Source organism: Xiphophorus maculatus, chromosome 4 (assembly GCF_002775205.1).
Source record: "Xiphophorus maculatus strain JP 163 A chromosome 4, X_maculatus-5.0-male, whole genome shotgun sequence".
Taxonomy (NCBI): Eukaryota; Metazoa; Chordata; class Actinopteri; order Cyprinodontiformes; family Poeciliidae; genus Xiphophorus; species Xiphophorus maculatus.
Window position 1 is genome coordinate 4399360 of NC_036446.1, and position 284561 is coordinate 4683920.

A 284561-nucleotide genomic window follows, 5' to 3' on the forward strand; every position below is an offset into this window, starting at 1 on the left:
TTGCTCCGCTCTGTATTCCTCCAGTGGCAGATAAGGCGTTAGGTCACATACTATTGCAAATACACAATTACCCTTTTCCAAATGCTTCTAAAGTATTTGGAACTTTTGCAGTGGTAATTTGTTCTTAGTCGTTGAAGTACTTTTCCTTGGCTACTGCTCATTTTTCCCACATTAAGGTAGAGGTTAGTTTGTAAACTTTGTCACTTAAATGGTCAGTTGAGCATTTGTGGGGTTTATTGTGTGGAAAGCTTGTCTTGAACTTCATTGTGTGCATACTATAGGATATTTTTTATGACATTATTTTAAAAGAATCTGCAGTACTTCATTTGTGCTAAGATGTTCTTTTGTAAACCAGGCTTAACCTCAGAATGTAGCATTTTACTTAACATTATACGCTTTCAGTCATTAATTATTATGCGGCTTAAGAAAAGAAAAGCAGTTCCTTTGTACGGCTTGCTTTTAATGCCAAATTGGATGTTTTAAGGATTTCAGAAATAAAAAATGTATGATTCTTTGGTTCCAATTAATTTTGATTTGGTATGTTGAGCATCACTTCTACATTAACACCAACATCTGTCTTTCTGCCAATATTTTCCCCATTTTTCATATATTCAGAAACAGAGAAGAAAATTAGAACTTTTTTACAAGTTGCTTTAGACATTTTGTGCAGCAGGTTGATACACGGTGGTCTCTAGACTTTGTTGTATTTTGATTCTGTTGCTTTTCATTGTCATCGGATGCTTTGTTGCATATTTTGTCTGTTTCTAAAATACTCTTCATTTTTACCCTTCTTATAAATACTCTGTGTTGTGTAATATGCTTTCTCCCATATTCATCTTGTATTCCCAAAACTTAATAGCACTTTCTGTTTAGATGTACTTTGTATTAATCTCATCTGAATTCCCTGCCTTTGCTTTAAGATTTATTTACCACCAACATGCCTGTAAAGTTTTGTTTGTCTGCATCTCAGCTTAATGCTTTTTGAGATTACTTATATGATCCCACACAATAGCTTTAAAACATCTTACATTACTTGAGCTTGTTATTCATTATTAGATGTCCAAAAGAAAACAAAATTAAATCTCCTTAACTTGCTCTCTTTAATGGTGCTCATTAACTTTCTGCTATTTGTAGCTAATTTCGAGTAATGAAAACTAATGGAGTATATACGTTGCCACTGATATTTTGTATTCCTATTTTAAAGTTTTATATCTAACTTTTCCACAAGGTAGTAAAAGAGAAAGTTTGCTTTAATGTACTCAACCTCTTTGTGGTTTCAGAAAGAAGTAGTCCCTGTCCGTCTGCCGTACTGTGACCCACATGAAACCACATCCTTGGTGCGACCAGAAGACTACAAATTTGGCCGTTACATGGGGAGCTTTAACACTGTGATTAATGGGTAATGATGGGCTTTCAGCACACACAGCAGGACAGCACTGTGTGCCTCTACTCTCTGTGCTGCAATATTCAGGCAACCATCCCACAAATCGTGCTCATTGGAAGCTCAATCCCTAATTACACTCAATATACAATTCGTTCAAGTCTGTCTTTGTTACTTGCTGCAAGAAGAGTTATTTTGTCGAGAAAGAGGAAATTATAATTTAAATTGAATCACCTTGAGTTATAGTAGTGCAAATGTAGCTTCTAAAGTTATGCTTCTATTGTCAAGAGCAGAAACTATTTTTTTAGATATATGTGGAAGAGGATTAGGGCCACAGAAAAGAAAGGAAAACTCTGAATTTTGGCTGTTTTCTCAGAATTTTGACCTTTTTCCTCATAATTTTGAGTTTAGTCTTAGAATTCTTACTTTTTTTTTCTCAGAATTTTGACTTTAATCTCAGAATTCAGATTTTTTTTCTCAGAAGATTGAAGTCATAATCCTTTTTTCAGTGGCCCTAATCCTCTAGTGCTCATATGATTATGTGACACAAATTGTCTTTCTATATCAATTTCTATTGCAGAAAAGCATTAAAGCATTTCAATCTGGGTGTTCAACTCCAGCCCTAAACGGCTGGTATCCTGCAAGATTTAAATTTGTTCCTGCTTCAACACGGTTGATTCAGATGCTTGAATTACCTCCTCAGCATGTCATCAAGTTCTGCAGAGGCATGGTAATGAGCCATCATTTGGCCCTGGTGTGTTGAACCAGTTAAATCTAAAACATGAATCCTTTCCCGTTATTCCTTTAAAGTAGTCGACGATTGTGAAACTGAAGGAAAAGGTTACATGGTCTTATGTTGTTTTCACGAAGGAGGAACTGAAAATGTGCTGTGAATTTATATTTAGCATTTGTGATTCAATACGCTGCAAAGCCACTTTTCAATGCAATTAAAGTTGTGAGATATGAACGGATGCCTTTATCTAACTGGCACATCTTGAAACCTAGTTTTGCTCATTCCTCTCAGCCAAATCATTCAAGCTCATTGTGATTAAATGGAGAGAGTGTGAGAACATGTATGTTTTTCTGCTGGAAGGTGAACCCGGAGTCTTTTGCAGCCTCTTACAGGATCTTTTTCATTTTCTGCAATTTAGCTTAAACTGTCTTCTGGTCAGCTTTGTCCAACTTTGCTGTTAAGAAGGATTCAACACAGGGAACCTTATAGAATTGTTTTAATTAAAAAAAAAAAAAACTGACACTCTTATAATTTAATCAGAATCTCAGAAAAAAAATATTTCTGAATCAATAACCATTTCTGAATTTAATTGTAACCCTAAAAAATTGAATTGAATCAATTCACTAAATGCAGGAAAATTGGCATCTGTAATCTGAAACATGAAATATTTTCACATATTGTTTATTTGTGGTTCATATTCACCAAATCGTGCATTTCTCAGTGGAATGTACCTCCAAGTTATTCATGAAAAGTTGCTTAATGTGATCTGTTTAAAACTATTCAACAGAATATCCGCTGTTGATATTAATGCATGTTAATATATATTTTGTGTTTTAGTTATTAAAATAGGCAGATATAAACATTTTTAAAGGGAGTCTCAGGTATTCATGGATCTTATTTGTTCACAAACGGCTGTGGTCCCATACCTCTGCGAATACAAGGATGTGGATGGGAATGTTGAGAATAAATAAATTATGTGTTTTCCTTCTATCTCTGTTAGCTAGTTGCTAAGTTAAACCTAAATGAAATGACATGTTAGAAAATGCAAATGAGAGCTAGGGGTAGAGGAAATGACACTAGGGAGCGCCCTCTTTGGGGCATAGCTTAGATAGAGGCTAACAAAGGAGATCACAAACTGTTCTTGGTTGCCATTTTGTCTGTTACCTCCTAAAGGTGGCACGTCAGAATGGAGCAGCTGTATTTTGGTAATAATAAATGAAGTTCATGAATTCAACACACTGACTCTTCTTTAACCTCATACATCATGGAAAACGGACAATTCTCTACAGGAGTCACTGCCCCATGATGCACTGCAACAGTTATTTGAAGCTAAAGTATCAAACAATAACCAAGTATGCAAATCTTATTAGATATTAATCCTGTTTGGTTGCTAAATACTCCATATTTAAGGCTTGTGCTTCTTTTTGACCCCTGACCCGTAATGCAAAATCACAATAAGACACATTGAAGTTTTTGTTTGTCCCAACATAAAATATAGAATTTGATGAATTTGAATAGTTTTATAGCAATTTCATCTCTGTGAATGTATGATAGCTACATTTTAATTTCCAAACTGACCATTTAATTTAGTAAATAATAAAATAATAGACTTTTTAATATGGGATCCATGCAAAAGCATGCTATTGTAAACATGCAGAGTTTTTATTGGATATTAAAAGATTGTCAGGACTTGTTCCTCTAGGGACACTGTACATCCTGAGTAAAATTCAGTTTGTAAGACTTAAATTACTGTGGCAGATTTATCAGTGTGTTCATAGCTAGAGCTCATCTAGAATATTCATATCTATATACTGGATGAAATCTACAATATGAAAGTGCAGCTGAATGAAATTGAACCTCATCAGCGACAAAACTGTTTCAGCTTCTTTAAGTTTAAAACTACCAAAAAGTCAGAACTTTGGTCTTTGAATTCACTCGTCTAACAAGACAAAGTATGCTGAGGTCACTTCTGTGTGGGCCAATTTATATCTAACTTCTCTTTTTCCTGATGAGACAACGGGCAGCAGATTTTATCACAAAGTGACTGGTAGTGTCACCACTTTCCAACCTTTAAATAAATGTAACTAGATCACATTTGATTGTTGTTGATTCTTGCATTTTTGCTTCCTTAATTGGTTTTCTTGTTTCTTCACTTCATATTCATTCTAATCTTGCTTTAATTAGACTGTGCACAGTAAAATTTCTTTTCAGTGTTTGTTTCTCAACATTTCATTTAAGGTGAAACATTGACATTAAATTTGATATATAACCTCCCATGGGTTCCTACCTACATCATACAGCCATTTAGATTCTTTAAAACCTGCTTACTGAATGACAAAAGTGACTTTTAAATTGTTTCATTTTATGCAAATGAACATTGAAATAATAAATCTCGCATCTGTCACTCTGAAACGTTTAACAGGTGATTTAGACTTCAACAGTACATCTAGGAATTAGATGCATAAAACTCTAAATATATTGGTCAAAACTTGCATTTATACATATTCTGGACACATAAGCACCACACATCTTCACATAAAGTCTAAAGAAAAATACCAGAAAAACATGAAACTGGTTCCATATGAATGCAAGATTTATGCATGTGGCAAAAGAGGTTTGATCAAACATGGCTGTCTGTATTTATGTCAAGTCTCAGAGTCTATTTCCAGCTATTTGACTGACAATACTGAAGATTATTCTTAGAAAAAGACATCTCACAGGTGGAGTCTCTGTCCAGAAGGATTTATTTTTCCACAACAAAAGAAAAACCTACTAAATGATTTTAGTCTAATCTCTGTTGCTCAAAAATCTCTTGAAGAAGTCTGACACGCCTAACTAACAAAAACAGTGTCAACCACCAGTTCCATGTTCTTCTGGTGAATTTTATTGTTTAGCTTCCTTTTTTTTCCTTCTTCTTCTTTTGTGTTTTATTGGCGAATGGCAACCAACTTAAGGTGCATTAACCGCCACCTACTGGACTGGAGTGTGGTCATCAATGATTTCAGATGGAATTTAATAATGCACACCTCAATGGTGTGCATGAATGTGCAAATTCACATCCATACACACTCACGTGTGTGAGTGTGTATGCCTACACACACACTACACACACATACATATATACTTTAAATACAGGTTCCTTTTTTCCACCAGCATCTGACATCTTATACCAAATTGGCAACACACCTGCACTTCATTAGACCATACCATAACAGAACAACAAAATCTAAACAGAGAAACAGGAATAATATTCTTAATCTAATTTACAAACTCATCTACAGTACATAATTAAATTGTCTGCAAAATAAAACATTTAATACAAGGGCAACTTAAAAGGTTACTTTAAAGGAAAATAGAAAACAAAGAATACAAAAAGAAAACTGTCCATTTGGTAGAACCCAGTGATGTAATCAATGACATCATACAGCCATTTAAGCAGGAAATATTGGGCTGGCCCCTCCCACACACCTGGCTGTGGCATGTAAACGGACAAACAATGGTGAGTAAAAAAGAAAAACAATTTAACAGAAATGCACCTTGAAACAAAAGAAACATTCATACTCATCCAAAGATCCAGAAGTGTTAGCTTCTAAAACATAAACATAGATGTAAACTGCAACATAATGCTACCACAAACAAACCTGGGGTAGTGAGAGAAGCAAAGTTGCAACAGCAATATTCAAATTGAAGCATTATGACCAACTATAGAAAGATTAAATACATCAGAAATAAGAATAAGGGACAGATGGTTAACACAACCACCTGTCCCTTAGTCACAAGCAGTTTGTCACACGCACTTAGTAGTGTAGTGTAGTAGTTTATTGGAGTCATCTTATGGCTTTAATGCTGGGCAGTTATTCACTACTCATACAGTGCTTGCAAAAATATTCTAAAATACAAACCTCAGTGCATTTTACTGACAATGTCACAATTCCTTCTGTGTTTTGGTTTTCTTTTGTCTGTAAGTTGATCATTAGTTTGTGTTCAATATGTTTTGCCATTTTCAGTCTTCTGTACTCATCATTGTTCAAACAGTGTTGCTATATCAGATTGTTCTTGTGTTGGGGTGTTTCTATATCTCTTGTTTTTCCTTTTTGACTTCTTTTCTCTTCCACTCTTAGTTCAGCTCCATCCATGTTAAATACCATCCTTCTCTCCACTTTCCTGCTTCCTCCAGCCACAGGTGAACCACATTTTCTCTGATTAGTTCATGAGGTTCCTCTGTCATGATCCACACTGCATCATCATAAAACCTCACTGGTATTTGCTGTTTGTTGTTGCATTCTTCAGTTACCTGCTCCATTCCTTGTTCTGCTCCTCCTGCTTAATTTTTTGGTAAGTTTTCATTATTTTTCAATAATGTAAACTCTATCTCAGCCAGAGTAGTTTTTCAACACTACATTTTGCTGCACTCAGCCATTTGATTGCGCCTCTGGCTGCATGTACGCATGCAGGAACTTGAATCTTTTCGGCTGTCCCAAATCTTCTGCAGAATGACAGACTTTCTGTATTTTGATCCTCTTTCCCATCAACTCTGACCAGTTCCACCTGTCTTTGCATGATGACACTACCACCAAAACATCTTTTAGCTTCCTTCATATTAAGTTTTCCATTGGTGCCAGAGTTTTGTCTGATTAAAGCTCTTAATGACTTACCATGTCTTGGTAGATTAACAGTTGGCTGAATACAAACAACACACTGTTTTTCAACATTTTACTTGTGTAGAACTTTGTGTTTTATAATACAGCAGAAATGTTTGCATATTTGCACTTGTGTGATGAGTTTTTCTTAATCCACACATTGATCATGGACTAAACTCAAGCTTTTGTAAGTAAAGTTTTAGAAATACTGCCACTTAAGTCAACTTGTTTTGACCATTTTGTTGGAAATTTGCATTGAACTCGCTTGTGTGAAAGGATGCAGGATCTGTTGATATTGTGTTAATTGATGTAATTTGACAGTACACAAATAAAAACTGCTTTGATTTTATTTATGTGTCCCTGTGGAGTGTAGAGGGCCAAATAAAAATTTATGGCGGTCCAGATTTGGCCCCCGAGCCTTGAGTTTGACACATGTAAAACACAAAAGGTTTGTAATGTGACTCGAGGGTTGTGCACATTTTCGTAAGGCACTAACTTGTTCCCTGAATGAAGCAGGGAGCAACTTAGAGCTTCATTTGTATAGAAATGTCAATCAGGCATTGTTTGGAAAGACACTACTGAGAAAAGAATCAGTAATGAACTCGGAACAATACAAATAAATTCTGATTTTTATATGATTCAACTGTTATCTTTAAAGAGATAATAGAAGGCTTAAAGAGTCAGGCAGCTTTGAGCTGAACAATTGGTTTGTGTTGTTTTGTACTTATTAAAAGTCTGAAAAGCAGAAATTCTGCTGCCTGCAAATCTTACAGATTGCCTTGAAACAATTAAATCTCAACTTTGAGCTCCTCAGAAGCCTCAATTTCCAAATAATGCTACCTTCTTTTTTTTTTGTTTAGCTCTTGATCAGTGATTTGGCCTCCATGTGAATCCTGCTGTTTACAATCTAATTTGAGAGTCTGGAGTAGTGACCTGCATCCCAAAGCAGAAATTATGTCGTTCATTGTGTACAACTCCATTCTAGAGAGAAGGGGAGGGGGAAGAAGTAAATGTCCACCAAAAAACTCAGTTTTAGAATAATCTGAGAAGTGAGAATTTCTGAGCTTGAACAGTCAAAAATTTTCTAGAAAAACACATTGTTGAGTTTCAAAAGTCCAAAAATGTTTGCCTTTTGAGCTCCAATCTAATTGTTTCTAGAAAACCTGTAGGATCTGAAACTTTTTTTTTTTTACAGAAATGTAATCAATGTACAATGACAATAAAATGTTCAATAAAAAAAGAATAGGGTTCTAACTTAAATTGTGTTAATTTGTTACAGTACATGTAATGCAAACTAAGTTTATCAATGTTAATGTATCTACATGTACAGTTCCTGTTGTGTGGATGAAGGTAACCCAGACAACATGACGATGTACACAAATTAGAGGCAGGGATGAGTAGGAGTATGATTAATGGTTCACAATAAGGACAGGCCACAAGAGGAGGAAGGATGGAGCAGCGGTGAAAATCCCATGGCTGTTAGACGACGGAGAGGCGGAGAGACAATTAGGCAGATTCAGGAGCTGAGGGAACTGATCAGGAAATAAATTCCACCTTCAGATATTGCCCAAGAAAAGTGAGTTGGAGTTGTGAAATCTGAAACTTTGATAATTTTTTAAAGACGTATAAGAAAAAGGAGAAATCCACATATCGGTGAGATAATTTCCCACACTCTCCGCTCTCCGAGGTTTTATTTCAAACCTCCTTTCTCACCTTCAAAACCGGAACTTTCTGCCGTCTGAACGGGGGGACAGCCCGGGTTGATAGTAGCATTTACAGCCGGAATCTCTATCTGCAGTCTGGCTGTTTTCCATCTGGAGTAAAGAGCGCACGTTTCTGCCTTCTTATGCCGCGTGGAGATTGATCAGACGCGTGCAAACATTAAAGCGTCGCGTGCTTTTTCTCGGTAGGGAACCCCTGCGCTCGCGCCGTGGACCATTCCTCCGTTCATCTACATCCAGACGAGGTGTGAACAGCGCACAGCGCCAGACGGACCAGAGTTGTTGGCTGGTGTGGATTCACAGCGGAGCGCACAACTCGCGGACTCTGTACAACGCAACTCCGGCACAGATGGATATTTACGTAGCTCTGTTGTTGTTTTTCCTTTTCACCAAACCAGGTGAGCGCACGAAAAATGCTTGACCGCAGTGAGGGATTTTGTTTTAACTTGAGCTTGTTTAAATTTTTGGTCTCTTTCTCCGCTGTGCATGTTTGACCAAGTTAAGATTTCCCTCAGCGTCTTTGGATTTAGTGATTATTGTGTGTTGCATAAGTTACCTGCGGAAAATAGCGACAGAACTGACAGAGTAACAGATGAAACCTTCTACCTGCACCTTTAATGTGCGGTGCACCTACAGCCCGTGGAGAGCACAGGTGATGACTGCAGGCAAGAGATGCAGCGATACGAACAAAGTATCTACATAACCACTGCGCAACTTGCTCCAAAAGAGACTTGATAACAAATTTTGTTTTTATAATGAATGTTTTTATTTTTTTTTTAACTCTGTATTCGTTCATAATTAGATTCGTTTCCCTAACCTTCATCTCTCTTTCTGTTCAGCTTTTGGTTTCGGATCAGATCAAGACTACCAGATTGATATAATCAGCGAACTTGACCTGGCAAATGCCACTTATGGAATTACCCAAGTGGCTGGACTTCACAACGGCAGCAAAGCCTTCCTGTTCCGAGGTAATGACCCACATTTCTCTGCAAGACGCGTAACTCAAGTTGAAGGAACATTATTTTTATTCCGTGGCTCCGTGCGCGCTCCTGCACGCCCTCGGTTTTGTTAATTAGTGAGAGCAAACCCACGCAGCGCCACACCTTTTGGTGTCGGAGTGTGTTGAGTCAGACAACTCCGGGGAGCCTCCACTCATAATTACTCCACATTTAATTTGTCCGAGGCGGCAGATGCTCAGAGTCATTCTGGACACACTTGAGCGCGCAGTCTGCCTTGGATTTCCACCACACTGTGATTGTTTCTAATGCTTTCTTCTGTGTAATCCCAGCAACTGGCCGCATATAGCTGCCATCAGCTGCGTTTTATTGTGAGCATAATGAAGGGTGCACAGCATGTGGTCAGACTGTTTAAAGCCCTGGAGGGGAGGAAAGGATGAAATGACATTTTTCCTCTGGTTTTGTGTTTTAAGTAGTTTTTCTTTTGAATGGTGGGTTTTCCACTCTATGAACGGTTGCAGAGCAGGTTTGAAACTAGAGGCAGAGTTGATGGAGAGTGGAAGGACACAATGAGGGTATTTCATTCAGAGAGGAGAGAGATGGAGTCTTTGGATATAAAGAGAGGAGTTCTCCAAAGACAAATTGTTCCATTAATTAAAAGATGTCACAACGTTTTAAAAAATAATGTAAGTTTTAATGCAACAAACTCTCAAAAAAAGATTTATTTTGTTTGATTTTTGATCGTCTGCTGAATGTGCAAAACTTGACAGCCTGATGCAAAAATCAAAGTTTGCTCGACTCTTGGCAAAGTTAGACTGAGGCGCCGACTGACTGAAAATGTCAGCAGCCTCTACCAATTCTTTGTTTTTGTAAAACTCACAAAACAGCCATAAGCATAACGGGGATCTTTTGTGAACATGTGTTTGTTTACTATCTGTTCAAATCTGAGAGCTGCAACATCAGCAGTTTCAGTTGTTTTAAATCCGACTTATTCTTAGTCCTCTACTGCTTGTGTGGAGATTTTATATTTCTACAAACTCAATGTGATATGACATCTGTCTGCTACAGGTAAGAGCAATGCTAATGATAAGGACTTCACAGATCTGTGTGTGTGTGTGTGCAGTAGTTTTATTTTCTGGAGGGCTTGGCTCAGTACGCCACTGGCTCTACATAAATGAAGACCGGGCTGCTTGGCCAGCTCTACTGATGTAAAGCTGTCCAAGATTCTGGACTCAATACCACCAGGGACACACAACTGCTCTCACTTAGTTCATACACACAGCCCCTCCCTCCTCCAACCTTTTCTCCTGACAGTTTCCAGGATCCAAGAGTTTGTGCAGCAGCCAGATAGCAGGGGAAACAGCAGGGTAGTCCAACTGGGAATACTGGACTTGCTTATGTTGTGACCTAGTTAATACATCAGTTATACAGTCTCTGCTTCTGTCATGGCTTGGTAACCCAGATTGCTCCGCTAAGCGACACCAGCTGAAGTTCCATAAATATTTCATTACTTAAAAAAAGGTGATTGATATTTCAAAGCACCGTAACCACATAGTTAAACATCCTGTTGTAGAGCTGGTGTTTGCAATCACTGCAAAAACACAAAACCTTACCAAGTATTTTTGGTGTAGTTGCTAGAGCAAATATCTTAGGATGCTTGAATTAAGACAAAACTAACTTGCAAGTAACTTTTCAGCAAGATATAGAAACTTGTTTTAAGTCAATAATTCCTTTATAGGGATGAAAAAAACTTACTCCATTTGCATATTAATTCACTTATAACTTCCCCTTGATATTAGTTAATTTATCTGGGAATGGAATTAGTACTTTTTAATATAAATAAGGAATTATTTACTTAAAACAAGCCTCTAAATCTTGCTGAAAAGTTACTTTTAAGTTACCATACCATACCAACTTTATTTATAAAGCACTTTAAAACAACCACAGCTGATACAAAGTGCTGTACATCAAAACACAACATAACAATAAAAAAAACATAAAATAAAAACTTCAAGTTGGTGTCTTATTAGGATTATTATAATATATTTACACTGGAGCAGGACACAACAAGATGCACTCTTATTGTTTTTGTGGCCTGACTAAATTACTAATATTCACATTTTGACTTATGAGCATAAACCATGATTTTTATTGGAATTTTAGATGGAATTTTTTTTTGGTCAACATTTTTCCATCAATGTTTTAGAGATCTGCAGATCCATCCAGCAATATATTTGATTAATTTTATTCTTGTTTGGTCTTCTTAGTTAGATTGTCTTGGTGGGTTTGCATCAGTGTAAAACCCCTTTTCTTTTCAAATAATGACTTGAACAGTTTTCTGCAAGAGGCTTAGAATCTTGTTTTATAACAGCAGTGCTTTAAACTTTACGTTCCTCGTTTATTCTATGTTCTCCAATGGAATAAATGTCTTTACAGAACAGTTTTAAATGCACTAAGATTATGGACTCAATTTGTTATGTTGGATTGTATTTAGGGGCATCAGCTTTCATGAGACTAAATGCATATGCCTGCTGGACCTTTCAGACTTGCATTTGTAAAACAAATCATCATTCCCTTCCTCTATACTATTGAATTGTGTTCTCAAATACAAAAATGCTAAGTAAAAATGCATTAATATTCTGTGCATGTAGCATTAAAAAAGGTTAACAGAAATTGGAGCTAAATGATATGAGGGAAATCTATGATGTGGGATACTGACTCTGAATGTGAGTGTTACAGTGTAACTTGCAGTAAATGCTGTGGGCTCATTGTACACAGATCCCAGATGGTGACTATTATACATATAGAGATTTTTCAATAAAACCAGTAGCATGGTTTCATTAAAAGTGTTACATCTGGCCAAAGCTGCTATTTTGGCAAAGGAAAAAACTAAAATTGTAGCTTAATGACTTTTTGACTCTAATATCACTCAAAATATTTTCTGTTCTATCAAACTTCCTTTTTTTTTAGAGAGCACGACGATGATTTTCTAACATTTATTTCTGTTCTTTCTGAACTCATAATGTGAACAGTGACCCCCTGTTTAATAGGACCTACTCTGAACTTGTGATCCAATATAAGCACTAAAAGAAATGGAAATATTTCAACTCTCCCACTGTGCCGAAAGCATTGAACAAAGCTCAGCTAATTGCTAAGGTATTTGCATATTTGTTATTTTGCTTTTTGCAATTAAATGTAACAGACCTGCTTACATTGCTGAAAGATCCTATATACTGAATAAAGATTTTCTTTTTTCCATATGAAGCCTGACCTATATTCTTATTCCAGGTTGCAGCCCAGAGTGTCTGCCTCATTGCTCAGACCAGCCTTGGTCCTGGCTTTGCTTTAGATTTAAAGAAGTGGTGATTATAGTTTGTTCTTATGTTCCTGTGGGGGCATTTTGGTACTGCCGGATTCATTTTAGTAAAGAGTGTATAACTTAAATTTAAACAGGCCTCATACTATGATATATTTTTCTGTAAGGACTCTAGTATTGATTCATTAGCATTTATGGAGGAAAAACCTTGTTACTTTAACTGTTTCACTGAAACTGCAGACATATCATGCTTGACATAACTTCACCGCAGACAAACAAACCTCCAATTTTACTTTATGAACCAAGACATCAAAATACTAAAACTCCCCTCTTGGGGCAGGATGTCATTTCCAACCTGAAGAGGGCACTCTACCCTTTTCTGGTGTCATTTCCCACCTGAAGAAGGCACTCTACCCTTTTCTGGTGGTGGTCCGTTGTGGCTGCGAACTGATCTGACAAAAGCTGGAGATCATGACCTGATGAAGCCAACAGAGCCACGTCGTCTGTGAAAATCTGGGATCTAATCCTGAGACCACCAAATTGGAAACACTCAGCACCTTGACAGCACCTAGAAATTCTGTCCATAAAGATTATGAACACAATGCATGACTAAAGGCAAACTTGGCAGAGTCCAAAGCTCACTGGAAACAGATCTGACTTGTGCTGCGTTCAGACAGAGCGCGATTTGAGTGTCTGCTTTACATTCAATGTATGTCAATTTGGGACATGTTTGAAGTGTTTTGAGCATTTGATGTGTGTCCAGTATGGCCAACTTTGGGGTTAGAAAATCCATCGTTGGTGTCCTGCCAGGAGATGCAGGCACCGATGCAGATTAACAGGTCATCAAACTGGACTCAGATGAGATGAAAATAGCGATGAAAGCGATCCTTGTTGCCTTGCAAAACTCACAACACCTCTAGTGAATCCAAACATGGTGCAGAGACATATTTGCTTTCATCAAATAAAGGCACTCAATATTTCATCTGCCATTGTACAAAGAGACGGATCACTGCAGAAACAAAAATCTTACCAAGTATTTTGTATTTTTTGTCTAGTTTCTAGAGCAAATATCTTAGTACACTTGAAATAAAACAAAACTAACTTACAAGTAACTTTTAGCAAAACATATACAGGCTTTTTTAAGTAAATAATCCCTTAATACTGATGAAGAAGTACTTGCTCCATTGGCAGATTATTTCACTTATAACAAGACATTTGTCTCATGTTATCAGTTAATTTATTTGCAATGGAACTAGAAATCTTCCATCAATATTGATAAGTTATTTACAAGCCTCTATATCTTACTGAAAAGCTACTCTTAAGTTTGTCTTATTTCAAGTGTAAAATATTTACACTAGAAAGTAGACCAAAAATACTTTGTATGATTTTGTGTTTTTTGCAGTGAGAGGGAAAAAAAGGGATGAGGCTCCTCCCACTGCATCTAGAGGTTTTTTTCTTTTGCCTTTTTGTTTTGAAGCTCTATATCAGAAGTCTAACTTCAAAGTTCACGTGTCTAACTTAAGGTGTTGGATGCGTTTTTGACGTGCAAAACACAGCGTTACTGCTGACACAACAGCCTGTATCAAGGGGCCTTGTACCACTTTAGTATAAAAAGCATGTAATAGTGCAGGTTTTTTTTTCCCAACCGTTCAGGCATTTCCAGTCTTTCCATCTCTCCAGAACTGTATTATCTTCCAAAATGACTCTGTGTTTTCCTTCTTATGTGCATCTTCATATCTGACACACAGGTTAAGTAAAGCTTACTACAAAGTGACCTCTGATCATGAAATAGGCTACATGGTGAGGGCGACAGGATGGGTTTAGGAGTCACAACGCAGTTCCATGCTGTGCATTCTGTAAAATCAGCTGTTTGACATTAAAGAGCTTTCAAAACTATAGTTTGTAGCATCGAATTGAGCTCAATATTTCTGGACAGTGTATATCCCTCTGCTCTTCACCGGCTGTTGCACAGAATCATTAATGTTAAATGGTAACAAGTGCAGCTTTGATCTTGATTCTGTGAAATCTTTTCGTACGCCTCCTCAGCCTTTTAGGTCAATTATGCTTAACACATAACTGACTACAAAAAGGGGTTGTAATTAACGTCTAATATACCCTCCTGTTGATTCAAGTAAATTTTTTTCATACATAATTAAAAGCAAAAACCCGCACTATACCCCTGCATTGTTATATTTGCTTGTTGTCCCTGTTAATAAGCCTACTGTTGCGTGTAAACTCTACATCAAACAAAAAAATTACCTGCAACAGAGATCAAAGATGGATGTGTTTTTCTATTCTGAAGCACGAGTTACAGGCATCAATATACACTTAATGTATGTTCAACAAAAAATACACAAACGCTTGGCTTTACAGGGCAACTTCCAACTTTATAAAGGAATACTTTCTCATTGCTTATTATAAAAGTTGCAACTTTTAAGATTCCTACAAATGACTTTAAAAAGTTGCTTTGTATCTGGATGTATGCATTAACACTGACGTTTTAACACCTTTATTTCTCAATCATACTTAATGGGAAGCACAGTTAGAGGTTTTTGGCAGATCAAGAAAAGGTTAACTTAACAGCCTAAATAATAATTTATAGCACTGATCTACTCCTAAATGGCCACCATATTTGTAAGCTTTCCCTAATTAAACTCATAGTAAAGGAACAACTCTGTTTAATGAGAAACATGGATGTTATGACAACAGAAATACGTTATTTTTAGAAGTTTGAAAAAAATGAATCTACTAATGAGACAGTGTGACAGTCTGTTTGAACTTACATTAGATAAGATAAACACAGTAAAGATGCACAATAATTATTCACAATTAGTAATTTAACATATGAAAGCACATTTCATAATCTGTTTTGAATTAATCCCTTGAAAGAAATTAATTAATCCCAGCAACAAAACTGACATTTTCTTTGGACGTAAAATATTAAATATATGCTTCACTAATCAGTTAATTTTTGTTGTTTTCAACCAACCATTCTTGTTTTGCTCAATGTCGTATTAAAACCTAAATAACGTAATTTTGATACCCACATCAGACTAACTTTATTTTTCTTGAATAAAATTAGTTGAAAGCAGGAAAAGGTGTTCACAACCTCGTTTGTTTTCCTGTATTTTATTTGTTTGGTTTTAATGTGAAGATACAATCAGATCAAGATGTGGCTCATTAGCGATGTGCTACTTCTTGATGTTTAATTTACATTAAGTGTGAAATGCAGATTTGTCTGAGTAAAAAAGTCTTTTTGTGAAGATTAAATACATAATGGAAAAACCTTAAGATTTTTTATTTTATTTTTTAAAATTCTATCCACAGTGGCCTTCATACACTGTCATAAAAATCTCTTTCAAGTTCTGTCTTTGCAATAAATATCAAGCTACTTTATCAGATTTATTTTTTATTTTTTCTACCCATGATTACTTTTGAGGCTTCATTTTTGGTCCCAGTAGAAAAAAGTTCCGACACCTCTGGACTAAATGATGATTTTGACAAACCAGCAGGTATGAGATACAGGACTGAACCTCTACTGGGTCAGGCTCATCATCGTCTCTTGATGATGGGATCATGCTGAGCCTCCACATTGTGATTTTTGTGAATTTATAATTTATTAAAATATTTTCCACCTTAGTGGAATATTTTTCAATCTCTTTTCTGGTCTGTGGCTTGTACAGCAGTGTTACAGATCGGACTCATTAGTTTTCATCTCAACATCTTAATGGTATCTAATTAGCAAGTTAGCATTAGGAAGGAACGGACACCATTAAATCAGTCGTGTGACACATTTCGTCTTGTGTTTTAGTTCTTTTATTGACTGCTGCAGGTGGGAAAAGCCGGTTAATTTCACTTTCAGTGGCTAATTTTGTGTTTTCTCTTTTCAGTCACTGGTTCAACAGAATCTAAATGGACTAATGATTCGATTTTCAAACCAAACTGTGGCACAAAAACTAAAGGTGTTGCATTACTTTATGGTTTGAAGAAGTTCTACAAATTGTCAGACATAATTAAGGCACAAGAGAAAATTTAGAAAAAAGTCATAATGTTTGCACCTTGTTTTTTTATTTAATTTGTTCCCCTTGCACCAATTAATAAAACAAACCATCTAATCGACCTGTTTTTGCTTGTTTGGGCTATTTCGAGTCCACCTCCAGTAAAGTGCAGAGGAAGACCACGTTGCTTGTGGCAACAGTTATTTTCAAAGCTTCAGTAGAAAACATTGGCTTTTGCTATCAGCCTTTCCAGGAAATAAGTTAATCACAGAAGAACAAAGAGAGACGCCAAATTATTTACACATGAGATGAGTAAATGGAGCTGAGACCAACATGGGCGTAGAGGGAATTCACGGTTCGCCTTTTCTCCAACAGCAAGATCCCTATCACTTTCCACCTGGGCTTGATGTAGAAGTTAAAACTACTTTTTTTCCTCTTTTCTATTACAGTTGTTTAAAAAGCAATCAGGATGGGAAAACACATACATGTATAAACAGCAGAGTTGAGAAATGCACTAATCATGAGAATTGAAAGTTAATTTATTTATTGAAGATAAAGAAGGTACATGAATCATGCAAGGATGTTTAAGAAAAGCATTTTAGACAGTGTTGTGTTTTAAGTTGTATTACTGATCCTAAAAAATTTCAAAGTCTTAACAAAAATGGGGCACAAAGTTAACATTAATTACTGTCTGCAAACACTGCATGCTGCAGCAGCTTCCCTAATTATGTGCAGTATGTTTTCCTCACTGTCCTTTTGGAGCCATCAGGGATTACACAGCTGCAGCTTGGATGTTTTTTTTTTTATCTGACCAGATCCTGCATGTGTTAAAAAAAACAAACAAGACAAAACTTATTAATTTCTGGCTGCTGTTTGTGGCAGGTCTATCTGACTGAACAGTCCACTGTTGAGCTGAGTAAAAACTGGCAGAAATCTTTTGAAAATGATACAAGATTTTCAGACTTTTTCACTCATAAAATTCTTGAAAATATACTGTGTATTTGTAGATGGCCTCAACCTTTTGCTACCTTTTAAAGGCAGTGCGAACAACTCAAATTAAGAAAGAGAAACTTAAGTGTTAGTGACTGTAAATTTATAAGTTGCACTACAAATTCTCATTCTGATAAAGTTGTAGAGTTTTATTGATACCAAAACGTAAAAATGCTTTACTCTTAACTTTTTTTGCAGCCTATATAGTTTTGCTTTTACAATAACTCTGTTTAGCTCCATCTGTTTTCCTCGTACACGATGATGCTGCCACCACCATGTTTCACCACTGGCTGTCTTGCAATGTTAATTTTCTGTAGAATATTCTCCATATATGTAAAAAGTTAAATTCTGGTTTAATCTCTGCAGAGTACCTTCTTGCACATGTTTACTTTCTTCTAAGTAGCTTGTGGACAACTGTAAGTAATACTACTTATTTAGCCTTTTCTCTACATTGACCTTCCATTACATTTTCAGATGATTGCTCAAACAAGGCTTTTTGTATGAGTTAAAAACAGGGTTAGGATAAAACAGAAACCCACAACGTCTCACAATTTTATCCCTGACCTGTCTGTGTGTGTTTTGGTCTTAATGAACATGTTTTTCACCACAACTCTTATTTAACAACCCCTTGAGGCATTCAGAGCTTCTGCAGTCATTTTTCTTCTAATTCACAAAAATACATTACTTTGTTTACTTGCCCACTCTGAAACACATTGAACTTTGTGATTGTAACTTTACAAAATGTGAGAGTTGAAAAGGAATAAATGTTTTTGGGGTTAGCAGTAGAGATTAGTTGAACCCTTTCTGAGAGAAACTCTCCCTGAGTGGAGCCACTGTCGGGGGGGGGGGGGTTGCTGGTTGATCAAATGTTTGACTTGAAAAACCCTTAAAGTCTTGGAGCTTAATATGGTGGTTCTACAAAAATGAGTGTGAAGGATGGAGTGTCAGACTTTCAATAATATTTGAGTATCCTGGGGCCAATGTCAGGCTCAAAGATCTGTTTATGTAAAAACGAACAGGAATTAAAGGTAAATCTGCCATAATTTAGCAAAATATGACTGCTTTTATTGATTAATAGTAAAGAGCTGATTTAGATTTAATTCAGGTATAACCACTTAGATATTTGCATGTAGCACAAAAATTATTTTTTCATCCACTTGTTTATTCCCTTTAATACTCCCAAAAATGTACCTTAAGTTTGACATTATGCATTTTGGAGGCACATGGTGCTATCTTACAGCACAATAAAGTAACTGTTAGTCATAAAAATGTTGCATGTGTCAAATATAACTTGAAAGAAATTTGACTTTGCAATTTGATGCCTTGAAATTGAACTGCCTTTAAGAAGCTCCTACTTTTTATGACACTTCACCTGCAGCGCGCCATCAAAATGTTTCTCCATGATTCCGACATAAAGCTCACATAAATTTGACATATCGGCCCTTTTGAAAGAATAAAACATGACAAAATTAGTTATGGTTTCACGATAGGAATAGGATAATGTATTTTATAACCATTCTTATTTGAATTAACCCTTTTTTTATAATGACTGGTTTTTTTCTATCCTTCATGTTTTGATGCCTCTTTAAAAAGTCTACATTGTCAGCAATTTCTCTCCTAATGGATTAAGTGGGTGTTTTACCCACTTCTAGGCTTCTGATGGTCTGTCCTTGTCAAGACAGAGTTAGTGTTTCGATCAATACGAACACTTTCAGGCTTATTTTTATATTAACTGTGATTTAATCCATCATCTCTGCTGAGGAGTTTGAATTTATGATAGTATTGATGGCCAGATATGTTTTCTCTAGTGGTTTGCTGGCACATAATCGATGCACAAACGCCTAAACCACACATTTTTGCCCTTATATTATCATAAGACATGCAGGTGTTTCCTGTGTAACCAGGAATGTTGGAGGGTTAACAAGACAAGCCAAGAATCTCGGCGGGTTCCCTTTTTTTTCTGAGGATATCAGCGCTGTGCACGCTGTTCCTCTTTTAGAAAGTCGAAACATGCCAATCTTTGATGCGCTCAAGTTAAATGTTATCATGCTCATGTCAGGCGATCGGGTCGTCACAAGGTTTGGCTCCACTTGAATGGATCTGTCCGTCCTCTCCAGGATGGAGCTAAGCTGCAGGTAACGAAATAGAAAAGAAAAAAAGGCACATTAATGAGATCGAATTAGCACTTAATTGCCTAGGATACACTAAAATTACACAGTAGGCGGCTTACAGAGGAGAAATGGGTGACGACATATTTTGGAAATCTTGATAAACATGGATACACCAGGAGTATGGCTGAATAAAACAGTTTTAGTGAAAAAAGTATCTTCAGTGAAGCTTCTGCGTGAGTCGTCAGAGCTGTCTGGAAACTGAGAAATTTCTGTGAGGTCTCAGTCTCTCCTGCATCCATGTTGTTGCTATTTATAACTCTCCGCCCCCCCACACCCTCCATCTGACTGCGGAGAAGAGCTGGGTTGCAAGTGGCACAGATATTGCTGAGGGAGCCCCATGCAGCTGGGCCCAAGAGGCTGAGGGTAGTTCACAGCTAAGCCAGGCCACGACTCTGAAATCTGCGGCGCGCAATCCCGGTCGCCGAATCCAACAGAGGCTATCAAACCTTTTCATCTTTTATGCATGAGATTTCTGCCTGTCCTACTGCTAGAGGAGGCGAGACAATGGTCCCACCTCACAGCAACCTCAGAGGAATTATTCAGTCTGAATTATTCATCGTACATGAGTGTGATATCTTTTAAAGAGACAGACGTGTCTTTATTGGCCCCTTGATGTTAAATTAAGAGCAGAGCACAGAGACATTGACTAGACACACCACACACCAAGTCCCTTTTTATTTGGAAGTAGGAATCATCATCTTGTCACAGACTGACTTAAAACCTACATAATTTGTACACAATATCATCTTTTTGGGTCAAGATCATGAATGAGACTTTACATTTACTGTAAGATTCTGTTTCTTAGTTAATGGCTTTGCTGTGAAGCTGCGTTGTACTCCAAAGATTAATTGTTAGATTTTTTTTCAGAGCTCTGATCTTGTGCTGTTAAAAATCTACATAATTACCAGCATTATTTGTTTTTCAGACTAGACTTTAAAAAAAAGCTTAAGTGCATATTTAATGCTTTATGGTGCTACAATTACAGTTTAAACCAGATGTTTATTTACACTGTACAGCAGAGATAACCATTTTTATCATGTTCTTCCATTAAATATTTATTTTTTCCTATTTATGAGAGAGCATTTTTCTTCAAAAACTTGAATTGTCAGATCACAGGAAATGTTTCTAATACTGTTGGCAAACTATTTTTATGCTGCTTTTGGAGTAATGACTATTTCTCAGAGTGGCCTTTCAGTCCAAGTAGAGATGAAGCTTGTTTTTCTGTAGATAACTCCACTCACTTTTGCTTCTGTTCTGCAACACAAATCTTAAGAAAACGTGTATTTTCTTATATGGTGTGTATAATATCTGGTTTCAGCTGTATTTTTAAATTACATCCTCCAGTTGCTATTTCAGTTTCTCTCCCTTTCATTGCAAATATCAGAATATCTACATTCAGTCAATATTTATAAGGAGCTGTGTTTTCTTTTCGTCGGCTTCCACCTCAGAAGTTTCTGGTTGCTGAAGTCAAACATAAAACTATCCTTGAAGCTTAATATCTTGCCTCAGAATGAGTTTCTAATCCCTTTCTACAAAACCGTCCTTCCAGTCACAAGATTTCTTGAAGAACACAAAACTGCAAAATGTGACACTGGTACCAGAGGAAAGATGGTAAGCAGTGATGTGTAAACACCGTATAATTAGTAGTTGAGGGAACCTCAGTGTGCTATGTTACATGTTTATCAAAAAACACCCGCTAATGCCTGTGTGCACACTTGGAGGAAGCTAATCCCTTCTCCAAGAAACCATTACAAGTGTCATACTTTGCACATACTGTATTGGAAGACGGGCTGCATCCTCTTCTCCACACTGTCAGGCTCTTGCCAAAGGAAGAAAATTCTCTGTATGGTGATTTAAAGAATCAGCCTGGTTAGGATTATAGCAGTTTGGCAAAGTCTGGGTGTTTTTCTTCTCCTGGATGTTTACGTTAATGTTAGTGGGTGGCTACATTTTAGTGTATCACAGTACATGTTGGTGTAACATAGCACTACACTCTCATTTGTAAAAGGTTTTGGGTTCAAATCTCACCTAAACCACAAATTAAGGTACTTTACGACGGCATATTGGGGTCATTGCAGATGGAACAACAAAAAAAGATAAGTAAATTTCCACCAAAAAATTAAGAAAATTTCTTTGAATTTTTTTTCCTGAAAAGTCAAAAATTTGCTAGGAAAAACCCCAGAAAAATTCAGAATCTCAGAAATTTTCTAGAAAAACAAAACTGAAAATGCTCAAGTTTCAAGTGGTGAAAATATTTTAACATTTTCTGAGAAAATCTCAACATTTTCAGTCAATAATTCTTTGAAATTGATTAGAAAGTACTAGCTCCATTGGCAGATTATTTTGTATACAACATTGGAAATAACTGAAAGTGAATTAATGTGCCAGTGAAAGTAATACCTGTCAATATTTGCTAAATAATTAGAGTTATTTATTTAAAACAAACTCATATCTTCTAAATGTGTCATATTTCAAGTGCACTGACATATTTGGACAAGAAACTAGGCCATAAATACTTGGGAAGATTTCATGTTTTTGCAGTGTATCTATCCTAAACAATGTGGTGGTATCTGCTCTGATGATGCATCTTGCATGTTAAAAACCAACCGGATTTCCAGTTTCGCTGGCTGTGAAACAGAAAAGGGGAAACGATAATAGACAGATAATTGTCCAGACTCTGATCTAGGCAGGAATATGAGGTCAGTGAAAAGTTTTGCATTACAGCGATAAACGACTTTCTGCTCTGACTGGAGCAGATTTAAACATGATTTGTTTCTGTTGGGGATGAAACTACCACATACTATTTATTTATTTTGTTGAACTTGCTTGAAGCCTGTTTCAGAGTACATGCAACATATTTTATTAGCTTTCAGAAAACAGCACAATAGAGTTGGACGTTTTTTCTTTCTTTTTTTTTTTGATTACTGCAAACATGCTAAAATGTGAGAATAAACCAGAATTTATTATGACTTGATTGGAAGGCCTTTAAACTACCTGTGCAGTTTCCAAATGCATCATAAGAAAAAAACTATTTAAACTAAGATCAATAACTTAAGATTTCTGGTATATTTTTAGATTTGGAGGAAACCAGAGTACCTTGATAAATGTATTGTGTGCACTGGGAGCTCATGTAAATTTCACATAGCATGGCCCTCATGCTGTGAGGCGACAGCAAAAATGAATACAAATAACAGAAAGGCACAATTCTGGTTGTGTTTTGAGAAAATAAGTATTTTTGACCTACTTCAGGATATAGTAATCTGGAAATTCAACATCTGTTAGTAAGGATTTGTTTTTAAAGTATGTATTTAACTTCTGACTGATTTAGTTGTATTATCTTTGCATACTGTACGCACACTAACCGGTACATGATGAACTATTTACTGTCTAAATAATGCCACACATTGTTTCTCCTGACCAACCTCACTGCACAGGAGGCCTGATCCTTTTTTCCTTTAATGATTCATCTTTTGTATTTTTAGGATCTGTACAACCACCAGCTGTGCTGTTTGTGCTCCTTGAAATTTAACTTTTATAAATGTCTGACTGAAAAAATAAGTAAATGCAATGTCTTTTTTTCATCAAGCAATGCAAGCTCCCTGTTAAGCATTGCTCATTATCACACCCAGAGAAATGTCATCTACAGTCTTAAAAGTTCCTCTTTTAAAATCCATGACTGCCAACTGGTGCAGGAACCTCAGCATGGTGCAATTAAATGCTGTTCATTCCTGTCCCAAACTCCTGCTAGGGCGCACAGACTCTGTCTTACAACAGCTTCCAATCTCCATCACAGGCTTAATATAATTAGCTGCGCTTTGTCCTGCCTGCAGCCATTGTCTTTGTTTTGATGGTATCACAGGGATGCTATAATTGGATTCACATACACTTTGATGGCTTTGCAGGCTGTTGCAGATTTGAACTGGAATTTTACTGTTCCGATTAATTAGAGCTTATGACACTTTTATAGCATTATGACATATGTGATGAACAAGAGCAGATTCATTTTGTTACTTTCAAAAGGGATCACAGTTTAGGTAATGGCAGCCAGCGAGACCTTTTGGTTTACATTTGCTTGGTTGTTACTACTTTAGCACCGAAGGTTGCAAAGCTGAGAAATGTTTATCAGCTTGTAGAATCATTATCATGTTGTTGTAAAATGTATAAGACCTTACATTAAATGCAATTTCTAAAAGAAAGTTGCTTTCACTGAATATACTTCACTAGTTTACCTTGCAAACATAGAAGATACTTTCTACTGAGTAGCTGCTGACAGTCAGGGATTAAAGTCTTGGTGCTTTATGTTATAAATATGCATCCCAGGTCCTGAAGATTGTTTAAATAACTGAACAGAGGAGTCTTGGAGTGGTGTTTAAAGTCATAAATATGTACTGTTTCTAAGTAACACAATGCTTCATGATAAGGTTGTTGAACTTTGCAGCACCAGTTACCTCCATGTGGACGTGGTTGTAGCATTTCATGAATTTTCCACCAAAGTCCAAAAACCTGGTTGCCAAGACAACCCTGACACCACATTGCTGCAAATGACAGGGCCCGCCAGATAGAGCCATGGCAACGTAAAAGCAAAAGATGTCATAGACAGTCTTTAAACTTGAGCTGAAGCATACAACAAATGCAGAGGGTATCGCTGTCGCCATGTCAACACCCCACCAGACTACTGTAGTCCTGATTTTTATGTTCTTAAAGTACAGATGAAGGTCTAAGCGGCTTTGGGAGAAAACAAACTTCCTCTTCAGTAGTCAAAAGTAGAGGTCAGGTTTGAACAGTAAAATGTTCTGCATGGTTTAAACTTAATGAAAACATTTTGAAATAAGGAAAGTAAACTAGTTTGTAGTGCAACAGCTTTGTTGTGTGGATATCTTATTGAGGCATCCTGTTTAAATTGTTTAAGCATTGCATTAAAAATAAATCCACATTTGATCACCCTTTTGAAAGAAACTCATTACAAATGTTTTATGGATTAAATCTTCAAGAAAGCAACAACGATGTATGAAAATAAGTTTAGTAGTATTTACCTTTTGTTTAAATTATACAGATGTGAACATTTTAATATAAAGAACAAATCAAGTTGCAACTTGATTTTATAATTTTTCAATTTTTATAAGCAATAAAAAAATGTTGTCTTGGTAATGAAATACATTTTATCTGTAGTTTTTGAGTTTTTATGGTAACCAGTTCTGGCCAATGAATGGCCGTTTTCTCCACTATTGTAATCTTAGCTATGGGGTTAAATTTTCAAACGTGTGCATATTTTTCAGCAGATCCGCTGCTTTGTCATGTCTAATAGTTAGCTCTAACAGATCCGGCTGGATTTAGATATTCTTGCAGCTAAAAACATAAATAAATCCTGTTATCCAAAGGATAAACATTAGAGTTGATATAATTATTCATTACAAGTGAGCACTAAGATGTTTCCAGCTAACAGCTTGGTGTCAACCCTTCTTGCAAACGAGAGACCCCCAAACAGAAATAAGAGTTCAGTTTGACTTTCTAAGGGGATTTTATTTCTGAATTGTATCTAATGGACTTGTGAGTGCATAATACATGGAGTGCTGGTTTGAAGTATTTTGGATTTTGTTATTTTGGACTTGAAGTGTGTATTTTACCTGCCATGCCGTTTCAAACCTCAGTGCCCAGAAGGATCACACAACAACCGCTGGCAGTGTAAGATCAAAGACGCAAAGATTAAAAATTAAGAAACAGAAATAAATGTGTGCAGCGGCTGCTTTTTGCTTCAAGCTGTCATTTTCTTTAGTCTGGGTCAAAGGAGGAAGAGACGTACCTAAAAACAGTAAGAAAATCTACTCCTCGTCTCGTCTTTGGGCTTTTCATGGGTTACATTCATGTCTTGAAGGCACAAGAGCTGAAACTGAGAAATGGTTTAAAAGGAAACAGAGGCGGTGTATTCAGCTGCCACATACACTTAGCGTGTTATTCAGTTCCTCAGCATGAAGCTCAGCAAGGATAAATCTGCCACGCAACTATATCCATATATTATTTTTTTAATGACTCAGAAAATAATTTGATTCAGTTTAGTAAAAAGTAAGATGAAACATTCAATATGTATTTTATTCTTGGGCATGAAGGCTGTTATAAAAAAAAATCCTTATTTTACAAAAATCTAAAAATCAACACTTTTTTTTTTTGTGGAAATCTCAATCAGTAGCTTGAACACCAAAGAAGAACGTCCACTGTTTATTGTGTTTCTAACTTTTTTGACAAAATTCAAAGCCTATCAATAATATTTATAGATTCTTTAAAGAAAAGCAATGGATTGTTGAATGTTTTTTCTAAGGAATAAATATTTGCTTTTATAATTTTAACAGCTTATACAATCATGCATTTATTGGAGGAAGGAAATTAACCCTCACATGGAAACGGACTAAATTATTTAAATGTGTGGAAAGATATGAAACCTCAATTGTTAGTTTTTCAAGGCTCTTTTAGATTAAATTAAAATATTCTATAAGAGATATTCTATTATTCCTGTAACTATTGCCAGTAGTCGAATAAAAATGTACATTGAATATATGGAGGGGGTATAAAAGCTTTTAAATCCTAAAGCAAGCAGTTGGAGATAATCTATTCCAATATAAAGTAACACCTTCAACCTACTCTGACAAAGAGGAAGCACTGATCTCAAGTTTTAAATGTGATTTAGTGTTTTGCACTGAATCGCCCACTTTAACTAGTACTTTACTTGGTTTTCAGTTCTTCTATTTAACTCCTAAGCACATAGACGCGAGATTGAAGAGCCTCACGTTACTCGTCTACGCTCGACAAGGCACAGTGTTTGTCATAAAGACAGAGGCAACATCTGGAGCACCATTTGTTGCAATAATTTATTGTTTCTCACTTCATAATCAACTGCAGCGCAGCTAGAGTCACTGAACTCCGTGGCTTCGCCTCCAAATGGCGTCCCGCGTGAATAATCTGCTGCTGACAGGTTTTCGGAGCGCACATAGAGATGTTGCTCCACACACAGCAGCTAGTTTACACTAGCAGTCCATATTTGATGAGTTGCCTCCTTTCTGCTTTGCCTCTGTGTGAATTGATGTCCCATTTGCTCAGATAAGAAAGAACAGGGATGTGTGTGTTGTTTGTTCTGCCATGCCTCTTTGTTTTTTGGTGAAGTATTATTCTGTCTGTTCTCTAACAGGACTGTTATGTTTTTAGATAGTGGCCTAACTGCTTGAATGGCTTTAAGATATGGAGAGAATGCGTGGATATTTCTTTTTTCTTTATATATAGCAGAAAGTAAAATCAAAAATAGACCTGAGTATTTAAATTAGTCTATTTTAAAGAAAAATCTTTAAATATGTTTTTAAAAATATTCTTTTTTTCCCCTATTGTTAACTTAAAGAATATGGAAAGATCTCAGGTGTTTTTTAAATTATTTTTTGTACTCCGATTAAATATTTCCTTATTTAATATCAATTACTCGTGTTTACATTGTCAATCAAACTGGATTACAGTGTCAAATTTGATTCTACCAATTGAAATGCATTGTTGGTTTGATTCCCTATAGGACCAAACACTGAACGTTTCCAGTTTTGTGAAATAATGGCAAACAACATTTAAAGTTCTGCTCCACAAACCAAAGAGTTACATTTTATGTCTCTCCCACAAATAAATAGCTTTGACTTTATGCAGATCTAACAGACAAGTCAATGATGCCTACATTTGGAAGGAATTAAAAAAATTACAATTAACATGGATTGCATCATAAATGACCGATGACTGCAGCTTTAAATGCTTTTTTTTGTCTGTCTGAAATTAACGACTTTTATAATGAACATGCTAACTTTGGAAGGAAGTATTTTGCTGCAAAGCAGATATGCATGCATTCAATATTACAAGCATTTTTACTTGAGCATTAAAAAATGACTTTCAGCCACTTGCTTGCACCAGTTTGCAGTTCCAAAGTCTGGGAAGTGACATCCATCTACCTCTGACCTCATCTCGGAGGCTGTGATTGGCACTGGTGATAAAATCTTCAATCTTTCTGGTAACTGTTTTTTCCCTCCATCCAAGTCATAAAGAGAATTTCAGAAACCATGAGGGGTTATTTATATCAGGTTACCAATCTCAGTTTTAATATAAGCTTAAGAGTTACATTTTCATGCTGTTTACATCCAGCGCCTGTGGGTCTCATCTCTCTTTTTCAAAACATTTATATGTCTCTGTGTGCGTGTTTTACTAAAAACTCTCAAGACTGAGATTCAATCTGCTCCACCCCCTCTGTAGTACTACACAATCCATCTCTGCTGTGGGAAAGCTTTAATATCACAGCTGGCTATTGGTGCACAAATTGTACAGATGCATATAGAATTCAAACACACTCTCATATTTCTGCTAAACACCAACCCACATAGGCAAGACAGGTGGAAATGAGATGTGAGGTAGTGCGTTTGAGTGCTAAGAGCTTTGAGCAGCTGTATCAGTATCTGCCAGACCTGCGGTAGACCCTCTGCTGGGACTGAGGCTATCTCTGGAGGAGTTTACATCTGTATAGCTGGAACGTCTGTATAAATACAAGGGAGTTTGTACATAAAACCTCATGCAACTCAGCCAAGCTTAATTACCTCCTCACTGCTCCTCCTGACAAACAGCCAAACACTGTGAGTGTTGAACAAAATCAACAGTCTCACCAACCAGCTCTTCATCTAGCCATCTGCTTACTTAGCTATTTATCTCAATTAGCCATGCTATGGAGAAAGCTAGAAGAATGAGTCTTTGGGTGACTTCCTTTGGATTTTTACAAATTCTGTTGATTTCAAAAATCTATTTAAATTGTCAATTAATCACTGTTAATCACTATGCCTTACTTTGTAAACTTGAAATATAAATATGTATGGAGTTGTGGTTCAAGCCACTCCAGCTAATTAAAAACAAGTAGTACTTTGTTTTTTGGGGGTTCTTTGTGGCAGAAAGTATGCACTCAACTGTAACTAAGAGAAACTTGCTACATTGCACATTCATACAAGTAGTAGCAAATTTGTTCAGGGAACAACTGACTGACGAGATGTATTTTATTTTCTAGTTCTTGGCCCACAACTTTCTGCTGCTGCCCTGGGCATCTGCCCATATCACCCATATCAAACCGCCACTGTATGCACATTCTCAAAACATATTTGAGAAAACGTTTTACTGCCTCAAACCTGTTTGAGTGAGGTAATTTTATTTATATAGTACATTTTCAGCAACAAAGCAGTTACATGAATTATAAAAAATACAAGAAAAAAGCTAAAGACAAAACGGTAAAAGTATAAAACTACATATTGGTTCCCCATGTTTGATAAGAGCAAGTAGTGCAACTAGTAGTGGTTTCTGTGAATTCTTGTAAGCAGCTAAATGTTGACCTAAGGTAATGAGTACTCCACAATTTCTAAAAGTAATTAGCTAGCTTTCTGAAGATTGAAAATTCTCAATTTTTTAGGTTTTTTCTTTCAGGAAGTCATATTGTTTTATAAGAACATTCATTTCTTTTGCATTGAAGCGACACTCGCTCGTCCTAATCCTGCAGAGCGATGAGCGTAATTTGTGCATGTGAACCTTTTAAGGTCAAAATGGCTCGTTTGATCTCCATTGTGTAATATTAAATTGTTAAAATTGTTAATCATACACGTTAGCGTTTATAGCCATAATTTTTTACATGAATTTACAAACTGCAACAAGACAAATGTTTTACCTCTACTGTGTTTTCTTGCTTTTAGATATGGAAGAGAGAGTAAAAAAAAAGACAGTAAGAGTAGAGCAAACAAGTGGTGCATGTGGGCAGCATGCTGAGCAGATTTGAGAGATACGATCGCGATGGGACACACAGCGAAAACACACACATACGCATACAAAGAGATAATACAACCAGTGGTCACCCAAGGGCATCTCGCCTCTCACCCAGAAAATATCTGTCACGGCCCAGAGGCACATAGCTAATACCTGCAATAATGCCTGACATATTGCATATGGGCGTGACATTAAACAGCTTGCTCACAGGCTGCAAAATATGAAGAGCAAAGCTACGTGGATTTGCGATTACTTCTCCTTTTGCAGTGCTTTAATCCAAGAGCTGTTTCATTACAAAACCATAAATGAGTAAAAAGCTGACATGAAGCAAAAAAAAAAAAAGCTATTCTAGGAAGATGAAAGACAGAGGCAGGATTCAGAAACTCCAAAGAAGACAGAGCTGCTCAACTAAAACAATTAGGTGAGCTGTGTTTCTGTTCAGTATGAAATACACAGCATTGGGATCTGGAAATTTTAAAATACTTCTTATTTCATCATTGCATAACCAGATCAGTAGTATGGCTGAAATTTCTCATCCACACACTACAAGTAAAATCATGTACAATGAATAAAATGACAATTTGGCACAATTACAGAAGAGGATCCAGAACCTTTCCTGGCTTTATACATAATATAGATATATAGTTCTAAATTCAGTTCAACAAGTTAAAATGAATTAAATTATGTTCATACTTCAACAGCTAGCAAAGGGAAAGTTCAAAGTCCACCATGAATGAGTTTTCATTCATTAATCATATTTTGGCTAAGATAAAGTTGAAAAATTCATATTCAGATCATGACATCACTCACAAATTTGCATATTGATTGTCATCACCTCACATTTCTAACCTCAAACTTATTTAATGCTCTCATTTGTCTTATATATGTTTGATATTATTTTATTTCAAGAAACTTTTATTGAATGCTGAAACAAAGCAGCTATTTATTGACATTTTAGTAGTTTGAGTTTTATTAATAGATTCTGGCACAACCGGCCCTTTTAAGAACATTCATATTTTTGATATGGCCCAAAATAAATCTGAGTTTGATGCCCTGAAATAGATAAAGAATCCTCTTTTCTTCTAACTTATAACCCATGCAGCAACAGACCGATCTGCAAACAGGTTACCATTGGGATCGGGTCCTTGCTGTGCTGATGTGTTGGAGGCCCCTGAAGGAAATCTTCAACACTCTGACCAACATCAAATATTTGCCATGTAGAAATCTGTCAGTGCTCTACATTATGGTCCTTTAAGTGACAGCCGGCGACTCGCCCTCATATGGATGGTCTTTATTTCTCGGAGTTTCATCGTTATTTACAGTAATCAAAGTGCACTCAGTCTGATGGTGTGTGATAAAGGGTTATTACCTCTGTCAGAAGCTACACACTCAGGCTGCCATCTGTGGCCAGCCTCATTAGATGCGTGACACATGACATCGCACCGGTAACCAACAGGATGGAAAATATAGGGTTTTAAATGTTTGCTGTCGGTTATCTTCTTACAAAGGGGAAGGAGAGGCTGAAAAAGTATCAATGTTTCATTGATTTGGTTTTATGAATTTTTCAGCAGCTGAGGAGCTCTTCAAATGCAAGTTAAGTTAGGAGATGCTTGCTGAGAGCACAACTGTTTGGAGGTTGCTTGACATGCACTTCCAGCATCCTTCATGTGCATCAAAGTGTATTCTCCCTCTTTGTTTGTACAAACGCTGTTCCCTCTCAGCTGCACTGCCAGTTTGAATTAGTATTTAGCATTTCTTTACATTTTGAAGCTTTTTTCCCTCTCACACCAATAACCTTGTTCATTTACTTATTTGACAGTAGCTATACATGTCTCTGCTCCTACATTTCTAAGTTTAAAGCTCTGTGTAATTTGAATCGCAGAAAATTCTTCTCCTTCTCTGATTTAGCTCTAATGAAGTCAAAGTGTTTGTTGTGGAGTTTGTTCTAAACATTGTGAGTCGTGTGTTACTCTTCTTCTTTCCTTATCATGTGTCAGTTCTTTGTCCTCAACTCCAGTCCAAGCCTACTTCAGCAGTCCAGTCTCTTTCCGTTACTCACCAGTGCAGACCTGCCTAAAGCAGCCAAAAACAGGCTAGCTCCTCAGGGACAGTGTGCCGGATGGATGACTGGATGGCCTGCTGTGGATGTGCAGATGACTGGAGGGCTGAAAATGTGGGAGAAATGACTGGCTTCAATCACGGTTAGAAAAATAGGGGCTCAACCAGTGAAATTTAGTTGGTGTAGGATTCTTTGAATCACACTGCTTCAAGGCCTTGTGTGTTTTTGGAAGCATTTTTTTTGTTACTGACTGGATGATGGTTCTTTCACAACAGATTATTTGTTCTCGCTTGTGAATTAAGACAGACAGGCATCAATCATTAGAATTTCACAATAAAATACAGCTAAACTATGCTGACAAATGATTTATGTCGTAGGATTGTTTTATCCTGAAGATATCATTTCATGATTTTTTTTTAAGTTATCAGATTTAATAAATTCTGAAATTTTAGAAAACTGAAGTAGAACATTGTTTCTAAGCTATGACTAATAAATCAGTTCTTTTTACATTGTAAGCTATTAGGATATTTGGTAGTATGATTACCTTAGTATCACACAAGAAAACATTAGGTAATACTGAAATAAAATTACTTGTGTAGTCTGGAAATTATGGTAAAAATCATACCGCAAAAATAAGCAGAATGTGTTTGATTCAGTTAACTGCACTTTATATAACGACGATTCACAACATGTTATCTCAATCCATGTTACAAAAAAACAATCTGTTACAAATTGATCCCAGTAATCAGATAATGCAGTCAAGTTCAGTTTATTACTCAAAGTGATGAAAATTTTAAGTCATCCAGGTTTTTGACTTAAAGACATGTCTGTAGACTACATAACTGCTTAGCTTCATAAGGATCTATGGATAGATATAGCTAAGTATCAGCAGTTGCATTTTCCCAAACTGTCTCAATTAAAATGGATGTAGCAAAGAGAATTAACTCAAACACTGAACCTTGTGGTACTCAAAAAGTAACTTTGAATTGTAATGATTACGTTTAAATAATGTTTTAAACTAGCCTAGTGCTGATTGCTTTATCCCTAAATTCTGCTCAAGACTTTCTAAGACAATTGTATCAAATGCAGCTTTGAGATTTAATAGAACAAGAACACAAACACAATCCATGATATTATTTAGTGACTTTCTCTACTGCTGTACAGTGTTATGAAGAGTTCTTAAATCTGACTCTTCAAACAAGTCATTACTATTTAGATGCTCACAACCTCAATTGGCTGTTAATTTCATAATTATTTTAGAATAGGGGAGATTATATATAGCTCTGTAGTTTATGAAGTCATTTTGATTGAGAGAAGGTTTCTTAAGTAAATGTTTAATTACAGCTCACTTAAAGGTCTGCGGTACATTTCCATTTACTAAGGAAAATCCACCACCATCTACATAGAAAATATATTTCCTATTCAACATGTTTTACTGTAGCACAGAGACTAAACCTGGCTGTGTCCCAGTATAATTCCAGGTTTATAACAGAATCCTGCAGACATGTTCATCGTTTAAGTCGTATGTAAAATCCTTTGCATTCGGTTCAATCTGCCAGAAATTGTGCAGTAGGTGAAAAACACTGTGGAGAACAATTAGAGATCTCCATGTTCCCTTATTCACTCAATGTATGAGTGAATAAGGATGAATTTACAGTTTTTTTTTAGTCTAAATCAGAGACATGCGCATGAGGTTGGTGTCCTTTTTCAGCTACAAGGCTAGTTTGATGAAGAGGATATTTTCAGTCCAGCTCCTTTGATTATAGTTTCTAAAATATTTCTGGAAGCATTTCATTGCAGAAGACTAAAAAAAATATAAACATATAACTCCAGGGATCTGCATCACTTGTGCAGGTGTCACTTGGCTCATGTACAGTAAAACTGTAATCTAGCTTTTGAAATCTTTAAAAGTTTAGAAACAAATAAGAACTTTACATTAGGGGAGTTGTGGTGGCGCAGGGGTTAAGCACAACCCACATATGGAGGCCTTAGTTTTTGACGTGGCGGTCACAGGTTCGATTCCCAGCCTGGTGACCTTTGCTGCACGTCTTCCCCTCCTTTCTTGTTACCTCCTTCCTGTTAATTCACTTGATTAAAAAAAATTCTATATTCACTGGCAGATTATTTCACTCATAACGAGACATTTTTCCCATGTTATAAGTGGAATAATATGCAGTGGAACTAGTACTTTTTTTTATCAATATTAAGGTATTATTGACTTAAAACAAACTCCTACATCTTCCTGAAGTTACTTGTAAGTTGGTTTTGTCTTCAATTGTACTAAGATATTTGCACTAGAAATTAGACGAATACTTGGTAAGATTTTGTTTTTGCAGTGTATGTATGACAATCTTTGACTTCAGTATCTTTAAATTTTGTGACATTAACTGTAAATATCCGTACAGTGCATGTTTTTTTTCCTGAGTGAGTGGCAGAATGAGACATTTTCTTGCAAGTTTCTTGGATGCTGGACTTTGGATTCCTGAAGAAAATTCAGCCTTGATCTGCTTTGTGCCTGTGGCAAAGACTGAAGGATTATGCGGTAATGTGCTAATCTGGTAGAAACAAGGTCACGCTAGTTTTCCATATCAAATCAGACTCAAGTCCTCAGAGACTTGCCTAACTGCAGCTTTGGTGAGTGAAGGCTCTCTGGACTTCCGTCTAGCTCCTCTTCCTCGCTGCCACTTAAAGGGGACATGTGTGAGACTTTGCCAGACTGGGGGAGGAAGCGCCAGGCTTCTGATTAAAGTGATGAGCTGTAACATGGGGAAGGAGAGGGGGCGACAGCTGGCTGCTGCCTGCTACGCTAAACTTCAACCTGACTACTAGGTGACAAACCATCCCACTCTACCTGTTCCCCCTGTCACTGTAAATGGTTTTGTTGATGTCGACAAGAACCTGAGAGTAATGTATGCAGCACAGGCTTCAAGAATCCCACCATTTTATCGCTCCTCATCATCACTGTAGTGTTGGGGATTCAGACAGAAATGATAAATGAATTGGTTTAATGCTTCATTTTTTTAACAATCTGAAGTGCAGTAGAACTGTCTCAGTATACAGTATCATAGGAAATTACATTTTTAGTAAAAAAGTTTAGAATTTGAAAATCAACTTGTGTTGCATTAAAGTTGCTGACATAAAACTATCCTTTAATTAAAACTGTTTTTCTTTCCTGGAAAAAAATTTGTTGGCTTCTAAAATTATTACTTCATCTTTTTTTTTTAAATGTCAATACTGTAATCTATAATTACTTGACATCAATGGATGTTAGTCTTGGTGACAAGTACTGTATATAACTATCTATATATCCAGAATATATACTGGCTGCTGCAGCACCCAAGTGTGACCTTTTGTTTCAGTCCTAATAAGGAACTGAAGAAACCAAAGAAGGTGAAGAAGAGCTAATTGCCACTGCAGGTAGTTGAAATTAGCTGTTATTTTCTGCTTTTCTGTGTTACATTAAATTTTTTACATATTCACTTCCAATCCTGAGAGATGAGGTGTTATTCTGGACACTGGATGAACTTTGGGAGCTTCCATCAGCTGTACCTACATGCAAACAAGTTCCCTGTTGGCATGGTTACTCATGAGAGGTGCTTATTATAACCAATGTCTAAAATGTGCTAGAAATACTTGCAGAAATTAGCATTAAGCAGCACAGACTTTTACTGATTCTGGGGAAAGCTTTCACATAGGAGAAATGCTTTGAACAAATCAAAATGAAATCGAAGACTAGACCTTCTGCAACCGGCTGCTGAGGCATCTTCACCTGGGAACACGTTAACCTGCATTGCATGAAGTCATTCCATATTTCTACCTCACAATGCTAATGCTAGATTGGAGCTCTTTTAATTTTTAATTAGTCAAAAGTACAAATTATATTTTCTAATATCAGTATATTGCTGTATTTTTGAGTGCTTTTGCAGAACCTTGCAACTTGGTGAAATGACCTGATGATGTATTGACATGTATAATCACTTTATTATAAAGTTTACATCATATGCAATAAGAATGATGCTATTTTCATTACTTTCATTATGTTATGTAAGGCATTCTCTTGCCCAACAAAGAAGAACCCCCCCCCCCCCCCCCCCACCACCTTTTTCTTCTCCCCACTAAAAGCAACACTGTTAACTGTAAGTAAAGTAATCTATGCCAAGCCAAAAGGAGAAGATAACTACAAGTGTCTTAGAAATGTAGTGGAGTTGAAAGGCACAAGTTCCCCAAAAAATAAATACTCAAGTAAAGATGCTCAAAAAATGTACTTAAGTTTTCAAGTAAATGTACTCTATTTCTGTCCACTGCTGGTGTTTAAACAATAGTAAAGAGAGAGAACAAGTCTTCCACATCATTAAACTCCTAGCTGTAGCCTCTAGCATCTGAATGTTGCAGCTGAAATCACAGCAGTAGGTTATTGCCCAGTTTTGTTGATCCTGAGTGGATTTCTGCCTCAGTTTCCTGTTAGTTGATAGAAGCGACACCTGGTGTGGTCTTCTGCTGCTGGATGAGCTAATCTATTAGATTAAACAGTTGATCTCAGGAACTGATGTACACAGAATGAACTTTGCCTACATTAATGTCCAACATTTATTGGATAGAAGTCTTTACCTCAATTTGCTGGAGCTAATTAAGGCTGTGACGAGGAAGAACTTCACATGTACATATGTACTATAATTAAATCAATGCATATCTGTTGACCTTGACACGTGACAGCTGTGTTTTAGTTGTCAGTTGGGTGAAGGTTAAGAAATCTGAGGTCTGACCGCCTTCTCACCGTAGAAACGGGGCTGGTGTCCTTGTCGATTAAAGTGGATGATCTAATGTCTGACTCTGGTCAGAGAGACTGCATGTGGAAAAAAGTCGAAGGCTGGGAGAAGTGACTCTCCATCAACTGGGCTGTGACAGTGGGGAGGCTGAGTGTGAGGGCAGGCAGGCTGCTGTCACCCTGGGGAGATTTAAAAGCCCTTTGCTTGAGACAACTACAGGCTTCTCTCCACTGGACTGTCTGTCATGTAAAGCTTGCATTGTGGAAGCGCAGGAGTTGCAACTCTGGGGTTTCAGGCACGTGTTCCCTCCACTCTGCATGTGCACAAGTCCTCCCTTTGCCTGTTGCAGTAAATCAATTAATCACATGATGAATTAAAATGAGCTCAATCTTTTCTATTCCGATAATATTTTATGCTTTCTGTTGGCCGTGGTTTTTATTTCGATATGTAAAATATCTTCCAGTTACAGTGATAAGTGTTCTTTTAACAAAATTAAAGTTGATTGGTCTATGAGAGGGCAAACATTGAAGTTACTTGAAAATGGTCTCAAAACAATATTATCGTTTATCATAATAATTACTGGGATAATTTATTGCCCAGGAAAATGTGTTATTGTGACGGACTTTCCATGTTGGATGTTTTGCATGTTCTGAAAACAGGTTAATTAAATCTTCTGGCACTAATGAGTTTGCAGCAGATCCCGAATGTAATCATTATCATCATTAGGGACATGTTTAATCAGAACTGTTTCACACAAACGACTCGGCCTCCTAGCCTTATTGATCTAGAACTTGTATAAAATCAGATATCAGAGCTTGGCTTTTTAGCAGTAGATTTTTGTAGAATTTAGATCATAAAGAGCCTTATTGTTTATTATACAAGACTTTTTTCCATCTGAGCTCAAACTATAAATTCCCAGATACTCTATCTAGAGGTGGTTTTATTTTGGTTTTGTTTTTGTGTATTTTCTTGTCTCCAGGGAGTTTTAGGAATTTGGTTCTACATTGTTTCACACTAATTACACATGGATTGAATGAGATTATTGATAGAAAACATAAAGTATTGTGTAAGGTTATTCAGTTTCCCCAGATTGTGTTTGATTATATTGTGGAGCTATATGTCTATATATTACATATTACTCTGCTGAAATTGACTGTTTAGTTAGCTTATGGATAACCAAATGGAACATATTTTTTACTAAATATTTTTTACTTATTTTTTATTTTTTACAGCCCAAATAGGAAAAAATATACATATTTGGTACAAAAGGAAAAAATGCACAAATTCACTTAAAAATGTTAAGGCTGCTAAATTGGCACATGGAGATTCATCACACCAACAGTTTTATTTTTATTTATTTTTTTACAATATGCTAGACAAACTTGTATTGCAGAAAAGAAGTGCAAGAGCAAAAATACCACTGTGTATTTTTCCATGTGAGCCCAGTAATAGTTTTCTCATACTGGTGACAGTAGCACAGAGGGGGCAAGACGGTGCACTGGCTGTGAAAAGAGTTTAACCTTTATTTTATTTTATTTTATTTTATTCCTGTAGATGTTGGGAGGGCAGTTCATGGACCACCACACATCACAGAAAGAGTGGTGCAACTGTTCAGGAGTAAAAGTGAATTCACCTTCTTGGCCACCATCCAGCAGAAGTCCTCCACATCGGGAGTCATATTCTCAATCCATGAGTCAGAGCACAGGTAATCCATCTATTATCCTCTACTAATTGTCCCGCTGCTCTCATTCCCAAAATATTATCTTGCATGTAATACAGAGTACGTTCATTTTCAATGGAACTCAAAGTGCATCGCTTGTCTTGCTTGAAGCTTCTTGAAATGTTAAGGGTGATGTATAATGCAAAATTCACAAATCTTCCATTTGGGAAACTACTGCTTCTAAAAACAGCCCAACTGCTTAAAAAAAAAAAAAGACATCTTTTGGCAACAAGTTAATGTTTTTTTTGTGTGTCTTTTGGAAAATGAGTTGTTTCAAAAACCTCCAGAGTGTAAAGTTACAAATTAGCAGCCACTGCCCCTGACCTAGCAACCCCAGCAAAACCCAGCCCGTTACTTAGCAACCACAGCCAGCAGCGTCACCTGTCACTTAGCAACCTGTTTTCCAGAATGTTTGGTGAGCTTGTTTTACCCCTAGTACATAGATTGCTGATGATTTACCATTCAGAAACTACTTGCTGCATTTTTGTTGGTTGTGCACGAGGCTCCTCTACTGCTTTTCAAATATGTACAATTGTGTAATTGTGTGTCTTTTTGCAGCTATTTTCACCTGCAAGTGAACATTGAGTTGTGGGGCGTGGAAAGCAGCAGCTTATTTGGATTTAAAGCAACAGTTCATTCTGAAAGGTGCTCAGAATGGGCAGAACTGATCAGACTAAAATCTTATCTAAGAATGTTTTGTACAAAAAATAGTTTTGTATATCCCGTAGACCCATCCTAATCTGTTCAAGGAAGCATAATAAGTCACCTTTAAGTGAAGTGGAATGCAGTTTACATAAATGTTAGTCTAAGTCAAACTGTATTACTGATTGACTGGAATCATGTTGTTTTTCTACATGTACACTCAGAGCTGAATGTTGCCTAGTTCACATTTTCAGTCAAAAGAACATAGGGGTGAACTACCAAACAATGTGCTGCATTTCGTGTATTTAGACGTGAATCAGTAAAAGTGTGGAAGCCTAACTAGAATATGCTATTTCATAATGAGCTACCATAAACATCCAGTTCAGAAAATACCATTTTTTGAGTAAGAAAAACCATCTATAAGACTTCTTTGGTTAATTAGGGTCTTAAAGAAATTGAGGGAGTGGACGGATTGTTACTGCAGAACTCCATGCTGTAAGACATATAAAAGAGGGAGTAGTGAGCTCATTCCAGCCCCCTGAGAAACTCCACAGCTGTGAATTGTTTTAAAGGGCAGGCAACATTGATTTTCATCTCAGCCTCTGAAGGTAAAAGCCTACAGTTCTGTAAGACATGCAGCTCAGCGAGCCTGTGAATGAGTTCGTATGCTATGTTTGTAGAGCATAAAGACAAAATCAAAGTCATACACAATGGCTGACCAGATGGACCGTATGCTGATGGACAGACCTTTAAGGACGGAGTTGTTCTTCTAGAGTGTAGCACAAAAACCCTTAAAAAGCAGCACTTTCAGCTAATGTGCTTCAGAATTGTGGGACTCTGACAAAAGTTAACTGATGGTATCTAAGAAGGTATAAAGTACTTCATATTACTACAATTTCAGCTTTTTTGTGTTCAAAGCTATGACTGCAAACCTATAGGGCACAAGCAGCATGCATTTAGAGAAGTGTAGAAATCAGATTCTCTTTAAATGTAATTGCTTGTATAAAATTGCTAAGGGACGTTTTCAAATTGAAAACTTTTTGTATGATAATAGAGCTATCTATCAATTACAGGCTTTGTACTGGACAGGGTCTCATGAGTTCTAGAGTAAATCTAATCTGTAAACATCATCATAACACTGTTGGAAATGTGATTACAGAGTTAAAAAGTGGCTTACATAATAGAACCTTGCAAAAAAAATGGCATACCCCTGTAATATTACCTAATTGTACTGTGGAAGAAAAATGGCGTTCAAAATTCTTTAGAAATTTGTTTTTCTTCCTCTTTATCTTAAAAGATTGTCTTCCAATCACTTTACAAGTTCATTAGGAGTCCATCTGTGCAATTTAATCTGAGTGCACATCCAGCTGTTGTGGGAAGGCATCAGAGGTTTGCTAGAGAACAGCAGTGAGCAAATGGTATGATGACAAGTCAGGGGTAAAGTTGTAGAGAACTTTAAACCAGTGATACTAAAACAATATCCTAAACTTTTGGTGTGTTGCAGCCCGGTCTCCCCTTTGAAACTGGAACTTTCAAATACAGGAAATCTGTATTTGAAAGGTAAGTAAGTAACCTTTATAAGTAAAGGTCCTGTGTTTCAGGACCTTTACTTATCTGGCCTTTTTGGAAAAATTGTGCTAGAGAATAAATCAATAACAATATATATTGCAATAAACATGTGATCAATACCTGTAGATAATGCATCTGACAGAATATTAAATAACTGAACCAGAACCGCACAGCATTCTGGGGTATGTAGGCAGAGGAAAGCCTTTAGCTGCTCAACCTCTCATTTCAAGTTAAGCAAACTAACTCACTCACTCTTTGGTTATCTAGCAACAACCTGTTGAGTAACTTCTGGTTACCTAGCAACAACTTATTCAGTAACTTGCGCAGCAGTAGTTTAAAGTTTGCTACTGTACCTCATAGCTGCTTTAAAATAATAACAACGATGGCGTGGATTAAAAACTGTGGATAAAACAGGAAAGGTCGTGCCACCAGCTTGGCAATGTTTCAGATTCATAAAAAAATAATTAATAACAGCTGACATTAAACGCTTACCACCCAGCCCTATGGAAAGTGGAACGAAAAAAGTCATAGTTAAAAGAATCTTTGCTACAAGGAAGGTCAGGGACCTTTGTTTTTATCAAAAGATGAAAAAAGTTCAGATTTTGGTCTTTGTATGTTGTGTTTCAGAAAGCTAAAACTGCTCACATGTCTGAACTTGCACCTTCAAACATGGTGTTGGCAGCAACAGGAGGGAAAGGAAAGCTGGTCGCAGATAATGGGCCGCCAATAGGAGCTGAATACAGGGCAGTACTAAAGGAAAGATTCTTCTAAATGAATGGCTTTCACTCCTGATCCGCTGGACCCACTGTCCATATTTTAAAGGTCCGTTTATGTTGCTGTATTTAAATGGACGGTCTAAAATGAACACTGATCATAAGCACCGATTCACAGCTTCACTGTCTTAGAATGGCCCAGTCAAAGTACAGCCTCAAATCAAATTAAGAAGTTACACTTGAAAACTGATGTTCACAGATGCTCTCCACTAAAAATTGGCTGCAAGTCTGTACATGTACAAAACTGAAAGAAATAGCCCAAAGATTAATTTAAGAAAAATAATATTAGTTTGTTTGCAGTATTTGTGTATTTGTGTTTTTGTGTACACTAAGTCCCTTTACTTCTATGAAAAGCACAGATTACTCTGCAAAGCGTACTCTGGAGAGGAGCACATCTCGTCTTCGTCTGTGCTTTTAAGGTGACCCTGAGAGTTTATTTTCAGTCCGCTCTCTTTCTTTCCGACTTCACTTTCTCTGTGACATAACCTGCAGGCATCATTGTTGCACAGTGGGTTGACCAAACAACAGTGAGGCAAGGCTAAATGGGGCCACTTGACAGAACAGCTCTCCTCCTTCAGGCACAATGACACGCATCATGCAACATATGTATCTCAGAGGAGCGCTCGGACTAAGCAAATGTTATATTAGAGACACTCAGCCACACTCTAGCAAACCCAGTTGTCAGGCATACCAACTTCAAAGCTATTTACCACCTTTCAATTGGTTTGAGAGGGATGTTTTGCAGCGCAAATGATGTTTACACAGATGTTCCAACTTTTTATGGAACTTATAAATCCAAACATTTCTTGTAGTTGAGTAAGACTTTCCTATTAGGAAAAAAACAAACACAACAAATCTAACTAATTTAAAAACATGATGTTTATCATGAGCTTACCCTTTGGCAGCCCTCTGGCTAATATCGCAATCAAAAATTCTGTTTTTCAAACTGCAGTTTTGCAGTTTATTTTTTTATCTCTATTAATCGTAGTTTTGCTTCACAATATTTTTTTAACTCAATAAGTTCTTCATTGTTAATTGTTCAACAAGCAAAATTTGCTGGCAGGCCTGTCACGGTAACACATTTTGCTGGATGATAAATTGTCCCCAAAAATGTTTTTGCGATAAATGATGATTTTGTTGAAAACATTTTCAAGTAACGTAATTATAATTTTATAATCCTCCCTCTCTAAAAGACCAATAAAGTCAAATTTTTTGTAAAACATACTTCGCACATAAAATGGAAGACATTTTAAATATAAAAAATAAAACATGACAAAAAGCATTAATAAAATGCAAATTAAAACCACATACAACCACAATTATAAATAAAAAAGATTGTGGAATTTGCCCCTCAAAAAATATTAATCATGAGAATGGAAATTATTGAGCTAATTTTAATTTATCATTTGATTAATTAATTGGTTATTACAACAGGCTTACTGACAGTGTTAAAGATGAAATTTGCAGTTAGGTAATGAAATGATTGATGACCTAGCTATTGTTTTTGGTTACTGTTTTTAAGAGTCTTTTAAAAGTAAAAGTTAGTGGATGTGGTCACTCAACAAGTAATGACCTTATTTATTCTTGTTGCTTTATATTATTTGCGTTCTTGAACAAAAATAAAGAAGTCCATGCTTTTGTACAGTCTGTTCACAGAGGTATTAGCTGGATTTCTGTTTGAATTTTGTTGTTCTGCCAAGAGAGCCAGAATACCTGCATAGCACAGATGTGCTCACAGACAGAGAACAAAGAGGAGGAGGAGAGAGACAGTAATTTGAATTGATTGCTGCATTTTTATGGCGTGTGTGTTCTGCTTTTTGTTGCTGGCTGCACACAGCCCAGAAGTTGCATTCCAAAAAACATCCTGTACACAACAACAAACATGGCAAACAAAATATGGATCCATAGTACATAAAAAAATACAAGTAAATGTTGAGTTTTCAGCTTTGCATGCCAGCAAATTAGATTAAATATCTGATATTGGGCAGCTTGATACAAGAGGCTTCAAGGTATAAGGAAACCTCGTGCTTCGAGGATCAAGATATTAATTGTGCAAACGTTTATGAAGCATAATTAAAAAGTTTGTCTCTGTTATTTCAGCAGTTGTGTTACTTGCAGAAGTCCTGGTGGTTGAGACTGCTGGCTTTACCAATCCACAATCAGCTGCAGTCTCTGTTTTCAGGAATGTAGGAAGTTTTAGGATTCATCAGAAATTGAATCTTCCTGTGCTCTTTTTGGTACCCCGATGTTCTTTAAGTGATCTTAGAAGGCTCTATTGTTTGGCATTAACTTTTGTGCAAAGAAGTGATCAGCCCCCTAAAAAGACAGGAGCTATATAACTTTAAAAAAAAAAAATTACTTAAAACAAATTCAATGAACCTCAACATCAAGTAATGTGAATCCTATGTTAAATGCATGTTTTTGTGTTGCTATGCTGTTATCTTATTTCTGAGGGCAATGGTGAAATAATGATAATATTTTGCAGTGAAATTGCGCTAAAGATTGATTCATTGATTGATCCAATAGTTCAGCTATAACTGAAATTATTGTAACCACAGTTAAAAGAAGAAGGTAAGAGTAGGGCAGCATTTTTCCTTCTGTTTTATTGATCTGAGAGACTTCTGTAGCATGATTAAACCTAGAGCAGTTTGACATTTAAAATGTTGAGAAATCATTATAAACTCATTGCAATGTTACAGTTTTATGATCTGTCTCTCTACTTCAAACTTTGTGTTGTCAGGTGTTAGAAAAATTGTAAATTCAGATTCAAATCTGTCCAAGTTGCAACAGACTGCAGTTATTTTGAGGCAAGCTGTCATGTGACACAGACCCCTGTACTGCGGAGTAATTAAATTGCATGAGATGAGAAGAGTCTCAACTGGCTTTGAGCAGACCTGTGTTGCTTTGTGACCGCAGATTTGCTCTGAAGTCTTGAATCATCTCTGAAGGCCCTATTAGAGTCCTCTGCCTGTGCCCATTCGTTTCCATTAAAACTGGAGCCTACCATTCAGCCAGCTGCCCGACAGCCAGAGCACCTCTACAACTCAGCCAAATCCAATCACACGTCCCCTCTCTGTCTTATAGCTACTTACTTACATCTTTCTCTCAGCACATTCAAATCCACCCTTCTTTCCACCCACCTCCTCTGTTAACTGAGTTTTCACAATATGATAATAGCCTCCTCTCTGCGCTTCTTCTCTCCTCACCCTCAAAGCAAAAATGTCTTTTGAATGGAGACGTTTCTCTGAAGTTATTGCAAAAGCAGAAGTGTTTTTTTTCCTCTTTTTGTGCCAAGCGCTAGGCAACATGGTGAAAGGTTTATTGCTGCTCCAGTTGGTGGAATACAACAAAGAAGAGGATTTCTGCCTAGACAGCAGTTTTCCTGGTTCCAGGAACGCTTTCATTGTCGACAAGTGGCAGAAGCTGTGTGATGAACTAACTCAAAGCTCAGTCTCTCTCCGCTGGTCTTCCCACCTTAATACTCCAACTCTAAAGATGCACAGCCTGCTCATCCAGCTGCTCTGTTCATTTGCCTGCTACTTTTGTAGCTCTAGAATCCCGTTTCTTTCCTTGCCACTCGATTCAACAGAGAATACAGGTTATTCTCTTTAATAAAATATGCTGAGAAAGGACTCTGTTGTCCGTACTTTGTTGCAAAGTTTTGAGTGCAGGAAGAGCTAAATATTACACCGTTGGCAAAATTATTTTTCAATTGGCAGACATTAAATCCTAACAAATTTCACACATCAGTCAGCATTTGCAGCATCTCAAAGTTAGCAGGATTCAATACTTGAGGATGGAAATATTGGATATACAACTTTATGATTTTTAAAGCAGTTCTTTTTAACATGGTAATATTAACATAAACTTAATAAAGTAGGAATAACTCAGTTATAATGAGCCTTGACATTAATACACGAAGAAAAGATTTTTATTAAATGTGTTGATAAATAGCTACTGATGAATAAATATTACTTTTTCTTGAGGGAAATTATTCTGACAAAGACACTTTTAACTTAAATTTGTAGAATTAGTTAATTAACTGTTCGGTAGAGCCCAGTCTATGCTCAGTTCAATATTTGCAGATTCACTAATGGACTGCAAATTATTTATGGAAAACTGTTTGACTATTGGGACAGTTTAAGGAAAAGTAATGCAAAACTTAACAAATGTACACAAAAATGTCAAAAGTAGCATATAAACATAAAGACAGAACCTTAAATAATCTAGACAAATGGCTTATCAGCAAAAAACAATAGATTTTATGGGTTTGTTACACTTAATTAAAGCCGAACCAACAAACCGGGATTTGCTTTTTATCCCAGTCACTCCTACATTAAAGCAAAAATCTTGATGATAGCAGCCCCTCTTTTTTTAAATTTATTTTATTCACCGAAATACTTGCAATGCTTATGGTCAGCATCTTGGTACAAGCTTAAAAAACGTATTGGAAATGTATACATTATTCAGCACAATCATGTTTAATGTATCTTGAACAATACATCACTTACCAAACAGAAATGCTAAGTATGCATTGATTTCTCATGCTTTCATTTGTAATACTTTTTACTTTTTTTGTCATTTATTTTGTTTTGTAAATAAAGAACATTTTTTTTACTCTTATCTTTCGATTTTTTTTTTCATGTAAAGAACATGTGTGAAAAACTCAATGAGATGGAACAAAATAATATTTATTGGGACTCCTGTCTGCCAAAACTGCAACTTCCTCTGTAGTTTATCAGTTTTGGCCAGAGATATTTATTGTAGTTGGTGTGCTGCCAGCACAACGTTTATTGTTGTTGTCTACCTTTCCTTTTTTGCTTTCAGAAGTGTGAAGTGGATTTTCAACATTTCTCTACCATCAGATAGAATTTGTTTGAATGTTGTAGAGAGACGGCCTGCCAGCATCAACACTGACTGACTGATCTGGTCTGTGGGGATGCGGGATGCGGCGCACCCTCTCAACCTTAGCTTAGTACCAGTTTCCACTCTCTGCTCCCTGGATTACTCCTGTGATTTAACTTACTGGCTGTGATTTCTTTAAGGGGAATGTTGTAGTTGTAGAACAACAAAAAATACAGAACATACTTTTACATCTAGAGTAACGTTAGTTTGTACAATTCAGAAAACATGGACAGGATTTTGTGTATATTATCCCAATACACTTGAAATTGGAGTTTTATGTAGAAGTTTGTCAAATTGTTTTTGATCTCCTAGTTGCCTATTAAGTCCAAAGAAAACTTCAGAAAACTTCTATGAATTACAACTGTCGTACTTTTGCCAGATTAAACATAAATTGAAACAGGGCTGACACGATTAATTGGATTAATTGTGATTAAACGATTTTTCACAACCGTCAACTAACTTATTAGTCGATTAGTTAACTGGAGTAACTCCAAAAAGGCTATTTATTGTACAAAAGGAATATACATTTTGCATATAAGCTAAAAACACCTTTGGACTGTAAATAAGTTTTAGCAAAAACTCTTCAAGTATTTCTGACATGGTATTAAACAGCTTGTGGTTAAATGAAAAATCTGTAGAATGTGGCATGTTTTTATGTGGTTATTGTCAAAATAATCAATAGATTATTTGATTACTAAATAGCAGTTGCAACCCTACAATTAAAACTGGCTTGGTCTGAAATGAACTCATAATCTGTTTGAGTCTGTACAAACCGTCCTCTTCCCAGGCTGTTTGGTTCCTGATGATCAGTTCTCTGATGTACAAGCAGCCAGATTAATTTGAGCTCTGACATTAAACTGTAGCTGCTTGCCCAGGCAATAATTATTTTACAGAGAAGAGTTTCATGTTCCTTGGTAGTTGCTGGTGATTGAGGTGAAACTCCACCACAATTCATGTCCTAACACCATCACTGTTCTTTGTTTGTACAGTTGTAACATACAGAAACGTATAAAACAAAACAATCACTTAATAATTGACCCTTTTTGCACTGAAAATAATGAGCATTCATAATAATCCATCATATCTGGACCATAATTACCTTGGCTGAAATGGTTTATCGGTTACTAGGGATCCTTTCAGCCCTTAAAGGAATACATTTTTTTTAAGTATCAGTAAATTTCCAAGTTTTTTCTAGAAAATTTCTGAGATTAATATCAAAATTTGTGAGTTTTTATCTGCAAATATTTAGAAGTTTTGATCTAAAAAATGTCTTTACTTTTTCTAGAAACTTTGAGATTAACCTCTCAAGAGTTTTTTAATTTATTTATTTTTACGAACAATAACCCTAATACCTCATCATAGTTATCAGTGTAAGCAGATCTTCAGATTAGCAGTAACACCTCAGGAATCCATTTAAGAGTCAGACTCTTATTTGAGTTTCTCCATTCTACAGTAATTTGTGTAAGCCTCTCTAGATATGTAGTTGTCATGCAGAAATCTTAAATTTGGACATTTTCCATCCAAACCGAGCTTGTCAGAAGCATATGTAATTATTTAGAGAAATTGTAGTCAAAAATGCATTTAATCAATTTCTGAACCAGTATTTAGAGTTGTGTGAGAAAAACAAGTGTGTAAATGTTTATTCTCTCTCTCTCTCTCTCTCTCTCTCTCTCTCTCTCTCTCTCTCTCTCTCTCTCTCTCTCTCTCTCTCTCTCTCTCTCTCTCTCTCTCTCTCTCTCTCTCTCTCTCTCTCTCTCTCTCTCTCTCTCTCTCTCTCTCTCTCTCTCTCTCTCTCTCTCTCTCTCTCTATATATATATATATATATATATATATATATATATATATTAAACGATCCCCCTGTATCTGACCATTTAAACCCAGTCATGAAGCCCACACCAAAAACTAGAGGGGTCTCTGTCATACAATACTTTTATTCTGATAATGAACCACTTAACGCAGTCCAAACTGTGAAAATGAGAATTGATTTTCTCCTGCAAATTGATCCGTATACCTCAAGCTGTGGTCACTTGTGGAAGTTGCACCTACCTGCTAATACCTTTCCAGCATTGCGAGAACCTGAATCAAGGACAGCCAAACCTGTGACAACTAAATTGTAATCCTTGTGTGCAAACCTAGTCAGGTTTTCCAGGCCATTATCTAAAGGCGTCGGTCTGTTTTGCCGTTGTAGTATCTGCCTTATTTCCTTCTCCTGTACCAGAGATGAGCCTGAGAGGGCTGACCCTCCCTATTGAGCAGATAATTGGCTGTCAGCTACCCACCATAAAATAGCGATGTGACACTGGAGGTGAGGGAAAAGGACAGGATGATATACAGCTAGTCCAGCACTCTGAGGCAGGCATTCATTTCCAAAACTTTTCTCTTACTGATGATGCCCCTGCATTTTGATGAAGACCACTTGTCACCAAAACAGCTTCTTCTCTGAGCTGTCACACACAATGTGTGAACCTTGCCTTCTGCCCAAAATCTTCATTTCAGTAAACAGTGTGCCATCATGTGACTCTCTTTGTTTGCTTAATGCTCAGTGCTTTGGAGCTTCACAAGATCCCCTATTTTATTAATCATTAAATCTACAGTCACGTTGCAAAGTGACGTCAAAATCCCAAAAAACTGCTCACCAATGACTACCTTTGGTTTAGCTGTACAGTTGTCAACATAACGCCATAAATCTTAAATACATGTCTAATGTATATGTAAAGGAGACACAGTACTTTGCTATGACAACTGAATAATTAGATCCAAAGGTATCACATTTTACTGGTCAGTGAGAAGTTTTAATTAAGGACAAAAAGCGAGGAAGTGGGTAGCAGGTCTGCTATGCTAACTTGACTCTGACAACCATAACATTTAGATGTTCTGCGAAATTTGGTGTGCTTCAGATGAGTTAAAAAATAAAAATAAGGAGACTCACACTCCAACTCTGACAGATTATCAATAGAGGAGGTAAATAAGTTAAATAATTAACCACTTGTGTGTTGATACGATCACTTGTCAATAATCGCAAAATAAACATCAAGCCTCAAAACATAAAACTGTAACTGACTGTTCTTTGTGTGGGAAATGTTTGTGTGTTTTTTGGTGTTGGATCCTGATACACTAGTGGACCTGTTGTCAGTCAGTTGCTATGGCAACGAGTATTTATGTAGCATACGGAGAAACAGGAAGAATCCGAGTGATTTTGAGTAGTTCAACAGTTTTTCTGCGATATTTTCCTCTCGACTGTAGAGCATTGCACTAACTTAGTAGTACCTACATCTCCAGGCTTAATTTTGTTAGAAGTGTTCTACTGCGGCAGCGTGGTTATGGATAGCATGTGAAAGAATGTATTTTTTTTTTGCTGTCCATTGTTGTAAGATTTCAGGAAGTAAACTATAACATGCAACTCGTCTAAATGCAGTGGCATCATTTATGCTATTCTTCAGAAAGGCAACAGCAAAAGTTTGGATAAAGCACCAGTCAGTTGGTTGTTCAAAAATAATTGAATACATTTTTGAAAATGGTGTCATCTGTTGAGTATTCAACACGTAATCACCAAATACATAATCACAACATACGTAATACTTCAACCTTTCTTAATTCTGCACCTAAAAACGTACCATAGTATGAAAAAACTAACAAAATCTATATTAAAACTAAACAATAATTAACTGATAACTAATAAAAACTAGCAAACCCATTGTATAGACTTATTAAAACTAACTGAATCAGTCAAAAAAAATCACAATGAAATAAAACATCAAGAATATTACAACCCTGATTGGTTGCAGCTTGAAAGACTTGTTTTAATTTTTTTTTTTCCCCTTCCAGGGGTCTTTTGTGGGCTCTAGTGTCCCTTATATCAAAGTAGGCTGGCAGGAAAGGGGGGAGGAGAGGGAGGAAGACATGCGGCAAATATCGTTGGGTCCGGGAGTCGAACCCACGACAGCCGCGTCGGACTCAAGGCCTCCAAACATGGGTCGCGCTAACCCCTACGCCACCACGGCACGCCTGCTTGAAAGGCTTGTTGATGAAACGCAGGTGAAGATTTGTGGCGGTGCTATAAATTCAAACTGTGAAGTGACAAGTAGAGATGGGATTTATGGAGATTAGATGAAAGGTATTTAACGCTGCAGTCATTAGTCACTTTATTATCCTGGTGTTGGGACTTTACATCCTCGACGTAAAATGTAATTGCTCCTAAATGTATTTCACAAAAAGAATCACTATCCAGTAAGAGTGCTGCATTACAATAAAACTTTGTGTATTAATAAATATCTGTCTATTTGTCCTAACTTCTGGTACGGCATATGGGCAGAGCAAAGTCATACCAGTTTGAAAATATGTTTCTTAAACTGTCCTACATGTAAATGTATGCTGGTTTTGAGTAGTGTGTGACATTTTATGACCTTGCTATTACAAGTTTTATACTGTAGTTATTTTGCTATCATCATCATCATCTTCTTCTTCTTTTAAAACACTCTGATTGGTTGGCAACAGTTAAATTTGGCCATAGTGCTGCAAATATTTGCTCAAGCATTTGGAAATTGAATTACAGTTTTTCACTCAGTGATTTGTAAATGCATGTTTTGGTCCAAACACTAACCCACCCATTCACTTGTTATCTTATCATAAAACTTCACGTATCACAAGTTGAAAATGTTTTAGATTGTGCAATAAATGACTATTATATTCTGTAGCATTTTTTTTTGTTTGTTTCCCTGCAGAGACTTCCACAATAGTTTAATTTTCGCATCACAACAATCCCTTCATCAACACTGGCAGCCATGTCTTTTATTTGTATGAAATGCAAACATTATTTTTCTTATTCTGAAAGCTGTAGATGCTCACAGTTGGAGTATTTCAGATCCATGCAGATGCCATTAGTATAACAACAGCTTTGCATGATGCTGCTTATGAAAGGATCATCAATAAAAGAAAGCCTGTGGAAACAGATAAGGCTCATTTTTTGTATTTTGCATAGAAAAAGCTCCAAAGGAGGCAAGCCAAATTTTTGTGTCCATCAGACTGAGCTATTCATAATAAACTTATTGCCTGCCAATAGTCTGCAGCTCTCCACCCCCTCTCATTAATGTTCTGTAACACAGGCATACAATAGCTACCATTAAATAGTTCATAAAATAAACACTAGCTGTGGAGTGGAGTTAATGTCTTTGATGATTATTTCATGAGTCAAATCAGGATAACAGTGTTTCTGCTCGTTCGGTGATTCCGGGTCTCTTGAAGCCCCGAGGAGGCTTCCATCAGTGGGAGAGGCGAAGCTGGAGAGCTCTCGTTCTCATTTTGCTCCTCGTTCGATGCAAATGATTCTTCTCCAGCTGACAAGTATCAGCGGCTCTGGCTCCAGGAGCATGATGAAGACAGGGTGTCAGGTCGGTGCCCAGCACAGGCACAGAGTGATGTATTCATTTAATTTCAGAGTGATGACATGCTGTATAAAGACTGCCGAACTGGCTGGTCATAGATGCGCTGATTCCACTTCTCTCTCTTCCTCTCTTCCTCTCTCACACAGATATGTGAAGAAGCCGCCACTCGTTTATGCATGCAAATGGGATTGGATGTTATGGAAAAACATTTCCTTGTTAATTTAGTGTGTAATAATTGTTTTAGCGTTAACAGAGCCTGCTTTGTGGGGGGTTGATGTGCCGTCATTAGCTGAGCAGAACGGTTTGAGTTGACAAGAATGTACAACATACAATGTTCTTGTTGCCACTCCTGTTTGTTTTTGGACTTATATATGGTGGAAGACTTTGCCCATCTTTATTGTCATTGTATATATAAAAAAAAAAAAATTAAACCACAAGTAAATCCAGCAAAAGCGGGTAACAAAGGTGTAAATAAAATCTCTTAAAAACTGAATGAAAGGAAAGTTTCTCTTTTATATATGGATCAAATATGCATTTATTAGAGCAGTATTATGTATTTTTTTAGTCTTACATCTTGTTATGTTATTCCCTTATGAAAAACACACATGGAGTGTTGCCTTGATTCTTGATTCGCAGCAATTAGCCAACACTAATTGCTGCTGGCTGGGAAGTCTGGGTATTGTAGAACCCAGACTTAAAATTGCTGACACCTATTTTTTATTTTGCTTCTTTGTTTATTAGTTGAAGTATTATGATTTGTGCTCCTGTGCTCCTGCAATGATATATGTAAATAGAAAAAAGGAGAGGTGGATGAATGGATTTTCTGGAATCTTACAGTTCAGGTTACATAACATGGAAGTATGTCTTTACCAGAACATTTTTTTCTTTGTTCAAACTGGATAAAGGTTTCTGTTTTCAGGTCATTTATAGCCACCGGGAAGCTAAAATGTCAGGGCTGTTTGCCTGAGGCTTCTCATCTGCAGCTCACAGCGATTATCCAGCTTCTAATTTATCATGGATGAAAACGGTGAAGTGGAAGGACCACATGGTGCGACCAGAGCCAAAAGTCGTACAGCTGCAGTATAAATGTGAAGCATAAATGTCGAACACCAAAAAGTAGAACAGTTTTAAGAAACAAAATATTTTGACATCTCAGAAATTTTCTAGAAAGTCAATTTTCAACTTTTGAAACTTAAAAGAGTCCATTTTTTTTCTTGCAAATTTTTGACTTTTTAAGCTCAGAAATTTCCACATTGTTTTCTAAAAAAATTCCGAGATTGTTTAAAACATTTTTAGTTTTTTGTTACAATTTACTCACTTTTTCTATCTACAATGACCCTGATACTCTATTGTACTGGAATGATTTGTCTGCTTTTGTGAAACATAAAACGCCTTTATTGTGTATTACTATTGGAACACTACTTGCAACGATATTTTACTCTGGCAAAATTAAATTTTTATAGTTACTGAGTGCATATTTTCACCTTATTCAACTCTTTTTCTTTACCATTTCAACAAATTATTATTTGATTTAGTTTTGATGTAGTTTTATATAAAAAACAGATTAGGTTTTATTTCGTTGCCACTAAGGCATCACTTTTTTCAGAACAGACGCTGTGAATGTTTTATGATTTGAATGAAAACATTTAGTCAAATACGACGTGAGAGAATTTTTTCTTTCTCTCATTAAGCAGATAGTAATATTATTTTCCAAGGAGAAAGAACCATCTAAATCTATCTACTTGTGTGCATCCATACAGAACTTAGATAATTCAGAAATGATGTTAATGAAATAATGAATGGATCTGTTTAGCGTACCTTGTACACTGAAAAACTAAGGATTTGTCATCTCTTCTCTGGCCCTGTAGTTACTTTGAGCTGGAAAGCAGCGGAGTGAGAGAGGAGATCCGCTACCACTACCGCTTTAAGGGCAAACCGCGATCCGAGTCATTCCCCTACCGACTTGCTGACGGACAGTGGCACAAGGTCGCCCTCACCATCAGCACTTCCCACCTCCTGCTGCACGTCGACTGCAACAGGTAACGGCATTCAGAACAGATAATAGCTTCCACCAAAGGAAGCTTACTTTTTAAAGGTTATTTTTCCAAACCTCGCTCCTCTGAATTGACACATCTAATAAGCTGTCTGTGATTATCAAAGTAAATATTTGTTTGTTGCAGTGTCAGTGAGAATGACAGGTTGTTAACGGTGCTGAAGAGGAAGCGTCCTAGGACAAATTAGCACACAGTGAATGTGAGAGGGAGGTGGTATATTTGTATAACGTTCTGTATCTCTGCAGAGGATTGCATGTTCAACATGTTCAGCTGACAAAGATCCTTTAAGATGTGAAAGCTAACAATGATATAATTGCCTCACCAGGTCTCTGGTAGGGACATTAAACTCTGTCACAGCTAATCTATAAATATGCAGTTTAGCTGTGACAGTTTTACTCATCCTCACATCTCTATTTGAGAGTTAGGAAGGTCTAGTTTCCCATTTTTCAGCTGCTGGACATGTGTTCAATCAAGAAGGAATGTAAGTCATTGTAGAAATACTCTGTCACCTTTAGCTGCGTGATGCACTGGATGATTTGTCAATATTATTGATTTTTTCCCAGATGTCTTTTACGTTCATAAGGCTATTGTCTTCTAAATTAATTATCAAGCCAGAGAATATCTATAATACATTGAGGATATCTATGTGTGCTGAACAGAGGAAGATTGGATCAGGGTATTATTAGGTAAAACAGATCATCAAATAATCAAACAAAAATTGGAATAAAAATAAAGCCTTTTTTTCCTACACTGCTCTTTAGAGGAGAGTGGAGGCAGTTCACTGTGTGATTGAATGGGTTCCTTTGGTGCTTAGTCTCACATGGTTTTGGCTGTCAGTGGTTTGAATGTAGGGGTTGAAACAGAGCTTAACTGTTCAAAGTGAAATCTCTGAGTCTGTTTATAAATTTTTCATTTAAACACATTTTTACTGAGTCTCGCTCTGTTATGCCAGAGCGTTAGGTTTTATCTGCATATTAGAACTCTGCCAGGGTACATGCAGACCAGACCTCCTTGCTGCTATTTTGCCATACATATGCACTTTATTTTTTTTATTTCATCATATTTTGCTGAAACTTCATTGTCTGCATGCTTTCGCCCTGCTGTCGGTTCACACTACAGATATGGGTTCAGTAAGTCCGTGAAATGCTCCTCACCCTAAGCACCCAAAGAAACTGGCAGAACTTTCAGATTTCTGCCCTCTTACAAAACACAACTAAAATACTCACAGCTGCATGAATATCTTACCGGAGGAGTCAGTAAGTAGAAAAATATCCAAACTGCCTCGGATCTTGAAGATATCCATAAATGATGGAAAAATCTGTGGCTATAAAACTTTCTGTAAAAGTGTTTTACAGTGAAATATCACCTAAAATGAAATAAATATATTATGTAATATTGTTCATTCCACTTGTAATAATGTTGTGCCCTGTTCCAAGCTACTATGGTTGCATAGTATTCTATATTCACCTTTTGTGTGTCTTGCAGTGTTTAATGATAATCAGAATACTTGAAGAATACTTTGTACCTATAAAATGGTAACCAAATTTATTTAATTTAGTATTTAGTTGGTTTATCCAAATATAAAGTATTAGTTTGTTTTTATTATTTGCTTGAGACTGGTTATAAGAAACTTCTACACAGCTCTTATATAAGTTGAATCGAAGGTAAGCACAGTGACGACATTTTTCTGCGATCGTCAGAGATTTCTTTCACCCTAATTCCAGCTGAGCAGCTCTAAGAAAGCACAGTGCTTTAGACAAAAAGAGTGGGAGTTTAGTCCTTGCTTTTGTCAACACATATAAAAATGATGGATAAAAAACACCTCAGTGGAGAACATTTTTAAAGATCCACTGGACTCTCAGCACCAAACGATGTCAAATTCTATTCACCGTCTCATTCATATTACCGATACATGCACAGGAAATTAAAACCTTTATGTGGGCTGATCTGTGAGGCTTTCCCTGTAAGATCAAAGTAAAGCAGATGACAGAAGACTTACCCAACTCCTGCCAGTTTTACAGGTCTGACATTACAACTCACCACCTTGTTGGCAGCCAGTCTTGTCTCAGATCTTACATTTGTCCGGCCATATTCTTCATGAGTTTTAATAGAAGTGCAAAAAATGCATTTTGGCTGTTTCCAGAATAAGTCAAGTCACAATATCTTTCATCTTTCAGGAAACAGAACTTTAATTATGGTGTGACAGTAGTTGCGTTTCAATTTCCAATTTGCACAAAATTTATTGTTAATGTCGAAACAACACAATTTTGCAATTGCACTAATTTCATTAAATAATAAGCGCAATTAAAATCACACATGAATAAGTTTGTTCATGAGATAAGTCATTAAATGCTGCCCAATCTTCATCCAACCACTTCCAGTCGTCTTCTTTGTCTTTCCCGCCAGTAGTAACAATTAGTTGTTATCACATGACTTGTATGATGTGAAAACATTTTCCCATTGTATTTCATTTATGAAATACACAGATTTTGATGGAGCTGATAAACCACAATATTTTATCAGAAAACCTGATCTTTTCTTTCTCTGTTTCCATTAATCAAATTTATTTTTCTCCTTCCAATTTACACAATTATATGGTCAATGGAAACACAACAGTGTTTTCTCCTCCTGCCAGTAAACATTTTCATATTTCACTCTGTCATACTGGAATGCCTGTACAAATCTTATAGCCACTCTGTCAAAGTGCTCCATATGTTAGGTCATGGAAATATGTACACATAAAACATTGTAGACTTATGAAGGTAAAATTTAGCACCTCAATATATTTTGCTGATATATATTTACTGTCAGCTGATCAAAGGAGGATATGGTTATGCAGAAAAGATTTAAAATGAATTCTGATTTTCTGATCTCAACCTTTTATCCTTTGCTGCTAATTATTATTTTTTTTAAATTTGTTGGAGTAAGTAAAATAGACCAATAGAGTTACTGTATAAAAGCATAGCATCAATCCCTTTACACTATGAGGATGGTTTTATAGGTACAGACTAAAGACTGTTGACGTCCCAGAGTTGGAAGTTTCCAGGTTTTGATTTTTGTTGAGATTTTGAGGTTGATTAATCATCCCATTGAAAGCTTGACAGCTGTTTTCAGTCTTACTTTCCCCCAGGTTCCTGAGTTCAGCAGCCAAGTTAATTTGGCTTAACAAAAGTTTTGCAAAAAGAACAGGGAGAGAAAAACAGCCAGTTGTATCATGGCAAAACTCACTTTAATCTTAGGAATGTACCCTTCTTTAAAGCAAGTTGTCAGATACATCAGCCTTGAAATTTTAATTGGCCTGTTTTCTTCCCCTAACTACACTGTATTGATTTAGGCCACAAGGACTTTGTTTAAAGTTTGCCGACCAATGATTTTTCTTTTAATCGTCACAGTGACTATCTATTTTGTGTTGAGTTACGGTGCAGTGTTCAAACCCCAAGAGCATTTCAAAGTTTTATCTTACAGCAACATTGGTAGATTTGGTAGATAGTTTGACAGAAGAACACAAACTAGACATAACTGTGAAGCGGAAGGAAATGGGAAGTATTTTCTTTGTCCAATCAAACTGATCTTCAGCTTGTATTAAAAGGAAAGGAAATTAATCTGTTATGTCTTTAGAGGTAGAACGCTGCTATACACATACATGATAAAACTAACAGCTGTAAATTCAGTATAAGGTGATTCTGTAAAGTTTTCATTTAGAGACTGAATGCATATGAATGGCATCCTTTTTATTTTTCTATTTGTAAAAAAACAAACACACTGCACTACTTTGTCTTGGCTTGTCTTGATATTTGTTGATGAAATGTGAAATAAGTTTGAACTATATAAAAATTTTGGAAGGAACTACATGCATAAATCATGCTGTCCTGACTTACGTTTACTAGATAATTTAAAGTTTGTGGGATATTTACTGATATAATCAGGTTCAATTAGGAGTCATTCTGCTGTTAAATTAGTATAGAAACTTTAAATAAAAGTAAATGTCAGTCATTACTCGGAATACTTGCTGCTCACAAATATTACCTTTTCAGACTTTGTAATTTAGATAACAGGCAAATCAGCAGGAAGATTTTTGTACTTTACAGAAAATGCACAGATTGATCAAAAAAGTTAAATTGAAAGGGTTTTGTTATAAGCTGATTTAAGGTATGTTTGTTTCTTATCCAGAACTATTTATTGAGCTGAATTTGCAGTTTTTTCAGAGATACTGTAAAACATGCATTTATTAAACCTCACGATCCACTGAAATTTACATTCTTGTGTTTAATAGTCTTGGGTATAAGCACCGGCATATCCTCATTTATAAATCTATTCTTGGTCTGCTCCCATTATTTTACAGACCTACATCCTTTATGAAAGTACAGAAAGTTATGGTCTTTGTTCTGACGAATTATTCCTTTTATCTATTCCCAAAGACTGCACAGGACTGGGAATAAAGCCATTTAAATATGCTGCTCCTTCTGCTTACAATGAGCTGCAAACTCTCCTGAATTTTAAAAAGCCTGTCTCACCAGATTAATTCCAGCACATGTGAACATATTGGAGTCTAGTATGATTGACCATTCTGCCCCCATTTGACCTCTTGATGCCATGTGGATTGGAAATTTTGACATTTTGGTACTTAGTAGTTTGATATATTAAAATGTAAATATTGAAAACTTATACTAAAATCTACATGTATGCATTATTCATGTGCTGTGTCTGTTGTTGTGACCTGAACTGATAGTTTAGTTTCAGGAGATTTCAAACCTCAGTTTTCTGTTTCTTGGTTCAGTCAAGGTTAAATAGAAAAGAGCCAGACAAAACAAGTTACAGTGTAACCTGCTGGTAAAAACAGGTTGCTGTTTTTACCAACATAACGTGTGGAAACAGGTGCTGGGTATCAGTAAAGTTGTCATTTTGAATGTTAAAGAAATATAAAGCAGGTTTTAAGATGAATCATTTTCCTTAAGCGAGAAACCTGCAATTCTGTCTGCAGGCCGTGTGAAGCTGCTTGTGAAGGTTACCCCAGGGCATTCTGGGTTATATCTTCACAGAATTGCACTTTATTTTCATTCTCAAAGTCCTTCATTTTAAAATATGTATTTTTATAGAGGACTCCATGTTTCTGCAGTAATGTAGTAATGCTTGAGTGCATCTTCCACCATTTATTTAGTTGTTTTCTCCTACCAATGTAATCTAGAAAAAACTGAAACAATGAAGCAGTAGCAGGTTTTCGGTTGTTCATTCTGATCATGTGATTCTCTCTCAGAAGATTTGAAATTGGTTGATTAGAAACTAAAGAAATGGTGACATTATCTCCCATTTGACTCACTAGAATTTTTTTGGGATGTCTCTGCTTTCTATTTGTTGCTTTTGACACAAAACCCTCCAGCATTTACCTTCACCGTGTAGCTGTCATTTTGTTTGCGTGTATTTTGAGAGTCTCTGTGTTTAAGTGAGGGACTGTTACCCCGGGGTTGGGATGTTGACTCAAACTGAAGATGGATCAGAAACAGGAGAGTTCATGGACATTTTGCGGCGTCATCCTCTCGGCTATCTGCCTGACATCCATCCTGAAAAAACACGACACAGATAAAAACATGTGTAAGGAGATGCTGTATGTGCCCAGTAAGGTCTTTGGCTGAGACAAAGCCTGTCATATAACATAAAAACAATGGGAAAGAAAAACTCTCCAAAATGAAGTGACGGAAAATGCGCACTTTAGGGTAAAACTGAAGGGTAGTTGCAGATAAATTATTTGCTTCAACTACAAATCTGCTTTCAACATAGAATGGAAACCATGACTGATAATAATAATAATAAAAAGCATGTTTTCTAGATTGTGGCTTACTTAGATTCACACACCACTGCAGATCTCCTCTGTTTTAAAGACAAATTTCTTCCACTTAATAGCTAAACTTAAGCCCATCTTGGCCAGATCTGACCTTGAGAAAATAGTTCATGCCTTCATTACAACCCAACTTGATTATTGTAATGCACTTTATGCTGGGGTCAGAAAGGTCTCCCATTCACGGCTGCAGCTTGTTCAGAATGCTGCGGCTCGCTTCTTAGCAGGAACTCGTAGGTTTGAACACATTTCACTGGCTCCCTGTGTGTCAAAAATCATTTTAAAATGGTCTTGTTCACTTAGAAATGCCTACATGGATTGCATGGATATGCAACTCCATATCTCTGAGTTACTTGAACCTTATTTTCCTTCCTGGGCACTGAAATCATCTGATCAGATGCTTTTGGTTGTCCCGAAACCTCCAAAAGTTTAGGAGCCACAGGTTAAAAAGCACAATTTCCCCTGAGCTTCAGATAGTAGACAAACATTTTTGCTTCAACTTTTTAAATCTCTTTTAAAAACACATCTGTTTCACTGGCTTTAACACAGTTTGAGATGTCTTTCTGATAATTACTCAACTTGTGGTCTGTTTTGCTGTTTAATATCTCTAAGTTTTATTATGATTAATTAATTACAATGTAAAGAATCATCTTTGCATGATCTCGGAGCTGTCTTTATGAATGACTAGAACTACAAATAACAGTTATCCAAATTTCTTGAGCAGTTTATCAATCCTGCCACTATCAAAATAATCTCACCTAGCAGCTGCAATGAACAATCCATATCCTTAGCCCCAGTACAAACAGTACAAGCTTCATGTTCCTCGTATTTATGGTTTAGTGCTTCTTGAACTTCTTTTAGTGTCCAGCAGGGGAGAGGTGCAGACACCTCCAAATTGTGCATGAAAAACTGCTTGGATTGCAGGCATTTTACACTAAGCATGAAGGTGAAATTCAGGATATTTATGTAGCGTTTAATGCACATGTTTTAGAATGACATTAAGATGTTCTTGTAAAGTCATTAAGAAAATTGTAAGGCAGCCTTTTCTCTTTAACATGTTTGTTAGTTCTGCAGCCTTCACTTAAACTTTGCACCCGTCTCTGGCCATCTTATTCTATGCTGTTGCTCATGTGGTGGGTTAACATAGCTTTTACAAATTTCTGCTTTCATTTGCAGAAAAAAAAAATTGTTAAAATTTTAGTGTGGTTTTAATTGTTAATTTCCTTTTTTGCTTGGTGAAATAGAACAACACATGATAACTATACAACATGAAGCTATAGGCTGTAAATATAGAAAATGCATGTCTGCAGAGAGGCCTGTGCCTAAAGTTGGAGCAATGTGTTGGGGATTTGTATTGCATGGTGTGATCTGGAGGGTTATAAAAGAAAGACGGTGTTCACAGTTCTTGGAAAATCTTTCTGTCAGCTTTGATGCTCTATAGATCGGTGCACAGATCTGTATCATGGGCTTGTATGAAATTAAATCCTCCTTTTTTTCAGGTAAATCTGTGTCACAGTATTTGCTCAGGCATTTTTAAAGGCTGCAAATGCCAGTAAATTCACTTCAATTGTTTAGTTAAGTGGTTATGTGGTACCTGTTGCACATAATACTCCTACTATCTTTATTTTGGTCACACAACAATTTTCCAGGTTGTGGTTTAATCACAGCTAGGAGGTGACATAATAGACTCAGGTCATGTGAATGTAATAGGGCTTTGTGAAAATGCTATTAGTCTTTAAGCTGTCATCACCTCTGCATTAGATAGTTAATTAGATTGTGGTGTGATGATTTAAAGAGAAAACGTACCAGGTCCATAGTCTAACATTAATCATCTCATTTAAACTTGGTGCAAACCAGAAGCTGTTAAGGCATTTCTAACTGTTTCCACACTTCTCAGCTCTGTCTTTAAGTAAAGGCAATTAGCTCTTATGTCTCTGTTCCAACGTAGCAAGATTTTCCACTTACAGCTCTCTTTCTAGCTCAAGGGAAACCGTAAGAAATTTCCAGGACACTCTAGCTAAAATCCCATAAAGTCAAGTTTGAGTTTGATATCATAAACCATCTTCAAATTAAGTTGTGTCTGAAACACAAGTCAAAAGCCAGACATCACCTTTTACTGTCGCAAATTGCTTGCTTTTCCATTGTTTGCTCTAAGCGTCACATTGTGGCTGTCTGGAAGTGACCCGAAATCAAATATTCCAGTAATGGATCCAGATTGCTCGGGGGAGGCATCGTAGTTGGAACCTCCTGACCTCGGTGTTTCATCCCAGACATGACTAATTATGTACCTGTGTGTGTACTGTCTGGTCCTCTTTTCTCCTCTGGATTCATTCTCATCTTATCTGACACCATTCAATCTCTGCATGTAATTATGTTTCTCTTTTTCATTGATTAATCTGGCTTGCCTCAGAACTCATCAGCGTATTCATAAAGATTATTTTCTTTTTTTATTTGCCACGTTAGTAAATGACCAATCGGTTACAGTGCTCTACTAAATGGTATTACAAGTGTGGCAAAACTGAATTTAATGTTATTGGCCCTTTTAACTTTTTGTACATCTGAACTAATTCAGTTGTTTCATGCCTGTGATTTTCACTTGGTTCTTAAATGAAGCTAATGGAACATACCACAGGAAGTGATGTTTTCAATCTCAGATTTAAATCTGATTAAAGCTCTAACCAGTTCTACCAGATAAAAAACTGAATTGGGTAGCACTTTATTTGAAGCGCACAAGACTGACATGATACTGTCATAAACATAGCATAACTGTGATGAAGATGAAGAAATCTTCATGAATATTTATGACTGTTGTCATGAAGTGTCATTCAGTAAATAATGTCACTTTTAATGCACAGTTCCATTACAGCTTGCATCAAAAGTGTCATAATTTACTGAATGACATTTCATGACAACAGTCAAACATTCATGAAGACGACTTCATGTCCACAACAGGTTCAACAGAGAATAGTTCCTCAGTAAATGAGATTTCAGACATTATTTAAAGAGTAAGTGTGCAAAAATCTAGAGACCTTATTATTTTATATAGGAAAGATTGACAGAGTTTCAGTTTAGTTGAACTCGACCTTTTGGTGCTTGTGTTTGTACGGTTTAAAAGGCCTTATTAGTTATAAAAAATACATATTTAATTAAAGATGGTGCTGTTTACTGGTCTCGCACGTAAATCATAAACTTTATTAGTTGTTAACCAATATTTTTAAAGTTTCTTTGTTGAGAACTTAATTTTGAAGTTTTCTAGCTTTTAAAAGGGAATCAGAGTAAAAGCGACTGGAATTTTAGTCACTTGAAATTAGTATACAACATTAAAATTATCTGTTTTTTATAAGTTTTAAATCCTGGGAAGACAACAAATCTCAACACCACCAGTCATGGTATTTTGCAGAACACTCATAATTAATATAACAGAATACCTTAATTATTAAAAAACACATCAACACACTGCTGTGCAATTGCCAAAGGACACATTGTTCTAAAATAATAAGGAGATTTTGGACAAAATGATGTATAAGTGATTCAATGTGGCCTTAGTTTCTGGTAAATTAATGTCACTCTTTAACAAAGTTGCACATGCTGCATCAAAAAGGTCTGCTTTGTTCTGAACGATCCCTCAAATATGGGTCAGAATACATAAGCTTTGTTTTTCATGCTTCATACAAAGAAATTCCCTGAAAATTTGATCAATACACAGATTTAAAAAAAATCCTGTTCTCTCTGCTCTTTATACAAAGAAAAAAGCTGTTTACCTGTCCAAATGATAACCTGATTCCTCTCTCTCTTTCTCTCTCTTTCTCTGTTTCTTTCTTCCCAGAGCATTTTGGGTTCATATCAGTAAACAACCCACACATTCAGAAATAATGACATATACTCAAATGAACAAACATTTCATGCTCAATTCGCATAGTGTGAAAATGGCTGTACTATGCTCCATCATACAGAATAATTTTTTCTTTTTCCCTCACATCCACCTGTCATTTTAAATGTATTTTCCTGGTGCATACTTATAGGTCATTTCCCTCCCACACACACATTGTGTCAGTTATTGCTGGCAGTTATAATGCTGGAAAGACAAGGTCAAAAGCCCACAGAACTGTAACATGTCATTGAAATCTCTACATTTCTCCTCTTTTAAACCTGGAAGCTGTTCACACACTCAGATTATCCTTTTTGTTTTGGAAGGGAATAGTTAGTTGGAGTTAATTGCTCCATCTGTTCACCATGTTGCTGTCCATTACTTGAAGGTCATTTTATTAGTAGAGTGGTTGGCTTTTCCCAGAAGCCTTTACTGCAGTCTTAAATTTTTAGCTCCTGCTGCTGTTTTTTGTGCTTCTCTCTGGTGTCTCTTCCTATTTGGTACCCAGCGCTGCCAGGCCTCTGCATGTGTGATCTTTAGATGTGATATGAAAGTCAACCTTCAAGGAGCACTGAGTTAAAAGTAAGTTGTTTCTCCTTAAAGGCTTCTCCTTTAGGGGTGCAGAACAAAAATATGCACAGACAAAAGCAACCAATAACAAAAAGCAACCCATCAGAGCTTCTTATTCATTATTTTAATATCATGAAAATGCAGAATAGGCTAAACAAGTGAAACTTTTGTAGATACACAACCTTGAATCTTATTAAAAATATAATTTTCTAGTGGGCGATAAAGAGGACATTACATTAAACTAAGTGCTAATTTCAATTGTTTTCAATATGCACATCATGTTTTAGATTTTCCTGTTTAGATTTAACAGATTAGGTTTCTGTTTTACTCTGCTAGTGCAGCTGAAGAGGACACTGAAAATCAAACTGGGACAAAACGGACCCTTTATTTTACTATGGTGCCTTTTAGAGACATTAAGAATACAATTATGGTTGGATAACAACTCCTATCACAAGGTTAATTTTCTCTTTAAGTCTTTTTTTTAAAAAGTGTCTCTTTTATATGTTGTCGTGGAAACAAGTAAGAAATTATCATGCTATCTAGCTCATTTACAAGACATGCCTTTGTCTTGATTCAAGCACAATCAAAGAGAGAATATCCAGCAGTGATGATGTGTTCATAAACAGAGAGGTAATGAAACCTCAAAGGTTTGGATGTTATGGAAATATTACTTTTCCTTTTCTTTCTTCAGTCTTAGCTCCTGAATGTTTGATCCAGTAAGTTTTCAACAAACATTGCAAAATTCTCAGCTTGTCCTTAAGGAGAAATTTACATAGAAACATGGTAGAAATAGGAGGAAGTGTCCAAAGTGGAAAATAAAATGCAATAAATATTAACAAAAATATTTTAAAATGCCTATTTTGTAAATCCAAAGAATAAAAAATTTAAAAACAAGCTTAAAAGACATGGTCTAATAACTTGTAACATTTTCTTTATAGTTTGTTGTTTTGTGATTAACTATTATTTACTCCAACACTAAAAATATTAAATTAAAACCAAGTAAAATGTATAACACCTGCTTGACTAAGAGCATGAATAATGAGACAATAAGCAAAAATAAGTTCAAGTAAAAAGGTTTGTCAGAAATCATAAACTAATGCAAAAGTTAAATTTACTGGTTTTATTCAGCGCCTAGGAAAATATTCATTCCCCTTCAGTTATTTTATTATGTCACATTACAATCACAAATCTTTTTTAATTTGAAATATTTGTCTGATTATTCAAGGTTTTTATCTTATTATTAAATGGAAGGGAAAGGAAATATGCTTTAATTTATTTTTTCCTAAACACAAATTTTAACTCATGAAGATCTTGAATGGCTAGCACTGAGTTTCTACAGCTACTAGATTACAGACAGGAATATAAGGAGAGGTTCTGTCCTGAATTTGTTTTTCTCTCTAAATGGATTGGTTCCCCAGATATTCTTGCTTCAATAAACAGTCAAAAGTTCAGGGTAGCTGATGATGAAATAACCCTTACATTCAGTACGTTCTTGCGAAGTTGTTTGCCTGGTTTGCTTAGAAAAACAAGAAAAACTTTGACCGACTGGCAACCTTTGTCTCATGACCCTGAAACCTGCAACAGAATTTAGTTTGTGGGCAAAGAATTTTTAGATTTATAAATTATTACACAACATTAAGCCAGAGTCAAAAAATGTTATGGTAGGACATTTGCATATAAAGCCTGTCTAAGGACTGAGTTGCTGTTTCATTACCTCACTTTAAACTATTTGGAACAAATGCATTTCTGGGATATCTTGTCATGATGACTAAGATAACTAATATTGTATCATTTGACCTTTTGTTTGTACAAGTTTTTATGTGATGGACAAATCTCTACCAGCAGTCTAGTGCACATAACCTCCACAGAAAGTCAAAATTAGCTACCCTTTACTTGTTGGCTCTAAGGAAGCCTATGTAGAGCAGAGAGGGGCAATCTTAGCCTCTGGGGTTCTGTGGACTGTATATTTATTCAGATCTGCTCTCACAGATCAAACTGACACTTTTTTGTTCTTACACCATGTCATTCATGTTTTAAATAATTTGTATTGGAGCTTGGAGACATCCAAAATATGTGGGACACTAGTCCTTAAGGAAGAGACTTCTTCACCCCTGTTATAGTCTTTGGTTCCTCAGTAGTTGGGATGTGGTTTTAAAGTCACGTGTACGTTTTTCTTGCTGAGGGGACTGGCGGTAAACTCCAGACTTTACATACATCATGTGGAGTTTCTGATGACTTTCTCAGCTGCAGGAACAATAATAAGAAGGGGACTGCTTGAAACTGTGATAACACTTTTTGTTTCTGTCTGAGTTCTTCTATGTTTGAGTGACACACATCCCCACCCACCAGAACCTGAGTGCTTTCAGAGTGAGAAGTCTTTGATAGATTTGATCAATGAGGTTGGAGTTTTCCTGTCAGACTGCAGCTTAATGACTATTTTTAGCCTTTTGTTTATGCATCTGAAACGCTATAAAGGTTACATTCGTTTTGCACTGTCCATCCACTATATTACACAGTTACAATAACTGCAATCAGAGCATTATGTAATCAGCTTTTGTCTTTCCTGCCAATGCAGCCTCTGCCAAACCTTTGAGTAAATATTCTTAATGTGATGTTTCTCTCTGTGTCTAATGGTGTGAGGGCTCATTTGATGAGTAGTAGACAACAAGCTCTGTTTTCAGGTAATTTTCTGTGGGATATTAGTGCCTCAGCTACCTGGTTAAAATCACACAGTTTTGTTCGGCACAGATGGCCATGCAGTTTAGTAAACCAATGTTTGTATCCGAGCGATCTCTGCGACATCCAGTAATTTTATGCCTAACTAGGGGCCATCACAATTAATCACAGAGTTCATTAGAGGTATTTTCGGTCAGAACAATAAGGAGGTGATATTTCATACTATATGTTTTGTGCCCTCTTCTTCTTCTGGAAAGTGTAGTTATATGTGTAATATTTTTGTTCTATAATTATGGATAGAGGCCAGTGGATACTGGGTTCATCCATATTAGAGTAGCAGATTCAGGTTCCGCATAACAACGTGTTATTGCAGAAGACTTTACGTGGCCTGAATTCACCAGGAGCTTTGCTAACAATGCATACGGATCCACATTATTCACCTCATTTGGCCCATAAATCATCCGGAGACATTAATGTTTAAGACGTAGTTATAGCCAAATAGGCCACATTTGTGACTCAAAGAGGGGTTGTTATGGGTTTCATTAGCAATGAATTGCCAACAGCCAGTGTTTTTCTTTTTCCTCTTAAACCTTCAACTCCCTCTTGCACGTTGCTACCCTGAACACATTTCCACAGATCACATTGCGTCGGTGTGTGTTTTATTATGTAAAGACCTGCTTTCAATTTTTTAGCCATTCCTGTTGCCTGTTTTGACCTTGATTTTTTTTCTCCTTCTCTCTGTAGTTGTGCTAAATGTTTTTCTTTTCTAATAAGATTTTTAAAAAGTTGATGACCAGTTTTGATCTCTTTTGCAATAAATTGTGCATGATATAAATCATGCATGAGTTCAAAGGAATGTCTGCCCTTGTGATACTTCTAAAAGTTTGCATTTAAAACATGAGCAAATAACCAAAATATTCTTTGCTTTGCTTATATGTGAACTTTAAAACTTTAAAAGCCTAAGCTGACATAAAAAGGAGACAAACCTCTCATTACAGTCAATTAGGAATATTTGATCAATTTAAATAAAGCAAATGTTGAAGTACAAAATATTTTTTTCCAGTTGGGATGTTTAAGTTAAATTTAATGCAATGACTCAAAAGCATTAAAGAATAAAGAAAATTAGAGAGATACTATTAGACATTTCCATAACAAAGGTTTTAGATTTGGAGGTATTCACAGAAATTGTCTGAACTGAGAAAATGATTTAACCTGAGGGACTGGTTGACCCACTGTTGTTCCTGAACAGACCAATCAGCAAGCAGTGGGGCAAAAGACGTTATTAAAGTTTTGTGTACTTAACATTTTATATATTTGAAGCACTTTGACTAAGATGTTACCAGGAATATTACAAAAGAAAATTGCAATTTTGAGAGTATTTCATTGTAGTTGTACTATTTAGTGCAGGGTTGTCCAAACTTTTTGTCACATGTGGAAAAATTGACAGCCCCCAAAAACGTGAAATTAAGTTATTAAAATAAAACCAACCAATCAAAGTTGGTTTTTGTAGAAAAGGGATGTTATTCATTGGAGATCAAAAAATCTTAAAATGATTTTGCATATTTTCTGTATTTTATTTAGTTGTGTAATTCTTTTGGGCTTGTTTAAACAAATCTATTATGTTTATAAGAAACATATTTGAGTCACTTTTGTTCAAAACACTTGTAATGTTTAGCAAAGTTTAATAAATAAATAAAAGCTGAAACATAGTTCTACTTATAGAAGCTTGGTTATTTAAATATAAATACTTTTTGTTGTACTTAACATTTTTCCAATTTTTTCTGCAATTGTACCCTGATTAAAGGACAAATTTGTATAATTCTTGAAACGCAGTTTGGGGCCACACTAAATCACTCCAAAGACCACAAATGGCCCCCAAGCCACATTTTGGACATCCCTGTATTTTAAAGTGAAATGGAATCTCTTTAGATGGATTTTTTTATCAACTATTTTTCTTTTTTGTGATTAATTTTTTTTTACTATTTCATGAAAATTGTGGTGGAAAAATGAAACTATTTTAAAGATGGGTTTGCATGTAAATGTGCAACATACCTGAGAAATGATAGTGATGCTGTTTCATGTTCTAGTGTGAAGTTCAATGTAAGCAATGAAGTGTTTATTTTTTTTTTTTACTTTTCACTAATGAAAAAAGGTAGATGTTGTAAAAGCTCTCCACCTTAAAGAATCCACTGGTGGTGCTTTTATATCCAGCAGCCAGAAAATGACATTCTTACTTTCCTCATTAAAAAAACCAGTCAGCTGGAAGGTACATTTCTTTTTCCCCTACCTGCTAAGCAGCTCATGAGCCTGGCCAGCACTATCATTATGATAAGAAAAAGGCTGTTGTAATAGAATGGTACATTAGATTAATGACAGATTTGTAAAGACACTGAACTTCATCAGATAAAATGTCATCTCGCCTTCCTATATGTTTTGCTGTTCAGTAAAATGAAATGATGTTTTAATATAAATGTGATAAAATGTAGTGACACAGGTCGTGGTCAAACCATGCATGAACAATTCGAAACCATACCCCGAATGGGGAATTCAGGTGTAACGTTTTAATTTCCTGTGAAGGGCAGAGCCAGCACCGCTCAGCAGAGCAGCAGCCATTCATTACTTCATTACCTGGCAATGCCCCTGCCAAGAGAAGGGTTAGGCTCAAAGAATAATAATGAGTTGAAATCAGGTTAGCAATGCCGCACGATGCCTTCCGTAACCTTGACATTGTTGGCATTAGAAGGTTTTATGCTTGAGATACAGTTCTAGGGGGAAAGTACTGGATGGTTCCACTGTAACAGAGTAAGAGAATATATGGTGAAACCACAGAACATGCATAGCCTTTAGGGTTCAGATCAGTGGTCCAATTCTAGAAAAATAACCAGCATTTAGATAAATCAGTATTTGCACTTTCACTGCAGCAGCTCCTGCAGATCTGTTGGAGTTACTCCGTCAGCCTGATGAAGGGCAGTTTTAAATGTCAATAAAGTAGTGGAAGATATCTAGACTTTTTTCTCTCTTTTTTTGACTGGATGCATCACTCCACTGACACAGCAGTTATAACTTTTCATTCTCAGTCTTCCATTCATTTAGCCCTCATTGGTATACACTGCCTTATGTCACCTTCACACACTGAGGCTGCACCACAACCAAAGTCTGGAAGTTTCTTGCTACATTTACTCAGTTATATTTATTTGAATAATTTTTATTTAAATGTACTTTTATGAGTTTTTTTTACTACGCTGTACTTGTTACTTGAGTATTTTTTTTAAGAAGTGATGCTACTCTTAGAGTCAAATTTCTGGATCCTCTACCTGCTAAATGAAAAACAAACATGTTTTAACCAAAGACTCACCAGACACAGACACTCATGTGTGTAGCTTTTGTTACTTTCATAAAGTTTTTGTTTACTGAAAGAAATTTTTTGTTACTTACATGAATTATTGCCCGTTTCATCCTTATAACAATAAAATTATCACTTAACTTTATATTTTGACTCATCTAATGTAATTTTTAAATATTAATTGATCAGTTACTCAGTACTTGAGTAGACATTTTACCAAATACTTTTAATTTCTTGGATGGCTATTTTTTACTTTTACTTGAAAATAAGTAGTGCTACTCTTAATTGACTGGGTGCTCTGCTCACCTCTGCACAACATTAAAAAACAGCCTAAACTCAGATGGCCAGTACATGAAATACAGCCCATGTGTAATGGTCATGATTATTCATGTAAAACCAGCCAGGCTGGTTTATACCAACACTATAACTCGATCATGGCCACAGCAGCTTGGCAGTAGTTCAGTTAATTTAGTGCATCACTCCAGCTGTGCTCGTTGATAGAAGTGTGAATGAAGCATTTTTTTCTGGATGCATTTATAATGTGGTCGCAATGAAGTCTTGATATTATATTTTGCGAAAAGGAGGAGAAAAAGGTGTAAGCAGAGGCTAAAAGGTTTTAACAGTAGAATGACAACAGTCACATACTGTATCAGCTCATAAACAAAACATAAGCAGTTTTATGCCAGCTTGATATTATATCTCAGGTTGGATGTTTGGTGGTTTGATGTGCTAAACACAGAAACTCTTCTCTCCTGCTGATAATCTGATTAAAGTCGTCCAAATCAAAGGCTAAAACTACGGTGGCCGACAGGTGCAAATGCGCAGCAAAAGAGAAATATGCAAACAAAAAAAAAACGCGCACAAATTAAATGCGGCAAGCAAAAAGCGAATAAAATGCAGCAAACAAAAAGAGAGACGCAAACAAAAAAGAAGACACCCCCGAATGAAATGCAGCAAACAAAAAGTGTTGAAAACGGAAGTGCTCCAGACCACTAGGGGGAGTCAAAGAAAATAGTATTCATTTCTATGGGACCAGATGCAAGATTCAGAGAGATACCTTTACTTTCTTTCAAATTTCTTTCTCTGAATCTTGCATCTGGTCCCATAGAAATGAATACTATTTTCTTTGACTCCCCCTAGTGGTCTGGAGCACTTCCGTTTTCAACACTTTTTGTTTGCTGCATTTCATTCGGGGGTGTCTTCTTTTTTGTTTGCGTCTCACTTTTTGTTTGCTGCATTTCATTCGGGGGTGTCTTCTTTTTTGTTTGCGTCTCTCTTTTTGTTTGCTGCATTTCATTCGGGGGTGTCTTCTTTTTTGTTTGCGTCTCTCTTTTTGTTTGCTGCATTTTATTCGCTTTTTGCTTGCCGCATTTAATTTGTGCGCATGTTTTTTTTTGTTTGCATGTTTTCTCTTTTGCTGCGCATTTGCACCTGTCGGCCACCGTATAAAACTGATGGCAGTGCAGAGACCAAAAAGGGAATGCACCATTTTGTTAGGAAACATGAAGTGGTAAATGTGCTCTGACAAGTATAACACGTTGTCATAATTGCCTTGAGGTTATGAAATTTTCCAGATTTACCTTCAATCAGCCATTTTAAAATATCTTTAAGGACCTGGAGATTGTTTTGCGGCGTTTAAAATATTTTGTTAAAGTATTTTTGGAAATATCCAACTAGAAATATTATTATAATTTGTTGAATTTTGTTTACAAATTTAGAACCTAGATGTTTGATTAAGATATAAATTAACAGGTTAAATTAAGATGTAAATATTCTAGATTTAATCTAGACTTAAATTTTTGCTCTTTCCACTTGTCTGCTGATTGTATGTATGTATTGAGCAAATTGAAACTAAATAGATGTAATAGAAAACAGTGTATTGATGGACTGAGTCAGCACTGTTGTTACTGGTTCATAATGTTGATTTCTTCGTTTCTTTGCATTTGTTGTGAGTTGAGGCATGTTATTCAGAGATGTTATTATTTATGCAAAGAAAGAAAAGTGCTACTTTTCTCCTGCAACAAGCATCGTCCTTTTTCACTGTGTCAGAGTTTTTATAAACCGAGCTAAAGTTCATGGGCCACCTGATGGCTTTCTTCTGTCAGAGGTTCACTGTTTAGTGTCAAGTGTGATAAAGTGTGTCATTACTGTTTCCTTCCTCTGTCAAGCTCAGCAGGGTCCAGCCCACCTGCATCAGGCAGTCTAGTTCAAGCCGCATGTGGCAGGCAAAGAGAGCTGTGTGTGCCAAGGAGACCCGGGGGACACAATGATACATCCCTCTCTTACCGCACTCCATCCTTTTTTATATAAGAATATGTCTTTAGCCAGACTAGTTGTGCCTTATCAGAAATGGATAGAAACTTCTATCAAACGATAAGGTCATTGCCGAGGTGAGGCAATTACACGTTTCTGACACAGCGAGGAAGCAGGCATACAGTTCTACTGGGAATTTGATGACAAATCCAGATTAGACTCTATTTTCATCTACATACTGCAGGTAACACCAGTTCTATACTCGGAAGCAACCTTTCAGTAGCACAAATTTGGGTCGTTTTATCCATTAAACATGATACATCTGCCATCTTAAAAGAGTATGTTCCACTTTCATTGTCATGGTTTATTTGCCTTCTTCTCCCAAAGAGAATGCTCCACTTCTTCTTTGGCTACTTGTGTCTGTATTTCTTTTATTTTGTCTTGGTATGTAAATTATGTTGAATGTACTTTGAATTAGAAAAATCATCTTATTTGTATTATAAATTTCTCTGCCTGTCATGTGTGAGGATGATTTTAATGTCTTCCTGCCGCTGTGTGTGGTGGATTTCTACTTTGAGCTGACCTAGTACTGTTTGCCTCAGTCACAGAACTTCAGCAGCATGAGAGAGAGAGACTGACAGATGTCCTTAGAAGTACTTACTGCAGAGATTCATTGACAGCTGGCTAAATATACGTATATACAGGTTCCTCTGTCTAAGGTAAAACAGCTCTCTGGCCCTACTTTATTCAGCCACAAAAGTCATAATCTTACGTGACTTGGAAAGTTAATTTGTTCCTTTCCAATTTGTTTGTATCTAAGATTTATCAGTGATTTTCAACATACAGAACCTATAACCTTAAATGTTTTTTTCTACATCAAGCATGTCAATAATTATGTATTATTGTAAAACTATAAGGACAAGCAAGATGTTTGAGTTAAATCACCGGTGATTAAATCACTCGTTCACTTCCTCTCTGCCTAACCGAAAGCTTTATCAGTTAACAATTCATGTGTTACAAATTAATGTAGATATTTATGACAAATATTATTGCAGGAAAGAATTCAATGTGATTTACTTTTAGACTTTTAGAGTTTTGCCAATCAATACTAACTACATCAATAATAACTACAGTCACAGTAAAATTTAAGTTGACGGTAGTATTTTATCAAAGGTGAAAGTTCTAATTAGAATTTCAGATTTACATGTCAGACCTGAAATATTAATAAAAATATCTAATGCACAACAGATCTCAAAGTTTTTTTTAGCATAAAGTCAAACAGCCATGAGGTTTTATAATCTGAAATTCTGAAGAAAAATAAGTGCTTCTGTAATACAATTGGAAATAAAAGGTTAAAAGGAGCAGCCGGTTACTACCATCACTGACTCAGAGTATCTTTTGTAAGACCAAAGTTTTGTTGGATTCTGGGACTAAAGCATTCAGCTCTGTTAAATGCTTTAGTCAGATACATCAGCAACGACCTTAAAGGAGTAATTGTTGGAGCCTATCAATCTGAAAAGAGCCATGAGACCATTTCCAACCAATTTGGATTCCACCATTCTCCTGTGAAACAGATTGTTCATAAGTGGAAATCATTCAAGGCAGCTGCCAAACTTCCAAATCTCCTTCTGCCACTAAGGTCACATTGAGTTTAGTTCACACTGCAAAGGTAAATATATATATCTCAGACTATACATTTTTCAGTTTTATTGTTAAGTTAATGTCAAAAGGGATTCACAGGAGAAGTTTGCAAAAGTTACAACATTTACTGAATAACAAATAAGAATTGTGTAACATGAGCGAAGTGGAGACGTTTGGCTGTAATGCATAGTGTTATTTTTAGCATAAAAAGAAACAAAAAGCAGAAACAGAAAAGTGTATATCAGTATTAACACTTAAGGATTGTGCACAAACAAATGGTAACTGAGGCTATGTTCTCAAAGCAGGCGAATATTACCTAAACACAACTTTTTTTAACCCTTTATTTCAGTTCTGAAATAAAATAACTTTTCATAAGCTGAAGAATTTATAAAAATTGGAGTCCAAAAAACAAAACAACAAAAATGATTTGAATACTTTATTTACTGATAATATATCTTGAGTAAAGATCGTACATCTTTAAGAAACGCATGACACTCCCCATGCAACATAACAGACTGTCAAGCTTAGTAAAAATCTGATAATTAATAGAATAATAATATTAAATAGTTTAATAAATAAAATCATTTTTGATTCTATTTATCTAAAATAGAGTTCATACACAAATGAGGTCAGTAATTTTGAAATAAATTGCAAGAATCCCAATTAAATATTGCACCATAAGAGTTAGTTCAAATAGGATTCTTAGGTTTGCATTTTCTAACTCTGAGTTAGAAAATACAAATGCAAAGTTAGTAAGGTTGTAAGTTGAGACATACATGGTCTTATTGCAAATTGTATGGAGCTAGAAAATATAAATTTTGGACACTGACTCGGTTCTGCTGCTGTAACTGAATGGACTACAAGCCAACGTTGCAGAAAGAGCACCACTTATATCCTCAAATGTGCTGATCATTAGCCATGTTTGTGGAGCAAAGTAGACGCATTTACCAGTAAATTAGCTGAAATTGATATTTTGTTTCTGTAAATGGATGTTAACTAGTCAGGGCTGTTATAATGGCTGCATTAGAATTAGTGAGCATAATTTTCTCCCACAAAGGAAAAGTTGCGTGATGGGGATTAGGGTATATAATGCTTACAATATATTGGCATTATTAACCTGCTCATACAAAAATTATCTTAGTTTCTTGGAAAGAAAATCTCAGAAAGAAATATGTCTTCTGAGACATATTTCTCATTATTGAATGAGTAAATTTTGAATTCACTCATTCAAAATTATTCCAGGTCATTTTTTAAAGTTTTAAGTTCATAGTATTACCTCAGTTCCCTCAAAGACAGCTTAAATTGAAGCACCTTTGGAGGGCTTGGCATCTCACAGTAATAACTCTAATTTCTTACATGTTTCAGTGTGGACTTTTTGATTACGTGGATAAAGTTAGAGCACTGAGACATTTGAACCATGCAGGAGAAAAAAAAGGATCTGGATTTAAAACTTCATCTTTCTCTGTCAGAGGAAAGACAGAAATATGACAGAAAATGTCGGCTACTCAGCTGAGTGAAAATTGAAGGTGGCCTGTTGTTTAACATAGCCGACAGATGTTTGCATAGCACAAAGTGAAGACTAAGATTATTCTTTTAAAGGAAAGTTATGAAGACAGCTATACACCTAAATTAACTGAGCCCAGCGTTTGGAGCTTGTGGCACTCTTGAATTTATATTTGTTGTTTGTGATTTTCTGTTTATTTATATTCTTTCACTTGCTGTCACCTGTGGCGTATAGATAGCTTTTGGAAGTTAGTTTACTGGCTGAAATACTCCCAGTCCAAGATTAAATGCATTTTTTTTCTTTTTTACTCGGTCTGTAAATCAGTTCAAAACGAGGCGGTCTGGCAGCTTGTTCTGAAATGGACTGTCAACAAAATAAATACAGTGCACTAAGTGGATTTATACAGTCCACCATACGGTGCTTCCACAGTTCAGCCTGGACATAAGGCACTGCTTTCCACAGCTGGGGGTTTTGCTCCTTGTTCCAGCCTCTACAATCACATAAATGATGGTGAGTAGTTCTGCACCTGCCTTCTCTTATCGATATATGGGTCTCTCTAACTCTCTCACAGACAGTCATTAAAAAAAGGCATATAAGACCAGTGTGAAAGTGGAGCAGTACTGACCCATTTTGCTGGTTATGGATGAAGTTATGAGGGTGGTTAAAGTGGCTTCACTGTGTGACTCACTCAGTGCAAACCACTCCATGTTCAACAATCTCTAATTGATTAGTAATTTGCTTCCTACTGTGTTGATTTTAATGAAAGCTAGAAATTTCCTCCCTACAATCTTTGACAGTAAAGCAGGGATTAATGGACAACTCTTTTCAAGATGCAGAATTGCTTCAATACTTTCTAGATAAAAAAGCATGTGGTCAATGTAAATATGCACAAATATTCTTCAAATTCTCCAAAAAAGTATTTACAGATTTCTTCCATTTCTTTTTGCTTTACTATTAAGGTTAAATGTTTCTGATCATCAGACTAGTTTAATTATCAAGTATAAACTAACTAATACTAATCCTTTGTGAAAAAAATGAGTGTCCTCCCAACCAATACTTATATGAATAAACCCTTGGCAGCAACAATTGTCATCAATTGTTTACAATATTTTCCATCAAAGGTGTTTTTTTACGTTACTTTAAAGGAAATCAGATACACTTACTTGCTTTGATTCAGTCACCCTGAATAGTTTTGAGCAGGGATTACATCCTGACAGTATTTAAAACATATTTAAGCCTGGACTTAAATATGTTTAGTCAAACCATTTTTCTTTTTTTTTTTTTTACTTTTTAGCGATTTAGATGTGGACTTACTGGTTTCCTGTATGACTGAAATGAACTTGATCTTAAATTAAAAAACAAGTGGTTGCAATCTTTTTTGTAAGTTGCAGAATTTGTGGTTATAATTATTACATATAGCAGTTACATAAATCATCACAAATCTTCCTCTCCTTTTTGATTCAGTTAGTTTTGCAGCAGGTAGAATGGGACACACACCTTCCAGAAAATTCAACTTCTTGTCAAAAATGTGAAACTGGTCTCTCTGTTGTGAGCCTTTTTGTTCCAGCTGTCTTAAAAAGCTGTTTTCCATCAAAAACTGGTCACAGTTTGTATTTACTCAGGATAATTTTGTCTGATTTTTGTGAATTTGTGATCTAAAGCATGTTTGACAGCTCCACCAAAGAAAATTCATACTGGGTGAATATTTTTCCCAGCACTAGTTTTTTTTTTCCTAATATGCAATGGGAAACTAAATCTCCTATATTTTACAGACTTATTCTTTTTTATTTCAAAAAGAATCACTTATCTGCTTATTCTATACTCTTCAGAGGAACATTTTCAGTACTAATCTCATTTAGAAACACAGCACTTCCCCTTTTATTACATCGCATCTTTTTTGTATTTAACGCTTACAAAGTATATCAGCCGCAGCAGGAAGTCTCTAAATTCGCTGTGACACAGCTTTCATGGCAAAAGGACAATACTGAATGCAGCTAATAACGGAGATAAAATTACACACAGCAGTGCTGGATTTCATGCAGTGTCATTTCCTCTTAATGCCTTGCACAGACACCACAGGCTATTTAGATGTCAACTTTTTTATGAAACTGAGCAAACCAACACCTAATTGAATAAGGGACAATGTTGTTTCAGATTTAAATGTTATAAAGTATTATGTAGCTGTACAAGCAGTGTATGTGGGAAATATAAAATGCCATAAGCGGGACAAGAACTGATATGGAAAGAGTCAAAGTTTCATTACTTTTGGTAGCAACGTCTACTTTATCATCCACTCTAAAACGGAATGTAATCTTGTAGCTGGTCAGAAATCAGCCTTCAAACCTAAAGCACTTTAAGACTTTAATCATGAAAGATGCAGCATGTAACTTATATAAAAAATGTTTATATCTGTCTATTACCATGTTGTGTAATATGTGATAAGATCAATTTTCTCCATCTCCTTCCCGTGTGCTATTGTACCGAAATGCACTGCTTCTGACAAAAAACAACCAATCAGAGCCAGGAGGAGGGTCTCGGCGCTGTCAATCAATGTCATGTACTCGCTACTAAATGTGGTAAAGGCAGAGGAACAACTAACTGCTACAGGAAAATTGTTAATCCTTTTATTGATGGGCATGCTAACTAGCCTGAGCATTCACTATAGGCTGTGCTAGCTGCAGCGTAGCAGAGAGCAATGCGGGGGATGAAAATGGGTATAAGCAACAACACACAGAGGGTGATTGACAGCACTAATACCCTCCTCTTGGCCCTGATTGGTTGTTTGCAGATAGCACTGGGAGAAGGCAGAGGAGCTTGATTTTTTTTTCATAGATTATCTGTCTCATACTAAACAGTGATAACATAGTGACAGTTTCAACAAATGTATAGAAAAATATGTTTTTATATAAAAGTTACATACTGAAGCTTTAATGTTGAATAATGTAAAAAGACTATTACCTCATATGTTGTATGAAATATCTTATTTAGCAAGACATATTTCAACCTATTTTAACTCGATTGTGTCATTGAAACGGGTATCTACAATTGTAAACTATTTTTTGTACACGTCAGTGAAAGCTTTTGATATATTTCATGTAAACATAAAAAAATAACTACAGAGAAATTTCATCAAAAAGATAATTATTCACCTGCAGAAAAGGGTCAATTTTTACAACCATTTGTTTGTGTTTTCTACTCATGTAATTATTCATTGTATGTCAGCTTATTTCACACTGTTCTTAAGTAGTGTGATGAATTATAAACATAAAGTATAGTATAATTTCATCTAACTGATAATAATTTTATGTTGCACCTTTTTTCCGCACATTGTTCTGATTCCTTCTTGGGCTTTTTGAAATATGAAAGATTATGACCCCCAACCATTTTGTTCTGTCACAGCAAATAATTTGTCTAAATCACAAAACCACAATTGCTCACAGTTTGATTGTGAGTAGTTTACAGAAGGTTTCTTTAAATCATCGGTTGTTGAAGCAGGTCCAAAACAAATTGACGTGTTGTCAGTGTGAAATGTCCTGTGGCAAAAGGCTCATATTTGCACTTGTAAAAGTCAGTCGAGAAATCTTCAAATGCATGAAATGGCAAAATGAGCTGGACTCAATTGGTTTGATCGACCAAACATTCCCACTTGTCTCCAGCAGAGCTGGTAACTGCTGTCCATCTGGACCTCTTTGCACTCTGTTTTTGTGCTCTTATCAATCAATCTGCCGCACACAAAGCAGAGCAGAATGTGAAGAGACAAAGTGTGAATAATTTAATGGCGATGGATACAACAATGAGACAAAGTGGTTTGCAAAAATAATAGGAAAGACATCAGGATAGATTAATCATAGTTCTTTCAAAAAAAACCTCTACCTTACAGTTGATTGGCCATAGGATAGGAGATTCAATCCTAAACTTTCTAGCTTTTCATTTAGATGCTTCCTCAACTTTATCAATTTTGAATTTCTTAATATTTAAGGGGAAATTGTTCATTTAGGTGTCATCAGCACTGATAATCTTTTGACTACTTTGGTATTCATTTTACTCAAGTTGTGATTAAATGTGGTCAAATGCATTGAAATGTTTTTTATTTTTTTAAATGCAAGCAAGAGTAGTTGGCATAAACCTTTTCTCTCAAAAGTCTCACTTTATGTCCTTTCATCAATTAATAATTTATTTTGGCACAGAGTATTTTCTGAATACTTAAAAAAGTTGATATTATTTCTGTGAAATCACACGCATATTTGTTACAAACACATTAGAAACTGTGTATATGGTCATTATGGTTGAAAAGACAACGGAAGCAAAAATAATCTTCCAATATAAGGCGTGTATGGGCTCAGAGTTGGAAGAAAGTGAAGGACAAACTTCAATATTAAACTCACCTTAGTGCAGAAAACATTGGTGCAATATTTAGTGTAATAAAGCCTGTTTATATTTGCGTCGAGAGTTGGGCAGTTAATCCACCATAGATCTCAGGTCCAGATAATAATAATAATAATAATAATAATAATAATAATAATAATAATAATAATAATAGTGTGTTGGAGCTGAGGGTTCAGACTGGCTGTCATGCTTGGAGAGAGCAGCCTCTGCTCAACATTCTCTGTAAGGAAGAAGAGAGTAGAAGGAGCAGACATAGGCATATTCTGTTGGATTTATCTTGGTGCTCAGCTGCATTGAATCAGTGTTCCTGTCAGAACAAGATCAAGCAAAGAAAAAACTGTGTTTAAGCCTATGTCGTTAACATAACCTTCTTCTCTGGTTTGTTGTTGGCAGGATTTATGAGCGGGTGATAGACCCTCCTCAGATGGAGCTTACCTTAGGCAGTGGAGTGTGGCTAGGCCAACACAGCCACAAGCACGGCTTGTTCAAGGTAAGCCTCCTCTCTCGATACAGCACGCACACACCTACATTCTGCTTGTAACTGAACCTGCTTCACATTCAATAACGCCTGGTGTAATTGAACAAATTTGCAAAAGGGCGTGGGTGTGTGTGTGGAAGAAACACAAGAATAAGATTCGAAACAGAAGTGCTGGGGGCTCAGAGAAACTGCACAAAGCTCAGTGTGAGCTTTGAAATGCTTATTCCCAAGGCCATCACAATGTTGTCAATTTCTAATTGTTACTCATTTTCTCAGGCTTCTGCATGCACTCACAGCTGGCAGGGGACATGGGAGAGCCGAACCAGGACATGCACACAGTTTTGATATTCATAGCTCTCCCTCCCACCTGCCATGCAATCAGTGGACTTTCTATTTTTCTTTTGTAACATATTGATTAACTGCAAAGCCCCACTGCGGTGAAAATTATTTCTCCTCCCCATGCTTTAAAACCATTGTTGCCGCACTGGAACATTGTCCGTCTTCCAGCTCTCTCCCTTTGATATTTTTTTTTTGTCTGCTGTTTTGCCAAGACTGAGAAAACGGCAACATACTAGTCTTAAATGTAACATTTCAATCAGCCACTTCCTTGCCTTCAGTCATCTCAAGCATGTGCTGGTGTACATGTGCACGCATCAGTTCAACGTGATGTCAGGTGCGTTGACAGATGGTGTGGAAGAGCGAAGCCCCGTGTGAAGTGACAGAGAATGAGGAAATTTTCCCCTCAGGTTCGTTCTAGTATCATTGTATCTCGGCTGACAGCTGCCCTGGTAACACACTAAATCAAGGTGCTGCTGTTTAGTGTATCAGAAGGGCCATTTCGAGCTGCAGCTTGTTTTGAAAGTACCGATGTACATCTCTGGAAAACCACTTGGGTCATTCTTCAGTGTGGCAGAGAAGGGAAGTGACTGGTGAGAATTCCAGCACACTTTTTGTGCTATTTTTAGAAAATATTTTTGCATATTCAAGCTTTACAAACAGAACCAGGTTTATTTCCTTCAATTTTTTACATGTCTCTGCTATGTAATATACTCTGAATTTTTGGGTTTGATTTTGATGCATACATCAGATTTAATCCGTTCCCTAATTGTAAATAGCTGCATTTCTATTGAGCAATTTTGGCATTTTGAAATAAATTTGCCTAATAGAAACAAACCAATTTAAAAAAAAAACTCGTTTTTTGATTAAAAAAAATTAGCACTAGGAGGAGGTAGGTGTTTTTTTCAGCCTTATCAAAATGTATTTATTCATAAAACTGTAATAGAAGCACTTTTGTTTTGCATCACACAAGTCACATGATCAACAACCAGATGTTACCACTTGCACAAATCACAAAGAAAACAAGAAGTAGTTGGAGAATGATGTTGTGGCATGATTTATCTTATCCCCGTGTGATTTTAACTTTGTTTCTCATTTAATGGAAACAACACGTTTACAAAATTGTGTGTGTGGTTTTTTTTGTTTTTTGTTAACAGTTTGGCACACATTTGCAATGAAAACACAACTAGCGATATGAAAAAATCTCTTTAAAACATTTATTTATAAAAAAAAATATTTTTTAAATGACATTTTTTTATTTTAGGATGGTTCATTGAAGATGGCTACCCTATTAATCTCTTCTTTGGTTAAGTTGCTTTTGTATGTTGTAGCTGGTCTTTGTGAATAATTTTTTTTTGTTGAAAACCTGAGGCACAAGTTGATTAGGTTTGTCCCTAAGAAGCCTATAAAAAAATCCATCCTTCACTTCAGTTGAGTTTTTATTCATATCCCAAGGGGAAATTGGTTTGCAGCAAGCATCAGGAATAAGAAAAGCAGAAACCTTTCACTGTTTTGCTTCAGGAGCTTGGTTCACAGGGGCAACAGCTCCAAGAGGGAACCCCAGACAACTGGAGGATGTCACTGGGAAGCAGTCCAGTCCCACTCCATTTCATTCCAGTTCCCAAGGCATTTCTTATTTCAGACAGTATCTTCCCACTGGGAAACGCCTGGAAAACCTCCAGAGGAGGCACCTTGATCAACTGACTCCTTTTGATATAGAAGCAGAAACTACTTTGAGAATAAAATTATTTTAATTCTTCTTACACACCTTTATACCAGGTGTTTATTTATGTTCATACTAGTTAGATTTTCATTGTGGTTAATGCACAATTTTGAACTGTAATATTAATGTTTTGTAGGAGAGTCTCAGAATATCAACAATAGTTTAGAATTCCAGTTTTCCCCTCAGGTTGACATTTATTTAAAATGCCCTCCATCTCCTGTTTTATTTATTTATTTATTTTTACATTCTAGAGGATGTTTTGGCAAGGTGTTCTCCGTTGTCTTAATTGAGAGCATTAAAATAGTCAAACGGAAACTTGAAAGCATGGAAAAAGGCAAGTTGGATTTTGTAATAAGAAATTTAAAAAAAATGTAAAAAAGTAAAAGACATCCAAAGCTTCTTAAATCAAGTCGGACATTTTATCAGACTTTCTGAGGAAATCACAAGCATTGGATTTATGGAAGTATTTAAGACAGCAGGTATGCACCTTTTTACTATTCTCTCCACACTGTGGCAAATTACACTTCAGTTTAACCTGTTAAAGATGAGGAGGCATATGTAAGGCTTAGCGACCGCTGAGAAGCAAGAGGTGAAGGGAAGAGAAAAATACCCAAGAGCTATGAATGTAACACAGTTGATAGGAGTTGAAATAAAGCAGCAGGTGCAGTCCATCCTATTCAGGACTTGAGTGAGATAATGATAAGATGAGCTAACTAGGCCTTTAAATAAAACATCCTGAGCCTTGGCAGAGCCTGAAGATGCTCCTTTTTCCTCTCTCTCCTCCTGGGAGACTCTCCATTTGAGGGAGCAACTGTAATAAATTATCTTTATCTAAAATCCATTGTGCCAAGCTTGCTGCTCCTCAGGGACGCTTGTTTGAAGCCAGCACTCTGGTGAAATGCTCCGCTTCATGCACCACTGGATGATAATTATTCTTATATGGACAATGATAGAGAGATCAGCTAAATGTTTTTGTGCGGTGTGCATTGTCCTTTGCAGAATTGCTCAGATTAGTTGAATTTAATCTTTTCATCATCAGCATCATACAACAAACTCCATGATTTGAGCCACGGAGAAGTAATGTTAAAAAATGTTGAACTCTGAAAGATGAAATCCATTCTCTTACATCAGTTAAGTTTTATTGGTGCCTCTACAATTTAGATCTATACACTGTGCCTTGCAAAAATGGTATTTGTACTCCCTGAGCCTTTTGTGTCTGACCAACACAGAACAGTGTAAAACTGGTGACAAATGATAACATCCATCCATCCATTGTCTACAGCTGCTTATCTGAGCAGGGTTACAGTGGGGCTGGCGCCTATCTCCAGCAGTCATTGGGGGAGGAAGGGTACATCGCACTCATCAGTCCATCACAGAGACCCACAGGGCAAACAGCCACACACAGACATACATGCCTACACGTCTAAGGGCAGTTTACAGAAACTGACCCCAGTCTCTCTAAATTCTCTTTGGGTTAGCATTTGAACTCAGAACCCAAAGCAAAGGGGCTTCTGGCTGCACCACGCACAGAATCTATTAATTTTACAGTCAATTTCTGAAGGTAAATGGTTGCACTGAATTTTATTTCAGAGTGTCAGAGTAAAAAGAGCTGGATAAAAATGCACACCACACTTTTTAGATATTTGTTTGTAAAACTTAATTTGCAAGTCTTGTTTAAATTTTCCTTCCATTGACAAATAGTTGACAAATATTTTCTGCCTTGTCTTTGTCGATCACAACAAAATACATTGAAGATTTTGGTTGTTTTTGCAAGGCAGATTGTGACTTCTAGGAAACACTATAAACAGATTGTTTTTGCAACAAAAAATAAATTTGTTCATTTTGAAAAGGGTTTCTGCTTGTGAACATCATGTGATGGAAAATATGGCTTGATGTTACATTTCTTCTCACATTTGTCCTTGCAGACGTATAAATTGTTGGAACAAACACTGTGTTTAGGGTTAATTGACCAAGCGAACGAGTCTTAATTATGAAAAGGAAACCTGTTGAACTTTTCTGTTATAACTTGATATTTTCATTGCTTTACTTTCAGATTTAGTAAACTGACGGCTTTGTGCGTGTTTTGCTTAATGTCACTTCACTCTTGAACACTAGTCAGCTATTTTAATTGTTTTCTCTTTGCTGCAATGTATATCCCACAAGACTTCAGACTTCTCATTATGCAAATTTTCACAGAAATCCATCAAAGAGGTTGCTTGAAGTAGGAACATGAATAAGTTTAATTAAAAACACTTTCCCCTGCATGATTGCAGTTGCAAGAGTATTTTATAAGAAACATTCTGCAAATACGTCGTCTTTCAACAGCTACAACAGCAGATTCTATTCTGAGGGTGTAGTAACTTAGAAGAAATAAAAACTTGAAATATCAAAATCTGTGATATTTATAAGTTTTACTTTCTGAAATGAGTGACAAAAATATCACAATTTTACACTGTCTTGTATTTGTTTTTAGCGTCACCTGTACCGTACAAAGTGATTGGACCCAGAGTTTAATCATTTGTTCTCCCAAATGTTTTTCTTGTCTTTTTTAAAGGTTTGATCTCAAAATATGTGACTGAATTAATTTAAATTTCTTTGTTTACTTCAGCTCTCCAACTTTTCTCTCCAACTTTTCCATCAATGCAGTAATGACCTGACCACTTACTTTTGAACTTTGTAGGAGTTTACCTTATCAAATAAACAGCGTGGAACTTTTATTCTTTTGAAATGCTAATTTTGGCTACTACTTAATGTGGACACCTTACCTCCAATTTCTAACGAAATTGCCTTTCCTAAATTCAGTGAATCCTCTAAATATGCAAATGCAACTTTTTTAAAACACAAAATGGGCATGAATGTCCCAAGAACTAAATTTTCCTCTGCATATGAGTGTGAAGGATGACCGTGGCTGGCATGTGAGCTAGCCTGCTGTGCACTCTGGCTTTTGTTTTGCTTGAACAGGGTCCATGTGTTGCTGTTACATGTGTGATGTGTGTTCAAAACTGTGTTTTCTGTTTTTCTACGAATGCTACAATGACAACCAGTGATGGTGGATAGGCATCCTCTTCCAGAGCCTTCAAAGAAAAGTTTGCGATGTGGATAAAAAAGTGTAGAGCTTCACTTTGTTTGTAAGAAAACAAACAAAGTTGTTTTCTTACGCAGCCTAACTCTGTGAAAGTCACTCTTCATGAGATTTTAAAGTGTCAGTATTTATTAGGTCAGAAGCCTGGAGACAGCAACTTCACTACTGCCAGTTTTTTTGTTTGTTTGTTTTCTTTTATTTTAGATAAAATGATGGGTGAGTTGCCAGTGTTGCAATAATTTGGGTTATGAGTCTTTTGGAAAATTCCCTAGGACGCCAATCAACGTGTGATGTCTTGAGTGACAAAAAAAAAAAAAATCTTCTAATGCCTCTTCATCATTTTTTTTAATTAATATTTCATCCTACAGTGTTTCTATGCAAGAGTAATGACTGTGGAATTGAGCATGTTTTGGTAGGGATAGAGGCGAGATTGGAAAGACCCGAATTTTCAAGATACAAACTGGTCAAAGGGATCTGCTGTAGGTTGGTTGGATGATATAATTCATATAACTTGAATCAAATTTCTTAAAGGGGCAGTATTGTGTGTTTTCTAGTCACGTAGTTGTCATGAACTGCGGTGTGGATTAGTGGTGAGGCAGACGCGATGGAACCAGGTTAGATGAATAATGAGGATTTAATGAATAAAAATCCCAAAACAGTCCACAAACACCGGGCAGCACGGCCGAGCGGAAGCCAGGGCTCGACGCCGGTAGCAACCGGTTACACGAAGGACTAGGCGACGGAGACGACACATACAACCAAGCCAAATGAGACGAGGACCCGACAAAGACACAGACACACAGGTGACACTAAATACACAGGGGGAAATCAGGGAATGAAAAACACCTGGGAGTAATCGAGGGGAGAACAGGACAACACAGAGGCACAGAGACACAGAAAACTCGAAATAAACACACAGAAAAACACGGAACATGACAGTAGTATCATTTTATAACACAATCAAGTTACTGTGGCCTTCAATTGTTAAAAAAATGAGATGTGTACAAAATATCACTTAGGAAATTTGACTGCGTAATTTAACACCTTGAAATTGGGCGTCTGTCTCTTTAAAAACTCCTGCTCTTTCCAAACGTTGCCTTCAATTCCTACAATGAGCTCAGCAGATGCACACTTCCACCAGGTGTTTGCTAATTGCTGGCTAGTCTGAAGGAGCAAATTAGGGGGAGAGCTATATAATTCAGAATCTTGGAAACTGCAGCTCAGAGGAGGAGTTGCATCTCGAAGGTGGTGCCAGGTCTCACCAGGGGTTTTGTACGACTGAATATTCGTCATTGAGAACAAAGGATTTTTCAAACATGCATGAACACATCAAAACAATACTCCAGGTATGTTTTTGTTGAGGGAATAACATTATAACACGATACAAAGCTCAAAAAGTTGATTTTACATAATACTGCCCCTTTAACATCAGTATAAAGTTTACCATATTCTATATTAAAATTGAAACGTTTATTAAAATATATATTTAAAGGATTTAGTTTTATTTTGGCAGCCAACTAAATTTCTGTTTGGATGGGTAGAAAAAAGGATGAGCTGGACTTTTCAATACTTGAACAAGTCTGTGATATTAGCAACTGCTTGAATGCCACCACTGTACAGTCTCCTCTTGAAAAGTGATGGTTTGGACCAAGTGCCCATGTCATGGATCAGCTCAAATCCAGTCTGTTTTTAGAACCATGACAAAATGTGATGCTACATTTTCTTTTTTTTTTACTTATATAAAGTAAAACTGTATAGGAGCATGCATATCATTTCCAAGAAGTACTGCTCTTTGACTACTGCTGAGTCTGTGAGAGAGAGATATTGAGCTTGTAAGAGGGAAGGAAGTATTTTTGCATTCAGTTCAAATACTCGTCTGATCATTCAAAGAAATGTGTGGTCAGGGCTCCTATATTACACCGGCGGAACAGACTTCTGCGATCTATACCTTCATTTCCATTCTGATCGACACTGCCAATCTTTTCCTCGCCATCTGCTGCTCACATTACCTGTGTGCGTGTGCAGGGGTGCGTGTGTGTATGTGTGAGACAAGGTACATTCTCGTGTTTGTTGTCAGTCTGTGCTGCAAGCCTGTTCACCTCGAGGCTGCCTCTCTTTATGTGCCTGTGTGAAGAAAGGCATCCAGGACAGGGAACTGTACTGTAAATAGGATTTCACACACACATAATGCAGACATGATGATGCAGATTGTGCTTTAGGTGGTGAATTTTAATGTCCCTCCAGTGTGTTATCAGCAGCTACTTTGAAGGAGCAGTGAAATGATACTGGATTTCGAAGTGTGTGGGCACCCTGGTGTTTCATTTCCATCGTTTTCCACAGAAAAAGGCTGCTGTTGTCTGAAACTCTTACTTCTGGTCATCATTATACTTCTTTTTACCGGTCATGAGTTTCTGAAGAGCACTTGTCTTTCAGAGTGATTGGCAGACTGTTAAAGGATTTTGTTTACAGTAGGCTACAGCTAAATTAAACTATATATGTTCATTTTTTTGTTCAACAATGTATAATTTTTTTCCCACTGCTCTGTCATGCGCTACTTCAATATAACAGAATGTTTGTTGCTGCAATGTGATTAAATGTAATTAGGTTTAAAGGGGTTCCTTTTTTAACCCCATATTCACTGCAATGTTATAAAAAAATCAACCAAATCTCAAAAAAATCTTTACAGTGTTGAGTTGAAACTAAGTTAACTTCTCAACAATCTACACATTACCCTTATTTGTTCCTTTTAAGAACTTTTAGAGGCTATAGAAAACATTTTTGAAAAAACTGCTTGAGGAAATCTTAAAATTCAGAATTTAATTTACTTTGACTCTCAGTAACCCTGTTGGATTTCTGCTTTACTGTCCAACAGCCACTAATGTAATTGAAGAACCTCTAGAGGAGAAAACTTGTTCTGAAAATTCTGCACCAGACTGAATTTTTCCAGATTAGGCAGGTCCTATTGAATCCTACATACTAAAAAACAAACAAGCAGAACTTTATTTGCTGCATTGCAGCATCTTATGAACTGGATATATTCAGAAACCTGAATCTGTCTGACTGTAACGCTATAAATGGTCTTACATTTTCTCTTGGTGGATTTTACTCTGAATGGATATTATTCAGTAGGACCGACTCACCGCATTAGACTGTAACCTTAAAACTATAAATTGTACTTTTTTCAGGCTTTTTAGGTATGTAAGAATGCAAAATAATTTTTAAACAGCATATACTTTAATCTCGCTTCAGGCTAGCTGAATTAATGATCCATCTTTATGACTGTATTTGTCTGTATTTTCAGGGAGTTATTCAAGATGTGAAGCTGATCTTTGCTCCAAATGGCTACATCACACAGTGTCCAAATCTTAATCGCAGTAAGTATCTTAACAGCATTGTCAAAAACAAGGAAGGGTGTGAAAAATGATCCTTTGTGTGTGTTGTTTTCACGACAATACTTCAGACAGGAATTACATGTTTTTTTTTTCTCCAGCAGTTTGGTTTTTCATTTGGTTGCCTGTTTTTTTTCTTCCTTTGTTTCTGAATTTGTTTCCTGTCAAACAGATTAAGATCCAGGGTCACTGCTTTGTTACTCTTTGTCTCTGATCAATAAGGCAATCAGATGCTGGTGCTTCAATACTGATACACCCACCACTAGCGTAACATAGACATTTTAGCACAAACATTTCAAGCTTCATTTTTTTTTACTGTTGTCACCACAGACAGAAGCAAATGATGATTATTTTTATTAAGTTGTGAAAGTTCTGTCTGAAGGTTTTTCTGTTGCTCTTTTTTTTTTCTCTTCTCCGTTTGATTTGCTCTGTTTGCCCATCAAGCCTGTCCCACCTGCAGTGACTTCCTGAGCCTGGTGCAAGGCATCATGGACCTGCAGGAGCTCCTCGCCAAGATGACCCTGAAGGTAATGAGTTGGAACAACCTCCCATAGACTGAGAGACATCTACCAAATATCCACCACCAAACCGATTCACTAAAAATTGCAGGCAGAAGAAAAACACTGAATGTGAAAAACGATAGAAAATGAAAGCACATCTTGATTTTGAAAGATTTGAAATTCAGTTTTGAAATTTGTTGCTGGCTTTTCTGAAGGACATTATTATTTTAAATCTAAAATGTTCAGTCAGATTGGAGACCAGACTCTTCTCGCCTGGTTTGTCATCAACATGTCTTTGTAGGTTTGCAGTAAATGGAGGGAACTTTGCCTTGTCTAGTGTGTTCCTTGGTTTTCATGATGTTGTTTACTGATTCATATTCTCTAATAAATATTTAAGACCTTCACAGAATAGGTTGACTTTCTAATTAAGTAAATTGTAAAGGCAGCTTGTTGTGCTGTGTTCCTATGTAGCAATATACAAGTAAAGGGGGATAAATACAAACAACCTGCATTAAATATTGAAGTTTTGCTGTTGCAGAATGTGAATAATTTTGTGAGGTATGGATATATTTTCAAGGCTCTGAAGTTAGAACTTGAAAAATCTTTTTGGGGGGATTTAATACTAGTACATTTCACCAGAAATGTATAAGTGTGACAAAACTATTGCTCAACTTCGCCCATTTTAAAATACCTACTTTTCTAACATTGTGGATGTGTCGGCACCATGTCTAGGTGCCTGGTTTTTGAATTTATGTGTGAATGTCAGTAATAAAAAAGTTTCACACTTGTGTGATAAGGAAAAGGACTCAACTGTCAGCTGCAAATCAGACGGCAAAAGAAAATGTTGCTTAAGATCAATAAATTAATTTTATTTCATTTTTTGTATTCTTTCACTCCATAATAAATATGAATAGTTCAAATATGACTAAAAGAAATCATGAATTAAAAGGAGCAGAAAGAAATATAAACTTATAATATCTGCACCTATTCATATAAAAATAGCTATTCAACTCAGAAGAGACACATTTAAAATACACAGAAAATAAACAAAAAATGCAACACATCAGTTCATTGAATGCCATATGGCTTCATCATGATGATTTTCTAATTTGTTCTAAATACAGGAAGAGATTTTAATTGTTTGCTAAACTGACAAATTCAGTTAAAATGTTTCTTTCCATCATCACTATTTTGATTTAACTTTTTTAAAAATCTCTGTTCCTCTTAACTTTAATTTGCTTTATCATTTTAAAAATCTGTTTTGAATATTGTTTTGTAAAAAAAAAAGTGATGTTCTTTGTACATAAAGCTTAAAATATTGTACTCTGTCAATACATGAAGTTTCAATAAGTTTAACTGACAGAGTACAAAAACAAGGCAAGAAACCTTCAAGTGACAAAACAGTGAAATAGACAAAGAATCTATCAGAGCAAGATCTACAAATCTTTATTGTGTGTTGTGATGATGATTGTCAAAATCTGGAGCTGATGAGATATGAAAGCTGAATGTAGATTATAAAATCTGAAAACATTTTGTTGCCTTTCTTACCACACTGAAGCTTAGATTGGTCTGAGTTGTACAAACAAGGTTTAGAGAGTTTTGAGAAAATGGTGACTGCGTCAACTCAACAGGAGACTAACGGGCAATGCGCTAAAGACATAAGGGAAAAAAGTGATCCATTTCAATGGCTAAACGTCTGCATAAGCCATCAACATGAGCATGTTATGAGTTGTGTGTGTATGTAATGGTGTGTGTGTGGGGGGGTGCACTTGCAAGAGTGATACCAGGTAGAAGTGGATGAGGTGAGGACATCCCAGTGGGTGAGTGAGATCTGGAACATTTTGGGTGTAAATAAGGATGAGATGGTGACCATTACCCTACTGCTGTGTTAGTGCCTCCTCCTTCGCATGAGCACAGCTCGACCTTTTGCCACCTGACCTCACTTCGCATATAAGTCACAGCGGGGAGGATGTAGTCATCTCCTGCTCTAAATGGCTCTCTGCCTATGCAGTGGAAAATTGAAGGATGGAGCATGCAGCGAATAATTGCTGGCATCCTAGTTTGTGAAGCAAAGTGTCAAGGTGAGGTGAGATGACTCTAAGCCCCTCTGTGTGTGGATAATCATGGTAGAATTTGCATGTATTACACTTCTGTCTTTTATAGGAAGGAGTAAATCGTGTACGGAAATCACAGAGCTTTTACTTGTCGTGAAAACAATTCCCCTGGTTATTTCCTATTAAGCTTTCCGATTTAAACCCCAAACCAATTTAATTAGCACAGAGGCTCTTAAAAGCATTAGATTTCTGTGATGCTTTGTGTTCAATACTGGGCAGCTTGAGGGAAGTGATAATCTACTCAAACTGGATGCAGTGTGAGTCCATTTACCTTTCGACAAACAGAAAGATTTACTTTCTTTTCTCCATTTTCTTTCTTTTCTCTTTTTTACAGTTTAACAAAATACACTGAACTGAAGCTGAAACTTTAAACAAGATTTGCTGAAAGTTTTTTCTAAATTCTGCTTCTAGAGACATTCAACATAACCTGTAGTACAGTTTACAACTGAAAAGATAGAATTTGCATTTTATTTGAATGTGCAACCAAATGTTTATTGATGAATGATATAGATAGAACATGGGGTCATATTTGCCTGTCTAAACATATTGAAATTGTGTTTTTTTATTTTTTATTTTTACAGAGACATTGTGTTTCTATAGCTTAGATGTTAATTACAGCTGAGTGGAGCAGCAAAGACAGATACTTCTGAAATGTTAACTTACTGAACAGTAAAATATTTTACAAATACTTCATACCAAACAATTTGTTTAGTTTTTTTCCACAGTTTCCTATGATGTAGGTAATATTTTTGACATTCACTTCAACTGGATGAATATCAAAGCATTCATCCAAAAATATTCACTTTTTAGCCATAATTGTCAAAAGTTACTTTTTTTCTTGACAATTACAAAAAAAAAGTAAACATTTTGACAATTGTCAATGGTTAGACAGAGTTTGTCTTAACAGGTGCTTAGTTTGATTGTGGTTAGAGCTGGTACTGGCTACTTTGGTAGCTCCTTTAAACATCCTCAAAAAAGAAGGATTTTCAGAGGAAACACTTATTTTACAGCTTTAAAACATTAAATAAAATATTGTTGGATCATTGTTGGCGTTCTCAACTTATCTTGACTTCTGAACTTCTGAGTAGAGACGATCTGCAAAGGCCAGTTCATCTCTGAGGACAAGATGAACTGGCTGGATCCTTTATTCTGAGTTACATATCGATTATGACATTACATATAACTGGAACACAGATATGCTTTTTAGCTCAATATTTAATACTATTCATAATGTGTTCTCTTTCTTTTTTAAAAAAACATATGCAGGATATTGAATTAGATTTTATAAATATTTATACATATTTTTAAATATTTTAGCAGTAATCTAACTGAAAAAACTTTTGGAAGATAGGGGTCTACAGGTTCAAAACTGCACTTTGGTGCAGTTTAAAATCTGTTTTTAAAGTGCTATATAAATAAATTTGACATTGACATAATGATAAACTGCAATGTCTGGACTTCCTGGACCAAGGAAGGAGATAATCAAATAAACTGGAAATTTGACGAAAGATAGATTGCACATAAATCTATTGCACATTAACTCAAAATATGCCACTTCAATTTTGAGAATATGTTTGCCCTCCACGCAATTGACGTCAAAATTTGCTAATCAAAGTTTTTCTGCAAAGATTAAAGTGTGTGGTTATTTTCACCAAAAGTTTGAAGTATTCTCAGAATTAAAATAAATGATGCAAAATTATTATTCTTGAAAATATTTTTTGGACAATCTAACATCCAGCATCCTTAATTATCTTGGTTTAAAATAAAATGTTTCTAATTGCTGCAGATTTCAGTGGCTCCTAGAATTTTAGGAGCAAAAATTACAAACAAAAAAAAGATACAATAGGTATTTCTTCTCTAGCATTTTTCCACTTGTCTTGCCTTATAAAGATATGATTTTATTTATTTATTTATTCTTTCACATGTCTTCTTGCCTTGTGTATTGACAATAGAAGCTACATGCCTATTAGCCCCTGAGTCCTTTGTGCCGCATCATGGTGCCATTTGATGCTCAGGTTGTACCGGAGAGGTATTCCTCTGCGGTGCCTCGAGGCAGACCCGAAGCCTTTGAAACTACATTTCAAACATTTTGTTTAGAGGTCTGTTGAGATGCGTCTCCACCACTCACAACTCTAACAGCTCTTCAGCAGGGACCCCTTTAAACAGCGCAAAATGCCTCAGTGACATCTAGTGTTTTTCATTTTTCCTCAGAAGCTTCAATCGCACCAACTCCTCTACTTTTGAAATTGAGACGTGACCGAGTTGCCGAGGAGAGGTGGTGGGAGTGTAACCAGTTTTGACACTCTCTCGAGTGAACCTATAATTTCTGAGATGAACCTGCCTGGTAATATCAATGGGACTTTAAAAATTGCCTCACCTTCCACATGGGCAGTTATTTATGTACTACTTGTGCTTCTAAACCTTTTACTACACGTCACATTTCTGGTTGGAAATGACCTAAACCACATCATAAAGTGACAAAAGCTGAAGTAATTTTCCACATTCCGTTTATGGAGAAGCTTTAAAGCTCTTCACAGCTCACCTCAGAGGAACTCCTTTCACACCCACACAAAACATTTCAGATGAATAAAGGTTCCAAATGTAAACTTGATTCTAATTTAGCAATTCTTCAGTTCGACAACTTGTGCACAAATATTCCTGTTGAACCTCTGAATATCTGCATAGAAAGATAAACTGCCTCAGGTAAATAATGGTACAACATCTTTCTACGTATCTGACATGTGCACCAACTTTTTTTTTAACACGTCAAAAAAAAAAAAGCTACCAGCTGAAAGTTTCTGCTCTTTCCTCCATATTCTAAAGGTGCTCTGTTAGACTGAGATCTGTGGAAGACAGTGTGAGATTGTTTCAGCTTTGTCACACGGTGCATTTTTCTGCCGCAAACAGCCATAAGAGGTTTGGCACACTGTTGTCTTAAAGGGAAGACATGGTCAGCAACAAAATGCATGCTGGATGTAGCATTTAAGCAATAATCATTTGTTACTACAGCCCCAAAAAACACCATCAGCCTGAATCATTGATACAGGACAGAATGTTTGATTTTAACCTGTTTATGACTGACTCTGACTGAATCATCTATACGTTGTAGTTGAAGTTAAAGCTAATCAGATCAGACATTTTTCCATTCTACGAATGTCTAAATTGTAAAAGATTGCTCAAATTGTAGCCTCTGTTTTCTTGTTCTTAGCTAATATGAGTGACCTCCAAATTTAACGTAATCTGTGTTGTCTTTGTCTTGTGCCATTTTGGGTTAAACATCCCCTTCATTCATTTTGTAAAGTAACTTACAATGACCTCTGTTGGTCAGTCACATGCAGAGATGGTGACAAAAGATTTTTTTCTTCCATTTGAAGATTCTCCTAATCAGTTGATTAATATAGCCTTAGTCCTTTATGATTTATTTTTAACATATTCCGAAGTTGATGAGCATCTGCGTGAAAACTTTAGTGAAGAAACCGAGGACGTTTGGGGAACTTATCAGAACAGACTTGTTTTTAAAGCTTTTTTAGTTGATATTGTAGGTATCACTATTTTTTTTTACAACAGTTCATTGTTATTCATTACCTGTTAATTATACAAAGAGGTTATTCATTTAAAAGCACTTTTAAATGTCGCATTTTAACTCATATCCCTACTTAGCGTTACATCTACCTAATCTGTTAACTATAATTAATATCACTGTAAAAAGCTAATTGTGTCACACAGTGTGGAAGTTGTCACAACATTATTCAAGTTAATTTGCTGTTTGATTAGAAAATAATTAATTGACACATTTCTTATTCACAGAATTAATCTTTGCTGACAAATGTAGCTCCAAATGTTTTCTTTAAACGTCAATCAGCTACGCTAACATATTTCTGGCTACATCATTTTGGTTGGAATATGGATACATTCTTAACAATGGCTTTAAAACACAACTCACCTTCAGCCCCCTTCCAAGTGGTCCTTCTTTGCCACATTTTTGAGTTAGTTTTCTGAGGGACAACAGTGGAGAGTGAGTATGAAATAAATTGAAGAAAAATAAATTGATGAGGGTGCACAAATAGGAGGAGAAGGGCAGAGTGGGAGCTGTCATTCCTCTCTGTCATATCTCAGCAGATCATTGCCTGAGGAGAGGAGCTTGAGCTGAATGATGATCCCCTTTTGTTTTATTTGCCCTTTAAAAGAGTGACTCTTGGTGGAGAAGCTCTCCGTGAAACTTGACCAGAGGATAAGGGACGGGCGGGGGAAGATGGGTGACGGGCAACTGTGGTGTATTTTCAAACTGTAAAATGGCTCTTGTGATTCTGTGTGCAGCTGAACTATGCAGAGTCTAGACTGACCCAACTGGAGGGCTGTCACTGCGAGAGGACCTGCAGCGCCAACGGCCTGGTGTACCGGGACAAAGAGCTGTGGGTGGAGCCGGAAAACTGCAGGAACTGTGCTTGTAAGGTAAGTGTTACCCTCTTAGAAAGCCAAGAAACCTGTTCATTCAAGTGTTATTATTGTCCAATATACAGTAAAAACTGCAGTATGCTTCAAAGGGGCAGTATTGTGTATTTTCCAGGCACATAATGCCATTTTATAGCATAATCGAGTAACTGTGTTACCTTCAGTTGATGTAATAATGCTACTTATATCAAATTTGACTTGAAATTTGACCTCCGTCTCTTTTAAAAACTCTGCCTTCACATCACTTCTCTATTAACTCTTTAATAACATTTTTACTAGGGTTGCAATAAGAAATAGCTTGTATAACGAACTTAGCCGATGCTCAGTCCTACCAGGTGTTTGCTTATTGTTTCTGGCTAGTCTGAAGGAGCAGAGTGGGGCAGTGAAAGGGGAGGGTTGCTATGTAAGGTGGAAGGTTGGAAACTGCAGCGCCAAGGAGGAGCTAGGTTCAACCAGGCGTTTTGCACAACTGAATGGTTGCCATGGAGATTAAAGGATTTCTCAGATATGCATGAAAGAATCAAAGCAACACTCTAGGTATGTTTTTGATGGGAGAATAACATTATAACATGATGTAAAGCTTAAAAAAACATTGAAAGTGCAGTGTTAAAACGTCAGAAATCTACGGAGCCCTCCAGGGATCATGGGGAATTTTTGTTCTTTTGTGTTCCCTCGCAATACTTTTGCATTACCTCGCAAAAGGTTTTGTGTTCCCTTGGAATACTGTACTGATCAGTTCATGCGGCATGATTGAATACTGTAAACCTTTCTTACAGTATTCAGAAAGGCTGTAAGAAAGGCAGAAAGTACAGTGGGTGCCGTACTTTCTGCTTTAATATAAGGTTATGTAAGGTTTTTCCATGAATGTTAAGATCTCGTTGTGAAATATCTGAAGTTTTATATCTTTTTCTTTAGGATAAAAAGGCACCAAAAACCTATGATATAAACAGAAACTTTCCGTAAGTAGGAAAGAAATAAAAATACCTCCTAATTTGGACATTTCTGAGTTATTATCGTGGGTAATAAGTCATCTGACAGTTTTAATTGTGTCTCTGTTGTGCTGGTTGTCTGAATGGTTTAAAGGGCTGCTTTCAGTGCCGTTCCATCTTAGCCTTAACAGATATAAACATGCAGTGAATAAATCGACTTTCAATCAGTTTTTTGCACTAAAGACTTAATAATAATAAACACGTATTATTATTATAAAACACGGCAAACTAATGATGGTAAATGGCCGCACTGGGTTAACTCAGGGAATCTCATCTGTCCGTGTATCAATCAACTCCAAACCACTTCTTTGTTTTGTCACAATTATCGATTTATTCCATTTTGATCATCATGCTCCAAACTTTGCAAGGACTGACCACCCTGCTCACCGCTTCCTCATACACACAAAGCCAGCGCGCCAGTAACCTTCCCATTCATACTTGATGACAGTCTCGCCCACATCAACACACCCACCACCCAAGTGTCAAAGTCACCTGCTCCTGTCATATCAGTAATTACTTATTTCATTCATATGGCTCTTACAGAGCCTCAGTGAAAACGTGTTTATTATTATTAACTGTTTGGTGCAGAACACTGATTGAAAATCGATTTTTTTTACTGCATATTTATGTCTGTTAAGGCTAAGATGGAACAGCACTGAAAGCAGCCCTTTAAACAATTCAGACTATGAACACAACAGAGACACAATCAAAACTGTCAGATGACTTATTACCCGCAATAATAACTCAGAAATAGTCCAAATAGTTTGGATGTATTTTCATTTCCTTCCTACTTACGGAAAGTTTCTGTTTATATCATAAGTTTGTGGTGCCTTTCTATACTAAAGAAAAATATATAAAATGTCAGATATTTCACAAGGAGATATTAGCATACATGGGAAAACCTTACATAACCTTGTATTAAGGCAGAAAGTACGGCGGCCACCATAAGAAAGGCTTAGAGTATCCAATTATGCTGCATAACTGAACAGTAGATTATTGCGAGGGAAAGCAAAACCTTTTGCAAGGGGACACAAAGGTTCTGCGAGGGAACGCAAAAAAAACAAAACAATTCCCATGTTCCCTGTAGGGCTCCGTAGAAATCTGCATTGTCACTAAAAAATCTCCACCATCCATAATGTTTTCTTGTATTAAGGTAATTGTTGAAAATTTACAGTTGGCTAAAAAGAAAAAAAAAACATGCCATAGAAAACCAGAAATCATTATTGCCGTGGAAACGGCTGATCGGTGCGTCTCTAGTGAAGACTCCAGTTACTGTCAGTAAAGATTGCTGCAGGTAATGTTCAGGAGTTTGATCCACAATACTTCTTTTTTGTCTTAGCAGTACATCATTTTTTTAAGGCCTTTACAGGATTTCAGAGCAATGCAAAGCCTTGCCATGAGCAGAAAGTTAATAAAAAAAACAAACCCAAAAAACATATATGATAGCATGACCTCTGGAGCTGTTTCAATGCAATATCACATACTCATGGCAGATAATCTTGTAGCAGCTCACAACAATAGATTACTAGTCATTGCAACCCTGAGTTTTCTTAGCATTTTGTTTTGTTTCCATCTTCTCACTCTGTGCCTACTTTCTAACAAAGCAAACATCCTCTAATAGGCTTCCTTACCTGGCTGTCTGCATTCAAACATAGGGGCTAGACATGCAATGTGTTTAATCAGGGCATTCTTGGTCCTGAGGATTTAGAGTTGCTGCATCAAAGCACATCAAGCACAGTAAAGAGTTTAGTCAGTCTGGTTTCCTCCCGTGGACATGCCATTAACTGATAACCACAGCGTCCTAGGAGAATCCTTTTTGATGACTCATGAAATGAAGAGGCGCTTGCAGAGAGAGATATCAGGCTCAGAAGTTAATGCAGTCCTTAAGGGTTTGAATAACTACCTCACATCAACAGGCTACTAAAGAACGGTGCAGTCTCAGTGATTAATGTGGTTTCTTTTATTCTGAAATGTGATGGGTTTCAGTTTCAAACAGTAGAGGCTAGATCGAACTGGAAGACACTTTGCATGAAAGCATTTAACACATCATTAACAAGAGTTGGTTTATTAACAGAACTTACTCAACTTGTTGTTCCCAGTTAGCTGAACGTCAAGAATAAGTTGATAATAAGAAGTGTGAAAAGCAGAACTTTGTCAGTTTTAAACAAAAAAATGTTTCTATCTGGCATCCCTGGTTCCCTCCACCAAGCAAATAAAAATACCAGTGACTTCAGAATGCAGGCAAAGAATATAAGATGAGGGGTGAAATCAGAAAGAAAACACACATCAGCAGTAATCAGGAGGTATAGAACAGGCTTCAGTAACACTGATAGCTGCAGCAGAGGCAGTGGAACTACTGCGAGTGTGCTGCTTGCTCAGTATAGCTCTATACAAATATGTTTGACTTGCCTTAGGCATTATAAGTGCAACTCTGACATTTTGTGTCTAATACCAACTTTTTCAATAACATCCAAAAAGAAATACCGAGATTACGTTTTTGCCTAAGCTGGTTTTGAAAGCAATGTTTTAAAAAAAGACTGAAGGATGTTTTCTGTGAATAAATGCAAAGGAGATGGCGTTAATTTTGATGGAGTGTTTTTTTCAGTTCATGTCAGATCATGCATTAATGGAAGGTTTCTGAGCAGCACTAGCAAAGCAAATTACCGCATAGTAAAAAACAAATATATGTAACATGGAGTTTTGAATGACAAAAGGTTGTTGGGAGAGGACACAAGCCTTTAAAAAGCTTCTATTTAAAGCTGTTATATGACCTTGAATCCAGCCGCAAATCTGTGGAGAAACTAAAAGAAAAATCCATTAAAGTCGATCCAATAAAAATGCTTGAAAAATTGCTCAAACACTTAATAGTATGTTGCTTAATTTGACAACAACATATATTTTATCCCAACTAGTATTTCTGGCATTTTTTGATTCAACTCAGACTTTAGTAAACTCGCTCTTTATTCCTCCACTAAGCTAATGTTAACAGGTTTATTTCTCTGTTTTGATAAGACTCAATGATTTAGCTGATTTAATTGTGGTTCCATTTACTTGTGTGTAGTTTGAGATAACAAAGACAGGAAACTGCAACAACCAACATAGTCTCTCTGCTAATGTGAAAGTAATTGTAAGGATTAAACAAACTTTGGTTCTTTGGGAAAACCAGATTCATTGCAGTTTTTTGAAAGCTGTGCACATAAAATAAGTGGTACATTTTTAATTGGTGGACTAACTGTGCAGCTGTATGATTGTTTGGGTTGCAGGTCACATAAAATAATAGATAATGGGAACAATAAAAGTTGTTGGTAGTCGAGTTTAGTCAATTAAAAGTGTCTTTGTCAAGACCCCCTAGTGTTCATTCTTAGACAAAGCAGATTAATTTAACTAATTTGGACACAGAAATTGTAATATTGTTTTTTTTTCTTTCATAATGATCCAAAAGAACGGTGTGGTGGAGTGTCGCAGGATCTTCTGTCCTCCAGCAAATTGCTCAGACGACATGTTGCCTGTACATGTTGATGGGACTTGCTGTAAAACGTGCCGACGTAAGTATTAGCTCATACACCGCATGCAGATAGAAAGATATAGACATATCCATCACAGATCTCTGTAGTTACTTTGCAAAATTATGTTTCAGAGTGTACAGATGGCCTCTGGTCAAGAATTTAATAAGAATAAGAATATGAATTTAATCACAGTATCTAAAAAAGAATCGCAGACTGTAACCCCCCTGAAATGAACACTGAGCTGTAATTGAAAGCACCATAATTTGTTTACTTTAATAAATCAACAATAATTGTTGGGTACTTTCAAAGAGCGCCAGATAGTAGCACTTGACTGGTTTGTTAATTAGACCTGACAAAAAGTTACAATAACATTTCTAAAGGGCTTTCTTGAATTTGTGTGTTTCAAAGTTATTCTTATCACAGTTTCAAATTGTAGTTTAGATATCCAGTTCAGAAAAATACTTACTTATCAGTAGCACAGTGGCTTTGGTGCTGCTATTTACTATTCAGCTTAAAGGATAGAAGTTGCTGCATCTTAGCACTTTAAACTAAATATGTATCTTTTATAGTCAATATATCAGATGTGTGAACCTATTGGATCACTGTTCTGTTTCTTCTTATGTATTCCCCACAAATCTATAGCTCTATGAAGATCTATAAAAACTAGAACTAACAAACAGAGAGATAGTTTTACCTATCAGTCATCACCATTCTGAATGCTAAGTGGTCAATTTGACATGATCTATATTAAAGTAATTTATATATAATCTAGTAGAGTTTTAGGTTAACGTTTTTTTTCAAAGTGCAATAAAAGTAATTTTTTATCGTATGTTTTTAAGTTGGACATTGTTTATATCTGGTAAATTTCACACAAATGTATTTACAGAATGTTTTATTGTTAGAATGGCAATGACTCTATTCTATTCTGAGGCAAAACATTATGATTAAAGACAGGTGATGCCAAAAAAAATTCATCATGGCAGTTTGATGTGTCAGGAGCAGGAAAAATGGATAAGGGGAAGAATTTTAGAAAGTTTGTTGACCATGAAAGGGAGCTTTGAAGTTTGACAACTTGATCAATCAAAACTGATCAAGTTGTTGATTTCTTGACACAGTAGTACAGAGCAGAACAATCAGGGTACTTTTAGCTTCTTTGAGCAGAATTATTCACCCTGCCACAAAGCAAACATGGTTCAGGAATGTTTTGAGAAGCACAACAAGCTTGAGGTGTTGACTTGACCTCCAAATTCCCTAAGGTCTCAATTGAATTGAGTGTCTGTGCTGTACAAACAGGTCTGATCCACATCACCACTTACAAGCCTTAAACAATCTCCAGCTAACATCGGTGCAGCTAGTGCAGCACATCTACCATGACGACCGTAGCCCATTCCTCTACAGGGACCACGCACAATTAGGCAGGAGGTCATTGTGTTATTTCTAATTAATGCATTTTGTGGTTTAAAGGCCAAATGCATGGAGAAATTAGACACACTAATTTATATTTTCAAAGTAGTTTCAATTAGATTAACAACTAGCATAACTGGTGTTGTTCTCTCAGCATGAAGGCAAAATAGCAAAGATCGCAACTGTCTTCATACACTTCATACACACGAAATAAGCAACATTTCAAAGCACACAGATTTCTAGCATGAACTCCCACACACACAGACTGCTGTGCCTTTCTTAATACACTGCATGAAAAAAGAAAGAAATCCCTAAAGTATAGAGCGCCTGAATAATTTCAACCCTCCTTCGCATCCCTCTGTCCCTCTGCTCACTCCTCCTTCCTCCTCTTGCTCCTCTGCGAACATCAGAGCTCTGGCACAGAAGAAAGCGGAAGCTGTGCTCCTGAGCTGTGACAGAGCATGCTGTGGTCCAGCACCCTTGAGAGGAGGAAAGCAGGACTTCGCATCATGTGGCTCACTTACTATTTCTGATTTATCACCAGAGGGATATGCTACAAGACCTTCATCTATTGTGTTCCTAATGTGCTGTTTCGTTTCGCCTTCACTTAAGCTCATCAGCAAAGAAAAAAATGTCCCAGCTAGATTTAAAATGCAGACCTTTACACTTGAAACTTTCTTTTCCTTTATTGCTTGTACTTGGTTAGCCAAACTGTTTTTATTTCTTGCAACTACTTTGTTTATCTTGAAGAAAACAACATAGCATTTTAATCTAATAATTTCCTATCATCTGCAGCTAAGTGTACCTACATGGGACAGACTTTTTCGGAGGGTCAACGCTTTCTTTCCAGGACTTGCAGGGAATGCAAGGTATTTTTTTTTGTTATATGCTTATCCTTTCTCTAGCATTTATCATCTTATCCACAGTAATGTCACCAGGCATATCTTTTCAGGGAAAATGTGCAATGATTGCATGCGGTGGACCACTTGGTGTGTAATTCAATTAGCCATCAGACTGTATTAGTTTTCCCACCCTCCTGCAATCTGTTCAATCTGCCTATTTTTACTCTAATGGTGAGATAGCCAGGTAATTAGAATAACTCATGAAGCCAGCTAAACAAAGGCCTAAGCCTGAGTGAAACTCCATCACTGCGAGGTTTATAATGGGAGTCATTTTTCCAGATCAGCCCAGAATAAATGTGAGTTTTCCTCAGTGAGAAAGCCTTTATCTTTAAAGATAGCATTCTATGGAGGAAATTATCATTTTATTAATGTAACTTCTTATAAATAAGCACATAGGGGATTATTGGACTTTTCATCAATCCAGCCACAAATGTCATCATACTTTATTTCAAGGCTTTATTTCAAGCTCTCAGAAAATTTTACTCTTAAACATGGATATGAATGACCAATCTGTATTATTCGATTTCAAGAAAGAGTTGTTTTTCTTTGTCAGGGTTTCTGTTTTGGACCATAATATCCAATACATTAAGGGCAGGTGACCCTAGCTGTGTGACCCTGATTAGGGTTTTTGAGTCATGTTGCAAATTTCAAAGTTGTGCTGGTGCCAAATCTCTGATACAAGTGATAATGAAGTTATCCTTTAATTACTGTATGGTTGGAATTGAATCTGATATTTTGCCAAAATTCACAGTTCAAGTTCCAGGCCAATCATCTGCTCAGAGACTGGAATATCCAATCTTGAGCTTCTATTGCCAATTTAAAATTTTAGGTTGTGAAATAACTTAAATTGGATCTATGCCTTGGGCAAAAAGGCTAACTATGCAATTACAAAAACACACAAACAAACAGGATTTAATATTTTTAAATAACTTATGTACTGGAAACCTTAGCAATTTGGTGCATCTCGATTTGTATTAGATTTATGCTACTACTTACATTTCATTAGAGTGAGCCTTGTTAACACTGTTAACAAGAATTAACACAGAAAGCTTGGCAAATTAAATTAAAGCCAATCCTTGGAGCCTCTGGCAGCAAAGAAAAAATAAATATGCAGTTTTAATTGGTTAACTTTTGAAAGAACGTACCTGTAGGTTTAACATATAATTTAATAACAAAAAATCAAATGAGTGAATTGCTTGCTTTAGAAATGATGTTCTAAAGTAGTTTATTTTAGATATAAAAGATATACCGTGAAAGGGAGCTGTGAAGGACAAAACTAATATATTGATTTTGGGCAAAAGACCTTGAGAAATCACTGAGGACTCCCAACATGCTTACATACCAGCCAGGCTGCTGCAGTCAGTGCACTGTTATTTAAAAACCCGTATAGACAACTTTTATTTATTTTTGTGTCCTTGCTTTGGTTGCAAGTTCATTTCTGCCTTAACAGTTTCAGTATTGATAACCATTTTTCATTTGTGACCAATATAGTCAGACTTCACATTTATTTCTTTTTTGTGTTAACGTCCTAAAGGAGTGTCCTAAAATATCCTAGTTTTGTCACATTTTCTCCTTGACAGTAAAGTTTTAGAATACTTTTCTAAACTGTTAAACTCACAATGTTCAGATTAATACAATGTAACCCTGTTGAAATGCATGCATACACGGCTTGATTGTTTTTCACATTTTGCCATATTACAACCAAACATTTCCAATGTATTCATTGGGATTTTATGATATAGACCAACATAATAAAGCAAACCGGGACCTTAATTTGATCTTGTATTTGTTTAATTTTATTCAAAGTTAAGCTTTTTATGATCAAAAGTTACTCATGTAACTCAGGAAGTGGGTGTTTTCTAAAGAATCTCTTCATGTAAAATAGACAATTATGGGACAACAAACTGTGTAAAATTCATATTATGGAGTCCAGTAAATTGTGATCAGTGATGAATTGACTTTAGACACAAATGCCAACATTTGATCACCCGCAGGGGCACTGTGGTTGATACTAAACGGATAACCAATAATTATCACAGAAGCAGGACAAATGGCAAATATGGAGGAGCTTCAAAGATTCACAGCTTGAAATGATCACAGAAACCCCTAAACCATACAAATTAACATTTATGGTTGTAAAATGACAAAATATCAAAAGGTTTTACAAGATGTTGTTGGCCTGCTTGTTTTATTACCAGTAATACAGAGATTAGCACTTCCCTTTTTTTTTACCCAATGCTAACTACTTTTAGTAGGTTAGCCTGCTGTTTTGGTGACTGCAAATTTCTACATATTATATTTCTAAAATAATATATATTCTGTAGAAAATAATACAAGTTATTCCGCTTTTTATTTTCAGAAGTTAAAGAAAACATGTTTTATCCTTGAGTCTCAACGCAATCCCTACTGAAATCTTTATGTGAAATCTCTTAAGACTCACGACCTACAAAATATTAATGAACATACAAGAAAAGGGAATATTTATCATATTTATACTTATTTCAGAGGCTTAAGACAGAATGCTTGAAGTGATTATATGACTAATGGGTTGCAAGTTTCCACCCTGTAAAAGATTAAATTATAAGACTCCATTATTTTCCGGTTAAAATAAGTTACCCTTACTGCATAGACCTTCATGGCTTTGACCCCAGTATTACAAAGTATAATCTCCTGCCTGTATTTTGTCCTTGCAGAATGGCTTGATGGTGAAAGTTACAGAAACATGCCCGGAGATTAACTGTACCACCGGTGAGCAGATCTTACCAGAGGGCAGATGCTGCAATGTTTGCAGAGGTATGGCTTCCATTTACCGCAATCTTTCCGCTATCCACAACTCACCCTCTCTTTGGATCTGTGTGCACCGGTGTTCTCCACAACGAGTAGTGAAAACAACCTTTTCTACATGTTGATTAAGCTGGACACTCGCAATATTTCTCTACCTTTGCGTTCCTGTGAATGTATTTTGTTTTTGTTTCTTTTTTGGCTAAGATAGCTATCAGAGCAGATTGGGCTGTCTTTTGCAGAGCACCTGCTATGCCAATTTACCCGGGTCCTGCTGCTTTGGCAGGGAACTACTACAAGGTAAATAGGCACCAGTCTGTCAGTAAATACATTGAATAAACAAACTGTATGCAGCTGGCAGTTATGATACCATTAGGCACCATTACGGGAAAAAAGAGAAAGAAAACACAGGGCAAGTTTGGCTGGAAGAAACTTGTGCTCTTGTTTTTGATAAGATTGGCAATATGCCTCACACACACCATATTTTGAGAAAGGGAGAGGAAACATGCATAAGAGAAAGAAAGATGAACAAATATTTATAGTGAATGAAAGGAAAATATACTTAAAAACAAGGATAAGATGAAAGAAAATAAACGAAAATGATTAGAAAATTAAAGGTGGGGAGAAAAATGTAGTAATCAAAGTAAATGTGTTGGAAAGTGAAGGGAGAAGAAGAATTGATGACTGTGAGAAGGAATGGGTTGAATAAAGGAACTTTCAGCAGGAGATTGAAGAGTGCAAGTTTATATGATAGGACTTTGCAATTAAATATTACTTCCCTAGAACTCCTCCATTTCCCACCTGTGGAATAAAATAATTATTTACAGTGTGTTTACTTTTATTAGAAGTTTATTTAATATTAATCTTACAATGTTTAATCAGTTTATTATGTCTCACTCAGTCTTACAGAGTCATTGTTTCTCTTTTTAGCCTTCACAGTTTGCCTCAGTGGGGCAGAAGCTTAGCAACAGGCGATAAGTAAATAGTTGTCATACCTTGCGGAGGGACAAGACCAGACCGACGGCGGAGTGATTATTATTAGACACAGAATATTCTGTCTGAAACCCATTTTTAACTGAAAGTTGCATTTTTCTCTGTGTGTGTATTAATCTGATTAGCTCCTTGGGAATGTTGGTGGCGACATTCTGTCTGTGGGAGAAGGACGGTACACAGTATATGTAGAGAGGTGATTCCTTTGTCTAGTTAGATCTCTTCTGAGCTCTCCATCTGTGCAGATGTGAAATAAAGCTGTGTTTTGTTCTTTCTCTTTAACAAGGTTTGGACTTTGTTAATTTTTCTCGCTCCACACACCCTACTTTTATGTGTTTATCCACAGTAAATGAAGCAGAATGTAGGACATTATTTCCAAATCAAAACAACAAAAGGACCATCATGAGCGACTTCTGTTCACACAGACACAACTTTTTTGTGTTAGGATAACATATAGATGGTTCCATAATCAATTCTTTTCCATTTGTGCACCATTTTAGAGATGGAATTATGGAGTTATAGTAATATAGTTGAAGCTCTTTCTCAGGTTCTTTAGGTACTCTGTCTCTTAGGGCCTTTATGCACAGCCTGTCTGTCACTCATTACAGAACAGGATGAGATACATCTACACAGTGAGACACAATCATCTCTCTGTCTGTCTGCCACCATCCTCATGTGTCAGACTAATTTTCGGTCCATCTATCTGCTTCATTACGATTGTGCATGTGCCTGCTCTATGTCTGCAGAGGTGCAGATTAAAAAAAAGCAAAAAAAAAAAACAGGAGGCACATTTGCCACAACATTATGACCTTGTATGTATTATCAAGTTAAATTGTCCTTGAGGAAAAATCTTTCTGGCACTTGGATTTCCAATTCTATTAACCATTTTATTCTCTCCTACTTTTCTTTGCTCACATGAACTGAAATGTATCCTGACTAAATCCCCAAGTCAGCTGTTCACATTTATGCATTTTATAGTTTAGTCATCAAAAAGAAAGCTTTGATGGAAAAGCCTACACAATTAGACAAGGTATTCTATAATATAAAAATATTCATTTCAGATCCAATCCAATCTAAGATCGAGTTTTAATTTAAATAAATTGATTACCTTTAAATACAATCCAATTTGATAGTCAGGTTCAGATGAAGTTACATGTAGGCAATTCAATCCTAAGTAATATACACAACAATTAAACTCAGTCTATGACATAATTTGACATGTTTTGATGAAACTTTTTCCTGTGTTATGGTTCTCAGCCGAACATTGTGCTGCAACAACATTTCTGTTGTTGGAGTTACCTAACTGCAGGCATGATGTTTTTGCTGATTGAGATTTAATTTCTGCACACAATTTCCATCATTGGTATATTGATTGTCCTGCCAATTTTCTAATTAAATATATTTTTATTCTGAAGAAGCAAGACAAAGTATGAAGATGGCAGGTTGTTTAAGAGCAACAGAGAAACATCCAGGCAACATTTCCACCTTGTAGGATAAGCAACCAAGTCTCATGCAAGCAACAATTTGTGCGGTTGTCTCTTTTATTGTTGTGAATCCTTCCTCTAAAAGAAAAGCCTTTAAAATTGCACCACTTTTATATATATAGACATATACATAAGGCTCACTGTCATTCATGATGAAAAATGTTTGTCTCTTTCCACAGAGCTGCATTTGTGTTTGCCTGTCTATACAAAACTTTTCATTGCCTTGAGTGAGCAAATTTTATCACTCCCTTTGCTTCTCTCTTTCAGGTTATGACTTCTGCGCGGAGGGACTCATTTGTGGAGAAAACTCGGAGTGTAAAAACAGGAATACTAAAGCAGAGTGTGAATGCAAGAGCGGCTATGCCTCTATCCATGGGGACTCTACTTATTGTGAAGGTACAACTTTATTTTACTCGGCTCAGGTTGTGCAGGGCCTCACAAGGTTGACTCATAATTTATATCAGCCCTGGATGTAAAAACAGCTGAATTGGTAGCAGTGGGTGGAAGCGTTTAATTCATCGTTTGCCTTTAGGAATACAGAGGCTGTGATCTACAGACTGAGTTTTGTACAAGTATGATGACTTCCTTTAAGGCAACAATTGCTTTAAGAAAGCTCAATTATTAACCTAATGCTGTGAAAAATTCACACGGCCAGAGTTTCCTGTTCTATTAAACTTTTCCTATAGGTTGAATATATACCCAACAATCACAAAAGGAGAGAACATGGAACTGTGGCGAAATTTTCAGGAGTGGCTGGCCTACCAAAATTACTCCAAGAGTATGTAGAGGAATTAAAATGCTTTATGGCAAATATTTGCATAGAGCTGCATTTCCATTCCAAATGTCATGGTTTTGCTCCAGTGGCAACATCCAGTTGTTGATCATGTAACTTGTGTGTTGCAAAAGTGTTTCCATTGCAGTTTTGTGAAATAAACCAATTTATTTTCAAAATGTGAAATTATATTGTCAGTGGAAACAAAGCTACTGACATGATGAAGATGGAAAAGTTTTATGTGGTGAATCTTATTACATCTCTTGTAAAACTAACACAGAATTCCAGAAAAAAAGTGGATGTAAATAATGGACTTGAGTCAAACAGCAGGACATTGAAGCACACTGGCAAATCCACCTCAATGGCAAAAGAAATCAAATTGAAAGCTTGGGAGTGTTGACGGAATTACTGAAAACATGTAATGGCAGTTTTTGCCAGTAGATGAGCAGGTTTGTTTGGACTGTTTCTATTTTTCAATTATTCACAAATTCATTTAAAAAATACATTTCGATTTTACTCTTTTTATCTTTGCCTGATGTTAAAATTTGTTTGACTTTAAAAACCAAAAATAGAAAGAAATGTGTTGGGGCTAAATATTTCTTCACAGCATCATACCTTCAGATGGGTTGCTGTGGCTCAGCAGGATACCTGTAAACTTTTTACAGACTTGATTTGTTTTCAGTAGGCCGACATAGTTTTCATATGTTTGAAACATTTGGGTCAATTACACTTAGCTCTAGCACAAGTTTCTCTTTTGAAAAAAATAAAATAATTATCAGAATTTTAAAAAGTGACTTTTGCTCATTTGCAATATTTCTTCTGTGGAAGAAAGTCTGTGATCATTCCTGTGTGGAAATTGTTGGCTGTGTAAAATCCCCAGTCTATGGAGGCTGCAGGCTTAGATTACTTGTGATGAAGCCAATGGCTTTATTTGATTAAGAAGCTTCAGAGCATGAGTCTGTGGATTGAAGGATTTGCTCAGTGCTTGGTGCAATTGTCTTTGGATCACAGCCACAACAATCTGAATCCACTGAGCTTTCCATGAGCCTGGTAGCTATGAGCCCTGTAGCCTTCCTTCACATCTTTGAATTGCATCAGACGTTAACCTAGAGTTGGACTCCAGTCCAAATCAGTCCCATGCCAAAAATGAGAGCTGAGAAACTCTGATTGCTAGATCAACAGTTTAAAACCAGGAAGCCTCCGTTTCAGCTACATGGACTTTATCCATGTTTGGGGTTTGTGACCTACAGCTGGCTCAGGCTTTTCCTTTTTCTATTCTGTTTGTAATGTTTATAGTTTTTAGAAGTTTTACCTCACATGCAAGTGAAAGTGGCTTAGGATAGCTGTGTGACAACAGCGAGAAAGCCTTACCCTCCTTAATGGTGAGGTAATCATCTCTGTTTTTGAGTTATAAACAAAACCCCAAAGGCTGATGCGATGTCGGTGATATATGCAGTTCTTGCTGAGGTCAGTTTAATTGCTTGTGTGTATTATTAACAGGAGGATCAGCTCTGCTTTTACTATCATTAAATGTGATCATCACATCCTCATGAATGTTTTATTATGCATCTTATGACATTATTTACTTGTAATCAGAAAGCTGCTTTGGAGCAGTGTTAACAAATCCCAGTTTGAGTGTGATAATTGCTCTCAGTCACCTCATGGTGCCATTTTGTCTGTTTTTAATTTAATAGCTGGGATGAGCTGTTCTGGATACAGGTGGTACAGCAGTGTAGCTGTTACCACCGTCACTTAACAGCAGAACGGTCTCCAGCTCAGATCTTCAGCTTTTATGGAGATTTTATTGTAAAGGTGTTTCTCTTTGGTTTTCCCTCAAAGTTCAGATCACATTAATGTAATTTGTTTATCTACGTCTTATTATTTTCAGTGCATCCTTTGTCTAACTTTTGGATTATTGAGTTCTGAACTATTTTTTCTTCATATTTTAAACCAAACTGAACAGACCCTGAAATCAATTACTATGACTGGAAACAAATAAGCTGCCAATTTTAACTCTACTAAACTTTCTAACATTAGGAACTGTTTGTATTTACATCTTGGAAGAGGTCAATTTAAATTTGTGTAAAAGTTATTAAAATGATATTTAAATGCAAAGTAGATATGCAGTAGTGCAACAGAGGCATAGCATTTTTTATCTGAAAAGAACAGAACTTTTCTATAAATCAAACGCAAGCTTTTCCTGGGCACGTTGTTTGCAGCATATTGGGTCAGTCTGCTATTGCATATATATGATGCAGGCTTAATTTCTGCACCCAGCCTGTGAATTTGGTTACAGTCTTAATATTCAAAGCCATCTGCCTAATCTCTGAGAAAGCAGGAATGTGCCCGTATAGGCAGAATATGCACAGACATGTAAATGCAAACATAGCCACATACTAATGAAGATCTGTTTTTCAATTGCTTGGCCACCAAGGAGAGTGTTTATTTATTCCATAAAAGATGCATTGCTGCATGTGGCCTGACATCTTTCTGGATATGTGCTGGATCCTGAGCTTCTATTCTTTTCTTTGCTTTGGAAACTCATAAACATTGTAGATGCATGAGTCTTGTGAACTTGTATTGTTGGATATGTGAGGCATAATCATTTAATAATGATTATGATAATCATTTAATTGTTTCTTGCGCATCATCAAACTCTGAGCAGCAGAGCACATAAGATGTATCTGGTAAATCATCAAATTTCTACCTTAAGTTGCTATTCTTACCTTAATATCTGTCATTATTTTTTATTACATTGATCAAAAGTTTACATTGAATGATTATGAATTTTGCATTGCTCCATTGAATACATGCTATCACATTTAAAAATGTGTTTATGGGACTCTTCTCAAATATTGACTTCAAAAATTGAGACACATTCAGTTTGGTACGAAATGCCTCTGTGTCCCTGTAGTAAACGTTTCTCTTTTGTTGGTGTGTTATATGTGTAACTACTACAATTCATTTACACTGTTAAATGTTCCCTGCAGTTTTGCAACACATTTGAATGCTTGATTAAAACACTGCTTATGTATTTGTGTGTTAATGCTCAGTAAAAAGATTCACCTAATGACAAAGTTTAAGCTGTTCTTACTCTTTCACTTGCAAGATATGACAGTGTATCTAAAAATGTGTCACATGTGCATCTTAATATGATGAAATGAAGCATTGTTTGTGAAACATCAAGTACTGTCACATCTTTGAAGTCTTATTTCACTTTCGATACACCGGCATTTATTAGTTTGATGTATTAGAATGTGGGTTGTTAAAATTATTTTTCAGTTCAGAGTATGAAAGTTTAAGGAGGAGCTATGATGTAAAGTTGACTTTTTTTTAACTATATATCATGTTAAAATGTCATTTTGTCATCAAAAACATACCTGCAGTGAACCCCCTCCTCTACACAAGACTCCTGCAGACTAGTGGCAGCAGCAGTTATCCAGAGTTTCTTCCCCCATGCAGTGAAACTGCTGTTAAACAAAATAATCATATCTACATTATTTTTAACAAAAAAAATATTGATTATACTGTACATGTAAATATAGTCAGTGTTTTTTTTTATTTATTGATCTCTTCTAAAGTTTATATATTTTTCTATTTATATTCAACATATGAAACCAAAGTCAAATTTCTTCTTTATGCACATAAAAAGCTAAGAATGATTCATATTCTTCTGAACTATAAAAGTGTTTAGCCACCATTTGGATTTGTTTGATTCTCTGTTCTAAATGATTAAGACTTGGTTCTGCTTTTTTTATTTCAGCATATCATCTTATCTGCAGCATGTCAGAATGTATTATAACTTATAATTAAGGATGTTTCATTGATAAGTCTCATGGTTTTTGTTCACTCAGGCTTATTGTCTGTATCAGCTCTTGTTTATGCTGTCAGTATTATTCTTAGACTCCCAGCAGATCTACTGTATCCTCCCAAATGTCTCTGCAGAGACATTATAATAATGCTGCTGCTGTTGTTTTGCTGTCAGTTTGTTAATCATGGCAGGAAAAAAAACAGGATTGTGCTGTTGACACACAGAGTAGAGAAGTATTGCTCAGAAATGAAGCACAATAATAAGACAGATATAGTCCTGTTGTGGAAAATGTTGCTCAGCAAAAGACAAACAAGCACGATTCCCTATTTCCGGAGTCAGTAGCAACCTGTTCCCACATGGTTTTCATCCCGGAGGCTGATGTTTTGAAATCCCAGCATGGACGCCTTTCTGAGTCAATCTTCACTAAGGCATTGACAATTTTCTTTCCTTTTCATATATCTTCAGCTCTGAGTGTTTTTGTCTTGAGTAAACCCAAATGATCTCCCACTCTGCAGCCTCTCAAGCACCCAGTCTGAGCTCTGCCTCACTTTTTCATGGATCAAATTAAAGCCAATATGACTGCTGTGCAGTATGGAATTGTTTGTTATTTAATACATTAATGAAATGTCAGAGCAGTTATGCAGATGCTTAAGTCAAGTATTTTCTCATATGCAGATTTGGAGCTCATTTGTATTACAGTTATCATCCAAGGGTTGCTATGGAGAATTATCCTACTATTAAGAACCTCTGACGGTCACTGTGTGTGCATTATTATCTATATTAGCTAATCTCAGGCTTGTTCTTCATTTATACATGAAGGTAGATTTCCCACCAATTAAGCTGCTCTGTGTTTTGGTTAATCTATTTAGTTTGATTAAACATAATTTGATTTTACTCAGTTTAAAGTAGCTGGCATTTAAGGTAAGATTCATTTTTTGCTCCAGAAACATCACAAATTTAAAAGAATTCAAAGAATAATTATTTGCGAGGAATGATTATTTTGCCCTGAGATGTTTCTCAAATGTTTCTCTTCTCATTCTTTGAAGGGGGAAAGATGCAACATTGACCGTTTTAGCTTTTTATCATGCTATGTCGGTCCATCATCAAAAACATACCTGGAATGTTGTTTAGATTCTTTCATGAATCTTTCAGGAACCTTTGAATCTTCTTTGGCAGACTTTCGGGGATGCCTAAGCTTTTTCTTATACAATGCACCGTCTATTTCCTCAAAGCTCCACCTTGGAGCTCCAGTCTCCACCCACAGAGCCTCCGCCACACAGCTCCACAGACTAGCTTCAGCAGGAGATACCAAACATTTAGTGGAACTGTGTGTCTGCTGAGTTTTTCATACAATTTCAATTCAGTGCTCCTAAGAATGGTTGTAAACAGCATTCTGGAAGGGGGTGGGGACTTCTTAAAGTGACAGAGGCCAATTTCTGTGATATAAAGCTACATTTCTTTTATTTTTGATACACACAGGATTTTCACATATTAATATATAAAGAGACATGGTTGTAGCTGAATAAGGCTTCCTTGTAGCATACATATGTTGATCTCAGCTAAGTCAATCTCCACAAGAGATGGATTACAGTGGCTCTCAAACATGTACATAACCGGTTCAAATGACAGGTTTTCTGTTGAAAGGAAAAGAAAAGCTATTAAAAAGTACCGTAGCCTGGTTAATAGCTGAAATATTTGACACTCAAAATTCTTATCAATGCTTACTTTAATAGTTCAAACTAACCATCTCAGCCTTACAGCTACCATCTACACTCTTCATTATCAGCGCTCTGGGGGTTAATACAGCCAATTGACCTGCAGAAAAACGAATAGGTCTCAAGGATAGTCTGCTTTATAAACCACATCCAATAGCTTGTCAAGTAGCACTGTGGCATTATCATTTCTACTGCATAAGATGCATTTTGTTTTTGTTTAGTTTTTTTATTTATTTATTTTTTTTTACATATTTTAGATATGCTAAATGTAAAAATTCATGAATAGGTGAATTGTCTGAGGATACTGAACTACAGATAGGCGAAGGTCCACTGTAACGCAAATTAAGTTTATTGCAAACTCCTGCTAAAATAACGGTGACACTATGTACTGCCACATTCGTTAATTTTTTATATTGAATTTTAAAGTCTAGCGTTATCACTGTTGATTACTTTTTGTTGCTGTTTTTCTGTAAGTTGTTGAATTCTTAGCACTATTTTCTCAACATGATATTCAACATCTTGTACTTGACAGTAAATGTTCATAATCCTAACCCTAAAACTCAATATGGTTGAATTGCAACATTTTTGAAAGGTAATTTCCTTAAATTAATCTTTGTTGTGCTTGAAAAGACTCATCAACAGTTGTCACAAATTCTTGATATCAGGTGTTTCTGCAACAGATGACACAACTAATGATTAGGTTTAGGAGACAATTTTTCAAATAATGTGAGGTTGGTTTGAACAACATTTCTTCACTGAGTGAATGAAATTATTATATGAACAGTGCTTTGTGTAATTACTCAGGTTATTTTTATCCATTAGTAACAGTTGTTTGATCAGTTGAAACATTAAATAGACAAAACCTCAAAAACTGAAGAAAAGGGGCAAACACTTTTTGATACCAATACATGTCATCAAAAATAATAGAAAATGCTCCTGAAGTTTTTATATAGTTAATAATTGCAGAGCCCTGCACTCTTTTTCATTCACCAACTTAAAACAGTCATTCTTTTGCAGTTTGATTTTGCCAGAAGTCCAGCGTCTCACCCTTGGTGGATAGATTAGAACAGTTTGAGTCTGACACATCAAACCATTTTCTGTTTGATCAGTTTGCTTTCATTTAGCTCCAAGGAGCGAAACTCTTTGGGATCAGGAACAGAGTCTCTGATGTGTCACCCTAGCTAACATGCTCAGGAGGCATTTTATGATATCCCAGATCTCCAGTCAGTCATTGCTTGGAACCACAACAGATTTTGTCTCTTTTATTCTTTCTGCTCTATCTCTTCCCTCCTCGCTTTTACCATTTACTGATAATCTGCAGTGACTTTGGTGCTAATGGCATTGCACTCGCTGCTGCTGGAGCTGCTTATCTTCCACTTTTTTTGCAGATCCTAGAGGGCACATGAGGAAGTAACCAGTCTAAGTGTTTGTACAGACAATTTGCTAGATCAAGAAAAGTCATTTAAACCAGAAAAACATTTTTGACACAACATCGTTTTGAAAAATGTCATGCTTAGGTTCATGGTAAACGCTTTATTATATGCCCCCTGAAATTATGCTTACAAAAATGCATATTTTTGGGCTGTTATTAAGGTAAATGTATCTGCAATATAAATATCATGAAAATACAACTTTACCAGGCAGACAGCTGAAGAGCTTGTGGTATTATTTTATATCAAACCCTTAAAAGGCAGAGTTTTCCTTTATAGATGTAATTTAGATTAAATTAAATCAAATTTCTTCTGACATGTTATTGCAGTGAACAGTTGATAGATGTGAGCTTGCGAAGAATTATGTCTCCCAGTGCAATTATTCACCAATTTTTAAATTTGCATGAGTCTTGCTGTCAGCCTCAAAGAAAGGAAAACCTTTGCTGTCCATAAAGCAATCTAAATTTTATGATCAAATTTCTGGTTGATGTGTTTCTGGACATAAAACTTGTCAGATTTTAAACAGATAGTGAAGGAACTGCATAATTCTCAATATCCTAAGGCATGCAGCGCTCTTTTGAAGATTTAATCTTCCGTGTACGTCCGTTATTTTCTCAGCACTATAGGGATCTGTATAAATGTATAAAAAAATCATAACTTTCTAATATTTCTTTGCCATAACTCTGTACAGCAGAAGAGAAAATACTATATTTTGAAACTGATGAATTCAGTAAAAAAAAAAAAAGTCCTGATTTTCACATAGTTTTAAGATAACTCTAAATACCTTCCTGACATTATGGTTGACCGTTAATAGGTAATTTCTAATGAAGAAAAAAAAACAATTCACAATGATTCCCTGCTTGTATAAAGTTGCTTGGTCACTAAAAATCCTCCTCATGACTCCTAGCATGTTAAGAGTTTTGTCTTAAAGGGGCAGCATTAGGCAAAATCAACTTTTTGAGCTTTACATCATGTTATTATGTTACCACTTCATCAAAAACATACCTGGAGTTCTGCCTTGATTCTTTCATGCATGTTTGAAAAATCTCTTAGTCTCCATGGCAACCATTGAGCCGTGCAAAATGCCTGAGTGGACCTAGCGCTGCCTTCAAGTCATAGCTGCAATTTCTAAACTTCACAGAGCACCCCTCCCCCACTCAGCTCCTTTAGATTAACCAGCAGCAATTAGCAAACACCTGGTGGAACTGTGCCTCCGCTGAACTCATTATAGGAGCTACTTCTCAGTGCAATGCTGGTAAAAACATAATTAAAAGGTCAATGGAGAAGTGATGTTGTGATGACTTTCCGAAGGCAAAAGTTTTTAAAGAAACAATTCCTTGAATTTGGAACTCAAATTCCTTTTAAGACATATTCAATATAAGTAGCATTTCTATAACAACTGAAGTTGAGTTTCTTGACTGTGTTATGAAATGGCACCATGTGCCTGGAAAACACATAATACTGCCCCTTTAAAGGAACGGTGACTAGTTTTATGCATACATGACATGATTGTGTTTCATGTCCAAAGACTTGCTGTACTACTCTCATGAAAAAAGGTTATTTACAAGGTCCACACAGCTGGGAGGCATGAAATAGAAAGTCATTTATGCAGGATTTTACCAATGATGTTTGCTCATGCTGCTAATAGTGGATGGCAGATGAGCTGATATGAACTCGACTTCTGGGAAGCACAGATCAGAACCGAGGCTATCAGACAGTCAGAAGTACTGTCTGACGGAATGTTGGTTAAATAAAAAAAAAAAAGACGAATATACCGAAGAATCACTGGGGCCCAAACCTGCAGGAGTTGCATCCTCTGAGGTTAGAAATGAGCCAATCAAGGCCAGCAGCTGCCCGCAGAGTTTCCACAGTAGGGATGAAGGTGTGTCTGAGTAAAAGCCCGCGTGTGTGTGTGGTGTGCATTTCCGTCCTGGCTTTTTCAGATAAGCTCCAGGAAACATGAAGCGTCTCCACCCGGAGTGCAGCACCTGCCCTCATGTGATGGCTAATCCTCAAAAACTGACAGTTTGTGTTTACGTTTCCTCGCCGAGTGTGGTCACACGACAAAACCAGGAGTCACAGAAACCTGAGCACACACATCTGTAATGTGTTAACACTTTTACTCATTTCATACCACATTTCGCTTTAGTGCCAAATCATTAACTTTAATGTTCTCTGTGCACCAAGTAACATACTGCAAAGGTAACCTATTGATCAGGAGCTGTTCGGATAATGCTCAGCTGTCCTTATTCATCCTGCGATGATGGGGGCAGTGGCACTCATTGGAGTTGGAAAGTCCTGCCGGCTGAATTTACTCTCATTCAGTGACATTAAAGAGTAATTGACTGTGTTTGTGCCTCTGTGAATCAATCAGCTTCTCTGTAGGTACTCTGCCTCTGTTGTGGTAGAACAAGGATGTAATGACAAAGAATGAACGAGCCACAGCCTCTGCTCACTCTTTATGAACATTGTAAAAAAAAAAATAAAAGAAGGGGGTAAACTTGGGTCAGTGGAGAAAATGAGAAAGAATCCAAACAGACACCAAGTTGGGTGGGAAAAAAGACAAAGACAAGTACAAAGCGGTGCTCTTTCTTTAACTTTGTCCCATTTTCTCTTAAAATTAACATCTAAAAGAATCAATTCAAGTTCTATACCTCCCCCCAACCTGCTTCTTTATATTAAAGTTCTCTGAGGTCAATCAAACAATAAATTAAAACAGTTTTTGACATTGCTTAGTACACTGATCATAACTATACACTACACACAGAGGGTGATTATTTCACAGCTTCTGCTAAATTAAAGGATTATTTCACTGTTGTTGGTGAATTGAATTTGATCGTCTTTAGCTTTGATTTGTGATCAAATGTAATCTAGATAAGTGAAAGCACAACATTGCATTCATAAAGCTCTTTACAGTATTTTTGTATGTAGCAATAGGCCCACCTATTATTGATAGAACCCCTAAAAACTCATTTTATGGACTGATCAAAATTAACCAAAAGGCAAAAGTTCACCCTGGCAGGCCAGCTGATTCATGAAAAGAGTTCAATAACTGGATGAGTTTTTATAGTTTTACTCTTATAGGCAGGAATTAATTTCTAAGTCCCTCTGTTTAACATAATGATAATCCAAGTCCATTACTGTTAGTGGTTTAAATAAATGCAAATAAGATCTGGTGAAAAAACATTTTAAATATTAATGTTTCCTTTTAGTGGAAAGTTCCTCATTTCAAACTGTTTTCTGTCTCAATAACTGTTTGGTGCAAATGGCACTGTAATTTAAATGTCTAAAATGTATTGGATGAGCTTCTATTAAAATATATAGAATTGTTTTTATTTGGTGGTAAGCATAGATCGAAAGACTATGACAAATTGCTAGTCAAGTTTTTGGTATCTGAAATATTTGAAAGTCGATTGAAAGTCGGCATAAGTCCGCTGTTGTCGGACTTGTTTTGAAAATTTCTGATCTCAGTTTCATCAAAATTCAGAAGCCAAAAGGACACAGAGATAGATGAAGGAGGAATGTATCGAACATATTTGTCTTGTAAGTTTCTTTGAGGACATTAAACATAAATCTAATAACATTTTATTGCACTTTTGCTTTTAAAAACGTCTTCATTTTAGTAAATAATGTGTTTAATAATACAATTAATAATAAACCCATGCTCAGTGCACAAAAAAATGCCTAAACATTTAAACTGGTCTATTTGTGACGTGTGATACTTTTGACACCCTTAAAGCTAAATCCATGTAAGTGCTTTTTCACTGGCTAGAAATTCTTCTTTTTCCAGATTCTGCTATTTTATTTACCACAGTGCAGACCAGCATCAGTATGTTGTTCTGGGGGAACTGTAACGAAATAAGCTGCTTTGTGTGGTGCTGCCGGTGCTTATCTCTCACACAGCTGTGAAGTGCAAGTTTTTCCTTCGCTGTACTAAAAGATCCATTTTACTCGGGTTGATAACAACTGTGCCCGTTACGGAAATGCCCTAAATGTTTGATAAGCTTTAACATTTAGAGAAGTGATATTTTCACATTTCTTTCCAGCATGTGTAAACGCTTTTTTGACTAGATGTGAGGAAACTGTTTATGATTTTGTTTTTATAGGCTTAAACAAATGTAGCTCTTTTTTAAAACAATAAGACAAAAGTGACATTATGGAGGCCATGAATAGTGATTATCGTATTAAAATGAATCGTGGGAAGCTGTCTTGCTCACTTTAAATGACTCTTTCGTAAGGCATTGAAAGGTTGAAAGTCATCCACAGAATCTGACACAAAGTATTCTGGAACCTAAAATTGCCCCAAGCATCAAAACTCTCTTTGAACAAGTAGAACAACTTCTTCTCAGAATCTGTGGAAACCATTAAAAAGAAATGAACAAAGCAGAGTTGTCAACAACTTCTCATTGATTTTGAAAAGCATCATCTCATATATATATATATATATATATATATATATATATATATATATATATATATATATATATATATACAATACAGATCAAAAGTTTGGACACACCTTCTAATTCAATGGGTTTTCTTCATTTTCATGACTATTTATAAGGCAAGAAATCCCACTTATTAACCTGACAGAGCATACCTATGAAGTGAAAACTATTTCAGGTGACTACCTCTTGAAGCTCATCAAGAAAATGCAGAGTGTGTGCAAAGCAGTAATCACAGCAAAATGTTGCTACTTTGAAGAAACTAGAATATAAGGAGTATTTTCAGTTCTTTTACACTTTTTTGTTTAGTGCATATTTCCACATGTTATTCATAGTTTTGATGCCTTCAGTGTGAATCTACAATGTCAATAGTCATGAAAATAAAGGAAACTCATTGAATTAAAAGGTGTGTCCAAACTTTTGATCTGTACTGTATATATATATTAGGACTCAAATTAAATTCTATTTAATTTTTAATTGAGTTAACTGCAGGATCTGTAATTAGTTGATCGCTTATTAATCAAGCTGTTGACAAAATAAGCTACATTTTTAAGTCAATCTTGAGCTTGTATGCATTAAGACCTTCCTCCTGCTTCTTGCCAGTTTTTTCACAGATTAGTGAAAAAAAAGCTGGTATATATAAATATATATACCGGTATATACGTATATATTTTAAATAAAATTTACATACTGTTACGAAAAGCAACAACATCTTATGAAAAATGGACAAAAATGAATAGTTAATTCTTTAAAGAAGGATTCCAAATGGTAACAACAAACAGGATCTTTTTCGCACCTCAAGATCAAGCACAGGCAGGCATAAAGACAACGACTACGCCTTTTTTTATCACTGCCTAGGCAGAGATAATGGAAGGGAAGACAGGATTGGAAAGTATAGGCAGTGCTGCCAGCCAAGCTCTGTCCAAAATGTTTAAAGTCCAAACGTGTGAGTAGAGTTTCTCAGTGTGCAGTGGGTGGATTGATTCAGCCCACAGTGTAACACTGGCAGTCTGAGGCCTGCTGAAGTCTCAGTGGGTGAGCGCTCTGTTAAAAGGTCACTGAAAGACCTGTAATAAATTACAGTTATTTCACCGAACGACAGTGCTTCTGGCCCCGAAACTCTCCTCTTGTACTCCCTGTCCCACTTCTCAAACTCTCTTCTGGGTGGCATCCATCTCTGCCATCTGCACTTCACCGAATGCATGTGTTCCAACACAGCCAACGCTGTCCTTGGCATGGCTCCGCTCCCTTGCCTCATTCCTCATACGGTTATTTATCCCTGCTTATTTCCGTTCAATTTCCTGACCATCTCTGAGCTGTGGGGGATTGGGCTGGTAATCCTTGAGCCAGAGGGTTTGCTGGCTTACTGCTCTGAATGGTCCATGAGCTGGAGTGCCCAAATTTTCACTGGAACCGAGCCTGAAAGCTCCCATGCAAGGCTAGAAACTAATTTGCTCTAAGTAGCATAATGGGAGTGAATGCAGATTACCTAAAGGTCTGTTTTATTTAATTAGCCTGGATCGTTTGTGTGTGTGTGTTTTGACAACTTTATGCTTCTTGATTTTAAGTATTGTGTGTTTTCTTCCCTTCTTTCTGTGTGTTTTCTTTGATTTATATGTAAACAAAGCTTTGATAACAGTTCAAATTTTCTTTGTTTTGGTTAAAATCCTCTAAAGTTACATGTTGTGCATTGTTTGAGATCACAAAATATTACCCATTACATATTTTTAACTATTTATATCTCTGTGTAAAACAGTCTATACAGCCCTATGTTTGTGCTGCTAAAAACATACTTTAATAAATATTGCGTCCCCATTGAAACTTTTTTAAGTCAATCTACATCTCACTATTATGCAATTTCATTTTTGTAAAGCTAAGAAGTCAACATAACCAAGGGTTTAAACATCACAGTTAAACTCAAGAACCAAATCCAACTAAGACAGAAGTTGTTTTTCATAGTAAGCACCAGCCTGTCTGACATTCTTCTTTCCAAAATGGCTCAAAGTCAAAGAGCTTCTAGATGTTTAAAGTTTATACAGATACCCCAAATGACTAGATGTCACTGCAGTGAAAGAACAGTGGACCCTCCGTACTCACAGAGGTTAGGGGTCACAACCATTCACAAATAGCTGAATTCCATAAATACTTGAAAGATGGTTCAAACACCTAACATACCTTAATGTGCGCAGTGGAAACCATCTTGGCACTATTAAAGATATTTCTAATCTCCCCTCTTGGTGACACAGCCACTCAGGGCAAGGATAATGAATGGCTCTCCTTTCTGCTTTGCAAATGCCAGCAAATAAGGTACTAAGTAGGATTGTGTCTTTGTATTTCAGCTTCCCAAGCACAATTTCCGTTTGAATATTTTAGGTAAACTCCAGAAAGAAATGTGCAAAAACATCTGCAGGTGGCTGAATCTGTGAAAACTGAACTGCAAATAGACTGTATTGTCTCAGAGGGAATGAATACAAATGCACCCCATCCATCTGTCTGTCTGTCTGTCTGTCTGTCTGTCTGTCTGTCTGTCCGTCCGTCCGTCCGTCCGTCCGTCCGTCCGTCCATTTATTTTCTTCTGATTATCTAGGGTCGGGTCACGGGGGTAGCAGCTTAAGTAGCTGCATACCGCATTTCTATTTATAGTTGTCTTGCACAAGATACATTGAAGTTTGAGACTGTAACATGATAAAATCTAAAAGCTTCAATGGATATAAATATTTTTCGAAAGCCCTTCGTTCATTGGAGGTTGCAGTCATTAGTGTACACAACTTTGAGAAGTTGCCACTTCAACTGGGACATTCTAGGACATGGCTTAAAAAAGTTACTTGAGGACATTTAAATGCATTTTATCCAGAAGGTGAAGACTTGGCTTTAGCCGAGTCTGGACAGGGACAGAAGCTTCTCTTCCCTTAAGTCACTGCCAATCTGTTAATTACAGCACAGACCACAGGGACTAATGATCATGTTCCACAGACTGGTAATGACACAATTATAACTGCGAGGATATCAGTCATCTCCAATTATCTCATTCAGTGTCCTTGGACTGCATAGGCACACACAGAAGAACACCCCTTCGCACGCACACACACCGCCTTCCTTGTGAATAAGACAGAAAACTAGATGACTCAGTGTCATTGAAATCAATCGTTTTCATGCATAAACTTACTAAAGTGACAAGTTTTTAAAGAGCAAATCAGTGCTGTCAAGTGAATGTACGAGCAGTTTAAGTTTCAACTGCATACAAAACAAATCAATTGCAACATTAATAAAGTAATTTGAGGTTTTTTACTTCTGCTGTTTGAAAAAAATAAAGAAAAGATCAGTGGTTATCATAGCACTTGTTGCTTTTTTCCATAATTGATTTTAGCTGCCAGAGAATACATCATGGATTCACGCTTGGATTTGTAGCTTTCAGCCAAAAACGTGCAGAGGTACGTGACCTAAATGTTCTGCAAGGCTGTCTTAACATTCACACCAGATTAACTGCTGACAGTTAAACCCTCCAACAGCATTTTTGCGTAACTGTGACTGCACTAATTTAACGCTCCAGTACACCAAGATGAGCTACTACATTCGAGAGGAGCAAGAACAAAGCCACGTTGCATGTCAGGCCGACAACTTTGTTTTCTTTCAGAACTGCTCTTACAGTTTCTCTGTGCACGGCCTTTCCATTGGTTTGGCTGGTGTACTTCAAGCTTTAGAAGTAGGGAAAATAATGCTCTTTTGTCAGAGTTCTTTTAATATTTTATTACTTCATCTAGAAAAAACATTTTAAAGTACCGTATTTTTCGGACTATGAGCCGCTACTTTTTTCCCCATGTGGCTTATAGCCCGTTGCGGCTTTTCTGTGAACTTTTCTTCAACTGCCTGGGGGCTCTTTAGCAGGAAGTGAATCTTTGGACGTCAAACTTGGAAATCAAAGAAGAAAGTGCTGATTTTCATTTAGAACAAGCACATGCTAGCAGCAGGCACGACAGAGAAATGTTTTCAAACTCATACCCCCTCATCATGGAAACCACACGAAGAAGTTCATATGATGCTGCTTTTAAGTTGAAGGCTATTGATCTGGCAGGAGGGAAATAGAGCCGCTGCACATCAGCTCGGCGTGAACGAATCCATGGTTTGGCGTTGGAGACGGAGGGCTGCGTCCTTAATAGCAGATTTATTAAGGATATATTTGCCTCAATGTTGTGGGCCTATGGATTTTTCTTTCTATTGCTCAAAGGCCTTTGTCTTCCATATGTGTGAAATAATCCTTTCCTTTATTTGAATCATTGCCTCAAAGTCATGACCCCCCTCAACATGTGTAGTTTAATTAAGTTCCAACCACTCATTGGGTTGTTGAGATTTTGCAGGAAAATCCTCAACATATACAGTAGCTGCTATTAATTCAATGAAATATAAATGATCTGGGCTTTCGTAGCTTTTCAATCATTCAATCAATCAAATTTTATTTGTATAGCACATTTCAGCAGCAAGGCATTTCAAAGTGCTTTTCTTCTAACTTGTACAAATTCTCTCACCCCAGCATATATAAGCCATTTGTTTATTTAAAAAAGATTAAACAAAAATGGAAAAACTTTGTGAAAATCAAGTTGACACTTAAAACAATACTCCTTGGTGTGATCATTTGTGAAATTCAACAACTGACTGTAACAAACATTGACAATAAATACATCTAGCATTAAATGTTTTGAATATTTCCATGTAGGAGGTAAAGCTTGTGTCCTTAACCTGTACGCTTTTCTGTTTTGTTTTGTTTTTTTCATTGAAGTCATAGCAAAATTCACAGACGATGCTGTTTTCAGAAATTGAATGTGGGGAAAATTGGTTTATTTTTATCAAGTAATTGATAGAGGCTGACATAGCTGTTACAACTGGTTTCTAATTGGTTGGAATGTTGGACCATTTGCATTTATTTAGTAAATTGACTTGCATTCACCATAGCTCTGATGAATCAGACAAAAGCTCCTTTGCTTGGAAACTCAAACTTATTTGGAGAGTTGTGAGTGTGCAGTCAAACCCTGCTGCAGCTAAAAAACAAACAAACTCTGGCCCACTTTGGGTGATTGAAATGCAGAACACTTCAACACAGTGCATTGTGGGTAAACATAATCAATACAAATAGAGATGCAGTAAGATATTGAGAAGAAAAGGCTCACCAGCAGCGGTAGAGTGAGAACAATGTAACACCTCTGATAGAAAAATGGTCAGACAAAAATGTATCACATCTGCTGGTAAGAACTTGCAGGAATTTGATATTCTTAGAATAAGGGGCAGTTCAGGAGAAAAAAAGAAGAAATTTCATTGAACTGAGCAAAATGGATAAGGAAAAATATGTTATTCAAACGGTCTGGTTAATGTGTTCAGCTGCAAACCAGAAACTGCTAACCTTAACCTCACTGAGTCTCCAATTAGGCCTGGTCCACTGGAATATTAGGTGTGAAAACAAACTTTGTTCTTCGGTCTGAAAATGACCTTAATGAGAACTGCAGTCAGGTTTGAACTTTTTTCACTTACACTGTAATTATCAAACAGGAAAATGTGGTTTAAAATTATTGGTTAATTATATAGGTTCAAGTGTTATGGTGTTAGCTCAGCAGAGGGCCATAAATGACCAGACAGGAACCGGTTACACAAATTTATCCTAAAATGATTGAAACATTAATTCTGCCAGCCAGGATATGGCTGCATTGAAAGGTTCTGTGTTAATAAAGAGCAGCTGGTGTTTTCGTCTGACCTTCATCTAATGAATGTCCTGCAGTGAGCAGAGAGTAAGTCCCCAATGACAAGTGTGCAACTCCTCTGATGGATGACATACAACTAGTGAAAAAAACATGCTCTCACAATGCACCAAGTCATGTTCAAGCACTGAACTTTGATGTTCACTTTTCTGTCCGGCATGGTCAGGCTATTGAAACCAATTTTAAAAGCCGGCCATACATCCATCCATTTGACACTTGCCTCACTTTTGTGTATGCTGCATGAATTTGAAAATAATGGAAAAACAACCTGGGTAAACTCTATGCTATAACCAGTTGATATTTTCTTGTAACTTTAGATAGTGGTGATCTGATAGTGCTGATCTGATGGTGCTTTGTGCACATTTTCTATTGCTACTACAGAGATGCATTTTCTTTACTCTGCTGCTTTTAAAGAAATGGTGTTATATAAAATCATGTTATGTCATTCCCTCCACAAAAAACATATCTGGAGTATTCCTGGATTTTAAAGGCTTAACAGAGAAATGTTGTGATGATGTGGAGAAGGTGGATTGAAGGAAAGAACAGGAGCTTCTTAAAGAGAGAGAGGCAGGATTTCAAGTTTTAAATTGCATCATGTTTAATATATATAGCATTTGAACAACTTAATATAACTTAATATAACAATCACACGTTAATATAACATGATTGTGGCATAAAATGACACTGTGTTTTAAAATAAGACTATAGTTTTAACTCAGGAAGAGTTCAGAAATCAATATTTGGTGGAATAACCCTTAGGTTTTCAATGGGGTTCAGTGCAGTGGTCTCTTCATTTTTTCCAGAGCTGTAGAATAAAACGTCAATACTAGAATAAAGATAAATTGCTAAGATAGCATTAAGAACATAACTAACATGCAGGGTAAGGATCTTGTGACTGATGAGCGTCAGAAAGGGTCTTTGAAGAAGAAGATGGCTAGCGTTTGAGCAGTGAATGACTTCATAATCGATCTCCTGGTTATTCACACATTGGTTCATTTAATGAGTCAGATAACAGACACAGTATCCTTTGCTAGGAGCTGTTGACTTCATTAAGAGCAGTAATGGTGTGTAGCGCTTTCTTCACTGCGCAGCTCTGACTGCAAGTTGTAATATTAACCAGCTTATATAATTAGAACTAGGTACGATACGGAGTCATGATAATGGTGAATAATTAATACAACTGATGCAAAAGTAAAGTTAATACTGCTATTTATTGCAGTGGCTATAATAATAATAATAATAATAATAATACCAAAACAACAAAACAATAAATTTTCCAAAAAAACGGAAGGAGGAAAAAAAAACAACCCAACAAAATAATTATTATAATCAGTGATATGTCAGAATCCAATAGAGTCCACAATAAGTCCAAAAGCAAAAAGGAGACAAGTATTTTCCCCTTGCAATACTCCTTAAGAGTTTTAGTTCATTTCCTGTAGGAAAAAATGCAGTTCCGTTTCCTACCACCAGGTGGTGGGTGGGTAGCTCGCCATCTTCCTTCGTCAAAGAGGTGAATCCAAGGAAGAAAAAAAACCTGACCTAAAAGGCCAGATAACACATTTAGTTCATTTGTACTAAAGGGGGGGGCAATAAGACTGTTAAATACATTCTTCCTATATTTTAACAACATCAAGAAAAAAGAAATCCTTTTAAAAAGTGCACTTCATAATTCAAGTTCAAAATCAATTAAGTAATCTAATTAGCAATCATTACAAACAACTAATATTGAATCAAATCAATCGACTTAAAATGTGATTGATCAAAGTAGCTACAAACTAAATCATATTAGGTACCAAATTCCATTGTTGCACCAACATGGAGTGCAAACACCAATAAGAAATCATGAAAAAATAATCAAATCTAAAATTGAAAAACAAACCCTTAAATGTTAAAGGTGTGGTCTTTAATTCGGCTGCCATTAAGCAAGTAATAAGTAGAACAATTTGATGTGAGCCATTGATTGTCGAGTTGATTTCTAACGCTAACTAGCGGAGCAGAACGAAAATAATTCCCCGTTTTGTTTTATACTCACCGTCGAGTAATGATTGCCTGAGGAGGTGTGGTAACTTGTTCGATTTTGGCAATAGATCACAACCTGAGTGGTTTAACGGGAGGCAACATTAGCGGCGCGATCAGTACAGCTATTATACAACAACAGTCAGATGACATTCAACACTCACCGCAAATCTTCAAGTCTCAAAGACAAAACAACCGATGAGTCAATCTAAGCGCTCTGGTTGTTTTATAAACAACCGATCAGACAGCCAACAATGAGCAGCAGCAATGTTTGGAGAAAAGAGGAGAAACCCGGAAGCACACAACAATCAATTTAAAGGGGCAGCTCAAAGGGAAGGTGATTGGGTCATGGTGGTCACCTGGGTTACAGGTGTGTAATGATGTGATACGGTTTTATCCTGTCAGAGCACAGCAGCAGGGTGTTGACTTCTGGCACCATTAACATAATGATGGCCACCAAGTATTGTCAGGACATATGCTGTCCACCTGCTCTGGGGCTTTGACCAGGTTCAAACTGAATAATGTGTTCAGAAGTTTTTCAAAAGAAATTACTGATACTTTGTAGGATTTGTTATCTTCAGTGTCATAGATGAGAAGCTTCTTCTTTTTCAGTTCTGACCTTTATGTTTTGTTTTATTTGCTTCATGTTTGGTTTGAATTCATCTCACTTCTTGTTGAGTTTTGCTTACTTGTTTTCAATCGTATTAGGTTCTTGTATTGTTTCACACATTTCTATTCATGTGATTTTCCAATACATAACTTAAAACTGCTTTACTTTATTTTGGGGTTATCAGAGGAAAAGTGGCTAAATATGAATGCAGATTATACTTTAGATATATTTTTGTATTAAAAAAGTTGTTTTCTTTTGTCCCTACATTCTCCACATTGTGTTAGTCTATTAAACAGAATCTAACTACATACACAAAAGCGTGTTGGTGTGAGATGTGGTCAAGGTACAGGAGGAAAAATCTAAAAGATAAATCTACGTAACTAATGCAGAAAATCCTGCAGGTTAATCTGAAATCCAGAATTGTAAATATTAGAGATTAAATTTGGTATATGAAATAATTTATTTAAGCAATTTGTCCACTTATGTAAGGTTTGAGTTTGAATTATTAGGAACTTTTAAATTAAATTATTTACACAATGGTCAACATGCCTAACTCATATGAACTTGAGAAACTATTATGAAAATAATAATTTGTTCCAAAAGATTTCTTGACCTTCAGTGCAGTGTGACAGCATATACTGTCACACAGTATGACCTCCAGTTGATCATATTTCTTTTTCAAGGAAATGCTTTTCTACAATATGTTAAACACTATTGTGTTTCATACTGGCACATGTCAACACAACTGACTGGTAGAGCAGTAATGTGTAGTCATGTATCATATTTGTCCTCCATTCTGTTCTGCAAGTACAGTTCAGTTGTGTGATTGAGAGGCTCTTCACGAAAGAAAAAAGCACAAGTCAGAACTTTCCTAAGCTTCACTGACAGCTTTGACAACCAAAAGTAAGCTTTCAAAAAGGATTAAGCAGTGCGCGAAATAAGTTTCAACCAAGATCTGTTTTGTCTGTAGACATTACATTTTGCCAAACGTTACTTACGCTGCTTTGCTGAAGACTATTAATCTCCTGTGAAATTAAAACAAAAGTTTGTCTTTGTGAATTCTCTGCTTTATGACTTGGGAAATGAGATTTAGCGCAGCAGCTCGAGAATTGCTCCCAATTTAACATTCAGGAGAAAGCCAAATAATGTCAGTGCCTGTGACTGGCAGATGGTTAAACAGTCTTGTTATCCGCAGACACAGGATATGTAATCACAGAAGGATGCTCACCTCCATCTGAGTGGTGCTTCTTTCTGCAAAGTCTCTGTAAACGTAGATATCAGGTTGTAAATCACAGCCATATAACCGCTGTAGTTGCCGCCTGGCAGTGAACGCATGGATTGTTCAGACTGAACCTGTGAATCAGTTCAAGCTTCATGATCCGGACTTAACTAAGCTGCCACCTCTTTCCTTGTTTTTCTATTGAAAGAGAACAAGCTCTAATTATTTTTGTGGTCAATAAAGCACAAGCTAAATGTAAAAAAAAAATACATAAGCCATTCTGTTGCTAAACAGCAAGTTGATTCATAACCAGTTCATGTTTGTATTTATAGTATTCTAGGCAGGCCTGGGATGTAATTATGCAAAGTTGTTTCGACTAAAAATGCCGTACTTCTTGAAAATTACATGTAACCTTTTTAATTCCAACTAAATACTTAACCTGCTGAATGAGATCATTTTAAAATGCTAAACATGTTTGCTTGGCATTGATCCAGTAAGACCTCTGCCCTCTCTACTCGGCTTTAAATAACAGACAGTTGAGAAAGGAAGCAGTCAGATTGCTCTGTAATTTCTTTATTTTTGATTAAACTCCTTATAAAAATGTACAGTGTAAAAAAAAATCAACAGAAGGTATAAAATAGGACTATAATGTTATACATGTTGCACCCGATAAAAGTACAACTTTCACTGAAATAGCTTATAAAAACATGCACACACGAACACATTCTACCTCTAACACTCTACCTTCATAACTGTTTACAGAAAATATGTAAAAAAAAAAAAATTAAAAGTATAGAGATAAAATTAACACTCATAATGGCAGAGACAAATTAGCTCATTAAAATTAAAGAATACACTTAAAACACTTAGTCTTGTATCATGAAAGTATCAGAGAACATTTTTTCTATCTATTGTTTACATTTACCATTAAATAAGCAATAACTGAGCAGGTTTTTGACAAAGGGATTTTATACACAGTTCAGGCAAATCAACATGTTGTAGCACCAGATGCTTGGGGATGCATCTTGGCTACACATTTGCTGTTTTGGTTGTTTTACACTCAACTTTTGTACATTCAAAACCTTGCCATCTAAATATTTTGTTCCAACCATTTTTCAGGTCCTATAGTAGCCAAGGCGACGTTGTGTCTCTACCGCTGACTCAAAGTAATTTTCTAAATTCTACCCATGGAATACTGATTTTAATTTTTACTATATGGCTATCAACCAGGAACAGGCAGATTAGTTATTTAAACTTGATCAGGGATAAAATATTATGACTGTTAACTGATCCTAAACTACACAAAATCGTAATTTGTTGATGTGAATTGAGGGAATAAATTGATGATGGGGTGACCTGACTCAGAAGTGAAAGTCTGGGTACTGAAATATTAAAAATCTGACAGCAACATGAACAAAATCACGCAAGACCAAAAAAAAAAAACAGACATGAAATGAGAAAATCTGGGTTACAGTCGACTTACAAAATGCAATGTTTCAGATTATGGATGATACTTCAGCTGTATGAAAAAAGTCAGGATTTATATATTTCATTTACTTTAAAAAAAAAGGCCATATGAAATGTAAACTCAAATGATACTTGAGGGTTACTATGATTCCATATTTCTATGAGCTTGATATGTTTCTGTGAGAACGCCTGAATAATAATAATTAAAAAAAACAGCAGTATAACCTGTAAGAACCTTTCCAATATCATAATTGTATTTTCTTTTTCTCTTTTATCTTTATAGATCTTGAAAGCACAAATAGTCAGTGAATATAAATTTGTGAGTATTTTTTGAAAGACAAAAAAACCTCTTTTTTTTATTGACATAAATTAGTCATCCTGTGGTTCAAAATTAAACAATCTCTTTGCGGATATGTCTAGCTCAAGAGTTGGCTTCACATGAAAGCTGTGCCAGACATCAGAAAAAGCTCAGACTTTTCAAATTGCTCATATGAAAATAAAAAAAAAATGTTACATAACACTCCAGATGCAGCACATCATTATTTTACATATTTGGTGCCACAGAATTATGTTTCTAAAGCATTCCTACCAATGTGTCAAAATCCTCTCAGCACATTGCAGTGAAGCTGCTCTATTATTTGTCCAGCGCTCACAAAAAAATAACACTATGCGCATAAACATTGAAAACAACTATACTACCTCTGCAAAATTCACAGTCCTAAGAATCTACCTCAGTATAGCTACAAATACACACATAGGAAACATGTAAATAGGAACATTGAAAATTCAAGTATGTAGTCCTGAAATCAGATTTGTAGCATATGGTACAAACATGTTCTGAAATGTTTTCCTTCACATTATGCCATTTTTTATATAAAAAAAGAAAATCATTTCAAGTCCCTTTCAGTTATTTCACTGGGAAAGTAATGCTGTTTCCATACTAAAATTTCCAAGCACAGATAATTCCTTTGAACATGCACAAGTACGCTACTGTGATCAATGGAAGCTTTAAAGATTTCTCCACATTGTTAGAGTAAAAAAAATTTTAAAAACCCACACTACTTAAATAAAAACTGCAGCAAGTTGAAGCTCTTACTGCATCTAGTTCCTGTAGAAGCTAAAATAACTTTTTTACAAATTGTACCAGCCTTTCGTTTTTCATGTAAGCCAAAGTCCAAACAACCAATAAACGACACAGACACAATTAAGCTTAATAATTAACTAATGATCTACAGTTCTATGCTGAAGTTAACTGGTTACTATTTCCACATGAGAGTCAGAAATTGCTCACCAATTTACAACAGAATTAAAAAGCTTTCGATATATATCGGAGACTCTATTCTTATTGCAGTTTTTTTTAGTAGATCACATAATCATATATCTTGGGACTTTGGTGTAAAATTACCAGCTCAAGGTTTTACACTGAGCTTCTAATAATATGTGCCATCCAGATTGAGACTTTTCAAAAACATATTTTTACTATTTTTGATAGTTTTCATTCTAACCAGTTTTATATTTATGCTTTTGCTCTTTGGGTAATTATTCTTTTTGCAATATTTACTGCATGCTAATTAGATACCTAAACAACACTTGTTTAGTTTTGAAATCATGTCCAAGTGTGTATGCTTGACAGATACTTCAGAATATGTAAGTCAATGCATTAATCAGAGTACTGTACTTGACTATTTAAAAAAAAAATGACTGCCATGCATTTCATGTATCTGTAGCAAACTTTAATTTTTGCAGTTTTTAGATTACTTAGTAGACATTTTTTGGGGTATTGTTACCTAAACAGCCTCTTTTAGAATGATTAGCAGGCGACCTATATTTCCAGGGCTGAGCTGTAAATACATAAAAAACGATGTACATGAATATCTCTGGTGCTCTGACTGCACTCCTTACTCAGACTTTTGTTGGAGCTAAGACAAAGTAGTACAAAAATGTTTTTAAAAGTGATGTTGTAGTCTACATGTAGGATGTGGAATAAATGTTAAGAAAAATATGTGCCCCAAGACTAAATTTTTAAAGTCTGCATTATCAAAATGAGCATTTCAAGACAGATGTCAATACAGTACAGTGTTGTGATATATATAACAATGCCGTATGCGTTTTTCAAGTTGTCAGGGTCTACAGCAGTATTCATTAGTGTGTCAAAGTCCATATTTACACGTTTTAATAATACCTGAGAGCAAAGTAGCTTCATGCTTAACCCCTGAGGTAAGATATCAAGGAGTAAGAGACATACCTACACAAACTTTACAATACAAAATGTGGGACCAATGCACAAAAACTTGGGGAGTTTTATACTGACATAAAATAAAAAGTATTCTTAATCTAAAGCTGTGAGAAATTTCCAGCTGAAGGAAGTTCGCATTATTGAGCAGTAGTGATGTAATTTAATTCTTCACGTATGACTGATCAAAATCAAAAAGATTAGTGTATACTGACAAACCCCTGTCCTAATAAAAGTGAATGTTTGGATGTTAACTTATTGCAGAAATGTGCTCATATTACAGTTTTCAGTTTAAAATTCTAAGGTTCTCACTCTGTTATTAAAGTGGCAGCAGTTGTGCTATCACTGTAAAACACATGGTGGCAGGATACAATTTATACAATTTAATCTTCTTAAGAGCAAATGGTGGATGTCTGATAAAGGTCAAAGACCACCAAATTAGCACCTTTGTAGACAGAAAAAAGCAAGAGTGCTGTCCCATTAAGTGTTGTCTTCTAACTTAGGCATAAAGTACAAATGTCCTCTTGAGACTAAAGAGTTTTTCTGATGAATGTTCATTTCTAAAGTCAATATGTAGCAATGAAATATGTTCATTTCTGGATAACTTTATTGTCTTCCAGTTTCTGATTTTAGGCTACATGAATTACTAATACTATGCATTGATACTAAAGATTTTAAAGATGAAATGAAAGATTTCAAATTTTGATGTGTAACTACCTTAAGAATCACAACTCTCTCCGCTTTCTGTAAGTGGAGAAACATGAAAAATCAGCAGTGCTTCAAATACTTACTTTCCTCACATTAATACATTGTGAGGACACTATCTAAATAATTGTTTAAGCATGCTGCTTGACCATTAACAATGCTACTAGGTAACGCTCTGTATTCTTGGATGGGTTTTTCAAAAAAGACCAAAAAAGGAAGAATGAGGGTAAATTAATTAAAGACGTACCTGTTACTCAGTTTTGTTCATTATTAGACACAGATGTTATTGCTTCTGTGCCATTTACTATAGCAGTTTCTTAGAGTTGTGAAACAAAGTGTCTTGTGACAAGTGCTGCAGTAGACGGGTGATTTTCTCTTGCAGACCACACATGATCTCCTTCCAGCGGTGGCCCGATTTCTGGAGGCCACATTGCTCATTTGTTCAAAAAAGTAAGCAGGCAGGTGCCCTAAACCTGGGGCATCACACTCTGCAACAGCTGCCTCACCAGTGGAAGCATTCTGGCTGACTTCCACAGGGCAGGAAGGAGCTGAGCCAAGCACCACATCAGAAGAGGAGGACGGTGGCACTGTGGTTAATGCACTAGGCTTAATGTTCATTGGAGGCATATGGGGCATTCCAAACGGAAAGATGGACAGCATAAGGTTTTGTGGGCCTGACCGGCGTGGAGTAGAGCCTATCTGAGCCAAGGACAAAATGAGTTTTTCCCTGAAGAGTTTCTGTGTACCTGTTGGTCGATTTTGCATTTTGCACATTTCTTTGTGGAGGATGAAGGCATTTACTGTTGCTATGTCAACAAAGTGGTAGAACAGAGTTTTGTACCATCTCTGTGTCTTGTGAAGGACATTGTAATAGCCAATAAGTGCATCGGATAAGTCAACACCCCCCATGTGCTTGTTGTAATCTTTGACACAGCCTGGAATGGGAACATGCTTTACTGTCCACTGTCCGTCTTTGTTTTTCACTTTTCTCTTTGCCATATCATTGCTGTAAGCTTTGTGCATAGTGGTGCACATTGTTACCTCTCTGGTGTCAAACCACTTAACAAACAACAGATCCCCTTTTCTGATCCACCTAATGGTTCCTCTGGGTGTTTTCTCCGGCATGTTGTTTGGTTTTTCTTTGGGATAACCTGCTATGTTGGAGCGAATAGTGCCACAGGCCCAGATTTTCCTTTTAAGAAGGTCAAGAAACAGACCTGGACTAGTGTAAAAGTTGTCAACATAAAGCTTGTAGCCTTTGCCAAGAAAAGGAATGTTCAGTAGTCTCATCACAGCATCATAGCTTATCCCCTTCCCTGTGGGTTCCCCATCTTTTCCGACATAAACAAAAAAATTCAAGGTGTAGCCACATATTGAGTCTGCCAACACATAGAGCTTAAATCCCCATTTTGTTGGCTTATTTCTGCTGTACTGCTTAAATCCAAACCTTGCTTTGCTCGCCACCATTCGTTCATCTATAGAGATGTGCTGGTGTGGGTGAAAGTGAGTGTGACAGGCTTCCAAGATCTGCTCATACAGTGGCTTTATCTTAAAGAGTCTGTCATAACCCAATGTTCCCTTCTTTTGGTCGTTAGCTGCTTCCTTAGCGGGATCATTCATATGCAGGCTGCGGGATATGGCTAGGAAACGTCTGCAAGGCATGACAGAAGCAGGAAATGGCAGACTGAATAGTGTAGATCCTCTCCAGAACTCTTTCAGAGTTTTCAGTGGTACAATGCCCATGTAGAGGACAAGGCAGATGTAAGAATACATATCTGCTGTTGTAACAGGCACCCAGCTTTCCCTCTGGCCTTGGCATTTCTTTTCCCCATATGTATTAGTATTTCTTACCAGTGTATCAATTACCGTAGTAGTGAAGAACAGCTGAAACAGCTCAAGTGGTGTGTAACTTGCTGTTCTGTTCAGCTGAGGACCTACATCCCTCTGTGGTCGGAACCGTGCCTGAGGAGGCTCGGCATCTTCCTCATCAATATTTCGCCAGCGGTCTCCATCATCTCCATCTTTGTCTGGCCCTAAGTCTCGTCTTTGGCGCTTCCTGCTCTGAGTGTTCCTGCCTGGACTGAAGAGTCTCTTGCGAGAATTGTGAGAGGAGGAGCAATTTTTGGGTGTAGTTGCATTTTTGACCTTCTTTCTACAAGTGCGTCTCCCCTCCCATGTCTTGGATGCAGGCGATGACAGTGGAGAGGCATATACAGAGCGACATTGCCTCCTTGAAGCTCTTCTCTTTGCAGGGCTACAATTCCACTCAGCAGCTGAACTCTCCTCATCAGTGAAGACTTTCCTGTGCAAGAAGGAAATGGATGAGGGTTAATGATATACAAGGTAATAACTGTTCTTTGAACAAAGCTGGAACATCATCAGACAATTTATAATCATGTGCCAACCCACCAATATAAAAAATAAGAGCAAACATATTATATTATTATCTCATGCAAATGTTTAAGTCTTCATTTTCATTCAGTGTCAGTATTGACAAGAGCCCTAGATGTATGCTGTAGGTTTGGGCCAGCTGCCAAGGTATATCAAGGTTTTGTAAAAATTGTAAGTTTCAAAAGGTGTAACATTTTACCTTTTTGAACTGCTAATATATTCCATTATAGATTTCCTAATGTCAAAAGATATTTAAGCTGTGTTCATAAATATAGTTTATGTAAAAAGCTCATACTTTTCCAGACTTTGCTCTACAGTTTCCAAAACTCATCCCAAAAATATATATAGATAGAATAGGCAGATGGACAAGTAGGCAAGCAAAATTATTTATTTTTTGTAGATGACACTCTCAACAATGTTTTTACTTTAAAAAAATGCTATTTGTAGTTGGTTTATGAATCAATACGACAGCAACAATAAAATTTTAATATCAATGTTATAGTTAAAAATGTATTTCATCAGGAGTTGAAAGATTAATTCATTTTTTTTGTGTGTGTGACTTAATGCGATGATACCAAACCACAGTGTTTTTACTACAGCTTACAAGCCCATGCCTATTATGTTATTCATAATTTCAATTTCTCTGCAGTCTCTTGGACTCAATCCAGCAGTGCGGGTTATAAAAGTAAAACAAACACTCTCTGTAAAGTCCACATTGTATTAAACAATAACAGTGGCCACGTTGTCTGACTCAGACCTAAATGGATATGACATTTATTGTCCCTCATTTCTCTTGGAAAAACCTGATAGCCTACACTTGACAAACAAGTTTAATTATGTATATTGCAGAGCCATTCCTGTGAAGCTGTTCACTCGGTAATGAGCAGTTAAGATTAAGTTGGAGTAAGAGGCATGTCTCCTTGAGACCCAATGATATGAATAAGATACATTATGTCTCGTTTTGTAAAGCTCAAGGTTGCTTGTTTTTTATTTTGCTCCAACAGCTGTGTACTGTAGATTAGCTGACTGAATTTAAAAAAATCTTACAGGTAAAGTTTCAAAAACACAATAAAAATATGAGTCAGCAGGAGTATAAATATTTTGAGACCATTACACTGAATATGGTTAAGGAATCTGAGAACTGAATGTAATATTATGTCATAGTGTTTATACAACCGGACTGCATGGTTGAATCTTTAACCCGGTAGCTGTGCAGGAAGAAGCCCTGGGTTCAAATTCTGGCCTTTCTATGTCGAGCTTGGATGGATTTCCCTCTGGTTTTCTAAAATTTGAAGAAGATAGATATTAAATGAACTGGTTGCTCTAAATTGTAAGAGTATTATATGTATTGCAACCAGATTGAACTAGAACTATAGATGGTGAACAGTCAGGCTATGTGCCTGACTCTGTCTTCCTGGGACAGGTAAGGACATAAAGCAGTTCAGAAACTGAAAAAGGTCTGCTTTGTGTTTCATCACTGCATTTTGAGTTACTATAGAAACAAACAGTTATCTGAAGTACCTGAAGAGAAAACTCCCGCTGTATGAATCAAGCTCCTCCGCAGCTGACTAACAGGTATCGTTTATTTTCTTAAATGAGTGATAATTTGTCATGTTACAGATGAACAATGAGGTATATTCTGGCTAATGTTATGCCTACCAACTAATCATAGTGGCTACCTGGCAGGGTATTGAGTAATGGTGTATAGTTTGTGTGAAAAATTAATACTGTAATATTTATTTATAGGTAAGCATCAGAACTAAATACTTAAATAGCAGTGTACTTTTACCATTTACAATAAGATAAGCCTGAAGACTCAATGTACAAACTGAAAGTGCTACGTTGATTGCAGGAGGGTCATCGCCTTTCAAATTATGTCCTTCCTTCCAGATCCTACTTCATAAAAATGGTGGCAAAAATGTATGAAGAAATCAAAGACAAGTTAAAAAAACACCCTAAAAGAGACAGAGGGCACAAATATTTGGAGGCATAACAGTTTCTTGGGGAGGACTAGAAAATGGCGTTCCACCGCCTGACAACAATGCCACTGTATGAAAGACACACAGCAGCAAATATTGCAGAGTGGTTTGACATTCTACTGGAGAAAGTCAAAACAGTCGTCCATGATAATAGTGCTGATACTGTAGCAGCAGTGAAGGTTTTGGCAGAAAAGCATAAATGGACATTTATGCGATCTGCGATGCATACCCTGCAACTTGGTGATGGCAAAAGCTCTGAAGAGAACCAGAGCTTTCAGTTCAGTGTGTGGCTGCTGCAAAATGTCTTGTTGAACATTTTTTTAAAACGTGCACTAAGATGTAGAAGCAGCAGCAAATGGGCACAGCGTCAATATGCAGAAGGCAACATGGACTTAGTTTTATTGGGATATTTTGTGGCACTGTTGTAATAACAATAACTTTAACATTACTATTTATTTCTTCATTTTTGGATATCTGTATGACTGTGACAGCAAACAAAGCACCACAAACACACATTCTGCTATTGAAAAACATAACCATTTGTAACATAACAACGAAGTGATTTGTATTGCTAAACTGTACACAGTAAATTAATTTAATCATATTTTCTAATTTATTGCCATTTGAAGAAGCAACAGTGTTCCTGAGTGGACAAGACTACATTACTCTGTCTGCACCTACATAACTCATGCAGAACTCCATACAGGCCCAGGTTTTTCATGACTGCACCTGCCCAGTCATACCAAACTGATGTGACGACACAAATCACAACAAGTTGGGAAGGACTATTTATGTGTCGGCCTCAATCCCCAAATACTGTCCCACTTACTGCTGCTTTACATCCAAGATTTAAGAAACGTAATTTCCTGCCCCCTGATGAAGACTTTACGATCCAAAGCATGGCACAAATGATGGCACATGATGTCAAAAAGAAAACGAGACTGAAAAAATTCAGGTGACAATGAAGTCCAAAGTGTAGCACAAGACGAGGCTGTAAAGCGGAAAGAAAGCATGAAGTTATTCATCAGCAATCTACTTGATGAAGAGAATGACTTTCATCTTGAGTAATCAAACTATAAGTATAAGTCAAAGTATCTTGATGTACTTTGAAGACATTTATTTTTTGGTCTTACATTTATTTATTTAAAATCTACCCTGTATTTATATGGCCAAACACTGGGTTATATGCTGAATTTGTTAATATTCAACCATTACTTCTTACTGTTTGGGAAATTTGCATGTGCAAATACTAAAGTACGTCACTTTTTGCAATCTCCCTAGATAATATCTACATATGATAAGCTTAGATACAACCCTATAAACTATCCCTAAAGATAAAAATAAAGCTTAGATAATAATGATACCATACAATCAGATCTAATCAAAATTTTACTTTCTGTTTTTTTGTTTGTTTGTTTTTATTAAATTCCACGTAAAACCATCTGGAACATTCTATTCACAGGCCAGGTTATAAACACAAAAGTTCCAACTTTCAAACGGTTGGACTGCTGTTTCACCCAATCTCACATTCTTATCTCCTCCATGATAACACATGCTGGCCTAACCGAATCGGTGCATCTTATCCTTATCTTATTATGTGGTCATGCAGCTAATGGGAAATGCATTCCTTTTGACATCTTATTCATGAATTTATTAAGATAGAAGATAAAAAAAACAAGGCGAAACTAAGCTGTTTGTAGTATTTATGTACTGCTGTTTTAAAGACGCGTTTTCCCCCCAGGTCAAAGTAACGCATTCAAATGCACATCAAAATCTGTTCTCTGTTCGATACCTCTAGTTAAAACAACCATCCTTCACTGTGTGCATCTGTGCATTACAGATGAGGGTAGATCTTGTTTATTAAGCGGAACCAATCCATCCACATCGATGCGGGGGCCTCATGCGCTTTTCCTGCAGGTTTATGTGCGCAAATTAGTGCAGGACAAAAGGAGCTGCAAGTGCACAAAGAGCTTGCACTTCCACACAGCTCGATAAAGAACCACGACGAAGTACTCAGTCTCGGAACCGCTCTGGACAACTTTGGCCCTTTTGCTGAACCAGTAGCCTGCGCTGTGCTTTAATCCCCCCCCCAAATGTTGGGGTGGGGAAAAAAACAAAACAATGACAATCCCTCTGCGGTGCATTTCGGCTGCGCCCTGCAAACCAACTGGTCATCATTCTACAAATTTGTGTTTGCTTTTGCAATTGCACAATTCATAATGTGAAAGACCGCAACAAGTCCACGCACAGCTTTTTGCATATGTGAAAAACTCACTTTCCTGATCCGGGGCCCAGACCCCTGGGAACGTAGTCCTTGTCCAGACTGCTGTGGCTGCTGTCGCTCTCTGAGTCCCCATCTGTCTGGAGCTTCTCTAGTTCATCCTCAGACTCTGCAAGTCGCATTTCTAATATCTGCCCAGGTAAACCTGTTGTTACTTTAAGAAATTCCCTGAGACGTGTAACCTGTGCGTTCGGGTATGCGGTCTATGAATAGTAAGTACACGCCCCGTTCTACGATGGAAAGTGATTCCTTTACCACCGGTCTGAGGCCAAATGGGCTTCCCTTCTTCTCATTACCATATATGGACATAGTCTCTTCCGTGTTGAGTTTTCGCCTCGTTTAACTTTGAAGAATAAAATAAAGCGATGATCGGTTTAGTAAGTCCAGTTTTCTGGTACTAATTACTGAAGAGGCAGGTTTTTCCGCCCAAAAAAATTGCCTCTTGGGGAAAACGATGCATTAAGAAAGAGTGACAGTTTAATAACACAGGCCCTACAAAGATTATATATATAATATATACAATATATATAAATTGTCTTAATTTATTATCAATACTATTTTTGATGAATAGTGTCACATTTAGTGTACAATATTTAATAAAAAGTTACAATCTGCATACATTTTTTGAATTTCTAATAATTATTTTTTTAAAAACTATTTTCCAGAAGTCTTCAACTGATATGTGTGCAAACTGTATGTTGGTAGGCAATGCATACATTGTGCTTGCTGTTTAAGCAGGAGTATTTTTTAAAGCAGTGTATCAGCCACATAGGCTAGATATCTTCAACTAATCTCATATTTTGTCATTTGCTTGCCCAAGTGGTTTCTCAGCAGACTAACCTCGCCATTCAAACAGCAGACAGTAGAGACCCCATTGAAGAAGCTGAATAATTGCTGATTTTTCAGCCCAAAACTTACACACGTATGTAACAGTGTTGTTACATAGATTTTTTTTAAAAAATTGTTGTGCAGTCATTTTGATCGCATATAATCAAATACATTTTTTTGAAGCTTTCAGAGTTCAACAACGTGTTCAAACAGTGTACTTGTAAAAGCTGCTCAGTATTTCTGTTTACAGATGGAGTCATGCTCAGGTTATGAATTATTCAGCCTGTCACAGCTGTGGGTTCAAAATTTGGAGAGTTTAAAGGCCCCATTTCACTCACATTTCTGTCTTATGAGGTTTTGTTTTTCATTGCACGTCCCAAGACACTGTAAGTGTTCTTCATTACTTATTTATTTCGGATAGGTGGAAATTCTGCCTTGCACACATTTTACAGGAAGGTGGAGCTCTGACTAGGTACAAGAACTAATCAGAACCTGTAGGTTGACAGGTTGCATAGAAGAGTTGCAATTTATGTAGAATTAAAACCAAATAATCTTTGATTCAACACAGTTCTTCTCTCACATGAGCAGGTTCAGACTGATGTTCCAGCTTTGATGCATCTGTTTGGTACGTCTCTCAAGAGAAGTACAGAAAAAGCCAGAATTCAGAGCAGAACATACTGGGCTTTAAAGAAGTCCTCAAAACTGATGAAATGACAGAGACTCCTCTATGCATAGAGGTTTAGATTATGACATATTCATAACCAAAATGCTTAAAGTTTAGGTAGTAATTACAAGGTTTGACTTGCTTTTCTGGCTTAGGAAAGGACTTATAACTAATGGTGTCTTTTGGAAATGTGAATCCACTCAAACATTCTTCAGCAGAAGATTTATAGTCAGCAGGTATTTGTTCATTCTTTTAGTGAAGGCCTTTTCTGATTTCCTGTAGCACTACAACCGTTTTTCTGATGAATTGACAAAGGGACAGAACAACCGTCTCTTATACAGAAAATGGTTTAAACTGGAAGTGAGACCTCTGAAAGACAAATTTGATGTTTCCTGTGAGTGTTTCTATTGTTTTGACAGGATGTTTGTTTAGGGAGACTTGCCTGATAAAGAAGGCATTTTCACAAGCTTTAAACCTGCTGGATTCTGCTTTGACATTAACAGACTTCTGACTCGTCAAAGCAGCGACAATATAGCTGATAGTGATAACCCTGCGTTGTTTTTTTGTATTATATATTAGTGTTTCAGTTGTATTATTTGTTCATGTCATCATAATTAATATTTTCTTATTGTTCTATTCGCCTCTTTAGGTTATTAGCCTGTTTGAGTATTTTCTTAATTCTGGTATTTTGACTGGAAGTTGAAGTATTTCGTAGATAAATTTCTCTGTTTGTGATCATTCTGTGTATATGCAGTGGTTGTTTGACAATGCTTGTGTCTGTTATCTAATACCACACCTCACCAGGTAATTGTTCATAAAACAGCAACTAACACAGACTAAGAGCTGTTTGGATATTAATCCGTTGTTGCTCTGAGCAGCTAAAAAAACATCACTAACTTGATTAGTAATTGTTCTTGCCCTTGTTTTCATAGTCAAATCAACATATTGTTGCATAACAAACAGATAAGCAAGGAGCTGCTGTTTTTGTTTTACTCATGCCTATGTGTTTTTTCTTTGTTTAAATCAAAAACACAATCTTTACTTTATCCTAAACGTGTTACTGGGATTCAACTTGATCTAACATTAACTGCAGGTCAGCTGTAATAGATTTTGGTGGGTGATAAGACGGTAAGACTCAGGCAGGTTATCTTGGAGGTTTACTGAACTGGAAAAGAAAGTGAGAGGGGGATGCATGTGGAGTTTTACCGCTGACCTTTACGTAGACACGCAGCAGTGATAAATGGAAACAAAGATGGAAGGAAAAAATGAGGAAACCGACAGAGTAGTTTCAGCGTCCTTTTGAACTATGAAGACCAACCAAAAAACAACAATGTTTGTGCAACTTTTCTAACTTTTCCTCCCAGATGAATATTTATTTAGGATGCAGTCTGTATTACATCACTTTGGAGGTCTTTTCTTATCTTTTCAAGTACACTGTGTGCACACAGATGAATTTTATTTCATTTTTGAAATAATGAACAGTCAAAACAGTTAAATCATGCTACTTTGAGTAGCACTTATATTGTACAGGAAAAAAATAGCTCCTCTGATGGAGCACAAGACTTTTATTAATTGAAATTTCCATAAAAATTAGAAGTTAATGAATGACTCAGACCAACACTGCATCACCGCTAGCTTCTGTGCTCCCATGGTTTCCAAGGATTTTTTATTTCCCTGCTTATTGCCTTACCCCATAGGTACTTACTTGTTTTAGCCTACTCAAATCCAGTTACTCTCCTTAAATGTAATTTCACACACTTCATTTCAGCCTATTCTGCCCACACACCCACTTGAGGCTGTGCCTCTGATGTCTATCAAGTGCCCGATATGTGATTAGTAACTAGATATGAGCCAGTTACGAGGGTCAAGGTAATTTTTTGGCTTCAAAACCTGCCATTTAATTAGTTTAAAATGTTTTAATCATGGTGCCAGAGAGAAAGGAGTGCAGACTCTGCCGGAGCAGACAGCCTGAGCGACGACCCACCAAATATCAGCTTCTTTACTTTACAGGGGTACGCAGTGAATGTCAGTATAAAGTGCACTGCAAAATGACAAATGGCCTAATAGTTTTTTATAAAAACTACAAAATCTTGCTTAACTCTTTCAAGAATCAAAATTAAAACAAAAAAGTTTTAATTGAAATCCTGTTATAATTTGTTTAGAATTTTTTGTGTAAATACAATGAAACTGTATTTATTTGGAAAATATGTTTCATATTAAAGAGACCAAATAAAACTACATTTGGCTGCTCGCTTCTCTGCACTTTGGCTTTCCTTTGTTTGCAATCTTTACTGAAGAAAACTCTGGATACCTTACATTACACTTATGACTATTTCTTTTAACCCTCCCACCGTCTTAAGAGATGAGGTCAGTTGGATCCCGCAAGCTTTTTACCTTGTGAGCAGTCTGGCAGGTTTGCACTGACCCCTTTTGTGCTGTTTTGAGTTTTTTTTCCCGGTAACTGACAGTCTAACCGAGCAATGCCCCACCCCGCTTCTCTACTGTGTGACCTTGACGTCTGCCACTAAAAGCGCAGGAGGGTTAAACTACCAGGTACACGGAAACATTTTATAATAAAGTGTAATGCTAGATACATAAGGTTTTTAGTGTTTAGTAGGTAGCTAAACTTTTCCTGTATGTTCTTAATGTTGTTCAAATAGACGGCACTTTCTTAAATAAGCTTTTCAATGTTATTGCAAATGAAACTTTTTAGCTTTTTCATTGGTTGATGTCTCTTTCCCTTGGTCTCATTAGAAGATGCCTTTGGCTTGATGCAGACTGCTTCCTGCTGAAGTTCCTGCTATACAGTAATTTATCATAACAAACAGGCATCTTATAAGAAGCCTTGTTTTTTCTTTAGAACTAGAAATGATCAAATAATTTATAAAAGATGCTGTGTTTGTTATAGCATCCTTGTTCTATTTTGACTAACAGATCAATGATTTAATGAAATTATTTTATACATAATAAAGTTGGCACCATTTCATTGACATTACACTACATTTCTGATTCAGTAATTTTTTAATTGTTGATTTACATAATTACATTATATATGTTATTTTGCAAAGAGTAGCTGTTTTTACAGTTACTTTTACTGTAAATATGGAAAAACTACTCTCTGTTTTGGGATTGTTCCAGGGATTTGTCACTAAATCAGCTGCTTCACATTGTGGCACTGAGGAGACTGGAGCTCACTGATCAATTTTTGCCTTTTTCAATTAAAATATGAAAACGGACTAAATCAAGTAGCTCTTAGCTCATGGCTAGATAATCATAAAAAAACATGTCACAATTCAACAAGTGATAAAGAAAACGTGAAGGCCTCTACCTATGTCACTACAACTTTTCTTTCTTTTAATGCTGTCAGTGAAGCTATAGAAGTACACTTAAAACAATAGTGGGTTTTTTCATCTTAATAGAACTGAGTGGATATTAAGTTTTTGTTTTTTCCTTTTTTACAAAGTATTTTGATAAAATTGTGTTATTTAGCTATAATGGCTAAGTTTTCCCAGAATTAATTGCGTCTGTTTTATTTTGACAGTGTTTTCCCTCCTGTGCTTTCAATTGACTTACTTCCTGTTTCAGGGATAAAGCTGATTTTCCTGATAAATTTAGGTTTCAAGTAATTTTTTCAATTTGTTTCATCCAACTGGAATGCTTCAGACTGACCCATCCAGAATCCAGACTTGATAGTGAAAGAGTCTTTGGAGGGAGCTGAAGAATAAGTACATTATTATACATTTGGTGGTGATGGTGGTGGTTGGATGACCCAGAAGCCGTCTAACCATATCTGTTCATTTATCTATGAATAGATGAAGCACTTTGGAGTTGTTAGACTTGATAAAGTGAATACAAATGAAGACCAATTACTATAAAATTCAGTATTTGTTCACAACTGATATCCCGTTTACAATGTTTAATGTCATTTGAGAAATGCATGTCAGGTTATCTTGTTTTGTTTTTGTTTGTTTCCTGAAAAATCTCAGGTTTCAACACCAGCAACGCTCATCATTAAGAACAGCATAATGGATTCATTCAGTTTGAGAAAGAATGTTGTTAAATAGCTGAGAATTTTAGCTGCAGGGCATGGCTGAGCCGCTGAGAGCTCTGCAACAACCCCACAGGTTGAAGGGTCAGATGTGCCAGCGAGGCAGTTTGCTAGAGAAATTGCAGCATTAGCTGTTTTTTTCAAACCTATAAACCAACATGTTCTGACAAGCAATTTTATGTTGTCATCTGAAATATATTTATTTTTTTTATGCTTCACGACTCTTTGCTGTGTTTACAGAGGGACTTTATGGTGTTTTTGTCTTTTTGACCATTTGCACAATTAATTTCCTGTCTTACTTAAAAACATTGGCAAGCCCCTGGATGAATTAAAGATTCTGTTTTAAAAACCTTCAATCTGTTTGTGCAAATATTATAAAGTCATAAAATATGTGGGTTGTGCTATTATAATTTGAGTATAATTATTACTTTGGTAAATTGGAAGCCAACTTCCACCCTGGATTGTTTGATGATCTGTGGAACATATTCGATTTAATTCAATTCACAACACACCATCTGAAGGCACTTAGCAAAAAAAGTAAACTCAATCCATTCATTTTAGGCAGATTTCAATGCACTTACATATATTCAAAATTGTTTTTCATTATCAAACAAAGAAGTTTATTATTCAAACTCAATAAAATGTTTTCTATCTAAAAAACACAGCAAATTGCATTAAGTTCTGCTAAACATTTTGTCACAATAATTTTAATTTTACAGTTTTTACTTTGTTTTGAAGTTTGAAGAGTCAATTCTTGATATTCGAATCCTGTGGATTTTATAAGTTGATACTTTCAAGGGGGACGCATTATTCCAAACTTCTAACAAAAGTGACATAATTTAAAAAGTCATATCTCTTTAAATTATGACTTGCAAATTACTGTTGATTTGCAAATAAATCAGTGGTTCTTCAGAAATGCAATGTCTCACCAATGAAAGATGGTGCATCTTATTTCACTGCTTTGAAACAGTTTCATATGTGGTGAATTATTGTCTTTCTTTGAAGAAATGTTGGAGTCCACTTTGACTTAACGTCCGAAAGCTAAAGATGAAACGACTCCAGCAGCACGCAGACGTATTTCTGTCAAGTCTTCGCTCCTTTCAGTCCTAATTAAGTGATGCTGGTAAATGGATCTTCTGCAGCTATTTTCTCTCAACAATTACACAGTGCAGTGATGGCTGCGAATGCACATTGAAAATTGGTGAAAAGCGAATTCCAACAGATAATTCACATAGCTCCAGGCATACAAGACACACTGGAAGGCCCTTTATTTGTCAAACAAAGCCTAATGTTGGCTGTGTCCTTCCTTGAATATAAGTTTTAGTTTCCGTAAAGCATGGTAATTTTCATAATTTCCATCAATTTTATGGTTTTGCGAACATGAAAATGCATATTGTTAGGAGACTTGTCTTCTAATTTATGCAGCATAAATTGTTGGGTTTTTCCACGTTTATTGGCTTTTCTTACATTTTGTTTTTGCTTTTTGTTCTACTTAAGAGGATATGCTGCTATTTTATGTTTATTTGCTTTCCCATAATAAGAATATGACAAGCCAACCTGCTTTGATAATTTTATGTTTCTTTGTGCCAACAATATAACAATTATAAAGGTTCTTGAAAGAAGAAAAGCTGTAATTTTCTGCAATACGTAGGCTCATAAAAATGGCGTTTTGCTTTTTTTCAGTGTGCTGAGATGTTGTTTATTTTGATATTGTCAAGATACCAAATTTGAGGAACAGCCAATGTCTTAAATCATAAAGATTTTTTTGGCCTAACCAAAAATAAGGTTACGCCCAAGGTGAAAAGATAGAAAATTATTAAAATTGTCAAAAGTTATTAAGCACATTCATTTTATCACATTGCAACTACAAAAGTTTATGAATTATATTGTATTTTTATATAACAGACCAGCAAAAATATGGATATATGTGAAGAGAAAGCTACATTATTTAACTTTGTTTTTTGGGGGGTTTTTTTACAAATAAAATCTGAAAGTATAATGCTCATTTGTATTCCACCAATTTTACTCCGATACATCTAATTGAAACCCTCCAGATCTTACATTGCACAAGCAAGACACATACAGTATGTTTAACTCAGAAATGTGAATGTCTATACATGCAGCAGGTGATTGTTTTCATCATGATTTGTGAGCTTGCTTGAGAGCAGCAGAGGGAGTTAATTTGTTTTTAATGAAAACAAAAAGCAAAGACTTACATGCCAGTTACAAGGAGAACAGATGAGAACAATGGAAACCAGGGAGCTTAAAAATAGAGGAGATGTGATCAGTGACATGGGAAACAGTCAAGTCTAATCAGGGGAATGTTGAACAGCTGAGAGAGATGACTGATGTGAGGAAGAAGACTAATAAACACAAAGAATACACATTGACCCAAAATGACAGAAAGGGGAAAAGCCTGACATGAACATAAAATGAAACAACAAAAGAAATATGAAACAAAACACAAGGGAATTAAATAATATGAACAAATCCTGATGACAACAACAACCAACCCAGAAGTAATCAGAAAACAAACACAAACACTCATGGATTATGACATCCTTATGCCTCATAATGTCATAAAATGTGACCAATCAATGTTCTTAGGTTATATTGGTGAAATAATGAATGTGCTCCAAAGCCATCACAGTTCTAAATATGTTCTTAATTTATATATTTTTGTTCATTTCTACTTATTTTGTAGTAAATAAAAATAGCAAAGTATTTTGGGCAACACACTTATGTTTCATACATTGTGTGCTGTTGTTTAATGGATCAGTTTAGTCAGAGCAGGAAATTCAAGTAATCACAATTTCTACTTTTCACATGAGCCGTCAGCTATTCCTGCTTAAAAAAAACTACTTTGCTTGTACTTGTCATTTTTTCCTATTCGCTTTGTAAGAACCTCTGGACTGAATTATTTTATATTGAAGAAAACATATCACACATTGGCACAAGTAACTACTCTACTTTTCATATTATTCTTACAGCAATAACACAGAGTTTACAAACTTATTGTGATAAAATGAAGCTTTAAGCGTCAGAAATTTCCACATACACTCTCTTACTTACCTTTATCAAGTTCGATGTCACTGTGTTACGCACTCTGAGTGCAGTCTATCATGTGTCTCGAATATGATTTTATCACCATGACCTTTTCAAGTGGTTTCATGTCCCAGACCACCGGGAATGCACCATTTATGTCCTTGCTCTTCACGATTTTCTTCTAGTTTCTTTATAGTTTAGGAGTGGCATGCTGGGGTAGAAGGATATAGATTTTCTTTCTTATTTGTAGCCTGTTGTGGAGATAAATTTCAAGTGAAAGGAATTGAAAAGCAACAGTTGTTGCTTTGAAGGTAGCAGCATGCATTAAATTCAATCAGCGGGGGGTGGTTGTTGGGGATTCATCTGGAAACAATAAGGCTGGTTTAAATGAGGCTGCAGGGTGAAGGGAGAACTTCCTGTGATCAATATTTGTCTTGTCGGTCTGTTCTTAGCCAGTGGTGAGATACAAAGTGAGAGGCACACTTCCTGTCCACTGGGAGATGTTTAATCCTCTGAGATGCAGCATCAAAGTCGAAAAGACTATTAAATTAAGGCAGAAGACACACAGGCTGAATGCAAAGGGCTAACCTGGTTCAGAAGACGACCTCAAAACCAGCATGACTAATGCTGACCTCAAAGAATGAGAATTAATTGTTTACAACAACGTTTCTTATGTCTTTTGTGTTTTACATTAGTTTAAATTATAAATTGCACAAATCTTTGAGGAAAATAACACAACCAAAAAAAACTCATGACAGCTAGTGTGCAGTAAATTGCAGTTATTCATCCATATGCTTGTCTACATAATTAATAATTAATGAGATTGCGATTCATTCAAATTTGATTGCGAATTGATTGATTTGCAATCGTAATGTGCAAATTTTATTCGCACATTACAATTCGGTAATGAGATTTTAATCGACATGCTTAATGTAAAATACTTTGCCAACTTATAACCAAAAATCTTTTAACTTTTTTGGAGATTTTATATAATAGACCTAAACCAAATTGTCCATAATTGTGAATGGAAAGAAAACAATAAGTTTTTTGCTTTATTACCATTAATATTTTTGTTTTACAAAACTGAAAAGTTTTATCATGCATTTGTATTTAGCCCACTTTTACAACTGAGACTACTTTTATAAAATTAATGTGGCAAAACTTGAAAAGTTTTCATTATTAATTTAATTAATTATTTGCCACTTGGAGCAGTGTTAATTTCCCATGCCAGAAGGTAAATAGGATTTAGCCCGTGCTCTGTACATTTTAATTTTCATTACCTTCTGTTTGTCTGCAGTTTGTATTTTTCAGTACAGACACTCTTTAGCCAATCTGACTGAGCTTAAAAAGAGCAAAGGGTGAAAATGTAAGTTTCAAAACATGCAACGTGTATGGTGAAACATAACCATTTGTCGTGTTCTGTGTTTTCTGTGTGTTAATTTCGAGTTTTCGGTGTCTCTGAGTCTCCGTGTTGTCCTGTCTTCCTCTTGATTGCTCCCAGGTGTTTCTCGTTCCCTGATTGCCTCCTGTGTATTTAGTCTTACCTGTGTGTCTGTTCTTGTCAGGTCCTCGTCTAATGTGCGAGCTGCCTGTTGTTTGGACTGAGTTTCTTCCATTAAAATTCATTATTCATCTTACCTGGGTCCGCTGCGTCTGCCTCACCACCCCTCACCGATTTATGACACCATTGAGTTTCTGCTATAATTGGAAATAAAGGGAATTATACAAAGTATTGACAGAGGTGTCAATACAAATGTATCATGTACTTTGTAAAAATAAGAAAAATAAATAAATTTAAAACCATAAGCATGTTTTCCTCTGTTCTCCTAACTTTTCTGCTGCTTTGTTTTCTGTGACAAAGCAGTGATCTATCACATAAAATTTCCATTAAAATACTTTGAAGTTTGTAGCTGTGACATGTTAAAATGTGGAACTTTATATGTAGGTTTATTGAATATAATATCTGGGGTTAATACATCAATGTTAGAAAACTAAAAAGATGTTGAGGATTTGTGTATCAGCAGGAACAATCAATCTATACCCAAGTACTAATCAACTTATTTTTTCATAAACACAAAGTAAAGAAAGTGTCCCTGAAGACTTTTCATCACAAAACTTTTATTCTTTGTTCTTATTGCCTACTCTTTCTCCCTTCCTATCCGATTTTCATGCAGATCTTTGTTGTACAATCCTCAAGTGTACCGTGCTCATAGCCGAGCAGACCCATGTATTCTCATAATGTCTGACCTGGGGGTTTTCACCATGTTGCAACCTGCAGAAAAGGATTGGAGCAGTGTTAATTTCCCATGTCAGAAGGTAAATAGGATGTAGCCCGTGCTCTGTACATTTTTATTTTCATTACCTTCTGTTTGTCTGCAGCTTGTATTTTTCAGTACAGGCAACAAACACACACAAATGCAACAAAGAGAAATTCTTTCGTCCCATTGGGGCGACTGTTCTCACACTTTCTTCTGTAACTATTTGCCTCAACTCACCATTCCCATCACCTGCTGTAACTGCACACTATGCTGCATTCACAGACCTTTTTGCACACAGAGAATGCACAGCAGTAAACACAAATTGTCATCGTTGCATGAGTGTCTGCCGGAGAAGCTGAAGTACATCTGAAATTCTTCTCCCCCTCCGTCCGGCCTGCTCTGCTGTTCAGAGTCTACATAAGATATTTATAAGCGTTTTGATAGTTTTCCTCCATTCTCTATCATCTGAGGTGAATGCTGTCATGTCACATTACTCCATGAACCATGCTACTGCTTCCATACAATTCACTGAAGCCACCAGCACGTTGTCATGTTTCTGTTTAGGCCCTCGTAGGGTTTGTTTTGAATTATTAATTGTGTTCATGTCATTAAGCAGCTCTTACAGCCTCCCAGGCACAAGACCCTCAGCCTGACATGGAACAGAAGCAGCAAGGCACTGATTAGATTCCTAGTATATAAAGCCCGTGCGGCACTCCTTGTAAAGTCGATTTCTGTCATTAGTTTTCTTTTTTTTTTTTTCTTGAGAGAGAAAAAAAAGGTTTTTTTTTTTGTCAAACACTATTTAGATGAAATACAGAGCCTTACACAATTTTTTTCATAAAAAAACTCAACTCATATTATTGTCTTAAAAGCATTTTGTTATAGCTTAAGCACAGTGAAGTTGTCTTTAAATGGTATAACATAGCTTGATCCAAAGGAGCTTGCTAAGCTAAATTGGAATTACAAAAATAAATTTGCTTAATGGAAACACGCCAATTTCAGAAAACTCACTTTCTTCGATAAAAGGTGTTTAAACTTGGAAGAGGTGGTTTTTCGTCTCTATTAATAGTGTATTTCGCAGAACTGTAATGGAAACACTTCTTTCGTCTCACAGTCATGTGATGAACAACCAGATGTTACTACTGGTGGGAAAAACGAAGAAAAATGACAGGAAGAGGTGGGAAGATGATGGCAGGCATGTTATTTTATGACACATGGAAAAACGTGTGATTTTAATGGCATTTCTTTAATGAAAACACTGCAACACTGCGAAATAGTGTTTTTTTTGTTTGTTTTTTTACATTAGCGGAATATCATCAATGTTTTGTGGACATTTGTAATGGAAACACGACTACTGTTGCATTTTCTTATGACTCAGAACAGTCATTACTCTGCTCCCAGTTTCAGTTTAAGACCCAGACAACTGAAGACCACATATGCCTGAATTTGTCATTGTTTGCCCTCGCTCATTAGTAACCATATCTTCCTTTCTTTGATGAAACTGAAAAATCTGATCATATTTCTGATATTTTTGTCACAAAGCACAGCCACAACAGTGCAAAGAAAAGAAACCACATCAGTAGACTAAGCAGAAAGCAGAAAAAGGAAATCAAAATGAGTAAAAAGGACAGTGCATGTGGCATTAGACACTCCCCTTTCTTTGAAATAGTGTGTTGCAAAGTATTCATTCTTCTTGTACCTCTGCACATTTTCTTACATTGAAACCATAACCTTATTTTATTAGGAGTTTATGTAAAAGACCAACACACCATAATAGAAAATGGTGAAGTGGAATGAGAATGATGCATGTTTGTTTCCAAAAAAAAAGCCAACCAATTATCAAAAAATTGTTTGCATTTTTATTCAGTGGGGTACACAATATAGAAATACCTTCTACTGCAATTACAGCCTCAAGTCTTTTACAGTGTAAAGTCTCTTCCAGCCTTAAACATCCAGATACTGAGGATTTGCTCCACAGATTCTCAATTAGATTTCGGTCTGCACTTAAATTTGACCATTTCCACACATGGGACTGTTTTCATCCAGATCGTTTTCATTCTGGCTGCATGGTTAGGGTTGCTGTGTTACTGAGTAAGAATTTTACTGGTGTTTTCATGTCTTCTGCAGCCTCTATCAGGGTTTGCTTCAAGGACTACCTTGTATGACTACCTTCATCGATCTTCCTATCAATTTTGACCAGCTTTTCTTCTTCCTGTGTTCATGTTGAATCTACTGTGCCACCTCAACTAAAATACCATTTTGTATGCATAAAAGCATTGTCTCATTGTTAGAGGACTTTCTTGACAGTTCCAACAAATCAAGACTCATCTTGTTCCTGACGTTGAGCAAGTCATGCTGCCAGTCTGAAAATGACAACTTCCTGTATGTCAGATCCTAACTAAAACAATACTTTCAAATCAGCTAAATTGTGGGAAGTGTGCCTTCAGCTTGAGCGAACACACCTGCATGAGTTAATCTTGTTGCTTTGTCCCTGTTCCTCCGAGCCTCTTGGATGATCACACAAACACGCTCACCGCTGTTGCAGACAGAAAATAGGTCTGGCCGCTGACAATAGGAGATGAATGGAAAAGTGCTCGGAGTAAATGAGGTGATTTTCATGATGAAACAGAGCGATAAAAAGTCTGAGGAGAGATCACTTCTCCTCTCCCACTCTCCCTCGCTCTCACTGTGCTCCTTCTCTGCATTGTTGGCTGACCATCTATCATGACATCAGAGTGATGGAGAACATCCACATGTAGTCGATGAGGTGGAAACTGACAGCAGAACCGAAACCAACCAGAGAGAATTAGGCTGAAGGACTGTGCTGCACTGTGGCTGATGTTGTATCCCACCTGTGATTGACCTTGATATGAGGAAGGTCATGTCACTGTGGAGTACAGATGTGCCAGAGAATGGAAAGGAGCCTACTTCGAACTTCTTAACACTGAAATAAGTCAGCAGGGAAGTATTTAGTTAATAAAGGCATGTGAAAGGGCGAAGCCAGGTGCATTAATATTCATTTTCAGAAATTGTCTGAATTGTCTTAAAGACACGCCTTTCTCCAGCTCTTTAGAAGCTCAAGCATAAAAATCTTTTCAGGTAATGCTCAGAACATATCTAAAAATGACATTATTCAAGTTCCAGATAAAACACCCTAAAAACATCATTTGCATGTAGAAAATGTAGAACAAAGTCTGGCTGTGTTTAGGAACCACAGTAATAGTAGAGTTACATCCCACAGAAAAGTCTTTGAATATTGATGGAGGTCGACTGTAAACAGCTAAACATTTTCTGCAATATTCCTTTACTTTCTCATTAGAGAGGTATTTTGAAAAATATTTCATTCATGTAGAAATGAAATAAAATACAAACAATGTTGTACTATTTTACCATTATTAAAAACTAGTTCTATCTTCAGTTTGTTGAAATTAAGACAAAAAGCCAAGCTTAAACGTAAACATAAAGTCCTATTGGATGATTAATAATGGACGCCTAGGTCACCTGGTAATATTTGCAGGCTATGTCTTTTATTCAAGTCTGTTCATCACACTGTTAAATATGTCAATTCCATTATGTAAAATGGTTTTTAAAAACTAGGGCCTCTCACTAAATGTAAAATGTACCAACTCTTAGATCTGACACTAAAACAAGTCTGACTCAAAAATATAATTGTCATCTGCCTAATTAAAACTACCTCCAATATCTTGTCACTCATTTCAATTCTGCTTTTTGACAAATTCACTATTAAGGCTTCAGATGTCAATTATTTTTCGTTGACCCAACATTGATTTGCAGATTGTTGTGCACAATAATTGGCAAAAAAATGTCTGAGGCTGTGTTTTGCCCTCTTTCCTACGTTTTAAAAAGGTAATTGAACATTATACATTACATCAAATTGTTTTATATCTCAGAGTCCACATAACGGAGCCACTAAAATCAGCAAGAAACTATTATAGGACTTGAATGGATGTATGGAGGGATGGATAGATGAGTCGATATTAAATCACTTTATTTGCTACCCCGGGAATATTTATGTCCAGTTGGGTGTACTGATTCATTTGAACAATTATAGCTTGAAGCTGTTCCTCGTGGTATTTCCATAACTTACTGACTGGTTGAGTTACTAAATCACATTTATTTGCTATGATGAAAACTCCAGGTGAATTTGTTTATGCTGTGCTGCCTGTAATTTGTAAAGCTCAGACTTTTTCCGAAGGTAAGATTTTTTTAGATAGCCAATATCTTTGTCATCCGAGTTGTATTTGCTATATTCAAAATCTTTCCATTATTACTTTGGGCACACTGCGCCGTTTTTTTCCAGGGCTTTGAATTTTTAGCAGTTTTCACAGTAGGATTGTTTGAACCTGAATCAATGTTTGATTGCCTCCCCAGCCATTTAACACCTTCTTGACAGCTTCAAGAGTTCCTTGTTATTACTATTCAATTCTCGGTCCACTGCATTCTATTTTTCCAGTAAACACAGCTGTTTTCCTCTGTTGTGGGGAGACAGGATTGGCACCTGGATTGACATGTGAGTGAAAACCGGAGAACAATGTGTGACCAGGCAGCTCCATGTGATTACTAGTGAGAGGAATGAAACCCCCTGTATTGGCCACAGAAACTACATCACAGAATCCACTTGGACTATGCTGGCAAGAATCCCTTTTCAATACCTGTTCACATTTTTACCCCCTATTGTTTTCAAAGAAAGGCAGAGGTGCTATGCATAGATCATGCAGCAGTTCATCAGGAATTCATCTGTGAAAAGAACTATTCCTTGAAATAGTATAATGCCAGGAATGGGTATTTCTCTATATGTGTCTAAAATGTTACATTTGTTTTTAGGCTTCAAATGTAACCAAGTAGAATAATTCAAAATAAAGCTCTGGCAATTCTAAAGGATTAATTTGTTTTTATTTTTATTTTTAATTAAGTTCCAAATAGTTTTCATATCAAAGTCATGCTGAACTTCCTTGTTGGGCATATTGTTTAGTAGATTACTTATGTATTGATATGCCAGGTTGATTTGGTTTATTTCAATAATACATAAACATGGCTATTACAAGTAGCCATTGCAACATAGGTTTATTTTTTTTATATTTTTTATTATTAATTCACCAAATACTGCATGAATAACAAATATTACAGACTAACAAATAGAGGTATGCATTTACAAAATAAAAAATTAACCAATTAGATAATAGAAACAAACAAAAATAATATTAAAATTAGTTAAAAAATAAATGTATCCTAAATTGATACATTTAGGATAAAGGCAAAACACAGAAAATAACTAAGTGGTGTCACAACAAAAATTTAATCGTTTAACATATGCGGGTTAAGATACTTCTTTCTTTTAATCTCGGCAGTTATTTTCAGATTTTTATTATTTTACTTTTCTATGACAATCCTTGTTTTCAATTTATAATTAGGAGGAGTCATAGGCGAGTGTGAAATTCTTCCAGGATATCTTTGAGTAAAATATCACAGTTTCATTGCATTAGAGTACTTTTTGTTGCATTTCACTGACGGGGCTTTAACACAGTAGTGGAGTACTATTTGATAAAGTAGAAGCATTCGACCTTTGCAATGAAAAAACAGCAGAATACCAACAAAAGTATCGACAGGCATTCATGAGAACAAAAAAAAATCTATGGAAGATATGGCTAAAAATTTCAGGATTAGACTTGTCAGAACAGGCCATGAAAGATTTAAGGATAAGCATCTGTTGTATACACAGATGTAGGATTCATTTGCATAATCACACAACTCCACTGATTTAATAAGACAGATGTATCGTTGACTCATGTCTAAGACTATTCTGGTAATCAGCTGATTGATTTTTAAGGAAAGAAAATAACATTTATGAAAAACAAATTAATTTTGGAGCATAAAGGGAAAATAAGTTTTAAATACTGCTTTTTTTTATCCTACCTTTTCCTTCTTAAAGGTTCTTCTTTCGCTGAAAAAGCCTTTTTTTTTTAAATCTGTGTTAGCCAGAAGCAATATTAGGGCTTTCTCTGTTACTCATAGAGACAAAGATCAAAATAACTTTGAATCTGGAAGACCAGGAATCTAAATTTTTCAAGTTGATCTAATTAAACTATAAATACTGTAGGAAGAAACTTTTGATAGAAGATCCCTTGGGCTCAGGCTTTCTATCTACAAAATGACAGAACTTAATACTGGAAGAAGTTGTCACCTTCAGTCATTAATATCTGTCTGCCCTGGAGCTCAGCGCCCTTGTTGAAGGATCTTTCACCTCCATATTCACACTCTTACATGTGCATAAAAGTGTGTACAACATTTTATATTCTGTGGTAAAGTCCTGGAGTTTACAACTGGTGGAATATGAAAAAAAGATGAAAGTGTAAAATGGCTGACCTGGTGCTCAGCTGAGTAAACCCCTTTCCTCTCGTCTTCCAGCCCTGCCCACAGATAACCTCTCCCACTGGGGGAGTCATGAGTTCAGCGTGCTGGGAGGGGAATGTTGTTCTCTGGATGGAGAGCAAAAAAACAGTAAAGGTCTGAAGCAACAGGAAAAGGTTAACAGTTGGAGCTTTATAGGGAAGGAAAGCTTTAGTCAATGTTTACTGTGTTGTTTAAGAATGTAATGTGCTGGATAATGAGCTAGACTCATTCATTTGTTAATTTGCAAGAACAGAAACATGTCTTTTTTTGTTTTTTACCTAAGACTGCAAAAACAAAGTTTCTTCTGTTCAGGACATTTCATACTTCATAGAAAATACTAGGAAGTCTTCATATATTTCTTCACTTTTATATTTTTCTGACACCCACAAGTAGAGAATTATGACCAGATTAAGCATGAAGAACAGGCCACATCTCCTGCTTCAAGGCTCTTCTTATTTCTTAGTCACATTGTTTCATGACTGTGAGCAGAAACAGCAGGTTTGCTTCCCTGGGTATAGATGTTAAATGATTGCCTCCTATTTAAAAGATGTCTTTGCAGATGGAGACCAAATTCGTTTCCATACAATCTCCCAGCTTGACTCTGTGCCGCTGTCAGTGGCATTTAATTGCACTTGATATTTAAGCGCTGGAGCAGATCACATTACAAGTGGCTCTTCCTCCTATTTGTGCTGGCGGCATATTTCATTATATGCTCCTAATTTCCATCACCGTCCTTCAGATTGTATTGAATGTCAGCTGCTCGGGGCATCAGATTTCCTGTATCAATTATAAGTTTTGAGCTGCCTATACTGAATAAGGTGCTGATAGCATCAGTGCAGACTGGACAGGCAATAAGGAAAAGCTGCACAGCTGCACAGAACCATGACTCAGAGCAGAATGGCTCCGTTAGATGAGGTCAGGCAGAATGTAGACATGAGTTTCTCTCTCTGAATGTGTGTGCCGAACTTTAGAAAAATAATGAGAATTAAGAAATATAACTTAAGATATGTAATACAGGAAGTACTCATACTGAAATGAAATATTGTGTCATGTCGCTGTATAGTTTTAGCCTGGTGTGCTTAAGGATAACCTTGGATATGAATGTAGCTCCAGCTTTCCCAACATGAATGGAGTACATACCACATAATCCAAAATGGAAGCTGGAATCAAATAAAAAGGCTGCGATTAGAATAAAATGCTAAATGCATCTATAAAACACAAACAATAAACTGTACTAAGCGAAGCTTTGGTGTGTCGATATGGATCAGTAATACTCTGGTGATTCAAAAAAGACCAATTTTACAAAACTGATCACTTTGTTTTTTAAGGTTTGTTCTTCTGCAGCTACTGCAGACACGGATGTTTAAAAAGGAAGTGTATTATTTCACACACACCTGATTTATTATGAGAGTCATGTGTCAGAATCTTAATTATGTTGTTCATTTAGCAGTAACTGAGGTCAAACACTCCTTAATATGAAACATAGTACAGACAAGTTTCATGGAAAAGACAAATATGGTAATTAATACCAAACTAAAACTAATCTTGAACATCAGAATGGAGATTTTTATTTATATTGTTTCTTTTAAGAGCTTGCCAGTAAATATTGAAAGTTTGTATGTGGAGCGCTGAATGAGGAAAATCCTCCTTAAGCAGCTCAGTTTGGTTTATCATTCCTTTTTAAAATGAACAGTCTCTGGGCTTTAGGATTATGATGCCAATCTTGGATTAAGTTGGGATGACGACTGTAAGATAGCTCCCATATATTTCCCATTAGCCACCAAACTGACTGCACAAAATCAAGATAATTCTCTCAGTGTATTAGACTCTGTAAATGTGCTGCCCAGAAAGGGTTGATTTTCTGATTTAGGGCCCTAAACAAAATGATTCTGAATGTTTAAGACAGCACTAATCCAGAGTTAAAGATAAATATTTATTCATTTATTTCCACAGTAGATTTAAATCCATTAACAGTTGGAGCTTGGAATGCATAGTTGCTATAATAATTGAAATAATTTCTGCCAGAAAACAAATAACTTCTGACGTTTATTTCTTTTTCTGGGTTGCTTCATTTATTGTTTGGTGGAGAGAGAAGCTTTAACAAAAATTAAACCCGACTTGAGGAGATTGTATTTTGGATTTAGTTTCAATCTTAGTTGAAGATCACAATTTTAAAACCGCTTCTACAAAAGGCTGAAATATTAAATATTCAGGTGTTGAATATTTTGTCAGCTACCCGATGGCACATGGCAACTTTCTGGACATGAGAGCCTCTCTGTTTCACGTTCATCCAGAGAATTCGACCTCTCCTTCCCTTCCTGTGTCCTCCAGCTGCTTTTGGCTGTCAGGTTGAACTGGAGGGGCTGGCCTTAATTAGGGGGAGGAGGCTGAGTGTGACACTGATGCAGGACGTGGCAACAGTGTCTCCAAGGCCACGACCGAACGGGCGCGACTGACTCCCTGTAGCCTCATTCTGAGACAATGAGGGCTATAGCACACCATCTGGCGCTGATGCCCTCCCGACTGTCCTGACTTAGGGACAAATAATATTGTTGGTATGCGAGGAAAGCCACCAGGCCTGACATTTACACACTGATGTTTCAGAAAACAGGACAGATCAACACAAACTCAGTTACTTTTCTAAAATAAACTCTAAAACATGTTTTTACAAACATTTTAATTGTCAAAACTCTTTAAAAATATAAAAAAAGAAAATGCACTATTTTACAACACACTTCAATACCTGTAATATATACGTATATATAATTATTTGGGGTCAAAGGCCATTGGTCTTAAATGGAAAAAAGCGGAACTTTTTCCTCCAGGTGGGGATGGAGGAGTGAAACAGGAATTCAAGTATTTTGTCATTTTGCTCACAAGTGATGATAAGATAGAATAGGAGATGGTTAGATGGATTGAGGGTCTTCTCTATGGAAGTGATTTTGATTCCCCCTCTGGTCATAAAATATGGATTGTGCCTAAAAGGAAAAGATCCCATATACAAGCAGCTGAAAAGGACTTCCTCCATGGGATGCCTGGACTCAGCCTTTATAATAGGTGTAAAACATACAACATCCATGGCTACCTCAGAATTATGCTGCTTCTCTTCAGTAACTTTTATTTGGCCATTGGATCCATGCTTCCTTGCTCTCCAAATCTTTCTAATCTTCTACAAAGGGTCTTGTGCTACCAGGATTCTGATAGCAGAAGAATTATGTGCTAGTTGTGTTACCACCCCGCGGCACTAGAGGCAATAAGAGATTTTCAGGGAAGCAACTTCAGAGAATCTGTTATTGCCTCTAGTGGTGGGGGTGGTAACACAACTAGCACATAAATACTAGCACATAAATCTTCTACTATCAGAGTCCTGATAGCACAAAACCCTTTGGAGATCGGAAAGGTCTGTGGGACAAAAACAAATCTGATAAAGAAGGTGCACATAAAAGGTTTCTAAACCTAATATAAGCAATTTAGAAGCAATTACAAAATGGACAGGTGCAGAGTCTGTAAAATTCCTGTGATTTGAGCTCACCCTCTGGTCTTTGTTAGTATTCTTGTAGTTGGATTCTGAATTGGCTGATGTTGAAGATGCAGTTATTTTAGGAAGAGCAGAAAGGACAACATTGCAATAATCTATTCTGCAAGGAATAAAAACGTGAACTAAAGACTGCGAGGGAAATGGCCGCACTTTGACATTTTTCTTCAAAGTGTGTTTTTCTGAGTTTCTCTCCGAATGTCTGTGTTGATAACTATGACAAATCTTTTGCTGTTATGTTTTTTATTTTACATACACTACATTTTGCATGAAACATGTTTTTTATGCTCTTTGAAAAGTGTAGCACTCGATTTCCTTTGTGTTTTTGTGATTCAAATAACAGCAAATAAAAACCTTAGAACTTAGGAAACTGAGCTTTTCCCAAGTGCTGGAACTTTGACTGAAATCTATCTGGTGACATCAGGGACTGCATTTTAATAAATATTTTTCCTTGATATGATCTCCAGTCTATTAGCCTGTGTAGAAAAAGGAAAAACAAAACGGTTTAAGAAATTCAAATAATACACTCAGCGTGTATTCTGCTGATATGATCCAAAGCCAAAACTAAAGTCGCTACTGATCAGCTCTATATCGGTTTCAAATACAATTTTTTAGTTTCCTGAACTTCTTCAGAACCAAAAGAAAAAACTATGTAACAATGAGTGTTCTGCTGTTTAGAACTTGATGTATTGACAAATTAAGACAGTGCATTATTTTATTCCTAAAATGTAACAATTATTTGTCATCTCAGTCAGATATATTTTTCATAATGACCACTATATTTATAGTGCTTTAGAGAAACCTTCACACCTCTTATTTATTCTACATTTTCTTAAGATACAACCACAGATTTTAACATATTTTACAGTGATTTCACGTGACAGGTGAAAACAAAGTTGAATTTAACTAAAGTAAAAAGGAACTTGTGGGGGTTTTTCTAAACCTTTTTTACAGATAAATTTCATAAGAAATGTGGCCTGTATTTGTATTTGACTCCCATTGGCTTTGATACTCCTAAGTTAAATCAATTGTAGCAAGTTTCCCCCAGACATCACCTGTTGAATGCATTTTTACTCAGATCAGGGATGAAGTTGTGTGAAAGTTATTACAGGCAATGGTTATAAAACACTATTGCATATTTGAAATGTCACAGAGCATTGTTCAGTCCCTCTTCTGAAACTGGAAAAAGCAACTTTCAACCTACTAAGACATGATATATAGATAACCTTATTTATGCAACCTGAAAGGCTGGGCAAGAAGAGCAAGAATCAGAGAAGAAGAAGAGCAAAAATCAGAGAAGCAGCCACAAGGTTCTCTGGTGCAGAGCTACAGCATTTTCAGGTGGGAAAGTCTGTAAACACTCCAGAAATCTTGGCTCCATGGTACAGTGAATGAATAAACCTACAATTGAACTAAAGGCATAACAAGTCCTGTTTGCAGTTTGCCACAAGGTATTTTTGGGAAACAGCAAACGAGTGGGAAAAGCTGCTCTGAACAGATAAGACCAAAGCAGAACCGTTTGCTTTGGCCGACATGTGAAATGCTATATGTGGTGGAAAACTGAGACTGTACGTGAACCTGGACACGCGGCAAAACACCACAATGGTAGCCTGGTCCTGTTGGGATTCTTAACTTCAGCAGCGAGAGGGAAGTTGGATAGATCTCACTACCGCACAATCTTGTGAGAATTGTGTTCAAAACTACTGAATACTTGCGAAAACCCTAAACATACACCCACAGCTACAACAGAAGGGTTTAGATAAAATCATATTCATATATTAAATCAAATCTAAATCAAATTCAAAGAATCTGTGGTGAGACTTGAGAATTGATGTTTGCTCATGATTTTTATTCAATCTAGCTTAGTTGGGGCAATTTGCAAATAAAATGGGGAACATTTCTATAAAAGGTGAAAAGCTATAGAAACACCTTTAAAAGGTGTTTCTATAGCTTTTCACCTATGGGGACTAACCTAACATCACATTTTTGTGAAAAAACTTTGGAAACCATTAGTCAGTTTCCTTTCACTTCACTGTTGTGTTCTGTCGCATAAAATTGCAGTGAATTACATTTGCATTTATGATGTTGTTAAAACATTCTTTCATAAGGTACTGCAAATTCAGCAGCTGAACATATTGAGGTTTCACTTCAATCCAAAAAGATCAAATCCTTCTACATCTCGCTTTTCGAACCCACAGCAATTGGAGCATAATCTAATGAGTGTGCCCACCATCTTCATCTTGATATTACAAGACTTCAAAATTAAATGTATCAAAATGAATCTAATTTAGTCTCTGCAGTCAAACGTACAATCACATTCACAAGTGTCACATCAGCATTGACTGTGTAGCTGAAGCGTCTCAGTCAGGAAAACAATAAAACTAATTAAGCTCCCCCACATTGTGTTGTTAAATATTTATGCCTTAATATCAATTCTACTCTCAAGTGATTCCTGCATATTACTGGTAAAGTTACAACATCATGGTGATATCTCTCGCAGCGCCTCCCCATCTCTTTGTTTTATCACTGCATTGTTTGATATCTTTTTGTCTGTTTGTCTTTTCTCCATTTTCCCCCCTGTTGTGTTTTTGTGACTCTATGAATCTGTCCATGCATCTTCCTGCAGCTTAGGACGTAAAAATACCTAGAAGCAATGCTATTCTGTGGCATTTACAAAGCAGCTAATCCAGGTGTGGCATTTATTTTCTTTGGCTCTGATTAGCTGTAACCCCAAAGAGGAGAAATTAGGAATACTGTAGATATTAACTTATATGGAAATGATAATATGTTTTACCTAACTTAAATGTATTGCATTTAACTGTTGATGTAAAAATCTACAAACCATTCTAATAGCATAATTTAACTCAAAAATCAGGAAAGAATCCATACACCCTATGGAATGAAGCTGAAAACAAATGTTGACAATTCTCTCGGGTGTCAGACAAGCTTTGTAAAACTAGCTGAGGTTGTCTTTGATTGCTGGACAAATGTATTCCTTCATTATAACAGATCAGACACTCTGGCTGTGCTTTGTGTTTGTCTTTGATATACAACACGTCTTCCTGCATTGAGAAAACCGATTCTGTTTTACTAGAAGCAGGAAGACTGGCTGCTTCTAGTATATTAGGAATAGTGCAAATTGAAAATGCATACTGTTCAGCCTACCCTTGCCTGATGTATGGGTCCATTTCCCTGCACAGACATTTACAGTAAGTGTACGTGTTTTTGGTAAAACTACTTGTAAGAACATTCTGCAGGAACTTGCACAGAACCTGTCATCCAGGTAAACCCTGCTGGTCTGTCTGAGAGAGGGACTCCGTTTCAGGCCTCACACTGTCTGAAAATGTCAGTGTGCAGCTTCGTGTTTGGCAGATCCTTGTTTGAGCTTCACAATGGCAGATTGTTTAAACTTCACTTCTATGCAGTTCTTCTGTTCTGATTGAGCGACACCTTTCTGTTCTCCTGTGCTTAAATTTATCTGTAGACAACATATAAGGCATGCTTTTACAGGAGCATGCTCAAATCTACAGACATGGTCTCTTCTACCTGCACAAACTGAAGTCACCAAGACTTATTTTCTTGTCTTTTGAAAAGGTTTCAATTTTCATTCCAAATACTACTTTAGTTTTTAACCTGGGTTGCGATTTTTAGGCTTACAACTATTGGAAAAGTGACACTACTTTAACTAGGGTCACTGATCCATTCGTTCATTTTGTGAGTCCTTTGGGTCATTCTAACTTGTGAGTTAATTGCAAAGTCATGTAATTACCTTATTTAGACAAAATTATGCACAATGAGCAGGTGAAGAATGATAGAAGCTGCTTCAAAGTGTAATGTGTTAGCTGTAATGAGAATAGGGAATGTAGACAATAACTATTGGCATGTCTAATGCACCCACACACACATATATACACACAATGGTAAAACTGTGCGTGTATATGTTTCATACTGTGTATATACTGTATATATATGCTTAAATACTGTTTCATCATCTGAACAAAGAATAATTTCTACACTGCCACCCCACACCTTGAAAAAAATTTACCTTTATAACCAAATCGCCAAGATTACTATTTTTTGCAAAACGTTGCATACAAATTATTAATAAACTGTTTGAATTTTAGGACAGAATAAGGCGGAATCAATTAAACCAAAGTTCAAAGTATGTTTCAGACAGAAAATTCAGTTCAATATCAAAAGCTGGTTTCCTTGCAAAAGAAGAATGAGACCATAGACTGACTTTCTTGTTGTTTCACTGTTGAGGAAATCCCAACTTGGACACCTGGAAGCAGTTGACTTTGTGGGCAGTTTGTCCAGCATTCAGCTGAACTATATGCCTATGCATTTTTTACATAATTGTATTTTTTTTTCTTTCATACATAGGACAAAATGTTTAAGTTTTGCACATCAAAATTGTCTTAAACAGTCTGTCCAGATTTGAGCCGTCTAAATGTTGCTGTTTTCATTCTTGTCATAGTCTAAAGGTAGCCTAAAGTCAAAATCAACAACCAAACATATATTTTTTTTGTTTGATTATCACAAGCTACTGGGCTAACCTTTTGTTCACTATTATTTGTAATGCTTTGAAATGCAATACAAGACATAATTGTGAAATAATTCTATTGAAGTTTGAAAAGTTTATTAAAGACTTTTAACATAGACATTAAACAAAAACTGATTTACTTTGTGTTATTGATACATTACGTTTCTATGTTTAGGTAATTATTATAACCTAAAAGATGCATGCCTCCATTTAAATATCTAGAGAAAATTATAAACATGCATAGAAACATATTTACTCAATAAAACAACTTTTTCTAGAACAACAATAACTTGTTTTAAGGAGGCAACAGCCTTAGAAATACTCAACACATTTGGTTTTATTGGGTTAAAAGGTTTCACCACTGTTATTAGTTAAAACAATAAACTTCCTAAGGCTTTTTGTACTATATTATTTATTTATGTTGGAAATAATTGCTCTGGCTTCCAATATTTAGAGTTTATTGCAAAGACTGTGTGCAATTATTTACCCCAGCCTATAGACATAATTGCAAAGATATGTATGATGGGAAACAATAATTCCTCCTCTGTAAAAACAAAACAATGATTAGCCCTTCACACTTAATGAAATAGACTACGCAGGATGTTTAATATGTTATGTATTGCACCGGTCTGCAATGCTCTGTGCATGCTTCATTTATCATGGATTGTAATTGCTAGGCCATGCCTAATATGTGAGGAAAATTGACAGTGAGGTTGAGGTAAAAAAGGGAACTGTTGCTGCATGTGCCTGTAACGTGTGAAGGTGATCTGCTGAAGAATGCCTCCGTTAGAAAGATGGAGCTATGTTTTGTGAAGACACATTGTATCTTTAAGCTATATACATTAATTTGTGAAACATATTGTGGCCCATGAATGTGGAGTTAACTTGTTTTTACTTAAATAATTGTGGTGCTAGAATTTGTTCTTGAAAGATAAAATGTTTTCTTTACAAAATGTTATCATTCAGGTGTATCACAGAAAAAGAAACTAATCATAATTAAAGAGTAATGTGTCAGAAAACAAGATTATTTCCACTTTATGAATGATACTGTATTAAGTGGAAACTGTCAACTCAGCTTATTGTCACTGGGTGTTGTAGGTTTTTTTTAGCTTAAGATTAGGTCATAATTCTGACATTAAAACCTAAAAGTTTCATATTTTTTTGCCTTTCTATCATATAAATTTATTTAATTTTTAAGATAAAATGGCTGTACTGTGTTAATTTTTTTAGCTTTTGTAATGTTTGCCCTCAGTGAAAAAAACCCCAAAAACAAGGGGGAGCTGAATCAATTCTGTGAAACATGTTATGAAAAGTATTTAAATAATGTTTTAGACGATTCCAACATATATTTTAATGTTATTTCAAAACTAAAACACAATCAAAACCCATCACTTTAAAAACATCTAAATTCAGTTAAAATCTCAGTACAAATACATGTAAAAATAGGCTTTTTTGACATTGCAAATGTAATTGGACCAAGACGATGTATTGCACTGAGTCACATACTTAGAATATTCCTAAACGAAATACAGTGCAATAATTTCCTTCAGAAATCAGTGAATTATTAAAAGACCAAATAGCACACCAAGCAAGTCAGGGGTGAAAAGTTGCTGAAAGGTAAAATCAAGGCCAGCCAGATTTGATTTGTACCCAATATGACTTCTTTTAAACATGTTGATATGGAAAAATATTGCTCTGGGCAGTTTAGGGTGCTTTTCGCAACATTTGGCTGGTTTTCAGAAAGTTTTGATGAAAATAATTCTCATGTTGTGACAGAAAAGTAAAAATGTCCTCATCCTATGTGCTTATGTTTGTTTTATAGTTTATATACTTTGACATAAATCTGCCGAACATGACATAATTAATAGTCATGGGCTAATCTAGTGTCACTATGAAATGGTACATATGCACATTATAAATGCTTGTATGCATTTATATATTTAATTGTTTTTAGCATGAATTTTAACATAATTTTCAACAGAGGTTGTGATTTGGGCAGTTTTTTTTTTGGTTGTTGTTTTTGAGTTGGGCAGGGATTACATTGTGTTTGGACTGGATCTGTCAATTAGATTTGGCAACCGTATACCCAAAGGTTTGAGCATCTCATAGAGAAGTAATCAATCCATTAATTATGATGTGGTCACACATATAAATAGGGAAAGTATTTATCAAACGAGCAGCAAAGAGGGCCATTGTAATTCTGGGGGAGATGCAGAGATCAATAGCTCAGGATAGAGAATCTGCTCTCAGGAGAAACGATAGTGGTGCCAAAGGAAGTCTTGTTTAAAGTTTACCACTTACCATGCTGGAGACACAGCAAACAGTGGAAGAAGGGGATCTGGTTAAACTTTGTGGCAGACCTGCAAAGCTAACATTGCTCACGACCTTGAATACCTCATCCCCATGGTGAAACATGTTGGTATCATGTGGTGACAATGCTTTTCCTCAGCGGGGAGAGGGAAGCTGGTCAGAACTGATGGAAAGATAGATGGTAGTTAATACAAGACAATCCTGCAAGATAAACTGTTGGAGGCTGCAAAAGATTTGAGACAGGACCGGAGGTTCACCTTCCAGCATGAGGAAAAAAAAACAAAAATACAGTCAGAGCTACAAATCTGAAAATTTGTTGCAAGACTGTAGCTCAAAAAGTTGTTAATTTAAAAATAATAATAAAAAAATCAATAAATCAAGCTATGTGAAGTCACAAATGCTCTCCCTTGTGTCTGCTTAAAACCTAGAATTCGGATAAAGTGCATTGTCTTTGTAATGCAACAATGTCTTTAAAGGTCATACATTCTTTTGTAAAGGACTGTATATGAAAGCATATGAACCCTCTTCTTCTCTAATGTGTATGATGACTAAGGCTGTGTTAACCTTTCCTGCTCAGTCTTCTGACCGTGGTCGGAGGACACAGGGCAGTTCTTCCTCCAGGGCCGAAGTGAAGTCTACTTCAGGGTTAACTCCTTCATACGCCTTGAACATGAACCACACGGTGGCACAAAGGTGGCTGGAAGTTAACTTTTAATAGCGCCAGCTAACAGTTGAAAGCTTCACAGATGTTTTTCCTTTAGCCACTGCTCCGGTCGTCGGCTACGCTCACCCCTCACACATATGCCGTCTCTTCTTCGTTCCCCCAGCATCCCGGTTCTTCTTGTTTTTAGCACGCAGCGCCCCCCTTCTGACCGGAGGACGGCTGCCACACATCTCACTCACCTACTACACTCAACATACACACCACTTACTGAGCTATCATCACATACAGTGGAGGTACTTTCCGCAACAGCTGAAACGATTCCTCGAATGATTCGAGTACATCGATTATTAAAATTCTTCGAGGAAAATTTACCTGCCTCCTTCGTTAATTTATGTTTTATTATTTACCGCGCCGTGTTCCGGCCGGAACATTATTTGTGTTGCGCGGAGCTCTGACTTCCGCCTCTGAGTTGTTGACGAAAGCTAAGTGTTGGCGGCATAGCATCCAATTTTCAAGTTCGGCCCCTGGGGATTTTATTGATTGATGATAATGCCCGGGTTTTCATCGTTTTTGGGAGACCAGTAGGCATCCTTAGTGTGACTGGTGCGATGCCTGGAGTACGGCAGCCTTTCTCCTCCGGGAGCTGCTGGTTCAGACCGAACGGCGGGAACAGCGATGCGGGAGTATTTATACAGGTGAACGGATAGACTGAACACGGCGGGCGGCTGAGTAGTTGATGCTTACAGTGTAAGTGTAACTTTACGAACGAACCGCACAATAAATTTCATATCATCCCGGTCTCAACAAACTGGTGGCGGAAATCATATTGGCGGTACATGGCTGGTAGATAAGTTTCTGAGTGTGACGAACGAAGGTGTCGTAAATATCCCATATTGCCCTCCTCTCCCACGCCCCTCCCGTTCTTACTTTCGTCCCCTAGTCTACCGGTCCCTGGATTACGTTCGTCTTACAACAGCCCTAATGATGATTCATGGTTTTCAGTTTATAGGGACTTTAGAAGTTTTTACCAGTACTTGCAGCATACAACAGAATACTAACAAGGTCAACCGTCATCAATTCCATAATTTTTCTTGAGGATAAGACGGCTTAAAAGTTCTGGAAATATTCTACCGAGTCAAAATCTCATCAAAAACCAATGTTTCTTTGAGCATAAAACTTCTAAGTCATGCCCAGAAGTGCTGAAATTTTTCTGCACTTCTGGACAAACCAGATTAGTGGTTTGTCTCCACTAGTCTGTCTTTTCAAATTTCATAGTCTTAGGTTTAGTGAAGAAAAACAAAACATGAAAATAATATTGTTTGGAATGTGATTGAAATTCACTGCCTTCCCTTTTTTTATTTACTTCAGTGGAAATAGCTCTGTCTGAAATTTATACTCTCAATTGCACCTTCAGAAAATTCATTTTTTTTGTTTCACATTTGGTGAGGAAAAAAAATACATGAAAAATCTGTTGGACATGTAGAAAACGTTCTATATGAAATGTATACCTTCTGTCGCACCTTCACTAAACTGGGGGGCATTAAACTAAAAATAAAGGAGCATCCACAAAAAATGAGATAAAATCATTCTGCATATAATAATGTTCCTTTTGACATCTACATGAAAAGGTGAGCCCTGCACATAGAAGAGACTCTTGCATGAAGGAATATGAGGATTCTTCTCCTTTACTGGCTTACAGAACCAAAACACTTGACATTCAGAATGTGTTTTTTTTTTCTGTTTTTCTGTTTTGCCAGACAATATCGCACAGAGAGGGTTGAGTTGATAGAAACATGTGCACACCCTCACTTACTCATAAATACACATGCACAGAGTCCTATCCCGCCTTATTTTTAGCTGTTCCCCCTACCCAGTCCTGACCTACATCAGAGCATGAATAAAGCAGCCGAGAGATGAAGAGAGTGTGCTCAGAAGGGGGTGGGAGGCGAGGAAGAGGAGGTCTGGGTTGGAGGGTGGTGAGGAAGGAAGAAGGCAGCCAGAGAGACACTGGCAAATCCAGAAAAATGAATTCCCCCCCTGTGCAAAATGACAGTTCCAGTTCTGTCAGCAGACCTCACCTGCAACAATGCCCCCAGAGGAAGATGCTGAGGGCAAAAACACAAACACACATGCAGTCACACACATGGGCATAGTGTCTTGGAACAACACAGATCAAAAAGCCTCATCATTCCTCCTGCCTGACACTCGATGCTTTTCTCACTTATAATGAAAGCTGACAAAAGTGGTGAGCTCTTGACTTTGAATTATTGAGGCTGTGAGTCGGCATTGCGGGGCAGCTGCCATCACCCTTGAACAACGTTTTGGCGCCTTTCACCAATAAAGGGTAATCAAATGAGTGGCTTTTAGGGTAGAGTAGTGCTCCTAAACAAGATGGAAATTGGAGTCAGGTACTGTTGTGTGGCGTCAAAGCACTCTCATAGGTTTCATGCTTTTGATGTAGCAACATTTTATTCTGAAGGGCATCAAAGCTTTGTACACCTGAAGACATGCTCTGTCTCTTCTTAACTCGACAATTTACCACTCTCACTGTACACTTTCTAGGGATGAAATTTACCAAGGAAAAAACCTTTGGGTGTTGCATATAAGTCAATTACATAGTTGATCTAAATTCATCCTGTTGTAAAGGGGAAGCCTGAGCTGAACACCTCAAAGCTAAAATGTATTTATCCAAGGAACGGATATGGAAATAGCTCTCTTCACTCTCCTTCCCTCAAGTGTGGCATGCAGAGTCCCTTAAGTGGTAGAAAGGCCCGTTAGCCTCAGGAATTTGGTCTTCTGCTGCGCACATAAATGCTCTAAACTGTGCAACTACATGTGCACACACATAGAAATCCAGACCCGTTTGCATAAAACCTCCCTTGTGTGTTTCGCGTCCCATTTCATCAGCAGCCATCCAGCTCAGCTAATGCATTCCTGAGCCACGTGTTTTAATGCTCATACAATGTCTTTCAAGCTACATTAGGAAGGGAGGAATTGTGTATGGAGTGAAGGTGTTGTAATTTATCACGATATTACCTGCACATTATGGGTGTCAAAGGAGATGATGCTCTCCTTGCATTTCTCTGGCTCAGTTATAATGTCCTCATCTCATTAGCTCTTTCTTTACTGTACACCTTTTCTTTGGTGTATTTTAACATTTATTGCTGTCTTTCATCTGCCATTCCCATATTTTTAGCTCCTTTCTATTATCTTACTTGTGACAACAGCAGAATATATGTACATGTTTGTATAATTACACACATTGGTCTGTGAGAGGATAATCTTTATTTTGCCCTTTAGGACAATCGATAATAGGGTCAATTTTTGACTTGTGTATATTGTTTAATGAAAAGCAACTCAAAAAAATGCAATGCCCTGAGACTCTGCTGTAATGTAATTGAACCAACACTGACAAAGCAGTTCAGTGAAGTTCATCCACCTGTTGCAGTCTGTTATCAAAATATAAAGCCGTCTGGTCAGTTAATAACCCACTACTTCTACTTTGTTTTTGTTTTTCTAGATATCGATGAGTGTGCAACACAGATGCATTACTGCCAGTCCAATACGATGTGTGTGAACCTGCCTGGAAGTTATCGCTGTGACTGTCTACCGGGTTTCACCAGAGTGGATGAATACTCCTGCACCGGTAAGTCTGATGCATGCTGCCACGTTTTGCACGTTTGAATTTGTTGTCAATCAGAGGCCAAGATTTGAGTATATCCAACTTTTTTGTTTTAGCGCCAAATATACACAAAGTGATTTGCTAACTATTAAACCCTGACTATTTTGCTGAATGCAGACTGTGATTTCTGCAACTGTAAACATAAGTTTGCACATTTAGCTACTTAGTCAGGGATATACAGAATAGAATGGGGTCAAGCACACAAGCTTCTGGGGCTCCTGAAAGAAGATTTATAAAGTTTTTGATGACTGCTGTATTTTTTGTCATTTGTTTCGTCTTAGCTGACTAATTTGTCATATTTTATATATTTGACAGCTTAGGTCCTGGAAATTTTTACTTTTCTTGTTAGCTTCCAATAATCTCAGTCTGACTAAAATTTTAAAGATCAGTGTCATTTTGGTGTATTGTCTATAAGACACAAATGCAGCTGTTAAATGTATCTTTTGCATAGCATAAATGTTAGGAGTTTTTCTTTTCTATTTTCCAGTTTCAGCACTCTATGCCAATTTTTAGATAATTTCAGCCTGTCTAACAACAGAATTGCCAGTTTTCTGCCAAATTTAAGTCTTTGGCTTTTAAGCTTTTATATATATATATATAAAAAAAAAGCAGAGCAGCTACCTTTCTGATTGCTGGCAACATTTTTCCCCCAAAAGGGATGTACAAGAGCACACTTTCTCAAGAGTAAATAAAATGTACTGGGTTGGTGCTCCATGTTTCTCCAGAGAAGTGTTCTTTAATTAGCTCAGAGTTGGCAGCTACACAGGGACATGGATCTATCGGCAATCAATCCATTCTGCGGCTTGTAAACTGTCCCAGCTGCTGACTGGGAGACCTGGGAAGACTCTTTGCATCTGTGAGGAGAGATAAATCCTCCTGCTGGCCTCCCTTTCTCTCCTTCTGCTTCTCCTCGTGTGTTTTCCTTGGGGGTTCCGATCTTCATATTTGCTTCTTAATATTTCACAGTGGAAACAGAATTGCCCATCAGCTTCTGTAATTAGCTTTTTTTGCCCTAATTCCTATTGTTTTGTTAATTATGCTAAGGGTTTTGTGAAGGAAACATTGGCACTGGATTAAAGAAGACAGATGCAGAGATGTTTTAAACCAAAGTTTTATTTATTTACACCAAATATGTAGGATGTAGAAATCTGAGATGTTCACATGAAAAGCAGTAAAATATTACTGGTTTTAAAATATTTGCATTGGAGGCTCATTTAGCCTACCATAAATTGAAGCATCAAGAAACATAAAGTGAAATGCAATGTTCAATATTTTTTGAAGTATTGAAGTTGATAAACATATAAAGCAGGGCTTAGGTCTGCATTGCTTTAAAGCTGCAGTATAACTTTTAAGTTTTTCTGTTTTTGCTAAGACTATGATTATCTGAAAGTAACATGGCGCCTGACCAAAAACAACAAATCAGAGCCTGAAGGAGCATTTTAGTGCTGCTAAATGTGTAAGTTGCCATTACAGGAAAACCGTTTATCCACTGTCATTGGTGGCCATGCATTGGCATTCACCACAGGCTCTGCTGATGGGGAAAAGTTGTATCAGAGCAGAAAGCAAGGGGTGAGCAGCACATTCATAGGAATGATTGACAGCGCTAAGAACCTCCTCCTGGTTCTGATTGGCTGTTTCTAGTCAGCACCGGAAGACTTTCAGCTCGATTTGTTTATCACAGTTTAACTGTCTCATACTTTACTGTCACTACACAGTAAAGCAAATATGTAATTTTTATTTATTTTGTATTTTTTTAAAATAAAAGTTACATACCGCAACTTTAAACAGCTCTTTAAAAGTATATTTTTTTGAAAAATGTAAGAGTACATCTAAATGACTTTCAGCTGAGATAAAACAGATACTGCAGTAAAAAGTGTTTTTATGTTACAGATGGCCATTGTGTGTTTGTTCCTGCCTCTTTGCTGCAGGCCTGTAAATCTGTAAATGTACCGTGTTTGTGTCTCCACAGACACCAATGCATCAGTTAAGTTCATTCACCCCAAAACTTTGCTTACACCACTCCTTTCCCAGAGGGTTCAAAGCTACTGCACTATTTTTTACAGCATGCATCTTCTTAGTCTTTCAGCACTTTTAATCTGATTTGTCTTTCGCATGACTCCCTCTCCTTTAAGCAGACAAAGCTCTGTAGAGAATCAGAGGTTGTAGTAATTGTGTTCCCACTTTATTCCTTTCTATCGAAGTGACCAAGTTGCTCCAGGGTACGAAAGAAAAGAGGTGGCGGAAAAGTGAAGCTCCATATCTCAGGCTTTTAAATCTTAAGTATGGCCTCCAGTTCTCCTGGAATGGCTTTTCTGCAGCCCACATGTACTAGGCATATGGATTTCTTTACTTGTTGTGTGGGTGATTATCTGTACAAGATTCACATTATTTTTTTCCATCACTTCGGCAGTTTTGCCATTCTAAATTAAATATGATTACCTGTCAGTCAAGCAATGTTGTTAGAACTGTGATGTATTTTTCCTTCGTATTTTCCTAAGGCCTGGTGCAGCACTTATGGTGCTCAGGGCATAAAACTGGCTTCTGATTCCATACATTCAGATTCATCTTCCACTGCATGATGAATAAGAATGAAACCCTGTGGTTTACAGCATGATGCAGATATGAATACAAATAAGATAAGTTAGATTTAAAGCATTATAGTGTAAAGTACATTTTGTAAGGTTACCAGCATAAACCTTTGTGATTTTTTTGCCTCCAAATACAATATTAATCCATTCAGGACTTTACTATTTTTACATAGATTTAGGTAAAGATAACGTCGTTATTGTTATCAAACAGAACCTGTCTTCAAGAAGTCTATTTTAAAGCAGAAGAAGGGAAAAAGCATGGCCATTTTCTGCTCATTTCAGCAAAACATTGGCGAGCAGCAATAAGATTTAAAAAGGTAAATAGAACCAGGTGACCCTCCGTTTCTATAATTAGTTGTAGATGCTTTCAGAAACTGTCAGATTTTATTCCCAAATAAGACCAAAACAACAGGAGAGCCTATTTAAACTCTATTATGATACATCTGGTAATGATTTACTCTCTCTAGGAGTTTTCATAATAATCACCATTATGTTTCGCTGCTGCCGTATTAAAAAAATACTTTATCCAACCATCCAAGCAACATAGATTGACAGCATTAATAATTAGGTACATAACCCAGGAGACAACAGCTTTCTGTTTAATTTTTAGATATTCAGACTGAAGACGTTTATGTTTATAAATATGTTATTTTAGGATTGCTCATATCCCACTCTCATTTAACCAGAATGATGCAGTTCATGGTCAATAATTCCAATGCTTTCAGTGATTCTCTGTCTATGTCCAAATTGTCACAGCAAACTGAAATGAGTGTCATGCACAGTTTGAATATTACCAGATATCAAATGTGGTTATACATGTAACACTTATACATGAACAAATCTGGAAAAAATTAATATTTCATGAAATAAAATGCTAATTTTATGCTTCAGCAATGTTTTGAATTTAAATTAATATGCATTAAATTTAGTTTGCCATTATAAAACGAGAATAAATGTTTTCATTGTAAGATAATTTAATTGCTTCAGGTTATTCTGGAAATCAGCATTATACATTAACATTTCATTCAGGGAAATTCATGGTTAAAAGTACAATGTCTGGGAGGAGGTAAAGGAGCTTGAGGTTTTCACAGATTATCTGGGAAGGCTGCTAAGGCAGTGAAGAGAGGCTTGGCCTGATGTGGAACAGTTTCTCAGAGCAAACATCTCACACCAACTGTCGAGCATGATGGAGGAGCGTTGATGATTTGGGTTTGTTTTGCTGTAGGACTTGTGGCTCCTGCAGTTTTCATGACTGGTGAGGCACTGACTCCTCTGGAGTTGTAAAAAGAAATACTGTATATAAACCCAAAATAGAAGATTTGTTTTGAAATTTGACCTTTCAAACACTTTTATGTCATCAATTCCGTACATTTAAAAGTCTGTCTACTTGAATGGAAGTGATCGCCACATAGGGGAGTTGTCTTTGGTTGGACCGATTTGAACTGTATGTTTTTAATCTTTAAATGCGTAGAAGAAAAGCATGCGGCGTTCTGCATTACTCTGTGAATTTTCACTGTGCATTTATGACTGTCCAGAAAGCCTAAATATGCCACAAAGATTCATTAAATATAGTAGAAAGACTGTGGAATGTCAACATGTGTAGTACATTTGCAGTGAAACATGTATATCTATATAAAGAAAGACAGTAACAGGCATGCACCGACTGCTTGTATGTAAATGTCAGTGTAAACGACATAACACCAGCTGGTGCAAAGCTCATTTATTATTTTTTTTTATTTGCTCATTTGTTTATGCACAGTTTAAATAAATGCACAACTTCCTCAATGCTTCACCTCGCCCTTCTTCCATTGATCTGAACAGGCAATGAGTAAATTCAGTGATTTATTTTTTATTTTACCTTTTTCATGATACTCATCATAAATTCTGTTAGCAAAATGTCCTAAATAAGCTGCAAATAGTTTCATGCATCACTTACAAGAACTAGAAATGACTGCATCGTATCATCCAAAATACAGTAGATGTTTTGAGAAAATGCAATGAAATTCATTTTCAAATATTTATCTAATTATTGTGGAAGTCTAGTGTGAAAAGTCTGGCAACCCTCTCCATATACATTAGCTGCTAAAAAATAGAGACCATGCCGTTAAACAGACTTGACAGCAGCCAATTTAATAATCCCATCAAACGCAGTTTTGGGAGGGGAGGGGAAGAATTCAGATAAGTTTGTCTTGGTCCTCTCTTTCATCTATTTGTAATTGCCTCTGAGATGTGGGTGTTTATATTTAGCCTCCCCTTAAAGGTTTGATGTAGGGAATGTTTCTTTCTGTTCATCAGAAAACTGTGCAACCATCTAGAGTGATGTTTGTCCTCACTTAAGTCTGCTTCTCTGTAACCGTCGTTTCCTCACTAGTTCCCTTGGCTGAATACAGATTGAGTCTTGTGGAATAATAATAGAACTCTGTGGCTATTAAAGGGCTGCATGTTTACTGACAGAGCACATTAAAGCAACATGCTTCTATTAATATAATCTGATGCTTTTGCATTTTTATTTACTTGAGCCGTGTATTTCATTGGATTTTAAATGCATTTCTATAAGCTTGTTTGACACTGGTCTATAGGGAGGATGTGAACTGAGGGAAACAAAATGTTGCTGAAAGATCTACTCACAATGTAAAGTGAATATATTAGTATCATAATGAGAGCCACTTGAGCTTTAAGTGCAAGGCCATTAGTGCTTCATGTCAGTTCCAACACGTTCAGTGGTGGTGCAAAATTCTTTTTCTCTCATCAACATTTTCATTTTCTTGAATCAATATATCAAGAGGCGCTGTTAAGTTTTGATAAATATGTGCTTAACAAGACAAATAAAAACATATGCTTAAAGTTGCTTTCATAAAATTTTAAACATTTCCTGCACATTCATGCAGCAGCATTGTTATAGGATTTTCTACATTGCAAAAAAAAAAAAAAGGCTAAAGTTGCTCAATATTTTTTATATTATCGTCAACATTTTAACCTAAGAAACAGCTTTAATTGGTCTTTTTGCTTTTTTCTTCCCTTATATGACTTAAAAAGAAAAATGTAACATGTTCTCAATTTGTTTTCTCAAGTTTCTTAATTTATTTTGGTGTCATATGTTCAAGGGTGTTTATTGATGAAAAATAAGGAAAATGCTATCACCATCACTATTCCCAAATTGCTATATACAAAGACATCGTATTTCAAGTTTCAAAGACTGAATTTACCTTTTGTCATCATTTTTGAACACATGGAAATGTGTTAAATCTCTTGTATTGCTGTGTACATTTCTGATGCATTAAAGAGACAGACACAAACAGGCAACTGGAAAGCAACATAGTTTTCTGAAAAAAAAAAGATTTTAGGAAAAGATTAATAAACTGAAGATGAAATCTTAAATCCAAACTGCTTGTCAAAACTAGAGCAGCAATTACAATATCTATCTGAATAAAGTCAGTAGTTTAGTTTTTGAAGAAGTTGCTCCGTACTGAAATGAGATATATGCAGATTTGTATACAACATTTATTATGTTAATGATTGGATGGTGTTGGAAAGGTTGTAGAAATAAAAAAAATTAAATAAAATAAAAATGTAAATTTAACACAAAAGGAGTGTAAGCTGACCAATTTACATAATTTAAATACATTTATCATATTCAGTACAATCTATCTTGTGTATTTCTAATGTCTTTGACTTTTAAAAATGGAGATATAATCTTCATGCAGTGGTACATAGAAAAAGCGGTATTAATTGACCGGTGGGTCAAGAGAAAGCATTCTCTTAAGCCCCAGGTATATTACAGCTGGGAATTTAGAAATGTCCCCCAACTAATTTAATAGGAACCTATGTCCTTTGAGCTGAATGCTATGACAAGCATTCAATATATTTTGCCCTGTGGCACAGGACATATCTCAGCTGGTTCACCCCATGTTGAGGAGAGCAGCGAGGCTGGGAGTAGTGAACACAGTGACTTTATGTAGGACAAAAAAAGGAGAAGAGGTTGGGGTGGCAGACGGGGATTAAACCTTGTCATTTCTGCCGTGCTCTGTTCTTTTTTATGAGCTTGTCACAGGTCATTAAATTTCACGTTACTGAAGTGTTCTGCTTGACATTATTGAATGAGGCAATGTTGGAAGCTTGAGAGATGAGGACACGTTTAAAGAATTTATTACACATGGGAAAGAGGAATCATGAGGTATTGGTTTAACTCGAATATCCCCTGATGCACACAAAAATTTAAATGAAAGATTCAACACAAAAAATAGAACGTTTAAAAAATAAACTGTTAACTGTAATAATTGCTCTAATAACTTGATCTATAGCACGGCATAAACTTAAGCATATACTAATATTTTCATCATCATCATCACTGGACAAGAAATTACAGAATTTATACTAAGCTGGTCTTTTGATCCAGTTGAAGGTCAACATTATTTTATATCATATATGAGTTCAAATTTGTCTTTTGAAAAACACCACCACAGGAAAGAGAGGGTTTTATTAATACATACCTAACGTTGAATTGATTTTCTTGATGATAAATATATAAACTGAAAATAAAACAGAGTATTTTATACAAAGGTCAGCTGCATGAAAGAGCTAAATAAAGACATTTTGTGTGTTTGTCATTTGAAAGAGCTTACATTTGATAAAAACTATTTTTAGACAAAATCTGCTTTATATAGTGCTACTTTAATATTTAATGCTATTTATTTGTTTATCTTACTTTACAGATCGTCTTTTATCTGAATTCTCAGGTTTCCAATTTGTCTTTGTACAATGTAATTTTGCATTGTCTTATTGTGTGACTTATTATGTAAATGATTTTATGTTTGTTTTACTTTGCGAAATAATTTGTATTATATTTGTAATTATGAAGACTATGTAGAAGAAACAAAATTGATATAAATTGAATTTATCTAAACTAATTTTGAATGTATAAATGGAAAAAGAAACAACAGGAAACAGTTTGCATTACACAAGTAATACATGAGACACACAGACTGACTCTGTGATGTTTTAGAAGAGGATGTTCCTCAGAAGTCAAACCAGACTCCCTGCTGTGTCTCATAATAGGGATCTGTGACAGTGTTATTGACACTTGAAAAACAATCGTTTGATTGCTTTGCCATTCTTACAAATTCAGTTCTTCTTTTTTTAATTTTGTTTTGATTCAGTTTGTACCAGTTTCAGTGTGGTAAAATGTATTTTGCAAATACCCACAACTGCCAACCAAAGCTGTTTTGTAAGACGAAGCAATATTTTATTCCTTAGTCTGCTATAACAAGCATACTCAGTGCTCTCAAAGACTCACAGTTAAGCTTTTGTTATTATACTGTATTTGCCAACATTTAGCATAAATCAGATCACAATTAGGTGAAAAACGATGTTAAGTATTTTCGTAAGTGAGATAAAACGAAAAAACAATATTCTGTGTTCAATATTTGCATATTTTTTAGTAACTCAATAATATTTTAGCCTTAAATTTGTAAAATGTCATTACTATTGATGGTTCATAAGAGCTCAAAATCTCACTGATCTACTTGTGCTTTAGGGATCAATGACTTGTCTAACCTTCTAAGACATGCTGCTCCTTTAGTACCTTTTCATTCTGAGCATTTTTTCTAATTGGAAAATAAAATCAGTAAACCTGCCAGTCCTTCTAATATTTAATGTTCTTCAAGGCATGCATGATGCAGAAGCCTGAGAGCGCACTGGGCGCTGTCCGTGGTTCTGATGATGATGATCCGTTATTATGCATCATTAGCTCAGCGCTTCAGGGGTCACCTCAACATGTCCAGACTTGACTCTACATCACTACATAATCATCACTAATTAGGAAAAAAAATTTGACAGAGACAGGCAGCGCACTCATATTAGACGGTTGTTATCTCGCAAAGAAATGCTAAGGTAACCACTGGCAATGTAATCATTTCTCACTGACATGATCATTTATTGTTCGGATTTACTATGTTATGGGGGGAAAAACACTCACTTGAATAGTTAACCACTAATGGTTAAAATATCCCATTAATAATTCTGTGACAGTGGTAATTAATTTTTTAGTTCTCCTGCAGGTATGATAGACAGCTATCACAGCATGGTTTTTAGGTGAGTGATGAACTGTGCTAGAATATAGTTAATTTTTTATCAAATGCCTGTATAAATGCATTTAAATGATTTGAACTATTTTTCACTCAGACTAGGTAATATTAGGCTCCACTTTAGAATACACAAAATCTTCTTAGTTGTACCTTTCAGGACAACACAAACAAAAATATGAAAATACACTTAAAATATTGTTTTCATTTAAAAAAGCTACATACTTAGCCATTTACTTAAGTGTTTTTTGTTTTGTTTTTTCTCAATCAGAAATTGTTATTCAACCTAATGGTAGCTATAAGGAGTCTGGATATTGTGAGCCAGGTCATTATTTTCCATTGTCACCTTCCTAAAATAATGGTCTAAGTCATTTTGTAGCAAAAGTGATTTTTGTAAAAAACAAATAGAAACTTTTCCCAAAAAATGACTCGGGCCATTACTTTAGGAAGGTGGCAATATGTTTTTTTATGTATTTGTTAAAGCTGTCACTACAGTCTAGCAGTTTAGTAGGAGACAGATAATTTATGGGAAAAATTAAGGTCCTCTGCTTTCTCCCAGCTTTATCTGGAGAAATGCACAAATCTGTCAGAAACAACCAATCAGAGCCAGGAGGAGGGTCTTAGTGCTGTCAATCATGCTTGTGAAATGGTATTGGTCTGAAATATAATTTTCATCAGAGCACTCTGAAATTTATCGGCGTTATATGACAAAATAAGTCAAAAGAATAAATACTTTTACGAGATACAGGTCAATGTGTACTAATTTCTTTCTTGATCATAATATCTGGCTTGTGTTTGTGTATTTGTTTTACACATTAATTCAGTCTGTCCATCTGTTGGTGTACAGAAGCAACTTCAAACAACATGTATGAGTATTTCAGTGTTTTATGTTGCTGCCCTCTTCATCAGCTCTCAACATTAACCTACTAAATATTTAACCATGTTACATCACAAATTAAATCTGGTTTTGCTGGCTCCTCTCGTAAACTCCGCTTCACTTCCTACCTCTACTTCATAGTTCAGCATGTGGAAGAAATTCATGGGACGATGAAGGCAAAATCATTTCTCCTGGTCGCTGCAGGGCTTCATGAGCACCACTCATTAATTAAGCAGAATACATTAGTCATGACTCCCACCAAGCTTTTGTACATTGATGAGGAGTGTGTGTGTGCGTGTGTAGGGGGGTGCGCATATGAGTATGAATTATAAATGTACTCAACTGTAGGCTATGTCCTGACATGTACTTGTTTCTATGTTACAGAAAATACATAAACTATTGGGCCATGTTGTAAAAAGCATGTCACTAAGCATATATTTAGCATATCACTAATAAACATGTAAAATCAGGTTTGGTTCTAGAACATTGATTTCCTGCACTGTACATCAATAACCTCATTTTGTTTAAATGCAGATGAGTAATTATTATTTTGTGCTTGTCTAAGGGTTCTGTTGTAACAGCCAGCCTTTTTACTTAACAATCTGTGTAGAAGTAGACTACTTTATTAGGTGATTCCATGATGTTATATGTTATGCTAAAAAGCAAGGAATAAAAATGGAATAGATATTAAAATACAAACACTTCCCAGAATTGTTAAATTACTTTGTTTGGTGATTCATGGAACAAAAACTTTATTTTCAATAATCTTGCTTCAAGCTGAACAAAAGATCTTACAGCTTGTGCAGGAAGTGATTTCTTTTAGAGGGGGCAAAAGTCTGAACTGTGCAGGGAATTTTTTGTGTACCGGATTTATACCACAAGACTGAGCATAAGCTTGATTAGAAAATGAATGACACTCAATAATCTTTTAATCTTGCTTTTCTTCTTCTCATAATTATTGGAAGGGGAAGTCAAAGTGAAAAAAAAAACATAATTGCAAAGACTTGGATTTTACGATTCATAAAGAGAACTCAGAGTTCTGAAATGTGGTGAAGTCAAAATCTTTCAGATTCAAATATTTAAACTGGTTTTAAAAAGTGTTATTTTAGATGGTATCAGTCTTAGTGTAACTAACTCACAACAAGCAAAGCAGAGAAAATCCTTAACTTACTTAAATAGATTTTGCACACAGTTTATCAGTTTAAACAAGAAACAAAGTATTTTATAACCAGTTGAAACAGGATGTAGTGGTTTCTTACACTCATCTACAGGATTTATGCATACATCCTTAAGGGACAGTTTTTTTTTTTACATTTTTATTCAAGACACAGTGCCTACCTAGTTGTAAACCTGCTGAGTAGGTGCCAATACTCTGCTTAGAATCTCGCTGGGCTTAAGTCCCACCACTCTCCTATCACAACAGTTCCCAATGAGACAACCCATGTCAAGTGGCCCTTCACCTCCAGCTGCATCTTAGATCCAGTCTCTCCCCTCTCTCAGCTCACACAACCATCAGGGCTGATCACTGGAGATTTCATTATGAAGGACGTGCGCATGAGAGCCTGCAATTTAACGTTCCTAGGAGTGACTGTAATCAATTTTATGAACAAAATCCAGGATGTCATAAACCCCCATCTGTTAGAATTTCTGAAAGAGAACTTCCTCTGCCTTTTCGATACCATCTATTACAGTGGTGTCCAAATTTTTGTGGATTGTTGGGGGGAGAATTAATTATTTTAAAACTAACTTTTTATGTCTTTTTTATTTCATCTGCTCAATAACAAACTAAACCCGTAAAATTGTATTTAAATTGACAAAAATAGTTTGATTTTTGTTGAAAATGAATCTACAAATCACTGTCGATGCAAAACATATAAAAGGTTTTGCACGTTTCTCACATTTTGGAGTTAACTGCAATCTAAGAAACTTAGTTCATTTTGCCAAAGGCCATGTGTAGTTCTGAAGAATAGTCAAAAAAAGATTGAATATGAGTAACAAATACATTGCAGGAAATGCAAAGTTAGCTTTTTTTTGCTTAGAAACTGGCTGGAAAATGGGACAATCACCTAAACAACAGCACACAAGGTCACAATGTGTTAAAAAAATCTGAAATATTATTTTGGTTATTATATATTTCCTTTAAAAAGCAATCATTTTTCTGATGTATAATAAAACATTTTCTTTCAATGTAAGAAATCTTTTGCACATCTTTAAAGAAATGTGCAAACAAAGGTTCAGTTGCTTTACTGACTTGAGGTGCTTTAACCAATTTTCAGTATTTTGTATCCCTGTGGTTCCTTGTGGTTTCTGCATCTAAAAAATGGTCTAATTGACTCTGATTCGAAGCAGTCAGCCTGCACACCTGGCAATAGATGTTTTTCATGCATCTATTGTTAATTGGGGTTATTTGTGGACCACTCACTGTCATGACTCAGCACACTTGTAATCCACTGTGGGAATGGCAAGCATGAAAGTTGATTGTAAACATAGTTGTTCAAAGAGCGGGTTGTTGACACAATAGAATCTTGGCTTCAGATTTATTTAGCTAAATAATCACAGCTTTTCTATCTAAATTGCTGCTGAACATCCTCTCATCGCTGACTTTCTATTGCCTCTTGGAAAAAAAAGAGAAAATGACTTCTCCATCTTTAACACAACAAAAATACAGATGTACCTGACCATTATGATGGCAGCCTTTCTCTTTCCGTCTCCCGCAGAGCACGATGAGTGTGCCAGTGGCCAAAGCTTGTGTGATGAGAATGCCATCTGCACCAACACCATCAGAGGACACCTGTGTACCTGCAAGCCAGGCTATGTGGGAAATGGCACCATCTGCAGAGGTAAGATCCTGCCCTGGAACAGCCCTCTGGACACAGAGCAACATCCTTAAGCTTTCCATACATCTGACTGAAGCTCATTGTGTGCTTGATGCCAACATGCTTCTCTCCATTCTTAAATCACCTAACCAGGCAGCAGCTGCAGCAGAGATGATGAAAATTGATTCTACACCAGTTTCTGCCTGTTTTCACACAGCCTCTCCAACATTGTTCTCCCTGTTGACCTCTTACCCCAACACCTTGCCTGATTTGCACACCATTGGCTAGAATTAAGCACCTGTTTTCTGAAGTGTGTGTTGCTCTTTCAAAACTTGCACCACATCAAAATTTTTGCGCTCAGACATTTAATTTTTTTTATATTATTATTATTATTATTATTATTATTATTATTATTATTATTATTATTATTATTATTATTATTATTATTATTTGTGCCCTATTTTTAGGTATGCTGCATTGGTTTACTTTGGGAAACTACAAAATCATAAACATGGTAAACATCTGTACGAATATTCATTAATAAACTACAGTATTCACTGTTTCAGCTCTTCATTGAAATACCATTGGCAGGTACATCAAAAAAAGCAATCTCAATTTTTTGTTTTTGTAATTATCTATGTTAATACAATTTTCATAAAAGCTCTTTTTTTTCCTGTCATACCAACTTCTTTTTACTAAAAGAAAGAGACAAAGTAAAACATTATTACATTAAGTTTTGCTTTAAGGAGATTCAGCATTTTGTTTAGCTAATCTACATTTGAAGTTTCTCTTATTTGAATAAAGTTAAATGACCGGACTTAGCTGAGGTTGCTAATAATGCTGGTAATTTAAATTCAGCACAATAATTGAAACTGTAGTTTTTATGTGGATCTGGGCTGACCATGCTAATAATGTGTATTTTCGTCAAGTGCTTTGGATTCACACAATGTCTCAAAAGGATGTAACACAAATAAGATGAGTTCTAAATAATTTGGACTACCTGCCATGTGCCTCAGTAATGTGTCACAATTAATTTAATTGTTCATGTTATTATACAGAGAAGAAAGGCTGGATAACTTGGTGTAAGACTGGGGCTTTCCTGTGTGGACTTTGTTGATTCCTTCATTACCCTCACAACAGGTAATGTTGAGGGAAACAAGAAAGTCAGTAACAATCTAAGTAGAGCCCTCATAGCATCTAAGGAGACTCGTTAGACTGCTGGCTTCTTTTATGTACCAGAGGAACTTTGCAGCTATGTGTGGCCCCTACAGCACTGAAGTCCATCATAAATTCTACAAAATGAGGTGTGTCATTATAGCAGCTTTCCTCCTGCATTTATCTGAGAAACAGACACACACAACTAAGTGAAATATAGAGGATACACAACAGATCAGTAATGGGATCATTCCAAAGTGTCAATCCTGTTTTGAAAATAGCAATGCAGTCTTTAATCCAGAAAGGTGGGAATTAAATTATTGTTCTCACCTTTAAACCAAGACAAATCCATTTTTAGAAACTTTTCTAAAATGTTTTCTAAAACTTTTCTAAAATATTTATTGCTGTTTAGTTGTGAAAACAAAAATATTACATATGGAATAGGAATCATTACTTTACCCACGTTCAATATTGACTTTTAGTATCTAGATCTTTTCCCCAGAAAAAAGAACTCAAGAAAATATAGTTGTTACCTCTATGCAACCCTGAAAAAGCATTAGAATAAGAACTACAAGTACTGTGATTTGAGAAATACAACATATGCCATGGCATGCTGGTAAAGCAAATAGCTTGCAAAAGTTTTTAAAGCAAGATCTCCATGCTCGTACATATTTTATATTCAAACTAACACAAAATGCACGTTGCAAAAGATTATACAGCAATAGAATTTGTTGAGAGTACAGAGGAAAGAGTTTTCCACAACTAATATTTTTCTGCAGGGGATTTTGCATATTAAAACAGTTTGCTTCTCTCTATCAAATTTTCCTACAGGTCTGTTTATCAAGCAGTGTTTATATGCTCACATTGTAATTTCAAGTGACGTCCTGGGGAAACATTTTCAGGTGTGGTTCATAGTTTCTATTAATGTCCTATAATAATACTTCAAACTAGGACTTATGTGGCCTGAAAACCTTTTGCTATCTAGTCCTTCTCACTTTCTGGTCAGTGTAATTTGCCTTTTTCAGGCAAGCAATAGAAGTAATAGACTAGAAGTTCTTTAATTCTAAAACTGTATTTCCAACCTGAATGACTGGAAACAAACATCTGCAGTCTCACAATTTGTGAGACAATTTGTTTTGTGAGACAGTTTGTGAGACTGCAGATACACAGATGTCCTGTGTATCTCAGATTACACAGGACATCTACGTTTTTGTTCTGTGCAACTGCTTCCACAACATCCAACTGGAAATGATTTAATTCATTATTCTGTTTCTCTCTACAGAAAAATTTTAAAACTATATGAATAGAGTAAAAACTAGGTTTTTGCATAATGCTTAAAACACATTTGAATGGTAAGATTAAGAATTTTTTTAGTTTCTGAGCATCTTTCTGTATGTTACTTAATTAACATACACTGCCTACTCAATTATATTGCTTCATTTGTAAATAAAGGCATCCCATCATCATTGCATGAATTTCTTTCATGAAAGTTTCATGACTCGGTGCATATTCTTGGCAGCTTTCCAAGTCATGAGGGTATCATTAAGCCTAATAAGATCTTGGGTTTCAGACCTGCTTCAGCATGATCTTATTAAGCCTCACTACTTACAGTATGTGTGAGTCAACAGATATTGTCATTTCTTTAATGTGCTATGAGATATTTTGATAATCTTTATTTGGCTAATAAACATAATTCCCTTTATGTTCCAAAGTTTTTATTTAGGCACTCAAAAGCAAGAGTAGCATATAAGGGAAAATAATGACACGGACCCCACAGTTATATTCCAATTCTAATTTTTGTGTTAATTGTTTTTTTGTCAATTATTATTTTTAATTGCTAGAGGTTAAAAGCTAGAATGTATGTTTGAAATATTTGTTGTCATAAATAGACCAAAGTGGGACTGTAAGTCAGGTGGTAAATGAGAACCTGTAGTATGCTGCAGTCAGTGTACATCTTTATGTGAGGACAAAGACGGCCAAAGGATGAGAGTGAGACAGATTAAAAATACAAACAGAAGCATCAGTGATCAGAGGGAGAGTATCTCTAATCAAATGCAAAACAGACATTAGAATGAGAAGCAGGTAGAAAGTAGGTCTGGAAATAGATCAATGTCATTTTCAAGTGGCTTCTCTACAGATGAGCTTCTGTATTTACTCGATATTTACACAGAATAAAAACAAATGTACATGCAGACTCATGCATACAAAAATGTAAAAAGAAAACTGACCAACAAAGTTCTAAAAATCCCCAAACAGTGCTAAGAATATGAATAATTGATTTGAGCACAGAGATAATCGAGGATAGACTCCATCTATAATAGAATATATATCATGGTTCTCAAAATGGACCGTAGAAAAACTAAGATGCTGTGCCAAAAAATGGCAAACCACCAACAAACAATGGAGATCTATATAGTGGAATGGATTAGTGATCCCGATGCATTACCTCTGCTCACACTGTGAAATATATGTTTATATTGAGTGGATGCACTTTGTCAGGACTCTGACGATAAACATCTCCCGAGGCTAATTAGGTTATCTAAGAGGCACACTGCTAGACAATTCAAATGGTTTACTGGCTCGTACAGCCTCATCCTTCCACCCCCAAACAAATATTTAGTGTTGTGTTCATTCTAATAAGCAATGGGAGTTTAACAGTCACTTTATTGAGAATATTTACTCTTTGCAAACAGGTTTTTATGGTACTGGGCTAGGGAATAAACTTGGCTTTAAGTTTGTTGGTCATTCATTAAAAAGACAGCTTTAGAACATGCTTTATTTACACATCACACTGACATAGTATGATTTGATTATTGGGAATTTATCTAATAACCACAAAGCAGTCAAAAATTCACCATAAATTCATAACTTATATACTTTTCTTCAATGCTCATCCTAAAGGCCTCAGTGTGTGAAATCTAGTGACAAGCAGATTTCTTTGCAATTGCATTTAAAAACTTAAATGATTCACTCAAGTTGCATGGATTTGCTTTTTTTTTTTCCTTTCAGGACTAAGTTGGTGACACCAAATGCCAATGATCTAAAGTTATTTGGCATTTTAACTAAAGAATAGAAAGTTAATTAAGTCCAGGTGACAAATAGTAACAATTTTTAACAATAAACAACCCTCATTCATGGAATCTGCAGTGCAGATGATTAGCACGTGCACACCAAACGTTTATGACAGTGACACTCCTACTCACTAATAATATTTGTCAGAAAATACTGAGAATGTCATTAAAACTTGCTGCATCTTGCCTATTCTGTGCTGACCAATTAGTAATATGTGAAAAGGGGAGTTGGGGTATTCTGTTTCTACTTCCCCCTCCCCCTGAGACCTCATTACTTTGTGATGGCAAAAGGGCCGGCCAATCGACTTGTGACTCCCATCTCATTCCCCTCATACATCATCACTGCCCTATGTGGGATAAGAAACGTGTGGGGGTGTGCAGGCGTGCATGTGTGTGTGTGTGAGACTGCACCCCTCAGCTTGTCGACATTAATGTTAGTGAGGAAAAAATGAAAGTGTTTTTTTTTCTTGAAAAATGAGACCATTACAAGGAGAGCAAAATTTGGTTTCACTGCTAGAAATATATCAATAGCTTGTTACCAGATGAACAGGTGAATTCCCTTAAGAAAATCTCTAAAAACTATATTGAACTTGCTTTTTAAAAAATTACTGAATTTCATTTCCAAAGATAGAATGCAACCTGTTGTCTCTTGATAACAGGTTGATAATTTAAGAGTACAGCGAACACGGTAAGAATGATTCAAACATTAAGGTTTCAGTTCTAAAAGGAAAACTCTCTCCAAACCTTTGGCCCCTGTTAAAACTCACAGATGGTTGAATCATGAGTTACAGTTACACATGACGAACAAGTTGTCTGACTGCATTTATTTTGTGAGTCACTACTTTATCTTAAAAGCCTTCAAAAAGTGCTGCAGAACATAGCATTTATTTTCTCTGTATCACTCAGAAGAGTTGCAACTCCTGGCAGTGTTTGTGAAAATGCATCGAACCTTACCAACGTAATTTAATATTGAAGGACGAAAAACCTTAAATTGTCGGGCATGTTGACCAACATTCATCTCCTCTAACCTTACAACTTTTAAACGTTTTACTTTTTGAAAATCTTAAACTGCTGCTTGATGTGAACTGGTTTAGTATATTTGGCTATCCAAACCTTAGGGTTTTCTTTTTTTAGGCTTTCAGAAAATGTTTTTGATTAAAAAAGATACATTGATGCTCCTACTATACTTAGAAGATATGTGTCAACAAATGAATATATATACAGTACAGACCAAAAGTTTGGACACAACTGTGTGTCCAAACTTTTGGTCTGCACTCTTCAGACCAAAAGTTTGGACACACAGTTGTGTCCAAACTTTTGGTCCGTACTGTATATATATCAAACTACAGTTCAAACTACAAAGTTACTGTAAATATTTACTCAAAACAGACACTGAAATCAGAAACACAGTAGCTTTCCAGTTTCATACAGTTGATCTCCCAATGTCCTGCTTTGACACTTCTAGATTAAATGCCTTGTTAGATAGATGAAGCTCAATTTTTTTTGCGAACACTCCACTCATGCTGACATTGCACTTGATACACTTTCTTGTTTAGGACAGGATAGCCCTAAGTGCTTCAGAAGGAGGAATCTGGACTTCTTCTCTTTCTTTTTTAAGACATTTCCTGTCTCATCCAACAAGCTTCTGATTATGGTTAGAAGTAACTCACTTATGTATGTTATGCCATAAGTAATATTGGTTTCTGTCCACCTGTCTTTTCAGGTGGGCAGAAATGATAGCTTGGTGCTATCTTAGATCACTAGTTGGGTATTAGCATCCTCTCTAAAAGCTGTAAAAACTGAACTGACCTGATTTGGTTAGTGTAAGATCTCTCAAAGTAGAACTCAATTTAACCAGTGAAACTGTTCAATGGATCGGAGAGAATAACAGAGAAAAACAGCTGGTCATGCTCCCTTAGGAACTGTTTAAAGGCCGTTAAATTGCATCAGGTAACCAGATGATTATATTAAAAAAAAAAACAGCTGTTTCTGGGAGACCCAATTGCTGCATCATTCCTTGTACAAATGCCACACCATCTAAGCAACTGAGAGAAAAGGTTGTTGAAAACATAAATGTCAGGTGATGGCAACAAAAACATTTCCAACTCACTGGGCATCTTTCTTCAATTGAAGCTATCATTAATACATTGAAAGAGGATGGCATTTACTAAATCTGTCTAGAGCTGGTTGTTCTCACAAACTGAATGACTGTGCAAGAAAAACCCTGGTGAGAGAAGCCACCAAGAAACCTACAATCACAGTGAAGCAATTAAAACTTTCAATGTTTCAGATGGAAGAGATTGTATATTAACTGCTGCTTCAGTTCTTTTCCAGTCAAAGCGTGATGAAGAACGACATGAAGAAAGTAACTGTTGTTAAAAGCTCATGTGAAATTAAATTTGAAAGTCTCCCAACGGCATGTGGAAGACACAAACATCAATTACAAGAAGGTTTAATTGGTCTGGATACTAAATTTGCTGAAGATCATACAGTACTCTCCTCATAATACAAACACATTTACATGAGTGGAATTAAGTTCATAGGCATTGTATTTATGGCTTTGTGTAAGCTAATAGACAGTTAAGATTGCTGTGATGACTTTATAGGTTTACAGATACAGAAAAACTATGCTTATATACTGTAGTTAATTTTACAAATTCTGACTCCACGCAGCATTGTTTTTCCTATTACTTGTTGGAAGCCATTTTTCAACTAGCATTACTCTTATTGTTTTGTTCATCAAAATTCTTTAGAAAGATTTTTGAGAGAAAAAAAAATGTTTGAAAATGCTAAGTAAAATGAAGTAGTCCTCTCCCGCTGTATTAAATGAGCAGATTTTCCATCAGGAAATATATATGTTTTTATTCAATTTAAGAGTTTAAGTTTTTATTAATGACTTTTTTTTGCCCTTTTTCTGGAGGTTTTTGTAAATTAGTGGTTCCAAAGCCTGGTCCTCTGTTTCAGGTGATCAATTCAGCAAGTCAGCAAAACCCTGTTGGTCTTAGTTGAAGTCATTTGTGGTGAAGCAGGGAAACACCTAAAACATGCATTGCATTGTTCCTTGAAGACGAGGGTTGAACAACACTGAACCAGAGTTGACTATTAATCTTCATATTAAAAGATATTCTATAAAATCAAGCAGACATTGAGATTGAAAATATTGTCGATATGTTAATGTGTGGTGTGATGCCAGAGAATTGGGAGAAAAAAAACTTGCTATGCAGGTCAGAGGCATCAAACAGCCTTTTCCTTTTTTTTATAAGATATGTTGAACCTCCCTCTGGCTGTTTCTGTAAGACTCAAAGGCACTGGAACATGTTCAACTAATATCAAACAGAACAATTCAATTAACTAAATTTATATAATGGCTCTGCATGTAAATATACACATATTATGCTATACATAATTCTTCCTGTTTAATATTATTTTGGTGCAAGTAAAAAAATTTAGCAGAAAGTGCCATTGTTTCAGCAGGTATTTTAAGAACCTGGCCATATCTTTCCCTCTTTGTTCTTGTCCACACTGTGTAAAACCCAATGCTCCCAGTTTGATTCTCATTCATTGGACACCAGCAGATTACTACCAGAGTGAAGCTATCAGACTTCTCCTGATGGGATTCTGTAACACAATTGAAACGTGCCTACAGTGTGTCTCTCAGTGGTCTGATTCCTTTTTTTTCTGTTTTTTTTTTGTCTGTAATCTGGAGGGAGCTCAGGGAGTCTAGACATATTCACTGTAATCAGTCAAGCTACCGTGGTCAGCCTACTTTTGCTTCCTTGTTGACTGTTGATTATACCTGATGCGGCTTTAATTGCTGGAGAATAATTAGGGGTAATATGGCTGCTTTATGAGCCTTTTGCCTCATTGGTGATGGTTAACTACACTGCTGCAGAAATTATGCAAACAGAAACTAGGTAGAAGGGGCCTTCTTTGGGAGGACTTTACACCAAGAGTGGGACACATTGGGAGCAGGAGGATTATGCTTATTAGCTGCCTGAAAAATTGCAGTTATTTATTTATTTATTTATTTTTTTTAGAAAACCAGTGTTAAAATGGTTTATATGTGTATGGGAGACTAAACTTATTTTAAAAAACCAGAATCTTTGAAGGCAAGTAGTGGTTAACCCGTGATAATTTTCACTTCACTTTGTTTGAAAGAATAGTTAGTCCAGGACACATTGCTGTCAGATGCCTGAACCACCTCAGCTGGAGGAGAAGCAGCATTTTTAAAGCTACATCCCAAATATTGGGGCTCATTACACTATCTCTAAAGCTGAGCCCTGCCACCAAGTGGAGAAACCATAGCCACTTGCATATGGGATCTGATTTATTTGATCTAAATGTCATGGCCTTCGGTGAGCATCAGAATCCAAACATATCAATCATGATCTTTGCTTTTTGACTCAGTTGTTTTTTCTTTTTTTATTGTTTTTTTATTATGTTAGGTCAATCCAATGTTCACACTGATACTGATGAGACCCTAGTTTGTCTATCCATTTCCACTCCATCTTACAATCAATTGGGAATGGACATTAAGATACTTGACTCCTCTGCTTAAGGCAGACACCATCTTTTGACCAAGAATTAGCGGTTTACTTTTTTATAGTTGAGAACCAACCCCACAGCTTCACACTGGCTGTAAACCACTCCAATTCACTCTGAAGGTCAATGCCTGAGGAACCCATCAGGATCTCATTATTTGGAAAAGTGAAGATGAAACCCTGAGTTTCTCAAGAAAGTCGCCCTTTTTTCTCACTTAGAGAACACCCAAAACAGGATCAGTGACAACGGGGAGCCGTAGTGGAGTCAAACCTCCTCTGGGAATACTCCATTAAGAAGATACTTGGCATAGTGCCTCTAGTCCTTTCTTCAGGTGTCAGAGAGTTTTCAGGAAGTTTCTGGAGGCCAACTTAATTTTTCATAGCCTCTCCACATTCTTCCCATACCTGAGTTTTCACTGCTGTGTTCCAAGAATAGTAGTTTTGCATCAAACACCCAGGTCACGCTTTGGGGGTGAGACACAAAAAAATGTAATGCCTTGATATTTGGATGCACCATCTGGCCCCCTTTTGTCTTGATCCCTGTAACTGTGCAGATTGAACATTGATAAAGAAAGGCCTCCTCCTCAGGAGCCATTTATACTGCAACTAATTACTTGGAATGAGAGGAACTGAGAAGAAATGAGGGGTTAAGGATCCCCTTACTCTCGTTCTTTACTACCTTACCTCATTCTTTTGTACACCACTTCACTTAGGGACAAAAAAATAGTCCACCATTATGTCATCTCCCTCGGAGTACAATAAATGGTCCACAGTGGTTCAGACGGAATATGGTGTAAGATTATAGATCAGCATTGTTCCTGGTGCAAGCCTAATGATCAGCAGCCTATTGCAGAACCTTTGTCAGCAGCAGAATGAGTGAGCTAATCTTGTTAATGGTCCGTTTCATTCCCTTGGACGGGTTTGTGTAGACAAAGGGAATTTAAATGGAGAGGATTTGAGTAGTGAGAACAGAAGCATTGACTCATGCTTTTCTCATTTTCTATCAGAGATAATCACAGAGGAGCCGGGTTGCAACCAGCTAACGGATAGCAGTGAAACCTAGATTAATGTGTTCCGATTCATTCAACAAGCAAGGGAGGGGAGAGGGACTGTTGCTGAAGGGAAGGGAAAAGAAAATTTGTGGTGGGTAGCGGAATTCAGCCTTCATTTCCTCCACAAGTAGGAAGCATTTGAATTTTTCTACACATAATTATTCATTCTCCACCTTTTTCTTTTCCTTTTTTTTTTTAAGGAACAAGGCATTTAGTGGTACTTCCACCATGCAGTTTCATGCTCAAGGGCATTTTTCCACCCATCTTAACTGGTGAAAACTACATTGTCTGAAGCTGTGATTAATTTCAAATGCAAAAGAGAACATATCGCCACAAAAAGCATGACTTGTTTTTCGAAGGATTGTACCAATTATCATTTGAGGCAATTATGCTTAGTCTGTGTCATACTGTCAGATGTAGCCGCTGCGCAGTAAAGAAAAAATCATCTCATGCATTCTGCTCAGATACACAGATACACTCTTGTAATGTAATATCTAGCAGGCTGTCCTCATTCTGTCAAGTCTGTTTTGCATTTTGCCTTCAATCAGTCTTATAATGGGGATATTTTGAAGTATTAAACCAGTGATACGAATGATTTAGCGATACTTGTCAGTTTTGCTTCATGGTACAGAAAGAAAATACGAATAACATTAATATTCGTATTAACAATAATTATTTTTGCATATTTTTGCAAATATGCAAAAATAACTGTTGGAGCTAAAGTTTTAAGCACAGGAGTTTAGAAATATAGTAGAACATGAATTTATTGTAATACTTTTTGGTTATCTTTCCAATCGTGTCAATACATACTGAAGTCACTTTAAACAGTATTGTTAGATAATAAACAGACTTCATTACATACAGAATGACATTTAATCTTATATCTTACGATAATATCATTTTGAGTGTTTGTGTACATCACAAATTGCATCTAGTGGATAAATAATGCATGGATTCATCTGTTGATGAAATAGTTCATGTTAGCTTTTGTAGGTTTAATTTCTCTAGATAGTTTCTCCCCTGTCCAATTAACTGCAGATTCAAATAAAGCAAATGTAGCATAGACCCAGACACATTCCTCTTTAATATTTTATGAACGATATTGGATTTTGTTTACTCTAATGAAATGAAAAAAAAAATATCTAGTGCATTGTTGTGGTGTAAAAAGGGTCAGGCTCCCAAGACATACGGCCGTAAAGCTCAAACCTTGGAGGCACCAGGCTCTAAAGCACTTCAGCTCAGATGTTAAAGTCTGGTCTGATTTATGGTTGGCTGCAGGCTCCACACAAACATAAATAATGACCAAGTAAAATAAATACAGAAAAGATGCACTCTGAAAAATAACTACTCTCTTATTCTGGAGAAGCCGTCAGAGTTGGCGCTGCAACTTTAAGTCCTTAGCAAACATTAACAATGAACAGCAAGTAGTGCAATTATAGGCTTCACATGTAGAAAGCCAAGACCAATTGTATCATAGACGTCATAGCAGAAGTGAATAATATTACCGAGGATATAATCCTTTCACTGATTGACCAGGAAATGTTGCTTTCAAAACCATAATGGCATTTTCAGAGTAAAACAGCAGTCAGAGAACAAAAAAATTGTTACTAAGTTGATATTTCCTTTGTTGAAAATCCGAGGAAATTCAGTTGTTTGGGAGGGAATTGATGATATGACAGTTTCTCCTGCGTACTCTTTAATGCCAGCTGTGCCTCCTCATGATCTGACCTAAACTGGCATGAAACCAAATACACACACCCCAGAAGTCTGCAACTCAACTCCAGGCTGGATTTAATGCAGATTTCATTGTTGTCACTTCAATCACTATGAGTCTTTCTTCTGTTATCTCCTGTCTGTTTCCCACTTCTCATCCATCCTCTGCCTTTTTACCGTGCTGCCTATCAGGATGACAGGCTTTCCACTCAGTCATTTTGAAGACTTTTTGGTAGTGATACTGTTCAGCATTTTATTTTTTGTTTTCTTTTTCTGTGTGTGTGGATCAGGAAGTGTGGAGACAGCTATTGTTTTACTTCACTTCTTGGGCTGAGTGATTCTCATTTTATAAAGAGCTAATTAGAAGAGATGCACCAATACTGAAAGGAACAAACATTGAAAATGCAGATTATTAACTGCATGTGCTTTCTTGAAGCTTCCTGTTGTTTATGTCACCCTACATTAAGTTAACAAGAGACAACAATGTACAATAATTGCCTACTGTTATGTTATGCATAATGACATACACTCCATGCATCATCATTTTCTGCAGTAAATCAGTTACATCTCAGATAAACTGAACTAGTTTCTTAATTTTTCTATTGACATTTATGCTTCAAGAGTGTTTGTTGGCAAAATGAATTATGAACTTTTAAAAGATGTGAAGTTACTGGAGATAAAACTGCAGCAATTTAAGTGTTTGATTCTTCTGACACTTAACCAGATGCCATCTGAGGTTGGATGACCTGGAATGATAGTCAACAAAAAGGAGAAAGATTAGATTTTTAAAACTAGTGATTAATCAGTGCCTTACTTTCCAACCAGTCTTTAGAGCAAAACAGGTTAAAGCACGCTTTCACCCAAATTAAACAGAAATCAGATTACAAGTTGTATCTAAATGCTGAGATGCCCCTCAAACACTAATAAAACCAAACTGTGGTGCCTGATTCCAGAAAAACATACTTTTACATTTTTTTCTGCTGTGAGCATCCAAAGCTACTTTCCAATAATCTCTTTTGTGGATGGGTGAAGGAACGGAGTCATTTGATTATTCTCTTGTTTTGAAGGAGCGTAAACAGTGGATTCCCCCTTGTAGGTAAAACTGTAAACCAGTAAAACAGAAATGTCTTCTTGTAATCAAATCTGGCTCTGCATGATGCATATCCCCCCTCCAGATTCCAGCATCGTGGGTCATAGTCAATTCCGCCACTACATCTCGCCTCTCAGCAGTAAACTTCTTCTTATCAGAGAGCTGAGCCGCAGCAGAGCTTGTAGAAAACAGTGGTGTCATTTGCCTACCTGTGAGTTTGTCGTTAATGGATTCAGACGGAGGGAGTCGCTTATCCTGCACCACCCTCTGCTATGAAGGCTCCTCACACCGAGCTGCCAAGGACGTCCCTGTTCCTCCCCCTGGCTGCTCTGATGGGTTCATGCCCCTGTGACTTTTCTACAGATAAGAACGGATAAAATTATTCAGACCTAGTGTGAACAGCTCATTAATGTCTGCCACACACTGATTCTGCTGCAAAGCAGGCACAGAGACAAATTCACATTTTATTTGTTGGGTTGCTTGTCAACAGTTGTTTTTTTTGTTTGTTTGTTTTTTTTCTAATATGGAAATTGGAAAATGAAAAAAGACCACGGGGGGAAAAAATTACTTCTTTACTGTTCTGTAAGATTTTTTTCTACAATCTCAACATATATACAGAAAACACTTGGCTTTTGTATAATTACTTCTTCATCATGCTATTTAAGTGTTTATTTTCTTAGTGAATATTAATCAATCTATGAATTAAAGCTATTTCTTTGCTGCAGTTTGTCAGAACTTCTTGCATAAATAGCATGATATATTTATCATTTGTTACATTGCAAAGCAAAAGTTGATTTTGAGATTACACTTAATATAGTACTTTGGATTCCTGAAAAACCTTGCAGCAAAATGACTATATAAACATTTAACTTGCAAAGGGAGCACAGAGGGGTCCCCAATGTAAATACTAATCAGGCTTTTGACAAAACATTTGAAACTCCTTTAAACCGAGGGTAAGTGTTGTCCAAACGTTTTGCTATGAGCCTCAAAATCATCGAGCTGAAAACACTTATGGGCCATCAGAACGACAAAAAGAACATTTGCAATGTTTGTTTATTTTTCAAATGCTAAACTATAGACTGTAAACATGCAATATTTTAAATAAATCAGTTCATAAACAAATCTGTAAATGACTTGATGTTCTCATTAAAAACAGGCATAGGATTTATACTTTTTGGACTTATTTAATTAGTTGGCTAGAAATAGTTATAGCTAAATAATTAGTTGGCCACCTTAAAAGTGCTTTAGAATTTTATGAGAACTTTACATTTTATGATCAAATTTGGATTTTCAAATGTGTGATTTGTTTATTACACCCTAGTGTGGAAACGTATTTCCTTAGTCAAAGACATATTAAACATATGTAATACTTCTAACACCCACTTTTGCACAGTACTTGAATAGTAAGTAAATCATTATGTGACACACTAAACTCCCAAAATAAAAGTTAGCAGGGAAGCCATATCCCTAGGGGGGGAAGTAAAGCTTCTACATAGAGGCAGATGTTGTTTTGGAGTCTACTACTGTAACTTTAGTTGAACATGGAATATTTCATGAAAGTACTTTGAAATGAAGCATCCCTTTTATCATGAGAAACAGTATTTTTAAAAAAAAAAAAAAAAGAACTCTATGTCTTAGCCAGAGGCACCAAAGCTGTTTGCTTAAATGTGGGAAAGTGTCTTGGAAAAAAACAAAACAAAAAGCATGAGTGTTGTCTTCAATAAATAATTGAAGAATGAATGATTGTTTTCATGTACATATGGTAATTATGCCATTCTGTTTTCTTATAGAGGTACAGTGTGAGTAGGAGAAGCAGATATTAGATGATTAGTCTGATCAGGTAGAGCCTGCAGTTGATGCCAAACACACATCATCTATCTTTCTATCTTTCCTCAGTTCAATCTGTCTAGTCTAGACCTACACTTTTAAGCCATAAGGAATTTTTGTCTACACAATTGATGCTGACTGGATAATTTCTCTTTTTAGGGCAGTTTTTCTGTAATCCCCCAACATGGTTGTGAATATAATAAGAAGTAGATTAGTTTCTGAAATACTCTGACCAGCCTGTGTGATACCAACAACCATTCCAATGCTCGATTTAAACTTCATTCATGAAATCATCTCTATCAAATCTCGGTACCCACATCATTGATTGATTTCCAATTTGCATTAAGCAATTTAACAGCTTTTCCCTAATAAATTGACCAGAGTACATATGCGTCACTGTGAAAACTTGGACACAATTTTCTTTTCAGATGATCATAGACTAATGGCTCTTTCACAAAACACAGCAAAGCAGGATTAAGGCACCTTCCTGTGTTTGGTGAAAGGATTGATGCATAGAAGTCACTCTGTCTCTGTTACTCCCCTGATTCAAAAAGTGATGCAGTATCAGGGCCTCAACCAACTACGATGGGGGCAAACCAGCTTTCTGGTTTGTGGGATTTATGCACTGATGATATATTCTATGTGAGACCAGCCAGAAGCAGGATTCGAAACCATAAACATGACTCAAGTAATTTCAGCCAACAATAGAGGGCTAGAGGATATAAATGTATAATTTCAATTTAAAGCTCTAATAACATAATCACTATGCCGAGTTAGTCCAGCATTATTCTTTTGAAAATATGGAGAGACTTACGATGTAGATTTTTATCTGTGGTGCTGATGTTGATCCAGCATGACATCTCCTGTCGTCTGAGGCTTTCCATTATATAATTTGTTCACTTTCACTCTCACCAAATCCAATTATGATTTATGAATAGTCAGATGAAGCTCGGAGGCAGCTTGTCTTTTAGTTCCTGGTTCTGCCTCCTTACTTTTATAAAGCATTACACCCTGACTTGAAGGGGAAGTATTATGTAGAGTCGCCTTTTCTGAGCTTTACACCATGTTATATTTTTCCCCTCATCAAAAACAAAAGTGGAGTGTTGCCTTGATTTCTTCATGCATGTTTGAGAAATCGCTTAGTCTCCCGTGGCAACCATTTAGCTGGGCAAAACCTGCTCCTCTTCTCCACTGCAACTCCTCTGACTTCTTCAGACTATCCAGCAGCTAGTTGGTAAAGGGTTAATAGAAGAGCACAGTTGTGTTGACGTCTTGAAAGTGGAGTTTAACAAAGAGCAGGTATTTTTAAAGAGCCCTAATTTCAAGGTGTTCAATAATGAAGTCATATTTATTTTAAGTCATATTTGATATGTATATAGCTTTTTATGATAACTGAAGGTAACATAGTTACATGATTTTGCTTTAAAATGGCACTATGTGCCTGGAAAATATATAGCACAGTCTGTCAACTGATTTCCCAATTATCTTTAAGATAAAAACCATTGGAATGAAACAAATGTAAGCAGTAACTTTTATTTTTTACTGTATTTGGCAAAACTGCTGTATGTACAACACATTTTTTACACAAAGCTGGAAAAAAATTTGAAGGCCAAACAAAAATTGGTGATAAATGTAAAATTTATTTGATGTTTTTAAAGGGAGATCATGAACCTCTATGGAGCTTTTTGAGCACAGCTGTTGTAAAATATGGCTTGAAAGCCTGTATGCATTTATTTCAGTCTTCTGTCTAACAAGCTATTCAAACCTCAACATTTACTTAGCTGTCTGATGCCATCTGTTTGTACGACAAACTTTTCAAATCATTTTGAACTAAAGTCATGTTTTATCTATTGGGCTTTGTGCAATTAAGGATTTCACAGCTGCGAACCGACTGTTGAACTGAAAGTGTATCAAAATAATATGCCACTGTACCAAAACATGGAAATTGTTTTGGCACAGTGATTAGTCACAATAACAATAATTAGCCACAATAACTCCAGTTCATTCCCAGGAAACAAAAATAATTGCTTGTTGTAAAATGGCATTGTACAGTGAACAAATGTATGATCCAGCTCAAACATCTGAATCAAACTGATGGGCAGTACAGATATAACAATGCATAACCTTCATATTTCTCAGTTTGCTCTCTAATGTCTTAGATATCCAGATAGGGTGTAATTCTGAAGATTTGCTTGTAGCACTCCACCCTAAGGGCCAGTTTAAAATGTGTGGAAGATCTTTCCGAAGCAAGAAATCTCTGGAAGCACCTGGCAGAATTAATTGCCATGTCAGCAGTATTGATCAACCACCCTTTCAATGCTCTGCAGATACATTATGGCAGTAAAAACCTTCTTTAATGCATCTTTAATCCATGCCGACGGCCTGGCCGAAGCTCTTATTGTCTTGTAAGTGCAGTCATTATCTGTGATGTTCAGTAAAATGCCCAACAGAGAGTTCTGCTAAAGGTGAACTACGTTTACCCTGATGCATAACGAAGTGAGGCATTTGTATGACTAAAAGGCCTGGCAGTACTTCTTTCTCAGTTCTTGCTTTGGTCTCCTCAGCCCCCTCTTGCAGCAGACGGTAAACCTCCGTGTCTGTGTTTATGCCGGCTGTTGTGCATTCATTAGTGAGAAAGCTCAGCAAAAATTATACACATCCTGTGCAACAAAGAGGCAGGAGGCATCTTTCGTCCTCTGAGATTAGGGTTGCAGATGAGAGAGTGCAGAAGCTGTGTTCATCCATTATCAAGGTACACTTTCCCTGCTCTTTCAGAAGTAATGAATGGTGTTTTCACCAGGGATATGCATACTCTATTGTGCTTTCTCTCTGACTTTTCATTGGAAGCTGTTGGAAGATATACTTATAGATTTAAAATCTCTACAAAAAAAAACATTCTTATAAAGTAAAGATTGAAATCAAATCCCTTTAACTATGTTGCCTGATGTCTCAGGTGAGTCAATACTAAAAAGTGGAGTGGAAGACTGCAGACTAATGATCAGCCAGAGGCGGTCATTTGAGCATGCATATTGTTTATGCAGCAAGGCCACACTCTACACACATTCACGTTTCTTAGTTGAAAAGAAGTTGCTAAGACCGCTTAGCAGCATGTCTAAATCTATATGGATATACAGTAGATATATTATATTTATATCCATATAACATAATACCTACAGTTTATATTTATCATAAAAATGGTTGTCTTTACTATAAATCTATGTGTGTAAGTCAGGATATTTGCTTTCTTTGCAGAATCTGCAGATGCATTTCCATTGACCATATAGATACACAACTTGACATTTCAAAAATAACTTTGCTTAATGGAAACATGCCAATTTTAAAAAACTTTAAGGCGCTACCAAGAGGTGTGTTTTTTTGGCCATATTGGAAGAGGTTTCATTTGCAAAACTCCAATTTAAAAACTTTTTTCACATCACAGCCAGATGGCAACAGGAACAAACTTATTCACATATGATTTTAATTGCATTTCTTATTTAATGGGAGCACAGCAATTGCAAAATTAGCACAATATTTACAAAGTTTTGTGCACATTTGTAATGTAAATGCTGCTAACTGCTTTTACTTTTTGAATTAGATGCTTTTTCTGAAACGTGACGTAATTTTGTCATTTAAAATTAATATATAGTCAAATATCAAAAGTATATTTCAATTTCTTTTCAAAAATGTATAATACTCACAGAGATTACAACTCTTACAGGCCAAAAGTTTTGGGTTGTGTTTCAAATTTTGCCACTTATCTAAAATCATTCACATGTGTTTTTAAACATTCATAATGCTTTTGAAAGCTCTATAGTCTTGAGGTTGCTACTGTATTTCAACCACAGGATTTGACTTTTGCCAAGGTGTCAGTCTCTGATTTTCTTTTTTACTTTAACTAATGAACTCCTGTCTCTCTTAAACTGAAAGTTAAATGCTTCATGCATAATATATGATTCCCTCCTAGTGGATGGTTATTAACTAATATGATCAGGTCAAGTCTGCTGCCATTAATGACGTAACATCGTCACTTAGTTCCTGCTGTGACATTTGTGAAACATTTACATACAGCAGTGGTTCCTAAATGCATAGAGCATGGTGTTTCTAAGTTACAGTGACCACACAAAAGAATGTCAAAATATCCTTAAAAGCTGTGGCTTGGGTTATCTGGAGAATAAAGGTATTATTTTATTTAAAGTCCTGATCTTTGTATGCCATTAAAACACAAACTTGATCTGCTATATGTTCATTTTTGCTGTCTTGCAGTAGAGTGGTATATTTTCCAGTCCTTTGGCTAATGGAGAGGCAATTAGTTTCTGTCATATATTATGATATCAACACCCTGGGTGGGTGCTATGATAGCAACAGGCTTACCTGACTGGCTTTTTGGAATGAGTGGTACATTAAAGATGTGCTGCTCAGCAAAACAAAGTCACTGGTCACTTTTGCCGTTACTGATGTTTTTGCTGAATTCCTAGAGTTCACTTTTCTGAAACACAAAACACTTACAGTGAGAATTAAAACATAATTTTCCTAAATCTATAAGGTCATAATGTTATATCTGCTCTTAAATATGTGATGATTAGGAGGTTACAATCTGCACCATGCTACTGAACATTGCTAAACCAGCATAGATGCTAATCATGACATCAGTTCTGTTCTATCAGTTTCCGTTCATAGCACAATGTAAATTGTGGAATATTCACAGACTTTCCTGCTCTTAATTCCGGGATGGCTCCTTGGATGCCCAACGAGCGTAAATGCGGTGGCTTGCCATGACGCAGAGTGGAATGATTTCATTCTTACCACCCCACTGGAAAGCAATCTATGGCATGTAATGGGGAACTCAAATACCAAATCTATGAGTATAAGCATGTCTCAGGAAGTCACGAGTCAGCAGCCGTCTCACTTAAGCAGAGATGGTTTAGCTGGAGGTCAAGATGAGTATATTGAAGGAAGGTTTTCGTCTCCTCACAACCCCAGGACAGACTGCATCTGTTCCTGTTGCGCCGGTCCTAGTAATGTTGTGTTAGGGCATCACAGATTGCAGAGGAAAATGGAAATTTAAGATGAGTAAGAATTGACTCAAGAAAAGCAAATATAGGACAGGGATGATAGAGCAACTTCTTTTTGTGAGATATTCTAGTCAAGATAACAGCTTTTGTGAAGCCTTAGTGGAATCAATGGTAAACTTGAGGTTTTTTGTGACAGAGAGTAGGAAACAAACATCACTGTCTTCTGGCACAAGTAAGGAAATAGCAGAGAATACAATACAACAACACCTCTCTGTCTTTTCTTTTTTTTGTGTGAATGTGAAATACCACTTGTCTTCCGTGTTCCCCACAGTGTTTGTAGAAGCTCAGCAATGCATTTCTGATTCTCCTTTCAATCCCGCCTGGAAATGGAAAATCACAGCCACGTTTTGAAAGGCTGCACATACACGTATATGTGGCAGGAAAACAACAACACTTCTTTTTCTGTTTTCTGTGTAGGCTGTAATTAGTTGCTTGCTATTTAAAAAAAGCTGAAGTGTTGTTATAGATTATGTAAGTCATTGGAATATAACTGAAGGTTGATATTAGAGTAATTACTGTAATTTTATGAAGTTTCATTTGCTGAATTGGAATTCCTAAAATATTCTTTGCCTGTTTTGTTTTTCTTTTTGTGGTTTTATGGTCTATTTTCAAGATATATGAGAAAAACTGGATTTTAAAAGTTAATCCAATTTTCCTATTGTATTACTTTAAACAAAGGAATGAGCTGCTTTTACATGAGTTTTGTTTTCTTTAGTGATAAATGTATATAACATTTGTGGTTTAACATTGACACTTGGAAGCTAAAATGATAAATTAAAATGGGTATGCCTGATCAACTGAATATGAGGGAATTATAACTTTTATAATTAGACAAAAGTTTTCAATAAAAAATAAATTCACAGAATTTGAATCTACTGAACTTTTTAATTTAACAAAATGAAGAAACAAACCTTGTAAATGACAGTAGAAATAACATTCCAGGAAATGCCAGAGCACCTGTGTTATATATAAAATTTTTGCTGTGATGGAGGTAACTGTAAACTGGAGTGTACTGGGATAAATTCATACTGGAAATACTCTCATTTCCCATATGATTTTAGAAAATCCTCCCCGTCACACTCTTCTGGTGATGATGCCCCTCCGTCTCATTGTGCCTTTAGTTGAACTGGCCGGCAGCATTTTGCTGATCAAGTTGAAATGATAATTATAACAGGAAATGAATCGTGGCAATATAAATGTAATAAATTTTTAAGAGTGAGGTTTATTAGTATAGAGGCAATGGGCTCCTAATGAGGGCCTGATAATAGTAGAGCCAGTCAGATGAATAGGTCTAACAGCTCCTGGCACTGGGTTCTACTTTTATTTATTACTATGCTGTTGTTTGTATTTTTAGCCTCTTTTTCTCCAAATTGTTATAATGATAACTTATGCAGACAAATAGTCTTTCTTTGGTACCATAAACTAATTTGAGACAAGCCGCTGCACACAGATATTTTGCTCACACGCCCTATGGTATGTGACTTTAAATAGGTTTTTCAGCCCATTAAGGCTCATCTCTTGAATCATGTCATTAATTAAGCTTAGAAATACTCGAGTAATTTCTGTTTAATTATCTTACTCAATTAAACCTGCCCTGTTTTTGGTTTTATCCTTCACACTTTAAAAGCATTTACTAAGTATGTATTTTTGGCTGTTTTGTTCTCACTTTTTGATCTTTTTAAAAAATATTGCAACTACTGAGCTGCTGTCTAAGTTATACATGCCTATTTCTTGTCTCATCTTTACTCTTTTAGTAAATGTAGATTAAGTTGCACAATGAATGAAAAGTCACATTTTGAGCTAACACAGTACATCCTTTTGGTTTATCAAACACTTCATCAGGTTTTAGTTATGTCTATATATACCCTATTTGCTTTGCTGCAACAAAGCAAGACGGTAAAACAGGACTGCATTAATTAACTGCCAATATTTTTATTTACAGTTGTAAGGAAAAAGGATATAAGAACACAGAGTAGTGCAAGCTTTAAATAACACTACTGCAGTAAGCTGTTTACATGCATCTCGTGATTGTAGAGAAAGAAGGAAAACTCCTGATTAATCAATGCATTTAAACTGATTTTTAACTGTCTATTACCTCCAAAAATGACCAGAAATGTCATAATTAATGAATGCTATTATGTTTGGATGACTGATGCCTATTTTAGTTTCAACCTTGACTTTTTTATTGACTTACATAGTGTACAAGTTTGAGTTCTGAATGTGTGTGTTGAAACCACTGATGTGTTGATGTGTGACTTGCAAAGATACTTGCATTGATTGGATTTCAAATTTCAGGACTGTTAAATTCTGTTAGTATGAAGGTTTAAATTAAAGTATTAAAAATCTTCAATGTTTCTTACTGCTTGAAGGATTTCATAATTTTGTTTAGTGATTTTTTTTTTTGCAATCAAATTCTGAGATTTTTTTGTACTACTTTTAAACATTTGCAAGGAATTGTGGGATGTTTTTATTGTTGAACCCTTCCAAAATCTACATAGAAGAAAAAAGATGAGATGAAGACTACATGTTGACTAACAATGAAGATTAGTGAAGTAAAAGTAAGAAATACTTCCACCTGCAGGTGGGAGTTTGACTACTTTTGCGGACGAATTTTGCTATAAACTTAATTATGCATAAGTTAGCAAAAATGCATAGATCTGTAATTTTTCATAGTTTCAGTTCTGAAAAACACTACCTACTTGCCGGCTTTTCAAATAAAGGCCGGTCTACCTCATGTGTAAATGTAGCTAGTTTAACAAATTCACAGTCATTTTAACCATTATTACACAAACTTTGGATAATGCTACCTTTAATTTGATAAAGCCAGGGGCACATTTTAGTTAAAGCTTTTAGCCCCATAAAAATAATAAAAGAAATAGAAACATCCTCAGTTCTGTAATACTTCTTTTTAAGGCAATCTGTGGGGTACTTTCTGCCTTAACATGCCGTACCACTTCACACAGAGTTTAACTGCACAGATTCAAAGCCTTTTGTGGTTTAATGCCTGGCAGCACATCCATGACATGCTGAGAGACTTTACTGACTCATTGCTGTTTGTTTTTCCAGCTTTCTGTGAAGATGGTTGTCGGAGTGGAGGGACCTGTGTGTCTCCAAACACGTGTGTTTGTCCTTCAGGATTTACAGGACGCCGCTGTGAAACAGGTACATAAAATTACTCAAAGCATAGTTCAGGTATTAGCCTTGTGTTCAGAAATGTTAAGTACAGACTCATAATTTCAATCAAGACAACTTCCAAAACCAATTTCTTTCTTTCTGTGGAAAGGTTTCTTTTGGACACATCTGCAAATATCACAGAGCAGAAGATACAGATCATGAAGAGTAAAAAGTCTAAAAATAGTGTTTTGTTCACAGCACATTAGAAATAATGTATACAGCTTCTTAGGAACATATTTTATCATAATAATGTGGCTTTTGTTTTTATTTATACACGTTAAGAATGTGCGTGTAGAAAACAGCACAGGAGTCAGTAGAAAAGTGAGTGATGCAAAGCTTCGAGCATTCAAACTGACTTGAAATAAATCATCCTAGAGATAATTTACTGCAAAATCAGTGTGTTTAGCTCAACAGTCTTGCTCGGAGACATGAAGAATGCCTAAACCTATTCTTAGGTGCTATGACTATTCAACCTCCAGTAGGTGCAAAGATTTGTCTATATTTGGTGATGTCATTTAGATAATCATTTATTTTCATTACTGTATTCTAAATACAAATTACAGATCAATTTATATTATTGTTTTGATCCAGCCTCTCTGTTCAGCCAGTTTTCACCCATCTTCCCATTCGAGCTGGTACCGTTATCGCTCAGGTATGCACAGGACTGGGTTAAAGTTGGAACTTTTTTCTGTGACACCAAGCACAAATGGTTGGTGTGGAACTGGCATAAAGTACCCACTGGGAGTTATAACCATGTGCACACATACAAAACACACATTTATACTCCAACTCCAGGCCCTTTATTTAAATTAGACACAGCAGAGATTGAGGATCCCATGAGAGCCATAGGAAAGGACAGTTAATTTTTCCTGCTCTAACTCCTTTTAGCTTCTCTTCTTTATCTCATTTCTTTTTCATAACCCCCTCTTCTTCCTTTTTCACCATTTATTACTGCTTTTTCTTTTTCTTTATTTTACTCTGCACCTTTAACCCGCTCCCTTTTTTCTGTTTTATCTGTAGCCTTATTCCCATTTCCTCTTCCTTAGTAGTTCTATTTCAGCTTTAACCCGCCTGTCTTTCTCCTCTTTCCCCAAATTGCTTCCATACTTTCTCCTTTTATCTTTGAACAACTCATTCTACTTACTTTTTTCCCTTTGTCCTTCTTTATGTCATATCACCGTTTTCCACTCTTTCATGTCAATTTCTATTTTCCTTTTTTATTTCTCCATTCCAGTTTCCAAGCTCATCCTTCTCCCTTTCACTTTTCTATTTTCATTCAATCCTTTCATTATTTCCTTCACTGTCTGCTTTCTATAATCTTATCTTGTTTCTATATATTTTTATTGTCTTCTTTCTGATTCCCTCGCTTTTTTATCAGTATGTGTTAATTAATTTCCCATCTTTTTGTTTTATCTACATCTTCTACTTTCGTCTCCCTCTCTGTCTTGGCATTGTAATTTCACAGAGGTGATCTGCCAGCTCTGAGAAATGAGAGAAACTACAGGTCAGCTTGTTACAACATGTTTTCAATAGTTTTCCCATAAGGTTTGTTATAAATCTTCTCACTTCTACACCCCGTCAGGCCTCTGTCATAGACCTGAGTTCGCTACACAAGAATCCTTTCCCACCCTTGTAATTGTCACTTCTCTTCACCAAAGTTTCATGTTGTCTGACATGATTTTATCTTCCTTATTTGTGCTACAACTGCATACTGCATATCGAAATGATTAGACTTAATTAGGTTATACGGTCTAATTAACAGGAGTAAATTGAAAAACCTAAGAATTATCTAAATTTAAATCTAGAGTGTGATTCATATAATGTGTGCTGCATACCTAAAACTGCAGCACAATAAGGAACTCATATCATACTAATCAAATAGAAAACATAGTTGAAGAAATCCTTATGACAAATGAAGTTGTTTTTTTTTTCATTTTTCTTTTCTTTTAAAAGTTTGGTTGCGAGCCTTTTTTGCAAATAATAATAGTGTAGATAATGAATATTTACTGCTTATTATGTAAAAGTCTAAGCGTGAATTATTCTTAATCTGGATGCATCACTTGCTACTGAATTCAGTCATCCAAGATGTAATTAACACTCTCGCTACCACAAATAAACAACATCAAACAATCTACTGGTTAACTAATGTGGCATTTTAAATCTTCAGCAATGTTTTCTCAGAATAAAACCTTATTCGCAAACATAATATTTTCCTCTCTGAGTTGGTGCTAGCTTATTATTTATGGCTCTAAATTGAAATTATTTTGATTAGAGGCAAAGAGTCGGATTGGGTTGAAAAACTACAAAATTGCATTTGCAAAATGATCCTGCATGTTTTTCTTGAAGAACTTCAGAAGGGCAAGGGAAGGAAAACATTATGCAAAATAGGTAATAATTTGCTGAAAGCAGCTTTCCCATTAATAGGACACCAAAATGCAGGCATCCTACTAATGAGGCTCCTCCCTGTGGCCTTTTGGTTGCTGCCTTAGGTTTTTATTGATGTGATACAGTGGAAAATCTGTCTGTCTCATAGCCTGTGAATGTCAAGGCACTTTTCTACATATGCACAATATACATAATTGACTGAAATTGCAAAATAACAGCATATAAACAGTTCTTACTGGCAACTCGGGCTAAATTGTTTAGATTTTAAGGTTGACTCACGTTAAACAATTTGGTGTTCGTTTTACATTCGTTTCTTTTCTTATATAAGCAAAAGTGCAATTTCAGGTTCTAAATTCCCTGAAAACCTTCCAGTACCTCACAGCAGACTTGTAGATCTAAAAAAACAAAGATGTGAATGATAGATGAATTACTTCCATTTCTTACAGAGCAGTTTGTGTTTTTCCCACTTTTCTCAAAAAGCATTGCCTTTGGCGTCATGTGTGAGCTGTTTATGGTTTATATTTTAATTTTGTCTGTGACATGTTCTCTGTGTCTGCTGTATTTCCATCTCAGTCTCTTATCGCTTGTGTTAACATTACTTTCTTTTTCCAACTATTTTCAGACTTTATCTTCTAATGTAATAAAATCCACCTCTTTTCCTCAGATTTGCCACCTACTTCACTGAGAACCTGAAAGCACCTGAACATAAAAAGCTGATGGGAAGAGAGTCGATCTTATCGCTGATCTTTGTAATGCCTACCCTGTTGATCCATTCTTCTGGGTTTCTTTTTATTTTCCAGTGGGTTTACATCGTCACCCCATTTTCTGAGGTTTCACTTCCACTGGATCAAAAGCTGAACAGATTATGGTGAAGTGAATTCCTTGTTCTAACATTTTTCCTTCCTGAAAGGATTCAGAGTTAAATGTGCCATAACATGGACCAAAAGCAGTGTGTTTGGATCACTGCTGACTCATTTTTATAAAAGAAATCTGACAGTTTTATGCCACATATTATTGAATTGTGACATAACCTGAATGAACATGTAATACTTAGTCTACACTGTACCGCTGTAGACAAAGATAGCAGGGTGCTAATACGTTGTAGTGCAAATGTAGACTTAGAATATGAAAATATAAACATTATAGAACTGGATTTTTTATATTACAATGTGCAGAGTAATGATGCTAAGTGTTACCTTACCTAAGTCGCCTAAACAACATAATTTTCTAGATATATCAGACATTATTAACCAGCCTCAACCACTCTTCTTGTGCTTGTGTTTGGGTGCCTTTGCCTGATTTTTGGTGATGGAGCCAGATTGTTGTATCTGAATTGGTTTAGACACTATCTACTCATTGAATAACATTTTATTTATTTATTTTTTTCATTTGTATTACATTTCCTGTCTGAAACAACCATTTTTCAAATTTGCTTAACTAATTTACTGTGCTTCAGTCTGAAATATCCAGAGATTTGAAGGGCTTTTATGATGTGCTTATTTGACTTTTTAATGTTGTTTTTAGTGTGTTTTTTTGTTGTGAAACAATCCTAACATGTTTTGTCTGTGACTAGCTTGTTTTTGTGGCTGTTCTGAATAAGAGAGCAGGACTTTGATTTGATGTGATAATCTTCACTACATGAAGTCAAAGAGACTTTCTTAGTTATCTGAGTTTTCTTATAGATTCTAACTATGGAACTCAATTGGTTTAATTTTAAATATATACCTCTTTAAACTAACAAGACTAACTGGTCTACATACTGTATGTAGGCATATACTTGATGTTAACTGAATTCATTTGTTGTGTGAAGGTCCATGTAGAAACCACCCAGAGTGGTTTACATGCTACAATCACTGCTTCTGTGTAGTAAATAATTATGGAGTCCGAAATGAGCCCAGCAGAGTAAAGTTACCTGTGGAAATGTCCAGTAAGGCAAAGTACAAGAAGGAGAAGTTAGTTTTTTGTATCAGACTAACACATCTCTCCAATACCTCTCAATAATATTATGTATTACTCAGTAATATTACTAATAATTTTTTTTTTAGTAAGGCCCTTTTCATTGCCTAGCTTAGGATGCTCATTGAAGACATTACCTACATTGCTTGACACCGAAATCATGGGGAGAGAATCATTGGTCGGCCCCTTCATAGTCCCCAAAGGTGTGAAAATGACCTCAGCAAAGTATATGGACTTTCTGACTGATCACTTTCTTTAATGGTTCAAAAAGAAGAGCCATACCTTCCGTAGCAAAATCATCTTCATGCATGACAATGCACCATCTCATGCTGCAAGGAATACCTCTGTGTCATTGGCTGCTGTGGGCATGAAAGGGGAGGTGTGGTCACCATCCTCCTCTGACCTCAACCCTATTGAGAACCTTTGGAGTTTCCTCAAGCAGAAGATCTGAGGGTGAAATGCAGTTCATATCAAAACAGCAGCTCTGGGAAGGTATTTTGACATCCTGCAAAGAAATTCAAGCAGAAACTATCCACAAACTCACAAGTTCAATGGATGCACGAATTGTGCAGGTGATATCAAAGAAGGTCCCATGTTAACATGTAACTCGGTCTGTTAAGATGTTTTTGATTGAAATAGCTTTTGATTTTAGTACATGTGACCACTTAATGCTGCACATTCATAGAATGACCGTTTGCAGTTCTTTATAATCCATAAAATGTTTAGAAAATCTGCTGTGCATAATAATTTGGAACAGTGCATTTTGAGTTTTTTATTTTTGAAGAAAATACTGTTGTCATGGGGAGCTTTGTTCAGTAAAATGTGATTTATACTGTAATAGTTTATGACTTGAAAATTATACTGACCATCATTTGCGTTGACCATTTAAGAAAATCTGAGAAAATAACAATTGCATAATATTTTGGAGCACGGTGTATACAGCAGCTCTGTCACGCTCTCTGTGTTCTGATTAATCTGCAGGTTCATACTCTTGTGAACGGTTAATGCAATGTTTTCCTGGAAGTTGTTGCAGTAGGTTAGTAGAGCTCAGATAAGTGTAAATATGTAAAGCTCAGCAGGGTGGAAGGCTTTCCAGAGACCTTCTGAGTTATTTTAGTCTTTATGTGGATTTGTTCCAAGTTTTCCCTGTGAGGTTAATTTCACTGCTCTTAAAGATACGAGCTGTCAAAAAGCCTTTATTTTCCAATGGCAATATTCACACATGAGGCTAAAGGGAAGTCTTCCAAACAGTGCTAAGAGCTCTTGTTTGTATTGTCATAGCAGGAAGCAGAAGAAAATGTGGAGTTGCTGTCTGGCTTCCTCTCTTTCATGGCTCTAACCCAGATTGATGGAGTGTGGAGTCTGGCATATTGTACCTCATATCACAGGAAGGTCATCTGTCCACTTCACTTTCACAGGCATAGAGAGGAGAAGACTGTTCTTGGCCACACGCACAGACACCAGCAATGAAAAATTTACTGTTATACACAACCACAAAGAAACAAACTGAGCAGCAGTTATTAGTGAAAGTAGGATGAACATTTACTAAGCCCAAGTGGTCAGTAAGCTTGTGATAAACAGGGCTTTAAATAGCAGTAGTTAGAAAGTGTTTTTTACACCAAATGTACGTAGTTTCATTAAACAAACATCTAGGGTGGTCAGGTCTTAGTTCATTCACTTTTGTAACATCAGCACTAAAAAGTAATAGTAAAAGTCAATTAGGGACGTTTATAAAAAAAAACTTACATGAACCATGATACAAATGGAGTCAACAAAGAGTAAAACTCTTTTTTTATTTTTGAGAATTTATTGATCGGTAGGTGTTTTCCTATTTGCTTTTATATGTTTAAGTCTTTGTTTTAAAGTAATTTTCTTATGAAAATATATCTGGTAAATCATAGAAATGGGGAAAAAAAACTATGGTGAGGGTAAGCAGCTGTGGCACATTGAGTCTTCTAGAATGGAACAAGATTTTGTTCCAACAAAAAATAAATAAAAGTAGCCAAGATAAGAATAGCAAGTGCTCAATCTCACTCAGTTCAGTCATTCCTCTATCTTTGGGTGAGTAAACATGGAAACACCTTCAAAGCTATCACATGAGTTGGTGGTGACAACGTACATGGCAGATCTTGTGGAAACTTTTAACAGGGAATGTTTAGTACTGCGTTGCCTATGTCAGTTGCTGCATATGGTACCCAAGGGAACCGCTTTGTCTCCTTCTGGCAGTGGAATCGGTTAGGGTTGTCTGGGTAACTTCACTGAGTGCTGTTTCTCCTTTTCAGGAGTTGAGGATGACAGTTTTTGTCACAGATTGTACTTGCAGCCGTGTCACCAATATTGCATAGAACTGTGCCGAGTTGTAGCCTTGACTCAATGCCATAGTTCTTGTAGTTGTGCTGCACTCAAGTTTTCCCCCCATGTTCTTTCTGTCAGTAGTCCATTGACAGCATGTGTATAGTAAAGACTATAGCAAATATCTCAGTGGATATGTAGAGGTATTTTTTTATATATACTGGATTATGTTCTCAATTACTTTAGAAAAGATAAAAACCCTACTGTGTAAGCAGCTTAAAACAATTATATGCTGTTTTGTTGTGATTTAACAGCATCCTCTTGAGATGTGTTTATCAGAAGACAAGTATGGGATGAGATGAGATTACTGTGGATGGGTACATATAGAAATAGCTATGGTTCATAATTTCATGGCAAATTTTTTTATTTATTTTTTTGTAATTCAAGTGTTTCCCATCTTCAGGGAGAGTTGGAGTAAAAATTTTATGAACTGTGTTCAGAGGGTAAGGTTTATCAGTCATTTTTCTGCACAGACCGCTAGCAGCTGACAGCTGACTCTAACATGATATATGATGGTATAAGTTGGAGGACGTTGTGTTTCAAAGCGCATTTTCACTCACATTATGGCCATACCAACACGTTGAACTGCAAAGCCTCATTTAAAAGCTTACATTGTTCTGTTCAGACTCCATAGCTTTGAAGAACAAAGCTGGATAGGAGCTCAGCTTTTAGATAAAATGTGTTTTTTTTAATCCTAGTTATGAATTAACAAGTTGTGTTCTGCTTTAGGTGTCATCAAAAACAATTCATAAAGCTATACAAACATACATTTTGTGCATGCCAGTAATCTTTGGAAAATGTAACACATTATGCCTTTATTGTTGAAAGGTATTTTGCTTTTCCACAATCACACTGAAAAAATGCACAATGTGTTGCCTGTGATAAATTTCTGCTTAGTGTTACTATGATTGACTTAAGTAGCACAGTTGTACAGTTGTATCACGTAGATGTTGTCTCCATTTTATGCTTCTGTAAGAAAGAAAAACAAGTTTGTGCAAAAACAAAACAAGTGAATATAAAAAATGTAGTAAAATTTAAGCACTTGGATAAAGCTAAACAATGATCTGGAAGTACTATGCATACTATTTGTATAATCAATTAAGATATGTTTAATGGTCTTGGCTTGCTGTAGCTGATAAAGAACCTGTTAAGGTGCCAGCATAAAGAAAAAAATATATAACCAGATATCTTCCTACAGGACTCTTTATACAACCTTAAGCAGATAGATCCTTAAACTTTCACATTTAGCTCATAGTTTCACAACTAAAAGGTTTTTGTGCATCTTCCAGCAGTCAGTACATCTACTACAGCAGTGGTTCCCAAAGATTTTCTTCTGGGCTCCCTATGGACTACAGTAAAATCACCCCCCCCACTTCCCCACCCCCTCAAAAAAGAAAAAAGAATCAACATACATCGTTCAACCAGACATAAACCTATACACTTATTTTGTTTTCAAACTCCACTGAAGTTTATTTCACACTTTAGGTTGCAACAAAACACACTACAAACCATCTTTACAGTGAAACACTTTTGTGTAACTGTTTTTTTGTTGTTGTTTTTTTAATTCAGCTTGTATGCTATTAGAAAGGCTAAAGGGACCAGTTAAATTTAAGTGTGTGTATTTGTGAAACCATTTTGCAGAGGTAGATGCATTTGGATTACTTCTTTTTTAAAATACACTAACAAAGAGAACTATTTTCTTCATGGTTGAACAAAGAGCTATTTTGTTTTTATTATAACATCTTGAAATTGAACATAAATTAGGTTATTTAAAATGTTTGCATTTTTTTTATATAAATACTGATATGTGTATTAACTTGAGTGCAGAAAACCACAGAGCAGACTTCAGAAGCCAGGAAATTTTAAGGCCAGTATCTTTATTGTTTAAAGGTTATTTGAACCCAGCTTTGTTGTACTGGGCTGTTAGCTGTTCTCAGCCAGCAGCCACCTCTAGATTTTTTTTTTCTTCCAACGGACCTTCAAAGAGGGAATATTTTTGTTGTAGTTATGAGCAGAATTTTTGACCTGAGAGGCTGACAGAGGGCATCCCTCCAGACAACTGTCACATCTTATTACCTAACTGCACCAGACCAGTGCCCACTCCAGCACACTCACTGCTTAATGCATTATAGTAAAAAGTAACAGGATCCAGTTTTAACATTTGCAGGAGCCAGAAAATATGTGGTTGACCATACCCATGGTAAAATGAAAATAAATAAATTAATTAAAACAAAGTCAGTGTAGTGCTTTAGACCATTCAAGTGTGTTCTACTAATGCAATAAAGTGGAAAGACATAAAAACAGATTTTATAGACAACATTTGCTGACTTTCAGTGGTTAGAGGGCCCTTTAAAAGAATGTAATTGTACTATGAAAACAATTTCACTAGCTGTAAATATTTCACAGTTTCCAGTTTTCACAGGAGTGAGTTTATTTGCAAATACAACGTAAGGCAGTGCACAACTAACAGGTCAAATGCAGGCTGGTTTAGCAGGTATGAGATCAGGTCAGCTTCTGTCATTTCGTCAATCATATACACAAAAATATTTGTTCTTTATTTTACAACTTTAGCTTGGTTGAATCATGTCCCAAATAAAGATGCCATAGCAGAATGGCTTCTGCTATGGCATCTCAAATACAGATTCACAGAGCCTACCCTGTTGCCTGCATAAAGACTGAACTTGGGGGATTATTATTTCAAATTAATAGGTATCTTATTACTGTTACCCAGTTTCTCTTAGGAAATCTTACAGTATTCCACACTCACGGCCTTTAAAGATATATGAGAATATGTCTAATCTTTACAAACATAATTGCTATTAAATGTGTTCAAATACTTTCAAAAGCATAAAAACATTGGAAATGGAAATAGGTTTCCATTTCCAATCAATAGATTATGAAATCAAAGTTGTAAAACAGTTCAAGAAAATCTTGAAATAACTTCAGTGAACCAATGAGTGAAGTTGCTTAAAACACATAAGATAGTGTAAAAGGTTTTAAGTTTGATGTTGAGAGAGAAAAATATAAATTACCCAAAATCTTAATGAAAAGAGGGGTGGAGACACTGAAAATCTGGGAAATATTCAACTTGGTTAAGTCCCGGAGGTGATTAGTTGTATACATCTGTAAATCTAAAATTATGCCACACAAATAATTGGTTTAAAAGTCAAAGTTGATATAAAACACAAAGTTGATTGGTTGATAATGCGTATCATCTTTGATTGTGATATGACAAAATAATAATAATAAAAAATAATGCATATACTGAAACAATACTTTTTCTTTCATGTCTTTTTATTGATACTATTTAGTACTAAGTATAAATTTCACACCACCAACTTCTTCAACATTAGTTGCTTGGAAAATACTCAGAAGTCAATGCAGATTCTCTCACTTCGGTTTTTTGTTTGCCCTGTTCTGCATTAACGTGATTGAAGGTGTGACCTTCAGTCACACCTTAACTAAAGCGTGCAGGCAGGTCAGCTTTTACAGCCAGCAGGGAGAGAGCTGCAGATGAGGAGCAGAGCTAACAGCATACATAATGGATGAGACACATTTACTCTCCTGAGAAGGTGCAAAGACCTTAAACCTCGTGGCTGAGCATGTGTATGCATGCAGCACGCCAAAGTCTGCTGAGTAAGAAAACTGAAAAAAGCAAAGAGAAGGTATATGAAAACATTCACAGTAAAAATATTTCTGCTATAAAACAAAGTGATTTTTTGAGAGTTGATTACTGCTCCGGTAGACTGAGGGGCTGGTTGATGTGGGCAACCACTGCTTCAGCTCTGCAGTTGCAGCAGTGATTTGTTCTGATTAGATCAGCCTCAGCTGCCAGACCCTGCTCAGATTTAAAAAGACATGATATCAAAAAACACAAATGAGGGGAGTTTTCGAGTTCAAGGTTTCTTCTCATAAAATATGTTGCGGCTGATTCTGTTGCTGCTGTGTTTTCCTGTCTTCAGATATAGATGAGTGTGCAGAGGGCCTGATCGAGTGCCACAACCACTCCCGCTGTGTCAACCTACCCGGCTGGTACCACTGTGAATGCAGAAGTGGTTTCCATGACAATGGATCCTACCAGCTAGACGGAAGCTCCTGCATTGGTGAGCGTACTGAGCTGAAATCACCCTTATCAGTGCTACAGAGACCAGCAGCACATCAGTAGATGCTCATCATTCTCACAGTTATTGACATTTTCTCTTCTCTCTATCTGTTCACTTATGAAACACTTAATTCCTCTCCAAACCCTTCACTGCAGTTTTAAGCCATGAATTGGGTTTACAGAGAGCCACTTGGCTGTTCTTATAATGTGAACTTACAGTAGTACAGATTTGAGTGACAAATTTGTCACTCTCACACAGGATGTTTCTGATTTTTTCTAAAATTACACTTAGAATTTTTGTCTAATTTAAAGAACACATGATCAAAAATACAGATTTCTCAGGAAGGACTGGAAAAGATTCAAAATGTAACTAATGTGACCTGTACAAAAACTCCATGTAAACGCAAAGTGTCATAGTGCATGCAGTACAGTACATGAAGCCAACAATTGTCTTCTTTCCTCTCTTTTTTATAAGTTTTTAATCAAACTATGTTTTTAATGTATAAAATCTTACAAGTGCCATTGTTTTACAATTCATTAACTGGAATGTTTTGCAGTGAACTCCTGCCTATCCACAGTTCAATATTCCAGTTTTCCAAATAAAATAACTAAAATGCATAGAAATAATATATATTTATATAAAAGAAGAATTGGGAAGCTAGTGAACCTAGGTGAAGAATATTGACATCCTTTTGCTGCAATGTAGCCAATCCTTGGTGCTGATTGGCTGTACTCCCAACAGCAACTCTGGCAGAGATAAGGAAGACTGCAGATGTTGGCTTCTGGAGAAATACTAAGATGGTTTCCACTTTGGGTATTTAAGCATATTAAGGTATATTTAGTTTTGAAGTGTTAAAATAAGCAGTTATTACCATTTTTAGAGGGCACCTGAAGGATTTATGAATGAAAATTTGTAGGTTTCCAGTATACCTGAAAATACAGGTACAGTGATGTCAAATAATCAAAAACATTTTGTTAACAATTACTAAATACAAAAAGCTATAGCTCCCACTTTGCATGTTTAAGTCTACATTAAGGTAGGAAGCAAGATAAGCTAAGCAATCCTAGCTTTAAGAACTTGATTAAAAAACAATTAAATGATCTTGATGTGATTTACATCATATGATGCAAAAATAGAAGCAACAGATTAACTGTGTTCATTGCATTTTCCAAGCAAACATTAGTCTTCTAATTGTGAAAAGATTACTAATTACAGTCAGGGAGAGCATTACAAATAGAATCCTTCAGACCTTAACAACTAGAATTTCTTTTGTGTTATTGCTATTAATATTATTTTTTATTCGGCTTTTCACAGATCTTAGCTAATATTTTTATTATTCTGTTGTGCTGAACACATTAGTGTTATTGTTAATCTCAGTTGTCTTCTTTAAACATTGCTTTATTCTTTAATATTTTTGATTAATAAATAAATCTTAGAGAAGCTGAGTAAATACTAATGATGCTCAAAACAGGGATTATAACCATGTTGCTAAAAGAAAAAACAACAGCTATTTACAGTACATGTCAGCATACTCATAATACTGATTTTATTAGGATTTTTAAAATGAAAACCTCTTCCATAAGGAATTGCTCATTCAGTGACATTTAATGCTCCACTGTAGCTGCTTACTGACTTCTGTCTCCAACATTAACTGAACATCAAGAACTATATCGGCTCACTACATTACACATGACCTTCAGCTCAGTGCTCAGAATCTCTCAGAATCTGGACGTCCCTCTTAACAATCCAAGCATGGCAGCTTTGTACTTGTAACGGATGCAGCAAACAGGATCGCTTGAGTGAGTGAAATACTTCTGCCGTAAATTAACCTTTGAATCAAAATGCAACATCAGCAGCCTGCTCTCATTTATCTACCTGGATGGGAGAGGTATGATCTCAGCGCTTTCCACCAAAAAAAGTGGCTTCATTTAAATTTCAGCTACTCTGCAAAATTGACTATGATGGTGCAAGTTTTAGTTTCCACATTCGAATGGGATAGCAATGTACAAGAGTAACCTCAAGGAAATATCAAAGTGTGTTCACTTTCAGTTCCTTTTAATATAATTAGAAATGCAACAATGTTGGATCTTATAGCTTGTCATATGAGAAACAGCACGCCTTTTTCCACAGTTTGTTTTGAGAAATATAATGAGCAGATCGCTGAGGAGGCTGGCTACCAACAGACTCTGCTTAACTAGACAGAAATGGACTTTTACTTTAGCTGTCATGATTTCTGTGATAAAACCATATGCCGTGAAAATTGTTTCTAAAGTGGTACAGTTACATAAATGTGTGACGTAAAAGACTATTTGCAGCAAATTACAGCAATAATCTGGGGAGTTTGTGCGCTACCAATCAGACCTGATGAAATGATATCCATCCGTTGTATAAGATATGCAATGTGATTGAATTGCATGCACTGATTGCTTACATTCTTAACAACAATCTGTTATTTCTGTGCTCTGTTTTTATATCTGCCTTCGTTTCTCCCCTCATGCTGCCCAGTGTTAGGTTTTAAGCCATCCAGAAAAATTTCAGTTTAGCAGTAATTTTCTAACTCTGTAATGTCATCTAAACAGCTTTCCACGAGTCACTCGATATTTAACATAATGTAGCATTTTGTATCAAGATATCAGAGCATAGCTTCATCATTCAGTTTAAAAATATGTAATTTTTACAGGAAGTGTCACTAAAGGTGCATCAACCCATGAGCAACAATGGAGGACTAATTTGATTTGATTTCTACACCAGCAAGAGCTATATGCAGGAAAGTCTAATCAAATACATAAATAGACCAAATAAATTATTTTAGCTGTGGTATTAAAAATAATTACTCTCACGAAGCGAGTGTTAACAAGTTGATGTACCTTTCCTTCTCAGTGCACATGCTGTAAAAAGAGCTTCTAGCTAAAATTTAAATTGTCCTTGGCACACAGAATAACTGGATGAGTTTCTCCCAGGGCATCCATCTGTGCAGCACATTTTATCCAATCACTCCATTGAATATCTGCATTGTGTTTCAATGGTGTAGGAAGACATTCCGCCTTTGGTAGATAACAATCCAGCATCGCCTTCCTACACAACTGATATTTTAAAACATGCAATTTGATCTTTATGTAAGCTCGGCTGCTAGGAATTCTTTTGGGTAAGGTGATACATTTCATGGCATGAGCGTCATCTGAGATGCCATATGTAAAATACATGTGTGTCACTGCTACAGGATTTATGCAAGTGCTTCTTAAATGTTGCGACAGTGACCAAATAGTTAACTTTCCTCCCATATTTTAACCCATAATAACTGGAACATTGACCAACATATTTGATGTACATTGATGATGGCACTTAACACAATGTAATGTTTGATACTGGTTTCACAACTGGTGTCAGTATGACATTTTTATGATGTAAAGCACTTTAAACTGCCTTGTTGCTGAAGTATGTTATACAAAAAACGTGATCGACTTGATTGGTTCTTAATTTTATGATGCTCAACTGATGAATATTCATTGACCTCACCTTGAGGAATACAAAATATGACTCCAACTGCTTGCAGCTTGACCTACTTTCTGATTGATAATTAATTGACCTCTTATGGTTTCTTATACAGCATCTAAACGTCACCCTCTGATTGTCAGTTTATCCTTAAATATGGCAAAAGTTAAACTAACCTATCGCAGTGTCATTAAAAATGGGGAATTGTGTACTCTTCATGCATGAAGTATACAAGAAAGCTACACACAAACTTCAAACAGGACTTAATGTACCACCAAAGGCCATCATTTATCACTCATGCATTGGCCCACGTGAAGCACATTTTTTAGAACAACACGCTTAGAAGGACTAGAAACTCTGTGACAGCAGCCTTAATCCTTAAGCTTCTTTATTTTTTAAGTAACTTCACTCTCTGGTTTGTTATGCAAGAAAGAATTGTACAAGTTTTTCACAAACACTTCCTCACTAGAAATCGAAACTATTACAGATTAATACCACAGTTCAACCACCTGGTCAGAAAATGATCACTATTTCATTAATGGAAATAATCTTTGTGATGCAATGTATTGAGGATACATGGAAGACATGCCATGTTACCTTGCAGTTCACTGCTGAGGTGAGAACCCAAGCAGCTGCAAACAACTGCTTTATAGCCTTAACTAAAAGGTGCACATGCATTGCCTCATCCCATGTTTATCACTCCTATCGCTTTAGGGGCGACAGGTGGCTGTAATAAACAGATTGTGAATGAAAATGAGAATAACATGTTGTAAATTTCCAATGTCTCTCGGAAATACAGGGTGTGTGCATCATTTTCTCTCTTGCTGTAAAGCACTCGACCTCTCCATATGGACCGCCTGGAGACCGACCAAAGGAATATAATTTAAATACACAAATACTGAGCTTTTTGATGCCTTCTAATTACAAACATCTGTCAGAGGGATTTACTGGCTTGTGCCTGGTGTTTTTTATTGTGCGTGTGTTTTTCTCTGGTTATGCATTGTCATGTTTTAACATAGGATTAGTCCTTTCATGTGTGACAGTACATTTAGGTGTGAGTGAAAGTTTTGTTGCTTCAGCTCAGCTGGTCTATCCAAAGGGCTTTTGTGTTTTATTCTAACGCCGCCGTTTACAGCCTGCATGTAAGAGCGCGCCTCATCTGCAGGCAGCAGCTTGTGGCTAAATGCAGGGAATGTAGCATAAAGAGTATTAATCCATCACTAGCAGAGGTACAGTATATCTGACTGGCTGATGGGGATTTCATTTAGCGTATGCAAATAGCCTGTCGGAGGCACAATAAATTTGCGGCTGAGTTCTTTCCCCTCTCTCCTTCTCCAGAAGAATTGATAGTGGAGCCAATTAGGGAGCACATTCACTAGTGTCACAGTATCTTGTTGCAGCTGGTTTGACAAGTACTTTCTAAGTCCATCCAGACAAGGTCTGCTTTCTGAAGACCACTCATCATTCCCCCCCCAAAAAGGAAAGTTTAGGTGTGTGTGCACAAGTTGGAACTTACTGTGGATTTATCTCAGCCAATTTCTCTCCAATATTTGATTAAAAGTTTTCAGAGAGTTTCTCTCTTGGGATAATTTTCTTGTTGGAAAACCCAACCCTAGCCATGTTTCAATCATCTCATCCAAACTGTCATCCCTCGTAGAAAGATATTGTTTTTTAATGTTCTGAAAAAATCCCAATACCAGAATCAGGATTTTTGTGAAGGAACTCCGCTCCAAAAAGTACCTTTCCCAATTGCTATACCTAAAAGGTTTTACACCAAGAAATATGCTCCTACTTCAAAATTGGAAAGGGTATGTCTGGAAGAGTGGAGGGAATAAGTCAGAATGAGGACTATCTCCAAATCATCTTACCTCACTTCAGCTCAAAAGCCAAATCACAAATTTAATATTGAGTAAGACTGATCTCAAACACACATGCCAGTATGTCATAGTAAGCTAGAGAACAAGTTGTTGTTTCCTATGTTACATCACTTGTTAGTTATATTTAAAAAAAAAAAAAAAATCTTTATTGGCACAATAGTGTCTAAATATAAACGTCACATGGCTTTCTTCCTCTGCTGCCTATTAATACAAACATAAATACTTTGGAGTGTGAGTGAAAGTAAATTCTGAAATATCTGTAAGAACTTGTCCTGGTACCTGTCTGGTTTTCCCCTGCAACAAATATCTTTTTATATAAAAGTTATACTTTTTCCTTACCTAAAAACACTTGCATCATCATCCCTGCTGCTGGCCTGTAATGTTTCCTCCATCACTTTGCCCTTTTCTTTTCTTTTTTATTTTCAGATACTACTTGACAACTACATTATTTTGTCTGAAAAGGCAGCAGATACAAGTCATTTCATTTTTAGTTATCTGGATTAATTTTGCACAATAGCGCTGTCATATTTGACTAAAAGTAATGGACACACAAAGTGGCATGGACACAGAAAGTGTGTCCATGCCATAAAATTAAATTATGTGGCGTATTACCCTGTTAGCTTGTCTCTTCCATTCCATTTTATGTGCTAAGCAATAATTTTCATACAGAAATGGTGCTTTATTAAACATTTCATGTTCAGTGTTACCATTTGGTACTTAATGACCTGAGTACATATCCTGCATTGTTTGAGAGTAATTGAGTCAACTCAACCAGAGTTTGGCAGCTAAAACCTTTGATTTTTATTAGTATATAGTTAAAGAACTAGGATTAAAGTTGGCAGTATGTCTAGAATATGTTTAAGGGGTGAAACCTTACCAGCAAACCAATCAGCATAAATTAACTGAATCAAGAGACATAGTTTAATATCCAGCTAGAATAATGTCTGTATATTTGGTGACATTCTACATATGCTGGTGGGAGGTATGGAAAGTTTTTAAACAGAGTTCTTGTATTTAATTTTTTTATTCATTGAGACTGTTTCTTGTATAATCATTATAGTCTGAAAAAAACTTAGTCAAATAATTTAAATGCTCAAAATGATGAAAATCATGTTAAGATGAGTATATTTTCAGCCTCCTACTGGAACTATGTTTAAAGAGACATAATCCCAGAACCTTTTTTTGAGTTCTTTTTTGAACAATCTGAGAGTCCTTCTTATTAGTTTACATTAAAGCCTAAATATGTTTATTAGTGATGTTATCTGAGCCTTTATTGGCCAAGATTTTACATTTTACAAATTACATGAAAGTGGAAAATGTTTTCCTAATTGTGGAACGAGAGCTAAATTCTCATAAATTTGTAGTTGAAGTGTCTGATCTTTTGCATGATGACATGGAGTCGGCTCTGAACATGGAAAAAACACAGCCCAGACAGAAAAGATGAAACAAGTTTGATACGGTTTTGTTCAGGTTGATTTGTGCCAAATTGGTTACTGAAGGTTATGAAATATTTAACCTCAGATTGCCTGATAGAAATGTGAAAGAACTAAGCTCAGAGTATCAGCAGGAAAACAGACGAAAAGAGAGAAAACCGCTTTAATGGGCTCACAGTCATACAATGTAAAAAGAAATTGACTTGCTGACATATTTTTGCTCAACAAAGACAACCAATAAACAAAAACCTATTTTCTGAGCGATTTCAGCTTTTTCTTTTTGGTCCTTTGTTTATGCAGCACCGGCAGTGTGCTGTCAGTGTGCTATGGGAGTGATTACAGACAGCAGCTTCTGGCAGGGGAGAACAGAGCTGCTGTCAAAAGGCCTTTGGTCCTTTTTTCTGTCTGAACAGCTCACATTCAGGGAGGATAAAGAGAGTTAAATGCCATGGTAAAAGTTAAGGAGGGGCTTTTTTACCCAGGGGCTATGAAAAGTAGATGAAAATATCATCCACCTCTTTTCTGAATAGATTTCTTATTTTGGTTTGTTGCGATATGGAAACAAAAGTAGCTGACTGAGCGGGATCTTTGATGATTCAGCTAAATCTAACTATGATGCTACTAGAGTATGCAAAGTATATTCCATATATATGAAGATAAGATGGAACTTAAGACTTTATTGATTTATTGCAAAGCAGATGGTGCCTTTTTTCTTAAAGTGTGTATAAGGATGGCAGAGACAGCACGATACAGCTTAAACACAATCAAGCACCATTTTAATCATAATTATGCCATAAAAATTATAGATCGCAGAGATCACAAAAAAGTTATAGATGCATGCATAAATTATACAGTTAGTGAATTAAAAATGAAAGAGTTAGAAAGATGAATTTAAAATGCCATAGCCTAAAGAAAGAAGCTGATGGTGATGCAGTGGAAGCTTAAATATGCGTTTTCTTTTTGTTTAGTTTTTTTCTCCTGGCACGGCTGCAGAGAACATCCTCCATGTGGCTCAAATGTTTCTTTATAGCTTCACTGTAAGGTAGTGTGTGTGTTTTAAACCACATAGCAGTGGGAATTAAAACTTCTGATATGAAAGGCTTTAGTAAAATAAGAATTTTCTCACACTGCTTGTGACTGTCTGACCGCATCAGTGTGAACATTCAATTTTCACTGCCTTACTTACCGAACCTGTTAATTTAAAAGAATTATTGAATAACTCGGGGCTGCAATAGTAAATTGGGCAGAGCAGAGTTTCTGAATGTCACATTTAGCTCATTCTGAGCTTCACAGCAAATTGAAGAAATAGGTTAAAAAAAAGTTAAGGAGTTAAATATTTCCCCTTGAAAATGTGGAAAGGATAGTCTTGTCTGTTCTGGGTTTTGTCTTTAACTTAAAGGCACTGAAAGATAAAAGTCACTTTTGTGGTTTGTATAATACTACAACATTATAGTTGAATTAATGATGAAAAGTTGTAATTAGACCAGAAAAAAAAAAAATTCTAAAAAAAACCAAAACAAAACCTTTTAATATATTGTCAGTTTTCTTATAGTCTTCATTTCTCTAGTGCATTGTGTTTAAATTAATGCCATCATTTAGATAATTGAATTTTTCATTTATAAATTGAATGTTTCTTAAAAACTCAACAATGTATTGGCTATTTCTTTTTCTTTTTTTTCAAAGCTGTCAGGTACTTAAGAATCTCAGATCAATCAAATATTGTAAAAAAGTGAAATACTGGAACGGCTATGAAACTCATGGTGTCACTCCAATCAGCTAATTAACTCAGAACACCTGCAAAAGTTTCCTGATCCTGTAAATGGTTTTAATTTGAGGCAAAAAAGTGTTTCTATTGTAGTTTTGTGAAAAGGCACTAATTTTGATGCAACTGAAATCCTTATGCAACAACCTTTTATCAAAAATGTAGTTTTTTCCATTAAGAAAATGTATTTTTGTACTTCTAATTTGTGCAGCTTTAAGGTCAAAGGAAAAACAGCTTTCCTACTTCCTTTAATCTTATATATTATTCAAATATTTTTAGTGAAATGTTGTTTTTTTACATATGCTGAGATGCATCTATGATATGAGTTTCACTTTCTAGAGTTGGTGATGAACATTTATGGTAGCCTGTTCATTCTTCATCATTTTTAGACATACCTGTATAAATAATCATGGCAGAGAGTAACAGAAAAGACGAACATATATTTAGATGTGTTAATGATTTTTGTCTTAAGGTATTTATTTAGTTGTATATATAACTTTTTTAGTATGTCAATTTTTTATTGTTTTTTTCAAACATTTGCTATTTGAGTCTAATTTCAAAAGAGCATGATAATGCTTTACATTTGCATAAACAATTGTAGTCTAAAATGGGTACTACAATATTTATAGCTATTGCGGTAGCTATAAATCACTATTTTCTACACGTTAAAGAGTTTATATTTTATCTTTCAGACATCGATGAGTGCACTTTGCAGACACACACCTGCTGGAATGATAGTGTGTGTGTAAACCTCCCAGGAGGCTATGACTGCATGTGCACATCTGGTCCAGGCTGCAGCGGAAACTGCCCACAAGACGAAGTTATAAGACGCAATGGAGAAGACTGGAAACCCGCCTATGATCGCTGTGCTCTGTGCTCCTGCAAGGTAAAGTTGAAATCAAACATACAGTGGGTAGTTTTATTCTTTGTAAAAAAAAATAAATAAAAATAAAATTGACTTCCATTGATATTCCTCTCAGTTAACCTCTAGTTTCTGTTATGTAAGTAAGCACACATGTATCAAATCATAGCAGACTACAACAAAAGTTGTGAACAATAAAATGAACATGAGGAGCAAACAGAAAACAAATGTTCATCAATGCAAGTCATGTGAATAAGTACAGAACAACATGGCAATAATCATGTTCAGCAGCACATGCTACATTGGCATGTTGAAATGAAGGGAGCGAAAACTGCAATAATAATCCTTTTTACTGATCTTAGGTGCGCAAAAGAAAATAAAAAATCTATTCTGTCCATCTGAAGGAATTGTTCAGTGATTTATCTTGGTGTTCCCAAAAGTAAACTTGTGCCTTACAACAATCCTGTGGCTTAGTTGTTTTTGCAGTGTTAGTGAAATGGCTAAGAGTCTCAAAAGTTAACAGATACAGTCGAGAAGAACTCTCCGTACTTTGGGAATTTTATCAACAATTCTATTATGGTTCTGTTTCCTTTTAAAAAGGGAAAAATAAAAGTGTGTGACAGTTTTGTATCCCCATGGTGGCCTTTTCAATATCCTTGAGTATTTGTCACCAGCTCAGCTCTGTCTCTTATCAAACTTTTCCCCAGGCTAGCTGGAACACCTTGGACCAGTTTATGCCAAGTGACAGCAAATCAAAAATATGACTAACTGCTCAAAATTCCTACGAGAATTTATTCTTGTATTTAGTCTAAAGCTGGAGGTGTTTAGAGCAGGATGCAGAATATCCCTCGAGTGGAAAAAGACTGCCTAGTCATCGCATACAAGGATCTTTGATTGGCGATATTTCTTTCCTAATAGAAAATGACAGCACTTCAGCAGAAAACTCCAAATAAAACTAGTATTTTACCATTATATAAAATAGAAGCATCTCTCTGAATATGTTTTTACAAGTTTTAAAATATAAGTGACCTGAAATAATTCTAGATATTTTATTTTGGGTCCACTGAGGGCTTTCTCTGAATATATTTAATGGTTTGCCACTGTTTAGACCAATCTATTTTAGAGAAAAACAAAAGATCACATTTAAAATTTTTTAAACAGGCACTTTATTTTTCTATTATTTTATCTGTATACATTAAATTGCTTTTCCCAGAATCAGCTGGTGGTTATATTGTCACTGTGAAAAACTGATAAAAAAAATCTACGGATCTGTTCTTGTTGTCAGTTCCAGCCCAATTCTGCCACACACCTTCTGCACAGCTGCCAATCCGGTACTGATTTAGCTAATATGTTCTATCCAGATTTATGAACCATACCGAAAACTTACGGAATATATCTGATGCTTCTGCCATCAGAACAAAATATACCCCCGCCTGTTTTTCATTGCATTACACTGTGACAAATATTTGTGGCAGTTTAATGACTTCCTTCTGTACTCAGGAGTCATATGGAGGTAGAGAACAGTGGCTGCAGGAAAGTGAGATATTGATCACATTTGTCTTTGGGAAAGGGAGACTCTGAGATTAAGATTTATATAAAAGAGAGACATAGGTGTTTGATCTAAAGTGACGGCTGAGAATGGGAGCCATGAGCTTCATAAAGTTAGAAAATTTCCGCTACACGCTTGGTGGTTGGCATGGCTTAAGACAAAACTTTAACGTTACATTTTTTAAATTTTACAATCATAGAATATATTTCATAATGCATTATTAGATTCTGACACATTTATTTCACTGACTGTCTCGCTTAATCTATCTGTACCTGCATCCCATAAATTCAAGCACATCTTGTATTGTTTCAGTGGCAGCAGCAATGCATGCAAAAGGTGATCTAATTAAACGTGATGTAGAAGGAAAAACCACAAATATCCAAAACACTTAGCTGCTCAAGTCCATTAATCATTGCTTCAAAACCTAAAAGAACTATTCTAAAAGGAAACAATCCAATTACTAAATACACATTTTCATCAAGAGAAGTAAATGCAGTCAGACATTAAAAAAGGAATGTTACAGTTATGACTATGACTTAAATAAGTGGCAGGCATATTGGATTTTGAGGTTGGAGTTGGTGTGAAGTTTTCAACTTTTTATCTCAAAATTTGAAGTACATTTACTTCTTTTTTGTTGTTGCTTGAAAATGGAAGAAAAATGAGTCTGCATCTTTCTACAGATCATGAAGCACCGATGGATCAGAATGCTTTATTCTTTTCTCTTGTTCTTTATTCATGAAAAGTTCATGCCCTCTTGCAAAAATGTCATAGCACTAGAACATTTTCACATTGTGTCACTTTGCAATCCCAAGTGATTTCTGAAGAAAATTGGTTGTCATGGATTTTCTCTAAAGGTAGCACCATCATTTTTTATAACAAAATAATAGGATTGGATTAAAAAGTCTTTAAAAAGACTACAAACGCTTTTAAGAAAACCTTTAAACAAAGCAAATCATAAGATTAAACTGCAGAGAAAAAAAGAGTCCTAATTTGTCTTCCATTAAAGTTCTGGACAGGAATTGGCACTATTTTGCTTAGCACAGCAGTGTAGCTTTAGCTTTTATTTGCAGGCGTAATCTCACTGCTGGCATTAACATTTGCAGTTTGCCATCACAAACATTCCCTGCGAGGACGTTCCAGGAAGCGGTGCTTTCCCTACATGTCAAGGACCATTACTGGACAGACCATGCCCATCAGAAATGGGACCACATAATGGAGCAGTTGCCATAGCAGGACAATATGGATCAATAAAACATTGGCCCTGCGCTGTCTTTTTATGCCATACAAAGTGATTTTAGGGCCGTCATACATTTTCTAACGACCTTTTTATGTAACATTTTTACATCTCTATAACAAAATCTTCCTGGGGCCAGACAGTGCCGGCTGTGCACAGTAAAAAGGATCATAAAGTTTTCTCTTTCCAGGTACAGGCGACAGATAACTGTAGCTGGGCAGAGGGAAGTTAATGGTGAATCTGATTTTGATGCATTTGACATTCATTCAGATCAAAATCATTTTGGTAACCTAACTGACCTAAAACAGGAAAAGTTTGGTCTCATTGCATCCTTTCATACTTCTAACTTTAAATAAAATAAAATTATAATAATAATTTTTATACTGAAAAAGCACAAAAACTTACCAAATATTGTCGTCCAGTTGCTAGTTCAGATATCGTAGTACTTGAAATAAGACAAATCTACCTTAGAAGTACCTTTTCAGCAAAAGGAATTGATGAAAAAGTATTAGTTCCATTTTGGCAGATACATTTATTTATAACATTTTTCCCCATGTCATAAGTGAAATAATCTGCCAATGGAGCTTATATGTTTTCATCAATTTCAAAGATTTTTTTTCACTCAAGACAAGCTTCTATATCTTGCTGATAAATTACTTTTCAGTTAGTTTTGTCTTAATTCAAGTGTACTAAAATATTTGCAATAGAAAGAAGACAAACAATATTTAGTAAGATTGTGTGTTTTTGCAGTGTAGCAATTCTTGGGACTTTTGTTATTAATTTGTGGATTTGTCCCTCTTTGTATTCAGATGCAGTTCTTTTCAGTTAGTTTTAAGAATCTCAGTTGTTTTCATTGAACTGTTGTCACTCAAATCAGAATTTATTTATATTCTGATTTGAGTTGCAGTCTTTACATATTGTTTTTCTCTTTCCTGTTTTATTTTGAAAAATCCTTTCCTTTGTCTGCATTCCGATTACTTTTGGTAGGAGCTTTGATTCAACCTTGTCTTTGTGTGTTTTGTTTCCAATTTACACACTTTTTTACTAAACAGGAACTCTGTAGTCTTATTTAATGTCAGAGAGTAAGAAGAAATATTAGAAGTATCTGATTTTGCTTGTGTTTGTCGTATTGAGGCTTGTGTTAATTTGCTAGTTCCTACTGTAACCTGTATTGCACAGGATGGACAGACGTTCTGCAGGAGGAAACCCTGTGACTGTGCAGACCCAGATGAGGATCTGTTTTGCTGTCCCAGCTGTGACAACCGGCCCAGCAGTCAGTGTCTGGACCAGAGTGGACGAACACTGTACCGCAGTGGAGCGTCTTGGATGTATGGTTGCCAGCAGTGTCGCTGCATGGTGTGTAAATATGAGCAACATACATAAAATCAAAAGAAATTCACACACATTCAGAAAAAATGTGTGGGGGGGGGGGGTTCAATAGCATTACAGCAGTTTCTGATATTAAATTCCTTAATATGGAATTAAAGCTTAATTAGATTAAACAATGATACAGAACCTTCTTATCAATATGAAATTCACAGCTGAGACGTCTAATGCGCTGCTCAGCTGTGTGTGAAGGCTGAGATAATTACCACATTTCTAATTTGAAATGTGACAACACATTAGTGGGAGCTCTAATTTTATCTGCAGAAAAATGTGCTGAGAAGCATGAAGCAAAATTTCTGAATTCTCTTGCGTCTTTGTTCTTATTTTTGGCCTGTGCCTCTGCAGGAGGGGGAGGTCGACTGCTGGCCTTTAGTTTGTCCCGTATTATTGTGCGAGTACACGGCAGTGGCAGAGGGTGAGTGTTGCCCGCGCTGCGTCACAGACCCCTGCTTGGCTGACAACCTGTCGTACGACATTCGGCAGACGTGCACAGACCCCACTGGTGTCACTCGTCTCAGCGGGGACACATGGCATATGCCCAAGTCGCCCTGCACTACCTGCAAGTGTAAGGTAGGTCAAAGCATCAATAATCACCAAGCGACTCTGTTTCAAACGTAACTCCACAATGAGCTTTAAACATTGAATAGTTTATTACGACTCAGACACATATTTTTATTTAAAAAGCACTTGTTCAATTGGCAAATAATTTCACTTACAACAAGACATTTTCCCATGTTATAAGAGAAACATTCTACCTGTGGAACTAGTACTTTTTCATCAATTTTACATAATTATTGCCTTTAAACAAGTTCCTAAATGTTGCTTAAAAGTTATTTGTAATTTATTTTTCTCTTATTCAAAGCATGCTAAAATAGTTGCACTAGAAAGTTGACCAAAAATACTTAGACTTTATATTTTTGCAATGTATTCCATCCTTAGCAAGATATAAAGTTTTATGCCTTGCTGAACTAAACTGAGCAAAAATCCAGTTTAGTTTTATTAAGTCTTGAGTGTTTCTCCTTTAAAGTAAAATCCAGTCCTGTTTTGTTTATTTGCCCCTTGCTTTTTTGTTCCAGGTTTGGATTTAGAAAAAAAAAAAGTTAAGCTACTGTTTTGTACAACTCATTAATTTCTGAATTCACTACAACTGAAGTGGAAAATCAAAAGTAAACATGATCTGCTGAGCTAAAATAAAGCAATATCTGCATTGGGAAATCGGACAGGTTGTAGGAAACCATAATTATCCTTTGAATTGAACACTCATTATCTCAGCTTGATCTAATTCCCTTCACTTCTCTAAAGCGGTTTTCAACTGTTTTCGATGTGAAGGTAATAATTAGTCCAACGTTCACTCGAAAACTTCCTAGAACTTGTAAAATGGCTTTCATTAAACCACTGATTAAAAAGGCATACAATAGATTGTTGTGTCATCTCTAACTACCAGCCAATTGACAAGTTTCCCCTGCAAGCAAGAGTTTGTGACAACACTGTATTTAACATTTTCCACAGTGCTGCCAGAAGAAAGCAGCAAATGACCTCAGACTTAACACTTATTAAAGAAAGTTTTCTGTGCTTCATTGTTTTGGACAAAATAGAAAGAAAAGTAACAGAACAAAAGCATTTGGAAAAATGTATTAAATGTTGCTATCTTAATTGCTTAAAATGCCATATTACAAAGGTGATTTGAACCAACCTACATATCAAAACCCTATTTAACACCCTATTATTTTGAGACAGACTAAAGCTCATGTCTGATTTCATCTTTAACTGCTTCTTTCTCCCACTTTATCTGTTTTTTTTGTTGCACCCAACAACTTTAGAAAGAGTGTAGTTTTTGTGCCTACACATCCTGCCACAATGTGATATTACATAAATCGAATTAAAACTTCTGGGGGAAAGCAGCTCCTTTAGTCCTTTATGGGTGTTATAACACTGTTCACACTACCTCCCACTTTACAGTTGCTTGCCAACTCGGCTGTTTTCAGTTCAGAGACAGAGAAGTCAGTTGCATGGATTCCGTATTTAATCTTTTTTTTTTTTTTTAAACACCTGCCAGTAATAATAATAATAAAAAAACCATCCCAAGTAATTTAGTATATGGCAACAGAACTTTCTGCTGCATTAATTCTTTTGAGAACCTACGACTACCATGACCTGGATCAGAGATTTTACGTCAACATCTTTGGTATCAGCAGCTGTTGTGCAGACAGATCAGGGTCACACTGTGAACCTGGTCTATATAAGGACCTCTGCTGCTGAGTAAGTCCATATGCTTGATTGATGTTGTTAGAGACATAGTTTGCCTTAGCTTTGGCTGACCTGACATTAAGGTTTCTGTAATGACACAGTAGCAGGTCACACACTCCATTACTCAGTAATATCATATAGAAATTGTATAACATATGATTTGAAATTTGAAGCTCAGCTAGAAGAAACAGCCCTTGAAACTGTTTTCAGATATACAATCCTTTTAAAAAAAAAAACAACAACAAAAAAACAGCAAACCTTGATCGTTTTAATGAGATCCATTCTTAGCACACAGGCATATCTGATGAACTGCATTATTCTTCAAATACAGCAGATTAAAAATTCACAGGATCTAAAAAAAAAACTCTCAAAAGAACGAGTAGAAAACAAGACTTGTCAAAAATATGTCTATTTAAAAGATGTTAGCCATAAAGCTTTTATGACATATGATTTTGTATTTGCCTCAGTTGTGCATAAGTTTAATAACGTCACTGACAAAATGACAGTTAGTCTGACATTTTGTTCTCCATTTATAAAACTCTGTTCAGTTTTGACGTCCAATCCCCTGAGTTACTCTCTCCATATTGCAACTTATTACTGGGTGGAAATTTATGTGTGTCATGTTGAAATACAATTTATAAATAAACTCTGCACTTTTGCTTAAACTCTACCAGCTTTTTCTAAAATCTGAAGTCTTGTTAGGCAACAGTGGCTCAGCCTCTGGACTTTACAATCAACATGTATAATGTATAACCATCTGCATTATTTAATGCTCCCTCTGTTGTCTTGTCATGTTGTGTTGTTCAGAACGGGAACGTTTGCTGCTTGGTGGATCTCGACTGCCTTCAGAACAACTGAAACTCATTCCTCCTCTTCTTCTCACTACGGGACTGTCACACGGCCTCCTCCATCAGACAACCTTCCCACTGGATCCATAAGACAGACTTGCACACAAACGTGTGCATGACAATGTGTGCACAGGACGCACGCACTGGGCAGACTTTGGGTGTCAAAGCGGCGTCCTTTTGCCACAACTCTGACAGCGAGCGAGCGAGTGTGTGTGTGTGAGACTCAGGAGAAGATCTGAGGTCATTGTCACACTAAGTGTTGTATATGTATCTGTGTGTTTGTTTTTTATCCCTTAATGTCTCAAGAAGATGTGTACAAACTCTAGCAAGCAACTACAGATAAGCAGGTGGTCACATTTCGGTGCTCCATACATCTGTACTTCTTAAATATTGGCTCACTCTGGATTGGTCATCTAAAGAAGATATCAAAAAACGTGTTTCTTTGGCAACAAAAAAAGAAAATGGGTTCACCTTTAATGTTTTGTCTCATTGAAAGAGCTGGTAGTTTTAATAAAACCACAGAATGTGAAGAATTTAATCTTTAACTGATGTGATGTGGAATCAGTTTCCAGTCCGGCAACAAGTTGCTCTTGTTTATGGTTTTTCAAATTTGATAAATGATCTTGCTCCTGTTTTATGCATAGAAAGTAACATTTTGTGATAACATTTTGTTGTTTTTAAAAAAAAAATCATAATGTGGTAATCAAAGCTTCATTGTAATTATGATTTGCTGTCTTGTCATTTTATCATAAAAGTGACCACAACTTGTATGTCATATATTTAATTTGATCTTGCACTTTTCTGCTTGCTTTGCAGCTCCACTTGACTGTATGAAAATAAACTCATTAAAAAAGAGTACAATATCTTAATGTTTATAAAGCTGGATATTACCAACATACATTTTTTGTTGTAGGTCTACAGGTTTTTGGATGAAAGTGAAAACACTTCTCTGTTGATTTTGATCTATTGATGATATAGGTCTGCTGTCCTTATAGGTTAGAAAAACACCAAACACAGAATAAACCACATCCTTCCCAGTTTCCAGCCTCTGAACCGGGGCATATTTTTACAAATATTTTCCTCTGCATCACTGTCGTCTCTCTAATGATGATGATGATGACCAGATGCTAACATTTAACAACAGCACTCACATTATCAATGCTGTGTGATGTGTCACTACCACTTCTTGCAGGTCAGAACAAACACCAGCCCAAGCTGTTGATTAAATCAGCGCAGCTTAGCGATGGGCTGGACTTCTGCTGCATCTCCCAGGGCTCTGCATCCTCAGCACCATATGCCACAAAGAAAAGCAGAGGGACAAAAATAAGAGGAAAAAAAAGAAAGCTGGTGAAGGGGCTAAGGGGGGATAATTAAAGCCATGTCACGCAGCCCTGGATTTGAGTATGCCAAGAGGTCACCAAGTGTTGAATCTGTTTACAGACAGCTAGGCTTAATAAGGCAGCACAGTCCTGAGCTTTTACTGCTTCACTTCTATGCTTCAAAGCCTCTCTCCAGTGTCATCATGTTTGTGCAGAGTAAATGCTTTCTCTAAAGTTTCAGTAGAGTTCTGGTTGCAGTGTACTCAATTGCAGACCACCAGAATTTCAAATGTTACACTATCTGGGATTTTTGGTAAAAGCATGCACTGTAGCAAAGGTTGTGATCATGGCGTGATCACATGGTTCGTTTCAGAATTTAATCTGTAAGTGTAACTGCAGATCATCGTATTCTTGTTTAGAACTGGAATTAACCTAATTTCTATTTGGTTTTATCACTTCTTAAAATTTATTCAAGTGAAATTAAAATGTATTGTTGCACTGAGGGGCACAGATATTCATAATGCTGAAAATCGTGGCTAAAGTTTATAAGTTCTGACAGTGAATTGCAGAAGTACTTAGAACCCCAGAACTTTTCCAAATTTCATCATATGACAACCATATACCTCAATGCTTGTTACTGGGATTTTATCTGGTAGACCAGAAGAAAATGGTTACAAAGATCTTATTTTAATGCTTGACATAATTTCTCTATTTGATTTTGGTTTGGCCTTTGAATGGACAATTCAAGTACATAAACATTCTTTGATTCAAGCCAGGTCATTGTAGCTCTGACTGTATATCTAATGTGTTTCTCCTACTTGAATGTAAAATCTTTTCAGCTCACATTCTCCAAGAAGCTGACAGGCAAACAAAGAGTATGTTTAGGGTGTTACATTTTGTTGCTTTTAATGTTCTCTTAAAAACAAAAGAACTGGATTTAAACTGAGATTAAATTAAAACGGTGAACTTTATATACTAGGACACTTCTGATGTCAACCAGCTGCACTGGATTTTATTGATGGTTGCTAGAATAAGGGGGGCTGAATATAAATGAATTTCTCACTTTTCAAGTTTTCATTTGTACAAAATTTAATTTGTATTATTTTAATGGATTTGAAATTTTGAATTTACTTTTGAGCTACTTTGTGTTGACCTACCACATAAAATAGTAGCAAATTTTGAGGTTTGTGGTTGTAGTATGACAACATATGGAAAAGTTTAACAGGTGTGAATAGTTTGACAAGGTACTGTAGATGAAGATGCATTTTATTGAGTTGCTTGCACAAATCAACTTCATTGGCTTCTGCTAATTGTCTGCAGTTACCGAAAAATAACTGTTGTTCTGCAATTCGACCACCATTCAAGCCAAGCTTGTTTTGTTTTCCAGTACGCCTTTTTAGATATCACCAGCATGTTTGTCTCTTCCCACTATTTCATAACGCAATTCACGTTGTAAAAAGTTGCAGAAACGTTGCAGAAAGCACACACACCCCCACATGCCTACACACCCAAGGAAATGCAGTTAATGTGAACTCTGTCTATATTAGTTGAAAGCAGAAATTTGTACAAAAACTGAATAAGATTTTGAGATTTCTCTGTTGACTGATTTCATATAAAATGACTGCTGTACTACACTATTTGTAAGTCTGTGTGTAAATGTTTTACATGCTGACAAAATACAAAAAATATTTTTGTGTTTATAGACAAATTGTGTTAATTTAAGTTTACTGATTTTTCTTTTGGTGTACAAGTTCAGTTTTGCTGTAAATACTGTGTAAATGGACGGGTACTGTAAAAAAATTAAAAAAAAAGATTATGTGAATAATTCTCACTACCACAGCTTCTTAGGATCTGAGTGTTGTAAGTTAAATAAGAGAGAAGCAACATTTCTATTCTTTTTACTATTTATTTATTTTTATATTCTTGCCTTAACCCTTTTTCGTATTCATTAGTTTGTCTTTTTCACTGTTTTAGGATTTAATTGTCTGAATGTGTATATACAAATACTTCATTAAAACTCAACAGAAATATACTTTTGACATAATGAACATGAACATGCAGTTTTTTCAGGCATTTTGTCCAGCTTTTAAGAAGAAGACATGGACTTTTCCTTGATTCAGTCTTTGTTACCCCTCACCCCCCCAACATATTTATGTAATCTGAACTGAGTTATGTTCACTTGAACCACGAAATTGAATTGTATACATATGTAAAAAAAAAAGACCGTTACAAAAGAAAGCATTTTGCTTGTTTTACTTGATATTAAGAAATCAACAACGTGTTACTGCTTTCTTTTATTTATTTATTTTTTAAAGAAAGCAGTTCCAAATCTTCTAGCAATTGATGTGCTGTTTTTCATAGAAGACCACCATGAAGAAATCTACAGGTTTGGTCATTGCCAGGTCAGAGTGCCCAATGTAGTTTTACTCAAAGGGTTAAGTGTCATTTAAAGACTGTGTTGTGAAAAGAATTTGCTGTGAACTAATTCTCCTGTTAATAAATACTTAAGTTGTTTACTTTACTCCTCTGTGTGCATTTAGTGTGATAACATGTATCCTGACATTGATAGCACTTGATATTTACTTTTAAGGTAAATGCAAAAAAACTATATAGATGGAATCGGGCAGAATTACAACAGAAGACGGATAAATGCTTTTCATGCACCGTTTAATGGAAGCTTGAATTAAACAATATTCCCACGCTTTAACTATGAGGTCCTTAAAATGTCTCAATCGACTTCTTAAAATTTCCCAATGCTATACAGTACAGAAGTGCATGGAAGCTTGTGCTTGTTCAAGGATAAGATTGTTATTTTGATGCTGTAATTGGGGAAAGATTTCTCATGAGCAGCTCTATGAACGTTTCTCAAGTGTGTGAGAAAGAATGAAAGTGAAGCAATGTGGTCTGATTTATATTCTTTTGCACAACTAAAATCAATAAATCTATAATGTCTAGACAGAAACCACCAGTTTATCAAAAGAAAGTTTAAGCATGGTAGAGAAGAATGGCAAAAAAGATTCAGTGGTCTTTCAAGACTTAAAGTAAATTTTAACAGAAAGTCAACCATGGCTCAGCACCTCTACGTGTGTTAACCAATTCAGCATTTTACTTGCTCCAAGAATAAAGTGATGCCGCATCATGTTCATATGACTGTGAGATTCATCGATATACATTTGATCCAGAAGGTACAATTGGCTTTAAAAAGATAAACAACCTTTGTGTCTGAATGTTCGATTATAAACCAGAGTTAGGATTATCTAAACTGTTTCTTCTTGCTAAATGCTAAAAATTATGACAGAAAAAATATATTTGAAACTTCTGTTTTCAACTGATTGGTACAATAACTGACATCCATTAACATACTATTTGAAAACTGAAGTAACATCATAAAACAGAAAGCTCAAAGGAAACAACAGAGCATGTTCTGGCCTTGTGGACATCTTGTTTGACACTGCAGCAATTTTAAACTGAAAACTATATACTTCTATTTAGTGAAACATACAAAGAATTTGGAAACATTGAGATAAGAATAGCGATACTGTTGTAACTTTATTGTAATCACATTTCATGTCAAACATTTCTGTTCTTTTTCTTAATGTCGCTTTGTGTTATTCAGACAGCACTTATGTACAGTAATAGTTTTATCACACCAATCCATCTGTTGTATTTTTGAACCTGATTTAATGCATAAAATAGTTTAATATGCTTAACATTTCAGTTTTCTCTGCAGTGAAAATGAACTTTGAAGGTATTAAAGTGTCACAGAGGTTTCCTTTTTAATGAGCGAAACCGCTGAACATCAACAATCGGTTGCAGCTGTAACACTCAGGAGAATACATACTTTTTAATACAAAACAAGAATTAATATGTTATCCGTCCCAGTGGGTCTTCACGCGCATCTGTTTGTCACAGATCAGAGGGAATATCTTCATCATAAATGATAAAGTGAGTTGTCTCTGTGGGGGAAACACGTTTTGTTAGCAGCACTGGGGAAGGGTTCAGTCAATTAACCTGCTGTCAGTCAACTGTAGAGCTAGTGCTCTTTCCTCAACATTCTGTCATGGTCATGGTGAGCGGTGGCAGCTGTACCCTTGTGCTCTCTGTCCGTCACAACCTGAGCTCCCTTTGGCCGGGAGTGGCTCCCCCCAACGGTGTTTACCATTCATGGGCTGGAACCTTGGAAGCAACCACTGAGGTGATGGAGCGACTCCCTTAGCAACAATTCTCATCTACTGTATGCATCCAGAGAAGGGAATACAACAGCCATCTATGCATGACCTTATGATGGGAAATTGATTTTTCTATATGAACTTTAATCTAACCTTAAATCTAATGTATTATGCTTTCTGATTTGCTTCTGAATAGAGCATCAACAGAACATTGGTCGCCATCATCGCCTCGTCCTGCAACAAGCGTTGCGTTGCATTGTAAACCAGAGCAGCTGCATTGTAATGCAAAATCCAATACAACAACAAGGATTAAGCTGCTTAGATGGCTATTGACATCCTGTCCAATCAATGCATGTATAATTTTAGATCTCAGGTGGGCAAGGAACAAGTTGACACATCATGCCACAACTGACCCAGGGGTCCCATGAAGGAGGGACATGGAGCAGATGCAGGCTGCTCCTTTCCTTCATTTCCTTGTGCAAGATCTTAAGATAGTAACATCAATAATTATCATACTAATTAGCCCGTTTACTTGTTTATGAAAAAGTTCCGAAGAAATAAAAAGAAGCACATTGTTCTGCCAGCAATCAAATGGTCATAACTGAAAGAAAGCAGCATTAATGCTTGTAATCTTTTGCTGGAACAAGCTGAACATGTTCCAGTAATCTTTTGCTGGAACAAGCTGAACCAGCTCCAAACAACCTGTCTTCATCAGTCTGTTAGTCTACTCTTGGTAGAGTTTCTGTCTTTCTCATGGGCAGATTTTTATCTAGATCACATCAGCAGAGATGGAATGGAATATTTACCTTTTAATCTAACCACTGCTATAAATACCCATTTGTATTATTAGCGAAAAAAGAGAAAAATGGTAATTAAGCTATAGGAGATGTGATGAAAATACATTGGGTGTTCTTTTACAGACTGCGGAACACACACATGGGTATGTTTGAACATGTTTCACAGCTCTTTCTCATTTCTTGTGTAAAAATAACTTTAAAGTGCATAGAGAAGGTAATAAGATATAACAACAGCTGTCACGACATCATCACATGCAAACAACTGCAGTGGAATGTAAAACACGGTTTTAGCTTTCTTTTTCTGATCATTACAAAAATAAACCAATACTAAAAATTATTTTTGCAACAGAAGTTGAAACTACCAAGTGTTAATAAACAACAAAGGTTGTGAAGTGGGGAGGTGGAGGGTGCTGCAGCACATCCTAATGGATACCAGAGAGAATGCATATGCGCTCATTTTACTTTGCATCATTACCACTGTTACTTATGATTGACTGAGCATACAGTCTTAATGTAATGTTGCCAAAAGTAATAGATTCAGGGAATTTTGAACTGTCAGAGCAACATTTAATCATGAGTACAGCGAGAGAGACACACATGAGTGACTAATAACTGGTGAATATGGTTCTGTGAAACTTTTGATCATGTGACTTTAGCTGATTATGATACATTTTTTGCAACCATGTAGCGAGAAAAATGTATGCACTGAGCTGGAAGTTTCAAAACTATGTCTGAAATCAAAATGTAAGCCACATTCAACATATTCACATTTACTTTGTAGTTTTTATAGTTTGTTTTTTTAAGGACAATAATAATCATAAGCAAAGTGTTTATGACCATGTATCAGTGGTTCTCAAACTTTTTAGGCTGAGTTCTGGTTAAAGTAGCACACTATCAAACAGCAACAGTCATTATTACTCGGCCAGGTCCTGGACTTTTCCTCTTTCAACAGGAAGTACTTTTTGCTAAAATAAAAACGTTAATGGAATAATCTTCTTCTGCGCTGTTTCGCATTTGGTGGCAGCTTGATAGATGTGTGTAAGAGCCTGCCAATGCCAGCAGAGCTCCGACAGGTGGCTGAGCCGTGTTGGAGAGAGTTCTGGAAATCAAGCCAGCAGAGCTCCGCCAGACAAAGTGTCTGCAGCCAGGTGCTGTTGCTTTACCATGTCACCATGGGTGCTGATTTGTCGGATTGTAACATTTAAAGATTATTAGTCCCACAAAAAATGTAAACATGAAATATTACACATAATGGAGGCCAATGTGTACTTCTTTTATGTTTTTATATGTTGTTTTCATTGTTTTTACACCTGATACTTTGGTAGACTGGATCAGGGACCAAAATTGCAACATTTTCTTTGTCAAATGAACCAAACCCTTCGAAAAGGAAATTACACAAAAACCTCTGAAGAAGACAACTTTCGTTATAAAAAGTAAAAAAAAAAAAAGGAGTGGCACTGTAGTAGTGCTAGCATTTGTTTTGCCTGTGTTTACCCAGAATGCAATGTGCTAAAGTCTGTACCTTTTGTGAATCGCATTAGAATTCGATAGAATGTTCAAACCTTCCCAAATGAACCGGACCTTTTAGGCAAAGAAACTAGAGTTTGGTTTAAGTGGACTAGTGTGAACTGATGTGAATACACCCTAACAGACTCAACATAAAAAGTGGTAAGAAACAACGTAATATTAGGTATTACTGCTATGCTTTATGAAAGCAACATTTTTCTGCATTGAGAAATTATAGATATTGTCACCTTTGGACTGACAAAAAATAATTTTCAAATAAAAGGGAAAAGGGCTGACAAGTCACAGATGTAGTGCAGAACTAAGCATTTAGCTGTGATAGATGTGACATTTTTTATTATTTTGCTGTCTTAAATGATTTACTGGCACCCAGTGTCAGTTAGACATCAAAACAATTGGAGTGATAAATTCCCAACCTAATGTAAGTTATTATTAAAATGTGTCAAAAAGCTTCCCATTTATATACTCACAACACACAGGCCACTTAGACATCAGCATTTAGTTGGAACTTAGTATCTCTCCATTTGACGAATGCAAGTCTCTTTAACTTGGCCTTTTATCTCCAGTTTGGTTTACATCTTCCGAGTAAAATACACAACCAGTGTCTTTCTGCCAGATCTTCCTCAATCTTTTGTTTGTGTGCATCGTGTCTAGTTTTTAAACCAGGACATTCAATCTCACCACATGCAGAAAAGACATACAAAGAACAGAAGTTCAACAACCTTATACTGATTATACCTGAAGATATTCTTGGTAATGTAGTGAATCAATAAAGCTGTCACAACAGAGGCCATTCATCACAACATAACCTTTGAAATACTTTAAATACCACACATATAAAACTCAAGGATTTTCAGCAAAGGATTTCTTTTAAGAAATGTAATCTTTTGAGTAATTTATAGTTTGAGAAGACAATAATGTCAGAGACTTGACCGTTAGAGTAGTTTGAGAATGTCATGTCTGGCTAGAAACAATTTGACAGCATAAACCAATTAAACCGTCAACCGCCAGTGGCCACCATGACCTTCACAGACACGCTCTGACCAGTGGCGTTAATTTTCTGTCACAGTTTATTAGGCAGTAACATTCATCATTTAGGCAAATAGATTTAATCTATTTGGGGACATATAGTTCAAGCACACAGCCTTTCACAATCATTAGACTTTTTTATCGAAAAGAAAGAAAAATAGCTAGACTGCCATTTCATTCTCAAAAGAACCTTGAAGAATGTTGAAGCAGAAAATATGCTGCTTGATCTAACCCAATCATAGTGTGTGGGATTGTAATACTTCTAGTTGTCTTGGGCCTGAGGACTTCTCAGAATACACAGCTGAATACATGGATTTTGACCTGTGTCCATTTGTCTGTCCATCCATACATCTGTCCATCAGTCAGTCTGTCCATGAAAAGAGGGAACATCTGGGTTTACCTCTGGATCTCCTCCCAACTCATAAATCGAGTTTAGGTTAGAGAGTTTGGGTTTTCCTAAAGCTAAAAGATAAAAAGACATATTTATATTTAAATAAAACTTCACTTATTTAAATGTTAGGCTTACGTTTTAAAGTTATGACAAACTATGTAGAGTGAACATGTTTTTATATGTTTCTATACAGTGTAAATCTGCATGGGTAAATACAAACTCTCCAATGTTTTTGTGTGTCTGTTTATTTATATTATCTTATTGACTGTGGTGTGAAGGAAATACTCTGAGCATTTAAGAGAAACAAGGGCAGGTGAAGATAATCAGTTCATTTATTATGGCTACCTGACTGGTTTGTTAGACATGCCAGGTTGTTGCCTTCACTTTGCCATCATCCATTTATACTATTTTACTTTGAATAAACAGATGCAACAATCTATCTCTCTCTCTCTCTCTCTCTCTCTCTCTCTCTATATATATATATATATATATATTTATTTTTTTAATAATGGTGCAGTGATCGTGACTGAAGTTTGATCAGCTTGTGTGCATGTTGCCTTCTTAAAGGGAAAGTACCTACCCAGTAAATATGACAAGGACAGATAACATGACTCTCAGTGGGAAATGAGACAAGCTGAAATGTTAAGGAAGTCCTGTGAGAGAAATGTAATAGAGCATTGTGTGCTGGTTGAGAATGCACCGACGCCTACATACACACACGCCCGCACACCCCCACATACACACACACACCCACACGCAAACAGGTAATGAAGCATTGTAGTTGGCTGAGCCTGGCTGAGGCTGATAACATCCCATTGTGCCTGATGGAGCACAATGGCCCATGTAAATAGAACCACACTGTCTGTGCACAAAAGTCGAACATGATTATCATCATCCCAACACACCAACCTGCCCAAAAAGATGGATTGATGTACCTGGCGTTAGGCTGGTAGATAATAGGGAACCCTGTAGAGAAGGAGGTCATAAAATGTCAGCGTCTCAGATAGTATTGGCAATAAGCAATAAGCATCTCAAACAAAGCTGTTCAAGCACATATTGTGAATATTCTAAAAAAATAAATAAAAATGATCCGAGAACATATGCAAAGCAAGAAAGGATTGTCTAAATATAAAAAACCATCACAGAAGAAACAAATGCTGATTTGGACATTCTCCATTCTAAAACCACTTGCTGGTAAAGAAGCATTTTTTTTAATCTTATCCATTATCATAAGCAATTTTGTTCAAAAAGTCTTTTCTTTAAAACATTTTACGGTGCTTGTGTTTAGGGGATGTATTTGATGCTACTCGCTAATTAGGAAGAGTGTAGGTCAACAATTCAACCTGGTAAAACTCCCTCTGGTGCTTCTGTTTTCAACGACATACTCTTTCTTGGTTTTATTGTTAGCAGATAATTTTCTGCCAGCACAAATCAAAGTGCAACTTGACCAGCAACACAAATGATACTGAAGGCTTTATCTGAGCGGGCAGATGGAGAACAAACCTCCCAAACCAACAGCTCATCAGCACACACTACGTGCCAAGATTTGACTGTTCCTAAGCAGTGGTAACTTTTTAAAAAATGATTATGCGGTCTAGTATGTTTGGAATGGTGGTTTTGTTTGCAGGAATAATGAAGTGATACTGATATGGCTTAGGGAAAAGAGAAATACAAGTACTGGAAATGAATTCTAAGAGCCAATTAACCCAAGACAGATGGAGGTTGCAATGCACTGGCTTCCAGACACTGACCAGTTTTGAATTTTGGATCTTGCACAAGTAACCCCAAGGAAGAATTTCTGCTTTTCATTAATGAAAAGGCTGGCACCAATTCCACTGAGATCATTTCAATTATATGAAATAAACCAGCAATTTTCGATTTAAAGGAAGGTTCAACATATGGTGGAATTAAGAGCTAAATGGCAACAGAAAGAGAAGATTAGAAATTACATGATGCATTTGATAGTACTACTCACTCAGTTCTGAAAGAGGACATACCCGACTGTCATGCAGTGTGGCAAAAAAAAAAAATCTACTTTCCCCCAATAGATTTCTTATGGTTTTGCTTTTGTGCCATACTTAGATATACCAGATAAACAACTACTTTATGAAGAAAATAAGATATGCAAACCAACCTGGCACAATGTAAATGTAATTACCTCCTTTCTGTAATCACATACTGTCATAAACCACATTGTTTTTGTTCAACTTCAGTAGAAACAACCAGACTTGATTACTAGACATTTAAATATTACATGAATAGAATCTGACACATTCAAACATTTCAAGATATATTCAAAGATTTAAAAAAGCAACACAGGATAGCCTGATCTAATTCAGTCCAACTCACAAAACAATACCTTGATGATCCACAAGCACAAAGCCTGGAACATTTTGTAAAAAGTGCTTATTCTTACATAACACTTCAGCACCCCTCTGACAGTCAAACATGGTGTTGGTAACATGATGGGCTGGTTCTGCTCTTGAAGAAGAATGTCCGTTTGTGACCTTAAACTCAAGTGCACTTGGGTTACGCAGCAGGACAATGATCCAAAACAGAACAGCAAATCTCCCTCTCGGGAAAAGATTTATAGCCTTCTGAATTTGATTTACTTCACTCTGAAATCTCTGTTGCTATAATACATAGCAAAGTTCAGGCAGAATATCTTAATAACTTGGTATATAACAACAAAAGCTTCAGAAGGCATTATAAAAGCCAAATTTCATCATAAATTCATTACATATGGGGAAAAGATGGTTCTATGTCAAAGCAAAAACAAAAAGCAAAACAGAAAAATAAGTCATCATTGTTGATCAATGTTTTATCTCCTACTGTAAGCCTTGTTTACATTAGTGGAATAGTTGTGAGTCATAATAATGGATACCATGTACAATTACAGCCAACAATGAAACTTTCAAAAGCCTCACCAAGAATCTGAGAAAAAAAAACATCAAGGGGGGTTGGACTGAAGCATTTGACATTTACTGACCTTTATCTACGTTATGAGGAACTCAGGACAGACAAGAGAAGATTGAAAATCAAAGCGATCTTTAACACGGATTTAACTTAATCTTTCTTGCAGCTGAGTTTATCAAAACATTTATGGTAGACTTTTCTGACTTAATGACAGTGGAATTTAGGAGAAGATTAATCAACAGCAAATAATTAGGTACTTTAATCAGCATGAATAACTGATGAGAGAGAAATTGTGCTTAATTTTTGTCATTAATTCTTTCACTCACTGCTCAGTAATTTAATTACATAAAAATTACTTTAATTTCAAATAAGTACCACAAACATAAAGTGTTGTGTATACAAGTTAAAAATAGAGTATGAATACATCCAATAAAAGTTGATTTTTTTCAGCAGATGATAAAATATTACAGATGACACAATGTCCAGGGTAAAAAACCCCAAACAGAAACATCACCAATAACGCCTCATGGACTGTATTGGCCACATTTGCCTTATTCTTACCATTTTGTCTATAATTTGTCTATATAGACACACTGAAGACAGGCTGATGTGGTCTTAAAACCCTAGATATGCTCATCCAGACATGTGTTTGTTCGACACATAATCTTACACCGACTGTTTTTCCTGAAACATCCCTGCCACAAGGTGGGATGAAAGACAAACCAATTACGCACTAAGAGGCAGGAGTCAAACAGCCCAAGTACTAGCTGTTATTCGGTGTCCTTCCTCTTGTACTTGTCCAGTTAAGGATGACCAAAGACCCTCACAACAATGTAACATAGTTACAAGTATTTTTTGCTTATTTCTTTGAGAAAAAAATCTTCAAAACTAACATTAAAATATGAAGGATAAATATTTTGTACATAGTCTGATCATAACTGATTCTCACAGAAAAGTTTTTTTTTCATATTCTTTTAGTTTTTTTAAAGCAAATGCAAGGCAAATACAATAAATAAAATTACTTGAATTTTTTGCATCTTGTATTCTCTATCTCAAACACTTCCAGATCTTTTCTTTGTATATATAGTGGAAATATAAAATGATTTTTGCTGAGTGTTACATTGATGTATAATCATGAATTTACCTTGATGAGTAACAAGGTTCTGCGTTCCCTCCCTCAGTGTGAGTCTGGCCTTTGGTAGCTTGTAGGACGGATTTGCATAGAGAAGTGATAACGACTTCCTGCTAGCCCCAACCAGGCTAGAAGACAGGAACCAAAATGTGGATTAAAGAGGAAATTTACCAAATGGTTGTTAATTTTATAACTTTGTCCCGGGTCAGGAACTGGAGCTACAGATCTAAGCTGTTTGCTTCAAAGCGGTCATCTTTGCTAAAACGTTTTATGACTACTGGCATTAAAACAAAAGGCTGTTGAGTAAGACTCCCACCCTTACTCAACAGGGTGGGGGTCAGGCCACAGAGCAGAGTAAGACAGCCATTGGGGGGGCTGTATAGTAGGAGACACAAACAAAGAAGCTTCAGATCTCACTGGGACTGCCTTTGGGTTACTCTGTATGCATGTTTGATGCATGAGTGGATCTCCAAGATATATCTTGGACTTTTAATAAACTGGCTGATTTTAACACACTGACACTTCTGGAATCTCCTCCATCAGCTAACCTTAACTGGAGACATGAATATTTCCAACAATAAATAAATAAATATACCATATATGTTTATCAATCTACAGCTAAATCAAAAAGTGAATATCATTTAAAGTGTTTCCTTTACCCAAACTCAGCTTCAGCCATTTGTTTCTTCTCAGCATCAGGAAAGGTGTGATGCTAGCTGTTTGTTTTCTTGCTCGGTGAAAGTAGGAGCATGCAGTAGCTGTGAAACTTCTAGATTTAAAGTTTGTTTTGTTTTTTTTGTCCACATCCTATTTTTCTTCTATTTATTGGGTTTCTTAGCTGGACTTACAATGTCTTCAGCAGAGAAATGCTCGATTTTTCATGCTCTTTTTTTATTTTGTAATAATTCATTAAACATCTTGTAAAGTTCATTTCACTTTTCATAGTTCCAAAGGTATAAAGCTGTAAGTCATTAATTTTTTACAATCACATAACCTCAGATAATGACCTGCTTCTTGGTCCTTTTTATATCCAAAAGCTCTGAAATTTAATGATGATCTTTAGTTAAATAGAAGTCTTCCTGCATCTTTGCCTCACCAGGCCTCAGTGCTTTTCACTTAAATATCTGGTAGTAAAGAAATGTCGACGTGCGCAGACTGCCTCCTGTTTTCTGCTTCTTTCTCTGTTTTCTCTGCCCTTTCCAGTTTTGCTCACTAAGCTCAGCCAGTAAATACCACGTCCCCCTCTGTGGGCTCAATCCCTCTTAATACCCTGAAATCTTTAACAGCAGTGGACAGAAAAGCACAGACAGAAATTGACCCTTTAGTTTGAAGGGACAGGACTTCACAGTATGCTATAGCAACAATAATCATCATGACATCAAAATGTGAAAATGTTACAAAAAGTCAGGAAAAAAGCTAGGATGAAGGAACTTTGTTGTGTTTTTTTTTTTTTTTTTTTTGCAAAACCATACAGCACCTTCAAAATCACTCATTCCCCTTTAACTTCGGAGCACATTGTCATGTCACAAAATATAAACACGTTTCATTGGAATTTATGTGATAGACCAAAACAACGTAATACACAACTGTGATTGAAAAATCTTATGTAAATACTTCAAAAAAGAAGCAGCAGGTTGGGAAATAATTACATGTTCTCATGTTCAAAGACACGTCTGCTCTAAACACTGGACACCTGGTCCAACACAAGTGCTGTGAAAAAAGAAAAAGAAAAACAAAGTTCACCACAAAAACAGTCAGCTCCATAGTGTGTGCAAGAAAGATGAAGAAGCAGAAATGCACAACATATCTATAAACAAATTTAAAAAGAGAAAAAACTCAGGAATGAGTGGAAAGTGCTGAACATGTGGAGACAGAAGTAGAAATATCTAAGCAGTGCATCATCACCGTGTGGTGTGATGTAAGCATGCTACAGGAAAGTCATTAAGTCCTCAGAAAATGGTGAAAGCCTATAATAAAGGAGTACGATACTGTATGTTAGTTCATAGTTTTTAACAAAATGCCACTCAGGGAGTCTAAATCATGAACAGAGGCAGAGGGGGGAGACTGAGCAGTCCAGGTGGTTTGATTGAAAGTTTTAAAAAGACTCCAATTACGAAACTTTCTTTCAAAATCACGTTGAGATGAAAGACAGTCATCTGGGGACTTTCAGCCTATGTTAATAAAATAACTTTTTCTCAGATCTTACAATTCTAAGTGGTATCTCCATATAGAAAATTGCCTTTGAAAATGATTTCTGGCACGTTATAATTATTCCGTACTTTAAATGTCTTATTTAATAGCTACACCACGGAAACCCATGAAGAAAAGTGAAGAATTACAAAATGTTTTCATGCCACCAGCTGATTATATTAACTATGCCTGTGATCCTTTAGTTAAAAAATAGAGCATAGTTTATGCCGGCACACCTTACTAATTATGTTTAATTAGTAGGGTGGACAGTTTAAAGAGTTTGCTTCCAATTGTTTTACTGCATATACCTTCTTAATATGAAAAAGGTAAAAGATCTGATTATCTTATAATTGTTGCAAAAAATACAAACTTCAACGTGTTACATTAGAAACATTCCTTGCCCAATGTTAGTACAGGGAAATAATGTATTTAAAGAGTCACGGTTTAGTTTTGTAAAAGAAATAAGTCATTCAGGGTCAAAAGTGGATCTTCAGGTAATAACACTGGGTTTAAAAACACAGTGAGTGATGAAAATGTTACTTAAAAAGAAAATTTCACAAATCTTTTACTATAACTCAGGCAAAACATTTACAGTTGTTGCACTGTTTTAAAAACTCCACTGGACATCAACCACAAATGAAATGAAGATAAAACTTAGATTATGAACATAAATATAGAAAGCAAAAACAAGATGATGAGGTGGAACATAGGAAATAAAATATTTTAAAAATATGTAAAAAAAAAAAAAAAAAAAAAAAAGATCTGAAAATGGACCACACACGACAGGTTGCTGCTGAATGTGCCTCTTTTCACAAACGGGAAACAAATCCACAGCATTTATGGAAAATCTGGAAAAATATCCATATTCATGATGGGGGAGAAGAAAGGTTTCTGACTGTGTGCAACTATGTGTGCAGGACATGCGATATGACTGTTCCTGATATAAGGCTGACATTTCAGTCATCACCGGGGGGGAGAATTCATGAGGAGCAAGGCCAGCACAGCCCTGGACAGTCTCAAAGCTTTCCGCATGAATGCAGAGCTTTGCATAATTATGGAGCAAGAAGTGTGTATCTTTTTGTCTGACAGTGCTGGCGAGAGTTGGCACAACTCGGGGAGAAGGGCATGCACTTTCTTTTAAGGAAGTTATCATCACATTTTCTGATGTTGTGCTCAGAAATACCTGATGTGAGACAGTCAGTGTTTCATCCAGCAGGGAAATGCTGGTCTTTGCACGTTTAAAACGGCTGGGCTGATCCATTGCACAGAATTGCATGGCGCTGTGCATTTTTAGTTTGCAGGAGGCAGATTTTGACTTTGATGGGGATTCGAAATGTTTTCCGTCAATACCTGTCAGAAACTTACATCCGCTCACCAAGGGCGTGAATTTGTGGTTTTTAATGATTGATTTGCAGTGTTTTTTCCAGGTCAGGATGATAGTACAACAGGATAAGCCTTTGTTTCAGAAAAACAAAAAAATATGTGTTCTAGTTTGAAATATGTGTAGATTATTCATCAGAATAGAGCAATATTTTGTGATGCACTCCCATTTCTCCATCTTCTTCACACATCATTGTTTACCATACAGTATACTTTTGTTGCCATCATACTGCTATTTACTGCCTAATGGATCCCAGGACAACAAGATGGAAAACTCCTGTTGAGTTATGGCCAAACATTTTGGAATCGATACAAATTTGATGTGGTGTTATATTTACTTTTTACAAGCTTGTACAGTTTAAATTTTAAAGGCTTAAGTGCTTAAATACATCAAAGTAAAGCAAATACTTCATATTTGCAGTGATTATTCTTGTTCAGAATGTCCTGATCCTGAGTTTCATTATGACTGATGCAGCCCATTCCTGTCCACATTGTAGTGACTACAGAGGTTTTAATTTAGATAATAATCAGAATTTTTTGGCCATCGGTCCAAAATGTCAATATTTAGATTTCAAAAAGCTTATTTTCTGATTTTTAATTTTTTCAATTATGGTAAATAAAGCTGTAAAATGCACACATCATCTAGCTTAGGCTGGACTCTTTTGAACTATTTATTGGTTGTGTTCTTTGGCAAGGTTCCAGGCAAATCCACTCTTAGTTCAAAATAAACCACCAACATGGAATGTATCACAATATGTTTTTGTAGGCCTGGTAGAGCTCATTATTTCACAAGATGACAATGATTTTCTTCACTTTTTATCCCATTTTATCACAATTAGCCTGCTAGTTAGAGGGAGTTCTGAAATCCTCTTTCACAGATTTGCATGTGCTCCTGTATGACAATATGGAATAAAAGTTAACTGACATATGACAAGCTAATAAAGCTTTTTGCAATGATTAATTTGCATCCAATTACTCTGCATCATAAATATTCAAACATTGTAAATTGTCCCCACAAATTGAAGTCGCAATGTTTGTAGAACCTTTACCTTGTGTTGCTGCCAAAGCTTTTGAAATGACTCGAGTGGTTCAACAAAGCTAAATGTAATAAATTGGTCTTCAGCTATTTTTTCAGCATTTTTAAATATATTTAAAATTAAATTAGTTGCTTTCTGCTCTATTTGTAGTACAATCCTTGTAATTTTCAAAGGAATGTGCTTCTGAAGCTGTTAAACCCTGATCTGCAATTAATTCAGTCAGAAAAATAGAATTTTAAAGTTAAGAGATGAATCAGTTTTTAGCTTCAAACAAGTTTTAAAAACCAAAGTCTGTCTTTGCTTATAGAAGGTGAACATATAAAACTAGAATAGAGATTTTAGTCTGTTTGGTATCTGCTAGGACATTGAAGGTGAAAGTTTGAACCCCTTCAGCAGGATGGGAAAACTAACAGTGACAAGCAAAGCTAGCTGCTTCACCTAAGATCAATGCTTTGTAATCCAGGATGCTCACATGCATTAATGATTTCTTCACCTTTTATAACTTCTTTTTCTTCCATCATCCTCTTAATCTCTGACACAACCCATCCCTCACCACTGTTTATTCAACTTCCTGAAGAATAAAAATTCCAATAGGCTGTACGAAGACAGTTTGGCATCCAAAGTGATAAAGTCAGCCTGGTAGAAACATGTTCTCCTTGACAAAAAATAAAAAAAATAATAATAAAAATGCAAGGCCAGTAAAAAGTTTGAAATCATTACCAACTAGGAAGTGAGAAGTCCATTAACAGAAACTAAAAGTAATGTGACCGCCAATATTTCAGTGAAAATTGCTGCCAAGTTCAGAGTACCTCCTGTATATTCACAAAAATCCATTTGCCACTCCTAACATTTATAACTGTAAATGGGTAGTGGGATGTATTGTATCGAACATTAAATGTGAAACCAGTAAAGCAGAAAGAGGATTCTGAAAAAAGGTTGCCTTCTACGCAACTGGTGCAGCAAAAAAGGTAATATCACCCTCTCCACTCTGGGGAAATTGAAATTTCTTTTGCAGTAAGATTAATCCTGACGGCGCTCCTCAATGTAACGTTTGGCACATGAATAAAGTTGACATCTTAATGTTTTTAAATATTAACAACAGTGACTGGGCACTGTTATAAGGGAGGAAGGATCATAACAAGTCGCTGCAGACCTACAGTATGTTCTCATGAGGAACAGTAGAAGAACTGTGCCCTGGGTGATCAAAGTCAAAAAAGAAATACAGGTTCATTTTTTATAACTACTGAATTCATCTCACCTCAGACAGCGTCTACCACAAAGACTGAAGAAATTAAGTATATATCAATTTAAATCCAAATGAATCTGAAAAATGTTTTACATATAGAAATATTTCAACTACAAATCTGAAATATTTAATTTTCCAATCAATATCTCTCTACCTTGGCTTCTAGTTACTGCATTATTGGCCAGGCCATCCAACAAAGCAACACATTGTTTCAGCATACAGCAGACCATTCTCGACATTTTGATCAGCAGGACTGTAAAAACAAAACACAGCCTATTTTACCAATTTTACCAGCTGCAAAGTAAAAAAGGAGGTTGGAAAATGAACTCAAAATGAACAAAACAGGGTAGTGGAGTGAGAAAAAGAAGCCACACTTTTGGGACAAAAGAGTAATTTTCTTTGCTTTAAGAAATATACAGTTATTGGAAAAATAAAGTTTTCACCGGTGTTTGAAAAACTAGACTAAACCAATTTATCAAATGGAAATAGAGAAAGAAAGACTTTAAAAAACTGCTGATGATGATAATTATGAGAGTAGTTTCAAAAAGTTTAAACTTGATAATTTTCCATAGAGAAATATGTTACCACACAAGCAGACAACATTTAAGACAACTGCTTCCACACAAAGTTGTCCTATGTTGCAAACTGTTGCATATCATGCTAAATCATAAATCACTGTACAGTAGCAGCATGGCATGGGCTCGGTTGGCGAAGTTACATCTTGTAAGGTAACTTGGAGTATGATTCTTATAAGCAGACAAGACCAGAGCAGTGACCAGTGGTGAAAAAGACACAGCATCAAGTTTGGACAAAAGCAAACAGCATGCTAACAAAAACCAGCGGTCAAGCGTGGAGGTGGACAGGTAATCATTTTGGTGTGTTTTTCAGTCATAAAACCAGAATACTTTGAAGACAATAAACTACTCTGTTAACCAACAAATTCTAGAGTCAAAGTTTAGGCTGCTCCTTTGACTTCTTCATTAATAGGACAGTAATCTCAAAGACACCAACAAATCTACAACATAAAGGCTGGGAAGCAAAAGAATGAAAGTGCTGCAGTGGAAGAGTACAAGTCCAGAAACACTCCAGAGCTCAACCTGATTGATGATGACTACTTCATGATGCTGTTAAAAGTGTTTCTAGAAGCATTTTTATGGAGCGGGAGAGGTTCTTTCTTCTTTCATGGCCATTTTGAACCTTTTCTTTTCTGGTGAGTGTAGGTACTGTAAAATGTTTGATTGTTGGAAATACTGCAGTGGAATTGGAGTGGGCCATAAAGTGAATGCAACTTATTACTCATTCTGTCCATTCACTCATATTGCTCTATTCAATGTGTTATTATAGTTATTGGTGTCAATAATTTGGATGTTTTATTTTCCGCAGTATATCATTTTTATGCTCCGTGGAGCAGATAGGCCAATGTTTATGTAAAAGCAATCATTTGACTGCAACATTTTTAGAGAGTGAAGTATAGTTTGTGTGATTTTTTTTACTCAGTTATGGATTTTTCAAAGAGAGAGATTCGAGGAAAAACAAACTGCTGAATCCCATTATTTCATTTCGTCCTCGTGTGGAAAGTAATTGCAACATGATATGCTGTTCCAGCACTTCATGTGTATGTGCTTTTTTACAACAAAACAATAAAATGATCAGAAAGAAATAAAAATCAGAGTATTGTGCTGAATTTAACCTAAAGGTGTTGACACTGAACAAAGTTTTGAAGTTAGTTAGCAGAGTGAGCAATTATAGCTTTTTGTTCATGTTGTTCCCTCTATCACTTAGAAATCCAGATCTTTAATTCATTGAATATGAAACCTTTTGGGATTACAGACCATTTTCATGCAAATAAAAAGGTTTTCAGAGAAGAAGAAGAAGAACTCTAATAACTAACCAAAGCATTGCTGAAATGAAGTGAAACTGAAAGCTGTTTTGTCCCCAAATGGATTAGCAGCAGGGCAGTGGGAGCAACTCGTCTTGATCTCATGAGATTACTAATGTATTTACATACTTTCATCTGAAAATGATCATTTTCACAGTCGTCTGAATCACTTAGCAGTTATTTTTAGCCGTGTAAACGTTGTGTTCTTTCAAAAACACAACAATATTGAGTGATTAATAAAATTTTTGCCCAGAACAGTGTTATTATACAGAAAATGGATTGCACTTGTGTGCAGTCCATTTTTGTGCATATGCAATCCATATGTGCAGTATTAGTAATTAGGACGTCCTACTTGCATCATAATAACATGCATTCCTAAAAATGACTGCAATAGAAAAAAAATCCAGTTTTCTTATTCAAATTTCTATTTTCCTTTATAATGTATGATTGACACATTGCTTCTGTTATTTGGAATGCTCTAGACACCAACTGTACATAACTTTGACTGAGTACTATTAGCATTGTTCTGCATGCAAGCTGAAATAAGACTTAGGTTCTTCCTTAACTAGAGTTCAAAATATTCAGGTGGTACATGTCTCTGTGATCTCTGCTTTTCAGTGTGATGAAACACCTCACAGGTTTTCAAAGGATCCTTTTCAAATTCAGAGTCAATCAGGGAGAAAATGAAAAATCTCACTGGGCTGTATTATTTATACATAGAGACTTTGCTTTTTCATGTGATCAGCATTTGGCTTTCATTATGCATTCAAACTTTTTATTGTATTTCTTTGTGATATCAGTCCTGGAAAACTGTACATCCACAACAGTGGACTATTTATTCTGACCATTATAAAATCAAAACAAGTACATATTTATGAAGCTGAAGGCCCATGGTGTGCGGTTTTCAAGGTTTTATAAAACAGACGATTAAAAAATGTGTGGCATGGATTTGCATTAAATCGTCTTCAGTCACATCTAGAGACTAAATTGTGTCCATTCTTCTCAAACTCTGTGAGATTGGCAGGCGAGTATTTGCAAACATCAATTTTAAAGTTTTGCCACATATTCTACATTGGACTGATGACTAAAGTCTTATTAGATTAATGTGTGGTGAACTGAACAATGATATACAAAATTTATATAAGGTAAAGAGCAAGAATATAACCGTATGCCACACTACTCTTTGTTAAAAAAATAACAAAAACCATGTATTTCATTCCCTCCTGTACTTGGTATGTGACAAACTCAGGCTATTGAATACAGCAGGAAGGCACTGTGACTTTCCTTTAATGTCCTAATTCATCCCTTTTGCTTTCCTGGCTCAGTTGTGTTCAACAAAACTTTTTATATTTTATTTTTATGTGAAGCAACTTTAACTGACTCTTTCATGAAGGTGAATTATCACAGCAATTAATTTTATGGATTTGTCTTTCTGGACATGCGCTTGAGATCGGAAAACAATGGAGGTGACAAAAGAAAAAAAAGAGTTTTGTAGGACTACATATTCATGCAGGAGGGTGTTAAATTTGTATCATAAAAGAAGGAGCCATCTGCAGACACTTAGAAGGTTTAATTATGTGGCTTCATCCACCTTTATGCTTTGCTTCAAATTAGATGTGGCCTCACTTTATATATCACTTTATATACCTCTTTTCACACCATGGACACCATTCGGACAGCTCAAATGAGGTCAACAAGGACACTCTAAATCATTTTTTTAGAGTCACTTTATATCCACTTCTCATAATCATGGAAATCTTAAGCTTAGAGAAATATAGCTTGTTTTATCCTCTCACTGGCCTTAAAGGGTCTTTCTGACCTTATACTGTTCAGAAAGGGGCAAAATTAAAACTAGTTGAAGACTGAGAATAACAATTATGTGTTCAAAAAATAACCGGTTTACAATGCAAAGAAATAAAGTTGTAAAGAAGTTTAATTAAAACTAGTAAGAAGAAGAATAGAGTCTATTTTATATAAACTTACAGCAAGTCCAGATGTTCTGTGAAGATCTCAGAGAACAAACAGCAGGAGGAAGATCAAAGAAATGAAGTTGTAAAGAAGTTTAAAGCAGGATTAGGTGTACAACAATATTTCAAGCCTTGAATGTGTCACAGAGTTCTGCTAAATCCATCATCTCAAAATGACAAATATGGAATTGCATTTGGATGATGTGACAGGTCCTAAAATCGTTTGAGCGCATCAAAGCAAAATTTTTGTGTTTGCAGGATGATCTGTAAAAAAGATTCTTTCTTTACCAGTAAAGACGTAGAAAGGACACCTTTAGACTTCAAAGTGCATCATTCATTCACTCATCAGAACCACAGGCCTTTAGTGATTTAAATGGGTCAGAAAGTTTAAGCAAAGTGTCAGGCCTCGAAGGAAGTAAATGATACACTGGAACATCTTTATTAAACACATCCCTTGCTATCCTTCAGATCATGAATACAAGATTACGAGATTACATAATTACACAAGATATGATTTGGTATGGAGACAAACTCACTGAGTTTATTTTGGATAAATCATGAGACAGAATCTCCATCCTAAAAGAGATTACTAGAGATACACACCAGTTCTTTCTGATCTGATACTGTTCAGAAAGGGGCAAAATTAAAACTAGTTTAAGACTGTTGAAGACTGAGAATAACAATTAGTACGTGTTCAAAAAATAACCGATTTACAATGCAAAGCAGTGGTGATGATAAAACATTATTTTGAGAAAGTAAAAATCATGTGCCTGATCAAAAATCAATAACCTATTGGACAATTGATTGTTTTGATCTGTTGCTATTGTAAAAAGAGAATATTTGCAGGTATATCTTAATATGAAACTACAGAGATTCTAACTGTAAAAAAAACAGTGTAGTAGCTGATAGACAGCTTCAAGAAGAGAAGTTTGGTTTTAGTCTAATATATTTTAAGTATTTTTAGAGAGTTTAAGCTGTGGACTCAGAAGAGCAGCCCAGACATTCCTTATCTAAGCAGTAACTGCCTGGATCCCTGCAGACATCACCAAGTACTTCCTGCCAAGATGGCTTCATATAATCCCAACATGCCTTGGTTCTGCCCCCAGCTCTCCTTCTAAAACCTACCTGATAAATGCCTTTGAGAGAGGCATTTGATCTCAAATTCCCCATATTTAGATTTGTTAAACACAAATATGTTAGTATGTTACGCTGGCCTAAACCCTGAAGCTCTTCAGACATGGTGGTGAAGTTTATTCCATCTCTACAATAGCAGTTCTTTCATATTCTTTCAGACTAGATCTGAGAAATCCAACTTTTGCCAAAATAAAGTGACAAAAAAACATACTTAAAGACTCCACTGGCACATTAAGTCATGTGGGTGAACTGAAAAAATGGCATACTTATCCTAGTAAGTTTCTGCACATTGGTACTTTGTCAAAATTAATAAAGAGAAATGTCTTCAAAACATCCAAACCATGAGACTTTAGTTACACAGCCATCATCTTCTAAACTGTTCCTGTCCCATTAAGGGGAAAAATCCCCATCTGTCTCTTCAATATCAGTTCACACCGAGTCAAACAGCCTGAAGAGTCAGTAATGTCCAACACGTCCTGCCTCTTAGTCCCTGGGGAGAAGTTAGATACGATGAAGGAAAGTAGGAAAAGCAAACTGCATATCACCAAAGCAGTGTGGAAATCTGACAGCAGGGATGGTTGAGAATAAATCTTGTTTTATCCTCAACAACCATGAACAGAAGGATGGTCGATGCACCACAGGCTTTGCTCCACAGATTAAAACAGTCTTTTATTGCCTGGGGTGATCAACAAAAACAAAATGTAAGCACAACGCGCTATGAGAGAGCAGAATTTTATGGCAAGTTTCTAAAGGCTTAGTTGGTATCATCCTAGAGGAAAGAATGCTGCAAGTCAATGACTCCATCCACCCCGCTGGCTTTCCTTAGAAGTTTTTAACTAATTTGAATAATAAACTGAACTTTACTGAATTGTTTGGCAACTGGGAACTATTTGGAATGTATGTAAATTATTCATAATCTGTTTGTGTGAATAGACTGAATTAACTTTTGTCTTGTAAAGCTCCTTGAGATGTCATAATAAATATTTTTACAATCACTAAAGAAGAAATTATAACAGTGCAAAGTATTGAGCAGAACATAGTTGTGAAGTGAAATGATACAAGGTTGCAAATAAATTAGAAAATTGTGCCACTGGTATGTATTCAACTCCCTCTAATCTGTAGTTGCAAAATTAAATGTTTTGCAGGATGATCGGTAAAAAAAGATTCCTTTAAAAAGTCCTGTGCACCTCACCTTACTGTCTGTGTAGTGGTTAATTGAATTTCTGGAAGCAGATCCTCTGAAATTCATCACTGGAGAACATTAACTACACCTGAACATATCTGTTGGCAGATATAAGCAGCGATTCTCCTGCACTGTGTACAGTGAAATATCTACATCATTTGCTGCTCAGCTTCATTCAGGACCTGACTTGGGGCTTAGAATGAAACTTTGAGAAGAAGAAAGAAGATGGAGGGAGGAAAAGTGCAGCGTGGCCTGCAGCCAGAATCCGGTTGTCTTTACAGATGAAGGAGACATTTCCCCTCTGAGATCCACAAAGAAGAACGGCTCAGATGCTCAAAGAGTTATGCAATAAAACACTACCTTTAGATTAACTGTCATTGCTTTCAGGGGTTGTCAGCTGACAGGATTATTACAGAGGACTCAAACTATTTCTGATGTCTTTATACTTTATGACAGATCTACCTGAAATATTAAGTAAAGCTGGAGTTGTGTGAATCTCTTCTAGATCTCTAGGTTGCTTCAATTTGTAACTTTTAACATTCTTTAGCTATATAACAGAAGTAATGTAATAGGGAAAACGACCCATAAAGATAATTGACACTTATAATTTTAACAATAGACTTTGCTGAGGGATATGGTGGATCAGAAAGAATAATGTGTCATATTCACACTATTACACCCATATTTAGTTTTATTGTTTTCAGATTTGCAAATCATATGAAATGTCCAGCCATGAGAGCAAGAAATATATATATTATTATAGATATTACACATTTATTTATACAGTAGAGGAGACTGCTCCCCTCTGTTTTGGACATCTTAATACCATTTTTTAGCAATTTTATAAAAACCTGACATCACATTGCCTTTAAATAAGGAGTTCAAGTTTGGTCAAAAGTGTTCAATAACCGTTTTAATCATGAAGAAAATGGCAGCTTAACAACTGCTACTCAAACTCAAAAGAAGATGACAGTAACAGTAAATGACAAAGATATTAAAGTCATCATGGGGAAAGGTTATCAACTATAAAGTGGGACCACCACCACCTGCAGAAATCTGCAAATACTTGAGGCCACATTTAAAAACTCTTGGTGTTTGAACTATTTTAATATTTCAAACATTAAATGCACCTTAACATACTTTCATGTGCACAAGAAACATCTTAGTATTTCTTCTGGGAACAGCCAGTCAGTGCCAAGGAAAATGAACGGTGCTCCTGAATTGGTTGATTTTCAAACGCCAGGTAATTAGGTATTTGAGTTGTTTTTTATCCAAATATTTTAAATACTTTATTTAAAAAAAAAATTGTAAACAGGTTAATTTTCTGCAAATAATTAGGAGCTACATTGCACAGAAGATTTTGCAAACAGATTTTGTGAATACTGAACTGTGAATAGACAGGATCCTCTGCATAAGCAGTCTTACAAATATTTAAAAAAAACAATTGCTGTTATTTTCCTTTTTTACCATAGATTCTATCTAAGCAGTGATTTTAGGATGTGCAAAATTGCATAGAAAATAATCATCACTCTAGTAAATTCGCATATCCAAATACTCTACTAAAATTTCATGTTCTTATTTTGTTGATTCCATGAATACAGAAATAAATACGGTCTGTAAAAATACTGCTGAAGACGAAATTTTGACTCAGAAAGTCTTAACTTACAAATCTGACAGGCAAACCTTTAAGGGAAATGGAGTGCCACTGTACATGAATATGGATCTCAGCCATCACACCCCCTCTGAAAAGCCAGCTGTTTCATTTCTCTGACAGTCAGAAGATTGCAGTGACAGAGTGCTTTGCCACCATGGGCAAGAAAAAAACAATAATGCACTGAAAGTTTCTTGGAAAATAAAAGGTATACATAAACTATTAAAAGCTGCGATCGTAATCATGCAACGTCGCTAAACTTTGCTGTTAACACAACAATTTGGGAATTTGAAGGTAAAATTATTGTAGGTCAGAGTGCCATGGATTGTTTTTCTAAACACTAACAGCAAAACGTCAATGAGGAAGATTGTAGATGTTGGCTGCTGCAGAACTAGGATACCTAAGTTCATAATTTACTTTTGTCTCCACTGACAAATGTATTAAAAATTTTAATTAATATATAATAGTTTATAATCTATAATAATAGTACATTATTATGTCATGATTCATATCTAATATTAGTGCACAAATCAAATAATACTTAGTAAATAAAATAGTTACTGTATAAAAATTAGAAGCTGGTAGATTGAGTGATGTACAGCCGGGTGAAAACTGACCATATGATAGCCTGTTGTGCTCCTTGTCAGAAAAGTTTATATAAATAAATAAATATCCCTGACACACAGCAAAGGTTTTATGGAGGGGAAAAAACAAAAAGTCTGAGATAGGATTCATATAACCTGCATTCCTACTGGAGCAGAAAAGGGACTAAAACACAATTAAAACCTGGCGAAAATGCTCTGCATGTCATAGTTTCAAGTTTTCCAATGCTGGTTGTTAAAGAGTCCAAGAGTGGGTAGCAACTTGTACTTATTTTCAGCAGCAAAATGGAAATTAATAATAGGCAAACAGAAAAAGTGGAAATATGCATGGTACCATTACATTATTTAACATGTTACATAAAGAAAAAACATTAGAGGCAAATTAATTAACGCACACATATCCTGTGGTAATTTATCAGACTTTTGCTCTTGAATATAACTAATTTATTCAGTACAATCCATGCTGGTTTCAGTAATACTGTTAACTGCTGCTAAAATAAAGACAGTGGTAACAAATCACACATGCCTTTAAATTAAAGGGGTGGCCTTTACTGAACCACTAACAACAACATGTGCTGCAATAGAAAACTCTAGTGAAGACACAAGCAAAAACACATTTAGGACTACATTCTATGCATTCAGAAAATGTGAATGATTATTTATTAAGATTTCATACAAATATATTGTATCCATATATTGTTTTCTAATCACATTTTATTAATGTTACCAACTTGAGTCCTCACTATACATAACAAATATTCTTGATTCTTTTTTAGCTTAAGAAAAAAACATTGATGTTTTGTAAAATAAAATAAAAAAGTATTTTTTAAATCAGTTTCTATGTTTTGAGTAAAGTCATTAAAGAGTCATCCAAAATTTTATTTTTCATTACATAATGTAAATGGGTAGACTTAAGCTACATTAAAAATGACATGCACATAAAATTAAATATATATATATGCTGTAAATTATTTTTAATAACCATCAACTTGTCCAGAAAGTACATGTGGAAATGTTTTGCTACAACTTGGTCCCATGCATCTTCCCTTTGAAAAGGTCAATGAAATGCTTCACATTGTCCCTGTACAAAGTAAAAAAAAAAAAAAAAGATCTGAAGGTCTTTTCCTTGTGGAAAGCAATAAAATATTCAATGTTAAAGGAGTTTCATAGGCACCACAAATGCAGCGGGACACATATTTCCATTCAGATTATAAAGTATATTAAAGACTTAAAAAATCTTTACAATCTTTAAGGAAAATTTACCTCAACCCAAATGTTAAAACATTTTCAGAGACCCAATCAAAATGATGGAAATATCTAAATCAAGAAACCCTGGAGTGTTTATCCTTGTGAGTTTCAAATTCACCTGTGCAGAACTTAAGTTAAGGTTTTTCTTGCATAATTTAAGGTTTTGGTTACTCACATTTAGTGTGTACCTTAGTATTTAATTGGTATTTTTGTATTCTTTTGCACTTTTGCTTACTGTGTGTTATCTTTGTTTTTTGCCTGGGAGCTGCTGGTAACTTCAATTTCCTGAGGGAGTCTTCCCAAGGGATCAATAAAGTACAAGTCTAAGTCTAAGTCTTAAACAGCAGATGAAGTTAAAATTAGACATTTAAAATTCCCTCAAATAATTACTTCCTAAGTTCTTATGGTAGGTTGTGAAATACACAGGGTTCATTCTCAGTTCAGTGTAAAAAAGTGAAGGTCTCCTTCCTGGAATTTGTTGCACTTTTCCCCACTTTAGGGTCTCCTCCCATTATTCAAAACAATGCATCACCATTGGATATGGGTTTGACTTTATAATAGTATAACAATAAGCCACACACAGTCCACAATATTCTAAGCAGCGTTGCCCTAACCCTGCTCAACTCTGTTGGGACGAACTGGAATGTCATCCAAGAGATCGTCCTTAGTTCTCTACATCAGTGTCCGGCTGAACCAGTGCTTTAGGGGACGGCTAAAAACAAATCCCAACATGCACTGGAATCATATAATAGCTTTCTGGTTGGTTCAAGGAAACTATTTTGCAATATTCCAGTGCTTCAAATTAGATTGTTGCTTAATTTCTTTACTTTTGACAATTCTAAAATAACTGTCAGCGCTTTGTGTTTCACAATGACATCCAGTCTAAAATGTGGAGGAAAAATACAATGTCTAGAATCAAAGCACACATCTTGCACTTTTCAATATCCAGCACATGTCCTGGAGGGATTTCAGTACCAATTTTCTGCAAAGGTCCAGCACTTCAAGCTGAACCTTTGTGTTCCTCTCACTGCCAGTCAGGGCAGCTCTATTTGAACATCTCTTGCTGCCAAACCCAGCAAGTCAGCACAGATGGTATCAAGAATACTGTTTAAAGTCATCATTCACTTTATTACTGGGGCTGCCTGTCTGGGAGAGGTTGCCACATCAACTTCTCTCTGTCTTGCTCTGGACTCTAAAAAGTTAAGTGCATTTCTCTGCTGACTTCCAACAGCCTGCTCAGTATGCTGCACCATGAATGAAGGTCTGTATTCAGTTGGTAGGAGATTCCCTACTGTTCTGCGAGATATCAACCCTCTGAGTGGTCAGCAGAAATAATATTGTGTCCCTCAGCAGCTGCTGAGAACTATCATTAACATTTTGGAGTCTCACAATAAGGAATGTCACAATGAAAATCCTCAATTTCTTTTTCTTTTATCCAAATACAATGCATATTCCGTCTTGTATTTTCATGTTCCTGCTTTACTGTAAAAAGTTCTCCATCTTTGTGATTTCCTTGGAAAAATACATGGATTATCTACTTAAACTTGAATTAACCTTAGGTGTCTTTGTAACTAAAAACTGTAATAGGAACTTTCTTATGGTGCCACATGAGAGGTAAAGCAGCAGCCTAAGAAGTGTGATATTAAAGTGCAACTCGGAGATAATCCTCACCATGAAGTGATGATTCGTCTGGATGTGGAAGCTTAAGGAAGAAAAGAGAAGGAGGGCTGGAGGGTCTTCATATGATTTTAAACCTGTGGCAAAAGGAACTAAAACTTTTCTGCAATTTAGCTTCCTTGCTGTTTACTTCACAACCAATATCTTTGTAATTTCTGTTTAAACCAAGGAATAAAAGAAACTAAACTATACACTGCATGTGAAAGACAAACTCCTATCTGATTTGTTAATTGTTACAGATGTTTCTGTTGTATAGAATTAGAACTGTCAAGGCTTAAACGTTGCACTTACCTTAATGTGATGACTGATTAATGAACATAAACAAAACTATTTATTGAAGAAAAATGCAAAAGTGCTGAAGTGCTGGAAACTACTTTTTGACATCAATTGTTCATCGTTTGTGTGATTATAGGGAAGCATCTTTACAGTCCCAAAGGTGACACAAAGTGAGATATTGAACCACAGTTTAATTTCCTCTAGGTCCCTGTTCCCTTCTTTACCAATCCAGCCTCCTCTCTTTAATCCCCGACATAATAAATAGATTCAGAGTGAACTTTAAAAAGAAGAATGCAGAAAGCAGAGAGACAGAGGCAGAGCAAGAGGGGAAAAAAGGAAACATCCAGTACAACAAACATATTTCTCCCAGACCCAATCCTCTAGCTGTCCAGGGAACAAATAGCATAAATTACAGATATAAATCTACAATTTCCAATACAGAGAAATTCAAAGGGCGACCATCTTTGCTTCCACCATTATTAACCAGAGAAATGATCATGGATGTACTGTATATACAGTATAAGCACAATATAAGTTTGGACCCATTTATTATGACTGAACTGCTAAAAGTTGTGCCTCATATTTTCCTAAAAGCTTACAAGCATAATTTTTTGGGGATAATCTAATTGCTCCCGATGGGAATGTGGGGAAATCAAACATGCTAAATCTCTTTGCATTAGTTCTCAAAGAGCTTTAGAGCTATTCTTTTCCTCAAAGTGGTGCATTTTTAAGTGTCACAAGACTGGTAGCATTAACAGTTTTTAATCACAACAGCCATTAATACCATTGCCACAGTGTCATCAGCAATGCCAATAGTGAAAGCTGTAGATGTATGCTTGTAACTACCTTCCTAAATGGTTTCCACAATGAAACAAATATAAGGGAAAACTGGCAATCCCACCGCTTTTAACGTAATGAGTCATGGGAGTTTTAAACAACTGCTTTGACAATTACCTGAAGCAGCTAGCTGGGTAACAGTGCTAACGCTAGCGAGGCAGAGTTATTTTCCTTTTATTTCCAACATCTCTGGTACACTACTAAACCTAACAAGGGTTTGCAACTCCTCTTAGAATATTTTAATATTAAAGCAGAGCTACAAACTGCATCCAATATTTGATGGCAACTTGATTTGCAATTGTGGAAATTCAGACTAGAAATTCAAAATGTACATCACGTTTTGAATTTCAGCCTAGTTTTTGGCACAAACAAAAGAAACTTTTCCAGCTGATCTAACATTTTTTTGTGAAATATAAGGATGATGCAACTCAGGAAGGGACAGAGCACTAAGACTATTAATGCATTTAAAAGTCAATAGAAGAGTTCTGAAGTAAATTATTTGGCACACAATTAGCCAGATGAGGTAAGGTAGAACAGCGGAGACATGTTTGTGTGTACCTGAATAAAGGTCAAGTGGCAACACTCTGGAAGGCATGGAAGAGAGGCATGAATTGCCCCAGAATTAAGTGAACTGCAGTAATCCAATCGAGGTATGACAACACAGTGGATTATTATCTCCAGGTCAAGTTTTACAGTTGAAAGAAACTTAAGGTCTTCCTTAAGACACAAAAAGCATGTGAAGCTTTTTGGGGACTACTTGCATAGAATTTGTGTTGGTAATTAGTCAAATAAAGAGGCAATAAAAATATTTGCTCAACTCATCTTTAAATTAGTTTAGTGTTGTTTGATGACCCAAGTAATAATTATGTTTTTCTAGGAGCCACAGCCGTAAACAGCTTATACAGCACTAGCTATGCAAAGCTCTAGCTTTACATATTTGTGGACTGCAACCATACTTAAAGATTCATTTGTCATTGTATGCACCAACATTAACCTCTTTCACAACACAGTTCATCATAAACCCTCAAAGAGGAGCACTTTTTCAGGGCTGCTCCATAATCCACAAACAAGGTTGCCAAAATCCTGCTCAAATGTGAGCTTTCAAAAAAATCAAGGCAGCATGGAAGAATCAAAGGAGGTGCAGAGTGGGGCTAAGCATTGTTCATAAAATAAGAGTCAGAAGACTTGTAAATGCTTAAACACATCAGTGATATAGTAGACGTTCAGTTTTGCTCCATTTCCAAGCATAAATGGTGATGAAAGAGCAACTTTTGGATGAAGTCCAGTGGTCTCTTACAGAGACCATCTGTAATCGGTACAAAAAACTTTTGAGTCACAAAACTCTTTTACCCTTTAAAAAGTCAGCTGATTTGGGACCAGTAGGTGAGTCAGGGGTGTAACAGCAAGACATCTAGTTGTCACTTCAAAGTCTGATGAAAGCTCTATTGTTGTTGTTTAACAGTCTAATGAGGATCATGCTAAAGATTATCCATAATGTTTCACGAAGAATTCTTCTTTGCACAACAATCTCCAGAGTACCCCCCTCAAAAAAAACAACCTTCTTTATCAGGTTGTCTTTTAAAACCACTAGCTCTTATGCTGCTACCCCAACAGATGATGGCAGAAGAGAGAGCTCTTTTCACAACAGGTTTATAGAAGTCATGTCCAGTCCGCTGTCCTTGTCAGCACCGAGGTAATCAGCTTCTTGTTTATCTCTGATACACCCTGCGACTGTAGTCATAAGATTCTGTCTGGTGTTGAAGTCAGAAGTGTATGCAGTGAAAAAGAAAGGTATGAGTACACATCCTTATGGTCCTCCTGTGCTGCTGATCAGCTGGTGAAAGACATGAGCCCACAGTCTTAAACTGTAGTCTGTTTGTCAGATAGTCGTCGACATGCAAGACGTGGCAAAATATTGTGATATTTAGCTTGTTTGTTTTTTTCACATCTATGGCATGAATCATTTGTACTTAAAAATAAAGTTGTGAAAAAAATGTTTGTGTTTACAGTAACATCTGGCACCATGCATTACTGCACATTCAGTTCTAATCCCTCATTGCTGGTATGTGTTACTTCAACTCTATTTGCCACACACAATATAATTATTATGTTGAAAATTAAATATAAGGTGTTTGCTTGTATGTTACTTTTTCATTCTATTAAATAAATGTAATTTGAAGTAAAACTTTTCCTTTATACTTAATTTGTAATAGGCCTGTGGAAAGGCAGCTGTTACTTTTTGGACGACATCCAGCAACTATACAAGCAAGCGGTAATGTGTGTTTACTGAGGTGTTTTTCTTTCTGTTGTTTCCTCTATTAAGGGAATAAAGTGTGTTTATGATATAAATAGTCACACTAGGAGAAAACACTGAGTTGAACTTGAGAATAGTACAACAAAACAAGTGAAGTCTCCTTCTATCTTGGACCCACAGCGATGCTGATGATGAGCTGCATTCACCCCATACAGCATGAACCCAGATTCAGCAAGAAAAACGAAGAAAAGAAGTAGCAGCAGAAGGTAAGGTAAGGGAGACGGGGAAAAAACTGGGTCATTCTTGAAGTGGTTATGTTGGTGTATTGCACCACCATCAACTGTCTCTGCACTGAATAATTTACAAAAGCAACACCGTTAACACATAACTAATGACTCTTCCCAAATCTGCAAGCCAGAACTCAATGTGAACCTTCTCCCTAAAACACAGACAAATGAATCTGACGCTTGACATTTAATACCTGCAACTAGACACCCGCACATAACCTCAGTTCTCAACATTTTAATCTGACCTCTGAGGCACACAAACAGAGATTGATCAGCTCTGAAAGCATCAAGACGGAGACAATGGGGAAGAGCTTCCATTACTGGACTCCTAATCCGGTTACAAGTATATGCTCTTAATGGGGGTGAGCTGCGAGAGCTGTGCGTTTTCTGTGAATGGGAGGTTATCCATCATGAATACACCTCTGTGCAGCCAAGGGGACAACGGGGAAGGTTAATCTAAGCCCAGATCCGAATAAAGCTCACATCTAATCAGAATTCAAATCTCCAGTGATGGTCTTTCTTCTACCTTTGTCGAGAACTGAGATGTGTTCAGACTTCAGCAAGAGTGTTGGCCTAACACCATGCTGCAGCATTTCCTTCCACAGTAACGGATAAAAAAGTGAGGCAATGCTTACTGACACATTTCAATAAAACAAATAAATCAATCAAAAAACATTTCAGCATTTCAACTCAAAAAGTGACGAATACTATTTAAAGGGGCTATCTTATGTATTTTTAGGGGTATAGTTCTGTAGCACAGTTAAGTAACTATGTTAATTTCAGTTATAAAAATATATAATAGTTAAAATTTGGTTTTGTATTTTATCGCCTTGAAATTTGACCCGTTTCTTTAAAAATGTCTGCTCTTTCTGAAACTTCACCTTCAGGAAGTCATCACAACGCTCCTCTAACATTTAGCAACGTTTTCACCACAAAAGTACAATCATGTGACCTACTGAGAGTTCTTACCCGTGTAATGCCTTGGAACTATACATTGTGAAAGTTTCAATAAGAACATAAATGCTGTACAACTATTACCTGAAAACACATTTTTCACCCAGTTTTTGCTGTATGTGATGACCTTCTTTTGCTTAAATCAGTGTCAGATCATGATTTTTCTTTATGTTTTGCATGATGAGAATACCAGTAATTTTACAAGCAAACAAAGTGTGACTGAAATATTTGCATCTTTCCAAGCCACGAGTTCTGATGTTCAAGCTTGAAATGCTTTCCTAATTAAAAACAAAAAAACAAAAACTCATCTCTCTAAAATGTTGCATTTGTAACAATAATTAAACTGTGCAATAATTTTTCAGTTCTTTGCACAATTATTACGACTGCGGGTCTTGTAATGTTGCAAATTAATGTTGTTTACAGTGTAATAATTTCTGTGCTTTACTCTCGACAGTCTCCTGAAACAGTCCACATATTTTACTAATCCATTCTTTGTTCCAGTCCATGAAAAAAGCGAAATTTTCCAACATTGAATAATCCTTTTATCTTTTCTGCATTGCAGACCAGACTTACCAGACTTGTTTGGTTATCGCAGCCGATCCAGCATTAAACCTATACTGATAAATAAATAGCTTGTGTTAAAGTCTCATATGTTTGTAATTTGCCAAGGCTGATAAAAGATTCATTTAGGAGTCCAAAAACCGAGGAGTGATAGTGAAAAAGTAAAACTGCACTAAAGAGAAATGGCAGCCATGATGAGACCCCACGCCTTCCCACTGCTTCAGCACACATGATGCAGGGGAAATCTGATACATTCACCAGCGCCACATAAATATGAAAATCTGAAGTGGGAAAGGCATTAGAAAGATCTCACCATTAAAATTCAACCAGCATGACATGATTTCCAAGCATGGAGATGTTGCAATGTTTCTGAAAGCCTCCTCAGCGGTATAAAAATGATCGCTCATTGCTTTGATTTGCCTTAAGACATAAGCTTTATGAAAATAAATGGTGTATCTTTGAACCTAAATCATGGTAGAACGCTGCCTATTGAACTCCAGCCTATTTTAGTTGCATTTTCCCGAGGTGATGTAAACAAATGTGCTATTTGTGAGCGTTGCTCCCTGGTGGGGTTTTTTGAACACCGACATGAACCCACATACAAATGTGCTGCATGCTGCTTTTATTAAACAAGCACTCCAGCCAAAGGCACCACTTGCTCTATTAATTGTGATAAATGACTTCCACTTTTAACTCCCTTCCACCTAATATTATGATGCCTCATACTCTGATGAGCAACAACATATCTATCAGGCAACCAGATGAAGAGAGAACAAATAAACCTAGTGCAAATTCTTGAGCCTGTATTATATCAAAATTTCTAAGCAATTTCAAATAAAATAGATTGCCAGGTAAATTTATTTATATAACATTTAAAAGAATATTTTGCTTGTATGCACAGTTAACAAATCTACCTTCTAAATACTAAAAATTGAGCAAATATAATATTAGAAAGTAGGATGTGGTCGAAAGGAAGCGATAAGATGGGCGAGACATGCAAAGGAAAATCAATTTGACAGCTTTTGATTCTGCGTCTCCATTTTGTTTGGAGATGGAGCCGTTTAGCTTGTTTTGGATAAATGCTAAGATCTATATGCAACATAATATATTTGTCTCTTGTTAACAATTATACATGCTATGACTTGTAGCTCTGACTGGATTCTAATAATGCTTTTTCAGTACAGTGAAATTAAGATTATAATATCTTAATGCATTTTTGTCATAAATAAATGTACATTTTTTTTACATGAACTACAAACAGGTTAAATTCAAAAAAGCAGTTTTCAAATGATGATTTCATTTCACCCAAATCAAACTGGCCCTGTGTGACAAAGTAATTGGCCATTGTTAAATCGTGAATTAACTGTCATTAACCACATTTTTCGTTCTATTTCACTTTCCACTCTGAGGGCTGATTACTGCCAGACCTGAAGAATTAAGGGATCACTTAAATATAACCTTTCAGAAAACATAAAGAGGCTTTTAAAGAACCAACGAGAAAGAAAGTCACTGACCTCAATCAGTCTTAAAAGGCTCACAAGGAAATTTTGAATACTTTGGGACTCCAGGAAACTGCAGTGGGATTGTCTACACTAGAGAACAGTACTGAACCTTACCTAGAGTGGTCAGTATGTCAAATGTACAAGAATGCACTTATGATTCATTCAGGAAGTGTAGACAAAAAAAAAAATAACATGCCTCCTCTAAGAACCTATATACTGACAAGAAAAAGTAGAACTGTTTGAAAGGTTCATATCCTATAACATCTGGTGCAAAGCAAAACATTTCAGAAAAAGAATGTCATACAGTCAAGCATGGTGGTGATACTTTGATGGTGTGGGGCTATTTTGTTATTTTGAGAACTGAATGATTTGTTTAACTCATGGAACCAGGAATTCTGCTTCCTAGTAGAAGATCTTAAAGGAGAATGTTGGCTATCAGTTCATAAGTTTAAGCTCAGCTGCACTTATACAGTGGGGTAGTGATATCAATTATACCAGAAAGTCCTATTAGGAATGAACAAATAAAAGAATAAAAAGTAAACTACGGTTGGGGGATGATGTAAAGTCCATTCATCATCTAAGAGGCAGTAGTAGACAAGTGTTCATTCTTAAAACCTCAAATGTGGGTGAATTCAAACAATTTGGTACGAAAGAGTAGGCCAAAAATCCTTTACAGTGGTATACAGTATGTAAAGGACATCACCCATACCTGATGGCAGTTATTATCCTAACTAGCTGGACCTCCCAGGTTAACAATTCAACTATACAATACCAGCAAATTATTAGTTAATATCCAGACACGTTTTCCAGTTAGACAATAAATGTAGATCTTTAGTCACGTAATATTTGCCTAAACAGATTTTTTAAAAATATTTTTAAACTTTTGGTATGACAGTTTAGCACAAGTCTCTGTATCTTATAACTACCTGACTTGACAACCATCAGTCAAAATCTGACAGACCACTTTCACAGATGAGCTATTTTAGACCCAATCTAAATCCTGCTGAACCATCAAATTAGTTCATCTAGCAGAATATATAACATACCTGCTCAGCACTGCTTTGCTATATCTAAGTCACTGCACAACAGCAATTCAAACAGTTGGAAGCACAAAACTATAAATTTGATCTTGGGTGTGCAAACTTTTGCAAAGTAACGCAATGTAGGCCATTCTGCACATTAAAACTACATCTCTGATCGTCCAATTGCATTATGTTCAACTAGATTGTGAACAAACTCCCTTTGTGGAAGGAGTTGAAGTTAAATTAGATTTCTAAAAGGCCTTGAGTAGCTATTATTTAGCATAGTGTGGTGCAACTTACTAAATCATTCTCTTTCATACAAATATTTCATGACATTAATTCATCAACCCTGCTGTTTTCTTGTGCAGAAATGATAAAATAGTGCTGTGTCCTTGGTAACCAAAGTCCAAATATGTAAGAGGGTTTTTAAACACACCATATAATCATATATCTGCCATTCAATAAGAAAATATATGTACTGTGTTATTCATTTATTAAACAGTCAATCCTATCCATGTGAAACAGAAAATGTCTTAGTCACACAGAGAAATTATTCTGAAAGGATGCATCAGCTTCTAAACATGGCATGAAAAAGGCCATTTAAGGCTGATTAATGCATTAACCAATTTCTGAGTAAACCCATTTGGGACTTGTAAAGTTGGTGCTTAGCGCTTCATTAACAGGACCTCTGACTGTATTATGAATCACTGCCATCAAAATGTCTTCTGCCATCACCCCACAGTAGTGTAATGTGTGACAGTTGTGTGTAAGTATTCATGAGCAGAGCTCGCCAGGGCCTGAGGTTACCTCTATGTTGGGTCATTTTTTTAGGAGCAGAACGAATCAACATGACCTGATAAGGAGAAAAAGCTATTTCAGGTTTGGATATGAACCCTTCCTTTGATCAGCAGCTCATATCAGCACAGCATCCAGTGTACGTTTGCTCAGAGGCGTAGGGAAAGTGCGGTTCCCGCTGGACCTGCGTGCTCACAAAACAACTTCCTGAGGCAAAACAAACATCTCCTTTTTTTTTTTTCTTTTAAAAGTTGTCCCCATCTCAGCCTCACTTCAACATCAAATGTTGGAGTTATCCTCCACCCTGAAATTCAAAACATCTGCCTCCAGTTGTGTGCCCTTTAATTCCCACAGGAGCTCGGCTAAAAGCAAGACAAGAACTGTCTCCTCTAATAAAAAATAGTCTGCGAGCCCTCTATGATCACTCTGCACTCTTGTCAGTCATAGCTCTGTCATGGTCTTCTTTGAGGAGAAAATGAAAGAAGATGAGACAGCAGAGAAAAGGGAAAAAAGAAAACAGAATTTCACGTGGGCATGCGGGTTAAAGGAAAAACTTTTTTCCCTCACATGGTTATATGTCCATTTTGTGTCTTTAATCTTTAAAGTTCAGTGGGATGAGGAACTCTTAAAGCCAATCCAGATAAAACTATTGCTTTGTTTCATCTGAAATGGCGAAAGAAAGGTAAATACTGTATTCAGTTTTCTTAATCTATTAAGTCAAACCATTTTACCTTAGTTCTCCTTCCCTTTCAATATTTCATTTAATCCTTAACTGATCTTGTGGCTACAGAAACCCTGCAAAGAATATTCAGATGCATTGTTCTTTCAACATTGTACTGACTGTCCAACAATACAACTCAGTTAATAGCAGACTGACTTTCTGCTTTACAAACTGCATAATTATTGATTTTGACACTTCACTGTTTAGAAATCCTTTAAGCAATTGTGTTGAAGACTTCTGCAAATACACCAATCATTGTGGCCACTGACAGATGAAGAGAATAACAATGATTATCTCTTCAACTAAGCACCTGCTAGTGGGTGGGATATACTCAGACACTTAATTGTCGACACTTTAGCCAGTAAGAACTCAATTTGCTTAATTGTCTAGTTGTGGTATAACAAGTTCCTGAAGTTTAAATTGAGCATCAGCATAAGGTAAACAGGGGATTAAAGTGACTTTGGTCAACTGGCCTTGACGATAGAAAAGCAATAGCAGCTCAAATATGCAGACTTCTAACGTGAGCTGTATGATATCTTAGAGAGCACAACACATTGAACCTCAACACAGAAGACCACACCACATCTGACTATCACAATGAAAAACACGGCCTGGTCCAAGGAGTTTAAATTTCAACTGCAGCATTCAGTTGGTAGGATTGGATCTTGGTGTAGACAAAATGAAAACATGGATCAAACCTGCCTGGAACCAACACTTCATGCTGATGGTGGCAGTTCAATTAGGTTACAAAGTTCAGATCATCTCACACAAGTTTCTTAAACATAACGAAGAGTTCACAGTATCCCAGTGGCTTCCACAGAAATCAATCCAACAGAGTGCCACCGGGCTGTGGTGCAACAGGAGATGCACATGAATGTACAGCTTACAAATCTGCAGCAACTGCATAATGCTACCAAACTAGCATGGATCAAAACTCTGAGGAATATTCTGATGCCTTGTAAATTTGACTCAAAGAATTACAGGCAGACCTAAAAAAAAAAAAAAAAAAAGGGGAGAATCCCACCTGTTACAAGGGGATGAGTACTATGTAGCAAAAGGATATTTTGTTCTCAATTAATGTGTTGGAAGCTGACGGGGCCATCATTTCTGTCTTGATCCAGTAGATAAACTGGAACTCGGGTTTTCGAAGTAGTAAATGCTGTGTCTGATGGCAACATGCCAGAAAAGTCTTTAGTAACTGTCTGTTGCTGCACAGTTGAGATAAAGACAGTATTCTACGGTGGCCGACAGGTGCAAATGCGCAGCAAAAGAGAAAACATGCAAACAAAAAAGAAGACACCCCCGAATGAAATGCAGCAAACAAAAAGAGAGACGCAAACACCCCCGAATGAAATGCAGCAAATAAAAAGAGAGACGCAAACACCCCCGAATGAAATGCAGCAAATAAAAAGAGAGACGCAAACACCCCCGAATGAAATGCAGCAAACAAAAAGAGAGACGCAAACACCCCCGAATGAAATGCAGCAAATAAAAAGAGAGACGCAAACACCCCCGAATGAAATGCAGCAAATAAAAAGAGAGACGCAAACACCCCCGAATGAAATGCAGCAAATAAAAAGAGAGACGCAAACACCCCCGAATGAAATGCAGCAAACAAAAAGTGTTGAAAACGGAAGTGCTCCAGACCACTAGGGGGAGTCAAAGAAAATAGTATTCATTTCTATGGGACCAGATGCAAGATTCAGAGAAAGAAATTTGAAAGAAAGTAAAGGTATCTCTCTGAATCTTGCATCTGGAAAGTGTGATTATTGTGAGAAGTCTGAAACAATAGAGCATGTTATTTTAGAGTGTTGTAAGTATGAAGAAGAGAGAAGATGCATGCTGAGAGAGTGTGTAGGTATTAAAGAAAGGTTTAATTTAATAGAATTTTTGAGGAGAGATTTCGGGAGTAGACATATTCAAATAATTATTCGGTATCTTAAAAAAACAAAGCTATTTCATAGGATATGAGTAGAGCAAGTTGGGTGTGAATGTGTAAAGAATATCAAAGAGGGGTATATAAAGTTATAAGCAAGTTGGATAATATAAGCAGGTGTGTATGTGTGGGGGTATGTTTAATCAGGAGTTAATGGAGGGAAAAGGTAGAAAGTGAAAGTTTATAGACCATCTCAAACCACACTCCATACTGGTAAGTGGCGGTAATGCTACTGTAAGTTTGTTGCCAACCGCCAATAAATACCAAGAAGAAGAAGAAGAAGAAGAAGAATCTTGCATCTGGTCCCATAGAAATGAATACTATTTTCTTTGACTCCCCCTAGTGGTCTGGAGCACTTCCGTTTTCAACACTTTTTGTTTGCTGCATTTCATTCGGGGGTGTTTGCGTCTCTCTTTTTATTTGCTGCATTTCATTCGGGGGTGTTTGCGTCTCTCTTTTTATTTGCTGCATTTCATTCGGGGGTGTTTGCGTCTCTCTTTTTGTTTGCTGCATTTCATTCGGGGGTGTCTTCTTTTTTGTTTGCATGTTTTCTCTTTTGCTGCGCATTTGCACCTGTCGGCCACCGTAGTATTTCCTGATAGTTGTTGATCTTTCAGTAGGACGCGTCCTGCTAAAGGAAAATGGTTTGATAACAACTTTGAGGTGCAGACCTGGGAGCCAAATTTTACAGATCTAAATCAAAGAGAATCACTTGAAACTCCAGCACGTGCTACAGCTAGACATGTGCAAAACATCTCTTTACATCCTTCCCTTAGAACATTTGCTAGATAGTAATACCACACATACTGCAGCAGACCATTAGGGGTCTAAGTGCAGTCCATTCCTTGATGACATAGGGATGATATGGGGTGAAAAGGTGAAGCAGTACAGTTTAAAAGGTAGTTCTCATGTTATTCACTGTATAATCCATAATTGCTGCGTGGACAGGCAGTCTGGAGACCACACATAATTCAACATCACATTTCTAATAGCTAAAAACACAGAGTGTTGAAAACAACTGAACAAAACATATTTTTCTTCTTCCAAACAACACTGCACAACATCTCTTCAACAGCCTCGAGTCCAGTGCAATCATTTTCAGTTGGAAAAAAAAAGGGCCCAGAAGGACAGCATGGTTCTGTTCAGTAACAGACAGGCATGTGATGTTGAGAAGTTCAGGTGAGAAATGACAACTAGGTGTTGTAGAAAACGAACACAGCCAATGTGAGACTGCTCTTTAAAGAAACTCAGCGTCAACTCGCTATTAACAAGATGAATAATTAACCCGTGTCTTGTACCTCCAAGTTGAGTTCCTTTCACTTCTGACATTTCCTTTGATTCAAACTGAATGTTCTTAATGTACCCTTCACCGGTGGAGCCACGACCTGCAGATGACTAGTTTGAATTCTTGGTATTCCAAGAGAGCTCATACTCAGGGGGAGAACATACCCGATTCAGGAGCTGCAATGAATGCAGGTGAAAACAGCAATGACTTAAAGTCAAAGCTTAATGTACTCTACTCTCCATTCAGTGCAGGTGTGAATCATCTACCACCCCGGGAGTTATGATTGGAAGGAAACCAAGTGAAGTAAAACCTTCGAGTGATAAACGTTATACATTACTCAACTGTCGGGAGAGACACAAGCTTGTAATGTTATGCTTTTGTTTTAAATTGTGATGCAGCTTATTTTCATAAGTCTGGAAAACTTGTACAAATGTGAATCAGTTTTAGAAGCTGCAGTAAGGGCTTGTCGTTAAAACGTTTTTACCTATAGCAACAAACAATTTGTGGTTGAAACCTTCAGGCATCTTATCCAATATGTCCCTTATTTCAGTCTCTGGACATTTGTCCAGAGGACAGTAGGAAAACAATGATGTACACCTGACACCTAGTGGTTAAAATGAGTACAACAGAAATCAAAAGCCAGCAGCTGTGTGTTGAGATTTCCACAAACTTCATTTCACTGGATATAGATTTAGATCTTGTAGTAAAACTGTGGATCTAGTAAAAAAAAAATCAACATTTCACACAGAAAATCAAGTTAAGCCTGGAAATTTGTAGCAGTGTGTCACATCAAACAAAGGACAATTTTAGATTAGACATCTAGCATCAATCCAATAAATGAAATGAAGCTACAGGATTTATTTGGAGCTTTTACTGCTTTCTTCAGGTGTTCTTAGGAGAGAGAAAAAAAAACACCCAGCCAAAGTTCTTACAGATGAGCAGTGAAATGAAAACAGTGATATGAACAAAATAACCACAATGTTTACTTATTTATTGAACAGGTTCAATAATTATCACAACAGTTTCACATCAACAGTCCAGTTCTAAGAGAAATGTGTCACACAAAGTTAAAACATATTTAACTTTAAAAATTAACCTAAACACATAATTCCCTTATGCATTGTAGGTTATTATGGATTATATGTAAAGTGGTGAAATGATATTTTCTTAACTAGCAATACATGTACAAGACCCATTGTTCTGTTAATATTGCAAATACATTCTCAAAAAATATAGTAAACAATACTGGCCCTACATACCATCTTATAAAACATATAGTCTGTCTTGTTGGATTTTAAAGTCTCCCTCTATTGAGATTATTCTCTGTTCCTCAATAATAAATTTTAAGTCATTTTATTACCCAGCAACAAGCTCAATACATTTTTGCTTGCAGTATTTCTTGCGAAATGCGTTAATCAAAATTCCAATATACCACCCAACCAGAAGCGTTCCTGCATTATAAAACCTGTCTGGTCTGGCTGACAAAAGCAAAACGCAAACGTTTAAGTGTGGTGGCCGCTGATGCAACACAATCCCTCAACCTGCAATCCTCCTCTGACAAACTCTGTCCCCTCCACAAGAACACCAAGATGCGACTAGCTGGATCACAATGTCACATTAAGAACTGTTGAAATATGACATTCAGCAAAGGCTTCACTGTTTTTTTACCTCAACAAAATGTCTTATGGCAGTTAAGACCATTAGTTTAAAAGGTCGAACCTGTTGTACTTTTATTGGCTCGTGTCATGTGTGGTCACCAAAGTTTGGAAAATCTGCCGACAATCCTTAAATCGTTCCGTGTGAACCAGACCTAAAACTCACAAGCTCCACTCCTCTCATCTTGTCTCGACCACTGCCCATAACGCTCTGACTCTGGTCGCTATGGTAACGTTTACATATCCATTCAAAATAAGATACAGACGCGCCACAAAAACAAACATTTTACTTTTGTGAAAATTTTAACTCATGATAACGACTAATGGGAGCCCTGAGCTTGTTTCTCTGCAACGAGACGGTCCCATCTGGGAGTGATGAGAGACAATAACACCCGAAGTGTTGCTTATGTACAGGGTGCCTGGTCTTTATGTGGCAAAGCAGTTTGAAGGCTTCTTTCCCTCATTAGCGAGCCGGTCACCGCATATCATGCAGAGTGGGCTTGGAATGTGGGAATCATCTGCTGGGATAATTCCATTCTCCTGTCTCTTTTCTGGGCCTTTTCCCCTTCGCAAAGAAACTTTCCCAAGACATCTGATCTGTTTCTTACTCATTTTGCTGCTTGTGGGCTCAATGTTGGGCGCAAGACGTAACCGAGAGAATCTGGTTAAAAGATTTTCAAAATAAAAGATCCTCCAGACTCAAACAATACATAAAACGGAAATATTTAATTATTTCTTGCGCGGCCCGGGGGTTGGGGACCACTGCTCTAGTACATTTCCAATATCATAACTTGTAAGCTATGGTATTTTTAATAGTATAAGCTATTTCAAAAATATTAACTTCTTATTCTGTCTTTTTAAAACATGAGTAAAGTCTCTTCATGCTTACCAGCATTGAAACTCTTTAACCGAGGCTATAACAGGACACTTGTTGAACTAAAAACGTCCCATCCCACAGTTACTTCTTCGATCTTCTGCCTAGGGAAAAAAACAACAACAATTGAATCAGATAGAAAGAACTGAACTTTGACACCACAACCTAAAAGATGCTATTTTTCTCCCACGGAGAGGTGACTCAGATGGCCCCTGTGCACAATAGGTGTCAACACATTGTGTCAGGACAGGCCTGCTGTGCCACTGCAACAGCAACCTGGGTAATAGTGCAACTCATCACTGCCACTTCCGTAAGGATACTCAAGACACAGAGACACTTTGGAGATCAGAACATTTTAATGCATCCAAAAATTACAACAGCGGCAAAGAAACAAACACAACCAACTATACCAATTTTTAACTGGAGAGTGATTTGATGCTTTCCAGAATTTAAAGCTGCACAATTCTAAATAGTGTTTTCATTAAGAAGTTGAAGTAAATTCTAAAATCAGTCTCAAGGTCTCCAGTTTTTCTTGAGCCACAAAAAAGTACCCACTGATAAGTTGATTTAATTTGCATCATGAATTGCAATTGTAACATTTCTAAATTGAAAAAAAAAAAAAAAACTGTTGAAGCAGCTCATTTGACTAACACTTCCACATGTTTAAACATGTTACTACTTTCCTGAAATAATGGTCTATGTCATTTTTAGCCAAAAGTGATTCTTTTTTTGTCTGTCTGGTCATTATTTTAAGAAGATGAGGATTTACAAAAACCAATTGGCTATAAAATAAACAAACTGTAAACCACAGATGTGGAGATTAAAGATCCTACTATAAAGTAACATAGCTGAATATTCCCAGTAATTTTTGGGAATAGCACGCCGAAGTTCTAAAGAAAACAAAGGGACTGGAGGCACACTGACTTACTTCAGAGTCTTGAGGATGTTACACAATTCATCCTTCAGTTTTACTTCTGTGGTAAAAAGAGAATATTTAACTCCTACAGACCTTTAGAGACGAAGACGTTCCAGTTCAAGTCTGCAGAGCCGAGCCTTTGAATCTTCACAGGATTTTTCCTTACATTTCCCGACTCTAGACACCAGGAAAACAGGAAGAAATCACGCTGCATAGATTAAAAGGTGTTCCAAGAAAATTGGAAAATTAATTTTAAAAAATTAGTTTAGCTCAGTGTAACATATTAAAAGTACTTTAATTGATGTCAAAACAATGATTGAGGAAACTAGATTGCAAACACATTCATTAAATAAGATCCCTGTTAAAATGTATATAAAGAGGATCATTATATTTATATGCTTTTCTTTTGTTTAGTTTGCATTAATTCTATGTGAAATGAGAAAAAATAGTGCCTGAGGCTACAGAGTGAGAAACCCATAATTCTAAGTGCTTTACAGCAAAATAAGAAAATAAATTGCGCAAATTGTTTCAAGTTAAACATATGAAGATACTGAAGAGTAAAAACACTTAAGAGTTCCTTCTGAGAGGGGAAAAGAAAAATCCCTTTCTTTAAACCTCTGGGGGAAGCGTACAGCAGCACTTTGAAGCTTCAGTGTCTGACAAAAACAGCTTACCATAAAACATTATGCAAGTGAAGGGAAAAAAAGCTTTCTGTAATGGATGCTTAGGCCCACAGAGAGCCCTGATCTCAACAATAATAAATCAGACTGGGATTAGACAAGACAGAAGCAAGAGATACCAACAAAGCACAACTAAGCAACCATTCTTTGTAATAAAGTTTTGAAATTCTGCAGATCAATCAATCACGTGAATAAATTATGACAAAACCTATCAAGGAAACATGTTTAAATTAATTATTTATATATCTTTTGTTGATCATAATGGATGGGGGTGTAGTCAGATGGCCCCAGCGCACATTTTGCCTCCTCATAGGGGATCGGATTGGGATGCTCATGCCACTGCAGCAAACACCCCAACTGATTAGTGCAACTCATCACTCTCACACCCACCATCCCGTTGATTTGATCTTGTACTAAGAAAAAATTGAGCCCATTTTGTTTGTACCTTGAACTCCAATTTAAACCGACGGGACGCCTCATCCATTCAGCGCAATCCACCGTGACTGGTACTAAACACTTTTCTTACTCCCGAGGCAAGTTTCTTGTAATTAGTAGCATCTGTGAACAAAGAAAACAAGCAGGTCAGCTAATGACAATGAACAGAGTCGAAGGGTTTAATAATTAATATCCCACAACAAAGTCTGATTAGGGAGGTAAAATATCCGCTAAATTAATAGGTCATAAAGTTACTAAAGATCATAAAACACCAGGTAGCCGAATTAGCTTAAGTGCTAGCAAACAATTGAAAGCAGCATCAAACTGCTTACTTTTATTTACCAAATAACAGTCCTTGCCCAAAACCTACGAAGGTTTAAGATATACGCATTATGTTGAATCGACGAGTCTATTAACGTCATACTGCAACTTTGAAGCTTAAAAAACGGGAAGTTTACCTGCTTTATCAGTACAACGTGGCTCTTTCGTTTTTAACCACATGGTTAATCGGTTCAAACCAGCTCGAGCTTTCTTCGCCTTTCTCTACAAAGCGGCTGGCAAACAGCTTTTAGATGAATTACCGCCACCTAGCGGAAATAAGCCTGGATCAAAAGGAGTTTCAACCATGTACCCTTAATGATGTTCGCTTTCCCTAAAAATCCAGGCACATATTTGAAGATGGATTGCCTTAAATCATCCAACTACAAACCGCTCACCATGTTGCGTTTTGTGCTTTTATCAAATTCTCGCTGTTTCGCGGTCTTGCTCGCGAGAATAAGTAATTTTTCGGTTTCTTTGATCACCTAACTTTTTATATAGCAACTAGATAAAGCGTCGTGAAACTTTTCAATAAACGAATTTTATCCACAATTATCTTATTATGCATATTGTCTTACAATATGTAACATTTTGTGCAACATTATATTTTCTCCAATTCAATATCAAGATATTCTACCATTTGAAACTGCATCAAATTATAATCTATTTAAATCTTCTTGGAACCAACATATGAATGTTTATCTTCTTTAAATATGTATAAAATTTTATTGGCTCGAATGATATCTATTTCCAGCCAAATAAATAAATAAATAATCCAAGAACTTTTAAAATATTCACCGCTTTTATTCTCTCTCTTACTGCGATATCAAAATGAAAGCAAGAGTGGAAACATTACGTAATACTCAAATGAAGAAATATGTCTGAAAATTTTACCGTGAAAAAATAGAAAACGTTTTCATTTGAATCAGTTCAATTTGCTGGAGGGCTGAATTTGTACCTAATGCAGTTGGAGGCCACGCAAAACTATTCTGCAAATTTCAGTTTAACTTTTCTTCTGCTTTTTATACTTTGTTTTACATTACATCAGGCAGAGATCAACAACCCATTTAATGTAACTACTTTTTTTTTCTTTTACTAGATATACACTATCTTTTACTATCATTCATATACATTTTGTACACCAGAAAAATCTACTTGACTCATGGAAAAATGACAATTTGTTGAGTTGAATGCAAATTGGGGAAAAAAAGTTAATATTTGCCCTTGTTAAAATGCCATACTTTGAAATTAGATAATCATGTTCTCTCTTCATTTCTAAAGAAATAAACCTAATGTAAAAAAAAATGTAGTAGAAAAACTGCAAAGATGAGTGAGTCAAATGTTTCACTGAAATGCAAATGCCATTTTATATTAAAAGATAGCAAAGGAATAATTCACTATATCACACAACACAGCTTGTTAGTACTGCCAGGGAAATACATATACAGTCTTTTCATATTTACACATAAATGACAACCCAAAAAAATCATAAATACCTCTTTGTTAACTTTACAACAACTATATGTGACCAGTATTTCATAAGATAAAAGAGCACTATTAAATAACTGGCACCTTCCCTATCATTTACAAAGCTTAAAAACACAGTGGTTAAAATAATCCAGCAAAAACAGCAACAACAACAACAATAAA

General features: G+C 36.1%; 2 protein-coding genes, 1 long non-coding RNA gene and 2 other non-coding genes across 5 annotated transcripts; 1 reads left to right on the forward strand and 4 right to left on the reverse strand.

The window, feature by feature from the left end:
• Positions 1-8593: 8593 nt before the first annotated feature.
• nell1 (neural EGFL like 1) lies at positions 8594-238965 on the forward strand. Its single transcript, XM_023332459.1, has 20 exons — positions 8594-8873; positions 9315-9443; positions 38090-38240; positions 53395-53565; positions 80048-80144; positions 88575-88647; positions 89107-89189; positions 95594-95728; positions 100160-100262; positions 102423-102496; positions 105223-105322; positions 108052-108180; positions 172429-172554; positions 184853-184975; positions 207539-207634; positions 218302-218442; positions 227699-227892; positions 231831-232007; positions 232383-232607; positions 235092-238965. The coding sequence occupies exons 1-20, from the start codon at positions 8825-8827 to the stop codon at positions 235140-235142; spliced, it is 2427 nt and encodes an 808-aa protein (XP_023188227.1). The 5' UTR covers positions 8594-8824; the 3' UTR covers positions 235143-238965.
• On the reverse strand, positions 130104-140799 carry LOC111608418 (piggyBac transposable element-derived protein 4-like). The gene is made up of 2 exons (XM_023332460.1): positions 140597-140799; positions 130104-136253 (listed from the first exon to the last, which is right to left on the reverse strand). Exons 1-2 carry the CDS (start codon positions 140722-140724, stop codon positions 134222-134224), a joined length of 2160 nt encoding a protein of 719 aa, XP_023188228.1. The 5' UTR covers positions 140725-140799; the 3' UTR covers positions 130104-134221.
• A 41417-nt stretch (positions 238966-280382) lies between the features above and the next one.
• On the reverse strand, positions 280383-283142 carry LOC102236180. Its single transcript, XR_312815.2, has 4 exons — positions 283052-283142; positions 282604-282716; positions 281572-281655; positions 280383-280666 (listed from the first exon to the last, which is right to left on the reverse strand). It is a non-coding gene; the product is annotated as an uncharacterized LOC102236180 (long non-coding RNA).
• LOC111608488 lies at positions 280758-280869 on the reverse strand. Its single transcript, XR_002752699.1, has one exon. It is a non-coding gene; the product is annotated as a small nucleolar RNA SNORD67 (small nucleolar RNA).
• Positions 282429-282543, reverse strand: LOC111608487. The gene has a single exon (XR_002752698.1). It is a non-coding gene; the product is annotated as a small nucleolar RNA SNORD67 (small nucleolar RNA).
• Positions 283143-284561: the final 1419 nt, after the last annotated feature.

Excerpts from the sequence above, each read along its gene's own strand:
- nell1 (XM_023332459.1), top strand. The coding sequence starts at position 8,825 with ATGGATATTTACGTAGCTCTGTTGTTGTTTTTCCTTTTCACCAAACCA. Across the intron at positions 8,874-9,314 it reads TTTCCTTTTCACCAAACCAG|CTTTTGGTTTCGGATCAGAT; the intron begins GTGAGCGCACGA and ends CTTTCTGTTCAG. Across the intron at positions 88,648-89,106 it reads GTGTCCAAATCTTAATCGCA|CCTGTCCCACCTGCAGTGAC; the intron begins GTAAGTATCTTA and ends TTGCCCATCAAG.
- LOC111608418 (XM_023332460.1), bottom strand. The coding sequence starts at position 140,724 with ATGCGACTTGCAGAGTCTGAGGATGAACTAGAGAAGCTCCAGACAGAT. Across the intron at positions 136,254-140,596 it reads CTGGGCCCCGGATCAGGAAA|GAAAGTCTTCACTGATGAGG; the intron begins GTGAGTTTTTCA and ends CTTCTTGCACAG.